This window comes from Tasmannia lanceolata, unplaced genomic scaffold (genome assembly GCF_043159265.1).
Source record: "Tasmannia lanceolata isolate RefF3 unplaced genomic scaffold, GAP_Taslan_0.1 ptg000003l, whole genome shotgun sequence".
Taxonomy (NCBI): Eukaryota; Viridiplantae; Streptophyta; class Magnoliopsida; order Canellales; family Winteraceae; genus Tasmannia; species Tasmannia lanceolata.
The window spans coordinates 2788701-3043477 of NW_027518680.1; the positions used below are offsets into that span (position 1 = coordinate 2788701).

The following is a 254777-nucleotide window of genomic DNA, read 5'->3' on the forward strand; positions in this document are numbered from 1 at the left end:
TCATTGGTCAATTGGGGCTGCAAAGCTAGCTCATACTTGACTTGGCTCTCTTAAATCTCTTCGAAATTAATAAATTTTTAGGGTAGTACTTTATTGTAACTGCATCAGTTATTATCTAGAATTTGCATTAGTTCAACATCCAGGATAAATGATTACATGAATGTGTTTGGTTGATATGTTAACTTAGTAAAAGTTTTCAGGCTTGTCCTGGATGTGAGTGTAAATATCACCAGGGACTCTGGGATTCATGGTCTTCATCTGGATATTAGCATCTTCACAAACTAGAGGTCTTATGATTCCCGTACTTAAACATAATTTTTTCTACCCAATTCTGGTTATTTACCTGCAGGTGTTGTTCACATGCTCAAAATAGTAGGTCAGGTACCATTCAATAATCAAATAAATGGAAAGAAGATGAATCTCTATATTGTATTTGTTTGTAGGCATGGGCATCTTTATGTTTTAAGTAAACCAGGATACACTGTAAGGGCTCCCAAGTGAGATGAGGCCTATAATGAAATGTATAAGATGAGGATAGCAAAATACCAAACCACTCTCTCCCTCACCCACCCATTTGTAGCACTCATAAACGTTGACATTTTTATTTCTCACAATCATAGAGTCTCAGAAAATTATGGGGAAAAGGATCCAAACTAAGCTAAAGATCACTCCAATGCCCCATCTCCTTTCCATTCCCTACTCTAAACCTAATGCCTTGATTAAAATCATTGACCAAAGTAAAAATGGGCTTCCATGCCCCCTAACCTCGACCTCTACAAGTCTACCTAACCTACCCATCTCCCATGCATTTCTTCTTCCTCGTATTTGTTCCTAATAATGTTCCTCCACCACCCCTCCTCTCCAAAACACCATAACCATTTCCCCAGGAGCAATTTAATTTTCCTCACCAGGTTATCAATCCCCAGACCCTCTTCCTTTTGGGAAAGGCACACGTGATCCCAATTTGCTAAATGCTTGAGGTTCTTACCCTCTTTGCCTTCCAAATAAAATTCCTTTGAAGCTTTTCAAGTTTTCTAGCCACTCCCATTGGGATTCTAAAAGGGGACATAAATTAGACTTGAAAATTGGACAAAGTTCCCCTTAAGAAAGTAATCCACCCACGCAGTGAAAGAAATGATTTTTTACACCATGAAGTGTTTTCTCCGATCTCTCAATGATTGGATTCCACAAGAACCCAGATGGGATGCCCAAACCAAGAGGAAGGCCCAAGCAAGAAATCCATAAAGAGATCATCGAACAACCCATCACTTCAGTCAGATTTGAGAGGAGGGTGCTCCACATTACAACCAACCACCTCGATCCATCTCAAAATAACTTGCAAGTTATAAGAGAAGTCGGCAAATGAGATGATGGATCGTCTGGCTAAGGATGGCATGCTGTTGGAGTCGATGGATGTAACTATCAGGATTTCTCTTGAAGTTGCTCAGGTTGCGAATCTTAATATCTAATTTATTCGGCACAATAGCATCGTCCATTTCTGTGAATGCCATGTTGGGCATTCTTATTCTTTTTCTGTAACTGTTCTTTTTGGGGACAACTTGTCCCCTTTGATGTAATCTATCTTTTCTGGGAATAAAATGTGTCAGCTTTTATAAAAAAATAGAAAAAAAAACTGACTTTGCAAAAGATGAGTGTCATCTACAATTTGAAGATGAGTGATGGGTCCCACACTCTTAATGTTCACCCCTTCAATCAAAATAGTCCTTTCTACCTTACACACTAAGAGACTAAGAGCTTCCAATAGTGAAGAGGGAAGGAGATAACGGGTCTCCCTGATGAAGACCTCTAGAGCTGGTGAAGAAACCTTGAGGACTACAGTTAATAATCATAGAGAATGTGGAGATAGAAATGCATTCCTTAATCCATCTTCTCCAGCAAAATCTAAAGGTCCGAACTGGGTTGTTTTTCTAACCTTTGTTTTTTTAGGACTGTTCAATTTCAGGTGGGCTGTTGAATTTGGATCACCGAGTCTCGGGGATCTTTCTCGACCAAATCTTCATTTAGATTCCTTGTTTATCTTTCTGCACCTTTCCTTGGCTTTCTATTTGGAATTTCTTATGCCCACTAGAATTCAAGCATTTTGTTGGACTGTGATCCTCTGCTAGCTCAATACGCTAAATATACTCAAGAAACAGTGCCTTCAGATGGTGAACATGTGTTTTCTGTATTCTATGGAGGATGAAAATATTGATCACCTTTTCCTTCATCGTAAAGCCGCATCTTTCATCTGGGACCCAGTTTAACATTGGTTCGAGATTAGTTGGGTTTTGTCAGAATTGATTAGGTAGATGATGTTTAGCTGGCACGATAGAGATCTCGGCTCTATGGGTTTGATTCTTTGGAATCTTATTCCATTTGCAATATTGTAGGAGATTTGGAGGGAGAGTAATATGCAATTTTTTGAGGAGCGGTATTTCACTCTGATTCTGGGGCTACTCATTGGACAACATGTTAAGATTTGTCAAATCTAGACCGTTGGATTATCTTGGTGTAGATTAGGCAAGTGGGTTGAATGGGAAAGCTAGCTAGATTAGGTAGCTTAATTAAATTAGCAATTAGGCCAATCTTAGTAGGTAGGAATTTTATATTTATCTCTTGCCTTGTTTATGCTTATCTCTTACTATGTTTAACCCTTTGAGTGCTCTATATAGTAACTCATTGGGCTCTTTGTAAAGTATCCAAGTTTAATGAAATCTCTAGAATTTAACATGGTATCAGAGCCAAAGGTCTCGAGTTCAAACCTCCCGGATAGCAAAAATCCACATGAGATGGTTGGCCTAAAGTGGGACCACATGTGCCACGTGTTTGCTAAGTGGGCCACACGTGCGAGGGAGTGTCAAAGTATAAAAGATAAATAACACCTTTTTCCAACAGCTTAAGCTTCTGGAGAAGTTGGTAAGTTAACATGGTATCAAAGCAATTCGATCCAACCGATCTTTGATCTCACAACGCACGGAGTTTTGTTCTCCGGCGGACGGCCGATATAGCCGTCCGCCGGGCCACTGTCATCACCATATGAATCTCCATAACCAGTAGAAAAGAGAGGACTCTTTGAGGCTTTTCATCAAGCACCTTCAATGCGGTAGCCAATTTACCAACATTGATGGCCAGATGATCGCCAGTTTCTTTGAGCTTTGGTGGAATGGCTGCAGTGCCCTGTTTCTGAACCCCAAAAGTGTCAACTGACTTCTCCATATAACCTGGCTCCTTGAAACCTAAGCCGTTTTGGCTTATCTTATCATCTTTTTCTTCCTTCACGGGGCCAAAATTTGTTTAGTTTCTTTGATGTGCTACATGGGGTTTTGGGATGACGAGTGGGAATTAGGAATGAGAAGGGTTTATGTAGCTTTTTAAGCTATAAAATCATGTCTTTTCTATTTCTATTTATCTGATTGCACGGCCTCTTCATCTTTATCCAAACATCAGCTGCTAAAATTGATATTGTCACCCTCAATTGTCTTATGTGAAATTCTTATCCCTTATTTGATAACATCACCCCTCTTTTGTAAAAGCTAATTCCTTTTAAAAGGTTTCGAATGATTATTGATGTTTGCCAATAATCATTGTCATTAAGCCACTAGTTGCTGTTCTTCTCTCTATCTTCTTTTTGTTCCATTTTTTTCCAAACTATTTCAGTTGAGGTGCTTCAGTCCATTGAGGTATATGCCTCGGACCTTTGGGGTGCGTGCCTGAAATAGTAGATACTCTACTCAGTTGAGTGACTTCAGTCCATTGAGGTAATATGCCTCGGACCTATGGAGTGTTTGCTTGAGAGAGTCTTCAACTTCTTTGTGGATCGTTCTCAAAAGTCGATCCGTCTCTTTGCCCATTGTGGCATTGGTCCATTGTGACCCGTTTTATGTAGACTCGCCCATTGAGGCCTTGAGTCACATCTAGCCCATTGTGGCTTCCTTTAGGCAACCAGCTTTGGCGTACATTTGGCAAGAAGCATCAATCAAGACCTTCTTCATCTGCGTGGTGTGTATTACACAAGAAGATTTGGCATTATGCCCACTAAATGTGTTGGGGACATTTTATTGTAATCAATTTGGGAATTCTTATTGTAAGCAAACGAATATTGATTTTCAATCAATATACGTTTGAGGGGGCGTGTTAAGATTTGTCAAATCTAGACCGTTGGATTATCTTGGTGTAGATTAGGCAAGTGGGTTGAATGGGAAAGCTAGCTAGATTAGGTAGCTTAATTAAATTAGCAATTAGGCCAATCTTAGTAGGTAGGAATTTTATATTTATCTCTTGCCTTGTTTATGCTTATCTCTTACTATGTTTAACCCTTTGAGTGCTCTATATAGTAACTCATTGGGCTCTTTGTAAAGTATCCAAGTTTAATGAAATCTCTAGAATTTAACACAACATTCTTAGGAGCGGGAAGATGATCATTAAGGGAAACATTATTAAATTGAGGGTGTCTGCTAGATGACTTAATCCCACTTCCAATGTCTTGAAGCCCAATGTTGACTGTTGCTCTGTTGGCAGCCCAGCAAAGCTTGCATTGTTGGTGCTTGTAGGGACCAAGGGGAGGACGTCAATTTTTTTCCAGGGCCGATCTGTTTGATGGACTCTTCCAAGGTTGAGGTGTGTGCTCCTCTTGGGCATCAGTATCTTTTGCACCATGACGGGTGGCACTCTTGCGGTGGAAGGGGACTCCTCTGGTGTCATTTCTTGAGCCAAGAGTACTCGAGATGGCCCATGGAGTTTAGCCAGGTACATCGACGTCAGCAGAAACAAGGGCATCCGCTGCAGGGTTGTAGAAGGTAGCAATAGAGAGCCTACTACCTTCCTTGTTGGCAAGGACGCGGTGCAAAGTGCTCTTGTACCTACCATTGCTCAGCACTTCCAACTGGTCGCCCGTGTTTACAAAGACGGTGCTTTTGCCTCCCAAAGAAGGGGTTGCTGGTATGCCCACACATTCCTCATCCTAGAGGAATTGAAGGCCTAGCACTTGATCATCCTGGAGCAGTAGGATGACCCCACCAGCGTCAGTATGTGATTGGAGTCCCTTCCCCAGCTCTGGTTGAGGACACTGGGGGTACTTTGCCAACTTGGCCCCCACATAAGGCCTTCCATCATCTCCCAAGAATTGTTTCTTCAAGTATCCCTTCTCTAGCCCCAGATTCTCAGACATGAGTTCTTACAGCCTCTCTGCCAGTTTAATCACTTGCTTAATGTACTCTTGTATTGCTTCCCTGAAAATGCATATGATGTTTGTTAGTCAGAACCTATTAGGATTAGTATTGTTAGTTATGTTTCCATAGACAATACTTACTGCAATTCTTCCGTGAGGCTTGTTAAGTCATCAATGTTGGATGTTGGTAGATAGCTAACAGAGAATGTGCTTTCCCAGTCCACATCTGAGGCAGTCCACCTTTTTGGGCACTCTTCTAAGAAGCCTTTGGCCATCTCTGACTTGTAGAAGCTTTCCTTCATTCGCTCCTCGTAGTGCAAGTTCACTAGTCCCTTGAGCTTCTCCATCAATCCTTCATCCACTCCATGGTTTGCAACCTGTAAATATCACTCTCCGATGAATGATACATGTAGTTTACTGGCGTGAAATACTTAACAGTGGTGAAACTTTGCTCAGTGAATCTCATCACTGTCATAATCAATGATAGGATGTTGATTAGGAGTTGGTTCCACTTGCTTTCTACTCTCTGGATTATGGTGGAATCAAGTGGGACAAACCTCTTATGATCTCATCACCGTCCAATCTTTTGATCAGATGGTGGTAAGGTTCTCCGGACCAAGAGTGGAACTTTCACTATAATTGCAAATCATTCCTTCGGTACATAAATCACCCACTTCCTAAATTCCTGAAAAAATCCACACTTTTCACAGGCCCCTTGCAGAAGCACCGTGGTTTCTCCTCCCCTCTTCTCACCATCAAGCCCATCAAGGTCAACGACAGGAATTCCCATATCAACTTTCTACTATTACTGAACTAGATTCCTTAACTATAAGCATGTAGTCATATTAGAAACTAGCAGATGCCTTTGTTCTCCAAGTCCAGATTCTGATCTATTTATACTACTATTGTTCTTCCTTGTTAGGCAGAGCACCTTGAGAAGAGCAGAAGAGAACAGGTAGGTCTGTAAAAAAAACCTGTCTAACTGCACTTCACCATTGCCATGGGATGCGGGTTGGCTTCTTTTCTATGGTAAAGTCAGTCCTTGCATTGATTCATAACATGGCAACTTAAACAGTTCAACCCCCCTCCTCTCTTGTCATTGTTATCTGCTTCTGCTACTGTGGCTCTTTGTCTGTTTTTTTGCTTCTGTTGTATGGGAAATGTAACAAGACTGTCAAGTGCATGATTACAACTTCTCTCCATCATCTACTATTCGTTGCTCCATGCTTTGTGATGGGGTCCGGACTCAGCACTGATGGGTCCAGACTCAGCACTGATGGGTCCGAACTCAGCACTGATGAGGTCCGAACTCAGCAACCAATTGGATGTTGACATGTGGCCCTCATAGGGACCGCTGCAAAGCCAACACCTGTCCCTGCTAGGTGTGACACCTGGACCAATCAGGGACTTCCACCTACTCTTCCTAGGTATGAGACCTGGTCCATACAGAGGCCACCACCTGTCCTGGACAGGTGGCTTAGAACTACCACCTGTCCTAGACAGGTGGCTCAGAATCACTATAAATAGCCTTCACTTGTGCTAAGGTGAGGGATCTGAAATCAAAACCCTAAGCTTTTGCTCTGACATTGCTCTGCACTCCTGCTCATACTGACTTGAGTGTCGAAGCGCCCGTCCGGAGCACCACTCCGGGTTGGTCTTCTGACCCTTTGTCTTCTTGTCTGTGCCCTTGTGCAGCGCAGGACTCCAGATCAGCCCTTCAGGTCCAGATCAGCCCTTCAGGCACAGACCAGCCCTTCAGGCCCAGATCAGCCCTTCAGGCCCAGATCAGCCCTTCAGGCACAGATCAGCCCTTCAGGCCCAGATCAGCCTTTCTGGCCCTAACAGCGCAGGACTCCATCAGCCCTTTCAGGCCCAGATCAGCCCTTCAGGCCCAGATCAGCCCTTCCGGCCCTACCATAACCTGTTACCAATTTTAGACCTAACAGATTTGGCGCCATCCGTGGGACCCCGGAACAAAAAGCTGTTCGGAACCTCACTCAAGCAATGGTAGGGAAAAACGGAAAGTATGTGCCAACCTCCCGGACGACCAGGGCTACAGCCCCCCGCGAAGGAAGAAGCGAGCGATTGGCCTCACAGATAGAGGTCGGGGCGGCAGGGGAGCGCAGTCCGACTCGCTCGGACCGTTCAGACCCTACCCCGACCCCGAGGGAGATGCGGGCCCTTTTCCAAGAAATGACTGCTGTGATTGCGCAGTTCAGGAATCCGGCCACCGCACTCCAGCAGCACCCAGCCGAAGCCTCTCAGCCCGCCCAGAGGAGGGGAAGCTCCCGCAGAGAGCACACGCCCCCGCCCCGGGAGCAGACTCGTCACTCTACAAGACGAGATCACCTCTCCCGGGACAAGCATGTGCGCCCCGATCCTCGCCTACATCACCGGTCACGATCTCCTTCCGTACAAAAGCATGGTAGCAAGAGAGACGCCACGCACGGAGAGGGATTGCGGCACCGGCGAAGGAGTCCGGCCAGTCAGTCCGGATCGTCTATGAGCCCGCCAGCAAGGAGAGAGAGGCCCGTCCACCGGGCTGAGGAAAGAGAGGACCCGGTGTTGCGAAGAATCCAGCAGATCGACCACCGGATCGAAGAGCTCGCCAGAGAGCAGGGCCGGCCTGCCTCCCGGATCTTCACAAGTACTCAACCATTTTCGGACAGAGTGCTCAGCGCGGAGGGCCCCGCGGGCTGGAAGATGCCGCAGATTTCGCAGTATGACGGGACCACCGACCCCGTGGACCACTTGGAGACTTTCAGGACCACAATGCTCCTCCACGGGGCGTCGGATGGATTCCTTTGCCGGGCATTCCCCACCACGTTAACCGGAGCAGCGCGGGACTGGTACTCGCGGCTTAAGCCCAGGTCCGTGGACAATTTTGATGATTTTGGGGATGACCTGGCCCGCCATTTCATGAGCAGCAGAAGACCCAGGAAGACGACGGCTTCGCTGATGGCCCTCAGACAGGGAGATGATGAGGCCTTGAAAGTGTTCGTTGGTCGCTTTAATAGGGAAGCTCTTCAGGTTCCCAACCTGGATCCCTCCGCGGCCACGAATGCCCTTCTGGCCGGCGCCCGATCTACTGACTTCAGACGAGCAGTGGCCCGGCGCAATCCGCAGTCCCTCGCAGACCTGATGGCCGGGGCGGAGGAGTACATCTCAGTGGAGGAAACTCTCGCCGCCCTGGACTCTCCTAGCAAGAGAAGGCCTGAGGAGAAGAACCCTACCAAGCAGCGTAGGGATGATAAATCTCAGAAGAAGGAGAGAAGCCCCCACCCGAGAGAGCATTACACGCGGCTGACCGCGTCCAGAGCACGTATCCTTGCAGCCATTCGGGAAGAGGATTTCATCCGGTGGCCGGAGAGGCAGACCTCGTCGGCGAAAAGAAACATGTCCCAGTACTGCAGGTTCCACAAGGACCACGGTCACGACACCAATGCGTGCCTTCATTTGAAGGAGGAGATCGAGCAGCTGATCAGCAGAGGGTACCTCGGAAGGTACTTAAAAAATGATGACAACAGAAGAGAGCGCAAGGACAAGCCGAGGCCCAGAGGCAGAAGCCCCCGGGGCGCTCAACCTCTGGGCGACCACATCCAAGCTCCTGCCCTGGCCAGCCCCCCTCCTCAGGTACCTCAACCTCAACCTCATGGTGTTATTGGTACCATTTCAGGAGGGCCGACCGCAGGAGGAACCTCTTCATCAGCCCGCAGGACTTATGCCCGGCAGGTCAACGCCGTCCATACCTGCAGCAATAAGGCCAGGCTAGAGAACGTGATATTCTTTTCAGATGCAGATCTCGACGGCCTGGTCCTCCCGCATGATGATGCCCTGGTCATCACCATGCTGGTGGCGAACTGGGAAATGAAGAAGATCTTGGTCAACAACGGGAGCTCCGCAGACATCCTCTATTATCACGCCTTCGAGCGGATGCTGATCGGAACTGACCGTCTGAAGCCGGCCAACTCTGATCTGTTCGGGTTCTCCGGAGAAGTTGTCAAAGTTGAAGGGCAGATCGAGCTTCCAGTTCTTATCGGGGAGCCGCCCTGCCAGTCCTTCGCCATGGTGAACTTCTTGGTGGTAAGGACCAAGTCGGCCTACAATGCGATCCTGGGACACCCCGGCCAGAATCTCCTCTGAGCTGTTCCCTCCGCCTATCATCAGAAGATGAAGTTTACTACACCAGGAGGTATAGGGGAAATCAGAGGGGATCAGCCCCAGTCGAGGCGGTGCTATGCAGCGGCACTGAAAGGGAAGAATGCGTCTGAGTCTCTGCCAATCGAACTGTTTGATCTAAGGGATGAAGCCCAGATCCCTTTCTACAGCGATGACGACCAGAGGCTTGTCCGGATCGGCTCTGCCTTGTCAGAGGCCGCGCAGCAGGATCTTGTTGAGTTCCTCAGAGCCAATGCTTGAAGGCCTGTAAAGAATCTCTGTAATGAAATTTCAAAAAGAAATAAAGTGGAGTTATCACTAAACTGTGTCCCTCACTTTTGAGTCACTAATATATGCCAGCTCCTCCAATCAAACTCTAAGTGTTTGCAGACTTAGCTCTCAGCCTAAGTGTTTGCAGACTTAGAGAGCGGCAGTGGTGCACTCCGGCGCGTCCAATTTGGTGTGGAGATCAGTTCCAACCATGGACCCGCCCTAGTGGAAAACCACCTCAAAGACTCTAAGTGTTTGCAGACTTAGCTCTCAGCCTAAGTGTTTGCAGACTTAGAGAGCGGCAGTGGTGCACTCCGGCGCGTCCAATTTGGTGTGGAGATCAGTTCCAACCATTGACCCGCCCTAGTGGAAAACCACCTCAAAGACTCTAAGTGTTTGCAGACTTAGCTCTCAGCCTAAGTGTTTGCAGACTTAGAGAGCGGCAGTGGTGCACTCCGGCGCGTCCAATTTGGTGTGGAGATCAGTTCCAACCATGGACCCGCCCTAGTGGAAAACCACCTCAAAGACTCTAAGTGTTTGCAGACTTAGAGAGCGGCAGTGGTGCACTCCGGCGCGTCCAATTTGGTGTGGAGATCAGTTCCAACCGTGGACCTGCCCTAGTGGAAAACCACCTCAAAGACTCTAAGTGTTTGCAAACTTAGCTCTCAGCCTAAGTGTTTGCAGACTTAGAGAGCGGCAGTGGTGCACTCCGGCGCGTCCAATTTGGTGTGGAGATCAGTTCCAACCATGGACCCGCCCTAGTGGAAAACCACCTCAAAGACTCTAAGTGTTTGCAGACTTAGCTCTCAGCCTAAGTGTTTGCAGACTTAGAGAGCGGCAGTGGTGCACTCCGGCGCGTCCAATTTGGTGTGGAGATCAGTTCCAACCGTGGACCTGCCCTAGTGGAAAACCACCTCAAAGACTCTAAGTGTTTGCAGACTTAGCTCTCAGCCTAAGTGTTTGCAGACTTAGAGTACGGAGTGAACCAAGCGGCTCCTTAACCCCAGTTTAAGAACTTGGATTTCATTGTGGGTGGTTTTTGGCCCCCGTACTCTCCTGGCCGGGCAGACCAGAAAATGAGGTCATCTCAGGCCGACCAGAAAATGAGGTCATCTCAGGCCGACCAGAAAATGAGGTCATCTCAAGCCGACCAAAAAATCTGGTCATCACAGGCCGACCAGAAAATGAGGTCATCTCAGGCCGACCAGAAAATCTGGTCATCTGTAGAAGACAAAAGACCTGTCCGGCCTGGCCGTCCAACGTCTTCGCCGAAGCCGGACAGGATATGGCGCAACCGCTACACGACAAAAGACCTGCCCGGCATAGCCGCCCAGAAGGCTTAGCCGGACAGGATATGACGCGTTCGCCAGAAGACAAAAGACCTGCCCGGCATAGCCGCCCAGAAGGCTTAGCCGGACAGGATATGACGCGTTCGCCAGAAGACAAAAGACCTGTCCGGCCTGGCCGTCCAACGTCTTTGCCGAAGCCGGACAGGATATGGCGCAACCGCAACGCGACAAAAGACCTGCCCGGCATAGCCGCCCAGAAGGCTTAGCCGGACAGGATATGACGCATTCGCCAGAAGACAAAAGACCTGCCCGGCCTAGCCGCCCAGAAGGCTTAGCCGGACAGGATATGACGCGTTCGCCAGAAGACAAAAGACCTATCCGGCCTGGCCGTCCAACGTCTTCGCCGAAGCCGGACAGGATATGACGCAACCGCTACGCGACAAAAGACCTGCCCGGCCTAGCCGCCCAGAAGGCTTAGCCGGACAGGATATGACGCGTTCGCTAGAAGACAAAAGATCTGTCCGGCCTGGCCGTCCAACGCCTTAGCCGAAGCCGAACAGGATATGACGCGACCGCTACGCGACAAAAGACCTGCCCGGCCTAGCCGCCCAGAAGGCTTAGCCGGACAGGATATGACGCGTTCGCTAGAGCCGGACAGGATATGACGCGTTCACTAGAAGACAAAATTCTGCCCGGCCGAGCCGCCCAGAAGGGCTCGACCGGACAGACCTCCAGTGCAACTTCTGCCCGGCCGAGCCGCCCAGAAGGCTCGGACGGACAGACCTCCAGTGCAAATTCTGCCCGGCCGAGCCGCCCAGAAGGCTTAGACGGACAGACCTCCAGTGCAAATTCTGCCCGGCCTAGCCGCCCAGAAGGCTTAGCCGAAGCCGGACAGGATACGGCGCACTCACTAGGCGACAGAAGACCTGTCCTGCCTAGCCGCCCCGTCCAGGAGATCTGCCCGGACACGACGCTCAGGAAGTTTGGCCGGCCAGACTTCTGGTTCAAATTTCGGTCAGACTGGATTGCACAGGGGCTCCTGCCCGGCCGTGCTCCTTCAGACCAGGCCGCCCAGAGGCCCCTGGCCGCCGCGGTTTTTTCTGGCCCATGCCTGAGGCCGGCCTCAGCTGCCCAGAGGCCTCAAGGCCGGCCAGATGCTGCTTTAACCCTCTTTTTGCTTCCCCTAGCCGCTGTCACGACTCGGAGAACCAGGGGGCAACTGATGGGGTCCGGACTCAGCACTGATGGGTCCAGACTCAGCACTGATGGATCCGAACTCAGCACTGATGAGGTCCGAACTCAGCAACCAATTGGATGTTGACATGTGGCCCTCACAGGGACCGCTGCAAAGCCAACACCTGTCCCTGCTAGGTGTGACACCTGGACCAATCAGGGACTTCCACCTACTCTTCCTAGGTATGAGACCTGGTCCATACAGAGGCCACCACCTGTCCTGGACAGGTGGCTTAGAACTACCACCTGTCCTAGACAGGTGGCTCAGAATCACTATAAATAGCCTTCACTTGTGCTAAGGTGAGGGATCTGAAATCAAAACCCTAAGCTTTTGCTCTGACATTGCTCTGCACTCCTGCTCATACTGACTTGAGTGTCGAAGCGCCTGTCCGGAGCACCACTCCGGGTTGGTCTTCTGACCCTTTGTCTTCTTGTCTGTGCCCTTGTACAACGCAGGACTCCAGATCAGCCCTTCAGGTCCAGATCAGCCCTTCAGGCAAAGATCAGCCTTTCAGGCCCAGATCAGCCCTTCAGGCACAGACCAGCCCTTCAGGCCCAGATCAGCCCTTCAGGCACAGATCAGCCCTTCAGGCCCAGATCAGCCCTTCCGGCCCTAACAGCGCAGGACTCTATCAGCCCTTTCAGGCCCTTTCAGGCCCAGATCAGCCCTTCAGGCATAGATCCAGGCCCAGATCAGCCCTTCTGGCCCTACCATAACCTGTTACCAATTTTAGACCTAACACTTTGTTTTCCTCAGTCTTCATTTACCAGTTACAGTCAGTGCTTCTGCTTTGTTTTGCCATTGGTTTTGAAAGCTGTTATCAATACTGCTATTCTTTCCAGTGGGCGATGGATCATGGGTGGGTCTTCAAATTAGTGTGAAGTAAAATGCTCACATGAAGGATTGAGGGTTTTAACCTTTACTACAACGTGTGGGAAGTTGGATCCTAACAGCTCTCACCAGTTTCTTAACATTGTCATTGTCCTAAGATATTATATAGGGAATTGATATTCGCACCCCTCTTCCTTTTAAACGTTTTCTGGACGGCTGTTTCAAGTATACCAATTTGCAAAGAAAGGGGTGAGAATATCATTCCCTGTATTATGTGGTAACTATAGGGGACGCAAAATCCAGGTTAATGATAAATGCCGGAACAACGGAATAAAAGTAGGTAATTGTTTAATCATTATGGTATCTATCAGGATTTATAAGGTTATATGGTGACACCCAAAAAGCTTGTTACAATGCTTTATTACTAGTGTTTGGGTAACTGGACGGTCACTGTGGGTATCAATCCCAACAGGCAACAGTCAATTCTGCGGCCCCACATGGACAGGAATGCTCAATCGGGACAGTTGTTGGCACATGATCCTGGTCCAACGAATATCCCATACGTAAGATACAAACTGCAAAAATCAACGGTTAAGCTTTTTGATTCAATGTTAACAGGGGGCGCATAATCGTAAGGGGGGCGAAAAAATCATCTCCCTTATTTAAACAGCTGTCAAATATTAATACAGTTCCATAAAAGCTGTGAGAACTGAGAAGAGGCCATGGGACTTTTCGTTGGATTTTATCAAACCTAAAGTCCTAAAAGCAACTAGTTGATTCCACACGTTTGCTTAACCCTCGTAAGTCTTCTAGGTGATAGACTATGGATAAGTCTTCGTAAGTCCACATGGTGGCCCACAAGCAAAGGTCTTGATGATTTTTTTTCTACACAGCCTCATGACCAAAGAGTCTTGTATCCAATCAATTTAAAGTGGGTGTTTACTCGGAAGATGCTCTTGTTGGACTTAGAGTAGGGCTGCAACACGGGTCGGGCGGGTCGGGTTTTGGAGAACCCAACCCTACCCGAGAAATATCTCGGGTCGGGTCGGGTCGGGTTTTTTTTCGGAAAACCCATGATTCCCAAACCCGGCCCTACCCATGATAAATCTCGGGTCGGGTCGGGTTTTTTCACGTTGACGCAATTTTTTAAGGAAAATTCTTGTTTGGCAAGGCAACTCAACTCAACTCATAGAAGCAGAAATTACACTCACATTACACTTGAATCAAACAATGATGTAATTACACTCACATTACACTTGAATCAAACAATGTTGTAATCAAACAATGCTGTAATCAAACAATGCTGTAATTACAATCAAACAATGCTGAATCAAACACTTGAATCAACTCAACTCATAGAAGCAGAAATTACACTCACACACAATAACAGTGGGTGTGTGGGTTTTCACTTTTAACTTTTAACTAACAATAGAAAAAAATGTACATACTATAACTTATGTAACTCGGGTCGGGTCGGGTTGGGCCCCTTCAAACCCGGCTCGACCCGAGATTCATGCGGGCTTTTGAATGCTCAACCCGGCTCGACCCGAAACCCATGAAACCTGAACCCAACCCAGGCTATTTTCGGGTCGGGTAAAACCCGGCTCGAGTTGCAGCCCTAACTTAGACCCACCATCAATATTCAATGGTTCATCCCACCTTTTCTCCTCCTACTTAGTAACAACCTCTCTCCCGCAATGCTTTCTTCATGGGATCATCGTTTTGTACAACCAAATCTCCTGCAATTATGAGATTTCTGCTACTCCCCCTTCTCTCCTTCCTTCTCTTCCACTCTCAAATCTCTGAATTTGGGGTTTCAGGCAAATGCAACGATGATGAGAGTGCTTCGTTGCTCCAATTGAAGAAGGGATTTGATATTTCTACTGATTCAGGACTGCAGGTAGCAGTGTCTTGGAATTGGAAATGGGGGACGGATTGCTGCAATTGGGAAGGAGTCACGTGCGACGAATCCGGGGTTCACGTGATTGGCCTCGACCTCAGTAGGCTCTCCATTAATGGCACAATCAATTCCACCGCTCTCATCCGCCTTTCCAATCTCAGAATTCTCAATCTCTCTCACAACAAATTCAATTCCATTCCTATCCCTTCAGGGCTTGACCACCTCTCGAAACTGACCCACCTCAATCTTTCATATTCGGGTTTCATAGGCCAAATTCCAGTGGAAATCTCACGTATGAAGAACTTGATTTCTCTTGATCTTTCGAGTTTCAGCAAGCAGCTCCAAGCCCCAAACCTGAAACAGCTCATTCAAAACCTGTCAAATTTGAAGGAACTTTCTCTCTCTAGAGTAGACACCTCAGCGCAAGCGCAAGGTCACCAACTTTCTTTCTTGGCAAACTTTTCTTCTTTAGTCACCCTCGATCTCAGTTTTTGCGGACTGAGGGGGGAATTCCCTGCAAGCATTTTCAATCTGCACAAGTTACAGACCCTTGACATATCGTTCAATCTACTCCTCTCAGTCTATTTGCCAGAATTTTCTAAGGACTCAGCTTTTCAAGTTTTGGTGTTTACACAAACACAATTATCTGGGGAATTACCTGTTTCGATTGGAAATCTCAAGTCGTTGGTCAAATTGCAGCTAGGTTACTGCAATCTCTCTGGATCGATCCCATATACACTGGAGAATCTTACACAACTCGTTCACTTGGACCTGTCCTTTAATAATTTCATGGGTTCTACGTCATGGCTGGCAAATCTTATACAACTCGTTTACTTGGACCTGTCCTCTAATAATTTCGTGGGTTCTACGTCATGGCTGGCAAATCTTACACAACTCGTTTACTTGAACCTGTCCTTTAATAATTTCACGGGTTCTGCGTCATGGCTGGCAAACCTTACACAACTTGTTCATTTGAAGCTTTCATACAACAGTTTCAGCGGCGAGCTCCCGTTTCTACCTCAGTTGGAGAAAATCATGGAGGTATACCTTGATTATAATCATTTCACGGGTCAACTTAGCGAGTTCCCTAATGCATCCTCTTCATTGCTGGAGAGTGTCGATTTGAGCAACAATAAGCTTCAAGGCCCTATTCCAATGTCGCTCCTTCAACTCCCAAGGCTTGAACAACTCCGGCTTTCTTCCAACAACTTCAACGGCATGTACGGGAATCTCACCATGTACGGGAATCACAAGAAACTTTTGAGTCTTGATCTTTCAGGAAATAGCCTGTCAATCGACATTGGCGTGGACAATTCTTCCTTCTTTCCACAGTTTTGGGAACTAAAGTTGGGTTCTTGCAACCTAAGCGAATTCCCGTATTTCCTGAGAAATCAGAATCAATTGGCTTATCTAGACCTTTCAAACAACAAAATCCGTGGTGAAATACCCACATGGATATGGAATATCTCAAATTTCTCTTTGAATCTCTCTCACAACATGCTGACAGGTATTGAGCCGTACAATATTTCCTCAACTCAGTTAGAAGTTCTGGACCTCCATTCCAACATGCTACAAGGGTCAATTCCACTGCCACCACCCAACACTCTCATTCTCGATTACTCGAACAACAATTTCACATCTGTCATCCCATCTGACATTGGTTCTTACATCACCACTGGCTTCTTCTTTTCACTCTCGCGAAATAATCTTACAGGAGAAATCCCTACATCATTCTGCGATGCCAAACTATTGGCAGACCTTGATCTTTCTAACAACGGCTTGAATGGCTCAATTCCGCAGTGTTTGGTTGGACCCCCTGTTGAACTCAATGTACTGAATCTAGGGGGAAACTTCTTCAGTGGCACAATTCCTCAAACTTTTGCAGACAGCTGTAATCTACGAATACTCAACCTGAATGAAAACCAATTAGAAGGGCATGTGCCAACTTCTCTGGGCAAGTGTAGGGAGCTACAGGTTTTAGACCTTGGAAACAATATGATAAGCGATACCTTCCCTTCCTGGTTATGGAATATGTCCACTTTGGCTGTTCTTATTCTACGAAACAATAGATTCTATGGCCCTATTGGAGATGACAGAACCAATTACGCCTTCCAAATGCTGCAAATCATTGACCTATCTTCCAACGGTTTCACGGGGAATTTACCTTCGGAATTCTTCAAGAGCTGGAAATTAATGACTACAACGATAAATGAGGATGATAACCATATCCTTGGATTTGGATTTGCATATACAGGATACTACTTTGGATCTAGTGACGTAGAAAACGACATGTACTATCAATTTACAACCACGGTGACTAACAAAGGGCAAAATATGGAACTACCGAAGATCCTAACGGTCTTCAAATCCCTGGATCTCTCCCAGAACCAATTCCATGGGGACATTCCTGAAGCAATTGGGGAACTAAACTTTCTCCACATGCTCAACATGTCAGGCAACAATTTTACGGGACAGATTCCTAAATCATTTGGGAATTTATCGCAGCTCGAGTCATTAGACCTATCTCGGAATAAGCTTTCAGGGGAGATTCCTCAGGAACTGACAAGTCTTACATTCCTCTCAGTGTTGGACCTCTCAAAGAACTTCCTTGTGGGAAGAATACCTCAAGACCGCCAATTTTCTACATTTGAGAATTCATCCTTTGAAGGAAACCCCGGTTTATGTGGGACTCCGTTGTCAAGGAAATGTGAAAATAGCAAAGTGCTAGAGCCATCACCATCGCCATCTTCTGAAGATGTGGCTTCACGATCAAATAGGGAATGGTCGTTCATACCGATGGGATTGGGCTATGGAGTAGGATTAGGAATTGTGGCATGGTTTCAAGTGTTACGACGGCGATAAAGGAGAAGACGACTCAGTACTATCAGGTAAACGTGTAAAACATTATTCCAACTCTATAAAATTCCTAATGGTCCAATGGGTCTAAAGGATCCGAACATTAATTGACATGATTTGGGCACAAAGGGTATATCTGAGCCGTGCCCATTGGATCCATATCCTAAGGTTTAGAGCTATCTCGAATTGTGACCCAGTCATGGCCACTGAATCTGATGGACTGTTCTAGATCTGAATGGAGGGTGCCAATGTACAAAAATACTCCTCATATTTTCATTTATTAGTCTATTCATGAGGGGTATTTTTGTAACATTCAAAAACCCTACTCAAAACCACTCAAATATTGTTTTCCCACTTTTCGTTTTTATCTATCTCTCTAGTTTCTTCTCTTCCTTCCTTTAACCCTGACGCCTAAGTGTGTACCATAAGGCCTATGACTTTCCGACGGACAATCTGATTTGAAATGCAGGAGAGCTTGGCTTTATATATATATATATATGGGACTGCTAGGCAATTTCATAGAAAACCATTTCGCACCTGGCTGTTACATGTGAGAACAACCCCATATGTGGACTTCTGGGCATATTTTGTCTTATGCATTTAATTCATCTGATGTGGCTGTTCTCACATGCAAAAGCCAGCCGCAAAATGGCCTTCCGCGAAATTGGCTAGCAAATCCGTTCTTTTAATTGTTTTGTATCTTAAAAATACATTTCTTTAAGCTTTACTGCTATTTTTACCTCATGAAAATACCTTTCATCTTTAAGCTCTACTGCTATTTTTACCTCACAAAAATTCAATTATAAAAGCAAGTACAGAGAAGGAAATTGTGCTGCATATTCATTTGCTAATCATGCTTGTTCTATCAGGCTTAATGAAATCTTTTGGAACTTGATGGATCATGGATCTACCAAGAGACACGAGAAGGGCGGTTAGAATTGATTAGCGCTATGTATTACTAATGTTCAAGTTAGATAAGTACTTTATATGGTGGTGTGGGTTCTTTAATATTTTGTTTAGGTTTCGAAGGCAAGTCTTGCTTTTGTACTTTTGTTATTTCTATCAATAAAATTTGGTGTTACCTCGGGTTCTTAGATAAATTCTGGGTTAAAACAGCGGGGCTCACTACATTGGATGATCCAAACTCTTCATCTCTATAATGTATATGAGTATTAGGATCATCCCAAAACGCCTATCTTGTTTGTTTCTTTCTTGGTATATGAAATATGAGCGAAAGATGAGAAAAAAATAATTTGGGCACATCTGTTTTGGAGAGAAAGGGCGGGACGGAATCATGGAAGATTGGGTTTCCCTCCTAGAAATTTTTCTCAACTCCCCATGTCTAGAAGGAGAGGCTTCCCTTTGGTTGCAAAAGCATAAGCACTCTATGTTAGGCCCAAAATTGGTAACAGATATGACAGTGACAGAAGAGCTGATCCGGCGGCTCCCAGCGGTTGACTCAAGAGTTATCCTGCGCAGGAGCGCACAAGGTCAGAAGACCAACCCGGAGTGGTAGCTCCGGATAGGCTCTTCGACACTCGAGTCAGTATGAATAGGAGAGAAGCCAAACATGGGATTGTAACTTTTCTTAGGGATCCGGTGATGTGCTTGATCCTGATGTTTATCTCATGTAGTACCTGCATGAAACGTAATGTGTGCTGACGGCAGAAGTTCCATAATTGTTTTAGGCTGCTCTTGATGAGGGGCTTTGGGTGGGCAGCTATCTGTATGTCACAGTTGAAACTTATGATGCCTTCATTAAAGATATTAAATGTAAGAAACTAGACAAGGAAAGAGGTAGTTTGTGGAACAAAGAGGACTCTTGGAAAAATCTGAAGGTTTAGAGATTACTAACTTGGGACGTGAATTGCCCCAAGGCCTTGTTCCCAGGTACATCGACGTCAGCAGAGACATGATCAGATTTTTTCCATTTTTTAATCCTTGTTCCCAGGAGTGCTAGTGCTTTGGCCCATCGCTTGGCCAAATCGGGCGCTACTAGAGACTTGTATTCTGGGTATCTTCTACCCTTTGACGTGCACTTTTAATCTCAGTTTTTAATGTAATTTGTGATCTTTTTCAAAAAAAAAAAGAAGAAGAAGAAAGAAACGTGTTTAATACAGTAAGAATTGCTATTATAAAAAAATAAGTTGATGCAGAAAAGGTAAAACAAGTCCAAGCATCATGTTTATTACATCCTCATCATCGGGGTACAACAAGGAGTTGGAGTACATTTATAAGAGTTCTTAAAGGGATAACAAGAAGAAACATAACTGTCACTTTAGTAATTTAGAGAACGATTACACACACCAAAAAACAATGCGCATCTACTCTATCTTGCATCATTACAGTTAGTCCATTTGATTAGGAATGCGGCCTACTAACACAGAAACATAACTGTCACTTGAGTACTTCAGAGAACCACGAAACACACCAAAAAACAACACATCTTCTCTATCTTGCGTCATTACTGTTTAGTTCATTTGATTGGGAATGCGACCTTCAAAGATTTATACTTTTCTTTAGACAAGAAGAGAAGAACTAGAAGGAGACATCTTCTTCATGGCTTGGAACCTGGGGCCCTTGTCTGAGAACTTAGTAGTGGCATACAAATTGAGGTAGTCTTGGAAACGGAAGCTGTCAGGATATAGAAGGTCAGGAGCTGGGGAAATAAGGGCTTCAGCTGCAGGGTTGTAGAAGGTAGCAATAGATAGCCTGCTCCCCTCCTTATTGGCAAGGACACGATGCAAAGCGCTCTTGTACCTACCATTGCTTAGCACCTCCAACTGGTCACCCGTGTTTACAAAGATGGTGCTCTTGCCTCCCAAAGAAGGGGTTGCTGGTATGTCCGCCCATTCCTCGTCCTTGAGGAATTGAAGACCCGGCACCTGATCATCTTGGAGCAGGAGGATGATTCCACCAGCATCAGTATGTGATCGGAGTCCCTTCACCAGCTCCGGTTGAGGACACTCTGGGTACTTTGCCAACTTGGTCCCCACATAAGGCCTTCCATCATCTCCCAAGAATTTGTTCTTCAAGTATCCCTTCTCTAGCCCCAGATTCTCAGACATGAGTTCTAACAGCCTCTCTGCCAGTTTAATCACTTGCTTAATGTACTCTTGTATTGCTTCCCTGAAAATGCATATGATGTTTGTTAGTCGTAAGTCGTAAGTCGTAACTCATAACCTATTGGCATTAGTACTTTTAATTATGATTCCAGTGACACTAGTTACCGCAATTTTTCTGTGAGGCTTGTTAAGTCATCGATGTTGGATGTAGGCAGATAACGCACGGAGAATGTGCTTTCCCAGTCCACATCTGAGGCAGTCCACGGCTTTGGGCACTCTTCTAAGAAGCCTTTGGCCATCTCCGACTTGTAGAACCTTTCCTTCATGCGCTCCTTGTAGTGCAAGTTAACTAGTCCCTTGAGCTTCTCCATCAATCCTTCATCCACTCCATGGTTTGCAACCTGTAAATATTACTCACCCATGAATGATATGATCATATTACAATAGGGGAATTATCTGATGTGAAATACTTACAGTGAAACTTTGCTCAGTGAATCTCATCACTGTACTAATAAAAAATAGGATGTTTATGAGAAGTTGGTTTCACTTGGCTTCTACTTTCTGGGTCATGGGGCAATCAAGTGGTACCTCTTATCACCGTCCAATTTTCGGATTGGATGGTGATAAGGTTTACTGAGAATGGAACTTTCACTATAATTGCAAATCATTCCTTCTATACATAAATCAGCAACTTCCTAAATACCTGAAAAAATCCCCACTTTTCACAGGCCTCTTGCAGAAGCACCATGGTTTCTCCCCTCTTCGTGCCGTCAAGCCCATCAAGGTCTATGACTGGAATTTCCATATCAAGTTTCTACTATTACTGAACTAGATTCCTTAACTATAAGTATGTACTTATATTATAAACAAGCAGATGCCTATGTTCTCCAAGTCCAGATTCTGATCTATTTATACTACTATTGTTCTTCCTTGTTAGGCAGAGCACCTTGAGAAGAGCAGAAGAGAACAGGTAGGTCTGTAAAAGAAACCTGTCTAACTGTACTTCACCATTGCCATGGGATGCGGGGTGGCTTCTTTTCTATGCTAAAGTCAGTCCTTGCATTGATTCATAACATGGCAACTTAAACAGTTCAACCCCCCTCCTCTCTTGTCATTGTTATCTGCTTCTGCTACTGTGGCTTTTTGTCTGTTTTTTTGCTTCTGTTGTATGGGAAATGTAACAAGACTGTCAAGTGCATGAATACATCTTCTCTCCATCATCTACCATTCGTTGCTCCATGCTTTGTTTTCCTCAGTCTTCATTTACTAGTTACAGTCAGTGCTTCTGCTTTGTTTTGCCATTGGTTTTGAAAGTTGTTTTCAATACTGCTATTCTTTCCAGTGGGCGATGGGATACTTTGTGGGTCTTCACATTTGTGAGAAGCAAAATGCCCACATGAAGGATTGAGGGTTGTAACCTTTTACTACAACATGTGGGAAGTTGGATCCTAACAGCTCTTTCTAGTTTCTTAGCATTTCATTGGCATAAATTATTATCTAGGGAATTGATATTCGCACCCCTCCTTTTATTTTAAACTATTCTGCATTGTTGTTTCAATTCCTAGTTATTAGATGTTAACGACTAACAGAGAGGGATAGCAATTTAAAAGGAAGGGGTGCGAATATCATCCCCTGTATTATGTGGTAACTATACTATTTGTACATAATCATAGAATTTGGAGGGCGTATCATACCAAAACAAGGGGGTGTAAGAATCAGCATAATGGTAAACACCATTACAAGGGAATACTTATTTGATGAAAAGTCCTTAACAGAGAACATGGCTCTCTAGTAGGGGTGTAAACGAGCCGAGCCGAGCTTGGTCAGGCTCGGTTCGGCTCGTTAAGCTCACAAGTGAGGCTCGGCTCAGGCTCGGGCTCGAACCAGGCTCGGCTCGGTCAGGCTCGGCCAGGCTCGCGAGCCTTACCGAGCTCGGGTTATATTATGTTCACACCCCTCATCTTCCCTGGACAGCCCTACTAGTGTAATTTGACTACTTTTTTTACACTATGGGGGGTGGTACTAGTAACAAATGGGGTTCCAAAAATGACGTGACATATTCCCCCCCCCTTTCACTCCATGGACAACCCTTTTAATGTATATATTAATATATAATATATATTTAAATATATTAAATTCTTAACGAGCTTTAACGAGCTGAGCCGAGCCGAGCCTGGCCTAACTCGGGCTCGGCTCGTTAAGGATTCGAGCCGAGCTAGAGCCGAGCTTTTTTCGAGCCGAGCTCGAGCGAGCTTCCGAGCCCGAGCCAAAATTGACACCGTTACTCTCTAGGTAATTGTCTATTCATTATGGTATATACGAGGAAGTCTTGTGGCAATCATTTATTTTCTTATGGTGACACTGGACACAACTAAAAGATTGCTACAATGCTTTATTAAGAGTGTTTCAGTAACTAAACAGTCACTGTGGGCACCAATCATAACAGTCAAGTTTTGGGCCCCACATGGACAGGAATGTGCAATCGGGACGGTTGATCTTGTAGATCATCATGCGGTCACACACATGAACTTGGTCCCACAAATATGACATCCGTAAGATACAAAATCAAAGGTTAAGCTTTTCGATTAAACAAGGCTTGACACGCCCCAATTTAACAGGGAAAGATCCATCCATCCAACAATTAGGATAATTTTCATAATTGGGGGTGAACTCACCTTGTCCTGTATGCTTAACCTGCTGTTACAATTCTCAAAAAGTTGTGAGGTTAAAGCATACGGGCCAAGCTGAATTTGTGCCTATTATCAAAACATGATTGTGGCCTTTCCACTTTTCTACTTGGTCTTTTTTTTACTTTTTTTTTTTTTTTTGGCTTCTGATTTGCTTGCATGGTACTTAACTCAAATATTGAAGATTCGAATTGTGATCTGTTCACTCGGATGCTATGGATTTCAAGTTTTATCTGATACTTGCAGGATATACAGAGCAACACACATAGTGACTATATCTTTTCTCCTCCATTACCTACGTTTTAGGTTATTTAGCTTTCATGTTGTTAGAATATGTGAGATCCACCGTTGGATTAGGTGTAGATCTCACCGTTAGATCTTCTTGTGGGAGATTAGACAAGTTTGTTAATGAGGCAACCCACTAGAATAGACAGCTAGACTTAATTAGTAAGTAGATTAGATTAGAATATTCCATCATTATCTCTTTCCATAGTCTGCTTGATCTCTTTCTATGTTTATCATGTATGTGCTCAATATAAGCACACCTTGAGCTCTATTGTAAATAATCCAAGAATTAGTGAAATCTTCTCCTAATTTTACACATGTCAAGGATTATGATCAAGGCTCATTGTCTCCACTAATCACACACGTACAATGAAGGTAATTACGCTTTTAAACTAAATGAGAATGCATGCGAGAATGCTCAATATGCTTTGGGCTTTGTCACGTGATGAACATGCCCAGATCATTATGGATCTCTGATCGAAGGTTGACGGCCACACAATCTAACATACATCTACTCTATCTGCGTCATTACTGCTACGCGCATTTGATCTCCATTTCTTTTGATGGATGTAAAACAATTTTTTTGTCATTTTTAGTGTAAAAATGGGCGTAAATTTTGTTTTTACTCTTATTTTGAGTCGAAAGATACAAAACCTGCTGCCTTGGTTTTTGAACCACTGAAAAGTAAAAAACGATGCACTCCTTGGATTAAAAATCAAGGGAGAGAGGGTTTGTCTCTCTCCGCCCTTTATTTTTAAGCTCAAGTAACTGCACACAAACCCAATCCATGTCAAAATATAGAAACTTTTCCCATATCCAATCCAGCCCAAGAAAAGAACATGGGCCGGATACAGGCATTAAACCTATTTGGGTGCCTATAATTAGCCAATCCGAGTACCCATATTTAGCCCATTCGGCTGCCCATATGCCAAAGAAAATAAACAGTAAATATAGAAGTATGGATGTAATATTTTTTTTTTTTTGAAGAAAGCAACAGAATATATATTTATATATATGAATAAGCAGAACCGAGATGATCCTGTCGGAACAATGAGCAAATAAAATAGCAAGACAATGACTCAAGGGGGGAGATAGTCAAAACACTCCAATTCGGCCCGGGAAACACCACTCTTAGCCAGAGAGTCGGCTGCCACATTGGCCGATCTCCGGACATGCTGAAAGACCATGGAGTAGCCCTTTCCTCTATCCTCTATCTCCTCAAAGAAATGCACAAATCTCCAAGGGGGAGAAGCGTCTCCCGAAAGCCAGCGAATAACATTTACGGAATCGCCTTCGACTATCAGACTGTCACACTCCAAGCGAGGCATGGAAAGAATCCCACTGTGAACGGCTCGAACCTCCGCCTCAGACGAGTCGGCAAATCCAAGAGGCCCCGAATAGGCCCAAATGACTTCCCCTTTATGGTTCCGACATAACCCCCCCACTCCAGCCGCTCCTGGGTTACCGATAGAGGAACCGTCAAAATTGAGCTTCAGAGACCCCGGTGGCGGGGGGGACCAGGAGGGTCGAGATTTCACTTTGGTAACCGATTCCATGCATATGGTTGACCACCCTTCCCAAAGGGCATACGCAGAAACAAACCGAAAAAGAGGAAGGGAACGGGCCCAGGAGATGACCGCTGCTACCACCTGTATATAAATCCAATATGGGGACCTGACCTTCCCTTCAAAGACCCGCGCATTCCGCTCTTTCCACAAGAACCACCAGGAGGCTAAGAGACACATCTTCCACAAAATTCGACCTTTCCTCTTCCACGGAGCCCAGTCCCAACTCGTAATAAATTCGGCCATAGAATTGGAAGCAACCCAACTGACTCCAAATCTAGAAAAGAGATGACCCCAAATATATGAAGCAACCTGGCAATGTATAAATAAGTGGTCGATGGATTCCCCGGCGGATAGACATAGTGGGCAGTGATCCACCAGCCACATTCCTCTCTTCCGTAAGAAATCTATCGTCTGAATTCGTCCCCAGCTAACCGACCACCCAAAGAAAGCAACTCTTGGAGGGCATGCGAGGCGCCAAACCGCGGAGGACGCATGCTCCACTAGAGTGGGGATCAGATGGAGATAAAAAGATTTAACAGAGAAAATCCCCGACGGATTCCAAATCCAAATACGACGATCTAAGCCCGAAGACTTGATGAAGCAAGAGTCCAATAAGGAGATGAGGGCGCTGTAATCGCTTAACTCCCGAACAAAAAAGGCTCGACGGAACTTGGGAATCCACTCCACTTGCCCTTGGACCCGTTCGAAACATTCCGATACCCAAGCTTCTTTCTGAGAAGATACAATATATAAGTCAGGAAACAAAACTTGAAGAGAATGGGACGAACACCAAGGGTCCTGCCAAAACCGAATTCGATCCCCCCTATAGACTCTGAAGCGAACTCCAGGGGCAAAAAAGAACTTCAAACGCAATATGTCCCTCCATACTGTGATTCCTTTGATTTTGAAAGTATCAACGGAGTCCCAATTCCCAGGAGATGAACCATACTTACTGTCAATGACCCGAACCCACAAAGAGGAGTGTTCTTCTCCGTATCTCCACAACCACTTGCCCATAAGGGCCTGATTAAAGAGTTGAACTCTCCTGATACCCAAACCTCCGTTTTTAATTGGAGAGCAGACTAGACTCCATTTAAGAAGGGAGACCCCCTTGGAAGTCCTTGAATCACCCCACAGAAATCGTCTCTGAATTTGCTCTATGCGCTTAGCAACAGAAGCTGGACAATGAAAAAGGGATAGAAAATAAATAGGCATATTAGATAGAACAGCCTTTATAAGCACCAATCTACCTCCTTTGGAAACCAAACGGCGCTTCCATGTGGCCAATCGACGCTCAATCCTTTGTATAATAGGAGCCCATAGGTTGTGTCTCGGACGGCCCACCCCGAGAGGTAGACCCAAATAGGTAGCGGGAAAGACATCTAGACCGCACCCCATAATTCCGGCAAAGGATGAAGCCTCGCTCTCAGATACATTAATCGCATACAACCGAGATTTGCCAAAATTGGATCGTTGACCTGAGACCATCTCATAACACCGAAGCATGGCTTTAAGGTTGAGAAGCTGGGAGAGGACCGGTGAACAGAACAGGAGGGTATCATCCGCAAACTGAAGCAGCGAGACTTCCACCTTACTGGTCCCAATTAGGAATCCTCTATATAGCCCCATGTCACTACCCTTTTTCAGTATACTGCATAAGGATTCAGCCACTATCAAGAAAAGAAATGGAGAGAGAGGGTCGCCCTGCCGCAATCCTCTAGAGGATTTGAAGAATCCTTTTGCTGAACCATTGAGTAGAACAGAAAACCATGCAGATGATAAGCAATTCCGGATCCACCCTCTCCACCTTTCCCCAAAACCCATACGACCCATAAGATAATCTAAAGCGGCCCAATCCACTCGGTCATATGCTTTCTCCATATCAAGCTTACATAAGATGCCGCCTTCCCCTGACCGCCGGTAATAGTCAATTGCCTCATTTGCTGTTAAGGAACAATCAAGAATTTGACGCTTGCTTAGAAAAGCACTCTGATTTACCGAGATAATGGATGGAAGAACTACTTTGATACGGTCCGCCAGCACCTTCGCAAGTACCTTGTATAGGCTGCCCACCAAGCTAATCGGACGAAAATCTGATACTTTGGATGCTCCATCAATTTTGGGAATAAGGACTAGAAAAGTCGCCCCCGTCCCCTTGTCGAGAATAGCACCCTCAAAAAACTCTAGGAAGAAACGAATAAGATCCGATTTGACTGTGTCCCAACACGTCTGAAAGAAAGCCAAGCAGAATCCATCAGGACCAGGGGCTTTATCCTGAGCTAGAGAGAATAGAGCGATTCTGATTTCCTCCTCAGAGAATGGGATTTCCAATCCAGCAGAAGCTTCCAGACTCAAATTTGAGAAACAGATGTCTTGGGGTATTGGGCGAACAAGCCCGTCATCGGAGTACAAAGATCGGTAGAATGCAATAGTTTCCGCAATAATCCTCTCCCGGTCCGAGACAACAGCCCCTTCCACCTCTAAAGATTCAATTCGGTTCCTTCTTCTGCGAGCACTGGCTATGGCATGGAAGAAGGCTGTATTTTTATCCCCCTCCATCAACCACTTGACTCGGGATTTTTGCCGCCATGAGATTTCTTCAAGCCTTAACAACTCTTTATGTTCTTGGATGAGCCTTCCTTGTTGCTCAAAATCCTCCGCCGTTGCCGATCCGCGATCAGCCAATGAATGGATCTCCAACAATCGGTCCTCAAGGACCCTCTTCCTGCCGAGGGCAATCTCTTTCTGCTCCTTAGCCCATGCTTTTAATTTCCCTTTGATGAACCTTAATTTTTTGCCAATGACAACATCACTGGGTCCCGAGAAGGCACAGTCCGCCCACCATCGAACTAATTGAGCCTCCAAGAGGGGATTTTCCAGCCAAGCTAATTCAAATCGGAATGGAGGGGCGCCCCAGGACTCCATTTTAGGGGACAAAAGAAGAGGGCAATGATCGGAAACAGAATGGGGTAATGCCTGCTGGTAAACTTCTGAGATGCCTGTCAACCAGTCGCCCGATAAAAGAAACCTATCAAGGCGGCTCCGGTTCGTACCTCTTGCCCATGTGAAAGATGCACCGCCCAACGGTAAATCGACTAGCTCGTTGTTTGCGATAAAATCAGCAAAATTTCTCATACCCACAGTAATGCGCTGACCCCCAATTCGATCTCGTGAATCTAGAACTTCATTGAAATCCCCCCCAATACACCAAGGAGCAGAACATAGGCCACGCCTCTGATTTAATTCTTCCCAAAAAGAACACTTGTCGGAAGCGGACAAAGGACCATAGACGCCTGTGAATAACCATTCTGATTGATCATTACATTTGAGGAAGGCTACAGATAGTGAGAAGACCCCTCGCCAAACATCCGAGCTGGCCCACAAGACTGTATCCCATGCCACCAAGATACCCCCTGAAGCTCCTTTGGATGCTACGAAAGCAAAATTCCAATCAGAGTTGAACCCCATGCTACTCATATCTATGGAACTGATTTGCTCCATCTTAGTTTCCTGTAGACACACCACCTCGGGTCGCCGGTGTTTAACTATTGCTTTTATTTGAATTCGTTTCTCCCGAGAGCCCAAACCATTGATATTCCAGGATAGAATCTTCATCAACAACTAGAGTGCGGTGAGATCCTCCCCTCCCCAACTCCATTTTTTCTTCCTTTTGTCTTACGCTTGAGACCACTGCTATGCGATCCAGAGTCATAATTGATATCTGAGTGGAGTCGTATCAATTCTCTCTCCGTACGTTTCAGATTTGCATCGGATATAGGAGCAGGAGATGACACTCCATCGACCTCCCTCAATTCTGCCGCCTTTATGTTGGATCGGTAATCTTCAGCCGGCCCCGGATAAACTAGGCCCAAGTGTGAGCTGAGAGACACTGTATGATCCACCATCAATTCAATCACCTGATGGATAGTAACTGGACCAGATTCAACCCGAGAAGAAGAGAGTGATGGGGCACAAAGCAGGGGCTGGAGGACTGCCTTGCTACACCATCTTGGAGAAGGAGGATGGGAGTAGTTGCCGAGTGAAACCTGGACTAGTGAACAAAAGGGCCGCCCTCTAGGGGTACAGTAGAATATAGAACGCATATCACCCCAGCAACGATTGTCAAATAGCACCATCCTTAGCCCCACCCGGCACTGAAGGGAAAAACAGTCTTCTCTAGGTAAAAAGAAACCTCTGCTGGTGGGATTTATTGTCTTAGGTCCTCTCAACTGGCTGACCCCAGTCTCCTCTGCTGTCACATAATAATAAGATCGATTGTTACCCGAGATACTGTTATTGGAAATAAGACTCTTCTGGGTAGAGCTCAAAACTGCCGAAGAGGAGGGGGTGATTGAGCCAGGACATACGTGATGAGGCTCGAAATCCCTCTCCCCTTCCTGGGACCCAAGATCCGCCAGCGAAGAATCCCATCTGACTTTATCGCCAACCCCTTGTGCATCAATTTCCTCGCGCTCCGAAGCGAGCACGAGACTGACACCCACTCGAGAGGAGTCTCTTTGATACGGAGAAGATAAGATAGATATAATATCTGCATAGCTGTTGACCTGGGAGTACGGAGAATCGGAATAGGGAAGTCCCTGAATAGGCCGATCGGAACTGTGCCACCTGAGTTCCTGTGTGGGACCCTCTGTTTGAATTTGAACATTTGCCTCAGAGGTAAGGTTGAGATCCGGCAACTCCTGCTGATCCCGAATAGAGGCGATTGGTGGGAGCGCAGATTCCACCATTCCGGGGTTGGCGACATTGAAGGCCGACTCTGAGAGGATCTCTGGGACGACAATGGATGCATTAACTGCATGCTGGACTTCATTGATGGACGGCATCATCTCATTGATATCACTCATGTTGTTAGTAATGAGATGATGATTTACCTCCTCCTCCTCAACCAGCATCCCATTTGAATCAATAGCTGATAAATTGACACAGTGCTTTTTTCCTTCGTCAATTTCCCGGGAGGCGAGAATCCAGCGAATGGTGCCATCGATAGAGCTCTGGATAGAGAGTTCATTTCCAGGGCGACCTCCAGTTACGATCTTCAACCTACCCACCCCATATCCGGAACCAGCATAGCATGAGACATCCACCTCCACCACTTGGCCTAATTTTTTACCGATGCGCCGAAAATTGTCTGCACACCAAGCATCAGGCGGAACGCCTTCTATTTTCCACCAGGACGATTTCCCCCCCTTAGGAAATTTTAGATCCCAATTTTGCAGGTCTGCCAAAGGAGAATCGAATGAAGAACTCCAGTCTCTGATCAAAATCGAACGATTAGCACCTGCAGGGATGGCAATGTGTAGTTCAAGAGGAGCAATTTTATACACCACTGCGTGACTCCCTTGTCTGCTATTCTGAACAAGCCATATCTCCAAGGCATCCAGATCACCATCCCAACCCTCCTTCATCTTCCCCCATAGCCCCAAGTCTGCATTACTGATAGATTTAAGGGGGACTACATCAATGCTGAAAGCTACCCCTTCTGAAGTCGCAGGAAGCAAAGCCTCCGATCTAACTGTCTCAGCAGGGAGCTCCTGTGGTTGAGGAGGAAGCGGACGACTCACCACCGAAGCCGCTCTCTGTAAGTGTCGACTGGGAAAATTGAAGTCCAAACTGGACCAAGCTTTGTGACATTTCAAGCAGCTGGCCCTCCTGCTAAAATTCCGAAAAGTACACCTGTGGCATCTCCAGTCTCCCAAAGCTCGACTTTGTCTTCGGTGGAAGGCATTCTCCAGACGTCTGTTCTTCCTGGTTCGGACGGGAATCCAAGCCGCCTCTTCAGCTTGGCGATTCCGGAGGCTCACCTCATCGGTAGGCCCAGACCGTAACGGATGCCCACAGGCCGTCCGGGCGCCCAAATGACTAGGTTCATGTTGGATTCGCCGAAATCCAAGCGGGGTTAAATTCGCCCCAGTTGCCCATCTAGAGTTCGCCCCCACTACACGGCTGATCCCGCCGGAGTTCATATAAAGCACCAAAGGTTCCACCACCCAGCAAAATGTGTCGTTCTCCCAATATTGTGAACGGATCCTTGACGGAACTCCGATCCCGGAATCTAAAGCAAATTCCGGAGATCCGCCCAGCGTCTTGAGTACTGCTGCCGTCTGGAAGTCGTCGGGGTCGGATCTCTGGTGCCGGATTCGGAAACAGGGACCGGATCGGGATGGAATCGATCCGCCGGTGAGCACCCGCCGGATTCCGTCGCCGGTGCTCGGAGTAACAAGGCTGGATCTCTCGGTAACCGGAATCCGATCCGATCTTGTGAAGCCGATTCAGATCTGAGAAGATGACCCGTTTCAGATCTGAGAAGATGACCCAGATCTGAGAAGAAGATGACCCAGATCTTGAGAAGGAGAAGAATCCGATCCGATCTTGAGAAGCCGAGTCAGATCTGAGAAGATGACCCGTTTCAGATCTGAGAAGATGACCCAGATCTGAGAAGAAGATGACCCAGATCTTGGTTCATGGCAATCTGTTCAGAGAAAGAAGGATAAGAAAGGGATTCAAGCATGTTCCAAGTCCTTAAGAAGAACCCCCAAAACCCTCTTTCATCTGAAAATAACAGGCCAAGATCCTTTTCGTTAAGCTACAAAAAGGAAAAAATCTTCAGGGCAGCTTCTTCATCTGATTTCATGGCAGAGAGAGGGTTTGAAAACCCATGGCTCGTGACTCAGTCCAGCTCGCTCTGTTCCAAAACCCATGGCAAGAAGAAGAGATACCTGCTACTCCGACCACATGGCAATAAAAAAAATCATTCTAAGCTGCTACCCCGACCACACACGCACGCAGAGAGAGAGAGAGAGAGAGAGAGCAGGTAATGTTGGATCTTCAATGGCTTCTTTTCCAACACTCTGTTTCCTTATTCAGAGGAGAGTCGAGCAGGCGGAGGTGAGCGGATCCCAGATGCCCTAGGGTTTTGATTTGCCAAAAACCCAACTATGTAGCAACGGGTATTGACGACGGATTCTATGGTAATAGGATAACTGAAACATGGATGTAATATTGCAAGTATTCAATTTCAAACTACAATGAAAGACATACGTACATAGATATAAATTTGTCGCTATTGCATTTTTTTACGAGGGATGATAGATGCAAGAGCCCTTGAATAGATCCACGACATTAAGTGCCACCAACTTCAGTTTCTCAACTGATTTTAATAATGATGTGGTTCTGTTCATAAAGAGGGCCCTTGCATCTATCATTCCTCTTTTTTTAAATATGCAAATTGATTGATTTTCCGTATTTATTTATGCATAGGTTTATGGACAGATCCATTGTTTTAAATTTTAGTTTCGGTACCAGCTTAAGACCCCACTGAAATCAAAATTTCGGCTGAAATCTGGTAAAACAATAAAAACATTATTTTATTTGATACCAAATTTCGGCCAAAAGTGCGAGAGGTTCATCCATCACTGCAACACCGTCGGAGAACGGCAAACACTGTAGCAGTTGTCCTGGCTAAAGATGGGGCACATCTACCCGATACTCGATTCGTAATTCAAATCGAGTCGGGTACTGAAGGCCTCCTGTGAAAACATTGTAATTTTTTCTTTTCTGGGACATCTTGTCCCTGCCTGCTTGTACTGTTTTGTTATTCATAAAAGTTAACTTAAAAAAAAAAAATCGGCCAAAATTTCGGTAAAATATTACATTAATTTTTTTTTAAAAAAAAAACAGGTTTTTGGGTGAAATTTCAGAATTTTGGACGAAATTTCGGAAAAAACAAAATTCCGACCGAAATTCCGAAATTTCGAACGAAATAAAATACCATTTCGGGTATGATAAGTTTCTGTGTCGCTCCCTACCGAAAGCCGAAATTTCGGATTTCGGTTGAAATTTAAAACCATGGACAGCTCTAAATTGGCCATCATAGAAATAGACATGGGTTTGATATCCACAATAATAACACTAAAATCTTATATTTACAATTTTTAAGTTGCTTTTAAAGGGTGTTAGAATTTCCAAGATGCTCTCAATAACCAATTAGAAACATGGTGCATTAAGCGAGCATTGAGAAATAGGCCCAAGCCCAGCCCTACTAAATCTAAAGTCAGCCCAAGGTGGTCTGCTTACTTCGGCTTTCAAACGGTCCAAGGGTGAAGTGCTTTCCGTAGATGTATGAGAAATGCTTTAGTGCCTACAACTTAAAACCGTAAAACAGTAAGGCACACCCACTATTTTTTCTAGTGAGCCCAACTTTTGGTTGATCCGGACCATCCATCTGATGGGATGGATACCTGAATGGGATGCCTGGTGGGCCCAAAATCATGCCAATGAAAATCCTAATATCCAATGAGAGTTGATATTGACAACTTTTCTGATTGGCTGCGGAGAGCATCTGGAGAATTGTAAAAGCTTTCAAAAGCTAATTAATAAAGTACAAAGGAGTGGATTGTCAGTAGTGATTCAAGGGAGTGCAGATATCAATTTCCTATCCAAGAAGCTCAGGACAGCGATCGGAGGTCTAACATAAGGCCTATCAGATGGACGGCCACGATGAACCAAAAAGGGAAATACAATCTAACGGTGAGCACGCCCTAGTTAAGCATTCCTCATATTAGTATTTCTTACTGTAACATAGAAGGCGAAATGGGATTCAAATGGCTCAATCACATAAACCAGAAGCCTAAAAACTCGCACTAGAAATGATACTATGTGATCCACCAAAATATGAGATTGATACATGATTGAGCGTTCAACGTGATCTAGACCATCCATTTAGTGGACCCTTCTTTGCCACAGCCTAAAGATCACACACGTCAGATGATACTGACCGACTGATCAGTTATACCAACTTTTCATGATGAAATGAACACAATATTACCACTTGTGGCAGACTCTCCAGCAACCCAATTTATTTATTTTTTCTCTTTTCCGTCAGTTTAGCATGAATTTTGGTGGATAATCTACAGTTCAGCAGATTGGAAATCAACAGAATTCCCATTGAGCAATAACACACCACCAGTAAATGTTCAGCCAACAATTATCTTCATAACCACCAGCACATAGCATATTTATTCAAGAAAGAGAGAGAGAGAGAGTCAAGAAAAAAATGTTGAAAAATACCCGACAATTAAGTTTGTTCAATTTATGAGACGCAACAACTTGGATAATAGCCATGGAAGGACGATGCTGAGGAAGTTAAACAACTTCCAGTGATTTAGTTCCTACAAAGGTTTGTTGCACTTTCCTGCACAGGTTTAAGATAAAGCACCTCACAACTGATATTCATGAAAAGATAACAGATATGTTCCATAATATACACATCACTCCAAATATTTTCAAGGTTATGAGGATTATAAGCATGTATACCAATGACAAAACAAATGTGCTATTCTGATTTTATGAAACAAGGTTGCATACTATCTCACATGTTTGTACATTCAGAACCAGAAAACAGCAACACAGAACTGCCATTATAGAACCTTCTAAGATATCCTCTAAGGGAGTTAATTGGCAACCTTAAATAATGAGTTTTCCCACAAGCTTTACTTCCTTGCATATTTTGGTAACTTGAACCAGATGCATATAGTCGCATAGATTTCTAAATTTCAATTTCAGTGATTATTAGAAATGAAAATACTTCATGAACGAAGAAAAAAATTTCCAACTGCCAACTTAACTAAAACCGGTCAACCTAACTAAGTAGCATGTCCAACAAATGAACATCCAAAAGCAATCTTTTTACAAGCTCGAAGCAGTGAAACTTTTTAAGGAAATGCCTCCAATTGGGTTCGACGATTTAAATAAGTTAATTAGTTAGGGTGGAATTATCCTCATTACTTTTAAGATCATATTCTTTTACTCATCAACATCACCTAGGGATAAACAAGGAAAACTTCTTTGTTCCTCCTTGACTACCGAAAATAGAAAAATTAATTCTCCTCTGGATATTCCGGAAAACAGTTTGCAATACGAGAATAAGGAGTAACATCCTTTGAGGAATTTTACAGTGAATAAATTTACCCTCATCACTGATACCTCCAACCTCTAAATACTTCTGCGTATTAGCCTACCACTGGATATATTTAAACGAATGAACACCCTTTTTTTAATAAGGCAAAACTTTTATTAAAAAGAAGAGAAAGCAAAACACAATAAAAGTTTAGAGTGTAAACAAATCCAGCTTAGGGATCGAATACATGTACAAAATAATCAGATTCTCCCTAATCGCTTCTTTTCGCCAGGTCATCAGCTATGCTATTAGCTGATTGAGAAATACGGATAAAGCTAGCCTCTATTACTGAGAGGAAGTCTCTAATTTGCAGAATCTGGTCTGCAAATCTCCATGGTCCGTAAGCTTTTCCAAGATCCCATGGAATAATGTTTGCTGAATTTTCCTCTATCCATATATGACCTCTCGAGATCCGAAATAATCATTAATCCTTCTAGAAAAGCCTTTTATTTCTGCCTCATTAGAGTCAGCAATTCCGATTGGGTTGGGATATGAGAAAAGGATGCCCCTGAATTCATTTCTTAGGAGGCGTCCCAGCCAAAACTGGATTACCTCTCGAACTTCCATCAAAATTAAGCTTCGCGAATTGGGGGGAGAATCCATCTGACCTGTTTTTCCGACTCAGCAGATCTGTCCCATGCCACTTCATTCCATTTTCTAATAGTACTGGAACTGAAAAAGACCAATTAGGATAATGTGTTTTTACCCACTGACTAGCCGCAATCATGATGTTAGTGATGAGGGATCCCAAATAGCTTATTTTTCCATCAAAAAATCTTGCACCTTGTTCCTTCCAAATTCCTCACATAGCTGTGTAAGGAGCTGTTCAAAGAGAAGTTCAACATGTCTGCAATTTTCCTCAGCCTTTGGCTGTATAAAAGATCGCCCATAGTTTCCAGGAAAATCCACTCTACCCTGAAATATCTGAGAATTGCCAACCAAATAGCCTGGGCAGTTCTGCAGTGTATAAATAGCTGCATAGAAGATACTGTACCCTTCCAGCACATCATACATCTGTAGCCTGCCTTCCTTTTTTCATTGCGCATATCACAGGTATTAATGTTAACTTCAATGACTGTCCAACAGAAAGCTTCAACTCGAGGGGCATAGAAACTTTCCAAGATATAGCCCATGATCTATGAGTAATGGTGCTGAATAGCTACGGTTAGATTCGAATATTCAGCATCTTCTATCTTTTTCTTTTAATTGGTAAAAAAGTAAATTGATAGAGAAAAAGGGGAGAAACCTCACGACCGATGTGGCCAGTGCAATCAAGAAAGAAGTACAGAAACATTACAAGCTATAAACAAAATACATCAATGGGGGGAGGTAGTCGAAAATCTCTAGACACGTCCTTTCAGCCCCTGAACGGTCCAACCTATCTGCCTTACTATTGGCTGATCTCCTCATATCCCATAATTGACCCGAGTGACCATCTACTCGATCCTGGATTTCTTCAATAGCATCTGCAAACCTCTAGGGGTGAGGATTCCTTTGATCCATCCACTCAGAACTGAACCGAGTGACCCTCTACATGATCCTGGATTTCATCTCTTAACGGTCCAACCTATCCACCTTGCTCTCACTGAGCCTGATGCAATTCATAATCACCCTCACTTCCGCCTCATTGGAATCCTTCATGCCGATGGGGCTAGAGAAGGCCCACCTAATAGACCCAGTCTTGTCTCTAAGGACTCCCCCTACTCCAGCAGGTCAAGGATTACCAATGCTTGAGCCGTCGAAGTTTTATCTTAACCATGCCTGGATCCGGAGGGGACCATTGGGGTGAAGGCACCTCCTCCACCTTCTCTTCAATAAAACAAATCTCTCTCCAGCATTGCCCTTAAGTCGCAACCAGAAATATACTTAAAACCATGGATTTCGGTGGAGACAGACACCGAAATCACGAAAACCCGAAACGATATTTTATTTCGGCCGAAATTTCGGAATTTCGGTCGAAATTTTGATTTTTCCGAAATTTCACCCAAAAAACCTGTTTTTTTAATTAATTTAATATTTCACCGAAATTTCGACCGAAATTACCGAAAATTTTAATATTGAATAAAATATTCTTTTCTTTGTTTCGCCGGATTTTGGCCGAAATTTCAAAATTTCAGGGGTTTGAAACCGGTACTGAAACCGAAATTTTAAACCATGCTTAAAACAAGGCAACGACTTCACCGACATGATAGTAAGCAAAATAATGTTCATGAAGATGTAGTACAGTATTGTGGTCCTCTAGAAGAGTTTTTTGAATATGCGAGCATTCCTCTCCATCAAGAGGACCCAAATAGTTGCAACCTTGATGTTAGTGATTCTTTTCCTTCTAGAACAGCAACAATACCGCAGGAAGAGAAAGATAACACTGCTTTTGCCCTTTTGTAGGCCAAGGGGCAAAAGATTAAGCCTCAAATAAATCTACAATACAGCTAGGCAACTCCCAAAACACCCTTAAAAGTTCAAAGATGAATGCCCAAATATCCATTCTAAACCTGCAGTGGATAAACAAGTGATTTACAAACTCCTCCTTTGAGCTGCACATGCTGCAAAGGGCGGAAATATCCGCACCCTGATGATAACTAGGGATTAAAAGTGCTAGTCCCCTTTCTCAAAGAAAGACTAAGAGTAACTCAATCATCACAAGAAAAAACCCAATATATATATCAGATTACCAAATCCATCCCACCATTCATTAAAACATCAATTTCTAGAGACATAAAAATTTACTTTTGAGAAAGCTTATAAGCCTGGGTTTAAACAGAACTGGCTAACATAGTATGTTTGCTTAATTATTATGACAAAGAAAGCTTTACATACAACCACTATCAACTTGCAAGTCTCAATAACCTTCCAAAATACAAATAGAATCAAAGCCCAGTAACATAATTTATGAACCCATGACTGAGCTACTAATGGTTCCTACGCATTCATCAGTCAAAAGTCAAAACCACACATCCATCACAACTTAAGCAAAGTGGGTGTCACGAATTGGGCAGGTAAAGGTCTATTTCAATTGAATTATGTATCTAATGTCAGGTAATTCTCCACCAAAGACCGAAAAAAAAAATCCAACACAAGCAATTGAAAAATCAATAAAATTCACATGAAAGAGCAATATAGAAGGCTAAATTAAAGTGGTAGCAATAAATTACACAGACCCATGTTCCAAAGAGTAATTTTTAAGCCAGAATAGATCAATAAAAAGGGTGAAAATGACCTGATTGCTGATTGGATTTATTTGGTGTTGTGGTCTTGGATGAGGTCGTCATAAGGGTCTCTGCGACCAGGGACTTGGCTGATCTGGGCATCCCATGAAAGCTGTGCGTTGTGGCGTTCGAAAGTCCAGAAACCGTTAAGGACGGAGGGGGAGACTCCACATCTCCTTAGTTTTACTGCAGCGCTCTTTCACAGCGTATATGTGTTCCCTATTCTTTCGATCTCTTTCTTTTGGGTCCTCCATCATACGAAGGATCAGATTCTCTGCAAATTCCATCACAAACCCCATTTTCTCTTGCTATTTCCAAATCCCTCTGCCCTTTCGTTTTTGTTGGGTGGGGGAAGGAACTGCATATATGGGACTGTAGTTTTGAGATTTTATATTATAATATGTTGGGCCCACCTATTTGGATGATCTAAGCCATTCATTCATTGGCCCCCCCATAAGATGATCCTAACCCTCCTAGAGGTTTCTATTCTGTCCTTTGAAATTTCATCCAAGGAGCTGTTTGGAAGTAGGGAAAGGGTGTTCCCTGATTTTTTACACCTTAGGCATACAGTCTGATGCGTGGGGCCCACCATTTTACACCTCATTTTCATAGGTTCCTAATTTATTTTGACACTGCCACGATTTAATAATTGCACAAATGCTGCTTGTCGTTTCTTTTTAAATTGGAATCTGATGGCTTTTTGGGAACGTAGTAACCTCTGACAGCTGTTTAAATAATGAAAGACAAGACAGTTTAGTGCAGTTATCAAAACATGGCAGTGCCATTAGCAGCCTTTTTATATTGTAGAGCCCATCATTTTAGGTGGGGGGCAATATCCCCGTCCAAACCCATCCATAAGGTGGGGCCACCATTTATAATATGTTTTGATGGAGTGGGTCACACCAACTCCACCCAAACCCGTACATCGAGTGGTGCCCACCAGTTTACTTCATGTTTTGATGAAGTGGTGCCACCATTTTACATGCATAGCATTGAGAGCCTACCGTTTTAGACCTCATTTTTTGATGGGCTGAGCCTGAGAGTTACACCCACAGTGGGGTCTGCCAGATTACACAGCATGTTTTGATGGGTGGGGCCTATCTCCTATCTCCACCAAAATATGCCAAAAAGTGAGCCTTGTGACAATAACCATAGAAGGACCATGCTGAGGAAGTTAAACAACTCCCAGAGATTTAGCTCCTACAAAGGTTTGTTGCACTTTCCAGCACACGTGAAAGATAAAAACACCTCTCGACTGATATTCATGAAAAGATAAATGAGGTCCAAACATGCGAATATTCAAGGTTATGAGGACTCTAAACATATATAGGAATGACCAAACATGCATGTACTATTCTGATATTAAGGGGCAAGGTTACATACTGTTCAGACCCAAAATACAGCAACACAGAATTGCCATTATAGAACCATAACTGTTGAAAAGTAGATATATTGAAAAAAATGCATTCATGCATTTTACTTTAAATGCTTTCAATAAACACCACTTGGGGATTCTCCAAATAGTGCAGTGAAAGAGATATGTCAGTCTATAGTAATTCACTAGGTTATTAGGCATAAGACTTGGACAATATGGGTTGCCTCATGATGGTCAACATGATCAACGGTCTTGATTACACCCCTGACCATATGTGGAACTTAATGTTGACCCTAGGCTTCATCCTAACCATGACCACTCAGAGTAATAACATAATTAGTCCTGTAAACATGTGGAGATGATATAACTATAAGATTTGGCCCAGCCATTGTATTGGTTGTCTCTGTGTTGTGACTTGTGAGATCCAAAGATCTTAAAAGCATTTCGCGGCTGGTTGTTGCATGTGAGAGCACCTTAGATGAATTAAATGAATAAGACAAAATCTGCTGAAAAGTGAGCCTATGTGGTTGCTCTCACATGCAACAGCCAACCGCGAAATGCCTTTATGGAATGGCCCCTAGCTAATCCCTCTAGATAAAATCTGAACTGTAGTGGTTTTAGTTAATTACTTCATGTGTAATTAAACAATGGAAAATTAATAAACTTTGAAAAAGTTTTTCTTTTCTAAACTTTTCAAAAAAAAATTCCTTCAATCCAAACTGGTTCAATGCAAATGATAAAAAGAATTATAGAAATCAACCAGGTAGAATCCTAAACAAGGCTTAATGCATCAATAGGCTAGGAACATCTGATCAAGGTATTATCAACGTCATTAATTTAGTTAGACTTGTGGGTCGGACCAATGAATTAAATCGCATCAACACAGAGCCTACTCCCTTCCTTGTTGGCAAGGACGCCGTGCAAAGTGCTCTTGTACGTACCATTGCTCAGCACTTCCAACTGGTTGCCCGTGTTTACAAAGACGGTGCTTTTGCCTCCCAAAGAAGGGGTTGCTGGTATGCCCACACATTCCTCATCCTAGAGGAATTGAAGGCCTAGCACTTGATCATCCTGGAGCAGTAGGATGACCCCACCAGCGTCAGTATGTGATTGGAGTCCCTTCACCAGCTCTGGTTGAGGACACTGGGGGTACTTTGCCAACTTGGTCCCCACATAAGGCCTTCCATCATCTCCCAAGAATTGTTTCTTCAAGTATCCCTTCTCTAGCCCCAGATTCTCAGACATGAGTTCTAACAGCCTCTCTGCCAGTTTAATCACTTGCTTAATGTACTCTTGTATTGCTTCCCTGAAAATGCATATGATGTTCGTTAGTCAGAACCTATTAGGATTAGTATTGTTAGTTATGTTTCCATAGACACTACTTACTGCAATTCTTCCGTGAGGCTTGTTAAGTCATCAATGTTGGATGTTGGTAGATAGCGCACAGAGAATGTGCTTTCCCAGTCCACATCTGAGGCAGTCCACCGTTTTGGGCACTCTTCTAAGAAGCCTTTGGCCATCTCTGACTTGTAGAAGCTTTCCTTCATTCGCTCCTCGTAGTGCAAGTTCACTAGTCCCTTGAGCTTCTCCATCAATCCTTCATCCACTCCATGGTTTGCAACCTGTAAATATCACTCTCCGATGAATGATACATGTAGTTTACTGGCGTGAAATACTTAACAGTGGTGAAACTTTGCTCAGTGAATCTCATCACTGTCATAATCAATGATAGGATGTTGATTAGAAGTTGGTTCCACTTGCTTTCTACTCTCTGGATTATGGTGGAATCAAGTGGGACAAACCTCTTATGATCTCATCACCGTCCAATCTTTTGATCAGATGGTGGTAAGGTTCTCCGGACCAAGAGTGGAACTTTCACTATAATTGCAAATCATTCCTTCGGTACATAAATCACCCACTTCCTAAATTCCTGAAAAAATCCACACTTTTCACAGGCCCCTTGCAGAAGCACCGTGGTTTCTCCTCCGCTCTTCTCACCATCAAGCCCATCAAGGTCAATGACAGGAATTCCCATATCAACTTTCTACTATTACTGAACTAGATTCCTTAACTATAAGCATGTAGTCATATTAGAAACTAGCAGATGCCTTTGTTCTCCAAGTCCAGATTCTGATCTATTTATACTACTATTGTTCTTCCTTGTTAGGCAGAGCACCTTGAGAAGAGCAGAAGAGAACAGGTAGGTCTGTAAAAAAAACCTGTCTAACTGTACTTCACCATTGCCATGGGATGCGGGTTGGCTTCTTTTCTATGGTAAAGTCAGTCCTTGCATTGATTCATAACATGGCAACTTAAACAGTTCAACGCCCCTCCTCTCTTGTCATTGTTATCTGCTTCTGCTACTGTGGCTCTTTGTCTGTTTTTTTGCTTCTGTTGTATGGGAAATGTAACAAGACTGTCAAGTGCATGATTACAACTTCTCTCCATCATCTACTATTCGTTGCTCCATGCTTTGTTTTCCTCAGTCTTCATTTACTAGTTACAGTCAGTGCTTCTGCTTTGTTTTGCCATTGGTTTTGAAAGCTGTTATCAATACTGCTATTCTTTCCAGTGGGCGATGGATCATGGGTGGGTCTTCAAATTAAAATGCTCACATGAAGGATTGAGGGTTTTAACCTTTACTACAACGTGTGGGAAGTTGGATCCTAACAGCTCTTACCAGTTTCTTAACATTGTCATTGTCCTAAGATATTATATAGGGAATTGATATTCGCACCCCTCTTCCTTTTAAACGTTTTCTGAATGGCTGTTTCAAGTATACCAATTTGCAAAGAAGGGGGTGAGAATATCATTCCCTGTATTATGTGGTAACTATAGGGGATGTAAAATCCAGGTTAATGATAAATGCCTGAACAACGGAATAAAAGTAGGTAATCCTCTAGGTAATTGTTTAATCATTATGGTATCTATCAGGATTTATAAGGTTATATGGTGACACCCAAAAAGCTTGTCACAATGCTTTATTACTAGTGTTTGGGTAACTGGACGGTCACTGTGGGTATCAATCCCAACAGGCAACAGTCAATTCTGCGGCCCCGCATGGACAGGAATGCTCAATCGGGACAGTTGTTGGCACATGATCCTGGTCCAACGAATATCCCATGATACAAACTGCAACAATCAAAGGTTAAGCTTTTTGATTCAATGTTAAAAGGGGGAGCATAATCGTACCAGGGAAGGGGGGGGCGAAAAAATCATCTCCCTTATTAAAACAGCTGTCAAATATTAATGCAGTCCACACGTTTGCTTAACCCTCGTGTAAGTCTTCTAATTGATCGGAATGATTATATAATGAGGCCTAGATAAACTCTTCGTAAGTCCACATGGTGGCCCACAAGACAAAGGTCTTGATGATTTTTTTTCTTTCCACACAGCCTCATGACCCAAAAAGTCTTGTATCCAATCAATTTAAAGTCTACACATAAAAACAAAGGGTGTTTACTTGGAAGATGCTCTTGTTGGACTTCGACCCACCATCAATATTCAATGGTTCATCCCACCTTTTCTCCTCCTACTTAGTAACAACCTCTCACCCCCGCAATGCTTTCTTCATGGGATCATCGTTTTGTACAACCAAATCTCCTGCAATTATGAGATTTCTGCTACTCCCCCTTCTCTCCTTCCTTCTCTTCTACTCTCCAATCTCTGAATTTGGGGTTTCAGGCAAATGCAACGAAGATGAGAGTGCTTCGTTGCTCCAATTGAAGAAGGGGTTTCATATTTCTACTCATTCAGGACTGCAGGTAGCAGTGTCTTGGAATTGGAAATGGGGGACGGATTGCTGTAATTGGGAAAGAGTCACGTGCGACGAATCCGGGGTTCACGTGATTGGCCTCGACCTCAGTAGGCGCTCCATTAATGGCACAATCAATTCCACCGCTCTCATCCGCCTTTCCAATCTAAGAATTCTCGATCTCTCTTACAACAATTTCAATTCCATTCCTATCCCTTCAGGGCTAGGTGACTGCAATCTCTCTGGATCGATCCCATATACACTGGAGAATCTTACACAACTCGTTTACTTGGACCTGTCCTATAATTATTTCACGGGTTCTACGTCATGGCTGGCAAACCTTACACAACTTGTTCATTTGGACCTTTCAGACAACAATTTCAGCGGCGAGCTCCCGTTTCTACCTCAGTTGGAGAAAATCATGGAGGTAGACCTTTATTATAATCATTTCACGGGTGCCATCCCGTCATCTCTGTTCACGCTTCCATCATTATATAAGTTAGTTTTAAGTCACAACCAACTCGATGGCCAACTCAGTGAGTTCCCTAATGCATCCTCTTCATTGCTGGAGATCGTCAATTTGGGCAACAATAAGCTTCAAGGCCCTATTCCAATGTCGCTCCTTCAACTCCCAAGGCTTGAACAACTCAGGCTTTCTTCCAACAACTTCAACGGCACCATCCGATTCACCATGTTCAGGAATCTCAAGAACTTTTCCCTTCTTGATCTTTCAGGAAATAACCTGTCAGTCGACAATGGCGTGGACAATTCTTCCTTCCTTCCACAGTTTTGCGTACTGCGGTTGGGTTCTTGCAACCTAAGCGAATTCCCGTATTTCCTGAGAAACCAGAATCAATTGGATCTAGACCTTTCAAACAACAAAATCCGTGGTGAAATACCCACATGGATATGGAATATCACAAATTTCTCTTTGAATCTCTCTCACAACATGCTGACAGGTATTGAGCCGTACAATATTTCCTCAACTCAGTTGGAAGTTCTCGACCTCCATTCCAACATGCTACAAGGGTCAATTCCACTGCCACCACCCAACACTTACATTCTCGATTACTCGAACAACAATTTCACATCTGTCATCCCATCTAACATTACCTCTAACCTCGCCTCTTTCATCTTCTTTTCACTCTCGCGAAATAATCTGACAGGAGAAATCCCTCCATCATTCTGTGATGCTGGTTTGGAAGTCCTTGATCTTTCGCACAACAGCTTGAATGGCTCAATTCCACAGTGCTTGGTTGAAACCGCTAATAATCTCATTGTACTGAGTCTACGAGGAAACTTCTTCAGTGGCCCAATTCCTAATACTTTTACAGACAAATGTAGTCTACAGATCCTCGACCTCAATGGAAACCAATTAGAAGAGCAGGTGCCAAGATCTTTGGGCAAGTGTAGGGAGCTAAAGGTTTTAAACCTCGGAAACAACATGATAAGTGATAACTTCCCTTTCTGGTTATGGAAAATGTCCAACTTAGCTGTTCTTGTTCTACGAAACAATAGATTCTATGGCCCTATTGGAGATGACGGAACCAATTACACCTTCCAAAGGCTGCAAATCATTGATCTATCTTCCAACGGTTTCACGGGGAAGTTACCTTGGGAATTCTTCAAGAGATGGAAATCAATGACTACAACAATAAATGAGGATGATAACCAAATCCTTGGATTCCATGGACCCAGCATGTACTATAAAGTTACGGTCACGGTGACTAACAAAGGCCAAAATATGGAACTAATAAAGATCCTAATCGTCTTCAAATCCCTCGATATCTCCCACAACCAATTCCATGGGGACATTCCTGAAGCAATTGGGGAACTAAACTTTCTCCATGTGCTCAACATGTCAGGCAACAATTTTACGGGACAGATTCCTAAATCATTTGGGAATTTATCGCAGCTCGAGTCATTAGACCTATCTCGGAATAAGCTTTCAGGGGAGATTCCTCAGGAACTGACAAGTCTTACATTCCTCTCAGTGTTGGATCTCTCAAAGAACTTCCTTGTGGGAAGAATACCTCAAGACCGCCAATTTTCTACATTTGAGAATTCATCCTTTGAAGGAAACCCCGGTTTATGTGGGACTCCGTTGTCAAGGAAATGTGAAAATAGCAAAGTGCTAGAGCCACCACCATCGCCATCTTCTGAAGATGTGGCTTCACGATCAAATAGGGAATGGTCGTTCATACCGATGGGATTGGGCTATGGAGTCGGATTAGGAATTGTGGCATGGTTTCAAGTGTTACGACGGCGATAAAGGAGAAGACGACTCAGTACTATCAGGTAAACGTGTAAAACATTATTCCAACTCTATAAAATTCCTAATGGTCCAATGGGTCTAAAGGATCCGAACATTAATTGACATGATTTGGGCACAAAGGGTATATCTGAGCCGTGCCCATTGGATCCATATCCTAAGGTTTAGAGCTATTTCGAATTGTGACCCAAACATGGCCACTAAATCTGATGGACTGTCCTAGATTTGAATGGAGGGTGCCAATGTACAAAAATACTCCTCATATTTTCATTTATTTGTCTATTCATGAGGGGTATTTTTGTAACATTCAAAAACCCTACTCAAAACACTCAAATATCGTTTTCCCACTTTTCGTTTTTATCTATCTCTCTAGTTTCTTCTCTTCCTTCCTTTAACCCTGACGCCTAAGTGTGTACCATAAGGCCTATGACTTTCTGATTTGTAATGTAGGAGAGCTTGGCTTTATATAATGTAGGCCTATGACTTGCTAGGCAATTTCATAGAAAACCATTTCGCACCTGGCTGTTACATGTGAGAACAACCCCATATGTGGACTTTTGGGCATATTTTGTCTTATGCATTTAATTCATCTGATGTGGCTGTTCTCACATGCAAAAGCCAGCTGCAAAATGGCCTTCCGCGAAATTAGCTAGCAAATCCCTTCTTTTAATTGTTTTGTATCTTAAAAATACATTTCTATAAGCTTTACTGCTATTTTTACCTCATGAAAATACCTTACATCTTTAAGCTCTACTGCTATTTTTACCTCACAAAAATTCAATTACAAAAGCCAGTACAGAGAAGGAAATTGTGCTGCATATTCATTTGCTAATCATGCTTGTTCTATCAGGCTTAATGAAATCTTTTGGAACTTGATGGATCATGGATCTACCAAGAGACACGAGAAGGGCGGTTAGAATTGATTAGCGCTATGTATTACTAATGTTCAAGTTAGATAAGTACTTTATATGGTGGTGTGGGTTCTTTAATATTTTGTTTAGGTTTCGAAGGCAAGTCTTGCTTTTGTACTTTTGTTATTTCTATCAATAAAATTTGGTGTTACCCCGGGTTCTTAGATAAATTCTGGGTTAAAACAGTGGTGCTCACTACATTGGATGATCCAAACTGTTCATCTCTATAATGTATATGAGTGTTAGGATCATCCCAAAACGCCTATCTTGTTTCTTTCTTTCTTGGTATATGAAATATGAGCGAAAGATGAGAAAAAAATAATTTGGGCACATCTGTTTTGGAGAGAAAGGGTGGGGCAGAATCATGGAAGTTTGGGTTTCCCTCCTAGAAATTTTTCTCAACTCCCCATGTCCAGAAGGAGAGGCTTCCCTTTGGTTACAAAAGCATAAGCACTCTATGTTAGGCCCAAAATCAGTAACAGATATGACAGTGACAAAAGAGCTGATTCGGCCGGTCCCAGCGGTTGACTCAAGAGTTATCCTGCGCAGGAGCGCACAAGGTCAGAAGACCAACCCGGAGTGGTAGCTCCGGATAGGCTCTTCGACACTCAAGTCAGTATGAGTAGGAGAGAAGCCAAACATGGGATTGTAACTTTTCTTAGGGATCCGGTCCTTTACCTTGGAATTTGTGAGGGCTAGTTATAGCGAGAGCGTTGGGTAGTTGAATTACCTACCCTAGGACAGGTGTCAGCCCATGTGTGGGCCTAATTTTACCTGCCCTGGGTACCCCTGGGGCTGGTGCCATCTTAGTGGGCCCTCTGGGACCACGAGTCGGCTGGTGCCAACTTCTTAGTGGGCCCTCCGGGGGCCACGTGTCTACAGCTAATTGGTGGTGACTTTTCATACCCCATCACTCTACTTCCTCTTTCCTCTCTCACCTCATCAAACCTTCAAACATTGCTCTCTCCTCTTCTTCGCCGTCATCATCACCCAACAGATTATGAAGAGGTAAGACACCAACATTATCACACTCCTCTTTCCTTTCTCTACATTTCTTGCTTTCATTCATGACCCTCATTATTATTTAATCCAGACGCATGTGGATAGAGACACTCCCACATTCCATTCAATCTCGAATCATCTCCTTCATCACCATCGAGAACCAGAGATTCTGCGCCCAAACCCTCCAATTGCTCGCCACCAACATTTTGAAATCGGGACAACATGATTTCTGGGTTCAGAAAGCCGCCCACAACCTGCTCGATGCCGTCTCTTCCGAAAACCCGCTCCAAAAATCCAATTCTAAGTTCTTCTGAAGAAGAAGAAGAGGAAGAAAAAGAAGAAGAAATTGAGGCATTACCCAATTGGCTCCATAGTCTTACCTCCACCGATTCCCTACTTCCTTGCTCCCTCTCTCTCACAGAGATTTACACACAAATTCCCAATGTAGTAATTTTTTAGACGGTAGCATAGTGGAAATTCCAGTCATTAATAGTGATGATGAAGAAGAAGATTTGATCCAATCAGCTGCAATTGTGACTGTTCCAATGGGGTTTGAATCAAATTGTGTTGCTATTCTTGACCCTGAAATTGAAAACAGAGCAGTTGCTTTGAAGAGCCAGCTCTTGACATTTGATTCTGCGTCTAAAACTATATCACTGGCTAATGAAATACACCATCTCAATTTGTGCCCCGACTTGGAAGTGGGTGATCAGTTAGCAGTTCTGGGTCTCATTGAACCTTGGGAAGCAGATGATGAGACGGCATCAATTTTGTTAACTCGTCTTTCAGCTAGGACTAAAGAATTTCCATGGTCTGGTCAGGTTCTGTGCTCAGTCATACTGCCCAAGTTGTTGATTCTGCGCGAACCAGCGTCTCGAGTGCTGGTGACTGCGACAATTGAGTACTGCAAAGTCCATCAGAGAGCGGCGGTGGACTCGCTCTTGTTTCCTTTGGTCCTTCACAGGGAAGGGATCAACACCCCACTGTGTGATGTCCTCACTAGGATAGTTAGGGAATGCTTGCACCCAGCTCACATTTCGGAATTCTGTCAGAAGCTTCTCTGTGGAGAGGAAGGGGCAAGGAGATTCATGTGCTTGCCCCGCCACTGATGCTTATTATCTGAGGAGTTGGTATGGACTGAAGCATTGTTTACGTTGTTTCAGAATATCTTGAATCAGAATGTTTATTTGACTTCGGATTCGGTTGATTGTCTCATCTCTAGGCTTGTTGAACTGGTCAGTAGGTTTTCAAAATCGTTGAAGTTTGGGAATTTTTTGTTATGTTTGGTGAACAAATGTGCTCCTTTATCAAAGGTCCAGAAGATTACACTTATGAAAGTGGCTGAGGGGACCAATACTTTCATGACTAAATCTACATTATCAAAACTGGGTACCCAGTAACTTATGCCATATTCATTGATTTGACTCATTCACTCTTTCATGTTCCTCTGAAGATTGATGTAGCCTTATGTTTCATCACAGCTCTGCTTGATTTGGTCCCATGTTTTTTTTTTTTTTTTTTTTTTGATGTGGTTATATACTCGACACACGTAGTTTTTGCTTATTGCTAATACTGGTTTCATCAGGACCACCTGTTCTTGTCAATGTATTATAGTTCCATCTCATCTGTTTGGAGATATCAATTTATACATTATAGCACTAATGGAGACATTGTTCCCAGTTTGACTGAGTATTTCCCCTCTTAGTGAACTTGTTGAGTCTTGACTCTCAAGTTTATTATGCTTGGTCAATTGCGGCAACAAAACCTAGTGTAGCTTAGACTTGACTTGGCTCTCTTAAGTCTCTTCGAACTTGGTATATTTTAAGGGTAGTACTTTCTTGTAACTTCCTCATTTATTATCTAGAACTTGCATTAGTTTATCCAGGATATATGATTCCAGGAATTTGTATGGCTGATGTGTTAAGATATTGTATGGCTGATGTGTTTAGCTAGTACAAGTTTTTAGGTTTGTCCTAAATGTCAGTGTAACTATCACCAGGGACTCTCCAGACCAGCACATTCCATCATGTGGGAGTTAGGGAAGCATGTATTTCACCTGTGGTCAGTGTTAGCCTGTGACATTCTTAATGGGGTTACCCCATGACATACCTAATGGTGATCAAGCATAGGCCTCTCTTTATGCTTACCATACCCTGCATATGAGTTCAGACTTTCAGAGATGGGTATAAAGAATCAGTACCTTTCACTAGACACCCATTGGACAGCTCCCTGTGCCTTCACTCGTAAGCTTCCTCACCATTCGTGCAGTTGTTGGTGTGACTGCAAAGGATGTTCGTGTCATGTTGTCAAAATAGAGTTGACGGTGCATTGCCAACTGCCGTTATTTGGGAGCATGCTTGAGTTTATAAGTGGTTTGTGTGTGTGCTTCTGGTAGCTTAAGTGAATCTTGAGTTCGCTGATCTGGTTTCCAACATATGTAGATGAGTATAGATTCGCAACAGCGACACTAGTTTTTAGAGGGGTGATGTGCTTGATCCTGATGTTTATCTCATGTAGTACCTGCATGAAACGTAATGTGTGCTGACGACAGGAGTTCCATAATTGTTTTAGGCTGCTCTTGATGAGGGGCTTTGGGTGGGCAGCTATCTGTATGTCACAGTTGAAACTTATGATGCCTTCATTAAAGATATTAAATGTAAGAAACTAGACAAGGAAAGAGGTAGTTTGTGGAACAAAAAGGACTCTTGGAAAAATCTGAAGGTTTAGAGATTACTAACTTGGGACGTGAATTGCCCCAAGCCCTTGTTCCCAGGTACATTGACATCTGCAGAGACATGATTAGATTTTTTTCCATTTTTTTAATCCTTGTTCCCAGGAGTGCTAGTGCTTTGGCCCATCGCTTGGCCAAATCGGGCGCTACTAGAGACTTGTATTCTGGGTATCTTCTACCCTTTGACGTGCACTTTTAATCTCAGTTTTTAATGTAATTTGTGATCTTTTTCAAAAAAAAAAGAAGAAGAATAAGAAGAAGAAAGAAACGTGTTTAATACAATGAGAATCGCTATTATAAAAAAATAAGTTGATGCAGAAAAGGTAAAACAAGTCCAAGCATCATGTTTATTACATCCTCATCATCGTGGTACAACAAGGAGTTGGAGTACATTTATAAGAGTTCTTAAAGGGATAACAAGAAGAAACATAACTGTCACTTTAGTAATTTAGAGAACGATTACACACACCAAAAAACAATGCGCATCTACTCTATCTTGCATCATTACAGTTAGTCCATTTGATTAGGAATGCGGCCTACTAACACAGAAACATAACTGTCACTTGAGTACTTTAGAGAACGACGAAACACACCAAAAAACAACACATCTTCTCTATCTTGCGTCATTACTGTTACGTTCATTTGATTGGGAATGCGACCTTCTGAGATTTATACTTTTCTTTAGACAAGAAGAGAAGAACTAGAGGGAGACATCTTCTTCATGGCTTGGAACCTGGGGCCCTTGTCTGAGAACTTAGTAGTGGCATACAAATTGAGGTAGTCTTGGAAACGGAAGCTGTCAGGATATAGAAGATCAGGAGCTGGGGAAATAAGGGCTTCAGCTGCAGGGTTGTAGAAGGTAGCAATAGATAGCCTGCTCCCCTCCTTATTGGCAAGGACACGATGCAAAGCGCTCTTGTACCTGCCATTGCTCAGCACCTCCAACTGGTCACCCGTGTTTACAAAGATGGTGCTCTTGCCTCGCAAAGAAGGGGTTGCTGGTATGTCCACCCATTCCTCGTCCTTGAGGAATTGAAGACCCTGCACCTGATCATCTTGGAGCAGGAGGATGATTCCACCAGCATCAGTATGTGATCGGAGTCCCTTCACCAGCTCCGATTGAGGACACTCTGGGTACTTTGCCAACTTGGTCCCCACATAAGGCCTTCCATCATCTCCCAAGAATTTGTTCTTCAAGTATCCATTCTCTAGCCCCAGATTCTCAGACATGAGTTCTAACAGCCTCTCTGCCAATTTAATCACTTGCTTAATGTACTCTTGTATTGCTTCCCTGAAAATGCATATGATGTTTGTTAGTCGTAAGTCGTAAGTCGTAACTCATAACCTATTGGCATTAGTACTTTTAATTATGATTCCAGTGACACTAGTTACCGCAATTCTTCTGTGAGGCTTGTTAAGTCATCGATGTTGGATGTAGGCAGATAACGCACGGAGAATGTGCTTTCCCAGTCCACATCTGAGGCAGTCCATGGCTTTGGGCACTCTTCTAAGAAGCCTTTGGCCTTCTCCGACTTGTAGAAGCTTTCCTTCATGCGCTCCTCGTAGTGCAAGTTAACTAGCCCCTTGAGCTTCTCCATCAATCCTTCATCCACTCCATGGTTTGCAACCTGTAAATATTACTCACCCATGAATGATGTGATCATATTACAATAGGGGAATTATCTGATGTGAAATACTTACAGTGAAACTTTGCTCAGTGAATCTCATCACTGTACTAATAAAAAATAGGATGTTTATGATAAGTTGGTTTCACTTGGCTTCCACTTTCTGGGTCATGGTGCAATCAAGTGCGACCAACCTCTTATCACCGTCCAATTTTCGGATTGGATGGTGATAAGGTTTACTGAGAGTGGAACTTTCACTATAATTGCAAATCATTCCTTCTATACCTAAATCAGCAACTTCCTAAATACCTGAAAAAATCCCCACTTTTCACAGGCCTCTTGCAGAAGCACCATGGTTTCTCCCCTCTTCGTGCCGTCAAGCCCATCAAGGTCTATGACTGGAATTTCCATATCAAGTTTCTACTATTACTGAACTAGATTCCTTAACTATAAGTATGTACTTATATTATAAACTAGCAGATGCCTATGTTCTCCAAGTCCATATTCTGATCTATTTATACTACTATTGTTCTTCCTTGTTAGGCAGAGCACCTTGAGAAGAGCAGAAGAGAACAGGTAGGTCTGTAAAAGAAACCTGTCTAACTGTACTTCACCATTGCCATGGGATGCGGGTTGGCTTCTTTTCTATGTTAAAGTCAGTCCTTGCATTGATTCATAACATGGCAACTTAAACAGTTCAACCCCCCTCCTCTCTTGTCATTGTTATCTGCTTCTGCTACTGTGGCTGTTTGTCTGTGTTTTTGCATCTGTTGTATGGGAAATGTAACAAGACTGTCAAGTGCATGAATACATCTTCTCTCCATCATCTACCATTCGTTGCTCCATGCTTTGTTTTCCTCAGTCTTCATTTACTAGTTACAGTCAGTGCTTCTGCTTTGTTTTGCCATTGGTTTTGAGAGTTGTTTTCAATACTGCTATTCTTTCCAGTGGGCGATGGGATACTTTGTGGGTCTTCACATTTGTGAGAAGCAAAATGCCCACATGAAGGATTGAGGGTTTTAACCTTTTACTACAACATGTGGGAAGTTGAATCCTAACAGCTCTTTCTAGTTTCTTAGCATTACATCGGCATAAATTATTATCTAGGGAATTGATATTCGCACCCCTCCTTTTATTTTAAACTATTCTGCATTGTCGTTTCAATTCCTAATTATTAGATGTTAACGACTAAAAGAGAGGGATCCCAATTTAAAAGGAAGGCGTGCGAATATCATCCCCTGTAATTGTCTATTCATTATGGTATATATGAGGATTTATAGGGTTATTTATGGAAGTACTGTGGCAATCATTTATTTTCTTACGGTGACACTGGACACAACTAAAAGATTGCTACAATGCTTTATTAAGAGTGTTTCAGTAACTAAACAGTCACTGTGGGCACCAATCATAACAGTCAAGTTTTGGGCCCCACATGGACAGGAATGTGCAATCGGGACGGTTGATCTTGTAGATCATCATGCGGTCACACACATGAACTTGGTCCCACAAATATGACATCCGTAAGATACAAAATCAAAGGTTAAGCTTTTCGATTAAACAAGGCTTGACACGCCCCAATTTAACAGGGAAAGATCCATCCATCCAACAATTAGGATAATTTTCATAATAGGGGGTGAACTCACCTTGTCCTGTATGCTTAACCTGCTGTTACAATTCTCAAAAAGTTGTGAGGTTAAAGCATACGGGCCAAGCTGAATTTGTGCCTATTATCAAAACATGATTGTGGCCTTTCCACTTTTCTACTTGGTCTTTTTTTTACTATTTTTTTTTTTTTTGGCTTCTGATTTGCTTGCATGGTACTTAACTCAAATATTGAAGATTCGAATTGTGATCTGTTCACTCGGATGCTATGGATTTCAAGTTTTATCTGATACTTGCAGGATATACAGAGCAACACACATAGTGACTATATCTTTTCTCCTCCATTACCTACGTTTTAGGTTATTTAGCTTTCATGTTGTTAGAATATGTGAGATCCACCGTTGGATTAGGTGTAGATCTCACCGTTAGATCTTCTTGTGAGAGATTAGGCACCAATGGATTTTCTCTGTAAGCATCCAACATTAATATAATTTTCTATTATTTTACATTGTATTAGAGCATGGTCGCAAAGTTTCGTATTTGCCGCAAGCCATTAATTGCCACCGATCTCTTCTTCTTTTTTTCTCTTCTTTGCTGCCCATTTCGGCTTTTGTCCATGGTCCGACACTGGTCCATCGTGACCCATTTCTTCCGGCATTGGTCCATAAGAACCCATTTCTTGCCCATTTCGGTATTGGTCCATAGTGACACATTTCTTGCCCATTCCGACAATCTTGCACATTCTGGCATTGGTCCATAGTGACCCTTTTCTTGCCAATTCTGGCATCGATCCATAGTGACCCACCATTTCCTGCCCATTCCTGCATCGGTCTATAGTGACCCACCATTTTCTTACCCATTCCGGCATCAGTCCATAGTGACCCACCATTTCTTGCCCATTCCGGCATTGGTCCGTAGTGACTCATTATTACTCGCCCATCGAGGCTTGAGTCTTCTCTAGAATCTATGATCCATTGGCTTTTATAAGCCCTCTTGGCGGCATATTAACAAGCGGCGTTTCATCAACAACATCACAATACTATAACATCAAGGGATATTCATCATCAAAATTCGTGAGCGTGCTCAAATCATAGGATTCTATTTTCCTATGGGAATTTCAAGTTGAGGTTTTTATTTTTCATACTGGGGATTTTTATGGATCTCTGATCGAAGGTTGACAGCTACACAATCTAACATACATCTACTCTATCTTGCATCATTACTGCTACGCGCATTTGATCTCCATTTCTTTCGATGGATGTAAAACAAATTTTTTGTCATTTTTAAGTGTAAAAATGGGCGTAAATTTTAACCAAAGCCCAGTTCTCAAAACATGGGCCGGATACAGGCATTAAACCTATTCGGGTGCCCATATGCCAAAGAAAATAAACAGTAAATATAGAAGTATGGATGTAATATTGTAAGTATTCAATTTCAAACTACAATTAAAGACATACGTACATAGATCTAAATTTGTCGCTATTGAATTTTTTTTTTACGAGGGATGATAGATGCTCTTTACTTAAGAGCTAAAGAAGGGCCCTTGAATAGATCCACGACATTAAGTGCCACCAACTTCAGTTTCTCAACTGATTTTAATAATGATGTGGTTCTATTCATGGGCCCTTCTCCAGCCCTTCCATAATGAGGGCCTTGCATCTACCATTCCTCTTTTTTTAAATATGCAAATTGATTGATTTTCCTTATTTATTTATGCATAGGTTTATGAAATTTGCATAGGTTTATGCAAATTTCAGTTTCGGTACCAGTTTAGGACCCCACTGAAATCAAAATTTCGGCTGAAATCTGGTAAAACAATAAAAACATTATTTTATTTGATACCAGATTTCGGCCAAAAGTGCGAGAGGTTCATCCATCACTGCAACACTGTCGGAGAACGGCAAACACTGTAGCGGATGTCCTAGCTAAAGATGGGGCACATCTACCCGATACTCGATTCGTAATTCAAATCGAGTCGGGTACTGAAGGCCTCCTGTGAAAACATTGTAATTTTTTCTTTTCTGGGACATCTTGTCCCTGCCTGCTTGTACTGTTTTGTTATTAATAAAAGTTGACTTTCAAAAAAAAAAAAAAAAACCGGCCGAAAATTCGGTAAAGTATTAAATTAATTTATTTTTTAAAAAAACAGGTTTTTGGGTGAAATTTCAGAATTTTGGACGAAATTTCAGAATTTTGGACGAAATTTCGGACAAAATAAAAATACCATTTCGGGTATGATAAGTTTCGGTGTCGATCCCTACCGAAAGCCGAAATTTCGGATTTCGGTCGAAATTTAAAACCATGGACAGCTCTAAATTGGTCATCATAGAAATAAACATGGGTTTGATATCCACACTCCCTTGCAACAATAATAACACTAAAATCTTATATTTACAATTTTTAATTTGCTTTTAAAGGGTGTTAGAATTTCCAAGATGCCCTCAATAACCAATTAGAAACATGGTACATAAAGCGAGCATTGAGAAATAGGCCCAAGCCCAGCCCTACTAAATCTAAAGTCAGCCCAAGGTGGTCTGCTTACTTGGGCTTTCAAACGGTCCAAGGGTGAAGTGCTTTCCGTAGATGTATGAGAAATGCTCTAGTGCCTACAACTTAAAACCGTAAAACAGTAAGGCACACCCACTATTTTTTCCAGTGAGCCCAACTTTTGGTTGATCCGGACCATCAATCTGATGGGATGGATACCTGAATGGGATGCCTGGTGGGCCCAAAATCATGCCAATGAAAATCCTAATATCCAATGAGAGTTGATATTGACAACTTTTCTGATTGGCTGCGGAGAGCATCTGGAGAATTGTAAAAAGCTTTCAAAAGCTAATTAATAAAGTACAAAGGAGTGGATTGTCAGTAGTGAAACAAGGGAGTGCAGATATCAATTTCCTATCCAAGAAGCTCAGGACAGCGATCGGAGGTCTAACATAAGGCCTATCAGATGGACGGCCACGATGAACCAAAAAGGGAAATACAATCTAACGGTGAGCACGCCCTACTTAAGCATTCCTCATATTAGTATTTCTTACTGTAACACAGAAGGCGAAATGGGATTGAAATGAACACAATATTACCACTTGTGGCAGACTCTCCAGCAACCCAATTTATTTATTTTTTCTGTTTTCCATCAGTTTAGCATGAATTTTGGTGGATAATCTACAGTTCAGCAGATTGGAAATCAACAGAATTCCCATTGAGCAATAACACACTACCAGTAAATGTTCAGCCAACAATTATCTTCATAACCACCAGTACATAGCATATTTATTCAAGAAAGAGAGAGAGAGAGAGAGTCAAGGAAAAAATGTTGAAAAATACCAGACAATTAAGTAAGTTTGTTCAATTTATGACACGCAACAACTTGGATAATAACCATGGAAGGACGATGCTGAGGAAGTTAAACAACTTCCAGTGATTTAGTTCCTACAAAGGTTTGTTGCACTTTCCTGCACAGGTGAAAGATAAAGCACCTCACAACTGATATTCATGAAAAGATAACAGATATGTTCCATAATATACACATCACTCCAAATATTTTCAAGGTTATGAGGATTATAAGCATGCATACCAATGACAAAACAAATGTGCTATTCTGATTTTATGAAACAAGGTTGCATACTATCTCACATGTTTGTACATTCAGAACCAGAATACAGCAACACAGAACTGCCATTATAGAACCTAACTGTTGAGATATGTCGATCTATAGTAAGTCGCTATTTTCTGCACCCATTTAAAATCAGGGATAATAACCTTCTAAGATATCCTCTAAGGGAGTTAATTGGCAACCTTAAATAATGAGTTTTCCCACAAGCTTTACTTCCTTGCATATTTTGGTAACTTGAACCAGATGCATATAGTCGCATAGATTTCTAAATTTCAATTTCAGTGATTATTAGAAATGAAAATACTTCATGAACGAAGAAAAAAAATTTCCAACTGCCAACTTAACTAGAACCGGTCAATCTAACTAAGTAGCATGTCCAACAAATGAACATCCAAAAGCAATCTTTTTACAAGCTCGAAGCAGTGTAACTTTTTAAGGAAATGCCTCCAATTGGGTTCGCCGATTTAAATAAGTGAATTAGTTAGGGTGGAATTATCCTCATTACTCTTAAGATCATATTCTTTTACTCATCAACATCAAACTTTCCACCTAGGGATAAACAAGGAAAACTTCCTTGTTCCTCCTTGACTACCGAAAATAGAAAAATTAATTCTCCTCTGGATATTCCGGAAAACAGCTTGCAATATGAGAATAAGGAGTAACATCCTTTGAGGAATTTTACAGTGAATAAATTTACCCTCATCACTGATACCTCCAACCTCTAAATACTTCTGCGTATTAGCCTGCCACTGGATATATTTAAACGAATGAACACCCTTTTTTTAATAAGGCAAAACTTTTATTAAAAAGAAGAGAAAGCAAAACACAATAAAAGTGCAGAGCGTAAACAAATCCAGCTTAGGGATCGAATACATGTACAAAATAATCAGATTCTCCCTAATTGCTTCTTTTCGCCAGGTCATCAGCTATGCTATTAGCTGATTGAGGAATACGGATAAAGCTAGCCTCTATTACTGAGAGGAAGTCTCTAATTTGCAGAATCTGGGCTGCAAATCTCCATGGTCCGTAAGCTTTTCCAAGATCCCATGGAATAATGTTTGCTGAATTTTCCTCGATCCATATATGACCTCCCGAGATCCGAAATAATCATTAATCCTTCCAGAAAAGCCTTTTATTTTTGCCTCATTAGAGTCAGCAATTCCGATTGGGTTGGGGTATGAGAAAAGGATGCCCCTGAATTCATTTCTTAGGAGGCGTCCCAGCCAAAACTGGATTACCTCTCGAACTTCCATCAAAATTAAGCTTCGCCGAATTGGGGGGAGAATCCATCTGACCTGTTTTTCCGACTCAGCAGATCTGTCCCATGCCACTTCATTCCATTTTCTAAGAATACTGGAACTGAAAAAGACCAATTAGGATAATGTGTTTTTACCCACCGACTAGCCGCAATCATGATGTTAGTGATGAGGGATCCCAAATAGCTTATTTTTCCATCAAAAAATCTTGCACCTTGTTCCTTCCAAATTCCTCACATAGCTGTGTAAGGAGCTGTTCAAAGAGAAGTTCAACATGTCTGCAATTTTCCTCAGCCTTTGGCTGTATAAAAGATCGCCCATAGTTTCCGGGAAAATCCACTCTACACTGAAATATCTGAGAATTGCAAACCAAATAGCCTGGGCAGTTCTGCAGTGTATAAATAGCTGCATAGAAGATACTGTACCCTTCCAGCACATCATACATCTGTAGCCTGCTTTCCTTTTTTCATTGCGCATATCACAGGTATTAATGTTAACTTCAATGACTGTCCAACAGAAAGCATCAACTCAAGGGGCATAGAAACTTTCCAAGACATAGCCCATGATCTATGAGTAATGGTGCTGAATAGCTACTGTTAGATTCGAATATTCAGCATCTTCTATCTTTTTCTTTTAATTGGTAAAAAAGTAAATTGATAGAGAAAAAGGGGAGAAACCTCACGACCGATGTGGCCAGTGCAATCAAGAAAGAAGTACAGAAACATTACAAGCTATAAACAAAATACATCAATGGGGGGAGGTAGTCGAAAATCTCTAGACAAGTCCTTTCAGCCCCTGAACGGTCCAACCTATCTGCCTTACTATTGGCTGATCTCCTCATATCCCATAATTGACCCAATTGACCATCTACTCGATCTTGGATTTCTCCAATAGCATCTGCAAACCTCTAGGGGTGAGGATTCCTTTGATCCATCCACTCAGAATTGAACCGAGTGACCCTCTACTTGATCCTGGATTTCATCCCTTAACGGTCCAACCTATCCACCTTGCTCTCACTGAGCCTGATGCAATTCATAATCACCCTCACTTCCGCCTCATTGGAATCCTTCATGCCGATGGGGCTAGAGAAGGCCCACCTAATAGACCCGGTCTTGTCTCTAAGGACTCCCCCTACTCCAGCAGGTCAAGGATTACCAATGCTTGAGCCGTCGAAGTTTTATCTTAACCATGCCTGGATCCGGAGGGGACCATTGGGGTGAAGGCACCTCCACCTTCTCTTCAATAAAACAAATCTCTCTCCAGCATTGCCCTTAAGTCGCAACCAGAAATATACTTAAAACCATGGTTTTAAATTTCGATGGAGATGGTTTTAAATTTCGATGGTTTTAAAACCATGGATTTCGGTAGAGACAGACACCGAAATCTCGAAAACCCAAAACGGTATTTTATTTCGGCCGAAATTTCGGAATTTCGGTGGAAATTTTGATTTACGAAATGTCACCCAAAAACCTGTTTTTTTAATTAATTTAATATTTCACCGAAATTTCGACCAAAATTACCGAAATTTTTAATATTGAATAAAATATTATTTTCTTTGTTTCGCCGGATTTTGGCCGAAATTTCAAAATTTCAGGGGTCCGAAACCGGTACCGAAACCGAAATTTTAAACCATGCTTAAAACAAGGCAAGGACTTCACCGACATGATAGTACGCAAAATAATGTTCATGAAGATGTAGTACAGTATTGTGGTCCTCTAGAAGAGTTTTTTGAATATGCGAGCATTCCTCTCCATCGAGAGGACCCAAATAGTTGCAACCTTGATGTTAGTGATTCTTTTCCTTCTAGAACAGCAACAATACCGCAGGAAGAGAAAGATAACACTGCTTTTGCCCTTTTGTAGGCCAAGGGGCAAAAGATTAAGCCTCAAATAAATCTACAATACCGCTAGGCAACACCCAAAACACCCTTAAAAGTTCAAAGATGAATGCCCAAATATCCATTCTAAACCTGCAGTGGATAAACAAGTGATTTACTAACTCCTCCTTTGAGCTGCACATGCTGCAAAGAGCGGAAATATCCCCACCCTGATGATAACTAGGGATTAAAAGTGCTAGTCCCCTTTCTCAAAGAAAGACTAAGAGTAACTCAATCATCACAAGAAAAAAACCCAATATATATATATATATATATATATATATATATATATATATATATATATATCAGATTACCAAATCCATCCCACCATTAAAACATCAATTTCTAGAGACATAAAAATTTACTTTTGAGAAAGATTATAAGCCTGGGTTTAAACAGAACTTGTTAACATAGTATGTTTGCTTAATTATTATGACAAAGAAAGCTTTACATACAACCACTATCAACTTGCAAGTCTCAATAACCTTCCAAAATACAAATAGAATCAAAGCCCAGTAACATAATTTATGAACCCATGACTGAGCTACTAATGGTTCCTACGCATTGATCAGTCAAAAGTCAAAACCACATCCATCACAACTTAAGCAAAGTGGGTGTCACGAATTGGGCAGGTAAAGGTCTATTTCAATTGAATTATGTATCTAATGTCAGGTAATTCTCCACCAAAGACCCAAAAAAAAATCCAACACAAGCAATTGAAAAATCAATAAAATTCACATGAAAGAGCAATATAGAAGGCTAAATTAAAGTGGTAGCAATAAATTACACAGACCCATGTTCCAAAGAGTAATTTTTAACCCAGAATAGATCAATAAAAAGGGTGAAAATGACCTGATTGCTGATTGGATTTATTTGGTGTTGTGGTCTTGGATGAGGTCGTCATAAGGGTCTCTGCGACCAGGGACTTGGCTGATCTGGGCATCCCATGAAAGCTGTGCGTTGTGGCGTTCGAAAGTCCAGAAACCGTAAGGACGGAGGGGGAGACTCCACATCTCCTTAGTTTTATTGCAGCGCTCTTTCACAGCGTATATGTGTTCCCTATTCTTTCGATCTCTCTCTTTTGGGTCCTCCATCATACGAAGGATCAGATTCTCTGCAAATTCCATCACAAACCCCATTTTCTCTTGCTATTTCCAAATCCCTCTGCCCTTTCGTTTTTGTTGGGTGGGGGAAGGAACTACATATATGGGTCTGTAGTTTAAGATTTTATATTATAATATGCTGGGCCCACCTATTTGGAAGATCTAAGCCATTCATTCATTGGCCCCTCCATAAGATGATCCTATTCTGTCCTTTGAAATTTCAGCCAAGGAGCTGTTTGGAAGTAGGGGAAGGGTTTCCCCTGATTTTTTTACACCTTAGGCACACAGTCAGATGCGTGGGGCCCACCATTTTACACCTCATTTTCATAGGTTCCTAATTTATTTTGACACTGCCACGATTTAATAATTGCACAAATGCAGCTTGTCGTTTCTTTTTAAATTGGAATCTGATGGCTTTTTGGGAACGTAAGTAACCTTTGACAGCTGTTTAAATAATGAAAGACAAGACAGTTTAGTGCAATTATCAAAACATGACAGTGCCATTAGTAGCCTTTTTATATTGTAGAGCCCATCATTTTAGGTGGGGGGCAATATCCCCGTCCAAACCCATCCATAAGGTGGGGCCACCATTTATAATATGTTTTGATGGAGTGGGTCACACCAACTCCACTCAAACCCGTACATCGAGTGGGGCCCACCAGTTTACTTCATGTTTTGATGAAGTGGTGCCACCATTTTACATGCATAGCATTAGGGATGCAAGTTTGGCCCTGTCAGCCCTGACCCGCCCTGAGCCCGAACAGGGTCAGATCTGGATTTTCCAACCCTGAGGGCGGGTCAGGGTTCATTTTTTTAGACCCTGACTCAGGTCAGGTCGGGTTCTGGGTTAATGCCTCGGGTACCCTGACCCGGCCCGACCCTAAGTTTTCTATTATAGAATTGAACCATCTATGCATATTTCTTTTGCTAATGTTTTCTATTATCTTGGATTGGTGTTTCTTTAGATTATTATTATTAATTGTCTCTGTTGCCCATCATGTTGTTGAATTCATATTGTCTTATTTTGTTCATTTTCTCTGTTTATTGATCATTTTGTTCTATATGATAAGTGATTGCTTTATTTTTGACACTCTTAACAGGTATTTGCACTAGGGTCAATTAGGGCCGGCCCGGCACTACCCAATCAGGTCGGGTCAGGGCCGAGATAATGGGATCCAGGGTTGGGCTAGTGTTTTGAAAAACCCGACCCTGTTGCAGCCCTACATAGCATTGAGAGCCTACCGTTTTAGACCTCATTTTTTGATGGGCTGAGGCTCACTATTTTACACCCACAATGGGGTCCGCCAGATTACACTGCATGTTTTGATGGGTGGGGCCTATCTCCACCAAAATATGCCAAAATGTGAGCCTTGTGACAATAACCATAGAAGGACCATGCTGAGGAAGTTAAACGACTCCCAGAGATTTAGCTCCTACAAAGGTTTGTTGCAGTTTCCAGCACATGTGAAAGATAAAAACACCTCTCGACTGATATTCATGAAAAGATAACAGATATATTCCATAACATCGGTCCAAACATGCGAATATTCAAGGTTATGAGGACTCTAAACATATATAGGAATGACCAAACAAATGTACTATTCTGATATTAAGGGGCAAGGTTACATACTGTTCAGACCCAAAATACAGCAACACAGAATTGCCATTATAGAACCATAACTGTTGAAAAGTAGATATATTGGTCAAGGAAATGCTTTCAATATATCTACTTTTGAAAACCTAATATTTCAAGGTTATTAGGCAGATTGTACCTTGCTGCAGACACCACAAGTCTGAATAACACATGCATTCATGCATTTTACTTTAAATGCTTTCAATAAAACACCACTTGGGGATTCTCCAAATAGTGCAGTGAAAGAGATATGTCAACCTATAGTAATTCACTAGGTTTCTGCACACATTTTAAATCAAGGATAATAAACTTCTAAAATATCCCATAAGGAGTTAATTGGCAACATTAAATGGTGAGTTTGCCCAAAAGCTTTCCTTCCTTGCAACATGGATATTTTGGTATACAGTTCCAAATTTGAATTTCAGTGATTAATATAAATGACGATACTTAATGGACGAGTATCGTTCATATTTCAAACTGCAAACTTAAATAGAACCAGTCAATCTCACAAAGTAGCATGCCCAACAAATGAACATCCAAAAGTAATCTTTTAACATACTCAAAACAGTACCACTCACCACTCAAAAAAAAAAATTAAAAAAAAAATTAAAACAGTGTAGCTTGTAAAATGCCTCCATTTGGCTTTTAACAATTTAAGTAGGTGAATTAGTGATGGTGGAATTATCCCCATCACGCTTAAGAACATATTCTTTTACTCCTTACATCAAACTTTCCACCTAGGGATAAACAAGGAAAAAGTTCCTTCTTCCTCCTTGAGAACCGAAAATAGAAAAATTCAGTCTGCTCTGGATATTCCGAAAAACAGTTTGTAATAAGAGAATAATAAGGAATAACATCCATTGAGGAATTTTACAGTAAATAAATTTTTCATCATCACTGGTACCTCCAACCTCAAAAATATCGAGGAGTTGTTAGTTTTGAACCCGGGACCTGCCATGAGGTAAGAGCTCTGATACCATGTGAAAACAACCAGTAACTCCAATGACGGAAATCAAGTCTTCAAGCCAATGAATGAACCCAAGAATTTATAGAGAGAAGACTTTTTACTGATAATCTTTTGTCCACATGGGCACAGAGTATATCAAAGTACCCAAGGTGAAGGAGGGAATGATTGTAACCATTGAATAGACACACGCCCTCCATGAATGCTTTCTTTGCCACATAGCATGAACCTCTGCAACAAAGGTAGAAACTGTACTCAAACACCCTAAGAACCCCAACTGAATGCCGGTCACAACGATATCGCACCGCTTTGTGTCAACCACTTTTTTTATTGTGGCTAGGGCTGCCATAAGACAAGCTGCAAAGACATTAGCGACTAGAGTCCCGAATGGAACCCACTTCATCAAACCCTCCCTTCCTAAACCTCGGCCATTGAGTCGGGCCAAGACCCACCTAAGCCAGACGCCGGAGGGGGCCACCAAGCAAGCCAACCATAGTTCAGCACTCATATGGTCACTCTCCAGCTTGGTCCAAACCAATACCACACTGATACCCCACATTAGGCACAACATCAACACCAACACCACTAAAGCCCACATCTGTCGCCTGCAACTATCCATTGTCCAAGTGCTAGAGCTCAACATCCCGCGTCGATCGAGAAGACGTCTGAAACGTGTGGCAGTCCAGACCCCCAGCCAGATCGATATATAAGCAAAAAACATGCCTATGAGCAGACCAAGCATGGAAAATACCCAGTGGCCCTTGGTAGAGAGGTCGAGCATTTTCTGATTCCAGCCACTGAATGTGGTGAGACTGCCCAAGAATCCGACGGTTAGACCAACGGCTAACAGGTCGGACACATGGTTTATGTCTGCTTTGAACACAATGCCCAACCACCCCATTAAGAATGATCCCACCATGTTAGAGGGGAGGTCAAGATAGAGAAAGTTTCGGTCACTTGTGTTACCAACAAAACTAGGTCCGAACAGTTTTTGCAATAAGTACCTTGCAAACACCCCCATAATTCCAAAAACTGCTAAATGAGTATATCGCGAAACACACTCCAATGATCGAGGAATCCTTTTATGATTATCCTTCGAGGATTGGCTACTGTGAGTTTTGTCTCTTGAATCCAAGATAGCATCAATGGAAAGACGATCGGACGATATTGGCAATGTAGCATTAGATATGGCATCATCCTGGAACCAAAATCCATCTCCACTATCTCCTGCTTGTGCAATCTTGATATCTTCGAGTATTTGTGAAGCGAGGGATTCAGGGTGCCTCTCGTCACTCTGAAGTCTTTTGGATCCTTCAACATCCACAGATATATTTCTGGGTTCCATTCTCTGATGCAGCCACAGTTGGATCACGGTTTTCTAATAAGCATATCAGAAAGTAATCAACATGCATAAATTTTCAAATAAACAAAAACGATGAGTTCAAATAAATTTTCCAGAAAGAGGGATCCCAATTACAAAATCTTAAATAGCAAGAATTTATATGAAAATTACCATATTCGCGAAGAAAAGCTAATGCTAAACCAATAAGAGGTCAACCAATGAAATAAGATCCTTGTTTCTAAACGAAAAACTAACCCTAATTCAACTCTTAAACACCTGAAACATGAAATATGCATCCATTCCTCATCAAACACACAAATGCAATGGAATACACAAAGACCCGAAAATCCTACTGCATTATGAGAACACTAAAAACCCTAATCCCTTTTCGAATTTTCGAAACAAAAAATTCCACAAAGGCTCCCTAAATAAGCCCTAAACCACCCATCCGAGAAACCCTAGTAATGGAAGCGAGATAAGAGATCGAAAACGAGAAGGGTTTGAATCAACTCACGTTTTAATTCCGAAGAAAGGGATCTCACAAAGATCCAAGATGTAGATGCTTTCTCCTCGCACTTTGTACAGATGATCTCAAATAAAAACTGTGCTCCTGTTGGGTCAAATATCAAGGGTCCTTATAACATCTCTTCTTATGGTTTGTTTGCTTGTCTGGTGGGTGTTCTCTCTTTCCATTCTATTTTCATGTCGACTAGCCTACCATGAAAAGAAAGGAAGATCCTTAAAACAAGGTGGTAGAATTGAAGGGAGAAAAGTGTTGGGAGTCTGTTTCCCGCCACAATAGATGGTATTCTGATTCTGCCTCGGTCAGAATAAAAATTTTGTTAGAATTTTTTTTTACATTCCCTTTAGTGGGGAATTGGAATAGAAATTGAAAATATATGTGATTCTCCAATTCCTAAATCCAGCAAACCAAAGGCAATCTTATGGCAACATATTTTTTTTCATTTCCACAATTTGGAGGAAAATGATATGGTTAAGACTTATTTTTAAGGGATATATCATCATCCTCTAGGAATAAGCTGTTCGTTCGAGTTATTTTTTTCATGTATGATCAAGCAACAGAAAATAAAGAATTTCTAACAAAAAAAGTTTTTTCTTTCCCGCTGTGTTAGTAAAGGGAAACGCCAACCCGATTTAATTTCTTGCTGGTTAGGGTTGAGGCCTTGGGAACCCGACCAGATTCGAACCCGACCTCCATCCTCTAATTTTATGGTGATTTCTTAGGGTTGTGTTTGTGTTTGTGTTTTTTTAGTATTTTTATGTTTGGTCCTAGGCTAACACGAACCCAATCCAACTCAGCCGACACGATTTGGAAAAAAACACAGGTTAGTCAGGTTGGGTTAGGGTTGACCATCCTCGACCCAAGGCTCATGTTAGGGTTGAGCCGTTGAGGGAATGCCATCTCGGGTTGGCCTAAACCTGACCTGTGAATAGGGCCTTAGAATCCCATCCTTGCCTGATCACAAAGCAAAGCAACTGCTATGATAGTTAGAAACATCGAATTAGATTGGATATTTAGCCAGAGGCAATCCAAGGTGGAACCCGCTAAATGAACGATCCAGATTGATGATTGGACGTTCAGATTATTATCGGCATGTTGATTGCATCATATTATAAAGGGTAATTTCGTCATTAGCTCCCCTTCTCTCCCGCTATCTTAAAGAAGTTCAAACTAAAAACAGTCTATAGATACCCTTCCCTGCTCTATTTCTCTACACCTTTTTTTTTAATTTGCATTTTCCAAGAAAACGAGACCCATTTCAGATATCTGCAGAGCTTTTCCATTTGTCTTACTTTCCAAGAAAAGAAGAAAAAGTGCAGAAGAAGAGAAAAAGAATCAGAAGAAAGAAAGAAAGTAGAAGAAGAAGAAGACGAAGAAGAAGAAAAAGATGTGGGAATTAGCGAGGAAATTGGGAATTTTGGTGCTGACAGTGTCTGTGGTGCTATCTTTCGGAAACCCAAGAGGAGAAACAAAGAAAGGGAATTCGTCTTATCAGTCACCTTCGCCATTGCCATGGTTTCAGCCCTTTCTGTTCTCCATCAGAGATCAGTTGCCCTCACAACACTCCTCTTCTCTTGAATATGATTTCTACCGTGAAAAATGCCCACACGCAGAGCAGATTGTTCGTTCCACCATGAGGCAGCTCTTCTCTGATCGTCCCAGCATCGCTCCGGCCCTCTTGCGCCTCGTCTTCCATGATTGCTTCATTCAGGTAATATCTCTTCTTTCTTTCTGATGTTCTTGTTTCTTTCTGTCTTTTCATAGTTAAATCCTTCTTTTCTGATCTTTCCTGACATTGATTCTCTTTTTTACTTTCTGGGTTTTTTACTGATTGAATTCTTCGTTATGGGTTTTGGTTTATTACTTTTTTTCTCTTTCTGGGTCGTTTCTCTGATTGAAAATTCTTGGATCTTTCTTTTCTTTCTTTCTAATTTCAATTAGTGTTCTTTTTCTTTTTTGGGTCCTCCTCTGTTTCAAATGTTCAATGGTCCTTTTCAAAAAAAAATGTTCAATGGTGATTTTCTTTTTATTGGGTCTTGGACTAATCGAATTCTTTCTTCTAGTTTCTGGGTATATTACTGATTGAATTTTTTGTTATGGGTTTCTTGTTCTGATTTTGGTTTATTACTTTTTCTCTTTATGGGTCTTTCCTTTGATTGAATATTCTTTATGGATCTTTCTTTTCTTTCTTTTTAATTTCATTTAGGGTTCTTATTCTGTTTTGGGTCTTTCTCTGTTTCAAATGTTGAATGATTTTTTTCTTCTTTTGAATGATGGTTTTCTTCTTCTTGGGTCTTGTTTTAATAGAATTCTTCCTTCTCTCTGTCTTTTCTATAACTGAATATCCTTTGAGGGCATTTCTTTTCTTTCTTTACTTCTTTCTAATTTTGATTCTCTTTTTCTCCTATCTCTGGTTTTGAATCATGGTTTTAATTTTCATCTTTGTTTTAATTGAATTCTTATTTTGTGACATTGATCCATGAATTTCTTCTTTTGGGTCCTTTTCTCTTTCTCAATCTTTACTGTAACTGAATATTCTTTCAGGGTATTTTCTTTCTTTCTTTCTAATTTTGATTCTGTTTTCCCCTGTTTCTGATTTTGATTCACGATTTGAGTTTCATTTTTGTTTTAATTGAATTATAATTCTGTGATAACGATTCATGAATTTCTTCTTTTGGGTCTTTTTTATACTCTGTTATTTTCAGGGATGCGATGCATCAGTTCTTTTGGACAAAGTGAAAGGAGATAATTCCGAGAAGGACGCAATTCCAAACAAGTCACTCAAAGGCTTTGATTTTATTGACATCATCAAAGCCAAGCTCGAAGAAGCATGCCCCGTGACCGTTTCCTGCGCAGACATTGTCGTCCTGGCTGCCAGAGAAGGCATCGTTCTGGTACCTCTTTCTACCTCTCAATTGTGTTCTGTTCTTTTAATTCCCTTTCCTGGTTTTTTGAATTCTTCGGATTGCAGGCCGGTGGCCCTTTCTATCCTCTGTTTACTGGACGAAGAGACAGCACAAAGTATTTCTGGGATCTTGCCACAAACGAGCTTCCTTCTCCCAGTCACAATATCAGCCAGACCCTTGCCTCTTTCGGAAAAAGGGGATTCAATGAACGAGAAACTGTCAGCCTATTTGGTGAGAAATCTTTTCTTCACATTCCATTACACATGTTTTCCTCTCCTGAGCAAAAATTAATTGATATTTGGATGGGAATGCTTCAGGATTCTCTCAATTTTGTTTTGTCTAATTTCACATATTTCCATAATTAGGATCTCCTCCATGCTCCTTCTGTATCGAATTTTGTCTCTTAGTGTGTAACAACCAATTACTCCAATATCTTAAGCTGTCAGAGATGGTGTTATTTAATCATTTATACTTCAACACACTCCTTGCACATGGATTTTAATATGAAGGAGTTATTGGGTTTTGAAGCCAGGACCCGCTGAGACAATAGCTCTGATATCATGTGAAAACAACCAACTACTTAAAAAGCTTAAGCTGTTAAGAGTTGGTGTTATTTAATTATTTATATCTAAACACTGCTTACCCAGCAGAAAAGAAAAGAGCATTCCATTTAACTGCAACTCTAATATTCTGAAGCTGAATATTAGTCATATCAATATCTTAAGCTGAAGATAAATGAGAATGTTCAAGGATGAGAGTGCTGAAGGATTCTCTCAATTTTGTTCTGTCTAATTGTTGAAGTATAAATGATTTAATAACACTAACTCTAACAGCTCAAGTGTTACGCCTAGATCGCGTGGATTGTCCTCTCTAGTTGTTTAGTATGGATAGGAGAAGTGGTCGAGTGGATTTTCTATTTGGTATAAATAACATGTAAGTAGTATTTTTCAAATTAATGAAGAAATTTACCCTGGAAATTGTGTTTTTGCACCTAGAAGGAGAACTGACCCTTCCCTTGTAGTGGGTTGAGAGACTGGTCTTCCCTCTAAGAAGATCAATCACAGATTTGGGTTCGTAACATTAAGCTGTTGGAGTAATTGGTTGTTTCACACAAATTTCTCATATTTTCATCTTCACTGTATCAAAATTTGTCCCTTCTTACTGTATCATTTCCTCCCTTCAATTGATTTCTGCTTACCCAGCAGAAAAGATAAAAAGCATTCCATTTAACTGCAACTCTCATATTCTGAAGCTGAATTCACCTTCTTTTAGTCGGTCTGATCTTTTTTTCTTGCAGGCGGTCACAGCATCGGAACTGTTCACTGCAAGTTCTTCAAGGACCGGCTATACGATTTCAGGAAGAGCGGAATGCCAGACAATTCAATTGACCCTGGTTTTCTCTTATTCATAAGAAAAAGATGTATGGAGAAGAGGAACAACATCAACACATCGGCGCTGCCTGAAGATGATACCGAGCCAGGTATGAACATGGATGAGGAGAGGCAGCCATCTGGTTTTGACACACATTACTTCAGGAGCTTACTGCAAGGAAGAGGGATCCTATTTGCAGATCAACAGCTAATGGCGCACGAGAAGACTGCTGAATTAGTGAAGGCCTACGCATCTGATAGCTCGGCCTTTCGAAGGGACTTTGGACGAGTCATGATCAAGCTTTCCGGGCTCAATGTGCTGTCTGGTTCGCAAGGCCAGGTACGGCGCAATTGCTCCATGGTCCTCCCCTGATGCAAAAGAGAGAAGCCAATACTTCCTCTACTTTCCATACATGTCACTGACTCAGTTAACTCATATTTTTGTACCTGTTTGTTTTGAGTCTTACCAATCTCTTGTTGGTGTATGGTGTTGTATTTTGGTTGTTCTCAGCAAGCAGCAACACAAGAAAACAGAAAATACAACATCAACAACAACAAAAGAATGGTTGGTTGATTGATTTTTATTGTAGAGTACCATCCATTTGATGTGGAATTGGTTATTTTGTTTGTGTTTGAAGCTTGGTTTTGTTTGCTTGGAAGATTTGAGTCCTTTTGGTGAAATTCCTTACTCAATTAACTCATACATGTATACCTGTTTGTTTTTTAGTCTTACCAATCTCTTGTTGGTGTTTGGTGTTGTATTTGGGAAGCTTGGTTTTGTTTGCTTGGAAGATTTTAGTACTTTTGGTGAAATTCCTGACTCAATTAACTCATACGTGTATACCTGTTAGTTTTTTAGTCTTACCAATCTCTTGTTGGTGTTTGGTGTTGTATTTGGGTTGTTCTCAACAAGCAGCAACAAAAGAAAACAGAAAATACAACATCAACAACAACAGAAGAATGGTTGATCAATTGATTTTCATTTTAGATTAGCTTCCATTTGATTTTGAATTGGCAATTTTGTTTTGTGTTTAAAGCTTGGTTTTGTTTGCTTGGGAGGTTTGGTTCTTTCTGGTGAAATTCTACTTCTACTGAGAGAAAATATATCTCATGTGGGACACCCATAGCCAAATTTAGATATGGGTGTTTCAGACCTGATTGTTCTCTTCACAATAGCATTCCACTTGTACTGTAAGAGAAAAGATATCTCATGTGGGACACCCATAGCTAGATGATATGGGTATTTCAGACCTGTTGGTTCTCTTCACAACCGCATATCGTTTTCAGGGCTACTGGTTTTGGTACGACAATGTTCTAATAATTGCACAAATTCAATTTGTCTTTTCTGTTTTAATTGGCTTCTCAGAGCTTTTTGGGAACTGCAATAACATTTGCAGCTCTGTTTAATTAATAAAAGAGTCGCAGCAATTATTATTAACACATGGTAGTTTCAATATCAGTAGCCTATTTTTTGGGGATTTGGATGGAGGCAGAAATTTTATTAGGGATTGCTAGCGTCCATCGCAGAAGGCATTTCGCGGATGTGTTGTTGGATGTGACAGGAGTGATGAGAACAAATCCTTTACTACTAAAAGGAAAAACCATCGAAAGTTCGTCTGAAATTCCTTACCCTTGCTTCTTATGTCTTCCCACAATGTCCAATTTCTCGAGGGCATATTAGCCATTTCGCTTCCTACAAATATCTGCAGAATTCCCGCCACATGTAATCCTCCCCATGCCACGCGTTTTTATTACCGAAGGGGAAAAGAGAGAGCCAAAATTGCGTCAGAAAAGATAATAGTACAAACTGTGCACAGCTCAATAAGTCAAGGAACCGTTCTTCTTTCTGTCTTTCTTCAACGTTCTTTCAATAATATACACAGTGATAAATTCGCCCCTTGAAAGAAGAATACAGCCCCCCTGTATTCTTCTTTCCCGGGGAGTGTATTCTTCTTTCAAAGGGGTGAATTTCTTGGTGACAGATTTAAGTATTATAATTTGAAGTATTTTTCTTGGGATCCAGTATTTTTCAAAAAAGTACAGTGGGGCCACTTCATAGGATGATCCAAACTGTTCATTTGTTAGGCCACGGCGTAAATAGACTGCAGCCCGTGATCACATCCATAGGAGGATCTTAACCTTCCGATCTATAGATGTTTCTATAATGAATAGCCCCAACAAATGAATAGCTTGGAGATCATCCTATGAAGTGGGCCCTACTGAACTTTTTTTGAAAATTACTGGACTTAGAGGCTCACTTGGTTTTTCTACCTCAACATGAATGATGGTGTTTTATCAAAAATCAACAGTTTAACATTTCTTAGGGGAACAATGAGGGCTTAATTATGATAATCCAATCAAGGTGTTCTAAACCGCATTTGGTTGGACTTATGATTCCCTTTCGATCAACAGATCTAATTGTGTAAATAATGCAAAAGTGGGGCCCAGTTAATATGGATAAATCAAATTTACTTGATTTTCGTCCTACTAATCCAACAAATCCATTATTGCAATTTAAATTTGTACATCATGGGTTAAATAGAAAATTTTAAATTGTTATCTATGAACAAGTTTAGCTAAGTGCCCCACCTAAGTACATATTTAAACTGCAAAAAATTGGTTAGAAATATTATTATTTTATTTTTATCACCAATTAGTATTGATAAGTAGAATTTTTAAATGTTGTTTGCGCATGAAGTTCAGTATTTTTCAAAAACATGCAGTGGGGCACATTTCATAGGATGATCCAAGCCGTTCGTTTGTTGGGCTACAACGTAAATAGGCTGCATCCCTAGATAATTTCGATAGGATGATCCTAATCCTCCGGTATGTAGAGGGACTGAAGCCTATAGATCGGAGTGTTAGGATCATCTTATCGAAATTATCTTCTGGTGCTGCCTCTTACTTTGTGGCCCAACAAATGAACCGTATAGATCATCCTATGAAGTGAGCTCCACTATTATTTATAAAATACTCGACTTGATGCGATAACCATATCACATTCTTGATCATCTTGGAAAGTTCTTAGGATAATGTAAAAAGTGATAAAAACATTAATATCCTTTCCTATGCTCCAACTCTCCTCCTCCTCGCACATCGCTCTATTGTCCTACTCTTTCATGAAAGTTGTCACCTAGGATTTCTTCCCACCTTCTATTGGGCTTTATTTATTTCATTCACTTCTTCACGTTCTTCTCTTCTTAAGAAGAAATTGAACGAGGAAAAAGACAATGGAAGATGGTTGAAAAACTGTGAACAGAAATTGTCTGGCTGAGAAACGAATAAATGCAAACAGAAATTGTCTGCCTGAGAAAAGAAGCAAAAGCATCTCAAATTCGTTAAAAAAATCATGGCTTCAATTTAGTAAAACGGAGGACAACTGTGAACAAAAATTGTATTTAGTAAAACGGAGAACCACAAGTCAAATGTCAAATATCCTAAACAATCTATGCCGAAATGTAGAGCTGATTAGGGAGCTCAACAACAATATAAGGAGGACCCTAGCTCCTTCACAAAGACGATATAAGCTAGCTTCGTCCGAGGGTTGGTTCCGCCGGGGCATTGAAAACCCCTCTCTTTGCTTTATGGAAAAATAACCAACAGTCAAATATAATAGTAGGATATAATAGTTGACTTCTTCCATTATTATTTCTATGCACAACTTTCTCATTTCATTGAAATGAAGCTTCTTTGTGCGATCTTTCTCTATGATGGTGCTTTAATTAAAGATTAGTTCTACAGCTTTCGTTTGTTGTAATTCAGTTCTATTGTTATTTGATGTTGGGCATTCTCATGATTGAGTATTGGGATTTCTTTCTTTCTCCTTCTACAGGTTTTTTTTGTCATAATTCAGTTCTATTATTATTGGATGTTGGGCATCGGGATTTCTTTTCTTTCCCCCTAAAACCTAATATAATTTTTCGATCAATAATAAATTTATGGTGAGATTGGTGGTTTACGTAAAAACCAAGACTAACCAATTCAGAGTGGTTTTTTTATTGGTAGTTAAGCTGGGCTCGAACTTGCTAACTCAAGGTTGAGATAGTGAGCCTCAACCATTGAACTACAGACCCAATCCCTAATTCAGACTAGTTTTGTCTAATTTTACAAAGCTTCTTTTCATCTGATAATTGAGTTCTCCCCACCTTTTCTTGTGGCAGAAACGGTCGAAATTTGATCCAGGTCTTCACCTTTTTATCAGTCAATAGGTTTCTTTCGTCATCATAACTTTGATTGAATTCACACTTCTCTGCTTTGAAATTCTCCTTATGCCCTCTTTTTTTTGCTTCCTTCTCAGTTGATTCCATTTCAAGAGTGAATACATATAATTCCTCATATACCGTCGACACTTTTTCTGCTTTGAAATTCTCCTTATGCCCTCTTTTTTTCTTTTCCTTCTCAGCTGATTCCATTTCAAGAGTGAATACATATAATTCCTCATATACCTTCAACGTAAATGTAGATATTGAAGTCACATGAATTAGTTTAGGGAAAACTACACTTAGACCCCCTGTGGTTTCTGACACATTCAACTTAACCCCTAATGTTTAAAAAGTTACAAGTAGACCCCCTGTGGTTTCAATTTCTATAAGGTAGACCCCCTCAGTTGACGGTTCGTCCACATATTGAAGGGTTGGGATGATCCTATGGAGCTGATTTTTTGGGCACACCCTATTTATGTCAGGGCCCATCAAATGAATGCTTTGGATCATCCAAACAATGTGGGCCCACTGCGTTTTTGGTAGTGTTTGGATTATAACTACTATATGTTACATTAGTTTATATAGTAGTTGTCCTTTTAGTTGGTTAATAAAATGATGATTTTCATGAAAAAAAGTGTCTTTCGTAGGTATATTAAACCATGTAAAATACCTTAGTCGCACGTGCATTTCTTACTAGTTAAATAAGAACAGATTACAGGTGCACTTCAGGGACTTCACAACAGCATATCCTGAATGTGAAAATGATCTAGCGTGGAACATCTGTGACTACACTCCGCTAAGGGTGAATCTGATCACTGACCCATTAAAGATCAGACAGTGATGAGAAGTAGGCCCTAATGATTTTGAGTTCTTGGGGACAAGCTTTGTGATCAAGTGACACCAATTTCTCATCACAATGAGATCATCCCCCTAATCTTCTTTCATTGACCTACTAAATAATGTTTTCAACTCTCATCAATGGCTTCTTTGGCTCCGTTTGGATGCACGTTAAGTAGAAGTAGAAAGAAAGTAAAATAATTTCATTTTCCTCGTAAAAGTAAAAATGTAGTTTGCTTTCGCTTTCTTCTTGATTTGGGATGAAGCTCAAAATTATATTATTTGGAAAATTCCGTGATTCTCTGTCATTTACAATAAGAATGATACTTTCATACATTATCAGCCTCAAATTGGATCTAGGACGCTCGATCGTGGCTTAGCGTGGGCCCATTTGGATTGTTCGAAGTGGAGAGAAAAAATATGGCATTTTTCCCACTTAGGAAACGTCCAAGGCTGGGTGTTGCTAGATTAAAAGAATTATGAAGAGAATTCTTAGGATTCAAGGATAAGGCTAAATCTGTTTTCATTTTATTCTTTTAGTAGTTGATGTGAAAAAGGGCTTAGTTCACATTGGGCCATGGCCTTTAGGATATATGTTTGGATTCTAATGTTTGCTGATATAGAAGACAAGAAGAAGGAGAGGAATAGTTATTCTTGAAAAAGGCCCCTTTTGCAAGTATAATCCGAATGCTATTTTGATGCCCATCGAGAGCAATTGATTAGGCCCACACTCCTATTGGACCGTGGAATTACCAGTAACTCTTTGATCAAGTGACATCCAAACCCGATTTTGGATAATCCTTTGGTTATGTTTGGGGCCGATCCAGTACGAATTCAAGCCTTAGGATATGGATTAGAATAAGTTTCAACAGATCTTGCCCACTATACCCAAGTCTGGTCCAATTAACTTTAGAGCATTTGGGTCCAAATTTCCCATATACTAAAAAATCAGTTTGCATTTATTCCGAATTGTCTCACTCCTAGAAGTTAATTTTCAACCATTCTAATCCCTGTCCATCCCTTTCTCCCCCTCTACATTCCATGTGCAGTTGTGCCAGCTAAATAACACCACTGATTTCAGAAACTCACATTTCATTATATGCCAAGCAACTATCTACCCATTGTAACTCTTCCCCTAGATTACAATTTGCAAACTTATATCCATACATACTATATTTCCATACCACCACTGATCAAATTTGCATACTAATTTGAATGTTTATACCATCATTTACTAAGCAAACTGCCCTATCCATTAGATTTCCAAATCACAAACGTATTTGTGATAGATCCTCAAAAATCCCTACCCATTTTGCTCTGAAAATGACCTTAAAAATAAAGTCCTTTAACTTTTAAGGGATTTGCTACCCATGTCCTGGCTGTCATCACATGCAAAAGACAGGGCGCGAAGTAGCTTCTGCGAAGGTGGCTAGCAAATACCTTTCTTCATTTTTTGGAATATTTACCAATTTGAGTTTATTTACAGTTATGCTTTAAAAAATTATAGTTGATTTTCCATGTTCTAATAAATGGCAGAAGTATGTCGTTATCATTCTCATGGCTCACTAACAAGGGAGAGCAGTTGCCTAAAGAAAAAGTCATGGATTATCTAATTAATGCAATGGGTTTATTTTAGTATTGCACCGACTATTTGCATAATGGAGTGCCTATGGCTCTTATTGCTGCTTGCAAACTTAAAAAAGCAAAATGCTGGTGGGAGTGGAGGCATTTATAACTAAGCAAAGGGGCAGCTGAAGTTCCTTAATTAAGAAACAACTCGGAGAGAGAGAGAGAGGGAGAGGGAAAGAGAAAGACAGACTCTCTGTAATGACCCGAATTTTTACTGCATGGATCGCTACGGGCAACAAAACATATTTATTCCTGTAATTATGCAGTGGAAAGTTAAAGTACATCCTGAATTTACAAAAATCTCAAGTATGACATATTTAAAATCTTTTTACATCTGAGGAGATTGACTAGGTTCATCATTTCCGTATTTCCTCAAGTGGCTTTCACACTTCTCATAACTAAGGTTCCTCATTGACAAATACTCCCGCATCCAAATTTTTAAATCCTGGTGGGAAAAAGTGGGTTAGGAGAGCAGGTATATAGAAGCTTCAACAAGTGGCTGAAATCAATAATAAGAGACAGTTCTACAAAAATATGGAGTATTTTGTCTAAAAAAAAAAGGGTCAAAACTAATACTAACAGTATTTTTGGTAGAAACAATCAAACCAGATAGTGGAAAAACAAACCAATTGAAAGCCAATAGTTTCCTACAGTTTCCATTTCCGATGTTTCCTGTAACGATTAGCCTCCTCCACGTATTGCCCGCTTTGGCCTTGGCCCGCTTCCGCTTTTGGGTAAGTCGACGGCTCAGAAGTACAAACACGTCACACGAGAGATATATTGTCGCACATTTACTTCTTCCATTTCTTTCTTTTCTCATTTTCGTTCAAACTTTTCGTGCATATGAAATCCAACATTTCGTTTCATTTTCAAGAACATTTCATATTTTTGAATCAAACCTGATTTTACCAAAATCAAACTGTAAAACCGATAAGAAATATCAAAACAACATATAATCATATCCCCGTCACTTTCATTGAGAAAAGATACAAGTCGAGTTTAGCTATCACCTGCCTTATCAAACCTGAGAAGTGGGAAATTAAAGATGCTTGACCTTGAAGATGACAACGATCAGGGAGAAGTGGGAATTTGAAGATGCTTGACCTTGAAGATAAAAACGATCAAGGAAAAAAATGAGGGAAATAGTAACATGTGAATAGTTTGTATGCATAATAACTGTTATTTTTACCGGGTATTACTCTCTCTCTCTCTAAATTTTATCTATTTGCATAAATTTAGGTAATGTCCATATATGCTCTGAATGCTGTTTTAACAACCTCAAAGACCAAGGAAGAAGCTCTCATAATTGCATCCTGTACTTGGATCTTTATCTTCACTTCTAGGAGGTGTCCATATAAATAAAACATTGCACATTATAATCACACAAGAAAGAGGACAGGAAGAAGAGAAAGAAGATGGGGTGTTCTAAGTTTAATAGCCAAGAAACATCTGTGTCAGTGGTGGTGGTGGTAGTGTCATTGCTCTTCTTCTCTACATTTCTTCTTACAGATGCTCAGCCCTTAGTTCCTGCCATTATAACATTCGGCGATTCAGCCGTCGATGTGGGGAATAATAACTATCTTCCTACAATCTTCAAAGCAGATTTCCCTCCTTATGGGAGGGATTTTGTCTCCCACACACCCACTGGAAGGTTCTGCAATGGGAAACTAGCTACAGATTTTACAGGCAAGATAATCATTATTAATTCTTTTTCAATTGTTGATTATCACTAATCACTTGCTTAACTGAAAATTTCACTTGTAATTTATGTTGTTCTGGCAGCTGAGACTCTGGGTTTCACCAACTTCGCTCCTGCGTATCTTAGCCCTCAGGCATCAGGGAACAACCTTCTCATTGGAGCCAATTTTGCTTCTGCCGCATCTGGTTACTATGACAAAACTGCGTACTTATATGTATGGATCAATAATGTGTCTTCAAATGAATTTTGTTAAATTTCTGGGATCTTAATTATGGTTTTTTAATTTTTGTTTGGGCAGCATGCGCTTTCGTTGCCACAACAGCTGGAGTATTTTAAGGAATACAAGTCTAAATTAGCTAACTTGGCGGGAAGCAGCAAAGCATCGTCGATAATCTCAGGAGCCCTGTATATATTAAGTGCTGGAAGCAGTGATTTTGTGCAGAACTACTACATCGATCCTTTCCTTTACAAAGTTTACAGTCCAGATGAGTTCTCGAATATACTAATCCAGAGGTTCTCAAGCTTCATTAATGTATGCTTGCCTTCCTTAGTGATTTATTCTGTTTCTACCACTCTGGAGTGATTCAATCATGGATTCAATTTTCTGGTGATTTGTTATGTTTCTCCTACTCTGGAGGGATTTGATCATAGGTTATAGTTTCATTTTTTTTATCAAGTGAAAAAAAAAGTAGAATTGTGAAGGCCCCAAAAAATTGGGCTTATGGTCCCAAATCAGAAGCCTCCCAATTTCACTCTGTTTGATCTCCCTGAAGTATATATAGACTTGAACCAGCATTTGTCATTGAATTTCTTAAATTTGATGATAGGTATGATCATAGTTTGAGAATATGTATCTATATCTTGGATTAAATGATAGATTTGATCATGTTTAGAACTCCTATAGTTAATGGATTTCAAAGAGTCCTTAATGTCCCATTTGCAAATAAGATTAAATTAAAATATATTTGATCATGTTTAGAATATTTAATGGATTTCAAAGAAGGCAAAAATGGTATAGTTAATGGATTTCAAAGAAGCCTTAATGATGCATTTGCAAATAAGATCAAATTAAAATAATCTAATTTGCAAGTAATGACCAATTTTAGTGGTATCCAAAGGGACCCAAAATGTAATTCTGATGGATATGATTTGGTGCACAACAGGAACTCTATGGGTTGGGAGCAAGAAGGATAGGTGTAACATCACTTCCTCCATTTGGGTGCTTACCGGCGGCAATCACCCTCTTTGGATTTGGAAGCAATGGTTGCGTCTCCAGGCTCAACAGTGATGCCCAAAACTTCAATAAGAAGGTCACTTCAGCTGCAAACCAGCTACAGAAACAGCTTTCAGGACTCAAAATCGCCATCTTTGACATCTACACACCCCTCTACAACATCATCAAAAGTCCTTCCAAATATGGTAATAATTATAGTAATAGAGCAATAATTTCTACTAAACAGAAGCCTTTTAATCATTCATATGCCCAATTCCATCATCGTTTTAGTGTCATAGTTGTGGAAGTTACCAGTGTAATAATCTTACTTGATCTTCTGATATCCTACTGTTCAATTGTCAAGGTTCTGTTCTTATTTTTTGTGCAAAAATGATGCGATCTTTATGTAAAAAAATTGATCAAAATTTCTCCACAGATTACAGATTAGGAACCTAATTAATCAAGAGATATGTAGCTCTTTCTCTTGTGGTATTCCATTGTGTAATACACCAAGCAAATATACAAATAAAATTAAGAAAGAAAACATAGGGGAAATGTCAACCTAAAAATTCAGGGAAAATCAAGTATCCAAAGGTACTTTTTTTAATATTAAGTATCCAAAGGTATTAGACTCTTAAATTGGTCATTTCCATTCTTTAGTCCGTTTACATATTTCACATAATTTTATTTTTTATGTTAGCAACTCTACAACTTACTAAAGGGTTCTTCCAAAAATGGTAATAATTATACTAAAAGAACACTAAATACTACTACACAGTTTCACATGGCCTTCTGATATCCCATAGTTCTATTGTCAAGGTTCTGTTTTTCCAGCAAATATGGTGTGATCTTTGGTTAAAAAAGTTGATCAAATTCCTCTATAGATTATAGACTATGACCCTAATTAATCAAGAGATATGTAGCTCTTTCTCTTGTTGTAATCGATTGTGTAATACAACAAACAAGTATACAAATAAAATTAAGAAAGAAAAGAGGGGAAATATCAACCAATAAATTCAGAGAAAATTAGTATCCAAAGATATTAAACTTCTTAAATTAGTCATTTCCATTATTCAATCCCTTTATACATGACACAAAAGATTATACTTTTATGCTATCTCTTTTTGTGATGGTTAATTTAAAAATGGGTTTTGTTTTCAACTTTGCTACCAATGTTGAGTATTAGTGAAATTTAGTGTTATTAGATGATGCAGAATACATGAAGCAGCTGTTTGGTATGTGGATAAGAATGCCACGTCTGTCTGCGTTAACTCTAAGTTTTTCATTTAATACCCTCAACCATCAACCGTTGCATGTCTCATATTTTGATGGTGGCACTGCTCACTCTATTTTACACTTTTTGATTGGACGTTGATAGCATTTTTACTTTTTTAGTAATGTAAGAACCGTGAAAAGCTAATTAAAAAAGCATAAAAGAAAGTTAGTGTCATTATCAAAACATAGTAGAGTAGATATCAATCCCATTTCAGTATTCATTTAATTCTTAGGCAATTTCTTCAGGAACCATTTCGCAGATAACTTTATCATGATAGAACAGAAATCTTGTGGCAGATTTTGTCTTTTTCATTTAATTCTTCTGAGTTGGCTGTTTACACCTGAAAAAAGTGAGCCGCGAAATGGCTTTATGCAAAACTGCCAAGCAAATCCCCTATATCATACAGAGTTTTTATATGGTGGCCGACCGTCAAGTACATCAAAACAGTAACCCCCTTGATATTTGATCCAACAGCTACCCACTTTTTAAGAGGCTGATGTTGGATCAAATATCAAGGGTGGTACTTTTGAAGTACCACCATCATGTGACTTGACGGTCGGGCATCATATAATTTCTCAATCATACATAGATTAAAAGTGTTTCTTTCCTATGTCATTCGTTTTCTTTCCATAGAAACATTTATTGGAAAACTTTTCTCATGGAACATTTTATCTGAGTTTTTTCTATGGTGGATGGGTGGGCTCATCATTTTACAACACATGTTTTGCAAGGCCCATTGAGGCCCATCATTTGACACCATGTTTTGATATAGTAGGGCCACCAAACCCATGCATATGGTGAGGATCACTATTTTACACCCATAAGTGGGCCTACCATCCCTCCCTCTTCAACTCGTTTAATGGCTGTTAATCTATGATTTGGCCAACACTTTGAATTTATTTTTGACACATGTGTTGTGTCATGTCTGACACGACACCGGTGTCCACACGTGTCAACACTCTTTTAGACACTTTTCAATGTCTGCTACAAGTGCAGGTAACTTTATATGTATTTACGTGTATGGACGTGCCGCTATTTCTAGATTTTAAGGGGCTACCCTTGTCAGACACCCCATATCCGTGTCGAAGCTTAGCACACAAATCTATATACACAAATCAAGATTCTATACACTTTCTATTTTAGCGGTGTCCCCGTTTCTAAATTTTGGGGGTTCGCCGTGTCCGACACTTCGTGTCCGTGTCGACACACGACACTCGAAACCGCAATTTACTGCCGCAATCACAAAGCAAACCCATCTTAGCATGTTCTCTTCTCCTAGTCTGAGACAATGAATGAACAACTACAAAACCCTTTAATTTGTTTTTCCATTTGAAGTTAGTAAAATCATCATCTGGTTATGGTGTACAGGTTTCGCCGAAGCTCGGAGAGGTTGCTGTGGAACAGGGACGGTGGAGACATCCGTGTTATGCAACCCCAAGTCAATAGGTACATGTTCTAATGCTACAGAATATGTGTTTTGGGACAGTGTCCACCCATCTCAGGCCGCAAACCAGCAGTTAGCAGACTCCCTCCTCGTCCAAGGCATTATCCTCATTTCCTAAATACCATCTCTCCTTCAGACGAGAAATAACGAAACATAAGGCCTACTACTATCTGCTTTTCCTCTATTTGGATTGGGCTTTTTCTTTCATTAAATAAGACAAGGAAAGATTGTGGGTGGGAAGTGTATGCCTCTGTCAAATAATATGTAATGTGATATCTCGTTTTTCTTTTGCTTGAGTCTATAAATCTTCAAACAAATATCTAATAACAGAGAGGAAAGTGTTTCTGCACACGTGCGCAGGGAGCTGAGCTCCCTGCTCACAAGTGGCTTAAAAAGCCACCGATTGTTCGTATGGCAGGTCCACCTCTGCGGGGTCCACAAAAAGCGACCAATCGGTAGCTTTTTAAGCCGCTTGTGCGCAGGGAACTCCCTGGACACGTGTGCAGAAACACTTTTCTCAATAACAGAATAGCAGCCAGAGTCAGTTGTCTGCAAATTAGTATATAATGTCACTTATCCTTGTTTGGTACTACTCTAATCGGCCTTCACTTCAATCATTTCATTGTCCTTTTCTAATCACCTTTCAAAGGCAGTTATAATTTCCAAGATGCTCTCAACGAGTCTGAATAGTGAGTGCTATTATCAAAACGAGGGAGCACTCATTTATCATTTTCCTACAAAATGAATACAAAAGGAGCAGTGACACTTCCAATAGGAAAAGACGGCAATTATACTTCCACCTAATTATAATGGGGTGGGGTCACCAATTGAAATTTCAATTGCAAAGTTCGATCGTATACATCATTTTTCGAAATAAAAAATTTAGTATAAAACTAAGCCTAAAATAGAATTTGATGGGTTTCAAGTATGAGTAATGCAACCAGGCCACCTATGCCCACAAATCATTTACCGGGTGAGCAGAAAGGGTCCCGGTTGTATCTCCTTGAGGGAGACAGAGACTTTCAAGTCATAAATCGTCCACAGCAAAGTCTAACAAATAAATGGTTTTAACCATTGAGCAAAGTGACCCTAACTTATACTTTTATTTTATTTTTCCGAATGATAGCCAAAAAAATATTATTAAAAAAGACCGAAATGATCAAAGTACAAAAGAACAAGAAGAAAATGTGATGTAGGACCGTGAAGAGAAATATAAGAATAGGGGAAGAAGAGACAAAAATAACCTGAAGAAGAGACGAATTTAGGGAGAAGTAGAAGAAGAAGAGAAGAATAGACGAATTTAGGGAGAGGAGAATAAATCAGTAGAGGGAAGAAGAAAACCAAAATTAGAGGGAGAAGAATTTTTATTCAATATCAATCAAAGTTTATAATCTCTACTATAAAAAGCCTATATATAGGCAATTAGAAGTCCTTAAAATAAGGAAACTGCCTAATTTAAGAATCCCAAAAAAGTAAATATTGAAATAAAATTCCTAGAAACTAAAGTAACATGGAAAATAAATTCCTAAACTAAATAACATGAAAATATAAATCCTAATGGGTAAATATGCCACTTATTGGCCTATTATCTGCATCATTCTCCCCCTGTTGAAAAGAACTCGCCCTCGAGTTCTCGTCCGCCTAGGTCAAATATGAAAATAATCCAATGAAGCAGAATGAGGCGCAATCCATCTGAAGCAATCCTGATGGCTAATGCTCGAGACAGCAATGAAAGCGATCTGAAATGCTAGCGGCGGAATATGGAAGAAAGCATCCATACAAAATCATCAAAATACACGCCTTTCGTGAGAATCAGGGAAGCTGGAAAGATGGCAATATACTCGTCCTGGATCGGCGTGATCTGTAAAACAGCCATGGGTGGTACCAATCGGGGGAACATCCTCCACATAATCAACATCAACTGGTAACTGAGTAGGCACAGGAGAATTTATATGGAAGTCATCCGCTATTATCTCATCAGACCCAGTAGAATCAATGATAAAATCAGAGTCTATGACTGAAGCTTGGGCAGTGATGTCAGGCTGATGGACCTCATGATCAATCTGCAGAACAAGTTCATCTGTGTCGGCACAAGTCTCGGCAATCTGATCAATCAACGTAAATATAGGGCAATCCTCTATAATATGCTCGCGATCATCTGTCTCAGGTAATGGATCAACAGTCATGTCACTCGGCTCTGACTCAGGACGATGCTCAATCAACTCTGTCAAGGGAAAAGCCTCACATGGATCTACTACAATATCTGCCTTAGAAGTGTAAAGCTGTCTCTGCTCATGTATACGACACACTGAATTTTCAGTTATAATTTTAACTTCGCATATACAATGACGGTCTTCTTTTAGTCGTTTAAGGAGGGCTTCGACTTTACTTTCAACACTACACAACACTCTATATTCTCGCTCACGATTCAATCTCTGTTGATTCAAATAGTCGAGCGCATAAATATTCATAAACGCATCACGAACATCCTCCCAACGACAGATTGGTTGCTCACGTCTTCTACGACGGTTCGTTTCAATGTGGCTCCACGAGTATCGGGCTTGTCATCGCACAGTTTCTTTAGCCCAGTAGATAGTCTGGCGGTGATCATGGCCATTGTACTCATGATATGCATCTAGAGCATCAATCCAACGTAAACATGTATCCTCATAATAGCGAAAGTGAGTACGGCCATTCCAATAGCTTTCGTCGTACCCATCAAAATATGGAACATAGGGCGGAGCCATTGGGATCGGCGTCGAAAACTGAAATCAACCGTCTGATTTGTTTGTCATGTCGAAAGGAACACAACACCTGTCTCGGATCTCAAATCAAATGAGTGAAAGCTGATGATCAGAAGAATGGGTGCAATCAACGGCTGATATGGGTCTTGAAACTATGCGGAAGACTACGGTCCGCTGCTGAAAATAAGCTGAATACGCTCTAAAAGTTGTCACGGACAACTTTCGTGTTGAGGTCGAGGGCCAATTTTGAGTGGAAATAGCTCGGGTGAGGAGAGATAAAATGTGATGGAGAGAGGAGAGAGAAAGTGTAGAAAGAGAATGAGAAGAGAAAAAGAAAAAGAAATTCAATTTTTGCTTCTTTTTTTCTTTTTTCTTTTTTTTTTTTTGGGGGGGGGGGTTTAAGACTCACGTGAAAACGTAGTAAAAATAGGGGGGTTGCCCAATGAAAGAAGGGGGTGGGAATGAGTAGACTTTTATAAAAAATGGGTGTCCAAGGTAATAATAGGGGTGTTTGATCTACACTTACACTTACTTGTAGGACCGTGAAGAGAAATTGAGGAAAGGGGAGAGAAATAGAAGAATAGGGGAAAAAGATAGGCAAATAACCTGAAGAAGAGACGAATTTAGGGAGAAGTAGAAGAAGAAGAGAAGAATAGACGAATTTAGGGAGAGGAGAAAAAATCAGAAGAGGGAAGAATAAAACCAGAATTAGAGGGAGAAGAATCTTTATTCAATATCAATCAAAGTTTATAATCTCTACTACATAAGGCCTATATATAGGCAATTAGAAGTCCTTAAAATAAGGAAACTGCCTAATTTAAGAATCCCTAAAAAGTAAATATTGAAATAAAATTCCTAAAAACTAAAATAACATGGAAAATAAATTCCTAAACTAAATAACATGGAAATATAAATCATAATGGATAAATATGCCACTTATTGGCCTATTATCTGCATCAAAATGCTAGAACCACAAAATTACAACATCTCATGGAGGAAAGAATCAAATAATGCTAAAGATTCTTTAGAAACTCCATCCCTCTCTAGGAGAGGTTCTCACGTGTTGAAAAGCTATAGCAGATGAGCCAATCCTGTAAAACAATGCCACGAAATACTTATCAAATCTCCATGGATGATTATACGATCCTTTTAACCATCGAATCACATTTAAGGAGTCTCCCTAAGTAGTTTTGCCGCACATTTTTTTTCTAAGGTAAAACGGGCTCAGGCGACATATAAAAAGTTCAGTTCAGAGTAACCAATATCTCTCGTGTCGCTAAATTTTAAGGGGTTGAGGTTAATAACTATGGATAAATCTGGGGCCACCCAGATGTATACAGAAATTTAACTATAAGTCATTTAATAACTAACATTTATAAGGTTTAAAATAAATATAGTATAGATCAATCTAATTGAGAGAATAAAGCGAGGATGAACATATGGTAATTTCAGTGATTCCCAACAATAAAAAATGGACTGAGCATGTGCAGAGTCATTCACTTGAACAAGCATAATGGAATGGTTCAATTACAGACTAATCTGTCTCTCTCTCTCTCTCTCTCTCTCTCTCTCTCTCTCTCTCTCTCTCTCTCTCTCTCTCTCTCTAAATTTGATCTAGTATGCAAACAAAGAAAAAGTAAATCGTAATAGAAAGCCAATTTGGTAAAACAATGAGCTAGTACGCAAACTGAAATTCAACAAGTATTAAAAAAAAAACAGTATCAAAGGCAAAGTCAAAAGCCATTTCCTTTTTTTCTTCACCACGCGTCTAGATTGGCGTTTTAGGAAGCTTTACAGAGTTTGAGTATGTGAGCAATGTTAGAATGAAGAACAGCCCTTGCTAAAACCAAATTCAAGGGCGCCCCCATTGGTCTATTTCAGCATAACTCAAAGCCTTCCCACATTTTATTGGGCCATCCACATTTTTGAGAGCCAACATAGACGGACTTTTGCTGAAATAGACCAATGAGGGCGCCCTTGAAGTTGAGGTGCATTTAGGAGGATAATTAATTTTGGGAAATGTTATCGGCACTATTGTATTTTGATGATCACACATGGCCCGCACCATAGGATGATCCAAACCGTCCATTAGATGGGAGGGTTAGGATCAACCTATGGAAATAATTTTTGGGGTACAACCTATTTAGGGCGTGGCCCATCTAATGGGCGGTTTGGATCATCCTATGTTGCGGTCCATACCGTACTTCTAACAAAGTGAGAAGTGTGATCATCAAAATACAGTAATGCTGATAACGTTTCCCTGAATTTTTGCTGATTTTTTATTTCAAGGAGAAATGCCTTTTGTGATGGACCCTAGCAAATCCCTTCTACTAAACTGATAAGAGCATTTTGGAGGAGAATAAATCTTTGCTGATTTTTTGCTTATTATACTTTTCTTGGGTATCATGTGTACCCGTTTTGAGATTGTTTTACACATAGATTCGATTAGAACTTATGCCACGTTTGATGAAGCTGCTAGATTATACTAGACTAGACTAGATAGGCTGGCCAGATTCTAACAAAAAACCTCTAGATAACTAATAGAAACGCCATTAAAGTCGATGATGATCTTTACAAGAGAGAGAGAAAAATGCTCTCTCCCTCTCGCTAAATTTTATCTATTTGCATGATAAGACCAAGGTAGAAGTTATCTTTAGTAGTACCCTTTGGATCTTCTTCATTTCTAGGAGGTGCCCTTATAAGTAAAGCATCACACATTATAATCACACGAGGAAGAAGAGAAAAAACAAGATGGGGCCAAGAAATTTACTTGTCAAAGATGGTGGTGGTAGTGCCATTTCTCTTCTTCTCTACATTTCTTGTCACAAATGCTCAGACCTTAGTTACAGCCATTATACTTTTTCGTGGATTCGACCGTCGATGTGGGGAATAATAACCATCTTCTTACCATCTTCAAGGCAGATTTCTCTCCTTATGGGAAGGATTTCTTCACCCACAAATCCACTGGAAGGTTCTGCAATGGGAAACTAGCGATTGATTTTACAGGCAAGCTAACCATTATTAATTCTTTTTCAATTGTAGATTATCACTAATCACTTTCTTAACTAAAAATTTCACTTGTAATTTATGTTGTTCTTGCAGCTGAGACTCTGGGCTTCACCAACTATGCTCCTGCGTATCTTAGCCCTCAGGTGTCGGGGGATAACCTTCTCATTGGAGCCAATTTTGCTTCTGCCGCATCGGGTTACTATGACAAAACTGCTCTTTTATATGTATGGATCAAGAAGATATCTCTTCAAATTAACTTTGTTAAATTTGTGGGATTTTACTTATGGTTAATTTGTTAATTTTTATTTGGGCAGGATGCGCTTTCGTTGCCACAACAGCTGGAGTACTTTAAGGAATACTAGTCTAAATTGGCTAAATTGGTGGGAAGCAGCAATGCATCTTCATTCATATCAGGAGCCATGTATGTATTAAGTACTGGAACAAGTGATTTTGCGCAGAACTACTACATCGATCCTTTACTTTTCATAGTCGAGAGACCAGACGAGTTCTCGAATATACTAGTACAGACTTCTCAAGCTTCATTAAGGTATGCTTGCCCTTCGTGGTGATTTCTTCTGTTTTGGCTACTCTAGAGTGTTTCAATCATGTGTTCTATTTCCTGGTGATTTGTTCTGTTTCTGCTACTCTGGAGGGATTCAATCATGGGGTTCTATTTCATTTCGGATCAGGTGAGAAAAAGTGAATTGTGAAGGCCCCAAAAGTTGGGTTTGTGGTCCCAAATCAGAAGCCTCCCCAGGTTGATCTTACTGAATTATATAGACTTGAACCACTATTTATCATGAAATTTCTTAAATTTAATGATAGATATGATCATAATTTGAGTACATGTATATAATTTCATAGATTAAATTATAGATATGATCATGTTTAGAACTGGTATAGTTAATAGATTTAAAAGAGGCCTTAAAAGTCCCATTTGTAAATAAGATTAAAATAAAATAAACTCATTATGTTTAGGACTGGTATAGTTAAGGATTTCAAAGCGGCCTTAACGACCCATTTGTAAATAAGATTACATTAAAATAGATATGACAATGTTTAGAACTGGTATTGTTAAAGGATTTCAAGCAGGCCTTAATGTCCCATTTGCAAATAAGATTAAACTAAAACAATCTCATTTGCAAATAGTGACCAATTTTAATGGTATCCAAAGAGATCCAAAATGTAATTCTGATGGATATAATTTGGTGCACAACAGGAACTCTATGGGTTGAGAGCAAGAAGGATAAGGTGTAACATCACTTCATCCATTAGGGTGCTTACCGGCGGCAATCACCTTCATTGGATTTGGAAGCAATGGTTGTGTCTCCAGGCTCAACAGTGATGCCTGAAACTTCAATAAGAAGATCACTTCAGCCGCAAACCAGCTACAGAAGCAGCTTTCAGGACTCTAGATCGCCATCCTTGACATCTACACGCCGCTCTACAACATGGCCACAACTCCTTCTAAATATGGTAATAATTATACCAATAGAGCAGTAATTTCTACTAAACAGAAGCCTCTCACCATGCATACACTTAATTCCATGATCTTGTTAGTATCATAGTGGAACAGTGTCACTTGATCTTCTGAAATCCCATGGTTCAATTGTCAACGGTCCGTTCTTATTTTTTGAGCAAAAAAGATTGGATCTTTGGGTAAAAAGTTGATCAAATTTCTCCAAAGATTATAGATTATGAACCCAATTAATCAAGAGATGTGTAGCTCTTTCTCTCGTGGTATTCCATTTAGTAACACACCAATCAAATATACAAATAAAATTAAGAAAGAAAACAGGAGGGAAATATCAACCAAGAAATTAAGAGAAAATCAAGCATTCAAAGGTATTAACTTCTTAAATTAGCCTCTGTTTTTCCTGCCAAAATGGTGCCATCTTTACGTATATATATATAAAAAAAAAAATCGATCAAATTTCTCTGCAGATAATAGATTATGACCCTAATTATTCAAGGGATTTGTAGCTCTTTTTCTTGCTCTATTCGATTGGTGTAATACAACAAACAATTATACATACAAAATTAAAAAGAAAACAGGGGAAATATCAACCAATAAATTCAGACAAACTCAAGTATACCAAGGTAGTAGCTTCTTAAGTTAGTCATTTCAATTATTTACAAGTAACAAATTTTATACTTTTATGCTAGCTCCTTTTGTGATGGTTGATTCAGAAATGCTTTTTGTGTGTGTGTGTGTGCGCGCGCGCGCGTGTTTGTGGTAATTTTGCTATCAATATTGAGCCTAATTGAAAATTAGTGTTTGTTAGATTATACAGAATACATGAAGCGGCTGGTTGGTATGTGGGTAAGAATGCCGCCTCTGCCTTAACTTTTTGTTTTCCATTTAATACCTTCAAGCATTGCATATGCGGAATATTTTGATAATGGCATTGCTCAATTTGTTGTACACTTTGTCATTAGTTTTCTTTGCCGACCCCAACTAGTTTGGGACAAAGGCTTTGTTGAGTTGAGTTTTGTCATTAGTTTTCTTTCCATAGAAAATTTTTATAAATACTTTTTAATGGAAAAATTTTACTGTAGATTTTTCTAACACCTTATGGACAGAGCATGGCATGGGTGAGGCTCATCATATCCCATCAGGCCCACCCTTCTAAACCATGTTTTGATATAAGGCCACCAACTCTACCCAAACCCATGCATATTGTGAAGCCTACTGGGTATCCGATCGCCCTATAGCATGCTCCCAATCGTTACTAGTCCAACCATTGGGAAATGTTGTTAAGCTATAGCTAATTAAGTGTTTAATAGAGTGAGGAGTGCCATTTTCGTAACTGCAATTTAAGCTATAGTTTGTTTGGTGTTTGTTCTTTTTCTCTTACTCCTAGAAGTGCCAATGTTTTGGCTGATCTCTTAGCCAAATTAGGAGCTTCTAGTGAGTCATTTTATATGGGGCAATTCTTACCCCCTGAAGTGCACATGTAATCCATTATTATTTAACAAAATTGTTATCTTCCCCATTACAAAGCAAAAGCATCTTAGCATGTTCTCTTCTCCTAGTCTGAGACAATGAATGAATAACTAGAAAAGCCTTGGTGTTTTTCTTTTATTTTGAAGTTAGTGAATATCATCAACTGGCTATGGTGTACAGGGTTCACCAAAGCTCGGAGAGGTTGCTGCGGAACTGGGATGGTGGAGATGGCAATATTATGCAACCCACGGTCGATAGGTACATGTCCTAATGCTACAGAATATGTGTTCTGGGACAGTTTCCACCCATCTCAGGCTGCATATCAACAGCTAGCAGACTCCATCCTCGTCGAAGGCCTTGCCCTCATTTCCTAAATATAGGACATATTTGTGATTTTCTTTAGATTTATTAATTTTCTTTGTTTTATTTGTATTAGGATTATTTAAAGTTAGAGATGAAGTCTATCCTTAGAGGTATAGCTTACACTAATCCTAATTGGATTAGAGATTGAATTTGAGTAGGATCCTAATTGGATCACATTTCTTCTTCAGACAAGAGAAATAACCAAACATACGACCTACTATTATCAGCTTTTCCTATGCTTGGATGTCTTTTTCTTTCTTATTTTTACTAGTGTTGAAGTGAATTTGAATTGGGCTTTCAATAAATAAGACAAGTAAAGATTGCGGGTGGGAAGTATATGCCTCTGTTATCTTGTTTCCCTTTTGCTTGTGTTTATAAATCTTCAAACAAACATCTAATAACAGAATAACAGCAAAAGAGCCATGCCAAGTATGGTACTTGGTAGCTTTTTTAATCAATTGCCTGCAAATTGGTGTAATGTCACTTATTCTTGCTTTGTACTTTTCTCATCGGCTTTCACTTCACTCCTTGCTTTGTTCATATTTCTAATAAGCTTTCAAAGACAGTTGTAATTTCGAAGATGCTCTCAAACCAGGGGGCACTCCTGTATCATTTTCCTACAAAAATGAACAGAAAAGAGCAGCTGACATTTCTAATAGGCAAAGAATGCAATTATAATGGGGTCACACTTCAGAAGTTGAATTGAACCGTTGGTATAAATCATTTTTTGAAATGAAAATCTTAGTACAAAACTCGGCTTAAATTAAAACTTGATAGATTTTAAGTATGAATAATGCAACCTTTCAGTTGCCAATGATTTTTAGTCATGCGAACCGGTTGCTTTAAGGAGCAGTGCCGGTTAAAGCAACCGGCACACCTGCCCACAAATCATTTGCCGAAAGGCCTAACAGATAAATGGTTTGCACCATTGAACATTTGAACCTGGCTTATATTTCTGCGTACGGGTGCAACTCGGGTCGATTTTTGGGAATTCAGGTGGAGCTTTTACCTTAAAATTGGATCAGGTTCGAGTTTATTCCTATTCTTTTTTTGGCAAAAACTCTAACCCGACCCCGCCCCAAGTTGTCCTCCTAGTTCTGCAGCCTATATTTTTACTAAAAGGAAAAACCGCTCACGCGTCGTATAAGAAACCAATATCTTATCTTTCACATCCATTAATTTTTGTTATTTCTGGGTTGAGTAATTGAAGTTTTTTAAACCTAAACAACATAATTCCCCATACCTACTTTTGTTTTACTTTTCCGTGCTTATTATTGGAGAAAATCTTTTTAGGATGAACCTTGGTGGAGATGTAGAACAAAACGATGCTTAAGGCGCGTTAAAAAGTCGCATTCCTTAGGACGATATTCGCCCCCACCAAGGCTCCACGAGTTCACCTCCAAGATACAATGAAGCCCAGTAGGCAAAGCCTTTTTGATGAATGTTGACGCTTTGCACAAGCGGAGCACAATCCCGAATCACCTTTGAATTTTGCAAGTCTCTGAGGGGCGGGGGGGGAGATCTCTCTGATTTCAATTGCTATTTGCAATTTTCGTAACGGCGATGATATTTTCATCCCCTCTGCATTACGCATGGGCTCCCCTTATAAGGTGATTTGACGTAAAAAAGCGTTGAAGTTTAGTTGCACGCTTTTTCACGTCAAATCACCTTTAGGGGAGCGCATGCGTAATGCAAAGGGGTGAAAATATCATCTCCCTCTTCGCAAGTCTCTTCAAATTATAACTTTTTGGTCTATTTATAGACCATTTGGTAACTTCTCTGTTTGAAAAAGCATCCTTCATGGCACCTTATCATAAAGGGTTACTTATCTGAACGTTAGATCGCACCAGATCACGATTCTACCGCCCAGATTGATCCTAGGGTAACTATTGACTTATGTAAAACCTCCATCCTCCCCTGTACCGCTAGATCGTGACCGATCTCTAATCGTACAATATCGGTTCTTGATTGTTGGCACACGATTGGACACAATCAGATTGCACTAAACTACCCATTACTCATGATCATATGCTCTATATCGCACCAGATTGAGTAGTAGCCGTTGGGCACATCCGATAAGGTCCCGGATCACATCCGCTCGTGAACAAAACGATGCTTCAAGACGCGTTACAAAGTCGATTTCACCAAACTACAATCACATAATATGCTAAAATTTTACGCATTGAAAGATCAATAACAGACCTTTACATGTTACATCAATATAATATTATCCAGTTTGATCTAAAGCAGGACCGTATTGAATTTCTCTGTTTGTCTGAAAATTTATTTTATCTTCAAATAATTTTGCTACGGAAGATCTCTTGAACATATGTGGGTTCAATCACAACTGCAATTATTCTGTCTACCCAGGCTCTATTTCCTTCAACATCAAATAGGCTAAAACAAAATTTATGCCCGGTTTTCACTTAAAATGGGCATAAAAGAAACAATAAAGAGGAGTGCCACAAAGGGAGAGCAGCTATCATCCACCTTCCTGATTTTCATCCACATAGAAGCATAGGGTGGAATGTTGCAATCTATGTCATGAAGGCAATGCTATTTCACCATTTAGATCAATCTAATTGAGCATTATGGTAATTTCAGTAATTCCCAAACAGAAAAAAATGGACTCAACCTGTGCAGATTCATTCACTTGAACAGGAACAATGGACACATTTGAGAGATAAAAGCAAAAAAGAAACCTCATTAATTAGGAGGGTAAAACAGTGGGTTAGTAAATTCATCAGCAAAAGTTTCATGTCATGCATGATACATGGTGAACGAAGTAATTATTAGTTATGGGAAAGAATGGATGAGAATAATATCTCTTAAACTATATTACATTTTTGGGGGCGTGGTAGTGTGCCTGCACATGATTCACAAAGTGATAGTCATTCAATTCAAGAAGATGAATAGATCAACATGAAAGAAAGGTGGTTGATGCCTATTTTCTTCAATTGCAGGAACATAGCAGTTGACGCCCGTCAGTTACTTTTTACTGTTGCAAAATGAAGGCGTAGCAAAAGGGAATCACTCACCAATTCTGTGGACAGTATCAAAAAATCGCATCCAACTTTGATGAAACCCGTCAATGTATATATCATGACTGCCAGAACACGTTCGGGTCTTTACTATACAATGAACGGTCTTGGATTTCTAGATTAGCGACGTGCCAATCAATGAGTCGTGCCTGGATACATTTACACAGCACGAGTCCAGTAGGAAACATCCACCATCCACTTTCATCCCTGCACCACTCAAAATGTGAATTAGAGTATGAACCCAGAAACTATTTAATGGCAAACATCCACTATCCACCTCCATTCCTCTCGTGAAATGTAACACCACACGTGTCATGAGATCTACATTGTTCATCCAGGAGGCCCATATGTTGATGGGCCGCGACACAGCTTTTTCGGCTGAATAATCTTAACATCTGAATGTGGGCCTTTCCTTTTGACTATGGACGAGTCTTTTATTTAATAACCCATTTGCAGCTTTCAAAAGACCTCCACCGATTTTTGGGCCCTGGCCCATCCTTAGGGGCACCTACTGGATGAACGGTCCAGATCTCATGCACATGTATTGTGATCGGTAGAATATAGAAAAGAAAAATACAGAAAAAAATGCTTAGCATATGGTTATTTCTCAGTAGTTCTGATATAACGTGTAAAATTCTAGCAGCTGTGGATGGATGGAACGAATTTCCTCACATGCTAAAATTCCAGGGCTGAAAGTTTGGGTGTCTTCCACTTGAAGATTGGGTTTTGTAATGGACAAATCCGCATATGAAGGCCACAACCTGTTAAAGGAGGAAAAAAAAACAAAAGATTTATAAATTTTCAGGAAATGGGTCCTGAAAAACAGGAAGATAACAAACATGTACATATCATGCTAAAAAGTCAAAACCACCATCAATCAATGCCTTTTCAAGATTCACGAGGTAATGGAGGCACAAGATAATGAATCACATGACATTAGAGACTTTAGTAAGACTTTAACAAAAACATTTCTGCTTTCCAGCAAGTTTCTATCACTTGTCAGTTGCATACATCCCAATTACTAAACACAAATGATATCTACTTCCATGAAATTGGACTGTCGAAGTACTTAGATAATGTGATGCAAGTAAAGTTCATGACCAAGCTCATAATCCAGCAAATGGGAATCAAGAGAAGAAGAGAGTCCACTGAAATTCAAAAGTAGGCCCGAAGGCATTCAAAACATCATGCCAATGCCAATAGTGAGCCCTATGGGGTTGCATTAGTCACGAAAGTACACAAACTTAATTATGATAATTTACAATGAAAGTCTTTCTCAAATTGTCGGTTCAATACATTCCAATTACTAAAAAGAAATGAATTTTACTTTGAGTGTAGAAGTATTGAGATAGTGTGATGCAAGTAAAAGCTTCATGAACAAGTCCCTAATTCAGAAAAGATGATTCAAGAGAAGGGGTCCACAGATCCAAAAATAGGTTTGGAGATGTCCGAAACATCATGCCAACATCACTAAGCAGCCCTTCAGGACTCAATTCAGTGCAAAGTTGGCAAACTTAGTTATGATGATCTAAAGTGAATTTTCTTTAATTTTTGGTAAATTTTAAATAGATTTCGGTGCATACTGATAATGTGTGGAGAGAGCAATTTTTCATTCTTGGTTACTGTAAAATAGAGAGTAGGCTTTACTTAGATTGATCTAAGGGCTGAAATTGATCCTATAATAATGGTTAGAATAAAAGTACGATTTTAAAAAGTTTTGGGCGTATATACGAAGGTTTGTACTTCTAGAAACAATTAATGAATAGTGACAAGTATTCCCTTTTGTTGTTTGGGTTTATCGTATTTCGATCATGTTCTGATTTATTTAATTATTGGGTAAAGTTTAAGTAGATTTTGGGCACTGATGAAAATGTGAATAAATTTTTTTGGGGGAGAACAGTTTTTTATTCTTGCCTGCTCCAAAATAAGGAGTAGGCTTTACTTAAATTGATCCAGGGACTGAAATTGATCCTATACTGATGGTTAGGATTAAACTAGGATTAGAGAGTTTTAAGACTGTATAGGGAGTTTTGATATACTTTTCAAACGCTTAATGCTTAATGAATAGTGATATGCATTCCCTTTAGGTGTTTGGTGTTATGTTTTACCGTACTTTGATCATGTTCTGATCAAATCAGTGGTCATTTTCTTCTTTAGCATTGTTCGAGAAGACCTATTGAATTTTTTGTTTGTGTGATTGTTCAATTCTCTAGCATGTTTTAAACTTTTGGTGGATTCATAGTAGCTGACATGCATACATGCATCATAGTGCTATTAGAAAGAGATCCCCATGAGAAAAAGAGGAGGAAACATTCATAAGATGCCGTTTTTTTTAATTTCACTGAATTAACTATTAAGTATAGGCATAGCTGCATAGGAACTCTCTCTTAATGCATGCTTTAAAATAGCATCCAGGATTCGGCAAGTCAATTCACCAAAATAAGATGGCCGATTGCATTATAAACAAATGGTCCATCAATATATTTCAAAATGACATACAACTAGATGGAAAACATGGTGTGGCAACAGAGAACCACGCAATGCAATATCGGGAGAGAAAACTTTTACCATTACTGTTTTACCATTAAAAGCTTGAAAAAAAACACAAAGTGAAAGAAAGAAAAATTGTACATGCAAATGAAACTTGAACCCATACATCAAAAACAGGAAAATAACACACAATTAAAGTTCAAAAGAATTGAAAAGGTGAAATCAAGCAGACCACATCAACCAAGAAAATGTCGGGAAGGCAACTTACAACATTAATCAAGGACGTTAAGCTCCACAAAGCATATACACGTGCGAGACCTGCTGATCGCCTAGGCCCATGGCTGAATAGAGCATTGATTCCAGCAGGGAATGGTGAAAGTATGCCCATAGGAAGAACAAGCAAAACTAAAATAAAGTCCCCCAGTGAAAAAGAATATAACAGGAGCAAGGTAAGCAGCACTAAGCTAAAATCTCCTAACAGCAGTATTGAGATGACTAATCCAACAAGATCCTGCAGTGAAAAACAGTTGGGTTTGTAAGACCACCACCAACAACAAAAATAAAGTAGATCACAAACTAGTAGTTCTATTAAGATTTTGACTCAAAAAGTTATACTGAATAGATTACCTGGTGCCCAACAGGTTTAGTATTATGCACTATAAGCGTGAACGGATAAAATATATCCCTTTTCTCCTCAAGCATGCGCAAGCTACAGGTATCTAAAACTCCACCACATATTCTTTTACGCATCACGGCACTTTCACTTCTCAGTAAATGGACTGATGGATCGTCTCTATGGATGCTATTTGCACTGCAAATTACATATAAAGAAAATTAAGTAAAAACAGGGTTTTGGTTCAGAATCACATTACAATGAAATTTACGAACATTATCACCTGCAAATACATATGCACAATTTGGAAATATAACAAAATTACCTTGATGTTTGCTCAATTCTTGGTTTTCCACCTACATCTTCTAATGTTGTAGGCTCAGATTCTTCTTCAACAGCATACACAACAAGACCAAATTGGCAATAACCAAATCCTGTTGCCTGAAACCAAGCAAGATCAACCCATACCCCATGAATGCTCAAAGTAGGATTTGCATGAGTTTCAAGCCAATTGAGGACCGGCTGAAATGTTAATCGTAGGTGTCCACGACGAACTAACCGCAAATGTGCATTCAATCCAGCCACCAGCCGATACCAAATAGTTGGTGGAACAGACTGCATGAGAAATCAAATAGTTGGACAATAAAATAAAACACTCATGAAAGACTCCACCCAAGAGAAGCGACAACGACATTGAATTGGTTTCGTGCATTAAAAAAATGTAAATGAGAAGTACTGATTGGTCATAAATTACAAACCTGACTCATGAGGCTAGTAAGAACATTATCGCTGTGAAGCATGAAAGGAGCCATGTAGCTTCCATCACCTCCAAAGATTAATGATATGGGAAATCTTTGATGGAGACGGGGAGGAAGATCGGATCTTTTTTCATCTCCACCAAGAAAAAAATCTACATATGCCAGCATTAAATCTGGAGTGGCTGCTACCTGCATATCGGAATGATGACATCAGCTGGATGACTTAGAAGTATTGAGCTTTCTAACAGTAACAACATGACAGTGAGTACCGTCAGGGTTGCTTATTCTAAGCAGAAAGATATCCTAATGATCCATCATTACGATAATGCGTAACGATAAACCCTGGATCTTATGTGTGCCTGTACAATATCAGATTTGCTTGTATGGTAGGGGACCATGAGTCTGGCCCATCGCCACTGGTCCCACTGTGATCAGATGCCCACTGTGATTAGTTAATTATTAATGTTTCTCATCTTTGATCTTGTGGATGGGATGTCCTTCCAATATGGGACTAAGACCATGTAGGGTAATCTAATGGAGAACCACAAGACCATCACTCTGATTGCACACTTGTTTCATATGAGACCCAAGGTTGACTGTCAGAAACTAATCATAGCTCTGATTAACTGAGTTAGTCAGTCTTATCTAAACCACTTTCTAAACATAAATACTAGAATATCAGCACCTTAAAGTACCAAAGTTTTCAATGTGCTGAGTCATGAAAACCCTATCTGTGAATTCCTTGATATGCATAACCAAGTGCCCAATTTCTAGATGTGAAAATACTCCATTGCTGGATGTAGTTCAACTATTGTAACAGCTACGCTGCACCCCAAAAAAAATAACAGTTTCAACTGATTATGGTTCCACTATTTACTGAGTCAACATGCAACACAACAATAATATATATATATATATATATATATATATATATATATATATATATGAGGAAAGTGAAGCTACACACTCGTGTAGCTGACTTAGCTACACCGCCGGCTTAAAATACATTGGGCCCACATTGTTTGGGTGATCCAAACCATTCATTTGATAGGCCCTCACATTGATAGGGTGTGCCTAAAAAATCAGCTCCATAGGATCATCCTAACCCTTCAAACTGTGGAGGCAAAAATGGACAGATTTGTGAAGGTTTTTACCCGTCCATTTTTGCCTCCACAAATCGTAGGGTTGGGATGATCCTATGGAGCTGATTTTTTGGGCACACCCTATCTATGTGAGGGCCCATCAAATGAATGGCTTGCATCACGCAAACAATGTGGGGCCCACTGTATTTTACGCCGGCGGTGTAGCTAAGTTAGCTACACGAGTGTGTAGCTACACTTTTCTCTCTCTCTCTCTCTCTCTCTCTCTCTCTCTCTCTCTCTCTCTCTCTCTATATATATATATATATATATATATATATATATATATATATATATATATATATATATATATAGAGAGAGAGAGAGAGAGAGAGAGGAAACTCTTGGTGCGCTTAAGCTCACCAAACTTATGGTGAACTTAAGCGCCCAATCACATGGGGGCCCATTTTGTTAGGATGATCCAAAGCATTCATTTGAAAGTCCCTTACATAGATGGGGGGTGTACCAAAAATCAACTCCATAGGATCATCCTAACCCCTCCATTTGTGGAGGACAAAAATGGATAGACCCCCTATCTATCATAAGGCCTTGCAAATGAATGCTTTGGATCACCACAGAACATGAGGGACCCATGTGATTGGGGAGCTTAAGCGCACCATAAGTTTGGTGCGCTTAAGCTCACCAACAGTTTCCTCATATATATATATAAGGAAATGGTTTGTGTGCAGCTGCACAGATAAGCTATCTGTGCATGGCTGCACAAACCATAGTGGGGGCCACATTTTTTGGGGGATCCAAAGCATTCATTTGGAAGGCCTTCCATGGGTAGGGTGTGTACCAAAAATCAGCCCTATAGGATCATCCTAATCCAATCAAAGTTGGAGGGGAAAATGGATAGACACTGTTTCTGCCCATTTTTTCCCTCCACAAATGGCAGGGTTAGGATGATCCTAAAGGGCTGATTTTTGGTACACATCCTATCCATGGAAGGGCCTTCCAAATGAATGCTTTGGATCCCCCCAAAAATGTGGCCCCCCCATGGGTTGTGCAGCCATGCACAGATAGCTTATCTGTGCAGCTGCACACAAACCATTTCCTCATATATATATATATATATATATATATATATATATATATATATATATATATATATATATATATATATATATATATATGTGTGTGTGTGTGTGTGTGTGTGTGTGTGTTTGCATGTATATATGTATATGTATTTATAGGTTTTGTGCATATATGTTTATTACTTTGTATATATGTATGCATGCATGTGAGCGTCGGCATGTGCCATGCAGATGCACACACCCATACTATAAGAATTTCTGACACAACACTAGAATAGATCTTCTATAGAAGAGAACCTTAAGGCCTTCATAGAGAGCACGTGAACGGCAAGAACGTAAGCATGCATGATCATATTCCGATCGTACAAACTCACGAAGCTGTTGTAACTTCTTTCTCCGGCACCATTGCTGCCATGACCAGGCAAGGGGATAAGCAAGAATAGAAAGAATGCTGTGGACAGATCCCTCCCACCATTGATATGCGGCCAAGGCATTAATCTCATCAACAAACCTATTGAATGCGTCCTCATATCTGCCATAAAAAATGAAGTATAAAAGGCAGAGATTGTCAGTTAGAAAGAATATCAAAACAGGATCATTAACAATATCTAGTAGCTAAGCAAAGTGAGAAAAAAACTTACTGCAGAAAAAAACATTTCAGTTTCCAAAACATGAAAGGATTGGAAAAAAAAAAGTAGCAGACTACTGAACAACTCACAGAATCTCAGTTACTTGGTCAGGAGGGGAGTGAGGGAGATGCCAAGGTTCACTAAATGTATTAGGGCCCATAAAGTACATTCTATGAACATGACTCTGGGACTCCTCCGCTCTATTAGTTTCCAACACCTGTATGTATGGAGATAATAAATGAATGACCTCCAAAATAACACTAAAACTTGCAAAAGAGGTTCTAAGTGCCTGTGTATAGTGCAATTAAGCTGGAAGGACATTAAAATTGGAGGAAAACCTCATTTAATGACTCCAGAAAAGGGAAGGAGTGATCAATTTGAGACCCATGTTGAGTGGGAGCTGGGCCAGGTAATTCATCAGTCCCAACAAATTTCATTCGTGCGACACTTAGCACGAGAGCTAATAAGACAAGAAGAGCGGAGAGAAGAAGACCAAATAACCATGGCCCACCAAAAGTGTACATCAACTCTTCAAGAGCAGTATAACACCGAGGCATGTGATATCTGTCTGAAATGCATTTGTAAGGACAAGGAGTTTCAGCAACACCACCTGTTAAAAAACGCTGAAATTTTAGGAACAAATATAACATTAATAGTAACAAGAACATTCTGATATCTTTATCAGGGTCGTAGGTGAAGTTCTGAGTGTATGACCAGAACAAAGAAACTTGAAAAGTCCACATGAAAATGAGAAAATGAACAAAATGATTCACTTTTCAAAGAACAGAATGTGACATCAGAATTACAATAAGTTCTGAGCATAATACTACAGGGAGACCTTATAAAACAAGTGTTTACAATATTTTATTTTTGAAAACTGAGTGTTTACAATAAAATATATTACAAGCACTAAGCATAAGCTATAGAGATACCTCGGAGATATATGTAGATTGCACGATGCGGAAGCTCTAACGGGGGGCATTGGCGACAAAGGGCTTTATCAGACCCGCTAACATTCTTGAAAGTTCCAGTAGGGCATTCCTGCAGAATACAATCTAGTAAGATGCTATACACAAAGTATTCTCAACTCAACTATTGGGGGTGAAAAATATGTGAGCATGAAGGCAGCAACAAACTTCATATCTACCACAGAAAATCATCCAGGACTTAATTAACCATAATAAAAATAAATATACGAGGAAAGTGTTCCTGCGCCGCAGCGCAGGGAGCTCCCTGCGCTTTAGTCGCTTATAAAGCCTCCCATTCATCACTTTTTGTGGACCCGCAAAGGTGGACCCACTATACGAACCAATGGGCGGCTTTATAAGCCACTAAAGTGCAGGGAAGCTCACTGCGCTGCAGCGCAGGAACACTTCTCTCTCTCTCTCTCTTATATATATATATATATATATATATATATGAGAAAACGGTTTCTACACACGTGTAGATAAGTTATCTACACACTAGCTTAAAATACAGTGGAAGGCATATTGTTTGGGTGATCCAAACCATTCATTTGATTGGCCCTCACATAGATAGGGTGTCGACAAAAAATCAGCTCCATAGGATCATCCCAACCCTACGATTTGTGGAGGTAAAATGGACGTGTATAAACCATCACAAATCTGACCATCTTTTGCCTCCACGGTTCAAAGGGTTAGGATGATCATATGAAGCTGATTTTTTGGGCACACCCTATCTATGTGACAGCCCATCAAATGAATGCTTTGGATCACCCAAACAATGTGGGCCCCCCATTGTATTTTAAGCTAGTGAGTAGATAACTTATCTACACTAGTGTGTAGAAACTGTTCTCTCTCTCTCTCTCTCTCTCTCTCTCTCTCTCTCTCTCTCTCTCTCTCTCTCTCTCTCTCTCTCTATATATATATATATATATATATATATAGGGAAAACGGTTCATGATGAACAAACTATATAGATTCAAATGGTCGTGACAAACTAGAAAAACAAAGACAGCATAAGTATACATAAAGCAGCAAGTTCATCATGATGATCAGGTGAGAACAGTTGGATAAGTGCTGCATCTCAGATCTCTATCTTTAGAGTTTTAGTAGACATTTAATGTTCCAGTACATACAACCCATATCGTTTCTAGATTATAGTTATGAACTAGTAATATACGAAATTTGACAATATATCATTTCTAAACGATGGTGATGAACTAGTAATATACGAAATTTGACAACCATGGTTTGAAATTTCGGCCAAGGTAGATACCGAAAGTAAATGAATCTGAAATTTCGCCTAAATTACCGAAATCCAAGATTTCCACTGAAATTTGACAACCATGGTTCAGCCAAGGTCGATACCAAAAGTACATGAATCTAAAATTTCGCCGAAATTACCAAAATCCAAGATAGAAATCGCCGAAATTTCCAAAATTTCCACCGAAATCTTGTAAAATACTGAAATTTTACATGATTTCGGCCGTAACTGACACAGACATTTAAAACCTTGTTGACAACTACCCCACTCTATACAACCAAACAGTTCAAAGCAGTTTAATTTTAAAAAAGCTTGTACTCGGTCAAGGTAGCGGTTGGGCACATTGTTTTGAAGATCTTACAATTTTCGAATGAATCTTATAATTCGAATGTAAACACATACAATTCAAAAGATTCATGCAATTTATTCTATTTAAGTTCTGTACAAAAGAAAATAGGAATTTCTTTCGAAAGAGCCCATTACCCTTTTGCATTAGAAGAGGCCTTCGAAAATCCTCTCATGATAAGGAAGGACGAGGTTTTCAAACATCGAACCAGTCAAGCACAAAGCAGGTGCTTGAGAGCATTACTTACATTGCTGACAGAGATGACTACGATGAGGACAATACCGACAACTTACTAGTTTTTTATAATTAATATTTTCATTTGATGTTTGAGAATTGATATAATTTCATGTCTTTAATAATTTTTAAGAGTATTATCCATAATGCGTGGTGTTTTTTTTTGTTTTTTTTTTTTATGGGTAATGCTTGGGTTTGGATGGGAAATAGATGATTAGTATGTGACAAGTTTGTTTGCAAAGAATTCGTATTATGATATTGAATAGCTAATCATGATAGTTTATATTTAAATTAAAGAATCTGGATGAGAATGAATAACTGACCATTTTATTATTCTTTGATTTGTTTGTATTTTTTTACATTTTAATATATGAGGAAATGGTTTGTGTGCAGCTGCACAGATAAGTTATTTGTGCATGGCTGCACAAACCATAGTGGGGGCCACATTTTTTGGGGGATCCAAAGCATTCATTTGGAGGCCCTTCCATGGATAGGGTGTGTACCAAAAATCAGCCCTATAGGATCATCCTAACCCAATCAAAGTTGGAGGGGAAAATGGACAGACACTGTTTCTGCCCATTTTTTCCCTCAACAAGTGGCAGGGTTAGGATGATCCTAAAGGGCTGATTTTTTGTACACACCCTATCCAAGGGCCTTCCAAATGAATGCTTTGGATCCCCCAAAAAATGTGGCCCCCCCCCATGGTTTGTGCAGCCATGCACAGATAGCTTATCTGTGCAGCTGCACACAAACCATTTCCACTTAATATATATATATATATATATATATATATATATATATATATATATATATATATATTTATTTATCTTATGATTTACGATCCGATATGATTCGACACCCATTACGATCTATGATTCGATTCTGATTTTCAAAACATTGGTTGGGCATGTAGCTCAATCTTAAAGTCATGGGTTGTGCAGAAGAATCGAGAAATACCTTCTAGAATAAGGGTCAAACACGATATGCGGCAAAAAACGTCAAGAAACAAAGAAAAGAACACATTCACACAAGAAACACAAGATTCACGTGGTTCGAAACGTCCACGGAGGAAGATATTCCACTATTTCGGTCTAATGTTACAAACTCTATTCCTCTTGGCCAAGAAAACTCAAAGAAAAACCTTAATCCTGTGACCATAACATGCGGCTTATATATTAATGACACTACCAACGTGTACACACATAGTCCGTCAGGGTCGTGCATAATGCCAGAATACAAGACATCTGCACAACAACCTCCACCTTGGCTTGAATTCTACAGCCACTTGAAGATCATACTCTGTTGTATATTCTCTGGAACACAATTCCGCACCTCGTGCACATCAGTTGCCCACTTGCCTCCCTGAGGTGCCTCGCAAATCATCAACAACTACTGATATTGGCAATGCTTGAACTTGGTCATTATAACTGACTTTGTCAATATATCCGCTAAATCATCAGTTGTATATATTTTCTTTAAGTTGATGCTTCTACCTGCCACCCATTCTCTTATCTTATGATATCTCACATCTATATGTTTCGTCCTGGCATTATATACTTGATTCTTTGCCAAATGTATGGCACATTGACTGTCAGTGCAACAATACTTCTTCCTACTTCAGCCCCATATCACTAACCAATTCAGCCAACCAAGTAGCCTCCTCGGCAGCCTCACATGTTGTCATATATTCGCCTCTGTCGTAGACAAGGCAATCGTAGGCTGAAGAGAAAGCTTCCAAGATCTAGGCCCACCTCCTAATGTGAACACATAGCCTGTAGTGGATCTCCTCTCATCCAAGTCTCCCTCATAGTCTGAATCCGCATAGCCTGTCAACCCATCTTCAATTTTTCCCATGCCATACCCCAAGCCAAAATATGTAGTGCCCCATAAGTATCTGAGAATCCACTTTATTGAATTCCAATCCTCTTTTCCTACATTTACCATGTATCTGTAGGCAATTTCGCAGAAAGCCATTTCGGAGCTCACTTTTGCAAGAGAAAAAAGCCCTCTCAGCTACACTCATAGGCTATGAGCCATATCTTATCTCGTATAGACCATTGCATACATGAGACAACCAATGGCACTAGCATAGGGGATGTTAGATATGCTTGCCTGTTCCTCATCAGTAGATGAGCATAAGTGCATACCCAGTTTGAAGTGGCCCACCAAAGGAGTGCTAATTGGTATTGCATTTTCCATGTTGAACCTCAATGTACTTAGCCTGCGAAAGCCAAATCACTCTCTTTATCCCGCTCCGTCTAATTTACATCCCAAGGATCTTCGTAGCAGCGCCTAGATCCTTCATGTCAAATTCTTGGCTTAACATAGAATGTCGGCGCATGCTGGCGCATTTTTTTTTTCTCAACATGATCTCCACAATTTTCAATATGATCTGACATCTAAGGGTGTCAATTTTGGCTCGGGCTCGGAAGCTGGCTCGGGCTCGGCTCGGAAAAAAGCTCGGCTCGAATCCTTAACGAGCCGAGCCGAGCCGGCTTGCCAGGCTCGTTAAGGCTCGTTAAGAATTTAATATATTTAAATATATATATTATATATTAATATATACACTAAAAGGGTTATACAGGGAGTGAAAGGGGGAGGCAAAATATGTCACTTCATTTTTGGAACCCCATTTGTTACTTGGACCACCCCCCATAGTGTAAAAAAAGTAGTCAAACTACACTAGATAGGGCTGTCCAGGGAAGATGAGGGGTGTGAACTTAATATAACCCGAGCTCGGTAAGGCTCGCGAGCTGCTCGCGAGCCTGGCCGAGCCTGGTTCGAGCCCGAGCCGAGCCGAGCTTTTGAGCTTAACGAGCCGAGCCGAGCCTGGCCAAGCTCGGCTCGGCTCGGCTCGTTTACACCCCTACTGACATCTCTATGTAGTGGAGCACTCATTCCACGGTGTTTAACCAACCAATAAAATTCTCTGGTTGCTGTCCCTTCTGGAAATCAGAGATATCGACCTCCATATCGAAATCCCTAGGGACCCTTTCCACTAATTAGGTAAATCTAGGCTTTTCGCCCCTCTCCTACAGCTTAATGCATAGAACATGGTCAAAGAAAGGGTTCAATTCCAAATCTTCTGATGTGTGACTACTAGCATGATGCTCAAATCTTGTAGTAATCTGCTAAATTTGCCTTCTAAGTGCCTCTTTTTTTTTGTGAATGGCACCTTCTAAGTGCCTCTTATTCTTCATCTCTGCCTCTATGGGAGTATTATGATGACCCCTCCACCTCGGCTTTTCTTGCATTCATGTGAAATTGATTCCAGCAAAATCTCAGCCTAGCATAGCCTCTGGTAGCAATCAATGAAGTCGCGAGAAGGGTTTTACACACAAAAAAACAGTCCAAAATGAGTATTGAAACAAATTCAAACAACCACAGATTTGAAAATCTAATCACAAGACTAATAAATCATGATAAGAAACAAAAACTTCCCAAAGGACAGATCTGAGGCATATACTATAGATTAAGAAAGATTCACATGAACTGAAATAAATAAACCCTAATAAAGGACATTCAAAAAATTCCTAATAAAGAAAAGAGAGAATAAAAAATAGAACAATAACTCAACGATGGGAAATACATGAAATCCAGCCATAAGCTTCATTCCAAACCCACAAATTAGAAGATGCAGCCAATATGAGATAATTCACACATTTTCATAAACAAAATAGAATCCAAAAACAATAACGTTCGTGGTCACTTATACAACCTTGCATAATGTATAGGTAAAAAGATACAATTACCCCTAGCTTAACATAAACCAATACCCTGTCCAACTAGAATAACCATTAAAAAAGAAAAGATACTAACAACTTAAATAAACAAGAATCTTCTTAAGGTTACTTAAGGGACAGGTGGGCCATGGCCCCTACGCATGCCAATCCTTATGAGGCAATGGTTCATGATGCATAATGCCTAATGCTTTTGATTTAGTGAAGTTTGGACACATTCTACAACTACATAAATTGCACAGATTTTAGTTCTCTAGGGGATATAAAATGTCTAAAATGATTTGAGAAAAACTATACTCACTCCAAAAAAAACTAAGGACAAGAATTGCAAACCTACCTCACAAAATGTTCCATGAAGCCCTTTCGGGCAGTCTTTTCCAGTAATAGTTCCATTCTCCCCATCACTGCCCTGATCTCTTCCAATTCCTCCCCTGCCATAAATCCAAGACTTCAAAAATCAAATGAACAAGTATCACCAATCACTGCGCAATATAAAACCAACAAATAAAAACTAGAACTATTAAATTTAATTTATAATAAAATTGGGAAATATAGCGAAAGAAAGAAAACAGTGACCAAATTTTAATCCATATAAGTACAAACTGGCAGCCCCCAAGTAATTGCAAAGTGAGCCAAGAATTTTTTTTTCATTTGAATATTGAGAGAGAGAGAGAGACAAGAAGTGTTTGCTTATTGCCACATGAGAGTATGTTTTCTGGAATGAAAATGGGACTCTCTATCAAACAATAACAGTGTCTGAAAGGAACAAAAAAATAGAGAAACAACTAGGGTCAATAATAACTACTAGAAATTTTAAGAAGATGAAACTGTAGTATATCTAGAGTCAATGCTATCACAGGCCAGAGTTCTAATTGAAGAACAAATAAAAATGACAAAAAAGGTTCCAGGATATGTTGGTGTTTTATATAAAAATGAGGGCAATTCGGTCTCCTAAAGGGATATAAAAGGGTGTTGGCTTGATCAGAGGATAGGAGTAAAATTCACCTTTGTTTTGTGAGATTTCCCGTCCAGCTATAATTTTTGTCATGGCCTCATTATTTGATGTTTGAATTAATGATAAAGGCAAAAGGGACTCACAAGTCACAACCATATTTTTAAGAATATCTGGGATAGAACCCATTGCTTGTAACAAGCACAAGTTTTTGAATGTTTAATTACAAGAACTTTATGAAAACAGGTTTAAAAAGTGAATGCCATAACAATTGCCATATAACTTTTAAATTTTTACACGACATATGTTGCAGATTTCACATTTGATAATGAATATACAAATGACCTATCAAGAGACAGACCACTGTTGAAAGAAATATAACACATACTTTTAAAAGAAAAGGTCTTCCTGCATTCATTACAACCGCAAAGAAGCAAATGAAATGCCATGTAATGTTGAAAGGATTGACCATGGTTGAGTATTTGCTCAGAAATTGAATAATTCTATCGTGTTTATCTACCAACATTTGAACTCTGAGATTTATTTTAAAAAGACTGATATAAAATTGTATATCAAATATCTATAACAATATGATGATAAAATCAGAATTCAATGTGCATAATGGTATTAAAGATATTCAACTTTAACAAATATATTATGACAGTGCAAAATTCCTTAATCAATGAGAACTTTGGAAATCATTTGAATTGCAAACAGGAAAAAAGATACTTTTTTTGGGTGTGCCATGTAAATTCATCACTGGGCAGTAAAATGCATATTTAGTTATAATTCTTGAAGAACTACGAAGGACCCAGCCAATGTATATAAGAAAATGTCTACAAAAACCAGAAAGACAGCGAAGAATACATGTCATAAGCTACAAACCTAATATGTATGTTTCCTTCAACAGTTGCTATGGGAAGATATTCATCCCCAGTGGGAATGTCAGCCCAATCAAAATGAACCCTTCCACCACCGCCACCGCCACAACCCTTTTGACTACCATGTCCGCCAGCACTCGAAAGTATAGAAGTATCACCAAGGGTCAAAGTACGCAAAAATAATAGAATGGTTCCACCGGATCCACCACCAGGGCCTCCATTTGAAATATCAGCAAGACCATATTCTTTCTTTCTAACATTCTTTCCAAAACTTTCCCCATCTACTTTGAGCGAGCCATAAACAGACAAGCTTGACAATGAATGCTCCAATGAACCCATTACTGTTTACAAAAAGCAAGTCAAACTGCCTACTGTCATCAAAAATAAGAAAGCAATCATCTATGTTCAATTACCACCAATAGATTTGTGCTAAATTTACTTTTCAAAAAAAAATTTACCACCAATAGAAATGCATATGATATAGGGGGCACGGTATCTGAGCTAGCCACTATAAATACACCATCTCCCATGTTCTTTGACTCATCCAACTCATTCACTCCATCAAACCTGACATAGATAGGGTGTTCCTAAGAAACCATCTCCATACAATCATCCTAACCGTTCGATCTGTACATGCACAAAATGGACCCATTTTCTAGCAGTACATTTTAAACCTCCACAAATCAACGCTTACCATGATCCTATGGAGATGATTTCTTAGGGACACCCTATCTATGTTAGGTCCTATAGAATCAATATCTAACATAACGCAAACAACATAGTCACCCACTCTATTTAGAGTCTCTAGCTCAAATAAGCTATCTGAGCTTGAGCTCAGAAACCATTTACCATTTCATATTAGAGAAATTCTAATTAAATAAAAATCATATTAAATGTGATTGATGGCTATATTTGTTCAGAACAAATCCATGGCTGTGAAAGCAACCAAAAAACTTTATGTTATCATCAGATAAAAAACAGTGACATATATCTCCGATATTTGGTGAGTTTCTATTAAAACAAAAATCCTAAAATTTTCCCAAGATTCAAAAAAATCATCAAGATATACCTTCATATTTTCTTTTAACGCAAAATATCACAAAAATATCGTGATAAATTAATGATAGTATATTTTCTTTGGTATTCGTAGTTTCAGGCTTTCAGCTGTACAACTAGAATATGGAGAATGAAATGCTTTTTTAATTTTATAACCAAATTACAATTTATAAGATATAAAGGTTGTTATCACTTGTGACATCACCAGAAATTGAGTAATGTTGCCAGCAACAAATTGGTAGTTTGAGACAGAAACAGAATGCCAAGCACAATTCCATATATATTGCAACAGTGAAACAAATAAAATATGCAAACAAAATATATTCTCATAGAAGAAATCTGTAAAGAATACCTAGGATACCACCACCTGCAGTTGAACCAGCTAAGGTATCATTTCCACTGCCACTACCAAGTTCGCAAGGCAAATCAGCACTTCCATATGCAACACCACCCTTGATAATAGTCCCATTATAGTATCCATCCCCACCTTTACCTCCATGCCCACCACCACTGCTAAGACCATTGCTTAAAACCATTCCTCTACCCACCCCACCTATGCAGCCTGCATATGGTCCACTCAGTTCAGAAGCTTTTCAATTCTACCCCTAGAATGGATATTCGCTATGCTTTTGAAATAACAAAACAATAAAAGATGGACCTTTTAACCTCCAAGCAGTGATGAAAGCAAAACGTAAACGAGTCTTGCAAGTTTATAAATGTTAGTTTCAGTAAAGCATGTCAATCACCATGGAAATGAAAATATGTTGGTTTCGGTCATAGATTTCAGTGAAAATCATATAGAATCATGGAATTATATGGAATGTATGCAAATGGTGGAAATTGCACAGATACACACTTAGAAACTCAAGCCATCACATAAGCAAGATAATCATTCATAATGGTTTCATAAGATCAAATACCTAATGGCATGTTGACGCACATGTCTTTTGCTGTAAGGTCCATTGTAATATATATATATATATATGAGAGAGCGTGAGAGAGAGAGAGAGAGAGAGAGAGAGAGAAAACGGTTTCTACACTAAGTGCAGATAAGTTATCTACACACTAGCTTAAAATACAGTGGAGGGCATATTGTTTGGGTGATCCAAACCATTCAATTGATTGGCCCTCACATAGATAGGGTGTCCACAAAAAATCAGCTCCACAGGATCATCCCAACACTACGATTTGTGGAGGTAAAATGGACGTGTATAAACCTTAACAAATCTGTCCATTTTTTGCCTCCACGGTTCGAAGGGTTAGGATGATCTTATGGAGCTGATTTTTTGTGTACACCCTATCTATGTGAGGGCCAATCAAATGAATGGTTTGGATCACCCAAACAATGTGGGCCCCCACTGTATTTTAAGCTAGTGTGTAGATAACTTATCTACACTTGTGTGTAGAAACCATTTTCTCATATATATATATATATATATGAGAAAAGGGTTTATGTGCTCGAGCGCAGATAAGCTTATCTGCGCTCGAGCACAGAAACAGGGGGTGGGGCCATTTGGAAGGGAACCAAAGCATTCATTTAGAAGCCTACCAAAAATCAGCTCCATTGGATCACCAACGGGTGTCCATTTGTGGGGCCAAAAATGGACAGATACTGTTTGTCCACAAATCTGTCCATTTTTTTCCCCAAAAATGGACACCCTAAGGTGATCCAATGGAGTTGATTTTTGGTGGACACCCTACCCATGAAACGGCCCATCAAATGAATGCTTTGGATCCCACCCAAAATGTGGCCCCACCCTGTTTCTGCGCTCGAGCGCAGAAACCATTTCCTCTCTCTCTCTCTCTCTCTCTCTCTCTCTCTCTCTCTCTAGAGAGAGAGAGAGAAAAAAAACATTTCCTACACACTTGTGTAGGTAAGTTACCTACACACTAGCTTAAAATATAGTGGGGGCCCACATTGTTTGGGTGATCCAAACCATTCATTTGAATGGTCCTCACAAAGATAGGGTGTCCACAAAAAATCAGATCCATAGGATCATCCCAACCCTACGATTTGTGGAGGTAAAATGGACGTGTATAAACCTTCACAAATTAGTCCATTTTTTGCCTCCATAGTTTGAATGGTTGGGATGATCCTATGGATCTGATTTTTTGTGGACACCCTATCTATGTGAGGACCATTCAAATGAATGGTTTGGATCACCCAAACAATGTGGGCCCCCACTGTATTTTAAGCTAGTGTGTAGGTAACTTACTTACACAAGTGTGTAGGAAATGTTTTCTCATATATATAAGAGGAAAGAGTGTCTGCTCCATGGAGTAGATAAGTTATCTACTCCATCGGCCAAAGCAGAGTGGGCCCACATCATTTGGATGATCCAAAGCATTCATTTGATGGGCCCTAACATAGAGAGGGTGTGCCCAAAAAATCAGCTCCATAGGATCATCCTAACAGTTCGATTTGTGGAGGTTAAAAATGGACAGATTTGTGAAAGTTTATACCCGTTCATTTTAACCTCCACAAATCGAAGGGTTGGGATGATCCTATGGAGCGGATTTTTTGGGCACACCCTATCTATGTCCGGGGCCAGCGAATGAATGGTTTGCATCACCCAAACAATGTGGGCCCCCACAGTATTTTTGGCCAATGGATTAGATAATTTACCGGTCCATTTTTTGCCTCCACAATTGAAGGGTCGGGATGATCATATGGGACTGATTTTTTGGGCACACCCTATCTATGTGAGGGCCCATCAAATGAATGCTTTGGATCACCCAAACAACGTGCCGCCACTGTATTTTAAGCCTAGGGAGTAGATAACTTATCTACTCTAGGGAGTAGGAACTCTTTTCTCATATATATATATATATATATATGTGTGTGTGTGTGTGTGTGTGTGTGTGTGTGTGTGTGTGTGGTGCCCTTCCATAAAAGGGGTAAAGGACGCCCCTATTGGTCAATATACATTTATGTGTACATGTGTGTGTGCATGGCTTAAATAAATATAATATATAGGAAAAAAATCCACTAATTTCATTAATTTCATAAATAAAGTACAATATAATGAAGGAGTACAACATAATGATAGAGATTTAAAAGATTTTGTAAGCAAAATAAATAAATAAAATTAACTTTCAAAATGAAAATAATTCCAACTCCGTTAATTGTATTTTTTAAATGATGAAACTTTTATTTTATTTTATTTTGAAAGTTACGATGAAACTATTATTAATAAAAGGGAGAAAACCCTCGACCAAGATGGTCAGAGCTACAATGAGAAAGCAACAATACTAAGAAAGAAAATGAAAAATAAACTAGAAGATAACATGCACGTATGATAATTTTTTTCAAATATATTGTTATCCCCATTTTTAAAGGATTTTCTAATAAAAATATAAAAATATTCATTTTCAAAAAGAAAAAAAAATCTGACTCTGTAAATATGTAGATAGAGCAAGAAGAACTCACATATAAAAAAAAATAGAAGCTAACTTGCATATACGATTAGTTTTTATTCTAAAATATATACTTTTTTTCTAATTTTCAAAACCATAAATCCATGACAAATGAAAATCCATGCACTAATCATTGTGCAAATGCATCAAATCAATAATCAGTTGACGCATTTGATGCAAGCTTCTCTGTGCATTTTGTCGAAATTTCGACAAGTCGACCAAAGTCCTGTAATTTACATATTAAAGTGGTATTGAAACATTACCGAAATCTATGCATGTTGACCGAAGTATTTCATTTCGATAGAGAAGGAAACGAAAACATGTCGACTGTTTCGTGCCGGTTTCGGCTGATATTTAAAACCATGGAGTCATGCAGACACAAATAGCAGTATTTGTATGAAAAGATTACATAAGCAAAGAAACTATACCCAAACCGGATGCACTAATCATTCCAGAAGAGTAGACAACTACGGTTCTTGCCCTGTGGAAATGAACAACAGCTCCTTCTATTACACCGACAACAGCAATGTCTTCAACTCTGCAAATCTGCAGAAACAAAACTACCAAAACATTAATAGACAGGCGGTAATGAATCATGTAGACTATAGGACTTCTGGCGAGTAAACGAGCAACCACTAAGAGGGTTTTTCAATTCAAACAACAAGAAATACCTGAAGAGTGAAAGACAGCGAAGAGTTCACATTGCAATCTTCAGGTGGATGAAGTAATTCCACTGGGCAATCTTGTTCACAGTAGAGCCTTGGTGCCCTACAATGGACATTATTAGAAATTTCACGTCAAATTACACAAACATACGACAAAATAAATCAATGATTGAAAAGATTATCAAACTCCAAACTTACATGTCATCAGTAGCTGCATTTTCTAAGGGGCCCCGTAAAACTGATCCAGGCCCAACCTATATAAGAAACAAACAAGATCCACCACATAAGCATGCTCATGAGACTCAAGGACAGTGTAATGAAGAACAAGAGGAAGTCATGGAATTTGAAATTAGAGTATCCGATGAGAAAATTTTGAAATTAGAGTACAATGGTATCACTAGGCAATACCGGGATTAAGACAAATAATCAATATATCCCAACATTCTCTCTATGTGAAATCATGAACTACTAAATTCCATAACTATACCCAGGGGCCGTTTGGATACGCGGATTTTAGAATCCAGGTTTTTAGTTTGAAAACAGTGTAAAAGAGGGTTAGAGACAAGAGAAGAAGAGGACCAGCCGTCGTTTTTTACTCATTTTTTACTTCTCTCCCTTCTTTCCATCAGCAAGAGAGTAGCAGATCCTCCCATATTTCCAGGTTTTAGAAATCATAGGATGTAGGAGAGATTTTTAAAACCTGATTTTCTTGCTTAAAATTCAAGAAAAGCTGCCAGGACAGCATTCAGCAGCTTGATTCATACCCTCTTTTACACTGTTTTCAAACTAAAAACCTGGATTCTAAAATCCGCGTATCCAAACGGCCCCTAAAAGAAATAATTTAATAAATTGTTTGTTAAGCAAATACAATAATGTTATAAATTTTTTAATGTATCACAAGCTATCTGGGGTTCAGAAAATAATAAAATGATTCTAATATATAGTTTTGTCCTCCATCAGAATTTTGGTCCTATTTATATTGTGGATGGAAAAATTCAGCCACTACATAGTTTGTTTTAAAAGAAAATAAAGTAATAAAACCTTGTCCCAACTGCTACCTTATTCTTATAGTCTTGAGACCGTGTAGATGCATGACATTGACACATAGATCAGAAGGATTTACAGATCCAAATCAAGGCTATTGGAACGTTGACACATGAACTGGGATAAATTTGTACATTTGCCTCATTTTGGGACAAATTGTCAGGCAGTATCCAAAGAGTATGGATTTCAAAAAATAAAAAGTACGCATGATATGAAAGCTCAACTTTGAAGGATCTAGCATGAAACTAAAGCTCCCAGCCCAAGGTTGCATAAATTTGTGCAAGATTGGTCGTCCCCAGCCCAAGGTTTTCTAAAGCTCAACTTTTACAGATCTAGCATGGGAAATCCTGGCCTATCAGGTGTTGGAGGGATTTTACGGGACGATCATGGAGCAATGAAATGGGCTTTCGCGGACCCCATTGGATTTGCATATGGAAATAAGGCCGAAGTTCAAGCCATTCTTCAAGGTATAAGGTTGCTTGTGATTAAAGACTTAAATAAGGTGGTGGTAGAAGGTGACTCCCTTGATGTGACAACGAGGTTGAGGGGGCCACATTCTGTACCATGGAGATTTGCCGCTGATGCAGATAGTAGGTCAATAAGTGGCATATTTGCCCATTAGGATTTTTAGGCATTTATTTTCCATGTTATTTAGTTTTTAGGCTTTTATTTTCCATGTTATTTAGAATTAGGAAGTTTAGTCTTTTAGGAATTCTTATTTTAGTAGATCTCTATTTTTTAGGTTGTTAATTGCCTATTTATAGGCCTCTTTACAGCTTTATTGTGAACTTTGATGATTATTGAAAAAAGATTGATTGGCTTCTCCCCTCTACAGGTTTTTTCTCCTCCCTCTAATTTCCTCTCTTCTTCTCTCCCAGATTTCCTATTCGTCTTCTCTTCTTTTCTTCCCCTATTCTTCTCTTTCTTCTCTTCTTCTTCTCTTTTCTCCCCTTACTTCTATTTCTCTCCCCTTTCTTCTACTTCACTTCCCGGTCCTACATCAGCCGCTTTCTTTCATGAAATCCAAGACATGATTGAGGTCGCATCTAGTTCCTTCATTCATGTTAGGCGGTCAGCCAATGGAGAGGTGGACACATTAGTTAGAGTGGGGGTCTCCAAGGAGAGCTTGGAACTATTTGACTACATGCCTCCTTAAGTATTATTGAGGCTTGTACTTGTATTTTCTTCCTTTTTCTTTTCTCTTCCTCTGTGCTTTTATGTTCCTGGCCTCCTCAGTCTTTTTCCTCCTTTAATGAAATCTTTTCACCATTCAAAAAAAAAGTATGCATGACACTAACGATTATTGACTGAACATTGGGAATCTCAATTTTCAGATAAAACATATAATTCTCAAGAAGTTGACATTTCAGCTAAATCCAAGTAACAGTATGTCAAGCAAATCAAAGCAGCTAACATAGATTTGCTTATGCATTTAGATATCAGCACGATGGGTATAGTTGGCCTCATCTATGTCTCGATATATGAGGCCTCATTCCCAAAACCAATATAGAAAGTACTGAATTTCGCAGACCTATAACTACACACATTGTATAAAAGACATTATGTCAGGTTAAATGCTCCAGTTTGTATTTATAGTGCCACGAAACAACTTCATGAAAAGATACAAGCAATATTGTTGCTCTTTTCAGATTTTATACAATAAGAAAGAACAAGAAGAATCACATATAACGATAGTGAGGCAAAGTTTCTAATTTACAAAAGTAACAAAATAATGGGTGTAGTTGGCCTCATCTATGTCTCGACATATGAGGCCTCATTCCCAAAACCAACATAGAAAGTACTGAATTTCGCAGACCTATAGCTACACACATTGTATAAAAGACATTATGTCAGGTTAAATGCTTCAGTTTGTATTTATAGTGCCACGAAACAACTTCATGAAAAGATACAAGCAATATTGTAGCTCATTTCAGATTTTATACAATAAGAAAGAACAAGAAGAATCACATATAACGATAGTGAGGCAAAGTTTCTAATTTACAAAAGTAACAAAATATTTCTGAACCGGAATCATGTCTGCAGTCTATGTGAGGAATTTGTTTGGCTTCCCAACAACAACCAATTAGAGGCATTCAATGGGGACAGCCCACCAAAGAAAAAAAAAATCTCCTAACCTAGTATTCCTAAGATCTAAATTGCATGTACAGATGATGCAGCCTGAAAAATAGGGAAAAAAAGTTAATATTCAAAATCTTGAACAGTGATTTATTTTTTATTTTATTTTTTTGAATGGAAAAAAATAGGGAAAACTAACTTTTTTTGATAAATCACTGTTCAACGTCGATCAGCCAAGAATAAGATAACAATTAGTTATGCCACAAAAAAATCATATACTTAAAGCTTAAATGCACGTAAACAAATAACCTATAACTACAGCACTAAAGAATTAAAGGTGGAGCCACAAGCTTACATGGATACTATAAAATAGTGAGAGAATCAGGCGTTGTGCCTCAATCACGTCTCCTTTTCCAGTCAAATTCAGCTGGCCTTGTCCATGGACTCCCAAATTTGAGTTCGAATGTATCACAGAAGATTCCTGCAATAAATATGGAGCAAATGTGTCACAAGCCATCATACGATGTAGCAACATTAAGGAGAAAACACAAGGCAACATGTAGGGCTGAATACCTTGAGGACAACTAATTTGCTAGCCTCAAGCACCGATGTCGCGACAATCGAATCTCCGCCCCCATCTATGAGCATTTGGGAATTCCACATCAAGAGTATTTTCACAGACATACGCAAAGCCCCATATACCTATACTAAATAAAAATTGGTGAGAGAATAGCAGTTCATTAACCTGACAAAATAGTTAAACCACTACAAGTTACATCCATCATAATTACATGAACCACAGCTGGAACAGCATCACGGCAGAAACCACACTGCTAACAAAAATGATAATAAAGAAAGAACTGGGCCAGTCAGAAAATCTAAAAAGAGCAGGTGGTCTGTAATGATATTTCGTGCTGAGGAAGCAATAGAGTTAGAACCTATTAATAAGAAGAATTTTCCTATCAGTAAAACAACGGAAAAAGTAGGAACACAGCATCAAGACAGAACACAACCGAAACAATAGCTACAAGAAGAGAAATCAGCTGGATAATCTAGAGTATATGTTAATGAATTTCAACTTATATTCTCTTAGAATTACTCGTTATTTGATTATTCACGCATAAAATTGAATTCATTCCCAAAATCGCATTAATTTATAAGACAGTATTTCTACAATATATTTGTGCATACAATTGTGTATGCATGTCTAGTTCCTTGGAGGAATGAAACCAATTTTTAAATCCCAATTATTCAACTTGGATTCCTTTTTTTGTAAGAAAGATGGATACCAAAGATCATTTTTCATTGTCTTAGCCAGCAGAGACCAGCTCATGTCCCTTTCTTAACTAAGAACACAGGGAAAAGAATAAACAGCCAATAAGTGTGTGTGTGTGTGTGTGTGTGTGTATCAGCTTTTTGCCCTTCGCCACGCTTTGCACTATGTACGAACAAGCATAACCTTTCTATTCCAAGCAATTTCCCATAATTCTCTTTCTTTTCCTCTTTCTTGGAACAGGTGCAATCTTATTAAAAGAAAAACAGTACAAAACACCACAATCAATAAAAAAAAGGAAAAAAAGTACAAAAGAAACAAAAGAGCCCACCAGTCGGCTTGACAGCTAGTCAAGTGGCTGTCGCTTCCAATACAAAGAGCCTCCGTGTCAATCCCCTCCCTAGCTAAACCATCTACCAACTCATTAACACTCATAGGAATATCTGTGTAAAACGATGGCACCTATCTATTCAATGCATCAATTTCAAGAATAATATTAGCCAATCTCATTGGGACCAGTTTGAACCTTTATGAACTCCAAAAAGAACCGACTTAACATACAAAGAGGCAACAAAAGTACTCGCTCTTCGGGCATTAGAATCCATGATACCAATTTACCCGGAGAAAGCACTAATACCTTCTATTGAGTCATTTATAAACATTCCAATAAAGTCAACAGGCCCTTAGTTGCCCTAGGGAGCTACATCGAAATTCATATCAAGATAGTAGAGAGGAGGTCACCATCTAAAAAAAACGTTATATCTACGATTTTATTTCAATTTTGATAAAGGTATCTAAGCGAAAAACTCCTAAAACTCCTCCCCAATAGCCCATTGGATAATGGATGGCTTGATGCTTTGTCATCATCGACAAGGGGATCCGAGTTTAGGCTATCACAAATGTGCGTTAAGCAAATATGTGTTGATTCCTGTTTTTTTCCCAGTAAATCAAGGCATTTACGTACAAGGTGTCAGCCTATTAAGCAAGTGTGAGTCCTCTTTCAAAATATTAAACAATACATATCAGCCTAGCTTTCATCTTAACATTATGGATACATATTTCCCATTGTCAACATTGGTTTCACAAGATGCACAATTTATCATAATTAAAATTAAAAAAGTTAAAAAACCTTTTATGTAATGACTGCGATTAACTTTTCTTTAATAACCATAAGATTTAGGCTTTGGATCGATGGATCTAAATTTCAAGACTGAATTGTTAGAATTTTTAAACAAAATAATAAAAAGATTTGAAAAGATTTTGGAGGGAAGATTCAAATTATGTTTCCCTCTCTTGTTTTAAAGCAAAAGACTTGCATATGTGGGGACTTGAACCCAAGACCTTGGTGAATGTGCTTGTGGTGTGTTTTCAAAACCAAAAACGTTTATGTCTTTTAATGGTAATTAAGAGAGAAACGTTTTTGTCTTTTAATGGTAATTAAGAGAGAAACGTTTTTGTCTTTTAATGGTAATTAAGAGAGAAACGTTTATGTCTTTTAATGGTAATTAAGAGAGAAACGTTTTTGTCTTTTAATGGTAATTAAGAGAGAAACGTTTTTGTCTTTTAATGGTAATTAAGAGAGAAACGTTTATGTCTTTTAATGGTGATTAAAAGAGAAACATTTTTGTCTTTTAATGGTAATTAAGAGAGAAACGTTTTTGTCTTTTAATGGTAATTAAGAGAGAAACGTTTATGTCTTTTAATGGTAATTAAGAGAGAAACGTTTTTGTCTTTTAATGGTAATTAAGAGAGAAACGTTTTTGTCTTTTAATGGTGATTAAAAGAGAAACGTTTTTGTCTTTTAATGGTAATTAAGAGAGACGTTTTTTTTTCTTTTAATGGTGATTAATTATCCTCCAACAGTCAAATTCTCATCTATAAAAAGAAGAGAACAGCACCATTGGAGATATAGTTTTTACAGAAAACATCAAAGTTTCTGCTTGTCTTCTTCCTTTCCTCCGTTCTGATCTGAGCACAGTTCTACGGTGATTCTGGGTGGACCAGTCAGCGAGTGCACGTGGACTGGAGCCAACTTTGGCAGTTTTATCTTGGAGCGTCACACAAAGTTGAATTATTTCATCAATTCAAAACCCTTGTGTGCGTTGAGACTTTTCAACCCCTTATCAATTCTTTACATCGACTTAAAAGAACATGGATATGATTTTATCTTCGGGCTGATTCCCCTCACACTTTCACTTAGAGGCCGTCCCAATATATACATCCGAGGTCTTTACAAGGCAGGTGATACCTAACTTTGCTCGTATGGCTTTTAATTTATCCAACAAAGAATGGTGAAGTATTTGATTTATATTGATTCTAAGTTATTCTATAAATAAATGAAATTATGTCTTTTATATTATATGTTGAAATGGATTCTGAATTCTGATAAAAATATTCAGTTTAAATTGTATTTCTTGTTAATCATATGAAATAACGTGGGAGCCGTATGTACACTTAAGAAATACCCAAAGAAGAAATGGGAAAGGGTGATGGGAAGCCATTGAGCTATCCCCGTAAACAAAGGTATACAACTTGGGAGAACCGTGCAACTCCAAGTTGATGTCGGAATCCTACGGAGACCAAGAGTCCCTAGGCGGTATGATCTATCGTAATAAGTCCCCGCGGAATCGACCGTGTTGGCAAGGGCAACAAGCTAGTGGGAGCTGGAGTGCCCTGGGAATTAAATTAAATCGTTATAATGAGAACGTAACGGATTTGTAATTATTCTGGTTGTTAGTTAATTATTCTCGTTCAATTCTTAGTAAGTTGTTCACTTTAAAAATGATCTTCTTATATTTAAATTTGCAAGTAGTTGTATTTCTTTAAAATGAATTCTCTTATTCTGGTTTAGAAAATCTCTATAAATTATCATGTTGGAAAAGTATTTGTTCAGTTTATTTGAATTAATAAATAAATATGGATCTTGATCTGTTGTTTAGATTGAACTATCATACCTGCCAGGTTACTATCACTCTGCTTGACGTTGTTTTCTCCCCAGGATTAGAGGATGCCCACGAGGGTGCGTTTGCGCACGAGGACGTTTAGGAGCATAGAGCGATGGGAGAAATAATTGAAATGACGATACCTTCGTCGACGTCTCGGTTTTATTTAAGAAATTTCTAGTTTGAATTTTATTTAGTAGAACATGTTATTGAAATGTCGATGTTATTGTAAGGAACATTTTAGTTATGGAATAAGAATGGCAGTTGTTTAAGTTTCATAGATGGTTTGTTTAAAAAAAAAAAAAAAACTATGGGTATTTTGGCAGGTTCGCTTGTAGCGATCCGGTCATGGAAATCGGGTCGTTACATTTTAATTCTAAACTCGTTAAGTTGGAGTATGATAATTACTTGGACCAACAGAAAGGGAGTTTCAGCAACTAATTAACAGTTCCTCAACACGTATCAAATATCTCCAAAATTTCTAATTGCCTATATACCCTACTACAACATTGCACATAGAACCAAATGCTAGTTGATAGTTCGAACTTATTTGGCACCCTTGCACAAAGCATATCACCTTATTGTTCTTGACAAGAGGACTTTTTTAATGGTAATTAAATAAGTATCCACAGAATTACTAAAATTATTTAGCCTACAACAAGTGTTATTCATGGTCTTAAATTTCCATCGAAACCGATACGAAATGACTGAAATGTATTTCATGGATCAAAAAAATGAATCAAATGTTTCCATATTCATCCCTACCGAAACATATACCGAAAATCAAAAACATGCCGAAACCAAAACGATAAGTGTATTAGTAGTATATTATATCAATATGTTACATAATTAATATATTAATTGCACAAAAAATGTGGCATATGTATTATGTATAAATATTTATATGAATTACATGTAAAATGTTTGATGTTGTTAAACCATTGTGGATGGTTTCCTTGCTAATGTGATGGTTTCTAAGGGCGTATTTATTTATGCTTATTCTAGTATTTCCTGAAGTTTCATCTTAAAATTTTATCATTTTTTATAAGTAACCTGGGATTGAACAGTGAAAAAAAAAGAAGGTTGAGACGCTCGTAACCTTCCAGTTAATCTACAGACTCGACCAATTGCACCAGCTATTTAGCCACCATGAAAATGTATAGTTAGACACTAAATGTATAGTTAGACACCAAATGTATCTACAAGAAGTCACTCGGGGAAAAATGAAAACCGTAAAAAATGGAACGCTTTACAGGAAACATGAAGATCTAAATGATTGCAAATTAACTAGTCATCAAACATTCATTAAAAAAAGTCATCATACATATGGCAATGCATACCTTGATTACTGAATCGCTCATGAGAAGCTCTTCAGCCATAAGCTCAAACTCAGAAAAAGGATAATGAGATAGGCCGAAGCTCAAAACCCCACCACAAAGTAGACTAAGTTGTCCTCTAACCTGCATAATGCAAAGAAAAACAAAGAAACTTTGGTTAAACCATTCTAGAAAGATGAAATAAATTAGATTGTACTCCCAAACTAAGAGATGTTCCATGTAACTCTCTTAATCAAAGACAACCCATGAGATATGTTAATAGTTCATGTTTCCACGTCGAAAATAACAATATCTTGGACTCAAACAAGTCATTATTCCAGCTGACAAGAAATTGATTCAGAGAACGTAGCGGGATTTTACAGTGTAGACTACATCTTCACACAAGATATCAAACAGCCTATCCAATTCCATATAAGCTTGACACATAACACCATTTCATGTCAAAGCCAAAAGTTCTCCAGTGATTGTAATCAGACTCTGATCATAAGAGGCCCGTGAATACATAAGAATTTTGAGAACATTTTCCCTCGGAAGAGCTGTTGTTATTGAGAATAAGCTACAGTCCAGGTTAAAGCAATGGATTAGTTGCACGAAATCATAACATTTCGGAGGCTACATACCCAGCAGCATGTCCATGTTTTATCACTATATCCATTTTAACTGGAAACATCGTCAAGAAAAACATTTAGGGTCCTTTTGGATGTACGTTATATAGAAGTAGAAGGAAAGGAAAATAGATTCCCATTTCTGTCCTTTCCTTTCCTTTGTCCCGCAACGAGCGCAACCCTCGTGTTTAGTTGCCACCATTGAGTTTGGAACCCTGAACAGACTGCCGGTGATTTTTCCTCCTGATTTGAGAGGAAAGTCAAACCGTGAAAAATGGCTCGAATTTGAAAAATTTGCAGCGGACAAGGACTGCCACGTGAATAGCAAATGGCAACCAAACGGACCCATAGAAGGCCACGTTTAAAGTGACTCCAAAAAGAAAAGTGAGGGTTTTTTCATCAATTTCACAGTTGCAACTATGTCTCTCGTCAGTCGTCACTGACAAGAGAATGAAACGGACTATTGGTTGCAGAAAATAAAATGTCATTTGTAGTAGACGACGACTGTCACGTGAATGGTAAATGGCGACCAAACGTGAATGGTTAATGCCAGGAAAAGGAAAATTTGTCCTTTTACTTTAATTTTCCCAAAAAAACACGATTTTTGGTTCAACAAATCAGACCATTAGATCCACATGTTAAATGACTGAAAGGAAGGAAAGGCTTTTTCCATCAATTTCACAGTTGCAACTATCTTTCTCATCAAGAAAAAGACAATGAATAGGACTATTGCTTGCAGAAAACAATAAATCAGTTGCAGTAAACACACTGACAAAAACAATGTATCCAGGCCCAAACACATTTATCTCGACAATCCTGACACATTTCTCACACTATAGCAATATTAAAAGGCTAATTCAATCGATCTGGTAGACTCAACAACTTTCTAGACCTAGAAATTTCATCGGAAGTGGAGATGGTCCGTAGCTATTTGGCAGAATGCAGATGCAGAGAAATAAGCCTCCTAGAACTAGGAAACTCCTCATGTCACCATAACCAATCCCTATAAGATCATAACTTTTAATATAAATTGTGCTAGTAACAATAACTAAAATGCTAAAAATTAGGAAACTCCAGACCTAAAAATTGTGCTAGTAACAATATAAGATCATACCAAGCTAAAACAATAATAAAAATAAAAATGCTACTGCAAGGCAAAAAAATAACTTAAATAGAATAGGCCAAAACAACCTAGAACAATTTGAGTACTGCTGTGTATAAGCGTTAACTTTCCACTGACCTGTACACGACTCCAGAGCAAAGGAACGGAAACCTGAGCATGATTTCTGATATAAACATTGGTCCAAAGCGGCTGATTAGGAAACTCTAAAAGAGGTGTGTCTGTCTGTGTTGACATATTGTGATTGCTAACAATGAGACTTCGAGGGACAGAATCAAAAAGAGTCCCGGCAGCACCAGAATTATCAGGACAGCCAAGGCTCCTACCTCCTGCAAATAAGATCAACCCACTCTAAAGCTTGCAGAAATTTAACACTGAAACATAAGAAAGTTCTGAGATTAGAAAAAAAAATGGTAGGTACATAATTAAAAGCCTCATAAGAAGTTCCACTTGGACAAACATAAAATGCTAATGTAATACATAAAAATTACTAGTACAAATTTCAACCACACACGATAAAAAGATTTCATAAAACAGACAGAATCTACTTCTAGCAACTTACACCACAGATGGAGCAATTCTCCAACATGACCATATGTATTCTTACAATTTCAAAACATGCTGAATGAAAATACCAAAACATTATAATCATCACAAAACTGAACCAGCCACACAGTGCAATCAGCGAATTTTACAAAGGCAAAAAAGAGAAAATGTGGCAATAAATGCACAAATAGGTGACACATTCCGCTATTACACCCGACACATATCCAAAATGCTCAAAATGAAATTTCAAAAAATTATAAAATAAGAAAAAATAAAAATAATTGGAAGGAAACCTATTTAATACGATATAGACTATAAAATTAATTGTATTGACATGTAACAATGACTTGATTACCTGACTCATACCTGACAACCTGTCAGATGTTATAAATTCACAGCTTTTGATTGTTTATTCACAATTTCATTACATGTTAAAATATTTTGAGTTTTTCATATGATTTTGAGTTCAATAGAACCGAGACACTCTTATAGTTCCATAATCTAAGAATATGATTGATTGGAACTAGGTGCCATTTAAGTCATTTTCAAAGATGTTTAGGTTTACAATGTTAATTGTGTCTAGGACTAAATATATGCATGCATGTGCTAAGTTATTTTCTCAATTTTTTTAAAAAATGTAACAGCCAACTTTTTCTAACTAAAAATAAATCAAGAAAAAGAATGTCAAGAGAAAGAGTACAAGAAAATAGAAGGATAGAATAACCTTTCTTCAACATCATAGTTGTTTTTGCAATCATACAATCTCTACCCAACAATCCAATACCAAAATTACGCCGCAAATGGTTTGAGATACATGAGACAAAATGCATCGACTATAAGATAAGGACTCTTCAATGTAACTTACAGATTTAAAGCCTCAAAATTGGAAATAACTACATCACCTTCGTAATTTCCATCATCATGAGAAAGCAAGTGTGAGCTACCTATGTAATAACCAGCAGAAGATTCATGCCATATTATGAATTTTAATGTTCATTTACAAATTTACAAAGACCACATATTTCCCATAGAGATTGTAAGGTCTTAACATGACTTTCCCCATAAATACTCAAATGGTTGTCTTTTTAGCATGAGATAAAGCATTTAAATCATGAGATGAAGCCATCCCAAGTATGGGAACCACCGGACCCCAGAAAAATTAAAAACTTTGATGGATCTAGCCTGGGTAATACAGAGATGGCGGGATTAGGAGGTCTCCTTAGAGATGAGCAAGGAAGCTTGAACTAATCAAAACTCATTCCAAAGGTTACCTAAAAAAAGAAAATAAAATATTCGAGTAAATTTCAATTGCTGCAAAAAAGAGCCAACCAAACTTACCATGAACCATGATTTTAGGATCATCGTGCCGGCTGAAAATGTCAATAGAAATTCTTCCACCACTTCCTCCAGCCAAACCACTACCTCCTGATGCACTTATCATGCCACTCCCCCTCCTGCTCTTGATAGAGAAGATACTTACAATTATAAAAACATTGGTAGAAAGCCAAAACGGAAAACATATGTAAAACATTGACCTACGTTATGAGCTGTGAAAAAGACTGCCTTGGGATACTATGCATTGCAAGCACACATGCATTCACATATTCATGTATGATAATGTTAAAAGGGAACAGTGTGCATATTAGCACCAATAGGGAGAATCCAAGTGTTGCAGGTCAAGAAAGAAATTTTCGTGATTACTAGGATGATTACTATAGTGATTTGGGGTAAAGAATGGCATTACTCCAGCAGCAAATGCCCTTCGAACCATTCTGAAAATCTATGCTAAGTTAGGAGTAGGTGACACTAAATGCTTTTTTTGGAACAATAACTGATTAAATAAAAGAGAAATAACTCCAAAGGGGGCAGAGGTTGCTCCTAATACAACGCAGGCCTACGAATTCCCAGAACAGAAATATTCTTACAACAGTAAGTATCTCATCTATATAAGATGCTAACCGATCACACACACACACACACACACACACACACACACACACACACACACACAACACCAACCGCCAGGAACCCGAGCTTCTACCCCACACAAAATCACGTTGGACGAATTGACTTCTAAGATAAGCAGGTCATTAAAATGGACTATGAATATCATCTTTTTTTAAGAATGGCTGGACTTCAGATATCCTTAACCCAGTAAGAAGAGCTCTAGTTTCCACCACAATGGAGACCACTCTTCCGATAGGTTCAGAAAATGAATACAAAATCTCAGCAGAATTATCCCAACTATGGATTGACCCAGGTTACCAAGGGAACAACCATAGAAGTTAACTTCATCACATTTCCCCTCAGCTTCCTCCAAGCTTTCTTCATCTCCTTTTTGGCAGAACTGCGTAAAATTACAATGTCCCTCTTACGCATCAGATCTTGGAAAGAGTAACCAGCCGTTTTAGATCTAACGAGTGCCTACCAAATCAGCAAATCTTTGGCAAATAAAAGAATGATCAGCCCTCAAATGACTGCTCATTTCTTTATGTCCGAATGCACCAGACAACAACGACAAAGAAGGCAGCCTGCCAAAGATGCATCTTTAACCCGGATACCGTCTTCCCTAAATTCATATTTAACCTGGATACTATCTTCACCCACTATAAAAACTTCTTAAGATTAATGATTTGGGGAGGCTCCACTTTGAAGAAATTAAAGTATCATTAGCAAATTGATGGTGGTTTATTGAACCCAACCCTAACCCACCCACTCGCGCATGCGCGCACACACACCATCAAATAACCCAATTTTTGTCATATATATATATATATATATATATATATATTGAATGGTTGCAATTTCAGTAAAAGAAAGGGGCAGACCGAGATAGTCATTTTTGTATTAATCTAATCATAACTTCACCTACTATAGTTTAAAAAGAAGAGAGAGAGGGGGGGCACCTCGTCTTTCGCCCCTTGAGCTAGTAAAAAAACCCTCCAATCCACCATTAATAATGATGGAATTTCATTCCACTGATTGTACACCTAAAAAAAAAACCATCCTCACAAACATATAATCTATGAAATTTCATTCCACTGATTGTACACCTTTTCCGTGTCAATTTTGCAAATCAGACCTTGAACCCCTTCTCTTTTCCATGAATCTATGCTTTCATTTGCCACCGATACCCATCAAGAATTTATCACCCTTTCACAAAGGCTCCTTGAAAACTCTACTGCAAGAATTTTTTTTTAAAACAAATCTACTGCATTTGCAAGAGGAATATGAAAAATATCATGTGTGGAGTAGTAGACATATGAATGCTTGCCACATTTTATTGGGGAGACCATGGAAATTGATAGACTCAAATAATAGGGATAAGTTTGTTAAAGACAATGTGAAGATTGCCATTCCCAAAAAAAACAAACAATGTGAAGATTATTCTTCTCTAATGAGTAAGTGTGTTGAAGCAAAGCGAAGATTATCCTTCTCTAATAAAGGACATTAACCCATGTCCTAAAGAGGAGGGGAACAATTTCCTTACAATGGGTAAGGTTTGGAGGAACCAAATAAGAATGGAACGGTATATGAACTCGTAGGGAAGGAGGATGTGAAGATTATCCTTCTCCAATAAAGGACATAAACCCAAGTCCTAAAGAGAGGAACAATTTCCTTACCATGGTCCAAGGGTAAGGTTTGTTGGGACCATATGTGGGTGGAACAGGGTAGCCACTAAGTAAGAACGGCAATTGAGGAATTTTGTGATAACATCCCAGAAGAATTGTCTAACAGCCTATGACATATATTCAACATCACATTAAAAGTCATTACATGTTCTACATGTTCTAGTATATTGAACCTTCTGTATGATAGAATAAGTCCTAACCAGCATTTGGATTTATAAAGGTAGGTAAATGACTTCTTGAGGAAGTGGTGGATGATTAAAAAGAGTATGTTTTTGTACTGTTTCGGCATTATTAATGTCGAAGAAAGATTGTGGTCGGCCTATGTGTGAAGCCATAAACAAAATAACGATCAAAATATTGATTCCACAATCCCACAACTGGACGATACACTTGTAACAAACACATTACATGGCTTTAAGGTCTTCTCAAAAATAGATTTGAGTAGTGGATATCATCAAATAAGGAGTAGACTTGATGGTAAATAGGAACAGCATTCAAGATCAAGGAGGCATAGTATGATTGGCTGGTAATGTCATTTTGACTATCTAACTTGCCTAGAACATTCATGCACAAGGTGAATCAAGCACTGAACGTCTTAATTGGTAAGTTTGTGGGTATACTTTGATGAAATAGTAATTTTCAGCATCTTCATGATGTTATTCGTGTCATGCAAAGGAATAAATTGTATGTCAACTTCAATAAGTATTGTTTTATGACTAGTATCTTATTTTTATGTATGATTGATAGAAACGTGTCAGTGATTGTAGACTGGCCAAGTGATTGTAGACTTGACTACAACTAAATTTGTGGATGAGGTGTGAAGTTTTCATGGTCTGGGTACTTCCTGTTCTTGTTGTAGATTTATCAAAATTTTCAATTCATGGTCACTCGAACCACGGACCATATGAAGAAAAGAAGATACGAATGGACGTAGGTCATGGAAAAGGCCTTTCACTTTCAGCTTGCAAAAAGAAATATCGTAAGTATCAGTATCGGCACTATACAACCTTGATAAAGCATTTGAAGTCGATTGTGATGCTTCGAACACTGGTACTACAAAGGCTGTTCTTAGTCAAGAATGGTGGCCAAAAGCATAACTACTGAGAATTTCACCACCACGGGATGTAGAGATACGAACCCAAGCAAAACCAATAGAATACTAAAAGGGATAGTTTGATTACAGGATAGGTTGTCTAAGACAAGGCCTTATTCTAGATTGCTATGTGTTCGGTCTAAAATGTGATGTCCAAGGGAAACTTTTTGGTAACTACCCATGATGGATCACCCTATTTTCACGTCCTCCATAGTCCAGGTGGTCATCATCCACCTTCCCACGATTGGCAACAGCCACGCCACACCCTTGAGTCATCCCAAACACTTTATAATCTAAGAAAAGTTGTCTTGGATAACACATCTACAAATATGTTTATTTGAAGAATTTAACAAGTTGATTCAACAAGTTAAACAGTGATATATGTAGAGCAACTTATTCACTTGTGCATAAAAAAGACATGTAGAGTTCCATATACAGAGTGTGTGCACATGTGTGTTCTTCAAGGATTAAAAGAGTAGACATTACATTTTCTGAGCCTTGATGTAAATGCTACCGCCAGAACCACCTCCGCCCTTAAGACCACCCTCACCCCCATCAGCAAAAACACTCCCATTAACCTCAAGCAAACCTTCCACCTCAATCCCAATCCTCCCGCCACCTCCACCACCATACTCCTCCTCCCTACTCGTCGTACCACCTTTACTCCCATAACTCCAAGGCAACGTAAGCGACGACCAAGAATAAGTATCCCCACCCCAAACATCCTCCTGAATCTTCTCCTTATCCCTAATACAACAAGCTCCTCTTCCCCCATGTCCTCCACCAGCCCCATCAATCCCAAGCGGCGAACCACTAGTCTGTGACGGCGGAGCTCCGGCGAGTCCCGTAGTATTAATCAAAGACCCATCATACAAGCTCACGTTCGCGGCAATCAAAACAATCGTCCCTGCCACTACCGACGAATTCTGCCCTAGACTAAAATCGCCCGAAATATTAACAGCAAAATTACAACCAGAAATCGCACAGCTCAAAACTACTCCAGATAGGATTTCCAAATTGCCCGTCCCTTCTATGTAGAGATCGTTCTCGAGATTCAAGCTCGTGTTAATTTGACAAGAATCGTTTAACGAACCGATTCCTTTAAGATCATCCTCGCAGGAAATCGAAGAAGGTGGTAATGGAGGAAGAGAAGGAGGAGGAGGAGGTGAATAATCTCGAGTTTTGTAATCGTAATCGTAATCGATGATTGAGAAATTGGAAGCGGAAACAAAAAGGATTGAGAGAGAGATATAAAATCCATAGAAGAGCCAGAGAGAAAAAGCTTCCATTTATAGGGGTAGAAATTCATGAGAGAGAGAGAGAGAGAGAGAGAGAGGAAACCCTAAATTGGAATGATGATTTTTGCCATGAGAGGAATGAGAGAATAATCTGGTCTGGTTTATTTGGGCGGAGGGATGGAGAGGACGAGGGTTTTTATGGTTTTTGATCGACGGTTGGGAGTGAACGAGAATTAAACCTTGGAAAGAACGAACGATGGTGAAATCTGCCACCGGGAATAATCTGTTTTTTAGATCTTTTAATAAAGTGAGAGGAAAAAGAGAGCGTGGGGTGTAGGTTTTCAAAAGAGGAGTGGGAGGGGTGTGGTTATCATTTTTCGTAGGGGTGATTTTACTCTTTGGAAAATGATGGGCTCTGTTCTGGAAATAAAGACAATAATTAAAATGACCAGATTACCCTTATTGATCATCTTTCGCCGACTTGTCTCTAGCTGGCGATACGAGCAAGCCAGATGTCGTTAGGTTTTACTTTGAAAATCTACCAATAAAGTAGGAGTGTTTTAGTCATTTTAATAGAAACTGAATTTTGGCGGACGTTTCGTCATCCCTGTCTTTCTCTTCTCTTTACACGTGTTGCTAATTTAGAGATCGTTATTTTGAGCCAAAACAAATTCCAGTTTTGCTAGGAAATGATATATTCGCCCATTTTTTTTAACTCGGGACAGTCCCACCTAGTGTAAGACAGTAGTCACAAATATAAGTCCAAAAAAGGAATACCAAGAGCCCCTTCCTGCTCCTCTTATCATCTTCTTCTAGCAGGCTCCCCTTCTCTCCGTGTGGCCCACTTGGCAAACACGTGGCACATGTGGTCCCACTTTGGGCCGACCATCGCATGTGGATTTTTGCTACCCAGGAGGTTTGAACTCAGAAAGGCGTTATTTATCTTTTATACTCTAACAGTTGTCTCTTTGGTTTATGTTGTTTGGCTCATCTTTGAGTCCCTTCTCTTTTGTTGTTCCCCCTTCATATGTGTTAGGGGTTGTTTACCTTGCTCTTCATGTTGTATCTTTCTCTCTATTTTAATATATCTGGTAGGGGTCTGCCTAACCCTAGCAATTACCCGTCAAAAAAAAAAAAGTAGTCACAAATATACTAGAGGCGTAGAGGGTCTGTCCTAAGTAAGAAAAGGGGGCGATTATATCACTTCCCAGCTCTCTATAGTAAACCTGACAATATGTGATTTAGTTACTTTTAAATAATTTTAAGATCTGCGGATAAATTAAAAATAAAAAGAACAAAAACAAGAGAACCTAAGCTCAATTGTTCTTGCGCCTGAGAGCGCAACCCTCTCTTGTAACCTCCCCCTGTCTCGGCTCTAGATCTCTTGATCTCTCATTGCAAACGACTCGAAAGTGGTCAACAAGAGCTCAATTAAATTCTCAATAAAAGAACACAAACAAACGCCAGTGTGAGGGATTTAGAATATATATTTCGTTGTATCTTTAAATTATTAGTCAGAAACTACAACTAATGAAAAGTAAAAGATGGTGCGAAAAAGTAATGTGATGTAAAGATAAGTTAATGCATGTCACACAAATGCTTTGATGATCTCAATAGCCAAGTTATCAAACAATGACAGGTTTCAAATTAAAAAGAAAAAAGAAAAAAAATATCAAGTGTAAACACACATGATGTTTCTTCTCTTTCATCTCAATCACAACCGACGATTAGGATTTGTGTCCAATTTCCTGACAATGGGAGAGTGTATTTTTTTTTTTTTTTTTTTATAGGTAAGCTGGGGTTAGGCAAGACCCCGAACAGATATATTAAAAGAAGGATAAGATATACATGAGATACGAAAAGCAACCCTTCCAGAATTTGGAAAGGAGAACAAACAACAAAGGAAGCACAGACACGCTAAAAAAGAAGACCAAAACAGACAAACAACAAAATAAAAGCAAACCAAACAACAAGAACAAAAAGATAACTCTCTGAAAGAGGAGCTGAATCCTTTCAAGCAACCACCAATACATAGTCATATGCTCCTCCCAAAGGGCAACTTGTGAGGGATCCCACACGTAGGAGGAGATAGGAAAGCTAGAAGGGCCGGTTTGCTTTTTTTCCTATGAACCCTTTGCCATGAGTCATGATCCGGGGTCTGGGCATTTCCTTCCTGAACATCTTGATGACTACACTCCCCAATGGATTGGGGATAAGAGACCATATGATCTAGAGCAGCAAATCGGTTAGCATGGATTGGGACATTAGGACTAGAGGTTTTGGGTTCTTTGCTTTTTCCAACCAAATTTATATTTTCATATTCACTATGGACAGATTTAGAATTGTTATATCCATCAACTTGAACTTTTGGGACATCCTTTGCTATTTGCTTGGGTTTCCAAACTTGTTTTAGAGGCAAATTAGAAGTTCTCGGAGATTCTGAAAAATAATTGCATTTGTCGGTCCCATGGCTAAAATCTCTACAATTTTTACAGGCCGAAGGCTTCCAATCATATTCCACCGGTTGGATGTGTATCCCCGTAGGAGTTTCTATCTTGATGGAATCTGGGAGAATTTTGTCCACATTCACCATGACACAAACTCTGGCATACATTAGACGGGTCAAGTTTGCTGTATGGGAGTCCATATACATGGGTCTCCCAAATCTACTGGCAATTTTGCTGAGCCCTATATGAGTCCAAAATTTTAGATGAAGACCAGGGAACTTTACCCAAATAGGAATTTCGGTTAGCTTTACTCTCTCCATTGACGATTCCGGAGTCCATTTCTGAACGACAAGAACTCTACCTCCATAGGTGGTGGGGGGAGATTCAAGAACCTTAGTGAAGTCTTCCTTGTTTAGAAACTTGAAGAGGAAGAAGCCGTTATTAAGGGCAAAATAGAGAGAAATCACCTTTTAAGTTCCATTTCATGTTAAGGAAATCTTTGAGGGCGACGAAATACAGCCTCCTACCAGGGAAGAAACCAATAAAGCAGTTACTCCATTTATCTTCAACGTCCTCAAAGTCATCAGATTTGAGAATCACTTTTTCTTGATCTTCACTTTCATCTTCTTGATCAAAATAGTCCAAAGTGGTGTCCTGCTCGATAGCCTCATCTTGAGAAAAAAGAGAAGCCCACTTTCCATTGCAGGGAAGCTTGTCTGCATTTGCTTTTGAGGGCAAGATGCAGCTGGAAGGATCCGATCCTACACAAGGTGAGACTAAGTTTTCGAGGGGGGATGAATCAGCAAGGCCCTCGGGTTTATCAAGGTTAGAGAGACAAGGAACTGGTATGGCAATATTTTTGACCTTTCCATTAGCTTTCCCGAGGCATGGTTCAAAAGAATCAAAGGCTCCAATAATTTGAATTGAAAATGGGCGGGAAGGATTAGGGGGGGAGTTTTGAGCTAGAACTGGGCGGGAGATAGGGGTCTTTCCAGCAATTTGAGCATTATTCTGAGGGGCAGCTAGGCTAGATTGAGAAACTTTGAGATCAGCACTGACAGGAATATCAGCATGACTAACTTTTTGCAGATAAGGACAAGGGCTTTCCTTTCCTCTCATCCCATCAGAAGATATAGCGGAAAAAAGATCTGCCATACAACCAGCAGGTGAAGAGAATTCGATGTCAACAATGGGTACAGGCACCTTGGGAAGGAGAGCCGGGTCAGTAACAAGGACAAAGTTAGCATCAAAAGTATCATTTCCTCTGAATGCATTATTATATGCATTTAATGTGTGACCAATGCTTGCTAGAGAAGGCTTTGATAGGACTTGCAAGTACACTGGGTTTGGGTTCTCAAAGGAGAGGTCCTTTCCAGTCACTGCTCCTGCTTGGGCTGCCCTGTCAGACAAAGAAAGAGCAGCTTCGGATGTATTTTTCAAAACCGGGAAGTGGTTTTCTGCAAGCTGGTTTGGGGTGGAGATGAAGGTGGAATTTGATTCATCATTTACTTTTGCATTCAAGAGCTCAAAGATATCCTCTTCATCTTGGATATTCTGTTTAATGTGTATTTTTTTTCCTTGAGTTCTTCCTCCTTTTGCCGACTGAACTACTAGGTGGGAGAGATGGGCTGATTTCAGAATCAATCATCTTTAGATACTTCATTTTCTCCTTTACAGATACTTGAATATGATCCAGGTCTCCCTTATCGATTAGTTCTCGAATTTTCTGCAATTTTTCCGAAGGGGATGGAGATGCATTGATCTTGATCCTTACCAGATCTGCAAAGGATATTGGCTCGGCAAGCACATCTTTGGTGCCTGGTTGGAAACATGGGGACCAATTTATGTTTAGATTTCCAAAAGGCTGGGGGGGGGAGGTTTTCATCCGAGTCATGATGGGGTGAGATTTCATGCTCATTACCAGTAACTAAACTGAACTGGCCTTGGACATCATCATTTTGAGAGGTGAGGCATCCATGGTAGTCAAACTAGTCATTAAAGGACTGAACTGGATCGATCTTGGAAAAAATACTGAATTGAACTTGAACAGAGCTAAAACTGAACATAAGCTTAATCTAAAAGATCTAAATAATCATAAAACCAGGGCTTAACTAAGTAACACCAGGGAGAAGAAGAAGTAGAAGGCTACTACCCTTAAATTTGAATACCCAAGTTTCGTTAAAGTCCAGTAGTTACTAACCCATTCATTTTTTTTTTTACGAAGGTTAGGAAGACAAGACCTGATTATTCAAACCTTCCATCACTGCCTTTGCATTCTTCCTTCACAAATTACACTCCCCAAATCTTTTGCTGTGCATTTCTCATCCGCCAATTTTTACCTACTTTGCAGGTATTGTGCAGCTAATAGCAATCACAACCGAATATTACAAGGGAGATGATATTTTCACCCCTCTGCTGCTGTACGCATTCGCCCCCTTTAACGTGATTTGACATCAGAAAGCGTTAAAGTTGCCCACTGTTCACGTTATAAAGGGGCGAAGGCGTACTGCAGAGGGGTGAAAATATCATCTCCCTATTATAATCATCTATTGTTTCATAGTAATTTTTTTCATCTCGCCCATGGATGTTGACAATCTTGCCAGACTAAGTAAACTCGTGGGCATCATGTGCTTATGGTTTATTTACTATTACTGTTAGTGTACGTATCATGTAGGTCGTGATGACTCTAACAACGGATTATCGATCACCAGTGGCCTGAATCTCTAGATAATAGTGGTCGTTGCCTAATAACAACACCAGATAAATCATGTAATCTCTCACTGTTGTCCGTCCAATGTTGGTGAAATATTTATTTTTTTTCTTTTTTTGAAGAATCAATTATTTTTTATAAACAATGATTTTAAGCCATAAAATTTGGAGATAAATGACCTGCTTTTAAGTATGAAAAATTGGAGATAAATGGCCTGCTTCTAATCTATTAACCATCACGCCCTTAATCTCTCATTCTAATGTAAGCAAACTGAGAACCACCAACAAAAAAAAAACATGAGTTTATTGGGCAAATTGCAATCTTGACTCTTTGGTTACGTTTGTAGAAAGAGAAGATAAGAAATGGAAGACAGAGAGAGAGAGATATATTACATTTGTAGAGAGAAGATAAGAAATGGAAGGAGAGAGAGAGAGAGAGATTTTCTATATGAAATTAAATGATGTCCTTTGGCAAACAAAATCACTATGATCTTGTAGTCGCATGTAACATAGTTAGTTGGAAAAGCAAGTGAATAGAAAGAAACAAGTCACAAAAAAATTGGTGAAAGCTAGAGAAAAAGTCCATATTTCCATAATACTACTACTTGCCTAGACACCACCCATTTTGCCTCGATGGTTCAGCTCTTCTTTACAAAATAAAAGGAAGGTATCCTATTTTCCAATGATTATTTGTTGTTAAGGCTAATATCATTGCAAATAGTTCCAAGATGGGCAACTAGAACAAAAACGTCAGTGTAGTCAATTTCATACATTTACTTGCACCCTTTTGCAATTAGCTAATCTTGCTCTATCCTTTTCCACTTTACCGACTTATCCATTCTTCTTTCTAAATACTAACTTGACTGAAGGAGAAGTAATCGAGCTCCCATGTGTCCTTCTTCTCAATGGATTTAATTTCTTAATCCATCGTTTTTTGTCATTTCATTTCTTTTATTACTTCTTCAAAGGAGTCCCCAACCGATTATTGGACCGAAAATTGCACTAATTTTGAGTCTAATAATTAGGGGTGAGCATTATTCGGTTATCACCGAATAACCGAAACCGAACCGAACCCATTTGGTCGGTTCGGTTAGTTATTTTGGAAATTCGGTTTCGGTTTCGGTTATCTAAAAAAATTCAGTTAACCGAAATAACCGAAATTATGATAAAAACCATTTTTTACCAAAAAAAAAGTGTTATATGTGCACTCCGTAGGATCATCGAAACCGTCCATTTGATTGATCACAACTTAATTAGGTTGTGTTCAAAAAATCTTTTCGATCGGATGATCCTAGCCCTCCGATCCAAACCAAGATTTTGCTTTTTTCCCTCTTTTTCTCCCACAATTCGGTTATAACCGAATTTTTTTTCAGTTCGGTTTCAGTTGCCGAAATTTGGTAACCGAAATTATTCCGGTTACCAAACTTCGGTTATTTCGGTTCGGTTATAAACCGAATAACCACCCCTACTAATAATCAGTTGGGGACTCCACAATCGGTTGTGATCATAATCTGAAACAAACAGACCCTGTATATTCTCTATATAATCTTTTAGAGAATATCAGATCTGACCTTGGGATCTAAAGTGTTAGATTAGATTATTCTCTAGTAAGTTAGGATTAGGAGATTATCTAGTGGATTTCCGTGCGACCACATCACAACTCCATTGCTTCCATGCTAGGGCCCTTAGCCTCTCCTCTCCACATATGAGATCTCCTCATCGGCTTCCCCAAACCAGCCATACAGAATCGCAGTTGGTTGAAACCTGACAACAAAAGAGGGCATCTCAATTTCTACAGAGAGAGAGAGAGATATAACATGTGAAGCAACCAATTACTCCAAAAGCTTAAGCTGTCAGAGTTGGCGTTATTTAATAATTTATACTTCAACACTTAAAAAATTTTGGAAATTCAATTTTCTGAAATTCAGTGTTGGGACCGAAATCGAAATTTTCCGAAATTCAATTTTTCGCCATTTACCAAATTTCGGATTTCGGTAATATCGGTCCCAAATTTCGGTTTAATGACATTATTTATTAAAAAAAGAAAGTGTTATTCGAAATTTCGGTCCGGAATTTGGAACCAAATTACCAAATTTCGGTTTTTGGTGGGGTCCAAAATGGTTACCGAAACCGAAATTTTAAACCATGGATTTGCTACCCATCAAAAACAAAAAAAATTGGGATTTGCTAGCGTCCATTGCAAAGGGCATTTCACAGATGCTCTGTCACATTTCAGAGCACCACAGAGGCTCACTTTTCGGCAAATTTTATCATCATTCATGAGGTGGCTGCTCTGACATGCTACAGAGCATCTGTTAAATGCCTTTTTCAATGGACGCTAGCAAATCCCTTTAAATTTATATTTTGTCGTGCCAATTCTATACTTCTAAGTGCCCTTATAAATGCACTTTATTGAAATGGACAAATGGGGGCACCCCCGAAGCTAGTTTTTGCAAGGGTCTATTATTCCTAATATAATGAATAAGACAAAAAGTGAGCCTCTGGCTGCTCTCTCAGGAAACAGCCATTCCGCATAATGCGTTCTGCGATGGTTCCTAGCAAATCCCATATTATCGGGATTTGCTAGGAACCATCGCAGAAAGGCATTTCACGGCCATCTGTTGCAGGTGACAGCAGCTACACCCGCTCACTTTTCAGTAGATTTTGTCTTATTCTCATTAGTAGGTATGAAACTCCTTTGTTTTTATTTTTGGTATCTTATATATAAGATGCCATTTCTTCTGTATGTTTGATTCTGTGCATCTCGTGTGTTGCATGTGTCATTTTTCTACACATTACAATTATAGTTTAATAACTATAATTAATATAATAAACAGGAAAATGAAATTTCAACCCCCTTTCCCAGCATTTCCACCCACTCTTGTCTGCCTTTTCATGAAAATGAAGTCATTTTCAAGAAGAAAACAATTAAAAGGGGTGAAAATTCTGGGAAAAGGTGTGGAAATGGGCAGAGTTCACGTAGGTCCGCGGGCTTTAATACCTGATAGAAAACGGGACATGTTCTCAAGCAAGCATAGGATTATAGGAATAGAAATATAAAAGTAATCACAATAACGGATTAATCCTTAAACCCTTGCCTTTAAGGCCCAGCCCGGCCCACAATCGGTGGGCTTGAAGTCCGAGCAAGCCTTCTGTGACAAATGGGCGGAGAGGGAGAGAGTTGAGAGAGTGGGAGTGAGGGATGCAAGAAACAACACTGAAAAACAAGGGAAAAAAAAATCTCAATATGAATTAGTGAATTTTTTTATCCTTGTTTTTTAAGGGTTTTCTCCTATCCTGTCGTCTCAACTGCCTCATCTCTCTCACCTCTTCTTTCTCATTCGTTGGAAAAATAATCCAAGTCCAACCAAATTTAGAGTTTTTGTCTTTATCCAAGTTTGGGTTTTAAAGAGTCCAAGTTAAAGTATCTTTCTACTTTCTGGTGTCGGTTGTGCTAGTTTTTCTTCTTCATAAAGGATATTAGCTAGGTAGAGTTTATCTATTCAAGCTTGTGTTATAGTCTAATTGGAACTGTGAAGAAAAAGAAAAACGTCATTACGTTAGTAGCGTGTGATGGTTGCACGTACAGGTGGTCTATTTCAAGACTAGTTTGGGTTATGATGTAAGATGAAGAAAATAATAAAGGGAAAATACACTTAGACCCCATGTGGTTTCACATTTAACTTAGCCCCTAATGCTTAAAAGGTTACAAGTAGACGCCCTGTGGTTTCAATTTGTGTAAGGTAGACCCCTTAGTTGACTGTTTGTCCACTGATTGAAGGGTTAGGATGATCCTATGGAGATGATTTTTTGGGCACACCCTATTTATGTTAGGGCCCATCAAATGATCATCCAAACAATGTGGGCCCACTGTGTTTTAGGTAGTGTTTGGATTCGGATATGGGTTTGGGCCCACTACCAAAACACAGTGGGCCCATATTGTTTGGATGATCCAAAGCGTTCATTTGATAGGCCCTGACATAGATAGGGTGTGCTAAAAAAATCAGCTCTAGAGGATCATCCTAACCCTTCAATCTGTGGACGAACACTGAGGGGGTCTACCTTACACAAATTGAAACCAGGGGGTTAAGTTGATTGTGTCAGAAGCCACAGGGGGTCTAAGTGTATTTTTCCCAATAATAAAAAATATCCTCTCCATTTCTCTTCATCTATTTGTGTATTTCTAGTTTCTTTAATTGTACAACAATTGGGCTAACAAATATTACTAGAAATAATTTTTCATGGTAGCCAAACAGGCCCTTAGCTTTCACCTTAACCAAGCCTTAAATGTAATGGATCTTACATACCCATTGAGCACCTAGTCCATCGTCAACCCTACTCTTAATAGAAACAAAATTAAAAGGCAGCCATGCCATATATTTGAGACTTAAGACGAGACTCACACATTGAGCTTTTGCTATAAAAAAAAAAAAGGAATCCCTTCTCACAATAAAAGCTCAACCTAAATTCCCACATGGTGTTTTCCCTACAGTGATGGCCCACTAGAGAGTCGATGAGAAATATCTATGAGCAAAAACAAGAAGATTACAATATTCTTATCCTGATAGATTCAATATCAGAATCGAACCTATAAACGCTTCTTTGGTATCTCTTTCCTTTTTTCCTTGAAATTAAGGTGTGAGATTAAAACTGTTGTTATGCCAACTCTATTCTTAGGTCACTCCTATGTCATTCATGCACCATAAGGCTGCTCAATAAGAAATTAACCTGAAATGAGAGAAGATAAACTATAGTCACGATAAGAAAATCTAGATATTCAATCCAACAGTAGCCCACTTTTTAAGAGGCTGCTGTTGGATCAAATATCAAGGGCGATACTTTTATCGTACCGCGGCACCATATAATTTCTCTTGTTTTATAAACTTTATGTGATTTGAATGCATAAATATAGAGCTTACCGGCCATCTCTTCAGATTCCAATTCTTGGTATTTCAACAGTCATTCATCTCATCATCTGAGGCTCTTACCCTAGGGCAAGATGTGAAATTATATGAAAGGATTGAAATTTCGGTCCGGGTCGAAAATTCAGTATTTTGGCCGGAATTTAAAACATTTGTATCCGGCATTACCTCTATGGAATTTTAATGATATTTTACTTTAGGAAGTAAATGTCTTTCTTTATGTCATTCAGATAAAAGGGAATAATAAATGAGCACTTACAACTGGAACGAGATGGCTGGTTCCAATTTTCTCTATTTTCTTAGAGTTCAAGTCCTACTTTGAGATGAGCATTTAATACCTATAAAAGTAAAAAATCTTTCTTCTTCTCTAACTCCTATTTGGATGTGTTAGCGGCATTGAAGGTGGCCGCGTATATAAAGACAGTGATGGGTCAGGTCGGCCTATGAATCTTGTTAAAGGAGAGTAGTCCTTGCATGAACGGGTCTAACCAATACAACATTTATTATGCATGTGCAAGTGTTCATTCCATGTTAAGACACTTGTCTAGCTTTAGGGCCATATATGTGTCTATGCGACATGGGCGTTTAATATAGGCAATAGTATACACTTGAGGTGGAGAAGAGAAATATAGACATGCACACAACCATAAATCCAAAGTTGGTTGAGTTCGTCGGACCACTTCATCATCGAGGGATTTGCTAGGAACCATCGCAAAAGGCATTTCACAGGGCGGTTGTTGCATGAGAGAGCAGCCACATAGGCTCACCTGTCAACGGATTTTGTCTTATTCATTTAATTCATCTGAGGTGGTTGCTCTCTCATGCAGCAGCCGCCCCGAGAAATGCTTTCTACGATGGTCCCTAGCAAATAACATATATTTTGGGAAATGATATATGTACAAGTATGTTTTGATAATAGGCACGAAATCAACTTGTCCCATAGCCATAGGCCTTTACCATATGTATAATGACACGCACAATTAAGGTTGCTGACAGCTTTTTGGGAATTCTAACATCTGGTTAAGCATAAATCATATATGAGAAGGTGGGTTTATGCCTGTTATAAAAACATATTTGTGCTGATATCATTCTTCTTGTGCATTTCACGTGGATCACACCGTGTAATTTCTCCTAACAACCATATTCATTTCGTTAAAAGCTGCATATACGTTTTGTTTCTTTAATATCCTATCAAGAAGAAAAGGCAGTGGGGCCTACAACTTGGGATTATCTATACCATTCATTTCTCGGAGTCCACAACCCTACCATATACGTGGTGCAAAATGGACGGCTCAAAATGTTCAAAAAATGTCGGCATAAAATCGAACGATTATGATCATCCTGTGGAAAGAATTTTTAGGAATAGGCCCAACGGAGACAAACAAATAAATGTCATTGATCATTCAAAGTTGTAGGTCCCACCATTTTTCTTCTGCCCGTGTATTTTCCGTGGCCACCATTAAGTCAATAAAGGTGATTAATGATACCGTAAAGAGAGGTTGAGGAAAGGGAAGCTAGTTGATGACTTGAAATGAACGTAAATCAAGTTCCTCTTGTGTTGGTTTTACGACTACGTGTTTTCTGGTGTACCTTGTTTTTCCTTTTAACAAAATAATTTTGCAAACTTTTTACTCATTTTGTTTGTAGGTATTTATGTTGTAGAGTAGTTGTGTAAGTAAGAAGGCAAGCGTTGTTGAATGCACCTACAACTTTCCACATAAAATAGTGGTAAGTAGTGTTCGTTTTGGGTGAAATCTAAGATGTATTGTACTGAGATCTAATATTGGATGTAGAAAAATTATAGTTAGATTGTCTAAATCAATATATATTTATATATAGTAATAAATAATCTAATTCAATTATATCCAAATGCGCTCCAAGTGCATCCTATGAACTACACAAATAGAGTTTTTTTTTTTTTTCTTCTTCTTTCCATTTTAGGTGTTTAAGAGCCGTTCCGTTCATGTGAACTCTCCATAACACTTTTAAAAATATTTTTATTTTTTATGTATAATTTAGTTAGTAAAATATGATGAAGAATTGATGAATCTTGCATTGCTATTTAGATTTAGAATTTGATAACATCTATAGATAATCATTTTAGAATTTTGGATGTATAACAAAAGTTTTTTGCATTATCTTTCATTATCTTGACAGTCATTTTAAATCCATTTTGTTGGCTTTATCTTTTTTTCTTTTTTTGGGAAAATTACAGTTACACCTCCTCAACTTTTTAACACATTCAACGATAACCATGTAGTTTCAAACTCATCAACTACACCAACTGACTTTTCAATGTGTATAAGGTAGACCCCCTTTGTTAAAACACTATCATTGCTAATTAAGATCTCTGGTTCAACCCATATGCATATGAATCAATTCAGAATTGGAGGGGGTCTACCTTATACTTTGATTCAACCCAAATGCATATAAATCAATTCAGAATTGGAGGGGGTCTATGTTATACTTTGATTCAACACAGATGCATATGAATCAATTCAGAATTGGAGGGGATCTACCTTATACTTTGAGTCATTCCGTCAGGTTAAAGTAAATGTAATTTCCCCTTTTTTTTTAAAAAAAAAATCTATTATTAACTTTGGTAATTATTAAGGGAAGGATATTTTAGTTACCATTTGGAAAGGAGAGTAGACTAAAGCTCCAAGGGTGTGTTTAGATTGCCAAAATCGGGAATTAGATCAGTGTCTGATTCTGTCTCTCAGTCTCTGCGATTTTGGAGTTTGGGTCGGCTTTGTTTGTGTAAAGGGAAACCCCATACATGATTTCAGACAGATTTTGTTACCGCCCGAAGAGGTGGATTCTTGATTACGGACCCTCTTCTTGACCTCCAAATCTATCTATCTATGTCTAGAGAAAATCTTTCTCAGCGAGTAAATATCTCTCTCCCCCTCTCCCGAATCTCTCCTCTCCTCCCCCTCTCCAAATCTCCCCCCCTCACTCTAGAAAATCTTTTCGAGCGACAAAATCTATGTCTCTCTCAGCCCTAGCTGATTCCTTTGATGAATCCTACTGCTTATCCAAACATTAAAATGGGAATGAAAATTCTGCTATTAACAGAGAGAATTGGAATATAAATGGAATGTGATGTCTATTTTGATTCTAGATTCCGCAATCCAAACGCACCAAAGCGTAGTTTACAACTGAGATTTTCTCTAAAAAAAACTACATAGGAAGTGATATATTTGCCCCACTTTTTAACTTGGACAGCCCCTGTCGTGTATTTATTTATTTATTTATTTTTATGGGTAAGCTGGGGTAGGCAGACCCCTACCAGATACATTAAAATGAGAAAAGACAGATACAGCAAGAAAACGGAAACAATCATGTATTTATTTATGACTACTCTTTTACACTAAAGGAGGCCGTCCCAACTAAAATGGGGGTGAATATATCATTTCCTCGAGCAAAAGGAGGAAGGTGGCAATGGTTATTTAAAACGGGCGATTGAAACGGGGGTCCACAACTTAAAAACGGACTCTTTGGATTTGCTTCGGATATTGATGTCGATGACCCACAAAAAACTGATTTCATTTCTACAACCCAAACACAATCCAAGAAAAATCTTTTTCACATTCATCCAAAATATGTGTCAAAAAACAAAAATGATAAGTAGTCATCTACCCTTTCCTTTTCGACTCAAACCAACCAACCCATAAAAGGGAAAGAGCGTTAAAAGAGACAAAAATCTAACCAAAACGTGGCCCAAACAGTAGAGAAGTCTGATAAAAAGGTTTCTCTCTTCTTTTTTCTCTCTTCTCATCCTTCCATTCATCTTTTCTCTCTCGTACTGTTTGTGGGTTGTTCTTATTATATATTTCTGCTCCAAAATTTACCCAAACAAGGACATATTTTTGTTCTATTTAAATATATGTGAATGGGTCATGAGCAGAGTCGTTTATGTGCATGTGGATGGAGGAAGAGGAAGAGGGAGAGAGTTTGAAGTCTTTGAACCAAAGGAGAAAAAAGATAGTTTTTAGGAATAGGATTTTCTAATACATATATTAGAGGGAAAGAGATGGAGGGTATGTTGAAAGAAAGTAAGAGGGTGATCATGAAACCTGTCCCTTTGAAAATTGGAGTGGCTTTGGCTCTTACCTTTGCATTCTATCTCTGTTCCCATCTCAGAACCAAAAAAATTCGTCCCCTTCTAAAACCACCTTCAGGCTTGTTATCTCTGTTTCTTTCTTTCTTAATTTATTTATTTTTCTCTTTGATGTTATACCTTTTGGGGGGTTTTAGTTTGTAGCTATGATTTTAGATGTTTTGATTCAGGTGGTAAAGTTGATGTTGGTGGAAGAGAGGGTCTCAAAGAGATACAGTCATCAGTGGTAACTCAACATGTATGTATGATCCTTTAATACCCATTGATTTTCTTCTCTTTCAATGTTTTAGTTTTTTTTTTCCCTGTGAATTGATTGCCTCTAGCCTTCAATTCCTCAGTTTATTTTTCTGGGTTGCTTGGAATATCTATCTCTGGTTAGCCCATCATTGGACATGACCAGTTTATGGAATTCCAAATGAAAAATTAGCTTCTTTATGTGAGTAGATTGCCATGAAGAATCTTGGTTTTTACTTCTGGGGTTTTCTCAGATTTCTTGTGTATGGTCTTGGTTGAGAAGTAAGGGAAAGGGTTGCTGGTTTGTGGGTTTGGCTTAATCCATTTTAATCCTTGTAATTTTGCTTTCTCATAGTAGAATTCCATGGGACTTGTCAAATGAAAAGTAGGAAATTTTCTTTCTATTTTTATGATCTGTTTATTTTTGAAGATGTGTCTTGAAAGAGACTAATTGTGTTGTGATCCTTTCCTTCTCATAGGAAGAAATACCCCAGAAGGTCATCCATAATACAGTCATTGGGTTTTCCCCCAACAGTAGAAATTCTGTAGATGAAGAGGGTTTCCTGTTGCCTGAGTTTAACGAGCTCATACCGAAGGAGTTTATGGTAACCAGGGATTCACCAACAATGAAAGCTGTTGAGGTCCATGTCCAAAAGACAAGAAAAGGAGGCAACGCAATGGAGGAAATGGAGCAAGAGATCATGAACTTGAGGAATATGGTCCAAGTCCTTCGAGAGAGGGAGAAGAACATGGAGATCCAATTGCTTGAATTTTATGGCTTAAGAGAACAAGAAGCCGCTGTCCGGGAGCTGCAGAACCGTTTAAAGATAAACACTATGGAGGCTAAACTTTTCACTCTCAAGATCGAGTCCTTGCAGGTTGACAAACAGAGGCTTGAGGCTCAGGTGTCTGATTACTTGAAGGTCACGGCTGAGCTCGAATCTGCTAGAGCAAAGATCAGGCAGCTGACGAGGAAGATAAGGTCAGATAGTGAACAGACCAAGGAACACCTAGCCACCCTCCAGTTGAGGGTCTCCAATTTGCAAGAACTGGAATGCAGGGCTGCTAGGGATGATGCAGAGGTTCAGAAGAAGCTCCAAAGGCAAAAGGGTCTGGAGGACGAGTTGGCGGAACTCAAGAGGGCAAATTCAAGGTTGCAGAGTGAGAATTCTGATTTGGCTATGAAGTTAGAGTCCACCCAAATCCTAGCTTCTTCTTTTTTTGAGGGTTCAGAGGCAAGTAATCACATCCTTATTGGACTTTGTTAATGTTGAATAATAAATGATTAAACACAACACCAACTCCAACAGCTTAAGCTTCTTGGGTTCAAAACCCAACAACCCCTTGATATTAAAAATCCACGTGTACGGCCCCAAAGAGGGCCCACATGTGCCACGTGCACGGCCAACCCAAAAAGGAAGGGCCACACGTGAGGGGGAGTGTTGAAGTATAAGTGATTAAATAGCACCATCTCTAACGGCTTAAGCCTTTGGAGTGATTGGTTGGTTCACAGTTAATCCCAGGCTTTCTTCTGTTTCAAACTAACATAGAAACTTTGTTGCAGCCTGAAGTAATAGAGGAATCTAACCGTCTAAGACAAACAAATGATGAATTGACGAAGGAATTAGAGAGGCTCCGAACGGATCGCTGTGCTGACGTGGAGGAGCTTGTTTATCTCAGGTGGGTCAATGCTTGCTTGCGCTATGAGCTGAGGAATTATCAAGCCCCTCCTGGAAAAACAGTTGCGAGGGATCTAAGCAAGACATTGAATCCCGAGTCCGAAGAGAAGGCTAAACAACTCATACTTGAGTACTCAAACTCAGGAATTGACGAGAGTAGCATCAGCTTGATGGACTTTGATTTGGAATATTGTTCGTCATCTCAAGCATCCACTCTCACAGAGATGGGTGAGTTCGATGATTCCTCTGTCGATGTTTCGTACACTACGAGAAATAGTAGCACAAGCAAATCGAAATTTTTAAGCAAGCTCAAGAAATTGGTATTGGGAAAGGACAGTCATAACAGTAACAATAACAGTAATACAGTTTCATCTACAGACAGAACTCCGACAAGCTGTACTAATTCGGGCAGAAGGGCATCATTTTCATTTGGTTCCTTGGATGAACTGCGAAGGACATATTCGCACCGTAGTTTTTCTTCCTGCACGACTGTAGAACATTCCACCAACAATCTACATGGATCACATGATTCGGCAACAACTCCAAAGAGAATGGAAGCCCAAACAACTGATGAGAGACAGAAAAAGATCACTCACTCTAAGAGCATGTCGAGGTCTTCATTGGATTTCCACAGTTCAAGGAGCCTACAACTAGAAAATATCAGGGAAATCGAAGACAAGGAAGAGAGACAGAGTGATGTGGGATCTTCGTATAGATACAGGAGAATGGTATTGGGAGAGGGTGGTGAGATGGATTTGGTTGGTGGGGATTGTCGGTTTGATCAGGACTATGATGGTACTGAGAAGTTGGAATTGATGAAATTTGCTCACGTATTGAAGAGCTCGCGCACGAACTCAATGTCACACTAGAAATCATCATCCTTTACTTATTTTCTATCACAACCAATGGTTTAGAGGATTCCATCTTCCCTCAGGTACGCCTACACCTACTATTTCTCCCATCCCATTGCCTGGCCATATGCATATTTTCCTGCCAGCATGGGATAGGTTAATTCATACAATATGCTCCAAATAAGTTGCCAAGAAATCTTTGTCGTGGCTAATATCTAGAGCCCAAGTCTTATCTTCTATGTTTGTTGAGCTGGACATGACTATGATTATGATCTATGCATTTATACAGGGCTAATTTACACCATCTCTGTAGGATCCTACTCTTAAAATTTCTTTACTCATTCAAATCTCTTTTGTTGTATTGGGGTTTTGTATAATTTCTTCTGCCATTTTTATCATTGGAACCAACCCTGCATTAGCAGGCACCTCTGAAAGAGGACCATGGAATTTTATAGGTTATTATGAGCTTTCTTTAGTTTGTCAATGAGAGAATAGTTTATAGGTTATTATATTTTTCGTTTTATTTATTAGACTAATGATACATAACATACTTTTTACCAATTTAGATCTGCATTGAAGGAACAAAACATACAAGAGAAATACAGGAACAGACAAAGGGGAGCCCAACAGAGGGCCCCCAAAACAGAACTAAGCTTTTCACATTTTCAGTAAGAAATAGAACACACTTAATATCAATCAAACAACTGATTGATTAGTACAAGAAAGGATGCTTTTTTATTTCTTAAAGTGGTTCTTTGTATTTCTTAAGGATACATGATAAACAAGCTGTAATCAAAGGAGTGTCTCAGATTGCATGGAATTTCATCTTGGCCCCATCCATCGGTCTTGGATGAGGAAGGTACCTTATCTTTGCGTCCGGGTTGATGAGTTCCCACCTTGAGACACCACCAAATAGCTTAACCCTCAGTACTATTTTCATGATTCATATACTCTAGACAAATTAAGCACTAGTTTGAGATGAATCTGAAGGGATTTCACCTGTAGCCCATGGCGAGATGATGAAGAAAGATGGAGAGCTGTGTTCTCACCAGCATGTTTCCTGCACAAATCCTCGGTCCCAAACCAAATGCTTGCAATGTTCCTGGCTTTGGAAGTTCCTGAAAAATCATTAGCAGAAATTCTTTCAATCAGCAACTCGCGTAATTCATGAATGCTACTAGAGGGAAGGGAAACCATTTGTTGAGACAACGCCCATTGCAAAATCCCATCGTGGGTAATTTTAGTTAAAGCAGATTGGAATCAGGCCCCATTACCAATGAAGGTCTGATTCTGTCTGATATACAATTCACATGAATCAAGTAGGGCTCACATGTGTTGGGTTTCACCATAGTAGCAAATATTTATGTATCTTTAGTGCACATATTTTTTGTGGTGACTGCAACTGTCCTAGGTTTCACTATTGATGAGCCATTCATCATTATGCCAATCTTCTGAACTGTGGAAAGATTTTTAGTTGAGAAATCCAACGGGCAAAATACGATTCAATTGCATGCAAAGAAATAAAAAGGAACAAACTACAAGATGCACACGCCAACTTTTTATGTTACATCCACGGGTGAGATCATGATCTTCCACTATGAGAAAGCAAAAAAGCAAGGATTACAAATTTACAATGAATAAACCCAAAAACCACAATTCTTTTCGTCTCTTCTACTATGAGAAAGCAAAAATATAAGGATTACAATGGATAAACCTGCAACCCCTTTCCTCCCTTCTCAACTAAGACCATACACACAAAACAAAAAGGAAAACCACTCTCAATTTCTCAGATGCGAAATTACAAAGAATAAACTCTTATCTTTTTTCTGTCAGCATCACAGTTGGTTGTGTGGTTTCTCTCCTCCTAAGGTTTTCAATACCTTATATAAATAGTCCCTCACTCCATCCTAGTTACACTAGATAACTAACCCAAGGAGAATCGCATGGGGAGTGAGAAACAATACACTGTCCCAATACTTTTTTGATGGATATAACAGTCCTTTTCTTACTTTCTAGCCATCCAAAAAGGCCACAAACTGGAGACAGAGAATTGACAAATGGGCTTAAGTTTGGGGCATGGCCATCTATAGAAAGGCCAAGTAGATAAACAGTTTGAATCATTGGACATATTGACCTTTAGTATGAATTTTCTTGCCGAAAAATATGTGCATCCATTGTATAGCAACTTATTACCTGAAAAACATAAACATAAATATGAGGAAACTGTTGGTGCGCTTAAGCTCACCAAACTTATGGTGAGCTTAAGCACCCAATCACATGGGGGCCCACTTTGTTAGGATGATCCAAAGCATTCATTTTAAAGTCCCTTACATAGATGGGGGGTGTACCAAAAATCAGCTCCATAGGATCATCCTAACCCCTCCATTTGTGAAGGACAAAAATGGACAGACACAAATCTGCCCATTTTTTGTCCTCCACAAATGGAGAGGTTAGGATGATCCTATGGAGCTGATTTTTGGTACACCCCCTATCTATCATAAGGCCTTGCAAATGAATGGTTTGGATCACCACATGTGATTGGGGAGCCATGTGATTGGGGAGCTTAAGCGCACCATAGGTTTGGTGCGCTTAAGCTCACCAACAGTTTCCTCTAAATATAAAATATTATCACGATTTTTTGAAAATATTTCCAATTTTACTTTTTTTTTCTTTTTACTTATGCATTTTCTTTCATTTTTATGAAATTCTTGATTCTTTTGAAAAAAAAAGCTTATTTTTACTCATTTTAATTTTTACAAGATTTTCTCAAAAACATCCAAAATTTCAAAATCCCATGAGAAATACACCAGCAAGATATTTTTCACTATGGGTTTTATAGCAAACACAGAATAAGGAATATAGGAAATATTTAACTTACATTCCATCAGATCAGGATTAAAATTGAAGGGATCTTCAAAGTTATTTGGATCTGTATGTAGTTGACGGAGCCACACAACAACTTTCCAATCTTTTGGTATTCTATAACCTGCAATTCGAGATAGTAATGTAAGACCTAATCTGGTTTACCATTGATTACAGACAGATTAATAGTCTCGATTGAAAAAGTTGATTAAAGGTGAAATTACCATATATACCTTTTTCAATACGGATTATTAGGGTTAATTGGGTAACTGGTACACCTTAAGAAGTTGAATTGGATACAGATGTTTAGTGTAGCCCAACCACATAAGGATAAGATTTTTTTTTAATTAGGGTTTGTTCTTATTAGATTGAACTGATTTACATGTTAGAGTTCTATAACAGAGAGAACTCTAACATGGTGGTTTATAAATAACGGATTGGTCGCTACCAAACACCAATCGAAGGTGATCCATTTTTATTTATCCTTTTTTTTTAAAATTCTTTTCGATCGAAGGTGATCTAATCCCATTTAATGTATGATCAACTGGGAGTGTTATTGGAAGATCCAACCCAGTGATTCACGATCAGATGGCAGATTGAGGTTACATCTAAACTAGTTTTTTATATTCTAGTAATCAGGATGAACAAGATCTGTTAGGTTTAGAATTTTTTATCATGAAATCAAGCTGATGAATGTTTGATCTAGTTCTACATGTAATCCATTGATATCATTTGACAATGAATTTGTGATCTCATTTCCGTACCTTGGTAATCGACGTCTTTGTTTACCTGGCGGAATATCATAGGAGCAACATTTGCCGTTCTTACCGTTTCATCGATGACCTGTAGATAATGAAAGAGAGGAAGCCATTGATAAACTCTTGTTCACCCAGAAAACATAGCAAAAAACAAAAAAAAAGAACAAAAATTAAGAGAAGGGATGCAATGGGATGACATTGCATACCTGATGAATACCTTGTGTGTGTATTTCATTTTTCTAATATCTTCCACTGTAATGAAGGCCCCTTTCTTTTGCTCACAAATCTTCATGTGCTCCTCCTGCAAGAGATTTTTGAGTTCTATTGAAAAAATATATGAAGTGTGTGTCTTTAGAGAATAGGGGCTGTTGATAATGGATGGATGTAGGAGCAAGCTACAAGGAAAATGGCTGATAACAATGAAGGAAAGACAAGGTGTAGCAATTGTGAAACTATATATCTTGAAGACTTTTAGTTCTCCACATATTTGTGAGGATTTATGTGGAATGTTTAAGATACATGGTGTTAGAAATTCATAGGGGCATTTGGATCTTTCTTGACTAACTAGAGGGATATCTAGAGATAGAAGGTGACTCATCCAACACTATTTCAGTTGGCAAGAGCAAAGGAGATGGCACATGGAGGCTAGGTCAATACATAGATGAGATTAAAGAGATGAGCAAAGATAGGTCTTTCTCTTTTTTCTTATTCCTAGACGTGCTAATGAATTGGAAGACCGTCTCACAAAATTGGGAGCACTTGGAGAATCTTTGTGCTTGGAGCAGTCTTAACCAGTGTTTCAAAAGCAGATGTAGGTGGTCGAGTACTTGGTTGATGCGGTCATAACTTGGGAGAGTCAAAGGAGCTATGATTGACTTTGTAGAACGAACTGCGGACTTGGACAATGATAAGGCCAAGGTAATAGAGAGTTGAATGGAAGAGTCCATGATGACATGGGGGAGTTTTGAAACTATGGTCCTTAACCCCGGAATATATATATATATATATATATATATATAGTGTTAAAATGAGTACTCGAAGGCGTCGGAGCACGGATGAGGATTTGGCAAGGTAATACAGACACCATGTTGTTGCGACGCTAGTGGGTTCATAACTCCCGACGATGAGGGGGACAATGTTATCGACCACTTCCTCATCTCCCAGTTGCTTTCCTTCTTCATCCTTGATTTGCATCAGCCCATCCATCAGGTCATTTCTTTCCTCACTTGCAACATCTCCTCTTTGCTTCCTCTTCACCAGTTCTGCTCGGAACACTGCCCCCAGCTTCCTCCGACACTGCCATGGAAAGTATTTATATATAATTTATATTATTGAAGAATCAGAGAGTCATCAACCTAAACATAATTTGATTTCAAATGTAATTGTTTTCCCTTCTAAGAATGGGTAAAAGAGGATCCAATTGTTAAAAAAAAAAACATGAAGTGCTTGAGGAATCAGAAAGGTCGCAACATGCCAGTTTTGTCAATCCATACATGGTTATGCAGATATTAGTCCCCTTTCTTTGGATTCAATGTCTTACTTGCCTAGAAGGCAACTAGAAAAAGAGGAGAAAAAAGATAGGACGATCGCATCTCACCTGAAGGGCATGGTGGTATGCAGTGCCAGGAAAGTTGAATGGTTGTGCTCTAAATCCTGCAGTCATGCCTGTGAACCACTTACCAACCTCTTGTAGAAGTGGCCCTTGCTCCAAACCGACAAACATGCCGCATATATTCTCAAATGTCATCTGAAATCGAATATGATGAATGCTATAACTCCATTAGAATCATCATTGTTTGTGGCTTTTGCAACTAAAAAACTTACGAAATGATGGTTCACCTACTTTGTTTCATTGGCTGCTACGATTGTGCCCTTTTCGGCCCAAGAATGGAGGGAGGATATCATATGGGGCTGCACTACTAGAGCGATTTTCTGGAGCGGCTCCGGCATATTAATGGCTTGTAAAACAAAATTCCTAAGCCTGGTATGGAGTTCTCCTTCTGTAGTAACGAGAGAGTTGGCACTGAAAAGCTTGACTGATGACCATTTGAGGGTGTCTGAAAAGATCGCTCGAATGGAAGATGAACTTGATGATGTTTGGGGTGTTTGGAAATTATCCGAAAAAACACTGAAAGTTCGATTTATTATTGCGGCTTCGTTTGAAGTCCGATTGAGGCTCACAATACGCCGTTGGACTCGTCTCTCAACGAACTTCGTAACAACACCTGACAATCTCCGGTCGGACAAGCCGGTCGCCGGCGGCACACTGTTTTCCGGCTAGGTCCAAAACTTCCCCAAAAGTTAAAATCTTCATCTTTAAATCGCCACCAAATGCAATCCAGACATCGGATCGATGAACCGTTTGTTGCGTTGGATTCATGGGAACACAAGCAACGTTTCAGTGCCATTTAATCATCGATCCGACTCCAAAATTGATGGCGGTACTCAAAATACAAGTTTTCACAAACCCTATTTCAATCACTTTTAATGCGATTTTCTCGCCATTTTCTCGTCGGAACCGTGGCTCTGATACCACATGTAAGTGTTCATCATAAAAGGAACACGGGCAACGGATCTTTGGCGGTCCAACTTTGAGAATATCACAATTAACCATATGGATTGAAATTGAAACAGTAAAGGGAACATACCGAAAGCCGAATATCGTTTTGCTATCACCGGAAGGATTCCATTCCGGTATTTCTCCTCACTCCACAACAGACGGTGATGGGGACCGACTTCCTCTCTCTTGAAATTTAAACCAAACACATAACACGAGGAAAATAATAGTATTCCTCTGACCTTAAGATATATCCATTATCCTGTGACAATTCCTTATAACTTAACATAGAGAGTACTTGATGAAACTTTATGTACAATTGTCGGAAAATCTGCTCTAAACCTTAAGCAGAATCTCTAAGTCTACAGACTATGTGCCTCTTTCCTTAGCCTCAAGGATTGTTCGGCAGTCGTCACCACCAAAACATCTATAATGTGGGTTGTTAACTTATATGTGTTTTTTAATGTTCCAATGAGCATTGGTACCACCTTCTCTTGGATCACCAGTACCGGTACTACAATCGGGTGGGTCAGAAACCTTAGCAAGTGATGGAATAGATCTGCATAATTCAAGACTACAAAAGGCTAGACTATGTATCATTGAATGACAGGCTCACTAAACCCACATCTAAAAGATGCTTATGAATAGTGAGAGTTCAATGTTAGTATCACTCTAGTAGTAATGGTAGACCTCCATTTTTTATGGAATTTGAGATATTTTTAAGACTCAAAAATACAAAGGAGTTCTTGAATGTAGTTAGTGAATATTTTAGAGGATAATTGGAAGCACTTGCAAATACCCTTATGATGTGTTTTAATAACCTTAAAGTATATTCACCAAAGTTGTAGTTTTGAGCACACTTTGAAAGGCTTTAGATTCAGAACCTTGGTTGTGCTCACTTTCGACACACCTTTTGGTTATTTTAAATGGCAACATTAGAGTCCTGAAGATATAGACTAGTCTTAGCATTATCAATTAAAGAGAGTGAACTTGGTATCAAGTGCCATTATCTTGAATAATAAATGACACATAAAGTATGGATCCCTTAAGTTCGATATGGCCTGGAATTAATATCATATCTTTGTATATTATGATTTCTATTTCGTAAGTACTCCGGAAAAATATTTGTGAATAGATTAAGGCGTTACTATTCACATTTAGAATTCTATGTGAGGTCTTGGTGCGAGTTAGGTGCTTAGTAGAGGAGAGTATACCATTATATCGGGAAATACAATAAAGGTGGCTGTTGAATCCATTATTACTCGCCACTCTTTTCTGAAATTTTGGTTTCATATGAACTAGAAACCTTATTCTAGAAAAACTTGATTCCTTTGGCTATGAATCAAGATCTGGAAGTATAATGGATTCTCTCTAGTTTTTCATTTTCCATTTAGTGATTTTGGTTCTCTTCAGGGCAATCCTTATTGACTTGGATTGCACTTCTCTCAAGGTCAGACTTGGCCCACCTTGCATTAGAATGAGATAATCAGTATTGTTAGAAATAAATGAAATCGCGCGAACAAGAATTTATCCAATCAGTGGTTTAAGTTTTTTAACCACATATCTGAGGATAGTTGGGCAAAAGAAGAATTCTAGATTCACTTGATTTTACCGATTTAAACAAGGATACAGGGTACATTGAAGAAGAAATATACAAAGATTAATCGGTTTGGGGTGTCACCAAGAGTATTGATCTACTAAAGGTCATGCACAATGACATCTTGGATCTTTGGACTCTGACAGTTGGTGGCGGAAGGTGTTACCCTTTTGGTTAAATTTTCTAGCCATATTTAAATGTGTCTCTCTAATCAGAAGTATGAGGCCCTATCTTTGCTTGTGATCTATAAGGTAAGAGTCGAGAATTAACTTGACATAAACGATCAAAACAATAAGGGTCATTTATGCAACTCTCTGTTGCCTAAGATTGTGGGTTAAAACTCTTAAAACACTCATGTATTTTGTGATCCAAGTAAGGCTGTGCCTAAGACCCTTTAAGATTTATGGGTCATAAGGAAGCTGAAATTGGGAAACATGCAACTTTGGGTTGTTTACATGAGGCAAAAGTTTATAACCCACGAATATAGTGATTAAGCTCTATGACCATAAGTTGCAATTTCATAGATTATCTTAAAGTATTTAAGGGTTTTAGGTTCTGTTGATTGACCGATAGTACGTATATTGTCGGGATTAAATGTGCCAAGACTTCTAAAGGATGGTGACCTTAGTGGGAGTGTAGTGTCTTTAGTAAAATCACCTTTAAGGAGAACCAGATTATAGTACCGGTATTGGTGATCCAAGAGAAGGTGGTACCAATGCTCATTGGAACATTAAAAGACACATATAAGTTAACAACCCACATTATAGATGTTTTGGTGGTGACGACTACCGAACAATCCTTGAGGCTAAGGAAAGAGGCACATAGTCTGTAGACTTAGAGATTCTGCTTAAGGTTTAGAGCAGACTTCCCGACAATTGTACATAAAGTTTCATCAAGTACTCTCTATGTTAAGTTTTAAGGAATTATCACAGGATAATGGATATATCTTAAGGTCAGAGGAGTAATATTATTTTCCTCGTGTTATGTGTTGATGGTATACTACTTGCTAGTAGTACTTAACCATGTCCAATGATATTCATACAAAAGAATTCAAGTGAAGCATCCTACATAATAGGAGTTTAGATTCACGTAGTTGGGACTTGAGGATTGCTGAGATTGCAGAAAGCCTATCTTGGTAAAGTCCTAAGTATTGAACATGGATAAATTACTTCATTTGTAGTGTTCCTATAGTTAAGGGTGATATATTCAGTCAGTTCTAAGGTCCCAGGATCGATTCATTATAGGAGCAGATAAAGAGGATCCTTAATAGTTCCGCAATTGGGGTCTATTGAATGTTTAAATCTGCACCTATCTGTGTATAACCTATATGGTGGGCAAATTTAGAAAGTACCAATGTTATTTATGTATGGATCATTGGAAATTTGCCAAAAGGTTATATATTGTCTGTAAGGGACTAAAGGTTTAATGCTTACATAAGTAAATGAGATAGCCCTAGTGTGATTGATTAACCTAATTCTGACTGTTGTCGGAACACCTAGAGTTCTGCTCTAGTATATTTTGCAGAAAGTCCTAAATCGTGGAAGAATGTCAAATTGACACTCAGTTGCTTCCACCTTGGGTACCGAGTTTATTGTGTACTTCAAGGCCTTGTACTATGCCTTGAAGTCGCGGAATTTTGTCTCGGGGTTTTATCTTGTTGATAGTCGACAAGTTACTGAGAATGTATTGTGATAATTCCGCTGCGGTTTTACAATTCCAAGAACGACAAATCAAGTAATGGGGTCAATGTATTGACATATTGTCGTGAGTAGGGGTGGACATGGTTCGGTTCGGTTTGGTTTTGGGCTAAACCCAGAACCGAACCATGTATAATCGGTTCCCTGAAATTGGAACCAGAACCGAACCATATATTTGTGGAACCGAACCGAACCAGAACCATATATAATCGGTTCGGTTCTGGGTTTACCCAACCTTCACCAATGGCCCTGTTTATATATGAATTACAAGCACTAACAGTAACAGTAACAGGCACAAATTTGGGCAATGCAAAACTTATATGAAGTATGAAGAAGTACAAACAGGTGGGATAATCATGCACAAATTTTGGCAATGCATGAAGCCATGAACTACAAATTTGGGAAATAATCAGGCCCTAATATCCAAAGCAAACAGGCCCTCATTAAACCAATTCGGTTCTCGGTTCGGTTCTCGGTTCCGAGATCCCAAACCCAGAACCGAACAGAATTTTCACCGGTTCCCGAATTTTTAAACCGGAACCGAACCATATAGAAATGGAACCGAACCGAACCAAATGTGCCGGTTCGGTTCGGTTCCTCGGTTCGAACCGGAACCATGTCCACCCCTAGTCGTGAGGAAGTTCAGAATCAGTGTGTATCTGAAGATTACATAAGCACCGCACTTATGTTGGCGGATCCTTTGACTGAGGGCTTGTCACCAAAGCTCTTCAGAGAGCATGTAGCGCGCATAAGGTTGGTTGACACTTTTGATAGCTTATGACAGTGGGAGTCTGCATTAGGTATTGATATATACTGTTGTGATCACATTTTATTTTATGATTCTGATATATATTATTTTCTACCGCTCCATTTTGTGCACATTACGTAAATGGATTGTGAGTAAGAGGTAGAATGTCTGTAGACTGTTTTGGACCATATTTACATCTTATGCATGTATGCGTTTACATTCATGTTAGTAAGTATTACTAATGATATAATCGTGGGGTAGGCTATTGGGTAGAGTTGGTGACCCAATGGTTACATGGTTTATTGTTAGTAGTTTTTGCTGAACGAAATGTTGTGTTTATTATCTAACTAACTTAAAGATATGATCCTTATGTTTGGCTCAAAGATCTTGCTGGCCAAGTGGGAGAATGTTAGGAAATTATCCTAATGGTGGATGTGGCATGTGCAAGATCAACAGCCTAGATCATTTTGTTAGTTGGTTTTGTGAAAATGCATTAAGTGAAAAGCCATAAAAGAAGGGGTGTAAATGTAAGAGACTTTTGGGGAGGGAACCAGCGTGATGAGGAGTTGTGTTTCTTCCCATAAATGTCTATTTATTCTCTCATCCGGTCCCTACTTGCACACAACAATTTCTACATCATTCTCTTTGCAATCCACGGCAAAAAGAGAGAGGAAGTCGGTCCCCCATCACCGTCTGTTGTGGAGTGAGGAGAAATACCGGAATGGAATCCTTCCAGTGATAGCAAAACGATATTCGGCTTTCGGTACGTTCCTTTTACTGTTTCAATTTCAATCCATATGGTTAATTGTGATTTTCTCAAAGTTGGACCGCCAAAGATCCGTTGCTCGTGTTCCTTTTATGATGAACACTTACATGGGGAGCATGCTATGATGGATGGAGAGCCATAGAGGTGGCTTCTATACATTCCCACTCCATCTCCATATCCGGAATCCTTTTAAAATTCTTAGTAAAGTTCTTGCAACAGACAAAAAACAAGAAAACAGAAGAGCTACCAGTGTAGGATCTCACCTTTGTTTTCTGGAGTTGATAAAGTCATCGGGACGGCATACGATCTTGAAGTACCAAAGGAAACTGAGCATTTCGCCGATGAATGGGAGACCCATGTGACCAGGAGGGAGCTTTGCACCATTTAAACTAGCTTTGATAGGAGCCAAGAACCACGGTTCGTTCCACGACCAAAAGAGCCACACCACCAATGGGAGAATTCCCAATGCCATGCCAAAAAGCAGACCACCATGAAAACATTCCCTCTCTCTCTCTCTCTCTCTCTCTCTCTCTCTCCCCCCACCCCCCGCGCCCCTGAAAATCAGTTCCCTTCAAATAAAATAAATATCTATCGTGGATTGATTCGCTGCCCTGATTCCTCAAATCATCCCCTAGCAACTCGAAAATCTCTCTCTCACTCTCTAGTGATTTTATAAGGAGTGATATTATTTGCCCATGTAAGCACTAAGCAGCATGGTGCTATTATTTTGGGGTTTGAAATGATACTTCCACCACCTTTCTCCGCATTATGATGCTATTATTTTGGGGGTTGAAAATGATACTTCCATCACTTTTCTAATCAGTGTTTCTACACTTTTTGATGCTCCCCAAATCTGGCCGAGTGTGCTAATGATCCACTTGCTGCTCCTCGACTTGCAACCTATGCTTACTAACAAAAGGTTAAGAACCACCCGGAATAGGAATTTCGTGGGAACCTCTCGACATTCAAGTCAGACAGAGGCATCAGAATGAGAGCTGAACACAAAGAGGAAGAGAGTAGCTGGACGGCTGCTAGGTAGGCCGAATGGATACATGCACCTGGTGGGGGTGGTGTCTATGTGTTGTGCTCTGATCATAACAATGTGAATCCGGGAAAGATCCTGTGGGTTCTGGGGAGAAGAAGCCCAAAAGCCTTGAATGTGAAGTGGAGGGTTCCTGTTATAGGCGAAGTTTCTGTGTTTCTGGGTGCGATAAGACAATGACATGACACCATGATAATCGCTGGCACATGCACCGACAGTAGTGTGATACGGGGGGCCAGAGATGACTAGCCGATGATGTGATGTGCAACGGTGAAAGGCTGGGATCTCGTACGACGGGGGATGAAAAGCACCTGATACGTCTGGAGAGTATATGGATCCTGTACGGTTTGTCACCAAAAGAAGCATGATGGGACATTGCGTGATCTCCTAGGTTAAGGAGAGTGAGTCAGCAGGCAGCGATGTCACGAAGGGTTCTGGGGGGGTTCTTCGGCCATCTGAGGGCGAGGGTCGCAAAATGTCACTAGGGCGAAGGTAGGGTGTCATGTCCAGTTGGCAATCCGACTCGTTGCTCTGTTGGAGGGAGTGACTAACACGTGGCGACTGACCGAGTTGTTCTGTTCTATCCTTACAGGTGTCTAGGGGTGCAACTCGGGTCGGCGGGTCGGGTTTTGAAGAACCCTACGCTACCCGAGAAATATCTCGAGTCGGGTCGGGTTGGGTTTTTTTCCGGAAAACCCATGATTCCCAAACCCGGCCCTGTCCATGATCTCTCGGGGCGGGTCGAGCCGGGTTGGATTTTTTCCAGATTGACGCATTGTAGAAAAAAAAACAAATTTTCACACCGAAAATCTCCAAATTGATGTAATCAAGTGTAAAAATTTAAGAAGGAAACTATATTTCCACATCACAAACATGATCACCTCAATGAAAACAATTATATTAATATATTGAAAAATAATTTGCTATGTTAGAGATAATTTAAAATGTCCTAGTACACCTACATAAGTCGGGTCGGGTTTCGGGTTTTTTTTTCTTTAAACCCGGCCCTACCTAAGATTGAGCCGGGTTTTTAAACTAAAACCCGTCCCCAAGACCCATGATTTCTAAACCCAACCATGATTTCTAAACCCAACCCATGCTATTTTCGGGTCGGGTTGATGCGCCCTTCCGTTAAAAAAATCAATGGCCCGACTATTTGAGCCCACCCACCAACACTAAAACACAAATAAACAACCTTATCATGTGCTCCTAATAACGTTACCATCACGGTGTCGGCCAGTAAGTGTTGGAACCTGCAAATTCCATTTGCACCCGTTGTTAGGAAGAGAATCTTGTTAAACTATTTAGACCCCGGTTGTTTTGGATTTTGAACCGATTCTGCTAGCGTCTGGTGTTATTTAATCACTTTTACTTCAGCACTCACCCTCTCTTGTCCTCTCTCTGTTTTTGGTTGGTAGTAAACGTGGATTTGAATATCAAATAGCTGTTGGGTTTAGACCACATGACTTGTCGTGTGGCAATAGCTCTGATACCATGATAAACGTTCAATTACTTCAAAAGCTTAAGTGGTTAGAGTTGGTGTTATTTGTTCATTTATTCATTTATAAACACAAAGCTGATTATTAGCCTCAGAATTAAACGTAAATTTGAGTCCAATAATCTGTTTTGGACTCAAAATATGTTCTCAAAATCCAAAACAAACATGGCCCTTTGTGCACGGCATGGGTGATGCCCATCGCTAAACTGATCTGACTCCATAAATGTTTTTGGCCACTGCAAATCCAGCCCGTTGCTCCTGGTCCGACTATCGTTAGATGATCCTACCCCCTTGATCAATTCAGATGAAAAGTCACCCTTTAAGGTTCTCTAAGCCATTGATCATCCTCATGCGTTGATCTTACTGTTGGGGATCTCCAATCGTAATCCAATAGGTGATGCTCCACCTGATCTATAGTCCTACAATGAAAATCTCTACGGAGGGGGAGAATTTGACTATACAATCACTATCATATAATTGTCCACACAAATTCAATTCATTGCTCTATAATTAATTGCACTCCCTCAATATTTATTTGGTATAATCAAAGTTCTGCAAACTTCATCACATAGGATGTATTATGCATTTCTTAATTTTAGGGATCAACTAAACCCTATACCTCGAAGAATCCAACCATCAGTGGTGATAATATCTATTGGATATTTTCAAACTCTTGGTTCCAATCAGCGTGTAGACTTCTTTTACACACCCACATTTCTCTTAGTGTCTCCACCAAGTGACCGAGATAAGTCATCCTCTACCCTGTTAGAGCAGCACATATGTCCTATGTATTACACTGGGATGCCCAGTCAACATTCATAACTATGAAGTATTTTAGGTCTACAATGAACTGAAACACTAAATTTTCTGCCGTTGGTTTCAAAAAATCCTATGCACCATGTTTCCACACTGTTACCTAAGGAAAAATATTTCAACATCTGAATGGCATTAATTCAATATACACATCAGTCTATTGGAAGCAGTACCCCGGGCCTACAGAGATATTGCTGTTTTTCTTTATATAAATCATTGAGATTACAAATAATAATGTGAGAATAATTTTGTAGGAAACTAAACCATCGAATTGCATGTGCTATATGAGTTGGCACACTTGGTGCACTTTCAATTAGAACAGTCTACTCTTTTTTGCCTCTGATGAGCATCTTATCTTCTTGATCTCCTCTGTTAATCCTACCTCCATTTCCTCTCTTCTTTTCTATCATGGCCTTTCCTAATTGTGGGGCAATTGGAGTACTTGGTTGTGGAAAATCTGGCTTGAACATAACGAAATGCCCTCTCTCAACTAATCAAACTAGAATTAATTACATGACAAAGAAATCGACTAAGAGAGATTTGCGAACTAATATATTCAAAGTGCGAGCAATTCATGAATTATATATTCAAAGTTCAGTTTTAATGCCATTTGGGTATCCGAATGAAGTAAATATGGGTGTATGAATGGGTTGAATTTGAGTACTAAACCCATTTTATTTCTTGGATTGGGTACCTGATGGGTTTATAAACTTTGGCCCAGGCTAGGTTTGGGTGAAGTCTATTCAGCCCGGCCCCCTTGTGTTTGGGTTATGTTTAGTTTTAGAAATTTTGATATAGACTTTACTCAAGTACCCATAACCCTGCCCAACTTTCACCCCATACACGATTTTTAAAAAAAAAAAAAAAAGCTCTATCAATGGCCAATGGAAAAGGTTGTAAATAAATATAGTTGGAGTGCTGATACTGTTCTTTTATGGACTAATAATGAATAACATACTTAAAAAAGAAGCTATCAATAATCCAGTTTATTGACTAGTACAAGACAGGGAGCTTCTTCTTCTTTTTCTGAAGTACACAAGCCAAAGAAGCTGAAATTAATGGAGTTTCTCAGATTGCATGGAATGCCATCTTGGCTCCATCCACCGGTCTTGGATGAGGAAGGTATCTTATCTTTGCATCAGGGTTGATGAGTTCCCACCTTGAGAGGAAACCAAAATAAAGTAACCCTCAATATTGCTTTTATGATTCTAGTAATATAAACAAAGGACTAGTTTGAGATGGATTTGCAGGGATTTTACCTGTATCCTATGGTGAGATGATGAAGAAATATGGAGAGTTGTATGCGGACCAACATGTTTCCTGCACAAATTCTCGGTCCCCCACCAAACACTTGGTATGTTCCCGGCTTTGCAGGTTCCTTCAACAATAGTAGTAAAAATTCTTCCAAATCAGCAACTCATATGTGTAAGTCAAGATTATAATTAGAGGAAAATAATTTATTTTGTGTTGTAAAATTGCCTATCTGATGTTCGACGGAAACCCGAAATAACCGGATAAGTCAATATGAGCTCACACAAGAACAGAAGAAGTATACGCGATTCAGCATTGGCAATGGTGCTACATTCACAGCAAAAATGGATAAATAGCTTCCACTATGCGACGATTACAAAGTTATATCAAATGTGTACAACGAAGAACTTATATATATATATATATATGGGCCCATTATATATATAGAGGAAAGTGAAGCTACACCGCCGGTGCAGCTTCACTTTCCTCATATATATGTATATATATGAGGAAAGTGTTGGTTAGCTTAAGCTCACCAAACTTATGGTGCGCTTAAGCGCCCAATCACATGGAGGCCCACTTTGTTAGGAAGATCCAAAGCATTCATTTGAAAGGGTCTTACATAGATGGGGTGTGTACCAAAAATCAGCTCCATAGGATCATCCTAACCCATCCATTTGTGGAGGTCAAACTTAAGCGCATCATAAGTTTGGTAAGCTTAAGCTCACCAACAGTTTCCTCTCCCTCCCTCTCTCTCTCTCTCTCTCTCTCTCTCTCTCTCTCTCTCTCTCTCTCTATATATATATATATATATATATATATATATATATATATATATACTAGTAAAAAACCCCGTGCGATGCACGGGCCGACAAAGAATTGTATGGACCACATCATAGGTTGATCCAAACCGTCCATGTGATGGAACACAACATCAATAGGTTGTGCCTGTAAAATCATTTCCATAGGCTGATATTAGCCCTCCAATCTATAGAGGTTTTCATAATTTGTTGTTCGTCTGAGGTGTCCGGAATTTGTAAATATTTTACTGGTGTGAGGAATTTGTAATATCCACAAAAAATTAATAAAGAAAAGTAGTTTTTTCGTAATTGTCATATTTTGATACCTTTTCTTTGTAGTTTTTTCTGTAATTGTCATATCTAGGTACCTGTTGTCCATAATTTCCCTCAAACTTTACTACTTATTGCTAGCTTCTTTCTTTACGTATTATTGCTAGCAACGTTTCAAGAAATAGTATTTCCGTACAGTTTTTCATCACATCTAATAAGTCAAATCTCTGAATACATATAATTGCAAAGGATGGGCGAGACATAACGTTTGGAGAAGGTAGCTAGCAAATCAAGATTCGAAATTACCAATGAGGTGTTAATACCACATATTTTGCAAATAATTCCGAGCATTCATACCTTTTTTACCCTCACAAAACGGTATAAGTCATCCACATTGACGTGTTAAATGGACAAAATTCTCTCCTTTTCTCTTTTATATATATATATATATATATATATATATATATATATATATATATATATATATATATATATATATATATATATATGAGGAAACTGTTGGTGAGCTTAACCAAACTTATGGTGAGCTAGCTTGCCCAATCACATGGGTCCCACATTTTGGGGAGTGATCCAAACCATTCATTTGCAAGGCCTTATCATAGATAGGATGTGTACCAAAAATCAGCTCCATAGGATCATCCTAACCCCTCCATATGTAAGGAACTTTCAAATGAATGGTTTGGATCATCCTACAAAGTGGGCCCCCATGTGATTGGGCAAGCTAGCTCACCATAAGTTTGGTGAGCTTAACAGTTTCCTCTCTCTCTCTCTCTCTCTCTCTCTCTCTCTCTCTCTCTATATATATATATATATATATATATATATATATATATATATATATATATATATATTAAGCTCACCAACAGTTTCCTCTCTCTCTCTCTCTATATATATATATATATCCAACCCTAATCCTAATATAGAAGTTCTACCTAACCTCGGATATTGCACAAAAATAAAAAGTACGCAATTTTCTTATGGGCTTTGAAATTTAAAAAACTCCTGAGAAATATATATCACCACGGGTTTCACAATAGCAGGCTTCTAGTTTAAGTGTTTGCATCAAATCATCTCATAAATAAGTGGGTGTTTGGATTAAATCATTCCATCCCTAGAGAGAGGAATAAAATAAAATATTCATTTTCATCATGTTATAATGCTGAGTGAAAATAAAATAAGAACTCCATTGTCACCATATTATAATTTAGTTAGACAATCTCATGGAGAATCTATATGAAAACAATGAAGCTGCTTGATATACAGGAATATCACACATGGTTAGAACCTCATTATAAAAAAAGAAAAAGAAATTCTAAATCACATGTCTTGTGGCTATGGTACAATATTCCATAGAAAGAATTTCAAGAATATGATCAAAGGGGATGCAATTGAAACTCTTAAGAGACTGATAACAAATCAACTGCGATTTTCTGTATCTTTTAACGAAATAATTAGCATATTTGCTGCATCACAATCGTTAGGCGTTGGGATCTTGAATTACATTCTCTTTGGATCAAAGTAATTCTTCTTAAGTGCTTACCAAACACTAGAAAAGAAAATGAAAAAGAATATAGGAAGCATTTCTACTTACATTCCATCGATCAGGATTAAAAGTAAAGGGATCCTCGAAGTTATTTGGATCTGTATGTAGGTGACGAAGCCATACAGCAACTTTCCAATCTTTTGGTATTCTATAACCTGCAAATCAAAATTAAGATTGTAACTCATTGGTACTATCATTTTGCCCATGAATTTTATTTCATTTCTGTACCTCGGTAATCGACATCTTTGTTTACCCGTCGGAATATCACAGGAGCAATGTTAGCCATTCTTACTGTTTCTTCAACAACCTTCGGGCAAGGAAAGAGAGAACATTGATAAGCTCTTCTTACAAAGCAGACAAAAGAGAAAAAAAGAAAAATTCAGAAAAGAGATAAATTGGGATGTCATTCCATACTTTGGGTGTGTATTTCATTTTCTTAATATCTTCCATGGTAATGAAGGCCCCTTTCTTTTGAATACTAATCTCCATATGCTCCTCCTATAACATGAACAAAGATGTTTGAATTTTGTTAAAAACTAATATGAAGTGTGTTGTCACCATGGAAAGAAGGAGAATTTGCTGTGACAATAAGGTAATAACACATTCTACCAATAGAAAGATATCCCTAGATTGGCCAAGAGTGCCATGAGGTGTGACTTTCTGGGTATTCCTAACACTCGAACTAAGTAGCTAATTTTCTTTTGTTGTTGAGGTGAGGTGGTATATCCCCTTCTATACTTTTTCATTCATCAATAAAATTTAAGGTGCTGCTAACGAAAATAGAAGTTGAAAAATAAAAGACTTGTTCCACGCTTCATAGTCAAGGACGAACCACGTTCTTGGTGGTTTTCGCCTGCAATACTAGATTTTATCTTTAAAAAAAAAGCCAAGAAACCATAAGGACATATGCTGTTAGAATGAGTACTCGAAGGCGTCGAAGCACGTCTGGTGATTTGGAAAGGTAGTAAAGAGACCACATTGTTGCCATGCCAGTGGATTCGTAACCCGCTATGATTAAGGAGGTGATGTTATCAACCACTTCCTCATCACCCAATTGATTTCCCTCTTCATCTTTGATCTGCATCAACCCATCCATCAGATCATTTCTTTCCACACTTGCAGAATCTCCTCCTTGCTTCCTCTTCTCCAGTTCTGCTCTGAACACTGCACCCAGCTTCCTCCGACACTGCCATGAAAGTTCTTTATCAATATTTTGTACTGTTGCATAGTGAAAGAGTCAACTACAGGCATAATTTGGTTATACATGGAGTTGTTTTCTCATTCTAAGGAAAACACTTTGAAAAGTGAAAACCAATGAAATTCTTGAGATATCAGAAAGGAATATCAGAACATGCCATTTTGATTAATCCAATGCTTTGTCTGCTTTTTTTTTTTTATCATTATTTTATTGGTTTCTTCTTGTTAACTCTATGGTTGTAGGCATCTCTTCCACCCGTATTGGGTCCCTTTGTTGGAAAGTTTAATTCAAACGGTGGTTGCCTAGTGTGGCCCACGCAAAGCCATGTCTATCTCATACTCGTCTAGAAAACTTGAGTCGGTGTGTTTTGATGTTTAGTTTTTTATTATTATAATCTTGTAGCTGATTTATAGGACGAGATCTATATCTCTTAGGATCGGTAGAAACGTGAGGTTTTTGGGTGTTGCACGGATGAGGCAAACATTATTATTTAAAGAGTGGATGGGATTCTTTGTAACAGTAGAATGAATGAAATATAGAAATACACAGTAACGTTCTCTTCTTCTATAGAAAAGCTGTTTTATATCCTTTTCTTGTTATCTAAAGTTCTACACCTAGAGAGTTTGTTGTATTTTCTCCCATTTTTGTTTCTTACCCAACAAAAGGAAAGCATAGATAAATACTGTAGCTAACCTTTATTATTATAATTTTAAAGGCAAAATAGAACAAACATAAATATCTTAAATATATGCTACAGTTCTAGTAATTTAGAAATGAGCACCGACGAATCATTGGCATTATCAGGCAGCAATCAAATAATATCTTTCCTTGACATATTTTAACCATTGAAATATCATAAATATATCCTATACTTCTAATGGACATTTACCATGATTGGCAGCCATGAAAGTTTTTCCATGGAATATTGGCTTAAATCAAGTGGTGGGAGAGGGACAAGGAGAGTGAAAGAGGAGAGAACTGAGAGGGTATGAGTAGGGAGAGGGTGGGAAGTGTCGGAAAGGGAAAAGAAGAACCCTACTCAAAATAGAGTCTTTGTTTTCCTTATTTATCAGCCACCTCGCACCATCTCCTCACTAATATTCCATGGAAAAAATTTCATAGTTGCCAAACACGGCCTTAGGGGCATGCATGGATTCTTTGGAGTGAACATGTTTTGCTTGATTGATAGGGAAATAGAAAAATGGAATAAAAAAGAGAGGAAAACCGTTCCTTGAATCTCACCCGAAGGGCGTGGTGATATGCAGTACCCGGAAAGTTGAATGGTTGTGCTCTGACTCCTTTAACGACGCCTCTGAAGCATTTATCAAGCTCATTTAGAAGCGGCCCTGGCTTGTAACTAACGAACATATTGCATATGTTCTCAAATGTCACCTGAAATTGAGTATGATGGTTCCTTTTCTTGGAAATTTTTATGCATGGAGATCAATTTAATAGATTGATTTAGAAAGAAGAAAGGTATATATGAAAGGATATTTCACCTTCTTGGTTTCATCGTCTGCCACGATTGTGCCCTTTTCGGCCCAAGAACGTAGGGAAGAGGTGATACCAGGCTGCACTACGAGAGTGATTCGCTTGAGTGCTTCGGGCTTGTTAATGGCGTTCAAAATAAAGCTCCTAATCCTGGTGTAGTATAAATGATAAAAAAACTCTATCTCTATCAGCTTAAGCTTTTGGAGTAACTGAAATTGTTTCACATGGTATCAGAGCTATTGCCTCGCGGCAAGACCTGGCTTCAAAACCCAGTAATTCCTTGATATTAAATATCTACGTGTATGGCCAAACCCATAAAAAGAGGGGCCACACGTGAGGGGAAGTGTTGAGGGATAAGTGATTGAATAATACTAGCTCTAACAGCTTAAGTATTAGGTACCTAACCAATACGCCAAAAAAGCTCCAGAGCTTATGGAACGCGTTAGGCAAGGCCCTTAAACTTCTGCTAGGCTTGGCCCACCTAGGCGGGCTCCCACTCAGGACCGTAACATTAAGCTTTTGGAGTAACTGGTTGTTAATTTCACACCTAGTATGAGATTCTCCGTTCACAGATACGACAGAGTTGGCACCGATGATCTCAGTCGATGGCCATTTGATAGTGAAAAGATCACTTGATTGCAAGATGAATTTGTTGATTGCTGGGGAGCACGCTATGATGGATGGAGAGCCAAAGAGGTGGCTTCTGTACATCCCTACTCCTTCTCCATATCTGTTCAATCCAAAAAAGACGCATAAGTTCAAATTTCATGTAGATGTAGAGTTGTTCTTGCAGCAGCAATACAGAAAACCCAATAGAAAAATGAGGAGCATACAAGTGAAATTAAACTGTTACCTTTGTCTCCTAGATTTGATAAAATCATCGGGGCGTTTGACAATTTTGAAGTACCAAAGGAAATTGAGCATTTCTCCTATGAAGGGGAGACCCATGTGACCAGGTGGGATCTTAGACCCATTCAAGCTCGCTTTAACAGGAGCCAAGAACCATATTTCATTCCACCACCAGAGCAGCCACACCACTATTGGGAAAAGTCCCAATGCCAAAGCAGACCACCATGCAAACACTCCTTCCATCTCTCTCTCTCTCTCTCTCTCTCTCTCTCTCTCTCTCTCTCTCTCTCTCTCTCTCTCTCTCTCTCTCTGTGTGTGTGTGTGTGTGTGTGTGTGTGTGAGATGTTCTATCTCTCACCACCCTATTCTCCACTTCCTTGCAGATAAATATGTTGTGAAATGATTCCCATCCCTGATTCCTCAAATCATGTTCAAGAAACTGGACAAGCTCTCTCTCCTTCTCTCTCCTTCTCTCTCTCTTTCTCATCAAGGAACTCGACAAATCTTTCTCACTCTCTCTCCGTCATGAAGCAACTCGACAAATGCCACTCTCTATTTTATATTCTCACCTGGCTTTTCAGCATTTCACGCCTTTTGTTTGTCATAGTTTCCTTAAAATGGAAGGGGCGGACATTCTGGCAATGTGGAGGCGAATATCATTTTCCTTTTGGGGGGAGGGGTCAATGGTTTGGTTTGATAATTTGACCCTACCCACCCACTTAAACTCCAAATAAAAAAGCTCACCATTTGCTCCTAAATTCCTAATCGCTATCATATTTCGTCATCAGGTAGTATGGGGATAAATCCTACCCCTCTTACTGGAATTTTCAAATTCCTTTGGCACCTCTTCATCCTCAAGAAGGGGTGGCAAAGGAATTTTTAGTGTTTTCTATGTTTGGTTGATCCTGACCCCTTTTCTGAACAAGGGATCTTTTTTGTGTTGTTCCAAAAGATGTTTCGGTGACTTATAAAGAATTTTAAAAGAGGGAGATGGTAAATTTCTAGGAAAACGTTAAAGGTAGGTGCTCAAGATTATTAGGGGTGCATTTGTCACCAGCCTTTAAAAAGGGTAAATTCTCTGTTTAACTTTCTCTGATTGGCTGCTAAGAGCTTTTTGGGAAGTGTACTTAAGATATGCAACCATGTATTTTCTTAGGGGAATTTGCTAGTGCCCATCGCAGAAGGCATTTAGCAGATGGCTTGTTGCATGTGAGGGCAGCCACATCATGAATGAAGACAATATCTGCTGAAAAGTGAGCTGGTGTGGCTCCTCTCACATGCAACAGGCCAGTAGTGAAATGCCTTCTGGGATAGATGCTAGCAAACCCCATTAGAAAACGAATTAAAATTCTCGGATCAAATAGTGGATGAGAATCATGAGAGTACACTTCACTTGAACTTGGTAAAATACATGAAATGACTTCTCCTTATTACTTTGAATATCGACACAACGGTCATATATTACCAGCTCAGATGGTGCGAGGGAGGGACTTTTCTTTTCTCTGAATTATATTTTATTGAAATATCCTTACCAACTTGAGTAGATTGTGTGTGTTGGAGAATGTGAGCCACTCACATATCGTGTATTGATTTGAATTGTTGTCCCACATAAAACGCAAACTTTCAATATTGACACAACGGTCATATATTACCAGTTTAGATGGTGCGAGGGAGGGACTTTTCTTTTCTCTGAATTATATTTTATTGAAATATCCTTACCAACTTTAGTAGATTGTGTGTATTGGAGAATGTGAGCCACTCACATATCGTGTATTGATTTGAATTGTTGTCCCACATAAAAAGCCAACTTTGAATATTGACACAACGGTCATATATTACCAGTTCATATGGTGCGAGGGAGGGACTTTTCTTTTCTCTGAAGTATATTTTATTGAAATATCCTTACCAACTTTAGTAGATTGTGTGTGTTAGAGAATGTGAGCCACTCACATATCGTGTATTGATTTGAATTGTTGTCCCACATTAAACGCCAACTTTGAATATTGACACAACGGTGATATATTACCAGTTCAGATGGTGCGAGGGAGGGACTTTTCTTTTCTCTGAATTATATTTTATTGAAATATCCTTACCAACTTGAGTAGATTGTGTGTGTTGGAGAATGTGAGCCACTCACATATCGTGTATTGATTTGAATTGTTGTCCCACATAAAACGCCAACTTTGAATATTGACACAACGGTCATATATTACCAGTTCATATGGTGCGAGGGAGGGACTTTTCTTTTCTCTGAAGTATATTTTATTGAAATATCCTTACCAACTTTAGTAGATTGTGTGTGTTAGAGAATGTGAGCCACTCACATATCGTGTATTGATTTGAATTGTTGTCCCACATAAAACGCCAACTTTGAATATTGACACAACGGTCATATATTACCAGTTCAGATGGTGCGAGGGAGGGACTTTTCTTTTCTTTGAATTATATTTTATTGAAATATCCTTACCAACTTGAGTAGATTGTGTGTGTTGGAGAATGTGAGCCACTCACATATCGTGTATTGATTTGAATTGTTGTCCCACATAAAACGCCAACTTTGAATATTGACACAACGGTCATATATTACCAGTTCAGATGGTGCGAGGGAGGCACTTTTCTTTTCTCTGAATTATATTTTATTGAAATATCCTTACCAACTTTAGTAGATTGTGTGTGTTGGAGAATGTGAGCCACTCACATATCGTGTATTGATTTGAATTGTTGTCCCACATAAAAAGCCAACTTTGAATATTGACACAACGGTCATATATTACCAGTTCATATGCTGCGAGGGAGGGGCTTTTCTTTTCTCTGAAGTATATTTTATTGAAATATCCTTACCAACTTTAGTAGATACCAGTTCAGATGGTGCGAGGGAGGGACTTTTCTTTTCTCTGAATTATATGTTATTGAAATATCCTTACCAACTTGAGTAGATTGTGTCTGTTGGAGAATGTGAGCCACTCACATATCGTGTATTGATTTGAGTTGTTGTCCCACATAAAACGCCAACTTTGAATATTGACACAACGGTCATATATTACTTGTATACGTACATGTTATTATTTATGGAAAATCAATAAAGAAACTTGTTTGAGAAGTGTGTTTTGTACACAAAGGAGGACTGATTGTTTCCTCGAAGTGGATTAAGAGGCCGATCTTCCTTCTAAGAAGATCAATCACGTTACGAACCGATTCGGGTTCGTAGCAGCCTCTGTGACGGAGTGACCCGAACGTAACCAGGTTCACATGAGGCTGTGTCTGTTTTAGATTTTGAAAACCGATTGTAAGTCCAAAACTGATTCTCTACTTAACTCTATTAACCCTTTGCCCCAAACTAAGTCCAAACTGATTATTGGACTCAATTTTTTGTTTAATTTTGAGTCAAATAAATAGTTACTTCCAGTAGATTCTCAAAATCCCAAACAAACAGGGCCGGAGATAAAAAGTCTTGGGCTCTCATGACGTGAAGCAAAACACAACTAGGTGTTACATCTGTTACATTTCAAATGGGCGAATGCCACAAAGGCAAAATAACCCGCCAATCCATATAAACTGTTCCCAAGAAAGTGTTTATTCGGAGTCACGGGCGAGAAACCCTCTACAGTCTACATACACACTCCACCACAAAAAAAAGGGCAGAGCAATGGATTCCCCTTCTCCTTATTCTCTGCAACTCGCCATGGCAGCACTCGTGGGTGCCTCTCTAATGGCCATTTCCGCCTTCTACATTCACAAACGCTCAGTCGACGAGATTCTCGAACGCCTAATTGACCTTCGCAAAATCCCATCTGATTCCAAAAAGCCATTAAAAAACCAAGAAGAGGAAGAGGAAGAGGAAGAGGAAGAGGAAGAAGAAGAAGATGTTCGTTATGATTTTGATTTTAATAGGAGAATGTTGGAGCGGAGTCTATCTGGGTCTGGGTCCGGGTCCGGGTCCGATAACGAGGACGAGAATTATTGCTACAGGGTTTCGAATTCTTTACCCAATGTTGTTTTCTCTGGGTATTGGATGGAAGAGAAAGAGAAGATGGATCGATCCATGAGGAATGGTCAACCCTCTTCTTCTTCTTCTTCTTCTTTTGGTAGACTTGACTTGATTCCACCTGGCCTTCCTCTACTCCAGACTCCCCAAAGAGAGGGTATCTTTTTTTTTTACCTTACTCTTCAGTTAGGTTTTTATGGTGGGTTCTTTTTTGTTAATAAGTAAATGGTTAAGATTAGCATTTCATTCAATTTGGTTTTTGAAGTTCAAAACAGATGATGATGTGGGAGATTCTAAACACTATACGCTTTCAAGGGTGAGTTCTACCCGGGTCTCAACAAACAATAGGAGAATTATATCCTTATAACCCACTCCAACTTCTAGAATCTTTAATCAAACTGTAGAAGAATTTTAAGTACTGTTGGCATGAGTAGCAGCACATTTGGGTTTTCATTGAAGGCCTTTCAGGCATCATCTTCATGTTGGAGTTTCTCACTTCTAATACTTCTGCTTTGCATTTTTAATGTGGACGTGTTTTTATTTTCTTCAGGCCTTGATTGTGGTGTCCTAATTAACATAGATTTATGTCTGCTGTCAGGACAGAAAACTGAACTTAAAACTCATGAGAGGATCACATCCCGCTTGTTCACTTAGTCACGATTTAGGGAACTTTCGTTTTTATACCCAAAGACAATAGCTTTTACTAGTAACACTAATTAAGAAGGAAGTTTATTTGGTATCAAACAAATACTTATAGTTAGGGTTTTCTAGGGGTGAATATTGTCACTGCCCCGTGAAGATCAGATTGTGATTGAATGCATGCTACACTTCTTTTTGAATTTTTAGCAGATGATGAGTCAAACAGAGCACCTTACAGTGCTTTCTGATCAAGAATGGATTGTTCTTGATATCTAAAAAAATTGTACTATTTATCATGGCGTGCGTTACTTTTATCTTTAGCTCTGACCGTTTTATTCCGTTTAACATTTTTGTAGGAAACGTTGGTAGGCCGACAATCCCCAAGTCTCCAATGGTGAATGCATTTGACAGTGTAGAAGGTTCTGATGATGAAGGAACTGCACCTGTAAATGGAGGAGAAGGACATTTCAGTTTAGAAAATGGGAACATAAATTCTGATCCAGCTAACTATCCGAGCATCGATGTATGTAAAATTGTTTCAACTCGTTGCCCATATGAGAAAATAATCTTCAGAATAGTTTTGCCTCGTTATTATCTTGTGTGATACTTTTTCTAATTGTATTTTACTACATTTTAGCTGCTCATTGAATATGGTGCTAGCAATGTAACATGGACAAGGATTTTTTTTGTTGTTGTGTCAGACACACTGACCATATTAGTCCAGCATGTCATGGCTGACCATATTATTAGAAATTGATGGTGAAGGCTTATTATTATTATTTGAATACCAAACGATTTATTCTTTCAGAAAAGTAAAAAAATGTGTAAGAAATATCCAAATGAACAGAGGTGCATTGACTTACAAAAATAATGTATAAATTATTGAAGAAAAATTCAAAAAGATGAACTAAAATTGTCTTAAAATTGCATTGATGCCGGTCTAAAATGTGTCTGAAATGGAATTTTTCAAAGAAATGGAATTTTGTTGGTACATAGGCTTGAACAATAGCCTTATGATTAGAGGCCAATATAAATTGAATGATTCTGATTGCCTTTTTTTTTTCCTTTCTGGTGTTTTAGGATGCATATGCAAACATTCAAGATTTGTCGGATGTTTCATTTGAAGTAGCAAATGATAATTCTGGACAGGATCAGAAATATGGATCGCATATTAGCAAGTCATGTACTACAACAAATCTTCATGGTACGAAAGCAATAAAACCTGATGCCGTGGATATTTTGGGGAATGATCCTGAGAACATTCTTATTCCACTGAAAGCTACACGCCACGGTATTTCCAAATTCCTAGCTTGAAAAGTTTAATTGTTGGATATTCGTCTTTGGTCTATTTCATGTATATTTTCTCCAAGTCATAAGAAACATGCATGCTGATATCTTCATACATTTGAATTTATTTTTTTGAAATGGTTTTTTTTTTTTTTTTGAAATCTTCGTGTATTTGAATTTATAGGATCCATTGTCTTTGGAGGCAGGGTGCATTTTAACAAAACTAGTGGCATATTGGTGGCATTAACCACCTATCTTGAGAAAACTGACAAGTCTCAAAATTTATTTTCGAATCACTACTTGTATTAAATTTATTCACAAATTGCAACTTCAAAGACTTAAATGAAAAATGCCACAAGTACAGTTGACTTAGATGATCGACTGACTCTGAATGACACTTTGTGTTGTTGATAGTCTTCGTATTCAACAGGTACACTCTGTTGACCTCATGCCCACCACCAATCGCCTACATCATTTTCAAGTCCTGTAAATTGCACTGAGAGGGATAAAAAGTTACACTCCAGTTCAATTTCTTGGTAAGTCTACTAAGAAATATAGAGTTAGAAGGGAAAGTCGGGACATGAATACCATATTAAACTTAATTGAAAGGACAATTGATAGACTCCTTTTCCAGATAATTTAAAAAAAGGTTCCATCTACAAGTTTAATCCCACCAGAAATAGGAGCAAAAGATAGAAAGCCATCATGCGGTCTGCAGGTCCTAAGTCAATGCTCCAGAAAGTAAATGATTGAGACTGAATGGAAACATGATTAAAGAATACATAAGCAGGTATACCCGACGACTCCTTATTGGAAAGGTATTAAATGACACTTTGAACTAAGTAAGTTTTCACTTATATCCTTAATTGCCATATATCCCTTGGGTATGTTTATATTTCTGTGGTCTGAGGATTAGTTGTTGCCTTCTTCTCCTCAACTGTGGCTGTGTTGGCACTCGTCGTTCTTATCTTTGGGTGAATATGTGCACTCGTCGTTCTTCTTGTATGTTTTCTTTTCCCTCAATGAGCACACTTATTTAATCTCTATCAGTCGTCAATGTCTCTGGACGCCACCTCCTTTATTGCCTTAAGACTCCGCTGCTTGAGTTGAATGCTCTGCATTTGTCGCTGAACCAATACCCATCAGGGTTGCTTTCAGATAGCTTCTCCTCAGCTATAATTATAGACGGATTTTAAGGGAATGCAGCTCATCTTTCCCAAGCACTTGAACCTACTGGAGTTCTAGATTTGGGTTCAAGCCAGCCAAAAATTCAAAAATCCTCGTTGGTTGGTTTGTTTCTTTATATCTTCAAGAGTAGGGGCTATGAGATAATAACAATTGAGTTTCTCTCATTATGTCCGAGAAGCTCGAAATAATCCTCTATAAATATATTACTGTGGTGCATATCTGCGATCTCCCTATGCAAATGCTAAATCTATGCTAAATCCTCCCTTTGAGAATAGGTTTAGGCTACTTTGTCCCATATATCCTTCACAGACTTCAAAAATGGTAAATTTCTACTGATACTTTGCTCCATCGAATGTAAGAGCCTAGCCATCGCGAGATTCTCACTTTCCCAAACATGGTGGGATGAATATTCTTCTTTGGGTTTTTTAACCTTTTCGGTTATGTAACCCAAGTTCCTTTAAGGCTTTAACCAAGGTTTAAAATTTCGGTTTCGGTACCGGTTTCGGACCTTTTTATTTTTTCTTCGAAATTTCGAAATTTCGGTCAAAATCTGGTACAAAACCCAAAACCAATATTTTATTCAATATTAAATTTCGGTCGAAATTTCGGTGAAATATTAAATTAATATTAAAAAAAACAGATTTTTTGGGTCAAATTTAGGAAAAACAGAAATTTCAACCGAAATTCCAAAATTTCGGCCGAAATAAATGACCGTTTCGGTTTTGGGTGATTTCGGTGTCGGTCCGAAATTTCGGATTTCGGTCGAAATTTAAAACCATGCCTTTAACTACAACTAAGGCCCTGTTCGTTTAAGATAATGACAACAGCTTGTGAGTGCCAAACTGATTATTGGAATCAAAATTACGTTTAACTTTGAGTCCAATAATCGGTTTGGCACTGACTATTGGTTGTCATAATCTTAAACGAATAGGGCCTAAACATCCTAGCCGATTGTGCCCATTCCAAAAGTTTCTTCCATTAACCGTTGCGATCATGGATTTTGAGCTGTCATTATGACTGCTTGTTGCGGTCATTATTCTTCTGTAGGTAATATCGAAGTAAGATCTCACCCAAATAGAACATAGGTAGCATGAAATAAAGGATAGAACGTTCCTTTGAATTTTGTCATATAATCCATATTGCCATCCATTGTGCTCATCAATACCCGAGAGAAGGAAAAGACTCCAAATCTGATTTAGATCTGGATCAGGTGCCCACGGATGCCATGTTATAAATCTAGAACATCAACTAGATTAACGAGGAAGAAGTCAAAAGAAGCAAGAATGGAAACAGGGATGAAGGGAGAGAAGAAGAGGGAGAAAAATGAGGGATTGTGAAGTTGAAGGAAAGTGTTTGTAGGGTAAGGAGAAACACAAACCATTTTACTTATGTTATGCACAAATAACGAGTGGACCCACTACATACGTTAAGTCACTTACGTGACTTCAATGACTTACAAATGGGAAAAGAGAAAAAAACCAAAAAAAAAGCCCAAAAACCCTACATGTACGCTTATGATGGCATCTCTATACATCTGCTTCCTTCCACACTTATCAGAGTCTCATTACCCTTAGAAACTCTGAACTGGGTGCCTCTTTGTTTCCGACTTTATCATTGTCTGTGTTGCCTTGTTTATATATGAAGCTTCAAAGCAACAAATTTAGCTTTGTGTTGTCCTATTTGATATGGAAGTGGTTTTACATTGTATTGTATGTGTCTAAGATGTATTGAGCTACATTGTTGCCCTTTCTCTCAACTGTATCTGTGTTTGGGTATTATGTCCTTTTCACTTTCATGTCTCACAACTCAAGTGGGCAACTTCCCTTCTAAATATGGCTATGAAGGGTAATGCTTACATTCTGTTGCTTCTTTTTTCCTTAAATTTGATATTTTTAAATAGAGAAAACGGTTCCTACACATATGTGTAGATAAGTTATCTACACACTAGCTTAAAATTCAGTGGGGGCCACAATATTTTGGTGATCCAAACCATTCATTTTTAAGGCCCTCACATAGATAGGGTGTCCATAAAAAATCAGATCCGTAGGATCATCCTAACCATTCGAACTGTGGAGGCAAAAAATGGACTAATTTGTGAAGGTTTAAAGACATCCATTTTACCTCTACAGATCGTAGGGTTGGGATGATCCTAAGGATCTGATTTTTTGTAGACACCCTATCTATGTGAGGGCCTTTAAAATGGATGGCTTGGATCACCCAAACAATGTGGGCCCCCACTGTATTTTAAGCTAGTGTGTAGAGAACTCTCTACACATATGTGTAGGAACCGTTTTCTCTTTTAAATAATAGTTCTTGATTAATTATCAACTTTTTGAGAAAACCGGTACAGTTTTACTAGTTCAAATCTGAAGAGAAAACATTACTTTTTTCTGACCAATTTCTTTTTCATTTAATGATTGCTATACCTTTACCAACCAATTCCTGAAGCAATTTCCTTTCCATGTCAAAATTTCTGAAACCGGTCTTAGTGGCACCGAGTAGAGAAGATGAAGAAGTATGTATGATGATTCGAGAATGTTTGGTTCTGCGGGAAAAGTATGTCTACAGGGAAAATATCGTTGCATGGGTGGAGGAAACTGTTACAGTATCAAATATGCCAAAGCTGAACCCTAATCCATTTCATTTTCACTTTGTCGAACCAACATCAGTAAGTTGTTTATTTATTACTGATTGATAGTCTTGTCCTAATTATCTATTCCTGCTGTGTATAAAATAACAAAATTTCATGCGGTCACATTAAACCAACATTTACAGGTGCCTTGGTTTAATATTGTTATTTTTTCTTAAAACAGCATTATTTTAAGATGGAGGATGGAGTTGTACATGTTTATGCAAGCAAAGATGGTAAGGATTGTAACTTTATTATATTCAGAAATTTTTATTGCCATGTTATGTACTCTTTGTTACTATGAAACTTTACTGGGCTGTGGCCTATCATAATGTGAATTAATTTTAATTTATAAAAAGCAGTTAGCTCTTTTTGAATGTTCTTTCAGCAATGGAAGATCTTTACCCAGTTGCAAGTTCAACGACATTCTTCACTGATATGCATCATATACTGAGAATTATATCTCTAGGAAATGTCCGTTCTTTATGTCATCATCGATTACGCTTTCTTGAGGAGGTGGCTTTTTCAAACTCTATATGTTTTATTCTGGGAAATGATATCAGCACAGCCATATTTTGTTATTTTCACAAACCATCTCGTCTTTTAGTATTTAAAGAGCGGTCAAAAGGTTATTACATTTCCCGAAAAAGCTCTCACGAGCGAATTAGAGAAGAAAAGACAACTTAGTTTGTGCAAATATCAAAATATGGTTGTGCTGACAACATTTCCCTTTATTTTTAATTTCAACTAGAATGCATTCTTTTAGTGTTGATTTATTATACTCATACCCGGATGTCATGCAGAAATTCCGTCTCCATTTGTTAGTAAATGCAGACCGGGAATTTTTATCTCAGAAAAGTGCACCTCATCGCGATTTCTACAATGTTAGAAAGGTTGATACACATGTGCATCACTCTGCATGCATGAATCAGAAGCATCTATTGCGTTTCATAAAGTCGAAACTAAGAAAAGAACCTGATGAGGTATATTATGGATTTCTTTTTGTTGTTTTTTTTCAGCTTGAAAAAGTTTCCTATGTTTTAACTAGGGTTATTTACTGTTACATGCTGGACATTTGAAAAAATGACGAGAAAATGTTGACTTTTGAAAAAACTCTAAGAAAAGCTGTTTGATTAAAAAAAATGACTTTTTAGGACGAAAATACCCCTAACCTTACTTTATCTTTCTCTTCTTTGTTTTTACACTTTATCTTTCCGGCGATAGAAGCCTTCTTCTCCGGCGATAGAAGCCTTCTTCTTCGGCGAAACATCTTCATTTCTCCGGCATATGCTCATTTGTCTTGAGAGGTTAGAAAGAGTTCTCTAGAGACGCCCCTTTCTCATTTTCTTTTTCCTCCTCAAAATATCCAAAATCTCATTATCTTTGTAAGTATTTCCCCTTTTCTAGTGGCCGTAGCCAAAATCAGTTGCCCAAAGAGCTTTCACTAGGCAAAAGGGTAGTGGAAGCCAAAATGGTACTCGCACGGGTTATTCATAGCCAAAAAATAGGTTACTTGAAGCTAAAAAAATGTAACTCGAATAAAAAATCGATAGCTCAAACCCACAAAGTGATAGTCGAAGCCAAAATAAGAAGCAAGGCACTCGAAACAAAATGTAAGTTAGGCAAAAATGATAGTCGAAGCCCAAAAAATGCTAGTTGAAGCCAAAAAAAAAGTTACTCTAAGCCAAAAATGATAGTCGAATCCAAAAAATGATAGTCGAAGCAAAAAAAAATGATAGTCGAAGCCAACAAATATTTCTCGAAGCTAAAATATATTAGTTATAGACGAAAAAAGTTCCAAATGTTACTGGAATTCAAAAGTTTTAGTCGCAGCCAAAAACATGTTAGTTGAAGCAAAAAAACCAGTTATTCGAAGCCTAAAAAATTTTAGTCGAAGCGAAAAACACCACGGCGAATGTTACAGGAAACACATTTTTCACTTCGACCAAGTAATTTTTGGCTTCGACCAAATAAATTTTAGCTTTGAATATCCTGTTTTGGCTTCGAGTACCTGTTTTTGCATTGAGAAGAAGAGGGGGAGATTTCGAAACCCTTCGACAAATTTTCTTTGGCTTCGACTAAAATTTTTAATTCCAGTAACACTCAGAACTCTTTTTGCCTTCGGTCAAGTAGATCTCGTTCAAATATCAGACGGTGGTAAACATCACCTACCTTGGACCGACCACTCTAGCAATCAAAACAGGGTAGTTCTACAAATTCTAGCATAAAGATTTTGTCCTCTCTGAAAATAACTAATCATTTGATATCCATTGGATAGCACGAAAATGATGAACATATGACTTTGCCATAGCATCTCTTTTACAAGTTTAGAAGTTAAGAGAGGTAGTGGAGTTTTCCATTAGCCACAGTAACACAACAAAAAATTATCAAATGGGGTTTCTCAACATGTCCATAATCCAATTTCTCCTTCTCATCTTCCCATTCTATTTTATTCCTCTGCTCACATGACGATATAAACACTGATAGATCGGTGGTCTTGGCTTTCAAGAAAGGCATAGTTGTTGATCCTCAGAATCCCTCAGGACAAAGGAGCATCTGCTGCCAGAGAAATGAGATGTTTCGCCGGAGAAGAAGACTTCTATCGCCTGGAAGTAAAAGAGTAAAACGGTAAAACCAAGAAGAGAAAGATTAAAGTAAGTTGAGGGGTATTTTCGTCCCTAGCAACATTTCTTTTAATAAAACAGCATTTCTTAGTGTTTTTTCAAAAAGCATCATTTTCTCGTCATTTTTTCAAATTTGCAGCATGTAACAGTAATTGACCCTTTTAACTATTCCTATCCCTGTTCAATAAACATGAAGGTATCCAAACTTAATCCTTGGAAATGCTTTCTTTATGTCTAATAATGATGATGCTACTTTATAATGCTCTCCATTGATTTCATCGTACAGGTTGTCATATTCCGTGATGGAAAGTATCTTACCCTTAAGGAAGTTTTTGAGAGTTTGGACTTGACAGGGTAAATTTCTCAGCTGTTGTATTTTCATTGCTATCATCTAACAGGAAAAACTTATTCTGTTTTTTATTTGGGATGATATCGGCAGATACGACCTCAGCGTTGATTTATTAGATGTGCATGCGGATAAGAATATATTCCATCGGTTCGACAAATTCAATCTTAAGTATAATCCTTGTGGACAGAGCAGACTCAGAGAAATTTTCTTGAAGCAAGAGAATCTTATCCAAGGTTTGGGCCATAGAAGGATGTGGTTTTGAAATATTGCATTATCAATTATAGTTTTTAGGTTTTGAAATCTCAATATATTCCTTATTTTCAAGAGTTGACAATTCACAATACTGGGAAATGAGAAAGTGCAACATAAGTTTGATTTATCAATGCATTTCTCATCATTTTTTATCTGACTGCTTCATATTATTTCTTCAGGCATATATGCATTATATAATCTTACTACGATAAATATTTTATCTTCAGTAGAGTTTTTTGTTTTAGGGTATTTTGATCATTTTTTTATGACATAGGGTATCCCCACCCCATTTTAGGGCAGGACTAATCCCTATGGATGCACGCAATCACCTGTAAACCACGCGCATCGGGTAACTCCGAGGGGACTCCAACTCGCGTCATGGGGAGCAAACCCACGACACTAGCCAACGTGCCAACCCCGTCCGGGTTTTTTTTATCATATAACCCTCTCTTGGTTTTTTCCCCCCATATTTCCATGTCAACAAGAATTTAATATGTATTTTGATCATATATCCCTCTTGGTTTCTTTTCCATATGTAAATTCCATATCAGCGAGAATTTAATATTTAGTTTTAACATGCCATCAGAGCAAGCTTGATTTGAAGAAACCTGAGATCCTATAAAATTGTATAAAGTTGAAAGGTTGAAAATTTTCCTGAACGTGGGTCTGTAGATTTTCTTTATGGAATAAGATATAGAAAAATGTTTCATCTGTCAAATATTTTCAGAATAATTTTTGGGTAGATCGATGCCCTTCTCCTGCATTGACATGGAAAAAGAAGAAAAGAGACTTAGATCTATATCCCCTTTCGTGTGCTCCACTAGCCCATCTTAATCTTTGTGGTGGTCCAGCTCCAGATCCATTTTCTTCTCACTTTTATCTTTTGTTTCTTGTCTGTTCTTCACAATTTTTTTGCTATTTTTGTTCTTCTCTTCTTTCAATTGCAATATACTCACGTCCTAATTATCAAAACATCTCAATTCACCTGTAATCCATGTCACAATGCAATTCATTTTACATGTAAATGAATCTCGATTGCTTTCCAGCTTGGCAGAAAAGTGAACACAAAGGTTTAACAATCCCCTATCTATATGATGTTACAAGTTCTACGGTTACATGGTGACCCTTCAACATAATCTTAACGATCTTTTTACCCTTTCCCGCATCCATGACCAACCCAGTTTTACTTAGATATCTTATCTTTTCCCATTCATTTCTTCTTGGAAGATGACATCTACATGAACATCCTCCGGTAACCTTCAAACTTTGATAGTTTAAGCGTCATTTATCAGAAAGGGCATGTGCTACTGGATTTGGAGAAAGATATAATGGGAAGCTTTATTGGATCCTTCTTGCACTTTCAGAGAACATTTTATTGAAACAACTACTGATGGAACAAATACATAGAAATAATAACGCTCAATTATGATTATGCCTCTTCCAACAAAAGAGATTTGACTTACTTTTCTTGGTACAGTTCAATAATGTCTGAAGTGGTCCTCACAAGAGTAGTGAACCCACCCCATTTCACTTTTAATTTATATAAATATTTATACATAAACACATTTTTTGAATAATAAAGAATTAAATTAATCAAGAAACTAAACATACACAGCAGGGAAGAACCCCAACTACCGAGGAGACCGAACCGAACATACAAACAAAGAAAAAACCATAAAAGAAGAAAAAATCAATCAAGGAGGGAGAAAGTCGAAAACTTCCCAATCCGCCATAGAGACCATCTCCTGAGCTAATCTATCGGCCTCACTATTAGCTGATCTTCTTACATGATGAAATGAAACGGAGGATCCCACCACTCGATCCGAGATCTCGTCAATTGACCGCGCAAACCGCCATGGATGAGTCTCGCTTCCTTGCAACCATCTTATCGCATTCATATTTATACATACATACACCACATTTCACTAGCAATTCATATAAATATAATTATGTAACACATACTGATATAGTAACCACTAATACCCTTGCGATTTTGGTTTCCATATACGCTTAGGTTTCTTTATGCATTTTGGTGGGGAAGGAAACATAAACATTTCGGTTATTTCTTTTCGGTTTCCATAGAAATTTAAACCATGGTCGTCTCTTCTGTCATTTCGAAAAACAAAAAAGAATCCATTGAACATCTCAACTCAACTCAACTCAACTCAACTAAGCCTTTGTCCCAAAGTAGTTGGGGTCGGCTAATGAATCCTTTAGAAAATTTTCATGAAGAAGGTGAAAGGATCTACGTGGCTCAAATTGACCAAGTCTAATCCTGACACTAGTTGGGTTCGTCTACATGGATCATTTTCTTCCCTTATCTCCTATCCAAGGTCATGTTCTCTGTCATGTTCCTAGCCATCAAGTCTTTCCTCACTGTTTCTACCCAAGTTGTTTTCGGTCTGCCCTATCTCATTTTACTCCATCAACTTGGCACGAGTCACTTCTTCTCACTGGAGCATCCAAAGGCCTATGTTGGATATGCCCAAACCATCCTAAGCGGTGCTTTTTCATCTTCTCCTCAATTGGTGCCGCCCCCATCTTTTACGGATGTCTTTATTTTTAATTCTATCCAACCTTGTGCGGCCGCACATCCATCTAAGCATTTGCATCTCCACTACACTCATCTTATGCACATGCTGCTTCTTGGTGGCCCAACATTCTGAGCCATACAGCATGGCTGACCTCATAGTTGTCTTATAAAACCTCCCCTTCAACTTGGTAGGTATTTTACTGTCCCTTCAGCTGTCTTATAAGCCATTGAACATCTCAGTAAGTATAAAATCATTTTAGGGCGGTTTATGTTCTCCACCAACTGATCATCGAAGAAATGATTTCACGTCTTTGTCCAAAGCACAAGTGATTACAATTTACAAATAATTCATAGAATACTATTAAGCCATAACCTTCTTCTGTAGCTTCTTGAGCCAAATCTTCTTTTGATTAAAAGTCATGCTATTTTTTTTATGGTGTACTGTGCCTCGGGAGTCTAGACCATGAATTAAAGGTCTTAACTTCTCATTCTCGACAGCCATGCCCTTGGGGTTCTGGTTGACCATGTTGTGGATGTGGCAAAAAATATTGGAAAAATATCTAATCAGAATGAGGAAGGTCAATCTTTTAAGTATTACAAATGTCATTTACGTCCAGACACTTCGAAACTTCGAGTGTTAGGTCGAACATGCCTGTATCGAGTCATACAACCATTTCTATTATCACCACCTTTATCCTTCATGTCTGTTGAAGCTGTTAACTCATCTCGTCAAATGTCCAATTAGCAAGCCTTCTGTTGAAAGTGTTAACTATCTTCGTCAAATGTCAATTAACAAGGCTACTGTTATAAGTGTTAGCTCGCTTCCTCAAATGTCAATTAGCAAGTCTTCTACCTTCCAATAGTCCTTTCCCAAACATGGAAGAAAAAGAACCATCTGCTAGTCAATTTTTCTTGAACTATCTATAGATAAAAGTGAAAGGTTAGATAGTTTTCATATGGTCTGTACTCTGTCTTCCCATAAATAATCCAGGAATGAATAGGAGAATGAGTAGAAACATGAAAAGTTGAGGTACCTGTACTGGATCCAGTGTCTACCAATGGAAGAAGTGGCTGTCCTGGTTCTATTCTTTTGTTGAATCAGCTCATTATGATCTTCCTGAGAAACCTGGACAATATTTCGGCAGGTAGTCGACGTGTAAGAATCAAATGATAAATCAAAAACATGAGAAGAACCTTTCCAATAGTAATCGCAGAAGTGAAAGTATAATCCCTACCACCTTTAGGCTACTCAACATCTTTCATGTCTTTTATTGGGCTTACCATAGTTTGTGCACTTCAAACCAATCCACACCAGTTCTTTGTCAATTCTATTACATTGCTTCTTTTCTTTTGCATTAACTTTGAAAACAAGAGTATACTTCTCAACAAGGCGATACATCTGGGCTGGGCCCTGATAGGCACGCCTTATACTTCTCAACAGTGCCATCGGATCGATGCATCACAACAAAGGCCCATTTGCACCCAACATGTTTCATTCTGGGGAAGGCTGAAAGTGGACAGGCATAAAGGTTTGGGGTAGCGTAAAGGGAACGACAAGGAAGCATGAAGGGAAGCGAGGGGGGAGTGTGAAAAAATTGAAAAAATGACAAAAAATCAATAAAAAGGGGAAAAAACTAAGACAACCCTACCTAGTCATTATTTTCAAAATCGATGGAACTCCAAGAATTTCAACATCAATGGAACTCCTCATCAGTTGATTTGCATTAGGATATATTGCTATGGAACTGGTTGTTTTTGGGTTTATCCATTCTCTTATTTTGTCTGACTTGCAGTCCGTGCTAAACCAATTATTTTCTTTTGTTGTTCAAATGAACATTTCAGGTCGTTTTTTGGCAGAGTTAACAAAAGAAGTCTTATCTGATCTAGACACGAGCAAATACCAGGTTTGGCATTTCATTGTGTTTGAAATTTTCTTGTTTTCTTTATTTCTTTTGTTTTATTATTAGATGTGCATTTGTATGTCCCACCCATTTAAATGAATGGATATAAGAATCAAAGTTGATTCCATTAATTTTTATTAAACCAACAACTTCTAAAAATAGCCTTAGTTGGTGAATTTAATGGAACACCCATTTACTAAAGGATAACTACTAACAATAAACAGCATGTATACAAGTGCAGTGTGAAACTACTTCTAACCTTGTCATTAATCAGAATCATAACCAATGATTAAGAGATCTAAATCGCAACAGAATCATGTTTAACTCTAACAATAATTGCATTTCAATGTTCGATGTGCATCTGATCTGAAATAGTTATTTGACACATTACTGTGACAGATCCCGGTAATATGCCATTCCGACTTCTATTCAAGAATTATTATGCATCTGGCTTTTGAAGGTTTCTTGTATATGCATTTTCACCATTTTTCTGTTACTACAGATGGCCGAGTATAGGGTTTCTATCTATGGAAGGAAACAAAGTGAATGGGACCAGTTGGCAAGCTGGTTCGTTAACAATAACATTTATAGTGAAAATGCTGTTTGGTTAATTCAGGTTGGTACGTCTTCTTAGTCTTTTATTAACTATATATTCATCAATACATGAATTGACTTGCTTATCTATCCTTTTATAATCTTTATATTTCACAGTAGGTTATTTGTTCTTACTACTAAATTTCTTAACAGATCAAATAGTTATAAATGGTGAGCTCTCAATTGGTTGAAATACTGAACAATGACTCAGGGAGTTGGGGGATCTTTTTTTAAATATATCGGTCCCAAATGCAAATTGCTGAGTCTGGATTCACTGAACTTTCTCACCCAAACTCTACTTTTCCAGCTCAATAATCTATATGGTTGCCATATTCTAGGAGCCCAAACTATGTGATTGAATAAATCCTCCTCTATCTGTAATGGCCGAGGGCTCCTCCTTCCCCTTCCCCTTCCTCAAACTCTGATTCATATTTTTCATATAGAAATCTCTGGTCAACAATAGAACAAGATTCATTTTGCATCATATGTAACAGATTCCTTGGTTCAGACTGAAGAAGCGATGTCACTTGTCCGTTATCAAACTGACTGCAATCTTTCCCTGTCTAAACCTAGAAACAAAAATTACGGAACTGTCTTTAGGAAACCCTTCAGAAATCTCCTGAAAGTCAAAGAAAAACCCCAATCTTCTTGGCTGTCATACCGTGAGTAGACACTTTGCTTTTGTCCTGGACCTCATGGTGATGTTACCCCCTCTTTGATCTATTTTTATTCTTCTCCTTAGATATGTCTTCAAAGCAAGTGGGATATGGTCCATATGGAGTTTTGGGGCCACCCTTAGTTTCATCAGAGACTTCATCCGGATCATTTTTGTGTTATTTGATCTAACAGCACTTCTGCATCAATCATGTACATATTGCCAACTGAATTTGCATAGGTGAAAATAAGAAGATGCTCCTGGTTAGAGAAAACACTTCAAAGGCTGGTTGGTCCCAGGTTTTCCTTATTGCTACCATGTAAATTAAACTTCAACCGTCTTGGTTATGGGGCCTTTGAACATCCCTATGGTCAATAGCTAGGTTATGGTTGTAAGAGCTATGAAGACCAAAATGGGATGGAACTATGAATTGTTCCCAACACTTGCTTTATGATTGAGCTGTCATGCTATTGTCTGAAAAAAAAAATATTTATCTATAATTTCTTCCACACACCACTGACATGTTATAGGCAATTATTAAATAACCTCTGGCTCCTGGAAATTAACATGTGACTCGTGTTAAATTTAATGGAGGTCCTTGGGAAATGATAAAAGTATGTGGATCAGAACATGGTCACTTTTATTAAATCCATGCAATTCTATTATGTGGGCTATTGGCAATTATTAAATTGAATTTACTATTTCACACACACAATGTTATAGTCTTGCCTACTTTACAAGATCTGTTTCATCTACGGTTTTTGTATTTTTAAATTTGGTGTATTTCCTGTTGGATCATGGTCTTCAATTATATAAACTTAGTTCTTATGAATTAATTACTGCAATGCTCACTCATGTCTAATATTTGCTTCCATGTTTTTCAGCTACCAAGGTTATACAATGTGTACAGAAAAATGGGAATCGTTACATCCTTTCAAAACATCTTAGATAATGTGTTTATTCCACTTTTTGAAGTCACAGTCAATCCAAATTCTCATCCTCATCTACATATGTTCCTGAAGCAGGTCTGTTCATTTCCTAATAATTTGAGAAATATTATATTTTATTAGAATAATAGTTTATCCTTTGGATGGTGGTCAGACAGATGTTCAACTTCTCATTGCTTTTGTAAGGGCCCCTGCATTAATTTTAACCATGCATTGATTAGGTTGTTTATTTGCAACTTGGTCACTAGTTGCTCTTGATGGGATTACTATTTTCACTTTTCAGGTTGTAGGTTTTGACATTGTAGATGATGAAAGTAAACCCGAAAGGCGCCCAACCAAGCACATGCCAAAGCCGGGTGAATGGATAAATGAATTTAATCCCGCATATTCCTATTATGCATATTACTGCTATGCAAATTTGTATACACTCAACAAGGTTTGCTTCTTCATTTCTCTTCATTTTACATATACTAAAATTACAAACTTTGTTTTAATCTTAATATTTCTGGTTATTAACCTGTCTTAACATTAGTTGCTTAAAAGGAAAGTTTAATTCGATCTTATTCAAAGTCTTGCTCAGGATCTGACAGATCCCTGCGATTTTCTCCATGCATCTAACCTACAAAAAGACAAATCTTGTGGAGAAAAAGATACTTATAGAAATAGACTCTTTAAATTAAAAAGAGGATTCACTTCTGACACCAAATTCTAGTTAGATGTCTACAATGACTCTTCTCTCAGTTGCTTAAGATTTATCTAATGCAGCTCAGTGGGGCCTCGGTGAAGTTTATGTACCAATTGCTTTTATGGATTAGAGTCTTTGTCACAGCCAATCTCTTGAGGGACTCTCAAAGGCAAAACAGACTCTCTAGACCTTGCAAGACTTTGTCGTCATACTAGATGAGACAAAGGGTTCCTTGAATAGTGCCCTCCTTTTTGGCCTACAATAGTTGAACAAAAGTCAACTTTTAGACCACAAAGAATTTTGAATGCCCATATCACTTCTTTCGTATTGATGATGGTTGAAAATGGTTCTCAGTCAGTTTTGAAAATTATATTACATCATCAATCAAAATCGCTGTATGAATCTATATAGAAAATTTGTAAGCATAATTTTGACACCATAAAAAATAAATAGATATTATACTAGTCACACTTGTTTTCTTGTGTGAATCAAATTAATAATAAACAACTTGACATCATATGTGTGTTTTGAGTGTTGGGTTAAGTCTAATTCATTGCATTATGTAATCGATGCCTCTAATTTGTCCTTGGTTTTTTAAAATAATAACGTTTTAAGCAATTCTTTTTACTGGTAATAAGTAGGTGCCTGACTATTATAGACATCCTTGATTTCCATAAATATTGGAACTGTACTGACCTTGAGGAAGGCCCCTCCGGATTTGCCATTGTATTTTGCTATCAAGTCCTTGCAGTTATAAATTCTGTTGTTTTTTATTGGGTTATAGTGTCATGATTTTTTTGAAACCCGTGTTCTGCCAGTTCATATTCGTTGACTGTGTCCTGCCATTTTGCTAGCAGCTTCGTGAATCCAAAGGATTGTTCACAATCAAATTCCGTCCGCATTGTGGGGAGGTATTTTTTTTGTTTTTGGCCTAGGATTCTCATAGTTTTCATGTTTGATTTGGCTGCAGAAATTTTTATATCATGTTTTAAGTATTGCCGAATTCAATTTGTGCAGGCTGGTGACATTGACCACTTGACTGCTGCTTTCCTTTTATGCCATAACATTTCTCACGGGATTAATCTAAGGAAATCACCCGTCTTGCAGTATTTGTATTATCTTTCTCAGGTTCATCACCGTAGATTTTTATTTTATTTTTTTGAATAGTGTTCGTCACCATAGAAATACAAATATGCTTTTTCATTTATTTCTATTTTGAATCACCATGCCCTTCCCCATTTTATATTGAAGCTGTCACCATCATACGATGTTTTTCAGATTGGATTGGCCATGTCACCACTGAGCAACAATTCTTTGTTTTTGAATTATCATCGCAACCCATTCCCCATGTTCTTCCAACGTGGGCTTAATGTTTCACTCTCATCTGATGATCCTTTGCAAATCCATTTGACCAAAGAACCACTAGTGGAGGAATATAGTGTTGCAGCACAGGTTTGTTAAATTGGAAAAGGCAGGTGCCCTAAGTTGTCACTTGCCTCAATCTCCATTGCACAGATGACATGTGTTCTGTGATTAAACCTGGCAAAGAGGAGGCCCCCCACCATCCATGGTGGGACCCAAATCTTGAATGATTTCATTCACTGTATGTGTTCACGTGTTCAATGGAGATTTAGGCGGGCCACAATTTGGGGAGATCCTGTTACCCAAACTGGTCCTATTTTTTAATTTCATTTCCTCATATTGTCCAAGGTCACGGCTCTTAAAATGATGTGCTGTTCCAGGTCTGGAAGCTCACTGCGTGTGATCTCTGTGAAATAGCGAGGAATTCAGTTTATCAATCCGGATTTTCACATGCAGCAAAGGTGGGAAACATGGATGACCCCCATTTCTGTCATCTTGGGCCATTTTGAGTTGCTTCTTGTTTCTAATTTTGGCCTTTCAATAAATCAATGTTTATCTACTGATTCACATCATTGGCAATTTTAGGTTAATTAAGAACAATTCTGGCTGAAATGTGGTTTGTCATGAATGATTCTATCAAAAGAAATGATGAATGATTCTAGTTTTGGATTTGATAATGATAAATTGGGATTTTACTCAAATTCTATGAGCTCTCATTTCCTTGTACGTTCATGGGAAAGTTTAATTTGTACACCTCTTTATTTAGTTTGACCAAGTTTCTTGTTAGTGGCTGCAGTCACATTGGATGGGAAGCAAATATTTCAAGAGAGGCCCTGAAGGGAATGATGTTCATAAAACGAATATACCTCATATGAGAATCGCCTTTCGACATGAGGTAACATTTTGCTGCTCATACTAAGCATGCTTACCAAGAAGCAACTATAATAAGGTGCATGACTATTTGAAGCTTTTGCAGACATGGAAAGAGGAGATGCAATTCATTTATTTGGGAAAAGCTTTGTTTCCTGAGAAAATTGATCCCTGAACAAACCATGACATGAGAAGGTAGGTTGGTCGCACTTAAAATGCTTCTTTTATGCTGTAAAATTCTCCTACTTAATTGAGAGTTACTTCTAATGATTCTATAGGAGTTAATCTTTATGCCATAAAAAGGTGAAATGATAGTAGTAGAGCTTTACAATACAATTTACTATACAATTTGAAACAGCCATTTTGTTCATTAGTTTTAGTAATCTACAAACACATTCATATTTTGACTTGCATTTTTCATACATTCATATTTATACTTGCATTTTTTCATTTGAATTGCATGTGATGCATGGTTTATATGTTCTTTCACCAGTTAAGCTTGTTGTATCATGTAGATCAAAATGTCAGACTCGAATTCTGCATTTTCAAACAAAGCCATGTGATGACTGCCATTTACTCTCTCTCCCATTTTACGTCGAAAGAACAGAGCCTTAGTGACCTTGATTTAATGATCTATCATGTTGCGAAGTGACCCAGGTTCGTAACACCCAGACCGTTGATCTGGCGGGCAATCACAGGAAACGTAGATTCATTCACAAAATTGAGGCTTAAATCAATGGCTTAAAGACATCACGTCTGTTTCATAATACTTGATCAAAGGTCTAAAATCATCTGATAAGAGTAGGATCAAAGACCATTTATGGACCTGATTGCTGTACTCAGTACAGCCATCTTAAAAATCATTTATACTGTCTTTAAACAATAGCTACATTGTCAAAATCGTATATAATTAATGGTTAGAATAGTCGTATTCGTATACCTTTCTTAGTTAATGGTTTTCAAAGTAGGCTTAATGTTCGATTCACGCATCAGATTAAATTAAAATAATCTTATTTATAAATAAAGAACAATTTAAGCTCTAGATTCTTGGGTTGCTATTTTTACCTCATAAAAACTTAGTCATAAAAAAAAGCACTATGTTTTTCGTACGAATCACATTCGCTCATTGCGCATGTTATCTTCATTGACAATTGAAAGCAAAAAAATAAAATGAGAATCAATCCCCATTCAACGGCCTAAAATTGCTTCAGTTCAACTCTAAGATTACACCAATGCTTAGTGGAATAACATAAGCCCCGTGATCCAACGGCCTAGGAACCCTAATTGAGGCTTGATAGATCAAGGGCACAGGATGATCCGATCAAGATTTTCTAGATGGAATTTGGCGACCCTAAGGTCGCAATTCTGATCAACGGTTCCGATCATCGTTAACAGGCGAAACTAGGGCTCAATAATTGTCTTTTAGGAAGGAGCATAAAAGTGACTTTCTTGTAAGCATTTTTCCTACATGAAAAAGGGAAATGATATCAAACCAACCATGTTTTAATAATTGCACAAGCCCACATTGTCTTTTCTTTTTAAATTGGCTGTTGAGAGCTTTTTTGGAACTGTAATAACTTTTGACAGCTCTTTAAATACTAAAAAACAAGATGAGTTAGTGAAATTATAAAAAAAAAAAAAAACAGTTGTGCGGATATCATTTTCCCATAAAAAGGGGATGGCCGCCCTAATTAATTAACTAAACATATTCCTAATGTCTCCTAATAGTAAATTAAGTAAAGTCACCGTTGACGTTACATCATCGGTTAGCATCTGCTTCTCTTTCTTTTGTTGAATGGCTATAAAAAGCCTACCCTTTCTCCATACTTGTATTGCAGAGATAAGAGAGAAAGAGGTTCAGATCGATCTAATCTCGATTAAAGTTAAAGGAAGAAAAACAAATGGGTTCCTCTCAATCTACTACCAATGCTAATGACACGGAACCATCTCCCATTCTCTCATTCCACTCAGCCGCACGCTGGAAAATCCACCTCAATTCTGCCAAGAACTCTACCCAACTGGTTAATCTCATTCTCTCTATCTATCTTAATTTGATGATCTGGTTTGTTATTTTTTCTGGGTTTTGCTTCTATTAAACGAAAATGTTGTGGGGTTTTTTTTTTTTTTTTTTCTGAATTTTAGTTCTGATCAATGAGAATGATCTGGGTTTTGCTAAATCTTAGTTCTAATCAACGATAATGATTTGAGTTTTCTGAATTTTGGTTCTAATCAATGAGAAAAAATGTGGGTTTTCTGGATTTTAGTTCTAATCAATGAGAATGATGTGGGTTTTCTGGATTTTACTTCTAATCAACGAGAATGATGTGGGTTTTCTGGGTTTTGGTTCTAATCAATGAGAATGATTAGGGTTTTCTAGATTTTGCTTCTTATTAACGAGAATGATTGAATTTTGATTAAGATGGTGATCGATTTCACGGCTTCGTGGTGCGGGCCTTGTCGATTCATGGAACCAGTTTTGGAGGAATTTGCTAAGATTTTTGCTGATGTGGTGTTTGTGAAGATTGATGTAGATGAGCTCATGGTATGCACACTCCCCTTTAATCTGGCAGAATGAGATTGTTTTTACACCCCTGTTTTTATATTGGATCCCCACCTTCATTTTTATAGCTTAAACTTCTCTTTATTGGATGGTAGGAAGTCGCTCAGGAATGGGGAGTGGAGGCAATGCCAACGTTCGTTTTAGTGAAGAAAGGAGAGGTGGTGGATAGGGTGGTGGGAGCCAAGAAAGAGGATCTCAAGAAGATGATTGAAAAATACATGAAAGATGAGAAATAGAATAGTCGTCTCACTAACTTTATTAGGGTTGTCTCTAGTTTGATTGAGTCTGCTTTCTATGTCTAATGTGTAATCAAATCATCATTGACTTGATGACGATGGTGATGATGACAAAGGGTTGTTGATACCTTTGCTGTCTTTGGTTTTTTTAGATTCTCTTATTTTGGTTGCTTTTAGTTGTTGTCGTCGAGCTTGTTATCACAGTTAGCTCTATGGAATAATACATGGGCTCCCATGTTTTACTGCTACTTTTACGAATCAATATTCTGATATGAATCATGAGAATTTATATGATGCTCAAAATAGCAAGAGCTAGGTGGTAGGGCCTGGCAAACCACCTGGCCCTTGATTTTTGCTCTGGTCAAAACACACCTAGCGCTTGTAAATTACCCGGTCGGCCATCATATAAAAACTCTTGCATCATATGATTGCCTGTTGAGAGCATCTACTAATAGAGAAATCATATAATGAATAATAGCTGAATAGAATACGAAGTAAAGAGAGGAGTGCCATTATTGAAATAAGAGAGCATGTATACGTGCCAATGGTATCACTGATTTGACATAGATAATTGACCATTCATCCCATCTTAACACACCAAGATGACTCGTGACCTAGAACCTAAAGAGTGCGCTTGGATTGTTAGAATCATGAATCAGAATTGACATCCTCATTCTGATTCTGTTAGAATCAGAATACTACCTCCTGCAGCGCCATAAATTCTTCCACCTATTCCACCCTTAGTTCCATTCATTATTTGAACCAAATGCAAGAATCAGACTGAATTGAACTATGATGCTGATTCCAATTTGTAATTTCTACAATCCGAATGCACCAAAATAAGTAATACAATCCTCTGCATCCTTCTTACGGCGATGGCTACATGCCTCCCCTTAACTTACAGCGAGAGCATCCGTTACAAAAAAAATTTGATTACCTATCTAGCCAACCCATAATCACATGATGTAGACTTGGATGTGATACATGTCTATTACGGGATTTCTATTTTTGGGTTAATCTTGTTTTTTAGCTTTTATCTAGGTTACTTTAGATGGACGAATGAGATTAATTTCTTAGGTCTTAAGTTAGCTTATAAGGGTTTCTTTTTTCAACAATGTTGTCAAAGGCAAGAAGCAAATCTGCATATGCTACTTAATCCTTCTCATCAAACTCCTCGTCTTTCATCTCTGTTGGTTTCTTCTCTTCCCCGAAAGAGCAACAGAACAACCATTCTTGACTACCTCAGCATGCATCTTCAGCTTCTACAATGCAAAGTTTGTGCCATCAAACTCTAGAATATTTGGAATATCGAACTTGGTTGCACTCTTTCGAGCCATTAGGGATCAATCTACGATAAAAGAAAACTCCTCTACACCAATAACAAAACCTGCTGCTCTGATGCCAGATGTTAGAATAAAAACAGCCCAGCAGAGAAGAAAATAGCTGCAGATAAATAGAGAAATGTAGTGGAAATAGAAGAAAGAGAAACAGAGGAAGAAGCAAATGCAACCACAACAAGAGACATCAGATTTAGCGTGGTTTGGCGAAAGCTTACATCAACGGGAATGATATTCTTCATTTCAACAATGGCAACAATAAATAACAGGGAAAAAAATTACAGAGGAGAAACCCTAGCTACTCCAAGTGAAATGGTACCTAAACTTTATCAGTTTTTGTTCTGCGCAAAAAAAATTTGTTAGAGGGTTCCCGAAAAGGAAACATCGTTTCCACACCTTTTTCCACTTTTTCATCTTAAATATCTTCCAACACCAATCTCATACGTGTGGTAATAGATTCTGCTATATAGTGATAGATATGCATGTAGTAATAGATTCTGCTACATCTTATGCAAATAATGGTTATATATAATAGGTGTATACCTTTTTTTTTTGGGTAAGCCAGGCTTTGACGGGGACTCCGATTTATTAAAAAAGAGAAAGATGATACAATAAAACACAAAACCATCCCTAACTCGGAACATGCGGCGGCGGGGGCGCGGGGGGGGATCAAGGCTCAACACATATGAGCGATAGACACTAAGCCTAAGATATCTAAATGCCCAATGGTTGTGAATTACATAATCAACTAATTTGATAGGGGTATGATGGGCTCTTAGTGAGCGTCTTAGCCAATTTTTCTTGTGAACTTCCTTCCCTGATTCATTTGATTTCTCAAGTTCTGGATTCTCTTCTTCACTGCTATCCTCATGCTCGGCTAGGATCAGGTAGACTTGATTGCATTCATCCGCCCAGTATACCTTCTTTTTGTGAGATCCCTTGGACCTTTTGTGCTTGTTGGATCGTCCTCCTTTTCTAAGGAAGATTCTAAGGAGGAGGAAACCTCTTCAGGGTCGGAGTCGTCCTCTGTTCCAGTGTCCTCACTCTCTTCATCATCTGTCTTTGCATCTGAGTCTTGATTATCATGGTTTTGGATGGCTTCTGAATCCAGGTCCTGAAGAATGTTGAATGGATTCTCTGCTAGGAGGGTCTTGGATACGGAGGAGTATTTGTACCTTTGTTTTTCTGAGGGCTTTTGGGGGGGTATCACCAATCTGACAAGGAGCTTGAGAGATATTGTCTCTCTGGGCCAGATATGTTCCTTCACTTGTAGGATTCAATTTCTTTCTTTTTTTCAACCCATTCTTGTTTCTTCTGCAATAGGGCCGGTGTCTTGTTTGGGCGTTGGGGGCATCCTTCAGTAGTATGACTGAAATCTTTGCAGGTTGTACAGGCACTGGGTTTCCAATTTCGATTTCTTCAGGGAGGACTCTCAGCAGTGATCTCTACACAAACTCGAGCGTAGAGGAGTCGGGAAGCTTTAGTTGTGGTTGAGCCCATGAATAAGGCCTACCAATAACACTAGCACGTTTACTCAATCCTTTGTGGATCCAAAACTTCAAATGTAAGTCTGGGAATCTGATCCAAATAGGGATGGTGTTGAGTTCTAGTCTTTCCATAGAGCAGTGAGGGATCCATTTTTGGAGGATGAGGGCACGACCTCCATAGGTTGTGGTGGGGGCTTCAAGGACCTTAGTACAATCCTCTTCATTCATGAACTTAAAAAGGATGAATCCACTTGGTACAGCTATGAGCTTAAATGAGTTCCCATTTTCTTTGGATGGTTTTTTAGAGATACATAGTATGGTCTCCTCCCAAGAAAGTAGTCCCCATGACAATGTTTCCATTTTTCTTCCGCCTCGTCGAAGTCATCTTCTCTAAATGAGCCAATGAGGCTTTGGTTCCTGCAACGGTTTTCTTTGGTGCATGGTATTCCAGTTTTGTTTCATGTATTTTGCTTTGAGTAGTTTCAAACAGTTGGTTCCACAAGGGTTTTGTTTGGACATAGTTCATGCTCGGGCAAGGGGGCACAAAGGGGGATGCACATGTATTTTGCATGAATCACATCCGCTCATAGCGCATGTCATGTTCTTGTTGACAATTGAAGGTGAACAAAATAAGAATCAACCCACATTCGGAGAGAGAAAATTGCTTGAGTTCAAGTGTTAGACTGTACGAATTGGTTAGTGGAATATGAAAGTGGCTGCTCCCATTCTTGGAAACAAATAGGTCCAGCTAGATCCACACCAGAGGGAGTAGACTGAACCAAGGCCCGGCGAACTATGCAGAAAGTCACTTTTACCGTCAACAATAAAAGCCAGTCTTTGTCTCTTCTAAGAGGGCATGTAGGTAAGATCAAGATTGTTGATCTTGTAGAACATCAAGAGGCTATTCATCGTGGTGTTGGTCCCATCTAGATCAGACATCCCATGCATAATATAAAGGACTATAAAATTCAATGGTCTAGCTTTTCTGATCGGAACCCTTATTGAGGTTCAATGGATCAAGGGCATAGGATGATCCGATCAAGATTTTCTCGATGGATTTCGGCTAGCCCTATAGTCACGTAAACAGGCAGAAATAGGATCAATTAGTGTCTTTTAGAAATGATCGTAAAAGCAACTTTCTTGTAAGCATTTTCTTATATAAAAAGGGAAATGATATTTGCCCTTCGGTATTCGTTAAAGTGGGGTGAATTTATCCTCAAGCAGTGAACCATTCTCACAGAAACTGTAAGCAATCGAAGTAGCCGAACCACTTAATTAGTTAAATATAGGGTGATGATAAATTTGCACACTCTATAGGATAATTCGCACCCCTTTTAACGTTAAAGTATGTGGCGCCGTGGCGGACTTTTAAAGCTTTTTTAACGTTACAGGGGTGTACAGGGTGGTGCGAATTTATCATATCCTATAGATATATTCCCAATGTCTCCTAAGTGCTCATTAAAACAAATTCCATATCAAGAAGAGCATCTGCTTCTCCTCTTTTTCCTACTGCAAAACACAACACATCTCTCTATGAATTGAAAGCCTACTCTCTCTCTCTCTCTCTCTCTCTCTCTCTCTTTCTCTCTTTTGAATGGCTATAAAAGCCTACCCTTTCACCATTCTTGTACTGCATAGATAAGAGAGAGAGAGATTGAGATCGATCTAAGCTCGATCGAGTAGCGTTAAAGGAATAAGAAAATGGGTTCCTGTCTATCTTCCATGCGTGGTAATGACACAGAATCGTCTCGCATTCTCTCGTTCCACTCAGCTGCCAGCTGGAATACCCACCTCAACTCTACCAAGAACACTACCCAACTGGTGAATCTCATTATCTCTATCAATCTTAAATTTGACCATCTGTCTTGTAATTTATTTTTTTCTCGGTTTTATTTTTAATCATGATAAGTTTAGGAATTTCACTAAACTTTGGATGAATTGAAAAGAGACTATAATGAGTTTTTATGGAGAACACTCAAAACATAAGCATAGAAAAACAAGGAGTAATTATGAAAAGATATAAAGAGAGAATCATCCTAATCAAACCTAATTGTTAATCTAATTAGGTTGACTAATTTATCTAAGTTACCCCATTTAATCAACTTGCCCAATCTACCTCGAGGATGATCCAACGGTGAGATCTTAATCCAATCCAACCACTGGATCTCACATATTCTAACAAATCAATGAGAATGTTTTTTTTAATATGTAATCAACGAGATTGCTGTCGGTTTTTTCTGAATTTTAGTTCTAATCAACGAGAATGTTGTGGGTTTTTGATGGATTTTAGTTCTAATCAAGGATACTGATGTGGGTTTTCTGAATTTTAGTTCTAATAAACGAGATTGTTGTGGGTTTTTGCTGGATTTTAGTTATAATCAATGTGAATGATGTGGGTTTTAGACCTCCTGGATCATAGTAAACATGGCTTCTTCTGAGTATGGGGTTTTTCCTTAGGGATCATGTGTGTCCCGAGTCTCGCCAATTGCACAAATCCAACTCGCGTATTTATGTTCTCTTGCTTGTTTTTAGCTTGTCTTCAAGGGTCTCATGACTCATGACCCTAGCTGTTTTGCAGTTTTCGTTAGGCATTGTTCCAAGTACTGGACAATGGTATTGTTCCTGCTATTTAACATCTTTCTTTATTTAATATACTCGTAGGGGTCCGCCTGACCCAGCTTACCCATAAAAAAATGATGTGGGTTTTCTGGATTTTACTTCTAATCAATGAAAATGATGTGGGTGTTCTGCGTTTTACTTCTAATCAATGGGAATGAATTGGGCTTTCTAGATTTTGCTTCTTATTAACTAGAATGATTGAATTTTGATTAAGATGGTGATCGATTTCTCGGCGTCGTGGTGCGGGCCTTGTCGATTCATGGAACCTGTGTTGAAGGAATTTGCTAAGATTTTTGCGAATGTGGTGTTTGTGAAGATTGACGTAGATGAGCTGAAGGTATATACGATGTACCCTCCCTTTCATTTGGTAGAGAATGAGCTTGTTTTTACACCCCACTATTTTTATATTGGCAACCCTTTCTTCATTTGTAAAGCTTAAACCTCTTTCTTTTTGGATGGTAGGAAGTCGCTCAGGAATGGCGAGTGGAGGCGATGCCCACGTTCGTTTTAGTGAAGAAAGGAAAGGAAGTAGATAGGGTGGTGGGAGCTCAGCAAGAGGATCTCAAGAAGAAGATTGAAGAATACATGATAGATGAGAAATAGAATGAACACCTTGCTATAGCTTGAATGAATCTGCTTTCTATCTCTAATATGTAATCAAATAATATTGGACTCCCTTTTTTTAATGCTACTTTCATTCAAGGTTTTATATTTCGGACCTCGCCGAAATCCTGAAATTTTGGCCAAAATTCAGTAAAAATCTTGAAGTGTCGATTTTTTAGGCTGAAATTTCGGATGAAATTTCTGTAATTTCTGTAATTTCGGCCGAAATTCTGTAAAATAATAATAATAATTTCAACCGAAAGTTTGTACATCTTGGCCGAAATTCTGTAAAATAATAATAATAATTTCAACCGAAAGTTTGTACATCTTGGAAGTTTCGGTTTTGGTACGTTTCAGTTTCGGTCTCAACCGAAATCTGGATCCAGAATTTTAGATTTCGGCCATACTTTCATTAACTTATTTTAGAAGCTAAATAGAATACAAAGGAAATAGAGGAGTGCTATTATTAAAATAAGAGAGCATGCATAAGTGTTAACGGTAGCACTACGATGGCCCTCAGAACCCACCATATTGGATGAGTCGTGGCCTGGAACCAAAGGGTGCCCTTGGACTGTCAATATCAGGAATTAGTATCGACATCAACATTACCTATTCCAGCGCCGTAAATTCTTCCACCTATTCCACCCCTTATTCCATTCATTATTTGAACCAAATGCAAGAATCCGACTAAATTGATCTGGGATGCTGATTCCAATTCATAATTTCCACAATCCAACGGCACCCAAAAATGTTATCAATGTTATGGCGGGGCCGTTTGGATGTATGGATTTTATAATCCAAGATTGTAAAATCCTGGATTTTATTGACTAAAACCTGATTTCACAATCATGGATTATAAAATCCAGGTTTAGCTTGTAAAATTCTAGATTATAAAATCCATGTATCCAAATGGTCTATAGATTTGTAAACTTAAACGTGTTCTTATTTGTTGTCTACCTGTACAACTCAACTCAACTAAGCCTTCGTCCCAAGCTAGTTGCGGTCGGCTAAATGAATCCTTTAGAAAATTTTCATGAAGAAAGTGAACGGATCTACACAGTTCAAATTGACTAAGTCTAATCCTGACACTAGTTGGGTTCGTCTACATGGATCATTTTCTTCCATTCTATCCTATCCAGTGTCATGTTCTCTATTATGTTCCTAGCCCTCAAGTCCTTCCTCACCATTTCTACCCAAGTTGTTTCCGGTCTACCCTTATCTCTTTTTACTCCATCAACTTGGTATGGGTCACTTCATCTCACTGGAGCATTCAAAGGCCTACGTTGGATATGCCCAAACCATCTTAAGCGGTGCTCTCTCATCTTCTCCTCAATTGGTGCCACCCCCCACCTTTTTATGGATGTCTTCATTTTTCATTCGATCTAACAGGTTGCACATCCATCTAAGCATTCGCATCTCCGCTACACTCATCTTATGCACATGCTGCTGCTTATTGGTTCAACATTCTGAGCCGTACAGCATGATTGGCGTCACAGCTGTCTTATATGTTGTCTATCTGTATTTTAAAAGAAAAATACGAACATCAAAAATACAAGTCGGGTTCACAAATTCGGATGGTCTAAACCATTCATTTGCTTGCCTCTACAATAGATGTGTGGTGCATTAAAAGTTCATCTCCATAGTATGATCCTAACCCGTCATTTTATGGAGGTTTCTGTTTATGGTGGTCCCACCAAATTCAATGAATGGTTGAGGTTTCTGTTTTTGGTGGTCACCCCCAAATTAAATGAATGTTTGAGATCATCCAAATGAGTAGAGCCCATTGTACACTTTTGAGAGTGTATTTCCTTGGGAATACACGCATACATATATTATAGATAAAATCTCTTAGGGAAAAGATATTCCCCCCACCCCACGGATAAAATCCCCACATTTAACAGTTTCTGTGAGAATGGTTCACTGGTTGAGGATATATTTACCCCCTTTAAGGTTTTTCTTTGCCTTTAAAACTTGACGAATAACGTTAAAGGAAGGGTGGGGTGATATCATTCCCCAATCTCTTACTTTCAAACTGAAAAATTAAATGATTTGATTCAATAGAATGCATCGGTTCAACTCGCATTTTTCGTCGGTCATAAAACAGAGGGAAAAAAAAAATATTTTCCAAACTTTTCAAGCAAAATCCCGCGGTCCAAACAGGGCCTAAAAAATTTATTGAGGAGTTCTCTTTGTCACCCTATATCCCTAATGCATACGATTGGTATGAAATGAGGAAAACGTGTATTTAAATGCTTAGGATGGTAATTGAACCCATACATGGCTTTAATCTCAAACCCAAGCAAAGCTCTTAACTTGGAATTCTAACTCATCAATGAATACAAAAATGCTTTACAAACACTCACATGCAAAACATGTACATGCTATTTTCTTAATTTCAACAAAAAGATCCCACTCAATGATCTATACTTGTTGATAGTTCCATCTCAGCAGTAAATTATTATAAGTAAAAAAAATAAAAATTAAACACAATTACATACTTGCATGACCACATCTATACACTAGCAAAAATCATTTAGGACATGTTTGGCACCCATGAAATAAATATTCCATGGAATTTTAGTGGGGTCAGTTGTGATAGATGGGAGGAGCCTATTATTTTTCACTGTTTTTAGGGATTTACCAAGCTCTCTCCATGCTCTCTCTCTCTCTACACTTGTGTTTCATCAAGTCTCTCCCCGTCCCTCTAGCTATGCCTCTCCTTTTCAACTGGGCCCACGAATATTCTATAGAATAATTTTTGGGATGCGATATATTTGCCTATTTTTCTTACTTGGGACAGCCCCATCTAGTGTCGAAGAGTAAAAGGGGCAAAAATATATCACTTCCCTAATTTTTTGTTGTTTCCATACAGGCCCTTAATGGAGAATGCCTTATCATTGCCCATTTTGATTGGGTCACCCCCATCGTACAGCCATGATGTGGGTTCATAACAACTTAAGAAGGGCTCTACTCGTGGAGATGTTCCAAATGTACACACAGAAAGAGTCCAAAATGTGCCCAACCAAAGAGGAAAAGCCAAACAACACACGTAGAATGAAGAGAGTGGGGAAGGACCACGGAGCCATATCGCTACAACTGAATCATTCCCCTTCAGTGAAACAACTTTTCTACTTATGTCGTTTTCTCTTTATTTTTATAAAGTTTAGAGGGTCTCATTTCCCTCTGATTATGACCCCCTCAAAACCTTCACTCCCCCTATTTGCTAATCAACCAAGGCATCTTTGCTTTCTAAATAATACATTTGGGTTTGAGAATCTCCATTTAAAAATATGGAAAGCCAAAGAACATTTTGATTACTCCTTTATATATAATATGAGAATAGAGTTCCTAAGGTGTCACCTCATATACCTTATATGAGGTTAGCTATATGAGGTGGCGCTTAAAAACATAAGGGGCCTACTTTGTTTGGATGATCCAAAGCATTCATTTGATAGGTCCTCACATAGATAGGGTGTGCCCAAAAAATGAATTTCATAGGATCATCCTAACCCTTCCATTTGTGGAGGTTGAAATTGATGGGTATAAACCTCCATAAATTTGCATATTTTTAACCTCCATAAATGGAAGGGTTTGGATGATCCTATGGACCTGATTTTTTATAGGCACCATATCCATCTAAGGGCCTTTCAAATGAGCGGTTTGGATCGCCCCAAAAATGTGGGCCCCTTATGTTTTGTGAGCGCCACCTCATATAAGCTATATGAGGTGACACCTTTGGAACTCTATTCTCATATAATATATAGGTTATTGATGAATTAATCAAGCTAAATTTCACTATTTAGATGGTGGTTCGTTTTAGCACCATTGTCTCCATTCTTCACTTGGAAGATGGACTTAGATGATCCTCATGGTCCATTTGGTCGGCCCTCTCTTAGACAGCTTGTAAACCAAAAGTGTTTATCCTACTATTTTGGCTTATGGCAAAGATTTCATAAAATGCTAAAAAGAAACTGACTTTTGTTCTCTGAGTTTTTATATGGTGGAAGCCTTATAGTCCGGAAACTTTCAAAAAGTACTGTACGGACCACACTACAGGATGATCCAAACCGTCCATGTGATGGGCCACAGCGTAAATAGGTAGTGCCCAAAAAAACATGTCTATAGGATGATCCCAGCCCTGCAATCTGTTGAGGAACTGCATCTCTTGTTCTCTTTCGAAAAGATGTTTATTACTTTATTATGCCTCACTTTTCCAATTCTATATTGAAATACAAATTGCCTAAAATAAGGAAATTGAAACAACAATAGTACAATTTTCTGCCTAGCGGCAGCACTGTAGAATACAATACCTAGAGCTCTAAAGATCACTGAAACAAGAAGCAGTCCATCTCAAGCATAACCCCCAGTGTGTATAGTTTCAAGAATAATTATGGTGGCCACACTCCTAGTGGTGTCAACCATGGATCCAATTCGGGTCAGATCGGCCTATATCTTGGTCACAGTCCTTTCAGATTACTTATTGGTCGGATCAATTGTGGGTGCTTTTCGGATCCTATATTTAAATTCTTGATCATGATACATTTTGATTGGGACCGTCTAATTTAAGTGTCACAAGTCATGTTTACGTTAGGGCTTAGGGTTAGAAGAGAGAAGAGAGAAGAAACTCAAAGAGGGAGGATAATCATCATCAAAAGAAAAAAGTGTGAATTTGAAATGTTGCTTCCTGTTTTTATTAGAGATTTTAATGTTATGAATAGACACATTGTGCCCAACATTCTAATCCTTTGGATCCATTGGACAATCAGGGTCCACTAACACCCTACACATTCCCTTTTTTTATTCATAAGATCCGCTTTTTTGATTTGTTGCTGATAGCTTTTCCTGAAATTGCAACAGTTTTAAGAACTTATAAGGGAGGTTTAAAGTTAAAAAATAGGAGTGTAATTATTAAATCAGGAGTGTGGATATCATCAGCTTACCCACCAAAACAAAAGAGGGTGGATATCATTTCTTTCGTTTTTTTTTTTTTGGTAGGTAAGCTGGGGTTTGGCGATGTAGATATCATTTCTCTAATTACTATGTATGTAATATTGAAGGAAGAAATACCAAATATTAATATATTAAGATTTTCTTTATTAGGAGAATATCAGTACCATACTATGTATTTTGATTAGCACTAAGATCCCTCCCTAGGGCTGGCAATTTCACCCGTGAAAACGGGGATCCGCCCCGCCCCGCACTGCGCAGGGATTCCCCAACTTGGAGCGGGCACGGGGACTTAAAAAATTCCCCGAAGTGGAGACTGGGTGGGGATGGAAATGGACCTGCCCGCCCCGTTTTAATATGCAAGAAATTATCAATATCCTCTTATTTTAGTAATGTTTTAGTATTTTTTTTGTTAACCGTAAATATTTCTTTTAGGCTAGTGATATTGGCACTACCATATTTTGATAAATGCACAAAGACGGCTTGTCTTTTTTCTTTTTTATGGGCGTTAGAAAGCTCTTTTGAGGTGAGAATTTTTTGTGCGGGACGGGGACAGGGATTCCCCGCCATCCCCGAAGCGGGGACGCGGAATGCAACATCCGGCCCCGCCCCGTTATATTAAATCAATATTCCGATCATGAATGGGAAAGAGGAGATGAAAATTCTGGTGTAGTGGAGTCGTGAGATTCTATTTGTCCCTACTTTTTTCCATTCTAGTTATGAATTATTTAATATAAAGATAATCGTTAGGTGTATATAAAAATAAAAAGGAAGAAATAGGAATGGGAACCATGACGGAAAGGTGTGGAATCCACACTCTTTACAAGTCCAAATCCAATCCTCTTCTATTTATAAATAATTCCAGTACCCATAAGATTTGCTTCTGTGTATACTTTTCAAGGGGAGGAGTTATTGCATGAAGGGTTTTAAAGAAAAGAAAGGGAAAGAAGAGAAAAACTCCATTCAAACTTTTTTGAAATTGGGCACCATATATGGAAAATGAAGAAGTTTTATATGGTGTCCCCATGTACAAGCAAGTTCACCAATAAAATAAATTTATGGTAGGGCCCTTATTATTGGATGATCCAAATCATTCATTTGTTAGGCTATGACTTAAGTAAGCCATGGCCCAAAAATCATCTCCATAGGATGATACTAACCCTCTAATCTATGGAGGTTTCTATGTCTGTGTCATCCATTTATAGATTTTTCGAAGTTCCACTTTGTAAGCAGGTTGATTAGATGACCAAGAATGTCCAACTAATCAAGATTTTTTAGGTGGTGTGGCTCACTAGAACAATGGTATTCGATTATTGAGGTAGTTATTGCACATGTATGCCACATTTTATGGCGGAAATGGTGGAGACTGGAGATATAACTTACACCCATTTTACCATACACATGGTATGTTTCTAGTCATCAGATGTGACATCCTACCAATCCATACAATGGGCATAGCCACCCAATTGGTCATTGAAGACATTAGAACACCTGCCTTAGGTGGGCTTGCTACTGGTAGATGTCCCTATCCTTTCCTTAGGCTCTGTTTCTTTCAACGTAAAATGGGAGTAATTGAGTAAAACAATCTAAGATCCAAAAAGCCACAGAAAGGTTAGATGGAAATTGCTACAAAGACATGTGATCTTAGGCTCCTTACCAAGACACACTCAGATCAGATCCGATTATCTGAACAGAGACCATAAATCTGGCCAAATGCGATTATGAACACCTTGATCTAATGATCTAGGCCCTCGATCTAATGATCTAGGCCCTTGATCCATCAACACGACCGCATTTAGGGTTCGGCCAAGAAAAAACTGAACCATTGATTTTTGTAGTCCTTTAACTTCCACATGGCATGTGATGTTGGTCCGGGATGGGAGCAAAGCATGTGAGTCACCTCATGATATTCTACAAGACCACGAGTCTTGATTTCACACGGATATCCCTATTCGACCCAAAAATCGCACATTAAAGCCTATTCAAATGCTAACCACCTGCCTAATTGTTCTCCATAATCTTTTGATTAAAATTTGAGGAATGCTAACCCGAAGGGTGCCTTGCCAAAAACCCAGATGCAAGGGCGTCCCATTAGATCCAAGTCATTAGCTGAGGCAACTATTCAATCAAATGATCCAGCACGGATTGGATTTTTTTGAGACTAATCTTTTGATTGAATTTGAGAAATTTCAAAACCAAAGGGCACCCTTGCAAAAAAAACCTAGCTTCAAGGGTGCCCATTAGATCCGCGTCACTCAACCATATTTAACTATTTATCATACCTTTAATCTTGTATTATTATAAATGAACTTAAGTTACTTGGATCCAATGAGGTACCCTTGCAGCTTGGATTTTCCGAGCGAGCCTTTAGTTTAGCATTCCTATCGAAATTTATGTTAGGTAAACCGTAAGAAGAAATAAAAGTTGAATAAATGAAACGAAAGAGACCCAATTGTCAAAAAATTGGTGAGAAAAAAACACAGACCACGGAGACCGTACGTATCTCTTCTTTCTTTTTTTCTCTCTTTTTCCCCTTTATTACTATTTTTTTCGCTTTCGGTAGTTGAAGCGGTGGTGACGTGTTTTTCGTCAAACTCATCTCTAGTCTCCACCCTAATTGGGCCCTACTAAAAGACTCATGATATTTCTCCTTCTTCCTAATTTCAATAGGATATGCAAAGTTTAGTAGGGCCCACTAATCTGAACCATTTGTTCATGCTCCAAAACTCTCTACATATGATGATGAATCCTAATCCTGAAATGGGCAGATCAAAATTTTGAAAAAAAAAAAACAAAATTATAGGGTTAGGATCATCTTATGGTTTAGATCATCAAGATACAAATGAAGGGCTTAATTTTTATAGTCTTATATGTTACACATGGGATGTTTGGTTTATGATGGTACCACATGGGTCATCACTTGCTGTCTACAAGATCAACTCTCATGATTTCACATACATTACCCATTAGTTCTTAGGTCATTTGAAGTGAAGAAAGTGGGTGAAAAGTTGGAAATAATGTGATGCTGGGGATTGTAGGAGAATTGAATAATAGGGGATTTTATATGGTGAGTGTACCTGCTACCTAGTAATAGTATTAGTACCTAGTAAAAAAATTAGAAGAAAGAAAATTTGAGAATGAGGGTGTGACTTGTGAGTGTACCCGTCAAGTACATCACATGATTTCTCACACGCAAAAAGTAAAGATGGGTTTTCAGCGAAATTGCCTACCTATCAAATCCCTAGGAATAAAGAAAGAAAGGTGATAGTGAGGTATGAGCGTACGAATAAAGTACATGTTGTAGTTTGGGCCGTTTCTTAGGGGGCAAAAGTCAGTGTGGTGGTGCCCAAAACCCGATAAAGATGGCCCACTCACTCTCTCTCTCTCTCTCTCTCTCTTCAGATCTCCTCTTTCTCTTTTTAACCGTCTTTTCGCTTTGATTTCTCTGTTTCTCTACTTGTTTGGTTTTTGGTGAGTGTTTTGATGTTTTTGTGATTAGAAGAAGATGGAGGATAAGGCTGAAGTTTTGGAGGCAGTACTGAAGGAGGCTGTGGATTTGGTACTTAGATCTAGGACTGTTTTTTCTTTGCTTTGTTTTCTTGGTAATGTTGGTTTTTGGATGATGGGTTTTATTTATTTTTTTCCCTGGTTTTGTTTGTGATTGTGCAGGAAAATATTCCTATAGAAGAGGTTTTTGAGAATTTGAGATGCAGCAAAGAGGGTTTAACTTCAGATGCTGCTCAGGAGAGGTTGGCCATCTTTGGCCACAACAAGCTCGAAGAAAAGAAGGTTTTCTTTTCTTTTCTTTTCTTTTTGCTTCTTTCTTCTGTTTTTCTTGTAATCTGATTTTTTTTTTTTGCCGTTTTTCTTTGATTTTATTTGCTGGGTTTTGTTTATCTTTGTTTGAATGTTTCAGGAAAGCAAATTCTTGAAATTTTTGGGGTTTATGTGGAACCCATTGTCTTGGGTTATGGAAGCTGCAGCAATCATGGCTATTGCGCTTGCAAATGGAGGGGTGAGTGAGTGGATTTTCACTGTTTTTTAGGGTTTTTTTTTTTGGCTGAGTCTGTGATGTTTTGTTCCCTTTTTTGTGTAATTTTTTTTCTTATAGGGTAAAACTCCAGACTGGCAAGATTTTGTTGGGATTATAACACTGCTTGTAATCAATTCGACGATTAGTTTCATTGAGGAAAATAATGCTGGGAATGCAGCTGCTGCTCTAATGGCTCATCTCGCTCCCAAAGCTAAGGTAGTAGATGATCCTATCTCTGTTTCTTGCCCCTTTACCATTTTTTATTTTTGTTGTATGTTGTTGGATCTAACCAGACAGGCAATTTGGGTTTTTTGTTTCTGCTTTCTGACTTTGATAGTGGATTGTAACATAATTGGAATTCACATAGTTGTTAAAAAGATTTTTTTTTTTCCTGCTTTGCTGATCAGTCAGACTCTTTGCAAAGATGAAATTAGATGTTTAGGAGAAATTTTAAAGAACAATTCAAATTTGTTTTCACACCCTCTCTGTAGGTAAATTGTATCTGATAAAGACGATATTTTTCCTAGATTACGATCGTTTTGTATCTTGCGGGGTATGGGAGACTAAATTGGCCTTGTTATTTTAACACAAAACATAGGTACTAAGGGACGGAAAGTGGAACGAGGAAGATGCTGCTGTTCTTGTCCCTGGGGACATAATCAGTATCAAACTCGGTGACATCATAGCTGCAGATGCGCGTCTCCTTGATGGAGATCCTTTAAAGATCGATCAGGTAAATTATTGCTTCCATTTTCATCATCTAGTACTTACTACATGCCGAAATGAGTTAAGCCTCCTTTCATTTGTGACCATAGCTTTAAATTTCAGCCGAAATCTGAAATTTCAGCCGAAATATTTCGGTTTCGGTCAAACAGAAGCCGAAAGTACATTGAATAGGAAAAGGACAGGACTTCGTCAAAATTTCACTTTTAACCGTTATTTAATAAATTTCCACCTAAATTTAAAGATTTCCACTGAAATTACCGATTTCCAGTGAAATTTTATACATTTTGGTGGAAATTTTTTAAAAAATGAATTTTTTTGTCAAGGTTTTACATGATTTCAGCCGAAATTTCCACTGATGTGGCTAAAACCGACATTTAAATCCTAGTTCTGTGACTATATGTTTTCTTTGCAGTCTGCCCTTACGGGAGAGTCCCTTCCAGTGACCAAAGGCCCTGGAGATGGTGTTTATTCTGGTTCTACATGTAAACAAGGAGAGATCGAAGCAGTGGTCATTGCCACTGGTGTGCATACATTTTTTGGAAAGGCTGCACATCTTGTTGACTCCACTAACCAAGTTGGTCACTTCCAAAAGGCAAGGATTTCAATCTCTCCATTTGGGACAAAATCACTTTCTTTCCTTCCATTTTTATTTACATTTGGTTTGTGTTTCATTGAATAGGTCTTGACTGCTATTGGGAACTTCTGCATATGTTCAATTGCCGTGGGGATGATAATAGAGATTATTGTCATGTACCCAATTCAAGACCGAAAATACCGTCCTGGTATTGACAATCTTCTAGTGCTTCTCATTGGAGGAATTCCCATTGCCATGCCCACAGTTCTTTCGGTGACTATGGCAATCGGTTCTCATCGCCTATCTCAGCAGGTTTTCCGAGTGGATTTTCTCAGAACATTATTTATTGATTGTAGCTTGAGGCATACCAAATTTCAAGTGCTTGGTAATTGATGCAGGGGGCTATCACAAAAAGAATGACAGCTATTGAGGAAATGGCTGGCATGGACGTTCTCTGCAGTGACAAGACAGGAACACTAACATTGAACAAGCTCACTGTTGACAAAAACCTAATTGAGGTCAGATGGGGAATGCCTACATGTATTTTTTCCCCAATTGAGGATGAAATACGGATGCTTATTCTAATGTCCTATTTAGGTTTTTGCAAAAGGAGTAGATGGAGATACTGTCGTTCTGATGGCTGCTAGAGCCTCTCGAATTGAAAACCAAGATGCCATTGACACCGCTATTGTTGGGATGCTAGCTGACCCAAAGGAGGTAAAATGCTTCCGTAGGAATTCGCTCTTATTTGTGTATGTCTCTTTGATTCCTTTATTAATGAGACTATCTTTTCATGCTATTCCACCAAAAGGCACGTGCTGGTATTCAAGAAATTCACTTTCTTCCATTTAACCCAACCGATAAGCGAACAGCTCTAACTTATATTGACAGAGAAGGAAAAATGCTTCGCGTCAGCAAGGGTGCACCGGAGCAGGTATTGCTATTAATGCCTTTTTTGTTTTATTTATTTATTTTTTAATGGTCCTTTTTTTGTTTTATTTGTTTAGACTTGAGAGCAATTTTGATTGTCTATGGCTTGATGTTTGCTTATCCTGCTTTGTCATTGGTCTCCCAGATTCTTAATCTCGCACACAATAAGTTGGATATAGAGCGCAGAGTTCATGCTGTGATTGACAAGTTCGCGGTGCGAGGGCTTCGGTCACTTGCTGTAGCATACCAGGTACAACTATTACCTTGCTCTCACATCCTGATTATAATTCCTTTGGGACTATTTTCTAGTGGGGTGCTGCTAGTGGATCTTGTTTGCTATGTTTTTTTTAAACTCTGCATTTGATATTATGCAGGAGGTTCCAGAGGGAAGGAAAGAGAGTCCAGGAGGACCATGGCAGTTCATTGGTCTCATGCCTCTCTTCGATCCTCCTCGCCATGACAGTGCAGAAACAATCAGGAGGGCACTAAACCTTGGTGTTAATGTTAAAATGATCACAGGTGTGGTTTTTCTGTATGAAATCATCATTTTTTTTACTTTTTTGCACTTGGTAGCTGTTATTTGATTCTTGCATACTCGGTAAAGTTACGTTCACAAGAATTCTAGAATAAAAATAGAAAATCATATAGTACCTTATAGGATCGATTAATTGAATGTGTATGTATACAAAATGATACTTACTTTTCATTTTCTTGCCCAGATTTTGTTGCACAATAGACTGTTACTCAGACTAATATAATCTCAGGAACTGCTTGGAAAATTATGTTTTTGCATTGTAGGATGCAAGCCAACCAATTGAAAACTGCCATATATGATCTTCGCTTGAATCAAATACTTTATGTCTCTAGATGTTCACATGTTGTGCTCCTAGGTGCTCACAGTGTGTTTTACACACAGATTGTTTTGGACAGGCTTTGTAATGAATTAAAGAGATTGCTAATATTTTGGAAATGTTGAACATAAAATTGGGTATGTCTGTGTTCTCATATGAGTACATATAGCAATGTGTATTATAGCAGTATATTTGTTATGCATGCATTATTTACATACATATTTATGCCTCTTGTATATATATTTATACATGTAGAAAGTGGGGTTAGCTGAGGGGCGTTGGTGTTGGCACTCACATTATTAGGTACTTCCGACAGGATTGTTATCTTTTTCAAGAGCCCTTAAGGCCTATTTCAGTAAGAAGAAGAGGGGAGACGAACATCTAGGTCCTAAAGAGGACCGTATTGCTAATGTCATCGTGACATCTGTGTAGCACCTGCTGATGTCAGCACTCTGCAAGTAGGGTCCATCTGGTCAGAATGCTGCTACACTTTCAGCATTCATCCATTTTCCTATGCTATATTTGATTTATTTATTTGTTTCAGTTTTTTCTGCAATCATTTGGCCTGGTTTTAATATTTTTTTCAGCACTCATCAACAACTCTGTCAGCCGATCGGTACAATTGATGGAAAGACATCACTTTTCCATATATATATATATATATATAATATGATATGATCCAAAACTACCTCTGAGGCATCAGAGAACCTCCAAGGAAAACCTTGTCCTTGACACGTCTAATGAATCATGTTCTAAGAATAGAGCAAGTTGATCGTGGAATGGGATCATAGACGCAATGTTGCTGAAGAATACTCCAACGGATTCTCATGTGACTATGTCAGGATTGACTGCATGTAGGCAATGCTACATAGTGTTACAACCGTTTGAATGGCTAACACGGACGACTTGACCATGGTTCATACCCAATATGTGCCTATGTAGGATCACACTTCTTAAATCATGAAAAATTATGAAGGATCACACGTCTTTCTAAAGAAACACTCTTTAGATCTTCTATGGAATCACATCATAAATCTATATGGCATCCCATCTTTAAGAGTTCCAAGCATCAAAATAGGAAGAGTGGGTAAGCTTCACGGCCATAGTGTTCTAATTCTAATTGATTCCATCATTGAAAAATAATGTACAAAGAACCCTCTTTTAAGAGATGATGGATGATGGTAACTATCTGGGTGCTCTCCTTTAATGAGAGTTGGATCATAGTTTCAAAACTCCCCTGCGGCAGCGGCATCATGGACTCCCTAGTGTCTACTCCTTTTTTACCTTAGCCGCATTCTTGTCCGAGTCTGTGTTTTGCCATATAAAATTCAATCAAAACCAAGCTTTTAAATTTCGGGTTTCGGTCGGTCAAAATGGGTTGAAATCGAAACGTTACTTTATTTCGATCGAAATTTTGCTTATCCCGTAGGACGAAATTTAAGGGATGTCACCCAAAAATCTAGATTCTTGATAATTATTTAATATTATCCCGAAATTTCGGAAATTCCGGGCGAAATTATGTAGGAGATAAAATAGGTGTTAGACAATTCCGTTAGATTTCGTCTGAAATTTTGAAATTTCGGTTTCGATGAGTACCGAAACACATTCCGAAACCGAAATTTAAAACCTTGATCAAAACTCCTTTGATTCTCCCGAGTTATGATCACATCAAATGAGTACTCGACCGTGTCGTGCCGAGCCAACTAGGATTTGCTCTTGTCGTGTTTTGACCCGCATCTGCGTTTTAAAACACTGAGTTGGATGCATGTAAAGAGTAGAGAGATGAGTATAACTACCTGGGTGCTCTCCTTTAATGAGAGTTGGACACATGGCAAGAGAAGAAGATAGATGAGTATAACTACCCTAGGGCTGGCAATTTCACCCGTAAAAACGGAGATCCGCCCGCCCTGCTCGGGGTGGGGATTCCCCACTTTGTGCGGGGATGGGGACGGGGATTTTAAAAATTCCCCGGTACGGGGGCGTGGCGTGGCGAGGCGAGGATGGCTCTGGGCCCACCCTGCCCGGATTCAATACATTGCTTTATACCATTATTAATACATAATTGCATTGTCAAAAAAAAATTATAGTTTTAAAATTCCAAATCTGCCATTTGGCCCTTTGTCTTTTAGTCTGCGGGGCGGGATGTGGATCAGATATTCTTCGCGGTGCGGGGACGGGGATTCCCTTCCATCCCCGTAGCGGGGACAGGGCGGGGAATGCAACATCCGGCTCTGCCCCATCCCGTTGCCAGCCCTAAACTACCCGGGTGCTCTTTTTTAATGAGAGTTGGACACATGACACTCTTATCACATTACAACACGTAATTACAAAGTTACTTAGACACAATAAAATTAAAATATAAAAAGAAAATACACAGGATAAAATAAAATAAAATAATGTCACTTAAACTACACACTACAAACATATGAGACACTTCTGATGAGTCCCACTGCCATATTGAGCTCCCTTTATGTTATTCACTAAGGTTATTCCCCATCTTTCTTCCCCCACTTGATAATCACTCGATTCCGTTGAGTCGAGGATCTGATCCATCACCGTCGTTGCCTTGAGAGCTCATTTCCCTAAGGGTGCAACTTGGGTCGTTTTTTGGAACGGGTTGAGCTTTTATCTTAAAATCGGGTAGGGTTCGGTTTGAATCCTATTCATTTTTTAGCAAAAGCTCAACCCGACCCGACCAAGTTGCACCCATTTCCTTTTAAGCGCACTATGAGGGGATACAACAATTTAAGCACACAATATGATTGGATATACAACGCACCCTCCATATCGTGTTTCCCCTATATGCATTGGTATATAATAATATTTAAATCCATATGCAAGGGAGGCTCATTTCATTGTTTACATGTTCTTTCATTGTTTCTCTCAGATCTGCGTATTCAAACTTGTCAGAATTATTATTATTATTATTTTTTTATTTTTTTATTTACTTTTTTCAGGGGACCAGCTGGCAATAGGAAAAGAAACTGGCCGTCGTTTGGGAATGGGCACCAACATGTACCCCTCTTCTGCATTGCTAGGCCAGACCAAGGATGAGTCTATTGCCGCTTTGCCAATTGATGAACTGATAGAGAAAGCAGATGGTTTTGCTGGTGTTTTCCCTGGTATGGTCCTCATAGAAAATGGAAATTTTGTTATTTCCATTGGGTGATGGAACAAACTTTTCTGTTCCCTTTGCTTACGTTTATCTGCTCTTGTTTCTCTCTGTTCAGAACACAAATATGAGATTGTAAAACGTTTGCAAGCAAGGAAGCATATATGTGGAATGACTGGTGATGGAGTCAACGATGCTCCTGCTCTTAAGAAGGCTGACATTGGGATAGCTGTTGCGGATGCAACAGATGCAGCTCGAAGTGCTTCTGACATTGTTCTGACAGAACCTGGCCTGAGTGTCATCATTAGTGCTGTACTGACCAGTCGTGCAATTTTTCAGCGGATGAAAAACTATACAGTATGTGGTCCTCTTGTTTATTGAGCAACATGATTTCCTATTGAAAATTAGTTTTTTTTTTCTCGTGTCATTGTGTCAATAGGTTGATTACTTTTTTAATGATATAGGTTGATTACTTATATTTTTTAATGGTATCGTTTGATTACTTGTGTTTGCATTCAATAGTCTGATTACTTTGTTTTTGTTCAATAGTTTGATTACTTTGTTTCTGTTTCATAATTGATGTATCGGCTGTTATTGATAATGTGGATCTACATTTTGCAGATTTATGCAGTGTCCATTACCATCCGTATTGTGGTAAGTTATCCGGTTGTCATATTATAGGCTTCATAATGTACATGGCCTTACGGCCACACCTGCACCTCTGGTGTAATGTTTTAGCCTAACTAAGTTTCTAACAATCGGTTGGGTCTTTCACAAATTGCCACTAGTTCGTCATGGAAAGGAATAGTGGGTTACATGCAAAAAACCATGGATTTTTTTGCATAAAACAACACTTCACAAGCAATTGTCATTTGAACCCTATAACAAGCATAGGGTTCAGTTTTGGGAAATGGTATCAGCACAGCCATGTTTTAATAATTGCACTAACCCTTCTTGTCTTTTATTATCTAAAGAACTGTCAAAGGTTATTACAGTTGCCAAAAAGATCTCACAAGCCAATTACAAAAGAAAGACAAGCTGCGTTTGTGCAATTATTAAAACATAGTTGCGCTGATATCACGTCCCTTAGTTTTTTGATCTTGTGGCTTAATTTAAATCCTTAGTTTTTCGATCTTGTGGCTTAATTTAAATCAAAACTAGTTGGTTTTGTTTTGTATTGCAAAGAGTGTTGCACGGTTACAGGACACTAAATTCAGTTGCTTATGCTTCCACTTTGGATTTAACTGTAACAGCTTGGTTTTATGCTGCTGGCACTCATATGGGAGTTTGATTTTCCACCCTTTATGGTGCTTATCATTGCCATACTGAATGATGGTTTGTACTTCTCTCCCAAGATGCATTTGTAATCTTGCTTATTTCTATTTTAGGTTTTCATTTTTACTATTGGACTAGTATATAGCAATGGTTTGACCCCAAACTCTTTTTACTCTTTGAACTTCTTTGAGTGACTTCTTCAATTGACCGCCTCCTGTAACCTGATCAGGTACCATAATGACGATTTCAAAGGATAGGGTGAAACCATCTCCTCTGCCAGACAGCTGGAAGCTGTCAGAGATCTTTGCAACTGGCATCATTCTTGGAAGTTACTTGGCAATGATGACTGTCATTTTCTTCTGGGCAGCCTACAAAACTGATTTCTTCCCGGTAAGAAGACTTCCTTAACTGAAGAAATAAGTGATAAGAATATAAGTCAGTAGCACCACCTCATTTTGTGCTTTTTGACATGTTTACAACTATTGAGCTTGGAAGAGATACTGTTAGGACAGATGAAAACTTTTTTTTTTTTTTTTTTAAATAAATTTACTTGTGGAACAAAAGTTTCTTGAGATATGGGTATGGCACATATCTTCAATGTCCAAAAAACAAAAAATTTTGGGGCCGTTTGGATACACGGATTGTAGAATCTTCGATTTCCTCAAAATCCTAGATGGGAGACGAGAGAAGAAGGAGACCGTCCGTTTCGCTTCTCTTTAGAATCTTGGAATTTAAGTAAGAAATCCAGGTTTTAGAAATCTCTCTCCCATCCTGAGATTTTTAAAACCTGGAAACATGGGATGATCTCCTACTCTCTTGTTGATGGAAAGAAGGGCAAGAAATCAAAAAATGACGTCTGGTCTCCTTCTCCTCTCGTCTCCCATGTACGATTTTGAGGAAATCCAAGATTCTGAAATCCGCGTATCCAAACGGCCCGTTTGAGTTTGTTCTTGTCATACTTGCATGTGCATACGCATGTGCGCGCGCGCACACACATGTTACTGCCATACGGATATACATTGGTGATCATTGTTTAACTCATCAGTAAACTAAAACACAATTTGTTTAGGAAGGAATATATTGCTAGACTAAACAAAAACACAATATCTCAAACTTTTTCTGTAAAAAAAATGTGGAAGGATCTCGCATCTTCTGCGAGAGAAAAAAGGATATGGTATAAGCAGTATGAAATAAGCCTTATCTGAATTGTCCAAAATATGAAAAAAAGGAAAAAAGGTAAATGAATTAGGAGCATCCAAGGTGTATGCCCTTTCCTTATCCAAGATCCCTTTCCGATGCTCGCATATTCCAGGCTTTTGAAGGATCCCAGTATTATCGTATACTAAGCTTATCCATTATTACCGAGTTTTTACTTTGTTAGAGTAACGCTTAGTTTCCTTTGTTGTTTGAGAAATTGCCAGCGGATTTTCAAGGTTGAAAGCCTCCAGAAGCATGATCAAGATGACTTCAGAAAGCTTGCTTCTGCAATATACCTGCAAGTGAGTATAGTCAGTCAAGCTCTCATATTTGTCACACGATCAAGGAGTTGGTCCTTTGTCGAGCGCCCTGGATTCTTACTTGTTATAGCTTTCGTGATCGCTCAGCTGGTGGGTCCTATCCTTTTCTTATTCCTTGCACAATTTCAATGCTCGCTTTCTACTTCTAGGACAAGGGCCTTAATATTCTTAAGTTGTTGCACACGTGCAGATTGCTACATTAATTGCAGTGTATGCAAGCTGGAGTTTTGCTGCAATTGAAGGGATTGGCTGGGGTTGGGCTGGCATTGTTTGGCTATACAATATCATCTTCTACTTTCCACTTGATTTCATCAAGTTTATGATTCGCTATGCCCTGAGCGGGAGGGCCTGGGACCTTGTTATCGAGCAGAGGGTATGCGTGTGTTTGTTACCACATTGTGTCTCATACGTCAGGGCAACTCTTGCTGATTGTACTGGGTTTCTTGTATCTTGCAGATTGCGTTCACGAGGCAGAAGGATTTTGGAAAGGAAGCAAGGGAGCTTAAGTGGGCACACGCTCAAAGAACTTTGCATGGTCTGGCTCCTCCTGACTCGAAAATGTTCAGTGAGAGGACTAATTTTACAGATCTAAACCAGATAGCTGAAGAAGCTAAACGGCGAGCGGAGATTGCAAGGTAAGCCACTTCGTTCTTTACAGCCATATTAGTTTTGACAGGAGAATAAATCAAGCACGTATATTATTAGGCCATCTATTTCTATTTCTTTACCAAGGATTTTGAAGGTTTTTCGTATTTGGTTTGATCTTTTCCATTTTATGTAGTTATTCTCAAAGGACTCAAATTATTTTTTTAGGGAAATTGATGGTGTGAAACACCCAGGCAGTAAATCATGCTATGTATGAATCTTATCACGGTTGCATAAAGGTTGGCTAGCAACAGTAATTGGGACCCACTTGCTTGATTGCTCAACTGGCAGTCGTATCAAATGGGCCCCACTTTTCATCACCATTGGATCCCAGTTTTTGAGGATTCATCCTTAGGAAGAGTTTCCGTATGGGTATTTCATACTGGGTCATTTCCCTTCTTCAGAACCAACTTAGCCTCCATTGAATGCATAGAAAATAAAATCAAGGATAACCTCATTTCTGTTACCTGGATTGCAGACTTAGAGAACTACACACACTGAAAGGGCACGTGGAGTCGGTGGTGCGATTGAAGGGTATAGACATAGACACCATCCAACAAGCCTACACTGTCTGAGAATAGTTATGAGGAGGAGCTGAAGGTGGAAGGTTGGGAATCCATGCAATCAGAACCTTAAATTCATCACCTATTTATTATGTGAACAATGAGTAGGAGCTGATGAGAGAGTGAGTAACAGGCTTTGCATGTAAAACCCATCACTTCTCGTATACACCATATTATATAGTCATAGTCCTCCCATTTACTAGTATTATTTTTATTAATCATCTTTTGTTTGCTTTTATGGTAGGGTATTGTTCTGTTCTCTATTTATAATTTTTGAATTACCTGGGGAAGCATCACTGTAAATATTGCGTGTGTGCATGTGGTTTGGTTTCTCATAGTGTTGGTCGTTGTTTTCATCTTCTTCTGTTAGTTCCTTTTTTTCTTTTTCTTGTGGGCTCCTTGTTTTGATAATGGCGCCCTTTTCCTTATTGGTATACATTACCTTGCAGTATGGAAAGAATTATAGGTTGCTCTTGAGTAGCTTAATGGCTTTAGTCAATGTATGATATGCTACCTAACTGTGAGGCATCATGGTCAGCTGTAGTACTTGAATTTGAGACATCAGAGTCTAGCATGGTACCCAATTTAAATAAGTAAATGACTTAGCATTTGAGAAAGCACTTAGGGCCCATTTGGATGCCCAGAACATTTTGATTTGGATTTCTCACATTTGCAGCCCTTTTTGCATTGTAATTTAGATCAGATCAAATTCTTGGATTTCTAATTCAGCAGCTGACAGTGAAATAAATCAGATTTCTAAATTTGCTGTGGATATAAGAATAAGAAATTGGAAATCCACAAATGTGGCAGTTTCCTTCATCCTCTCTGCTCCTCAACCTCTCCTCGACTAGGAAGTAAACCCCCCGCAACCCCCCCCCTTCTCCACATGAGCTCAATTCCAAATCCAAATACAAAATGGAAGGTATCCAAACGGGTCTTTAACTGCTTGCTAATATCAGTATGGTGTGTATAAACCTTCAGGGGCCGTTTGGATATCAATATTTTAAAATCTTGGATTTCCCCAAAATCCATGATGGGAGACGCGAGAAGGAGACCGTCCCGTGTTTTCTGATTTCTCACCCCTCTTTACGTCTTCTGATTTCTCACTCCTCTTTACGTCGAGCAAGAGAGTAGGAGATCGTCTCGTGTTTCTAGGTTTTAGAAATCTCAGGATGGGAGATGGGCGAGAGATTTTCAAAACCTGGATTTCTTACTTAAAATCCAAGATAGTGGATTGCAAAATCCAGAATTTTACACCGCTTTCAAACAAAAACCTGGATTCTAAAATCCAAGAATCCAAACGGCCTCTTGTGAGTATTTTCATTTATCTCCAACTAATCATCAAGACATTAGCATAGGCTAATATAATGCAAAAAATGGTGTCTTTTTTAAAATTGAAATAGATACCAAATTTATTAAGATCTTTTTAAAAGATTATAAGTGCGCTTCGGATGGTAAAGATCTTCCCATTTACAATGAGTTGCTAGATGCTTCTAATTTGGCTAGGAGGCAATCAGCCAAATCGTTGGCGTGCCAAAGAGAAAACACCAGGCAAACATGGATCTTTAACCTCATTCATGAGACTGGCAAGTCTCCAAGGCCCAACGATGTAGCTTGGTATGCTTATTGATAGGATTATTGTTGAATTATGAGGGCATGATTATGCAATGTTCCTGATATTAAGCATAAAAGAAAAATAAATGATGAGGACAATTTTTTCTTGTGATTTTTTTTTTGTGTGTGTTTCATTTATATAAATCAAGATATATGGGTAGCATCTCTTATTCTTTCGTAAAAAGGAAAGAATAAGAGAGTTTATGACCAACTATAAGGAAAATCATAGGATGACCTAAAGTAAGACCAATGGAAGAACCCAACAATGAGAATGTGCCATGTATGCAAAAACCCATTTGTTCCGTTGTGATGTTGTGACCAATGGAAGACCTAAATTGATTATTTTCCTGAACTTAAGGGTTGCTTTCATCAGTTGTGATGTTGTGGCGAGAACCCATTTGTTCCGTCCCTCCTCGGTCTCGCTAGCATTACTAGTATAGACACAAGTGTGCCATTAGGATTCATAAATTGATGACTGGTTGACCAAAGTGCGAGAACCGATGGTCCATGGTAAATTGTGGTCGTGAGCTAACAATGACCAACTGTGAGTAGACATGTCATAACCATGATGGTGATTGTTCGTATATTTGGCAAATGAGGAGGAACCCAGCTGCATTGCTTGACCCGCATGTGAGGACTAATGGTCCATGATTAATTTTAGTCATGGGCTGATCATGGTTGACCCGGTTGACCCGCTCGATAGCCCTCGGAGGATACTTGATCATATATCTGGCGAAACAGTAGAGACCCTAATGTATCGGTATGGATCCTAAACGAATGCCGGGAGCTGACCTACGTGCGAGGACCCATGACATAACCTTATGAGGGGGCTTGATCATATCTTTAGTGAAGGGGTAGTCGTAAATGAATGATGGGGTTTGTGTTCAACCCTATGAAGTTGGGGTAGTCGATAAGGTGGACCCGTGTTACAACCCTATGAAGTTGCTTGATCATATATCCAGCACAAGAGTAGCGATTCGATGCATTAATATGGATCATAAATAAATGATGGGGGTTGACCCGCGGGCGAAAAAAAGAAGAAGATGTTCTATAGTTAGCTATGGTCATGGGTTAACCATGAACAATATAGTGGACCCACGTCATAATCCTATACGGGTGCTCGATAATCGTAAATGAATTAATGAATTGATGATGATCGTAAATGAATTAAGAGGTCAATCCCTATGCAGACCGATAGCCCATGGTCAGCAAGATGAACCCAATCAGTATGCTTAATCACATCACTAGCAAAGCGATGGAGCCTTAGATGCATTGACGATGACTATAAATGAATAACAAGGGTTGAGCAATGTGCGAGGACCAATTATCCATCGTTAATTGTAGCTACAAGTTAACCATAATCGACGGACCGTCCTCATGGGATTCCTATCTCATCAAGATGCTAGCCTGCTTTATCAAGAGGACGATTTGGAAAAAAGCTCTATACGATCTTCCTGATAAAGCAAGAACTTACCATGCTAAGGGATGCGTAAAGTTAGCAAATTCTGGCTACGGAAGCACAATTTACCTACTAAATTTTCGTATAAAAATATTTGGAAAATAGAAGTTGAAAAACCAAGCTTAAAATTACTATCAACCAAGCAAAATAGAAAAAAAAAAAAAAAAAAACCCAACTAAAATCTTGACTAAATATCCAATTGAGCTTACACTTAGGAAATGAGCGTACATAAGGCGGGTTTTTTCCTCTAAGCTAATTCGAACCACTGGTACATAAGGAGGGTTATCCACTTTAATTTCAAAAAATCATGCTTAGAAAACAAAATTTGAGATGAAAATTTAAAATTTAAAACTAGATATGAACTGTAAGAAAAAGGGAAAAAGGAAATTATAGGATTCATATGCACATCACGAACAGTCAACTTTATTGGAACCTCCCACATGGCTTCTCTATCTGATTCCCTATATGGCAAATATGGCTTCTCCATCTAATTCCCTATATGGCAAAAGTTTTCTTTTCATTGATATTGAGATAAAAAAAGTCATGGGGTCAGAGTTTGAACTGCAGAAATAAGAGAAGAGGGTGGTAGTATGGTTCTTTTTCACACCCTTTGTTTGCAAAAGTGAAAAGCAATAATTAGACATTTGTAATGTGCTCTGCTCTGCAAACTTAGGGAGCTCTTTCAAGCAAGTTTTTATGAGTTCTTGTGGGGTAGGAGGGTGGGATAAGGTTATTTTTGCCAATGCTATGAGAGAAGGAAATCGCACAGTTTGGGAAATCAGGTGTTTTGGTTTTTTCCCTTTTGTTTTCTCTTTAGCCCAATTCAAAGGAAAAAATTTATTATGATGTTTCAGTCATTTATGAGGTGCCCTTTGATTCATTTTACTTCTTTCAATTGCACACAACTTGTAAGAATAAGCAAAAAGGAGAGATAGAAAAGTGAAATTAATTAATAGAACAGAAGAAAACTCATAACAAAGTCCTATATCTTTTGTCTTCCAAAAAAACCAAAAAAAAAGAAGCAAAAAGGGAATTTGGCATTTTTGCATATGAATAATACAAGACCAATTGTACAGAAATCCAGGGTGTCTTTGGTTGGGCAAAAGCCTGGATGGGTTAGGGGTTTTGCTTGGCATTTGGGTGCCATGTCAGCAAAACCCTTGTTTGGTTTCTAATATATCATTGATATTCCGGGAGATTATTAAGGATGTCTCTTAGTTAATCATTGCATGTCTGTTGATGTGTCACTCTTGTCCGTTCGCCATAAAATCCAAGCCAAAATCCACATCTTGGAATGCTTTTATTTCTTTCTCTCTCTTCTCTTTCTCTTTATATTGGTAATGACACTTCATACCACTGCTCTATGAGGTTGGCAACCAAACACTGCTTACCATTGTTCAACGAGGTAAGTTCCGGTCAAATCCAATGCTTGTCTTCTCTCTATTGACTACTTACATCACTAATCTACAAGGCCAATAATCATTATTGGGTACTTAATAACTCTGTCAATGCCATCAAAGTGTTACATTTTTGTGGAAAACCTGAAGAAGGCATACCAATGGTTTGTATTTTATCGAAAATGCATTCCGACGGGTTGTACCAGTTCAAAGCACCTTAGATAGTAATCCTATTATATGTTTCAAGTAAAATTTCTTTTATTAATAAACAAAATAGTAGGACATGGCAAATATTTGGCAAATAATTACTTACAGATATTATTAACTTGGGTTGAAGAACAAAGTTGAGACCGTTGGTTTTCTATTAAAGTAAAGAGATTATAAACTTATCCAATATCAACTCTCACCACACACACATATATACACTGGGATTTGGGCATTTAGAGGCAAGGGCTAACTAGTGAGGGGCCGCGTTTGGAACGAGTAGAGACAAAGAGATGGTGCGACCCATCAGAGGAGTCATGTGAAAGAATTTCTTTAGGTCGAGGAGAGGATATGGTTGCAGTTTTACTTTTATTAAAAGGGAAATCATAGGGATAAGGATGAATGTCATTTTCCAAAGAAATCTTGTGTCAAATTCACCACCCCTGAATAAGTATTCTATGAAAATAAGCAACTAAAACCTTGTAAAATACATTTTCAAGAAATACTTCAACGAAAGCGAATGGGTTTGGTAGCGCATTTTTTGTGGAATCCACATTTAAGGATGGTTAATTTGACATAAACTTTAATAAACGTATCAACCAAACTCCCTTGTAAAATACATTTTTCTACTTCAACGAAAGCCAAAACAATGATACGTATTTTTTCGGTGAAAGTGTATTTGACAACATACTTCTTTATTCTGTTTGGTAGCACATTTTTTGTAGAATCCATATTCAAGGGTAGGGGTGCAACTAGGGTCGGGCTCAACCCGATTTTGGCTTGGGTTGGGTTGGCATTTCCTTGGGTTGGGTTGGCATTTCCTTGGGTTGGGTTAGGGTTAGGGTTGGGAAAAGCCAACCCGATTTAATTTCGGGTTGGGTTAGGGTTGAGGCCTTGGCAACCTGAACCAACCTGAACGGACCTTCGTCCTCTAATTTTACATTGATTTTCTTTGAGTTATTGTGTTTTTGTGTTAAGCCCAAGGTGAACCTTACTCAACCCGACCTGATTTCATATTAGATGAGTTGGGTTAGGGTTGACCACCTCAACCCAAGACCGAGTTGGGTTGGGTTGGGTTAGGGTTGAGGGAATGCTATCTCGGGTTAGGTTAGGGTTGTCTTAACCTCCGACCCGAGTTGCACCCTTATTCGAGGGTGATGAATTTGACATAAACTTCAATAAAAACATCAACCACACTCGGACACTCCCTCTCCAAAGTACTACTATTCAGAATATATTTTTCCCATTGAACTTGGACAGGTAAATTTTGACCATCCACATTGGATGATCAAATGTTGGAACATAGTCACATTCACATGACTTTTAAGCTATTGGAGCACATAAGTATTAGGAAGCATACCTCATTGCATGATTTATGGATAGAGCTGCCAAGGGTATTTTGTCATATTAAAATAAAAGTAGTGCCAATATAAAAATCAGAATACTCCCATCTAATCCACTGTAATAATAATAAGGGGATGTAAATCCCCCTTCTTCCCCGATCCAATCCCTTCTAGTGTAGAAAAAGAACCATAAATACACTAAAAGAGGCTGGCCCAAAAAAATAAAAGGGGACAAATTTATGACCTCCCCAGTAATAATGGAGAATATTAATCATGCCCCTCTATAGTGTATTCTCTATCAAGTCACCCTTCTCTTCCCCTAAAAAATCCCAAACGCCCCTCCGTCTTCTTCCTCTCCCACACCGTACTCCCACATAAAAAACCCTACAACCAGAGAAACAGAGAGAGAGTTAGGGTTAGGGTTTGAAATGGCGAGCTCAGAAGCAACAGAAGGCCCAGTTTTAAACCTAATGAACAAACGCCTTCGCGCACTTAAGAAGAAATACAATCGAATCCTCCAAATGGAAGAAAACATGTCCCAAGGAAAACCCCTCAACAAAGAGCAAGAAGAAGTCCTCCGTTCAAAACCCTCAGTCTCAATCCTCATCGAAGAATACGAAAAGCTACGCCAACCCCTCTCCCTCGCTCTCCAAGAAGAACTCTCACTCTCCCACCAAAACCCTAACCCTTCCAAAAATAGTGCCAATATCAAATCCGAAGACCCCCCAACTAAAACCTCAGATTCTGTTGAAGATCTGTTGAATCTCCTCTACTTCGGCTACCTGTTTGATGTTAAGCCTCAGAGTGAATTCACCTCTACAATGCTTACGCGAACACATGAGAGAGAATGCTGTTTGACTTACGATTATGTGACTGATGAAGCCACGGTTATTCTTGCAGAGACTGATCTCGATTTCATTTCTATGCTTGGGGGTTTGGTTATGGCTCGACCAGTTCATTCTAGTCTTTCTCACAAGAACGCCCTTCGAAGTTGCGTCCAGCATGCCAAGCTCTGGCTCGAGAATTCGGATCACCCAATTCAACCTGGTGCTGCTGTTACTTGTATTGTCCCAACCCTTTGCCCCATTTCGTATTTATGAAATTTTTGAAGAAATAATTGGGTGAGTTAGTGATTTTTTTTTTTTAATCTATGTTTTGATTTGTAGATGCGGGATTGAGAGAGCGGCTGAACAAGATACTTGCGTCGGATTATTTTACGACAACGCCGGAGATGAAAGCTCCGGTTGATGTGGCAGCGGCTGCGGGGAAATATGCTTCTTCTCAGGTATCTGTGCACAAATGCAATAAAGTTGCATAGTTTTGGGGTATTTCCATGGGTTTGTCTAATTGTCTTGGTATCAATTTTCATAAGGTTGTATTGAATGATCCCAGTTGGTTGCTTTCTGTCCATATAATGCATACAGCTTTAATTTTTGGTTGGGCTGGTTCGATGTCTCTATATAAAGTAGCAGTTTTTTATCCTTCTAGTATGCTTCTTCTCAGGTATCTGTGCAAGAATCCTCCACGGTGACTGATCTAGGTATCCAGACAGAAGGTGCATTGGCAGCCGAATATCAGCAAAAGGTGAAACTTTTATCTCATCTCAAGTAGTCTTGGATCGGATATTCTTAAGCTAGAAGATCGACTTATTTAGTGAAACCTTAATCTGTGTTTAATTATTGTTGGTTCCTAATTTAAGGACATGTTTCAATCTCTCAGTAAAAGTGATTTTAGATGTTGATATTCTAGTCTCTTGTAGTGGTTTAAATCTACAGAGCTTGTGACTTCTTAGTTTTTCTTTTAACTTGTTTGATCAGATTTATGAATGTGCTCATTGTGTTTGGATTTTTGTTGTGGCTATACATATGGCTTTTTTAGCGTTAACTTCATTTTATGTCATTATTGATGTGCTTTTTAAGTAGCTGCATTATGTTTTTTTGTTGCACACATTGTGATTTTTTTGTTAATCTTTACAGATTACAATAGTGTTATTCCATTTTAGCATTGCTAAGGATATTTGGGACTGTGCTTATTTTCATTACTTTTCTATAGACTGATTAACAGAGAAGAAGCTAAAACTTTTCTCCTGTTAATAACATGGATTTAGAGGACTCTTGCCATAACAATCCAGAGGAGTCTATAGAAGACAACATATTTTATATGTAGGAGCTCATATAAGCAGTTCTTTTCTCCAGTTGAGGGTTGACTTATTTCAAATATATATTTTTTGGGGGTAGAAGTTTCATTTTTGATGTTAATAGGTTGCTTTTGTTGTGAAACTAGTTTCCAAGTGACTAATGTCATCATTTGCATTTTCTGTGGCCCTATTGTTTAATGGTTTTAGCATTCTAGTGTATTCTAGAAACTCGGGGGCTCAATTCATCTTGAGTTCTCTTTGAACAAAGAGGCGGTAACTTCAGAATTTTGTTCTAGTCTGCATATGCTTGGTGCAAAGCTTGGTAGTTTACTGTAGAGCATGGACTGATGTGCGAAATATGTGACATTTTGGTTGAATCTGATCCCTTTAAAGGTATTATATCTATGCTGTTTGTTGCGATTTTTCATTCCTTTCCCATGGTGTAATTTGAGCCCATGATCACATGATCATTTTCAAAGTATCACCTAGTTAACTAGGATAAATAATGGTGGTATTTGCGCACTATCAGCTACCCAAAAACTGATACATATACAATACACTACACACATGTATATATACATATATATACACATATAATTTGGTAGTGTATGTATTGAATAAGATGCGAGCTCTTCTGCCTGAAAAGAATTATAAACACTAGAAACATTAGGAAGAAATTATGAGAAATAAAATTAAATAACAAATACAAGAGGAATGCTGTGTGGATGGACAACATCCCTCAGTGAAAATGGTTTCATAGTTGGGACCGCGACTTAGTAGGAACCAAACAGGTTGCCTCTTTTAGGAAAAACAATGGCTTCCATGTGCAAAATTGATTGCATCTGGGGTGTGGTGCATTTTCAATTACCATATATCTAAATACAATGTTTATAACATAAATATGAAATCTGTATGATTATAATATAAAATAGATTAGGATAGTCAAGGAAACACACATGTTTTTCCATATTGCCCTTCCAAAGGTTTGATACATGCTAGGCAAGGTTTGATACATACTAGGCAATATTTAATCTAAATGTGAGAGGGTTGATCCTAACCCTCTATAGATCTGAATGTTAGAGGGTTGATCCTAAGTTCCTAACCCTCTATAGATCGGAGGGTTAGGATCAACCTATGGAAATAATTTTTGGGGCTAGGCTGTGGCCCATCTAATGGATGGTCTGGATCATCCTATGGTGTGGGCCATACCGTATTTTTAATAAAGTGAGGAGTGCCCTCATCAAAATACAGTAGTGCTGATAACATTTCCCTGAAATAAGTATGGCCAAAGGGAGGGATTTCTAGAAAGAGTGAAATTGTGAATAATAAAATAAGTATGGCCAAAGGGAGGTATTTGTAGAAAGAGAGAAAATATCTGTTCAGGGCTAGGATTTCAAATAGAGAAGCGGTTTTTCAAGGGAAGTATGAATGAGATAGGGTTTTCCAAAAGAATAAGAAGAAAATAGAGCATTGCTTGGATTTCAAATATTGTAGGCTAGTGTTGCAGATCGATGAAATGTGTGTTTAGATAGGGTTTCAAATAAATGAAATATGGCATTGAGAAAATAAATTCATAGAATAGGAAGAAAGTATATAAAGTGGAAACCTAGGGTTTTGAAGAGTTGAGAGGATAAAATAGGAAGAACTAGACTTCAAATTGGAAGAGAAAAAAAGAAATTAGGAGCTGGTGATTTCAAGATATGGGTGAGATACTTCTATTGAGTTGAATGAAGATCTTCTTTGGATCTTTTCCAGCTTTGCTCTAATACCATGTACAATCAGTGTGAATGTGATGTAGATTGAGAGGGAGAAGAAAGAAAACGGAGCAAGAGGAGAGGCCAGCTGTTTCTGGAGTTTGATTGTATTAAGATAATGATCACAACCCTATTGTAGTGATATATACGGAAGAAAACAGCTAATAACATATCTTCTATTAACATTACATATCTATGTATTATTTCTAACAGGAAGGCACTTAATGTTTGAAGTTGAACTAGCGTTGCCTTGTCTGTAGTGTAATTCGCTATTCTTTTAAAACTCAAATAGTCCCTGACTTATTTTTTTTACCAACTACTTAGTACTTAGAAAGCATCACCTCATTAACCTCTTGGTTAAATAAATTTACTTATGCTGTGAAGTTTAGATTCGAATCCAAAAATATTACAACTTACAACCATATTATTGTTATAAAATATACAGTATTATTATATTAAAAATAGGGAAATGATAGATGCGCCCTTTTTCATCACCGGGGACACCCAACTGCAGTGTACGTGGAAATCAAATCCATTGAATACTTCTGACGGGAAGTACATCAGCCCCTCTGCAGTCATTGATACACTGCTGCTGGGTGTCCCTGGTGAGGAAAAGGGGCGCATTTATCATTTCCCTAAAAATATACCATAGAAGTTAACAATTATAATCTAAACAATTAACAACTTAGAAAGATCAATTAGAATAGGAAAAAATTTGATTTGTGAATTAGGCAAACCACAACCAGACCAACACAACCTGCTCCAACATATTGGGTTCATTTGTAGTGGATCTCCTAGTCATGTTGATGCTGTCATGTTGATGCTTGAACGGACAAGTCTATAAAACCGGTTTTCAACACTTGAACGCATGTTGAATTCAAGAAGACTTCTTTGTAGTGTGACTATTATCTTTGATTCTGTAAAAATTAGTTGATATTATGGTTGATCTACAGATTCTACATGTTTCAAGGTTGTAATTTGTATGCTATTTACCAATTTATATTTGGTTCATGCATGCACTTTGTTCATCATTTGGCACATATCATATTTTAGTGTGGAAGATGCTTAAATCCATAGACCGATGGGGACTGAGTGCAGGTCTTTAATGTTGCTTGTAGCTTATAGGTAAGGGCATAGCCACTAACTTGCCATAGAAACGCACAAGGACATGCCTAGTGCTTCTGTCCTATAATCGTATAAAGTTCATACTCATTGGCTTGAAGGTGTCAACTTGAATCTTGACTGCACCTTCAAGATTTTTTCATAGTAGTTAAAAGAACAAAATCTATAACAATACTGAAAAAAACTCAACACCACAAGTTAGGATGCATGTGCTGATGTAGTTGCATTGAAGGATTGCTAATCAAATAGATACTGGGCTTCTTAATCAATAATAAATCATTACTCCGATGATTTGCATTCCATTTATTAAACCGTATCAAATCAATTAAATTTCATCGATTTAAATGATATTTGAACTTGGGATTTGCTAGTGTCCATCACATAAGGCATTTTGCGCAGGCTCACTTTTCAGCAGATTTTGTCTTCATTCACTGTGTGGCTGCTCTCAAATGCAACAGACCATCCACGAAATGCCTTCTGCGATGGACGCTAGCAAATCCATTTGAAGTTTGGTCGTCTTAATTCCTTGTATTACCTATTTGATCTTCTTGTAGTAATACTCCATTTTTCTCGTAAATAGATGCATCAACTGATTTGATGATAGCATCCCTTTTGGATGATAAACCTGAAAGTTCATGACATGTGAGTTCCTCCCATATCTCTCTGGCCACTGGTCGTTAATGTATCCTTTGCAAGGTTGCCAGAGCGGGAAGCGGGCAGGAAGGTGGGAAGCGGGAAGCGGAAAGGGTCAGAGAATTTTTTTTAATCATTAAATATTTAAAAATAATTACTAAAAAAAATATACGAAATAATTATATGAACCAAATATTAAAAAAAATACTTTTTATTAAAAGATGCAACATTTACTTAAAGGAAAATCACCATTAGCTCGAATGCCTGTGTTGACCAATGCGTTGACTAGTGCTTGACAAGAAGAAAATTTTAAAAAAAAATTATGAGATTTTTTTTACTTGACTTTTGAGATTTAATAATGTTTGGACATGATATAATTTATGAATTTTAGAAATTGAAAATACCCCATCGTTTGGAAGTTAAGATTTTGACCCTACTCGTTTTTTTTTTTTTTCGAATTTTGTACTGTAACTGGAAAGTTGACTTTTTATCCTTTTAGATTTGAGTCTTGAAACTGTTTTTAATTTATTCAAATGTGGGTTATTCCCTTATTTGCATGTAAATCTTAAGTACTTAAATGACATTACATGTAAATACTAAGAAGAGGAAGAGAAGAGGACTAACAAGAGACAAGGAGGGCAGATACGAAATGCACTTCCCACAGAGTGGGATACGCGTTTCCCATAGAGTGGGAATCGAACTTCCCATAGAGTGGATTCGCGTTTCCCACGTTTCTGAAACGGGATTCCCAAAAGTCCGTTTCCGAATCAATTTTCGAGGAATCAAGATTCCTAATACTCCCAAGCTCGTCTATGGTTATCGACCTACAAAACTAGACCAATTCATCATTTGTGTGGGTTTGCTTGAAATCTTCTATACCCTAGGAGGAAGACAAAAGCTTTTTTGCTGCATTGAGTGAAATTCCATTCCAAAATAAAAAGGTGGTTTATGGTTTTGGTGTAACTAACTTATGCATAGGAGTAGATTTATATGTTCGTAAACTTCAGTTATAGTCTCACGCTAATCCTCTGTTAGAGTTCTATGATCAAGTCAACACTTTGAATTTTCAGCAGCGTGTCGACATGTATTGACACTCCTTTCGACACTTGTAAACATATTGGAACTGTCAAACTTAAAGCGGGCACGTCTAGACGTTTTTGTACAATGTCAAGTGAAATACTACAATGTCAAGCGGGCACTCTTCTTTCACTAATATTTGTTATCTTCCCTCCCCTAAACCTAAAACACTAAACAAACACTTCTTCCAATATTATATTCATTGTATCCTTTAGTTCTTTCTTTCTCGATGCATATTGGAGTGAAGAACTGAAGATAACTATATTAGATTAGTGAATGCAATTTTATTTGATTTCTCATATTTCTTTGAGACATAGTTTCTTAATCATGATTTATTAGCTTGTTAAATGAATACCGTATTTATTTTGTTTTAAATTATGACAGCTAATCAGTAATTTGTATGTATGCATGTGTCGTAGGAGTTTACATGGTCCCTTCCAAACCCAAATAAACTGTTTTCTTTGTTATTAGAGTCCATTAGAATGCTACATTGCCAATATTTATTTTCTTTTAAATTGTGATTAGCAATTACTAATTTTATATGTAAGCATGTGTATGGGCGAGTCCCCGTTTCTAGATTTTTAGGGGTTGCAGTGTCAGACGCCTCATATCCGTATTGACACTCGACACACGAATCCGTTTCCACATATCATAGGAGTTCCACATGGTCCCTTCCAAACCCAAATAAATTGTTTTCTTTGTTATTAGGGTACATTACAATGCTACATTCTAAAATGTGCTGTACATATACTTCTGTATGCTATTTTGTTTCATTTATTGTGTTTTCTTTGTTTTCATTGAGCTGCACTAACATTTTGATGAATCCCTTGGCGTTCCCATTCAATTTTGTAAGTAGAATTTTAAAGATGTTTATACCGCTGAAGTAACTCTACCACCACTATAATTACAGCCTATCCTTTTCTGATATGCCTCTACTACTCGTCTTTCCCCACGGGAGGTTGTATCTTGTATCTTTACAGCCACATAAACACTCTGTTGAAATCTTTTGCCATTTGGACACTAGATCTCTTCGAGATGTCCCTCAAGGCCTCAAAATGATTGCGGCAAGAAAAGCATGCTGGATGGTGGTTTGAATAAAGGGACACAAATTTCAAGATTAACCACAGATAATGTCTCCAAATCAAATAGGTCTAGAGTATTGACTTTTGAGGGAGTAACAGGAAGAAGTAAAACTAAGTAGTGTAAGAGTACCTGGACTCCTCCTTAACACTTGGTGACTTGAATGAAACATTAGAAACAGCTTGAGTCTCAACAGAATCTTGTTCAGTTGAGTTTTAGTCACAAGGTGTGAAATTAAGTTGCATGGTTTGCAGTGGTGTGAAAGTAAGTTGCATGGTTTGCAGTGAGACTGTATGATTTTTATCTGACAACTAGGTCCTAATATGGGTAACTGACACTAAGCACTTCTTACCCTTTAAAAATTATTTTTGTATAATCTTATTTGCATATGCTATTATTTGCAAATAATGGTTTTAATACTTTTTTTTTTAATGATAATGGTTATAATGCTTTTACTATATCTATCTTAGTTCATGGTTCCAAAGTGGCCTCAATAGCCCATCATCAAATAATATTAACTTAAGATAACCTACGATTTGTGGACACGGACACAAGTGTCGCGTGTCGACACAAACACGGAGTGTCGGACACGGCAAACCCCTAAACTTTAGAAATGGGGACACGGCTAAAATGGAAAGTATATGTGGATATGGATTCGTGTGTCCAGTTTCGACATGGATACGAGTTGTCTAAATGAGGTAAACACAATATTCAATAAAAAAACAGAATGTCACACTTGACACGGTACCAAAACATGTCCACACACCCACATTAAGTCTAACACTTCCAGCAATACAAGTAAAAGTGTGCAAAGGAGTGTCGACACGTGTGGACATGCATGTCGTGTCGGACACGGTAGGACACATGAGTCAGCAATAAATTTGAAGAAGATAACCTTATTGCAAATAACAGCCAATTTGGTGATATGCAATGAGGCCGTAAGACTAGCTTTTGTAATCCAGAAGAATAAATAATGGATTAGGTAGCTGATGCAAAGGAATGGAAGAGATAAAGGGCCTCTGCAAGCATCTTCAATAAATGTATGAACCCTAAGGCAAGCTTCACCTTTTATTGAGAGGTTCTCCTGGTTTCGCTAGTCGATCCCGAATCCAATTTGCATACTCCTGAATATTGAGGTGCTGAGAACTAGAAGAATCATGAAAACATATGAAATTCCAATAATTAGAAAAAATATTGGACCCAGAATAAAGAATATTTTCCCCAGCCAAGCAACCATCGTGTGTCTGTTGCTTTCTGATGCTATAAGTCTTAACTGATAGTGGGTGTACTCGGCTGTAATATATGGGTATTGTAACTCATATTTTTATCCTTCCCTGTCTTAACATCCTATCATGTTATACTGTTAGGAAAAAGGCATGAAATTTCAAACCTTCGTTCATTAGAGTAGTTTTTAATTATTTTCCTGAATTTTCCCCAAGAAAGTTTCTGATGAATATGTTAAGTTCTCTTCTGAAATTATGCATGGGCAGTAGTAAAGTACTTTGTGGTTATTCCAACTTATCAGGGGCAGTTGCAGTCTGTCGTAATCAATTAAGGTCAGTTTTGGAGTTAATCTTTTGGACTGTATGGTTGAAGACATGCTGGTATGACAGAAATCACTGCAAAAAATTGCCAAAATGGGTTCTGATTGGATGAAATTTAAATTTAAATTACCATCAGATACGATCAGCACGGTTTCCTGAATCTTTGGGATGGTCTCAAACTAAAGAACATGAAAGTTATTCTGAGAAGAAGGATAAAAGGAAACAGTTGGCAATAATGAGTTTGGTCTGAGTGACATTTACCTCTTCATTGACGAGCAATGTTGGACTGTGGTATTTCTTAGGAAAATTACATCTTGAGATTGTCTTGTTTATTTAACTATGCATTTCTTTTTCACATTTAGTGATAGTTTTGTCTCTACTGTATCTTGACCTCTGATTCCCAACTCTACATGTTTTGGCAGGTTGAAGAAGTTGCAGATTTTAAGGGAAAGGACACTGTTGTTGATCAATCAAATTCTGTCGAGGGACTTACTAAGGTGCCATTTTGTTTCCTTGAGTCTCTATAGTATTCTTTGCCTCATTGTTTCATTTAGCTTATGGCAGTGGAATTTTGACTATTCAGGATGAGTTAGACACCCTTGATCCTGCTGGAGATGTCATTTCGGCTCAACAGGAGGACCTATCCGAACCTCAACCTGATATGGAGGAGCAGAATGAGGTGGGTAATGCAGAGACAAAGGAACAACAGCACGTTCCACGTAAGACATACCAGAACCAAAGAGGGGGTGCACGTGGTGGTGGCCGTAGAGGTGGTTACCCAAACAGTCGTGGCGGTCGTGGCAGCAGGGGTGGTGGCAACTATCAGAATGGTCGCAGCCAGTATTACGAGCCTGGAAATTATTATCCGAGAAATTATTATAATGCAAATTATGCAAGGGGAGGGGGTGGTGGTAGGCATGCTGGTCCAACAACGATGTTGTACATCAACGATCATGGTGGCGATGCCCCTGCTGAAGTGGAGTCAAGTGGGTCTTAGTTTTCAAGGTGGTGTTTTGCTTTTGGTTGCTTAGGTAGGCATCTGGTTAGTATGCTAGCTTTGTTGTTAGGGAAGAAACATTGGTCTCTGGAAGCATATGGAAGTTGAACGTTTCCAAAAATGCATCTCCTCCTCCCTGATTATTTTGTAGTTGAAACAAAGGGAGCATATCATCCCAATTGATAGATAGCAAAAAAACACCTCAAGCTAGGTTTATCATCCATCTCAGAATTCCTTTGGTTGTTTTACTTTCTTCAAGTAAATGACAGGCTTGATTGCATGAAATTGAAAAAAAATGAATGGATGTGGATACTTGAACTCCTAGTCTATAACCAACTTTCTCTAAGTCAAGACAAGCTTGATTTGACCTTCCCCCAAGAATTCATTTTCTCTGTATGGAACTTCCCCATGACTATATTGTGCAGGTAGCAGAGAATAGGACGTAGAGAATATGCAGAAGATGCGGGTGCCTGTGAAAACAAAATGAAACCAACTCTAGACAGTTATGAAGAGTTGGATCAGTGGAAGAAGAGATTGGCAGGGCAACAGCAGGTCTGTGCGTGCAGTTTATGAATTTTAACCAGGGTCTATGCGAGGGCTGCAAGATTCTTGTCTAAATTTCCAAATGCGTTAACACTGAGGTTAAAAATCTTTTAGTCTAAATTCTTGTTAAGCTTTTCAGGGCAGGAATTGACGAATTTAAATATTCTGCAATCTAACGGTTGCAAGTTGTGGACCGTGACCTCATCATGGTGGGATCAAATCTTATGAGCCTTGATGCCCATCAAATGTTGATCTGACGATGAATCATTTTCATCTTGATTAAATTGTATATGATCGAATCCTGTGTGCCATGTCTGATGATCATTGGATCAAGATTTGATAGTGATTAGATTTTATCTTCATGGTAACACATGGCCATATGATCATTGAATAAAAATTGGGAGAGGTATTTTCACCCCTCTGCAGTACGCATTTGAGGTCAAAGAGGGTTAAAGTTGCCCACTGTTCACGTTATAAGGGGGCGAATGTGTACTGCAGAGGGGTGAAAATATCATCTCCCTAAAAATTTATCTGAAAAAATCATCATTAATTAAGCAGTATGTGCTCTAATAACTAATGGCGGGTTCAAGTTGCATAAAACTCAAGTTTCCCTAGCGTAGGTAAGCATACCGATTACCTTTTAAATAAGTAACAATTTGTTGTGAGATATACACATCATCTGTGAAATGCTCAGAAACTTCTCCGGCGTAATTCTTTGTTTTTGTGTTGAGAATGAGAGAACGGAATAAAAAAGGGTCTAATTTTATAGTTTACACCATGAGTACCTAACTTTTGTATTGTATGTGAATTATTAAGGCAGTTGTGCGCATGTATAGTAACCATTCTCCCGATTCCATTTCTGTAAAGAGGAATCTCAAAAATGTTCCTGCAGTCAGCACCGAAGAGAAAACTTTCCGGCACCTGAAATGAGCTTTTGGAACAAAATTTCTTGCTGTCTTCTAACCAAATGCCATCCTGGGCCACTTTCAATTCTCTCGAGCAAAAGCGGCACAGAACCACCCTGGAGAAAGATTACCAAACAAGTCGAAATATCAAACTAAAATCCCCATGACCCACGGCTTAGGAAGTGTCCCACGGCCAGGATTGTTCAATTGGTGCGAGATGGACAGACAGCACAAACAGGCCATACATACACTCGGTGGATATCAAGCAGGCAAACCAATATAGTGGTCGAGCAGTGTAGCAATCTTGATTGCTTTCCAAAAACAATGCCACGACAGTTCTTCTTGGAGTTGTGCCAAATAGAAAACCAGATAGGTACTTCATTTTAAGGAGTATTGAAGGGGAAAATAAAGAACCAGAAACATCTAATGTAAAATCCAATTGGTGAGGACCATGTGAGAGCAGAACTATTAAGTTTTCTGAATAAATAAAAGGAAGACATTACAGTACTTAGGCATGGAAATGAATGAGACATTGATTTTCCAGAGCAGGTTCCCTATTCAAATTATAAATATGGCTACCTAGCAGTCAAAAGTAGAAGATTAGTAATATATAAAGCTGATCCCCGGTTCCATCCCTGCCTTGCAATTATCCATACTTACAACTTCATTACCAGCCAAAAACGGTTTGCAGTTTGTGAATTGCAGAGAAGCACAGAGAGCCTAACTGACCAAATTCTACTGCCCTTGTCACTCTTCTGTTCTTCTTTCTTCTCCCTAAACCCGTCACCTTAATTCACTGGATTACAAACAAATATAGATATCTGTATAGATTATATACATCCAAAATGACAATGAAGTGCCCCAACAACAGTGACAACAGCCTCGTCTTTCTCATAGGCGTGTTGTTCTTTAATAGCAGAAGATTCGCACTACCATCAGCCATTGAAAGAACACCACAAACCCTCCATCAACCCCCCAAAAGCCGCCTCAGACTAGACATCTGTTCAGCAGTGAGCCTCGATGGGAATTTGATATCAAACTTAATTTTTAGGTTTCCCTTTTTCCCAGGTTCCTTTGCAATCGGCATCCCTTCATTCGCTACCACCATCTCATAACCTGGTTTAACAATATCTGTTACAGGTATTGACAGAGTCCTTTTGTCGAGAGTCGTTAGGTTGATTGTCGTCCCTGTAAGAGCCTCCACCAATGGTATCCGCCAGTTGACCACCAGGTCATTCCCATCCCTTTTGTAAATTGCATGGGGCTTCTCTTCTATGACAAAGATGAGATCCGCGGGAATAACATTAGGTTGTTCGTGACCCTTCTCAGGAAAAGTGATTTTTGTGCCCTTCTTCCAACCAGGCTTGACAGAAATGGTCAAGACCTCCTCCACAGTCGTTGATTTACTGCAAGAGAATTGCCAGTGTCTTAAAAAAAACATAAAATAAAAAGTAGAATTATCTCATAAAGTCTTTGCCTTTCAAATAAGAAGAAGAAATGTCCTAGAAAATCTGTGCTGGGGCCTAGGGTTGAACTTTATCAGCATCCAATCAAAACAGTGATGGTATTTTTATTTTTATTTTGGGAAATATCCAAGCTTTTAATTTTTTTTGGGAAATATCCAAGCTTTTAACAGTGAAGGTACAATTTCAACCAACAGAAAATAAGGAATGTTTCTATATGTCCACAAGTTGAATCATCAAACACTTACGTAATGCTCAACAAAAGTACACTCATTAAGGGAATGAACAGAAAACAAAAGACCCAACCAAATGTCCTCAACACTCAAATTTATTTAGCTGCTAATTCAAGCTACCTGATCCTGAAATGGGTTTTCTCTATTTAGTTATTTACATAATGAGAAGGGAGAGAGGGAGGGAGAAATTGGTTAGCTGGTAAACCATCACTTATACCACATTGGCCGCTTCAGATTTTTGGGTAGAAGAGGTAAAAGGATCAATCTGTACCCCAGCAGGGAGAAGATGGAAGCAAGCAGGATTGACCAGACGATAACAATAGTAGGCATGCGGTTTTGCAGGCCCAGCAGACCTCTGAGGAAAGGTTACACATGGACATTGACCCATATGGCAAAGAAGAGCTTCCTGAAAAGTGGAGCCCACGAGGTACCCACTTTTTATTGCACATGAAACACCAGCCACTATGCCAACAATGTTAACTACAAGAACAGTGGTGAGAGGAATGAGAAGAGATGTCTACTTGAACACGTACAGCTCCAAGGCAAGGCATATAAGACCAGCAATACAGTAACTCGGCCAACCGAGTAGGGAACACCTAGGACACCCCAAACATATTGAGAATACGGCTCTAAACATCTCTAGCAAACTTGCAATGGAGAAACAAATGATCAACTGCTTCGCCAGCCTCCACACAAAGAGCAGAGTGGTCAATAATAAGAAAATTGTGGTTGCACAGGTGGTCGACCGTCAAAATCTTTTCCGGAAAGCAGTCCAACCAAACGCATAAACTCTAGGAGATGCAGGGGTGTGGCAAACTCTAATCAAATGCGAGTAAGAAGGGCTAAGAATAATGTGATGGTAGAAAGATTTGACCCTAAATACCCCAGATGAGTCCTAGATCCAAAGTCCAAACCTTTTTGTCTCTGCCCATCTTGTTAATGTAGCAGAAGTCCAGACTAGACAGGAGAAGAGCCAGACGCCAAATCTCTGTCAAAAAAAGTTTCACCTGAAATTAAGATTCTAAGAGGCCCGACCCTCCTCCCTGACTAAGCAATCCTGAACAAAGGTATCTTTATCACTGGCCATGACATACAGGTTAGAAAACATCACCCTTAAGGTTTCCGCTAAGCACCATCTATCATTCCGGAACTTGATCCTATCTTCTTTGTAAACTCGACATACATGTGGTTGTTTATTTCATTTTAGACTCACATTTGCAAGATATGGAATATTTATACCATATACAAACTTTAGTATGGTAAAGCCATAACTATCTACATGAGCAGGAATTGCCTACACCAATAACTTAAGCCGCCTACTCACCACCGAAAAAAAGGAAACAAGAGCACCCATGTGGCACCATTAGGACCTTTACATGTACCTATTGGTAAGAAATGCATCATTGAAACGGTTTTTCAGTATTTCAAAAATGAGTTTCCCTATGGATTAAAACTTTTTATTTTGAAAATGTTATGAATTAAAACTTTAATTTTAGATCGTCAAGACAGCTTGGTTCCTCATCAAATTATTGTAGAAAATCAGCATATATGAGAATTCCGTATACTAAGTAAATAGTACAAAGGTATAGATAGAAGGCTTGGAACTGAGTACTAACTATCCTCTTTTAGTGTTGTTGATGAAAGTAATGTGCATGGCAGTGAATTCAATACTGAAAGTACAATCTTTGCTTCTTCCCAGCTTAAGGTCCAGTGAGTATTAATTTTCAGAAAGAAGAGTAAATTTTGTTTCTTCCCAGCATAATGTCCTATAGGCATTATTTTTTTCAGAAGGAAGAGAGAGACTAATTTCAGCTCTCAATAGTGTAATTGAGTCCCTGGGAATCAATAAAGCTTAAATGTAATCTTATCCCTATGGACATCCGAAATCCCTAAAATAAGGAAGCACAGAATATCTCTTCAAATTATTTTCTTCCAAAGTGCATACGCCAAGAGGCAAGCCTAGCATATTATGCAACCAAATTTTATTCCTCCTCCGTCTAATGTAAGGTGGGAGAAGCACCTCGAAGGAGTTCACTAATCCCCAATCATCTCCTCTTCTGTAAGAATCGCAACCCTTCCTCACGTATCCTTGGATTTGATGGAGCTTCAGCCATTAGGAACAAGTAACGCCCCACAGCACGCGCTTTTCCGAGGGTCAGTTTCGGCACCTATTTATTATTTTTTCACATTTTGTGTCATGGCTGTATCATCATCCTTCAGATATCCCCTAGAATGACAATGGATAAGCCTCCACATGAATACTTAGAGGAACTTGGGAAAAAAAGACATTTCAATAGCCCCTACTTTGTAGCGCATTTTGTCACCGGTTGCTCTTTCTTTTCTCTCCTGGTATTGACCACCTCAGCCATGGCCTTTTCTCCTTCTAATAAAATTTATCATCGTTATAAAAAAAAACTGTTGTAAATACCACTCAAGTACAATGAACAACCTCATATATGAGGTTTTTATCATAATGTACTCGAAACTTTTTTGTTCAGACTGATTATGCTTTTGCAAATCCCATTTCATCTGTTAAAACTGTTCCTTTTCGCAGCCTTTGATCAACTCTAAACAGTACATCCTTTACCACGGTAAAAGTTATCCGACTAAAATGACATACCCTGTTTATAATGTCATCATAAGGCAAATTGTTCAGTCTCCTATTTTTACCGAAAATCCCAACACCACACATCTCTAGGTCAAAACCTTAAAGGAATACACTAATAGCACCTCTCCTAAAACTCTGTTAACTAAAACTACCTGCTTTCATCCGCTATTACTGATCCCAATTCTTTCATTTCAAAACAGGAGCTTACCAACTTTCTGGTGGAGGCAAGAAAGAGGTGGCACCTTCCAAAATCTCTACTTTAATTGATGTAGCTAGAATTTGTTGAGGGAAGGAAGTTTAAAAATGCTCCCACGTTAGGAAAGAAGGCACCTTGATTTACATTTTTGTCAATGGAATGGTTCAGTGAAGCAGCTTCAAATCGCAGTTGCCAGCCAACAGAAGGCCCTGAAATCTGACATATTCCTTATAACCTTTATCAAACATTGTATATATATTTATCACCTGGACGGATGTCGAGTAAGATTTAACTGCCATCTTCCTTTCTGTGCAAATTCAAACCCAGGCTATTAGAAAACTTATCCATCAAAATATGGTGCAAAACATTACACGGGGAGTTAAAGTTGTTGGAAAGGGATTCACCATTTCGCATATGCAAAGTATTGACAGAACTAGGATTTTTTGGGAAACATATGAATGGGTGAATCACTGGTGGCTCTTTATGTTTATTGAGGGTATCAATGTAGAGTTTTCTGCAATTTTAACTCAGAAGCTAATGCTGTAAAGATGTTCATTTTGGTTTTGATCATGCAGAACAACCTGGCTACCTGACTGTAACACGCTTGGAAGTTTTGAAAGGCATGACTGGAATCAAATCAAGGAGTCTAAATACCAATTCTCTACTCTGAGGGGAAAGCCTAAAATTTCGAGGATGGATTACTCATGAACTCAATAGTTGTCTATATTCGAGTTAGTGGATTTAGAAATTGGAGGAAAAAAAAAACAAAGAGTCTTTATCCTGGGGCATACGATTGAGCAACTAGCCTCGGAGAATCATGCACCGAAACAGGATGGTGTCAGGCCACCAGACTGATGTGGTGGAAATGGAAAAACTTCTTTCCTAGCATTTATATCAATGTGATGCATGCAGCATCCCAAGTTAGGAAGGCCATTGGAGTGAGAACAATGAGAAATTGATGTTCTGTAGCACAAATGTGGGAGAGCTAGAAAAACGTGAAAAATCTTGTAAGAAATTTCCAATTTTAGTTTCTTGCTCTTTTTTAACCAAACCATAGATCATAACTCAACTCAACTCAATTAAGCCTTTGTCCCAAACTAGTTGGGGTCGGCTAATGAATCCTTTAGAAAATTTTCATAAAGAAGGTGAAAGGATCTACCCGGCTCAAATTGACTAAGCCTACTCCAGACACTAGTTGGGTTCGTCTACATGGATCATTTTCTTCCATTCTATCCTATCCAAGGTCATGCTCTCTGTTATGCTCCTAGCCCTCAAGTCTTTCCTCACTGTTTTTACACAAGTTGTTTTCGGTCTGCCCGTACCTCTTTGTTAACCAAACCATTGATCACAAAATATTAATAAGATGCAAAACTAAACTGAAAAGCGATGAAATAGCACAAATATTTTTTTTTTAAAAAGGATTTTTCGTTTTATTATTAAACCATAAAGGGATTTTATAGGTGAAATAGTACAAATATCACAAGGTATGTTTTATGTATCTACCAGTTGCAAAAATCTAAGGACATGCACTCAAGCCCAAAAATACATGTGGATGAGGAATCATATAACTAAGTTTAGGTACATATGCATGTGCTGACATAAAAGCTGGTGTACCCAGAAATCTTATCAGAGAATACTAAGGTCAATAACAAAATTGATGCTATACTTAAAAGACTCAGAGCTTATATCAAATAGCAACCTCAGGCATGGAACCAATTAAACACCACGAGGCAAATTCTCATACCGTTCTTATCAAGGTGGCACTAGACGCACAAGGCTCTATCAAGATATCTCTTAAGACTGTTATTCAAAGAGGGCTGATCAACAGCAGCCTAAGCTAGAATTCAACCATCATAAAGGAGAACATAGCCAGAGTTTGAGAAGGAACTACATCACTTTGATATCATTGTTTTTATCAAGTTGGCATATCCAAAAAATTTCCAAATCATTATCAGTCAGTATTTTGATTAACAAAATCAAATTCAACATGAAACCCATATCCTAAGGTAGAATTCTCAATTACCCATAACAATCAAAACACCAAGGCAACCATATCATAAACTAGAAACATCAATAACCTATACCAATCAATAAAAAGAAAAGAAATCAAGAAATACAAAAACCCTAGAGAAAAAAGCCAGCAATTACTCAAAACAAACAAACATTCCCCAATAAAAAAAAAACCACACAATTGACCCCCAAAACACTTTCAAACAAACAAACAAAAAAAAAGATCAAAACAAAGAACTCACCCATAAACATCAATAATATCCCTCGAAATCTTCATCTTCCTCTTCGAACCCGAATACAACTCCTCCAAAGAACAAGGCAACTTATTCTCCACAGGCGCCGCCTTAAGCGGACCACTAGGATCACCATTAGAAGGCCTAAAAAAGCTAAAATTCCTCCCCCCTCTTCCAAAAACCTCAGCAAAAATATCTTCAGCATTCCTAAACCGACCTCCGGCAGGATCACCGGCACCGACACCGGCCTCCGGTGCCGTCGGAAATAGCCCTAATTGGAGTCCTTCTTCTCCATACTGATCATAGATTTGACGCTTTTGAGGATCGCTTAGAACATCATAAGCCTCTGAGATCTGCTTAAATTTCGCCTCTGCTTCTTTTTTGTTGTTAGGGTTTTTGTCTGGATGCCACCTCATTGCTAATCGCCGGTAAGCCTTTTTCAGGTCATCGTCGGTTGAATTCCGGCCAACCTTCAACATGTTGTAATAATCAACCCCCATTTTTTGATCTTTCACACCCCCCTCTTTTCTTCTTCTTCTAGGGTTTCGATGAGAGTAGAGTAGAGTAGGGTTAGGGTTTTGTATGATTAGGAGAGTTTCGGGAATGATTTGATAAAAATCTCGGGATTTATCGGTTTGTGTTTTTTTATGCTGACTACTGTGATCTGCGTGTTTGATGGTTTGGACCAACCAAAGAAAGGATCGAGAAGGTTCTGGATTCTTCTTCAGCTGCGAACCGTTCGATTAAAAACGCGTGGCGGGGGAAAGTGGGTCCCATTATCAAATCGTGTTTCTTTATTATTGGAAATTTGTCATGTGAGAGGCACGTGTACAAAGGTGGTAGGTTCCAAATTGGTAAAGGGGCAGTGGCGCAAAAAAGTTTTAAAACGCGGGTCGAGATGTTGCCACGTGTCTTGAAGAGACAATGTTGCGTTACGAAATGATAAAGGCACCAATCTAATTAAGATGGCAAAGTTTTAAACTCAAATGAGTAGTATGAGGTTGCTAATAAGCCACCTCAAAGTATTTAATATTAATTACCAAAAGGCACGCAACCATGCCGGCCAGAGGGAGTTTTTTAGAATTTTTATGAAAACGAGGGGGTCATTCTCATTTAGGTAAAGTTAGATTAATAATTTAGGCAAGTTGCTAAATGGCCTGATTTAATTGGCTTGGGAAAGTTGGTAAATGGCTTAGTTTGGGAAAGTGCAAAATATTAGTAATTTAGAAATTTAATTAACTTTAGTGGAAATATGTCTAAAACTTCCTAAATTACCAATCTAAAACTAAATATATCTTTAGTTTGCTAATAACCCACTTTAAATATTAATGGGAAATGTTACCTGCACGACTGCATTTTGATGAGGGCACTCCACACTTTATGCAAAGTACGGTATGGCCTGCACCGTAGGATGATCCAAACCGTCCATTAGATGGGCCACAGTCTAAATAGGTTGTGCCCCAAAAATAACTTCCATAGGTTGATCCTAACTATCCGATCTATAGAGGGTTGGGATCAACCCTCTAACATTCAGATCAGAGGGTTAGGATCAACTTATGGAAATGATTTTTGGGACACAACCTATACAGGCTGTGGCCCATCTAATGGACGGTTTGGACCATCCTATGATGCGGGCCGTACCGTACTTTTAATAAAGTGAGGAGTGCGCTCATCAAAATACAGTAGTGCTGATAACATTTCCCTTCCAACAATACTATTTTTGTTTACATTCCTAAATGTTTTATAGCTAGCTGGTACATGATTCAATACACGCTCTCCCAATGATCAATAGTTTGAGGAGTTTTTCATTTGTTGAAGTTTCTTTGCAATTTTATTAAGCGTCTGTTTGGATCCAAAGGGAAAAACATGGAAAGAAATTCCTTAAAAAAATATTCCATGAAATGTGAAATTCCAAGATCAAGCTCGAATGAGAATTTTGCTTTCTGGAAAAAAAAAAAAAAATCATCGAAAATGAGTTAGATAGATGCTGGAAAATCGGCATGCACGGCAACCATTATAATAATGGCTTCTATGGAGCGACTCAGAATCACTTCGGTCGATTCTTTTTAGCGCATTTCCATCGGGGCCGAGAATGAAAAGCCTTGCCAAACACGCCCTTGAAAATATTTATGAGAAAAAAAAAAAAAATTCCCTAGATCCAAACAGCTCCTAAATAAAATCCTAAAAATCCCACTCTGGACGGCATTGTTGCGTGACTTTTGCTAGTCGGTATTAAATATTTTGAGGTTGCTTAACATTATAGGTAAATGACTAGTTAGGAAATTGATTTTAATTAGCCACCTTAAAGTGTACTAAGGAGGAGTTTCCCTTTTATATAGTACTACTAAAAAGACGTGTGACGCCCGCGAAAAAACAAAGAAGAAGAAAGAACAACTATTTTAATTTTAATTTTTTTTGTAATTTTATCTTTAGATTTTTTTTAAAGAAATAGACAAACATGAAAAATAGCACGACCGTACCATACTTTTAAGATTAAAAATTAGTTGTAATTTTTTATTCGATACATCTCTTAAAAATATTCTTCACCATATTCTTCTCACGTCTTACGAATCTACTACTATAGAAATAGAGAAGGGAAATCGACTGATTGAGAGAGCATGAATTTTCCAACGTTTGGCAAACTCATTTTTCATTATTTTTTTTTCTAGAAAAAGTTGTTATTTTTAAGGAAAACTGCATATCTAGCTACTTAGACGTCCAGACCTTGGATTCTTTTTGCGGGGTATTATTTTCCATGAATTTTTTTTTCATAATTTTTCCCTAGATCCAAACAGCACCATGTGCAGTCTATATGTTGTTATAAAATATAGTATAATTTGATCTAAATACATTTAATAAAAAAAGGAAAGAGAGATGGTTCAAGGCTCATGCCTATCACATGTAAACTATTGAGCATTTCTTTTTAGAAATGGTAAATTTTATTAGATAGGCAAAGCCATGACCAAGACAGTCATGGCTTTGCCTATCTGTTTACCGATTATGTGACGTGATGAAATTGGACTAAGTGACCCTACACTCGGTTGAGGATCTCATTAATGAACTCTGAATAATCTCTAGGTATGGGGAGATCTCCCCTCCATCAATCTGATGATGTTGAGGGAATCTCCCTCTATTATAAGATCATCCACCTGCCCTCCAACAGTCTAATATCCTAGATAATCGCTCTAACTTCTGCCTCGTTTGAGTCCTTAATCCCCATAGGCCCAAAGAATGACCACTTTGTTGAACTATTTTCATCTATAAGGACACCTCCAATACATGACAACCTTGGTTTACCCAAATTGGAGCCATCAAAATTTAGCTTCCCCCATCCAGGATCAAGAGCTTCTTCCACCTAGGGTCGATGATCTCCCCATGGTCTCTGCCAAGACAAACAACACTATCGTCTAATATCCGTGGCCGGATACAAACTAAACTCGGGAAGGGCTTTAGCCCAAGAGATGACTAAAGTTATGATCTTCACATAAGAAGAACAAGCACTTTTAGACACATTGTTAAATATATGATCATTATTGTTACCAAAGGACCTATATAGAGGCGAATAGAACAATCTTCCATATGACCCTTCCGTTATTTGGCCATGGCACAAGAAACCAGCTATCGAGAAGCTCACGAATGTGAGTAGGGAAGACCTGTGTGATCCCAAACAAGTCCAAAATCCCGGAACTGGCTCTAAGGAGATAAACTCAAAGATTTTGTCATTAAGAAAGAAATGTAAATGAATGGGGAGAGCTTGAGAGAGAGAGAGAGAGAGACGTGATGGTTGTCCATCCATCCTTCTCAAACTCTATATATGTTGTTATCTTTAGGTCACCGGTCACGCATGGAATTCATCTCATTCTCAAAACATAGACTACCTTCTGCTCGCCAAGATTTTTGATGCGATGTCTCCTTAATTTTCCTTTTGTTTTATTGTACTGTGTATCGTAAGCGTCTCTCTTTGTTGCGTCGTCTATCATGCTTTTCTTTTGTTTAATAAATTTATCTATCACTCCAAAAAAAATCTTTTTCTTTTATAATGATCATGAACAAGCCCATTCCCAAACACATCCTAGACAGAGTTCGATGGGTCCACAAACAAAACCATATCTTGGAGATCTTAAAATAAAAATTAAAAAGATTTTTACCACACAAGGTGGTGCACATGTTTAGTGATCTAGATTATCTAAAGTACGATTTTTTTTCAAGATTTAATGTGATTCGTTGTCTTTTTCATTTGCTCAGACAATTAGAATTTTCCGACGATAAAATATTTGTTAATTATATAAGCCGACGGCCAATCAACATAATGTAGTGAGGATGATCACAGCCATGGCATATTATTATATCACACTCTGGACACCATTATAAAATATTTGTTCACTCACCTATATAATATATGTAGGAAATGATATTTCCACTCCCTTTTCCACCATTTCCACCTTACTTGGGCCTATGCATGTGATCGGCACGATGCTTCAAAGAAAAAAAAATACAATTTGCAATGAAAGTGTGATGCACACTATCTCTCCGCGCTCTAAGCACAAAAATAAAAATAAAAATAAAATGTAAAGTGTGAGAAAGTACTAAGGGATACCTAACAAATCTTATCTAGCTATGTCATTCAAAAGAAAGAAAGAAAGAAATCTTATCAATCTACCAAAGAATACAAAAATAATTACTCTGATCATCTCATTGGAATCCTACAACTTTTTAATACATCACCCAATAAACAAAAAATAAAACTATGTGATAAATAATATGTATGTATCTATCTATTATTATATAGCTAGATGCGTGTTTTACTGTTCACGCCGACATGGACGGCCTCCACATCTATCTTATAGTCTATGTGGAATCAAAGTATTTTAGATAATTCCCAATACAATTTGTTGTTTGATTCGTGGATAGTTGGAAAGGTCCAAAATAATGTTCTAACTTCCAACTTCCAAGGCTAAGCTCGCTTCCTTTAACTCCCAAGTCAGTCAAACTCTTGCTTTCAACTTTATAATGACTCTCTAACCACAAAGTGAAGTCATGACAGGAAAAGGAGCTCAAGGCGAAATTCCCATTCCTCAAACTAAATTTTGACCCAAGCTCTACGCTTATATCGACAAATGGTAGATGCTTAGCCACACTAATCCATTTTAAATGATGTTAAGACCTCACTATTCTCTAGATTTCTCTTGAACCTTTCTAAAGGTTTTTAAGGGAACAAACTATGTAAATTAATTATAAACAGAAAGGGCAAAATTTTCAATCCCTAACAGGAAATCCACAGACATTGCTCAAGTAGAAAATAAAACAAATTGACGGTAGCCTGGATCCTTTGTGGATGAAATTGTTTTCTGTTTTTTGCTTCAGTTTAAATTGTCTCTTTCTCATTTAAACATGTCACGTCAAAATAGTCCAATTGAAAATTCCCAGCCATTTGATTAGAATGTTTTAGGAAAAAAATAATAAAAATTATTTAATCTGAACTCCAGGGAGTGTGACCTCTGATCAGTACAAAATTTCAGAAGCACTTGGCCATATTCTTTTGTTTTGAGCAGATTAAAAAATTTGAGTTGAAATGGTAGATTTCATTGCAAAATGAATTGCACATTCTTATGGACAACTTAGAAAAGTACAAGTGCTACAGGCAAGGCAAATACAGACTGAGTTGAGTCAGCTATACGTTGAAATAGACACAAAATTGTAAAAAGAAATGTCACGGAAACTCCCCATTCTATTGTAATTTGGGGCGCAATTTGGGTCGGGTCGGGTCGAGCTTTTTGCTTAGAAATGAATTGGAATCAACCCGAACCCGACCAGATTTTAAGGTAAAAGCACAACCCGTATTCTGAAAAATCGACCTGAGTTGCACTCCTAACTGTAATCCCAAAGATGCAGCTATAACCAGTACCTTGTCCTCCAATATTACACACATTCAAGCTAATTTCATCATAAACCAAATCAATGACTGTCCTCCAAGATAATATACTGAGTGAAAAATCCCATCATCCCAGCCAGACATTATCATTATCATTATCCCGAAGATAGAAGTTACTGCAATTTCTCAACCGATTTATCCAGTGCAACCTTAACTCTCAATTTCGTTACCCATCTTCAAGGACCCGTCCTTCGTAAGGTTAATGCTCAAGCTTTTGAACCTCTCTCTTGAATAATGCGGAGATGCCTTTCACCAATCAGTAACAGCTTTCATCATTGCAATAAACTCCTCATAACTGATACGGCCATCCTGAAAATTTTGGCACAGGAAGAGCAGTAAAAAATATCATACCCAAGTAAAGCCAAAACCAGTTGAATGCAAATGCACACCTTGTCTGTGTCGACTTCCTGTGAGATGTCGTTTAATACTTCACGGTCGATTTCGCCAGAATCATCAATTAAGGCTTCTCGTAGCTCATCCATTTCAATGTAGCCACTCCCATCTATATTGAAGAACATAAATGCTCTGCGAAAATGCTCGTCATTTTCCAACCTCTGTATGTGAATTGTAACCGCAACAAACTCTGCACAGTCCAATACTCCAATAGTCCAATGTACCATTTCCATCAACATCAGCCTGAAGGAAATAGTGAAGGTAATAAGCCATTGAACATAATATGAAAGACAACTTGAAAGACATGTTATGGTGCTACCAAATGAAGTAGAGAGTCTATAATTTACAAACCTACTGAATTAATCATCTGCTCACATTATCTCACTTGTAAAAGATTCTGCAGGTTTACTAGATTTTGAGATTGATCGTCTGTTACTCCACAACCATACAGGCTACTCAATTCCTTATGGAACTCATTCAGTGGTGATCCAAGGAAATATGAAACGTCCAAACCTACTGTGCCCCCAAACTAAATATTTGTCACTACTGAGGGGAAAGTAAAAATTGATTATTGGCAAACCGTCAAGCACAATGATTTTAGAATCAGTATAATGTAAAGTAATTCATGTGAATTAAAGGGAAACAGGAGAAAGAAATAAATGTAACAGGACATTTGGATATCATTCATTCTTCCCACCAATTAAAATAGATTTAGATAACGCAGATCTCCATGGGGACGCTAATGATTAATCATATGACATCTTCACTTTTACAGTATAATACTTCAATAGTGCCTTAGACTTCTAAGTATGGTTCAACATTGTCATCCCATTAAAAAAAAGCCCATGTGAAGCCGCTCGTGTGCTGAGCCAATGAGAGCAGAGCTTATACTCGGGTGCTTCGGCCTAGCAAATCTTTACTTCCACATCCTTTTATTAATGACTTGGTCCAAAATCAGAGAGCAGAAAATATGACTAAGAAGGCATTGGCTGTGCCAAATTCCACAAAATAATTACTAATTATGCCAATCATAAACACGTAGCCACGAAGTCAAGTCCCAAGACTCAAAAGATGTGTATCCTTTTATCCTCTCTTTTGATTTTCAAACCATTGTTGGGCTATCTCCTTCTGTTAACTTACCAACATCTCCAAAAGCTTAAGCTGTTGGAGAAAGGCGTTATTTTATCTTTTATACTTTAACACTTTAGTTTCTCTTTTGACTAGAGTAAACCATGACCAAAGAAATACATAAGTGAAAACAAAAGAAAAAAAAAATAGACGGCTTAAGGCAGCCATAAATCACATAAGTTCATTTTGATGGTCTAAGCAGTGACTTATTTTTGCATGTACAACAAAATATATATATATATATTGAGATTGACCCATTAGTGTGATGATTAACAAAACAATGTTATCTTGGCATTACTGTTTGGTAATTGGGGACGGTTGATTTGACGGGGTCAACATTGGGATATGTGAATGAAGATCTCATTTGCAAGATTGAGGTGGGTAAGGATGTGTCTAAATATCTAAATTAAGAAGCACTTTTATAATTCTTGATCAAGGGCTAGGATCATCTGGATTAACACTTAATGGAACATTGGGTTGAGTGGACCAGGACAACCCATGGGTCAAGTAGATAATTTTTTGCAATTTACTTACACAAAAAATTAAAATTGAAAAAATTTATAACAGAACTCTGATAAGAAAAGAAAAGAAAAAGAAAAAGAACTTGTCAACCGAGCTGGTCGACTAAGGAATCGTCTTAGTCGACTCAGTTGGGTCCATGAATACCTCCAAAGTGAAATCTGGCCTGGTTTTCTCTCCCTGCCACCCAGTTAATTATTGGGTCGAGTTGACCTGAGCGAGTCTAGAGTTGGTCAGCCAGGCTTTCAACTTACACCATGATAGACGATAAGAAGATTAATTGCTAAGCACTTTCCTAAATGTTACTTTTTTGGGCCCCATACCACATGGACGTGTCCAAAGCCATTGAAGGCTCAAATAATTTTTTGAAGTTAAATACTATTATTTGTAAATAATGGCTATGATAGTTTTAGAAATGATATAGACATATAGTTAATGTCTTCCTAGGAGGCCTTATGCCCCATTTGCAAATAAAATAGGTTAACAAAAATGGATGGATAAGAGAGTATTTAGTTAGGGGTACAAGTAGGCCGAGTTGGGGTCTCTCTTTTACCTTATAACCTGGATAGGTTTAGGTCAAGACCATTTCATTTTTCTGGTGTTTCAATACTCGGACATTGAAGAGAACTCCACCAAGGGAGTCGACTTTTATTTTTTATTTTTTATTTTTAACTCGGGTGAGTCAAAAGTGTTTTGATTGACTTGGAAGGGTAAAATTCAAACTAAAATTATAACCTGACCATGATAACTCGACAATTGATTTAGTTTTTAAGCAGTGTATTTTCAACTGGAGCTCAACCTAGGCCCATACTACATGCACCCCTAATCATACAAAGCATGAGCCAATCTAATAAAATGTGGTGGAAGGAATGACTTTATGCTTTTGGTATGATGATGTCTAAGTATATATGTAATTGAGTACAAAAATCAGCTGCAAGGGTGCCCCCATTGGACCATCTTAGCAAGGTGCATTTACAATGACACAAAATAATTATAAAATTAAAGAAATGATTAAAGCACTTTGCTTAGATGGTCCAACTAGGGCACCCTTGTAGCTAGTTTTTTGCAAGGGCGTCCGTGCTTTACAACTTCTCATGTGCCTTTTGGTCATTTCTTTTGGAGTAGAGGCGTAGAGCTTTACAACTTCTACATGAGTGATGTTA

General features: G+C 39.0%; 16 protein-coding genes, 2 long non-coding RNA genes and 2 pseudogenes across 30 annotated transcripts; 10 read left to right on the forward strand and 10 right to left on the reverse strand.

Annotated features, from left to right (window-relative positions):
- Positions 1-4397: 4397 nt before the first annotated feature.
- On the reverse strand, positions 4398-5957 carry LOC143860033 (1-aminocyclopropane-1-carboxylate oxidase 1-like; annotated as a pseudogene).
- An 8622-nt stretch (positions 5958-14579) lies between these two features.
- On the forward strand, positions 14580-20797 carry LOC143847608 (receptor-like protein 7). Of its 2 annotated transcripts, none has more exons than XM_077356528.1 (2): positions 14580-17737; positions 20229-20797. In XM_077356528.1, the coding sequence occupies exon 1, from the start codon at positions 14658-14660 to the stop codon at positions 17709-17711; it is 3054 nt and encodes a 1017-aa protein (XP_077212643.1). In that variant the 5' UTR covers positions 14580-14657; the 3' UTR covers positions 17712-17737; positions 20229-20797. The 2 variants fall into 2 exon arrangements, with proteins under 2 accessions (XP_077212643.1, XP_077212642.1); XM_077356527.1 differs by lacking the exon at positions 20229-20797 and adding an exon at positions 18575-18795 and having other exon boundaries at positions 14581-17737.
- Positions 19872-21669, reverse strand: LOC143847634 (1-aminocyclopropane-1-carboxylate oxidase 1-like). The gene is made up of 3 exons (XM_077356529.1): positions 21474-21669; positions 20936-21171; positions 19872-20834 (listed from the first exon to the last, which is right to left on the reverse strand). Exons 1-3 carry the CDS (start codon positions 21573-21575, stop codon positions 20225-20227), a joined length of 948 nt encoding a protein of 315 aa, XP_077212644.1. The 5' UTR covers positions 21576-21669; the 3' UTR covers positions 19872-20224.
- Positions 21670-34252: 12583 nt separating this feature from the next.
- Positions 34253-39075, reverse strand: LOC143847651 (uncharacterized). The gene is made up of 2 exons (XR_013235179.1): positions 38504-39075; positions 34253-34521 (listed from the first exon to the last, which is right to left on the reverse strand). It is a non-coding gene; the product is annotated as an uncharacterized LOC143847651 (long non-coding RNA).
- A 1557-nt stretch (positions 39076-40632) lies between these two features.
- Positions 40633-41491, reverse strand: LOC143860043 (1-aminocyclopropane-1-carboxylate oxidase 1-like). Its single transcript, XM_077370553.1, has 2 exons — positions 41254-41491; positions 40633-41173 (listed from the first exon to the last, which is right to left on the reverse strand). The coding sequence occupies exons 1-2, from the start codon at positions 41457-41459 to the stop codon at positions 40906-40908; spliced, it is 474 nt and encodes a 157-aa protein (XP_077226668.1). The 5' UTR covers positions 41460-41491; the 3' UTR covers positions 40633-40905.
- A 1817-nt stretch (positions 41492-43308) lies between these two features.
- LOC143847662 (receptor like protein 27-like) lies at positions 43309-52918 on the forward strand. Of its 5 annotated transcripts, none has more exons than XM_077356533.1 (2): positions 43309-45919; positions 52706-52918. In XM_077356533.1, exon 1 carries the CDS (start codon positions 43338-43340, stop codon positions 45891-45893), a length of 2556 nt encoding a protein of 851 aa, XP_077212648.1. In that variant the 5' UTR covers positions 43309-43337; the 3' UTR covers positions 45894-45919; positions 52706-52918. The 5 variants fall into 5 exon arrangements, with proteins under 5 accessions (XP_077212648.1, XP_077212650.1, XP_077212647.1 ...); XM_077356535.1 differs by lacking the exon at positions 52706-52918 and adding an exon at positions 52497-52517; XM_077356532.1 differs by lacking the exon at positions 52706-52918 and adding an exon at positions 51976-52136.
- On the reverse strand, positions 50862-61830 carry LOC143847718 (1-aminocyclopropane-1-carboxylate oxidase 1-like). Of its 3 annotated transcripts, none has more exons than XM_077356537.1 (3): positions 61368-61770; positions 51930-52165; positions 50862-51828 (listed from the first exon to the last, which is right to left on the reverse strand). In XM_077356537.1, the coding sequence occupies exons 2-3, from the start codon at positions 52133-52135 to the stop codon at positions 51219-51221; spliced, it is 816 nt and encodes a 271-aa protein (XP_077212652.1). In that variant the 5' UTR covers positions 52136-52165; positions 61368-61770; the 3' UTR covers positions 50862-51218. The 3 variants fall into 3 exon arrangements, 2 of the variants coding, with proteins under 2 accessions (XP_077212652.1, XP_077212651.1); XM_077356536.1 differs by lacking the exon at positions 61368-61770 and adding an exon at positions 52472-53204; XR_013235227.1 differs by lacking the exons at positions 50862-51828; positions 51930-52165 and adding an exon at positions 56946-57222 and having other exon boundaries at positions 61368-61830.
- A 2052-nt stretch (positions 61831-63882) lies between these two features.
- Positions 63883-66295, reverse strand: LOC143860050 (uncharacterized). Of its 2 annotated transcripts, none has more exons than XM_077370570.1 (2): positions 66072-66295; positions 63883-65563 (listed from the first exon to the last, which is right to left on the reverse strand). In XM_077370570.1, the coding sequence occupies exon 2, from the start codon at positions 65558-65560 to the stop codon at positions 64316-64318; it is 1245 nt and encodes a 414-aa protein (XP_077226685.1). In that variant the 5' UTR covers positions 65561-65563; positions 66072-66295; the 3' UTR covers positions 63883-64315. The 2 variants fall into 2 exon arrangements, with proteins under 2 accessions (XP_077226685.1, XP_077226676.1); XM_077370561.1 differs by having other exon boundaries at positions 63883-65593; positions 66072-66294.
- Positions 66296-67317: 1022 nt separating this feature from the next.
- Positions 67318-70943, forward strand: LOC143860063 (putative Peroxidase 48). The gene is made up of 4 exons (XM_077370578.1): positions 67318-67791; positions 68786-68974; positions 69052-69217; positions 70284-70943. The coding sequence occupies exons 1-4, from the start codon at positions 67468-67470 to the stop codon at positions 70727-70729; spliced, it is 1125 nt and encodes a 374-aa protein (XP_077226693.1). The 5' UTR covers positions 67318-67467; the 3' UTR covers positions 70730-70943.
- A 7429-nt stretch (positions 70944-78372) lies between these two features.
- On the forward strand, positions 78373-82952 carry LOC143847749 (GDSL esterase/lipase APG-like). The gene is made up of 5 exons (XM_077356538.1): positions 78373-78710; positions 78807-78937; positions 79022-79255; positions 79887-80142; positions 82581-82952. The coding sequence occupies exons 1-5, from the start codon at positions 78440-78442 to the stop codon at positions 82772-82774; spliced, it is 1086 nt and encodes a 361-aa protein (XP_077212653.1). The 5' UTR covers positions 78373-78439; the 3' UTR covers positions 82775-82952.
- Positions 82953-88033: 5081 nt separating this feature from the next.
- Positions 88034-92040, forward strand: LOC143860073 (GDSL esterase/lipase At5g22810-like; annotated as a pseudogene). Its single transcript, XR_013239572.1, has 5 exons — positions 88034-88406; positions 88503-88633; positions 88724-88956; positions 89629-89885; positions 91537-92040. The product of XR_013239572.1 is annotated as a GDSL esterase/lipase At5g22810-like (transcript).
- Positions 92041-94403: 2363 nt separating this feature from the next.
- LOC143847765 (uncharacterized) lies at positions 94404-132226 on the reverse strand. Of its 2 annotated transcripts, none has more exons than XM_077356541.1 (22): positions 131098-132226; positions 127225-127340; positions 125461-125669; positions 123619-123738; positions 118637-118765; positions 118419-118544; positions 115142-115197; positions 114950-115046; positions 114707-114824; positions 111229-111423; positions 109810-110146; positions 108310-108403; positions 102359-102467; positions 101765-102036; positions 101516-101643; positions 101095-101329; positions 98622-98810; positions 98189-98478; positions 97878-98061; positions 97519-97761; positions 95433-95521; positions 94404-94967 (listed from the first exon to the last, which is right to left on the reverse strand). In XM_077356541.1, the coding sequence occupies exons 1-22, from the start codon at positions 131898-131900 to the stop codon at positions 94820-94822; spliced, it is 4287 nt and encodes a 1428-aa protein (XP_077212656.1). In that variant the 5' UTR covers positions 131901-132226; the 3' UTR covers positions 94404-94819. The 2 variants fall into 2 exon arrangements, with proteins under 2 accessions (XP_077212656.1, XP_077212654.1); XM_077356539.1 differs by having other exon boundaries at positions 111214-111423; positions 131098-132225.
- A 13399-nt stretch (positions 132227-145625) lies between these two features.
- On the forward strand, positions 145626-150296 carry LOC143847785 (protein CHUP1, chloroplastic-like). 2 transcript variants are annotated; one of them, XM_077356552.1, is made up of 4 exons: positions 145626-145678; positions 146221-146288; positions 146764-147519; positions 147849-149298. In XM_077356552.1, the coding sequence occupies exons 3-4, from the start codon at positions 146887-146889 to the stop codon at positions 148830-148832; spliced, it is 1617 nt and encodes a 538-aa protein (XP_077212667.1). In that variant the 5' UTR covers positions 145626-145678; positions 146221-146288; positions 146764-146886; the 3' UTR covers positions 148833-149298. The 2 variants fall into 2 exon arrangements, 1 of the variants encoding a protein (XP_077212667.1); XR_013235230.1 differs by lacking the exon at positions 145626-145678 and adding an exon at positions 149820-150296 and having other exon boundaries at positions 145701-146288; positions 147849-148897.
- LOC143847809 (uncharacterized) lies at positions 149415-151182 on the reverse strand. Its single transcript, XR_013235235.1, has 2 exons — positions 149814-151182; positions 149415-149710 (listed from the first exon to the last, which is right to left on the reverse strand). It is a non-coding gene; the product is annotated as an uncharacterized LOC143847809 (long non-coding RNA).
- Positions 151183-164030: 12848 nt separating this feature from the next.
- On the reverse strand, positions 164031-171500 carry LOC143847796 (ent-kaurenoic acid oxidase 1-like). Of its 2 annotated transcripts, none has more exons than XM_077356575.1 (10): positions 170580-171500; positions 170274-170456; positions 169735-169806; positions 169478-169547; positions 167963-168223; positions 167452-167535; positions 167266-167344; positions 167086-167192; positions 164412-164530; positions 164031-164311 (listed from the first exon to the last, which is right to left on the reverse strand). In XM_077356575.1, the coding sequence occupies exons 1-10, from the start codon at positions 170816-170818 to the stop codon at positions 164221-164223; spliced, it is 1305 nt and encodes a 434-aa protein (XP_077212690.1). In that variant the 5' UTR covers positions 170819-171500; the 3' UTR covers positions 164031-164220. The 2 variants fall into 2 exon arrangements, with proteins under 2 accessions (XP_077212690.1, XP_077212683.1); XM_077356568.1 differs by having other exon boundaries at positions 169478-169627; positions 169735-169876.
- A 2438-nt stretch (positions 171501-173938) lies between these two features.
- Positions 173939-194962, forward strand: LOC143847816 (putative AMP deaminase). Its single transcript, XM_077356592.1, has 20 exons — positions 173939-174717; positions 175556-175722; positions 176280-176490; positions 180164-180342; positions 180488-180539; positions 180692-180819; positions 181107-181286; positions 183214-183281; positions 183367-183509; positions 187904-187965; positions 188465-188578; positions 190096-190236; positions 190442-190594; positions 191701-191754; positions 191861-191971; positions 192122-192295; positions 192586-192666; positions 193002-193100; positions 193182-193270; positions 194914-194962. Exons 1-19 carry the CDS (start codon positions 174093-174095, stop codon positions 193248-193250), a joined length of 2811 nt encoding a protein of 936 aa, XP_077212707.1. The 5' UTR covers positions 173939-174092; the 3' UTR covers positions 193251-193270; positions 194914-194962.
- On the forward strand, positions 194962-202025 carry LOC143859174 (TPR repeat-containing thioredoxin TDX-like). The gene is made up of 6 exons (XM_077369867.1): positions 194962-195096; positions 195495-195617; positions 195731-195868; positions 200394-200516; positions 201529-201651; positions 201777-202025. Exons 1-6 carry the CDS (start codon positions 194977-194979, stop codon positions 201915-201917), a joined length of 768 nt encoding a protein of 255 aa, XP_077225982.1. The 5' UTR covers positions 194962-194976; the 3' UTR covers positions 201918-202025.
- An 8201-nt stretch (positions 202026-210226) lies between these two features.
- On the forward strand, positions 210227-221326 carry LOC143847822 (plasma membrane ATPase 1). The gene is made up of 21 exons (XM_077356605.1): positions 210227-210423; positions 210534-210653; positions 210781-210879; positions 210976-211113; positions 211496-211630; positions 212036-212215; positions 212303-212509; positions 212596-212715; positions 212795-212914; positions 213009-213131; positions 213273-213377; positions 213502-213646; positions 216936-217100; positions 217209-217447; positions 217712-217744; positions 218344-218425; positions 218595-218755; positions 219787-219972; positions 220073-220255; positions 220339-220517; positions 221006-221326. Exons 1-21 carry the CDS (start codon positions 210370-210372, stop codon positions 221100-221102), a joined length of 2871 nt encoding a protein of 956 aa, XP_077212720.1. The 5' UTR covers positions 210227-210369; the 3' UTR covers positions 221103-221326.
- A 6055-nt stretch (positions 221327-227381) lies between these two features.
- LOC143847830 (uncharacterized) lies at positions 227382-237775 on the forward strand. The gene is made up of 5 exons (XM_077356613.1): positions 227382-228169; positions 228274-228392; positions 228611-228691; positions 236877-236951; positions 237038-237775. Exons 1-5 carry the CDS (start codon positions 227536-227538, stop codon positions 237449-237451), a joined length of 1323 nt encoding a protein of 440 aa, XP_077212728.1. The 5' UTR covers positions 227382-227535; the 3' UTR covers positions 237452-237775.
- A 1578-nt stretch (positions 237776-239353) lies between these two features.
- Positions 239354-246315, reverse strand: LOC143847836 (uncharacterized). Its single transcript, XM_077356623.1, has 2 exons — positions 245652-246315; positions 239354-240305 (listed from the first exon to the last, which is right to left on the reverse strand). The coding sequence occupies exons 1-2, from the start codon at positions 246140-246142 to the stop codon at positions 239867-239869; spliced, it is 930 nt and encodes a 309-aa protein (XP_077212738.1). The 5' UTR covers positions 246143-246315; the 3' UTR covers positions 239354-239866.
- Between the last annotated feature and the right edge of the window lie 8462 nt (positions 246316-254777).

Excerpts from the sequence above, each read along its gene's own strand:
- LOC143847608 (XM_077356528.1), top strand. The coding sequence starts at position 14,658 with ATGGGATCATCGTTTTGTACAACCAAATCTCCTGCAATTATGAGATTT.
- LOC143847634 (XM_077356529.1), bottom strand. The coding sequence starts at position 21,575 with ATGGAAATTCCAGTCATAGACCTTGATGGGCTTGACGGCACGAAGAGG. Across the intron at positions 21,172-21,473 it reads AAAAGTGGGGATTTTTTCAG|GTTGCAAACCATGGAGTGGA; the intron begins GTATTTAGGAAG and ends TAATATTTACAG. Across the intron at positions 20,835-20,935 it reads AGCCTCACAGAAAAATTGCG|GGAAGCAATACAAGAGTACA; the intron begins GTAACTAGTGTC and ends ATGCATTTTCAG.
- LOC143860043 (XM_077370553.1), bottom strand. The coding sequence starts at position 41,459 with ATGGAGAAGCTCAAGGGACTAGTGAACTTGCACTACGAGGAGCGAATG. Across the intron at positions 41,174-41,253 it reads AGCCTCACGGAAGAATTGCA|GGAAGCAATACAAGAGTACA; the intron begins GTAAGTAGTGTC and ends ATGCATTTTCAG.
- LOC143847662 (XM_077356533.1), top strand. The coding sequence starts at position 43,338 with ATGCTCTTGTTGGACTTCGACCCACCATCAATATTCAATGGTTCATCC.
- LOC143847718 (XM_077356536.1), bottom strand. The coding sequence starts at position 52,573 with ATGGAAATTCCAGTCATAGACCTTGATGGGCTTGACGGCACGAAGAGG. Across the intron at positions 52,166-52,471 it reads AAAAGTGGGGATTTTTTCAG|GTTGCAAACCATGGAGTGGA; the intron begins GTATTTAGGAAG and ends TAATATTTACAG. Across the intron at positions 51,829-51,929 it reads AGCCTCACAGAAGAATTGCG|GGAAGCAATACAAGAGTACA; the intron begins GTAACTAGTGTC and ends ATGCATTTTCAG.
- LOC143860050 (XM_077370570.1), bottom strand. The coding sequence starts at position 65,560 with ATGGAACCCAGAAATATATCTGTGGATGTTGAAGGATCCAAAAGACTT.
- LOC143860063 (XM_077370578.1), top strand. The coding sequence starts at position 67,468 with ATGTGGGAATTAGCGAGGAAATTGGGAATTTTGGTGCTGACAGTGTCT. Across the intron at positions 67,792-68,785 it reads TCCATGATTGCTTCATTCAG|GGATGCGATGCATCAGTTCT; the intron begins GTAATATCTCTT and ends TGTTATTTTCAG. Across the intron at positions 68,975-69,051 it reads CCAGAGAAGGCATCGTTCTG|GCCGGTGGCCCTTTCTATCC; the intron begins GTACCTCTTTCT and ends TTCGGATTGCAG.
- LOC143847749 (XM_077356538.1), top strand. The coding sequence starts at position 78,440 with ATGGGGTGTTCTAAGTTTAATAGCCAAGAAACATCTGTGTCAGTGGTG. Across the intron at positions 78,938-79,021 it reads ACAAAACTGCGTACTTATAT|CATGCGCTTTCGTTGCCACA; the intron begins GTATGGATCAAT and ends TTGTTTGGGCAG. Across the intron at positions 79,256-79,886 it reads GGTTCTCAAGCTTCATTAAT|GAACTCTATGGGTTGGGAGC; the intron begins GTATGCTTGCCT and ends GGTGCACAACAG.
- LOC143847765 (XM_077356539.1), bottom strand. The coding sequence starts at position 131,900 with ATGGAAGCTTTTTCTCTCTGGCTCTTCTATGGATTTTATATCTCTCTC. Across the intron at positions 123,739-125,460 it reads TGCTCTGGAGTCGTGTACAG|GTTAGAGGACAACTTAGTCT; the intron begins GTCAGTGGAAAG and ends TGCATTATGCAG. Across the intron at positions 98,811-101,094 it reads CTCTCTATGAAGGCCTTAAG|GTAGCAGCCACTCCAGATTT; the intron begins GTTCTCTTCTAT and ends TCCGATATGCAG.
- LOC143847785 (XM_077356552.1), top strand. The coding sequence starts at position 146,887 with ATGGTAACCAGGGATTCACCAACAATGAAAGCTGTTGAGGTCCATGTC. Across the intron at positions 147,520-147,848 it reads CTTTTTTTGAGGGTTCAGAG|CCTGAAGTAATAGAGGAATC; the intron begins GCAAGTAATCAC and ends ACTTTGTTGCAG.
- LOC143847796 (XM_077356568.1), bottom strand. The coding sequence starts at position 170,818 with ATGGAAGGAGTGTTTGCATGGTGGTCTGCTTTGGCATTGGGACTTTTC. Across the intron at positions 169,877-170,273 it reads AACGGAGAATCTCATACTAG|GATTAGGAGCTTTATTTTGA; the intron begins GTGTGAAATTAA and ends ATACTACACCAG. Across the intron at positions 167,193-167,265 it reads CAAAGATGTCGATTACCGAG|GTTATAGAATACCAAAAGAT; the intron begins GTACAGAAATGA and ends TTTGATTTGCAG.
- LOC143847816 (XM_077356592.1), top strand. The coding sequence starts at position 174,093 with ATGCCACAAAGGCAAAATAACCCGCCAATCCATATAAACTGTTCCCAA. Across the intron at positions 176,491-180,163 it reads ACTGAAAGCTACACGCCACG|TGGCACCGAGTAGAGAAGAT; the intron begins GTATTTCCAAAT and ends AACCGGTCTTAG. Across the intron at positions 183,282-183,366 it reads GAGAGTTTGGACTTGACAGG|ATACGACCTCAGCGTTGATT; the intron begins GTAAATTTCTCA and ends TGATATCGGCAG.
- LOC143859174 (XM_077369867.1), top strand. The coding sequence starts at position 194,977 with ATGGGTTCCTCTCAATCTACTACCAATGCTAATGACACGGAACCATCT. Across the intron at positions 195,869-200,393 it reads AATACATGAAAGATGAGAAA|AAAATGGGTTCCTGTCTATC; the intron begins TAGAATAGTCGT and ends TAAAGGAATAAG. Across the intron at positions 200,517-201,528 it reads CCAAGAACACTACCCAACTG|ATGGTGATCGATTTCTCGGC; the intron begins GTGAATCTCATT and ends ATTTTGATTAAG.
- LOC143847822 (XM_077356605.1), top strand. The coding sequence starts at position 210,370 with ATGGAGGATAAGGCTGAAGTTTTGGAGGCAGTACTGAAGGAGGCTGTG. Across the intron at positions 212,510-212,595 it reads CTCATCGCCTATCTCAGCAG|GGGGCTATCACAAAAAGAAT; the intron begins GTTTTCCGAGTG and ends TAATTGATGCAG. Across the intron at positions 212,915-213,008 it reads TGCTAGCTGACCCAAAGGAG|GCACGTGCTGGTATTCAAGA; the intron begins GTAAAATGCTTC and ends TTCCACCAAAAG.
- LOC143847830 (XM_077356613.1), top strand. The coding sequence starts at position 227,536 with ATGGCGAGCTCAGAAGCAACAGAAGGCCCAGTTTTAAACCTAATGAAC. Across the intron at positions 228,393-228,610 it reads GGAAATATGCTTCTTCTCAG|GTATCTGTGCAAGAATCCTC; the intron begins GTATCTGTGCAC and ends GCTTCTTCTCAG. Across the intron at positions 236,952-237,037 it reads CTGTCGAGGGACTTACTAAG|GATGAGTTAGACACCCTTGA; the intron begins GTGCCATTTTGT and ends TTGACTATTCAG.
- LOC143847836 (XM_077356623.1), bottom strand. The coding sequence starts at position 246,142 with ATGGGGGTTGATTATTACAACATGTTGAAGGTTGGCCGGAATTCAACC. Across the intron at positions 240,306-245,651 it reads GATATTATTGATGTTTATGG|TAAATCAACGACTGTGGAGG; the intron begins GTGAGTTCTTTG and ends ATTCTCTTGCAG.